The sequence below is a fragment of the Lissotriton helveticus genome, chromosome 8 (genome assembly GCF_964261635.1).
Source record: "Lissotriton helveticus chromosome 8, aLisHel1.1, whole genome shotgun sequence".
NCBI classification, from domain to species: Eukaryota; Metazoa; Chordata; class Amphibia; order Caudata; family Salamandridae; genus Lissotriton; species Lissotriton helveticus.
Window position 1 is genome coordinate 276,214,835 of NC_136069.1, and position 288,358 is coordinate 276,503,192.

Below are 288,358 nucleotides of genomic sequence, written 5' to 3' on the forward strand. Positions count from 1 at the left end.
GAAACAAGTTTAGAAGCTCGTTGTTTTCCACAGCTGTTCCCTACTGGAAAAGCTCGACGATATGATGAACGACTAGTTCAGATTCTAGGTTCAAACTACTGTACTTTACAACTGTACTCAGAAGAACCAAGATTTCCTCAGTACATTTCATAAATGTTTAATCTTTTGTTCCATACACCTACACTGTGGTCAGCAGAGCTCCCAATTTAAATTGAGGCATGATTTATTTATTACTGAGAGAATTGTACTCTATGTCCTCGAATTTTGTCAAGAGGAAGTGACTAAAAACATTCCTCAATGTCTGTGCTGACTACTGCCTTTGAGGTACACTACCGATAGCAAGGATCACAATTCACATCGAGTTGCGATTGCGGTAGCCAACAGGCATTGCTTCCAGTGTGGCTCATCTGCACCACGCATCATCGCTGGCTGCTCAGACACTAAATGCTTCTGATGCCTCTATCTCAGTGCAGCACAACTCATGGACCCTTTATGATACAATATTTTGTGTATAATTTCACATCTGGTGTCCTACCTCAGTGTACCACAAGTCATGAATCCTTTATGATAGAATCTTTTCTGTATTATTTCACATCTGGTGCCCGTGCCTTAGTGCAGCACAAATCATTGACCCTTTATGATTGAATCTCTGTGTCTGATCCAATGATTACTGTTGTACTTATTACCAGCACCAACCATTCCCGGAGGGTTGGCTTACAATCACCCCACACGCATGCACCACAGATGTCACTGGACATGTGATCCTCGTAATAACAAGGAGTCGAGCGCACGTGCCCATTATCTATCTGTGTCCATGTGTTCATTATGTATGTAACATGCTGCCCCTGGGACCTACCACATTACATAGTGCTCTGGACAGTGTATGTAACCATCTTAACTTTGACAGCGGGGGAAAACTTTAGTTATGTAATTTTGTCTCAGTCATTGTACAAGTACGTATGTAGAGACTGGATCAGTGGAGTACAGGAAGGACAGTGTATGGTGAATTTATAAATGCGTGGGGATTGACGGAGTGATTATATAAGTACATATGTTGGCGCAGCCTAACTCCGACAGCCAACTTCTCTCTATTTGGCTGCCCTCCATGTGCCAAAAACTGAAACTTCAACTTTCCATATCTGTGTGTTGCTACAGCTGCAACACTCCAATGAATGTACAATAAACATTCATATCCACACAGATGTGAATGGCATGAAGAGCGCGGGTGTTACGGGGTCTCCCCGATCTCCTCGAACCATCAGTGCAATGAGTTTGCTTGGTACTTTGTGAACAAAGTTGAGAAGATATACCTTGGTCTATCAGAGCGGTGGTGTAAAGGTGAGCTGTGATGATTTTGTACACAGTGTGGGCACTCAGTGTCTCTCCTCATCTCTTTCTTTCTCTCCCTCACACTTTCTCTCTCCCTCTTCCTCTTACACTGTTTGTCTCTTTCTCTCTCTCTTCCTCTCTCTCTCTTTCTCTCTCTCTCACTCGTCCTCTGTTTCTCTGTTCCTTTTTCTCACACTCTTTCCCTCTTTCCCTCTCTCTTCCTATCTCTCACTCAATCTCTCTCTCTTCCTCTCTCTCACTGTTTCTCTGTCTTCTGCTCACTTCCTTTCTTTTTCTCTCTCTCTTCCTCTCACTCTCACTGTTTCTCTTGTTCTGTCTGTCTTCTGCTCACTCTTTCTTCCTCTCTTTCTCTCTGTCTTCTGCTCACTCTTTCTTTCTCTCTCTCTCTCTTCCTCTCTCCTTTGATGGACGCATTACGCACAATATTATCTTGCTTTTTATCTAACAGGCTGTGATTCATGCATAGACGTTCCCCCACACCCCTGAACACCACCAGACCTGAACGCGCGTACAATCTACGATGATGCGTGGCCATCCTCAATGCCTGAGAAAGCTGCTTCGGCACATGGTGGACCCTCTTACAGACACGCCGGTGGCAGAAGGTGAGCAGAGAGACTTCTTTCCGCAGCAGTCGGCAGTCACCTCTGGGCGGTGGGAGTGGATAGTGTGCAGCTGCCTGAGCGCACAGACACCTCAGATCAGTGGGAGTGTGTAGTAATCTGGTCCACGCAGGTAGGTGTGGTTCAAGATGATTCATTTAGGTTAGTTACAGGATCAGTAATACAGCCGTATTCAGCCCCAACAGTAGCAGCCAGCAAGGTGCTCAGCCCTTCTCCAACTATGTGATTCATACACCAACATTCTAAGTAACATCATCTCAAGAGTGTTCCACTGGTGCAGCAGTGGAAGACATGTAAAACATAATAACCAAGATACTACATATCCTCTTTTCTTCCAAAGGGAAACAAAAGAGAGGAAAATATAATCAGATGTCGAAGCTAGTAGAAAGACATAGAGAGGAGAGTACTAGAGAGAAAAAAAGCAAAAGTAGAGACAAAGAAAGCAACCAAACATCTTAAAGAAACAGATAAACATAATCTGTTTCCCATCCTCCTTTATAATAAATGAGAGAAAGAAAGAAAGAGAAAAAAAACCATCAATGAGTACTCTCTATACACCAACTGGGCAGGTAAGTATGCGAGAGAGCAATCCACATCAGGAGAAAAGTAGGTGAAAGAGAAGAGAAATACAATATAAACCTCCTTCTTCTTCATACTGTTATAAATATTTGAGTTTTAAATAAAATAAAAAAATACTGGCCAACAGTGTAATGAAAGAAAAAGAAAACAGAATAGAGAAACGCCTAGTCTTAAATGAACCACTGCAGTATAGCTAAAAGGTAAAAACCCAAACTATACACCCAAGAGGGTAAACTGTGAATGTGCAGAGGTAATAACAAGAGAACATTAAACTGTTATGCACTATTGAAAAAAACCATACAACCCACAATAGACACCTTAAGTAAGGTAATAACGTGCGCTGTAGTGAAGGTATAAATATATAATGACATGTGTTATGTCATGTCCGTGTACGGACGCACCTCGACTGGAGGTACTACGTTATGCACGGGATGATGGGGAGACCCAACAAACATACCTCACGAAGAGGTCAAACACACCTCGCGGAGAGGTCAAGAGACAATGTGCATTGGAAATGCTGGACAAAAATCCTTACAACATGTGAGCCATGAGGTGAAAGTGTGCACTGTAGTTAAAGAAACATACCTTGAGGAGAGGTCAGTGTTGTGCACTAAAGTAGCGGGACTAAAACCCTTGCGAGGCACCTCGTGTTGAAACACAGACATTGTGCAACACACCCTGTGTAGGGAAACTAACAAGGGACGACAACCTTGTGTGAAGGTCTGATGACGTGCACTGTAGCAATGGGGAAGACCCCTGCTTTACACCTATTTGTAGGTAAAAACAATGTGCACCATAACAATGGGGTAAAACAACCCAAAGAATGCACCTCGAGTAGAGGTAATATTGTTGTGCACTGTGGCAATAGAACTATAACCTATGCAAAACACCTCATGTGAGGTAAAAGTAAACCTAGCGTAAAGAAATTTTGTGAACGCCACTGGACGTGCAATCTGTGACAGATCTAAACATGCACTATAACAATGGAGTACATTGTAAACTGTAATATATTAGACCTTCAAAATTTGGAATGCTTGCACTGTGGCAATAGGAATATAACCTATGCAAAACACCTCATGTGAGGCAAAAGTAAACCTAGCGTAAAGAAATGTTGTGAACTCCACTGGACATGAATATGTGACAGGACTAAACATGCACTATAACAATAGAGTACATTGCAAACTGTAATAAATTAGACCTTCAAAATGTGGCATGCTTGTACTGAATGATGAGACATTGACCAAACACCCAACCTTGTGTAAGGTCAACAATGTAGCATAGTCTCTGGTGTGCCTGTCACCGCAATAGTGAGTAACAAGCGTTCAAAGTTTGAAGAAAGGAAACAGCTCCAACAAACTTCCCACCTGAAAGAACTTTGCAGCTGCACAGCGGAGACCGGAAGACACCAGAGCTTGATGGAAAAAGAAAACTTGACAAGAGAAAAAGTACTTGGCAGTAAAACTCATCACAAGCAAAAGAGGCAAAGTCAGGTGTCCCAATGAAGAACTTACTGCCCAAACGATAGGGGTGAAAAGGCAGACACTAGAGAGGCAAAACGGCGAAATTCATGTGTAGTAAAGCGACAAGCAGAAAATGCTGGTTGGTTGGAGGCCTTCACATAGCGAGGTTGCTAGATTTTCAACTCGTGAACAACTTTATTTAGAAAAAAACGGTTGGCAACTTTACAGGCAGAAAGCGTGCACCACTGAAGATTAAAGCTGACCGGTAAGACTAGCTCCACCAATTCCAAGATGACGGCACGCTCAGGAGGCGTACGCCAAGAGGCTCATGGCACGCTCCTGCTGCACAGCGCCAGACTAGATGAAAGCTGGGAAGACGTCATGAAGGGTTCTCGAGCAGCTCCGCGCAACAAGGTAAGATGCGCAAGTCGCTTTTGAATTTTGAATATAACCGCAACTTTTGTCCTTTTGTCACTGTGAAGAAACAAAACAAAAAAAAGAACACTGCAAAAAACTCACCCTGATGGCATATCCCTTAACAGGCAGGCAGACAGATCGATATAGATGAAAGCCCCAGGCAATACTTTGAAAACACCAGCAGATGAATGTAAACTGGTACAAGCAAAGTCCAAGTAGCAATCACAACGGTGGTACACTTAAATGGAGACACAATAATCATAAAAACAAATGAAGAGCTCCACAGCATGAATCTTGGCAGTATGAGTCTTCCAGGTGACAGCAGATTACCAGTCAGTCTCTAACTACCTCTGTAGACACAGCAGGAGACTTGAGCATACTTGAGAGTAGCAGCGTGATGAAAGGCATGGTGTGCGCAGTGTACTGAGAGCACAGTAAAACTTGACAATGTGCAGGCGAAAGACATAAAGCAAGACAGTACCTTGCTTGTTGATAGGGGCAGCAGAAACTGACCTTTCGAGTGTTGAGAGGACACTGTTGCTGACTGCATACCCCCACTGCTAGCGTAGTCGGAAAATTGGAGTATGTCTTCTAGCCTCTGGTACTGTGAAAGGAGCATGGGCTCACCTGATGAGATGCTGTAGGAACAGCTGGCCGAGACTTGAGCTGTGTAGAGACTGTAACTGGCCCTTTTGCGTAGAGGGCGACCAATGTGAGGTCACTGGTGGGGCTGATGTGTGTCGGTAGTTGAGTAAATGCAGCTGTAGACAGAGGAGTTGCTTTAGCTTGTGAGTAGGTACTCCAGACTTGAAATTGAAGGTCTTGAAATGTAAACACGTGTGGTTCTATGAAGACCTCGTCGCCATAAAATTGTAGTAATCTGGTCCACGCAGGTAGGTGTGGTTCAAGATAATTTGTTCAGGTTAGTTACAGGATCAGTAATACAGCAGTATACAGCCCCACCAGGAGCAGCTAGCAAGGCGCTCAGCCCTTCTCCAACTGTGTGATTCATACACCAACATTCTAAGTGACATCATCTCAAGAGTGTTACACTGGTGCAGCAGTGGAAGACATGTAAAACTTAATAACCAAGATATTGCAGAGTGGATGGGGTGCAGCAGCCTGATTGCACATTGGCGAAACAGATAATTACGCGTGTGCTGTTGTATGTACTCTGCAATTAGTAATTCTATACTATCTTTCAGATCACTAAACTGAGGTTGCACTATGTCCCGGTATGTGGTTAGAGACACACCGTGGCAAAAAGGTGAGCTGCAAATATTTTCTCCAGCGTCAACACTCCCTCTCCATCTCTTCCTTTCTCTCTCTCACACTTTCTCTCTTCTCTGTCTCTTCCTCTCTCTCCCAATATTTCTTTCTCTCTTCCTCTCTCTCACTCTTTCTCTCTCTCTTCCTCTCTCTCACTTATCTGTCTCTCTTACTCTCTCACACTGTTTCTATCTTTCTCTCGTCCTTGTATCTTACTCTTTCTCTCTTTCTCCCTCACTCTTTCTCTTATTGTCTTCCTCTCTCTCTCACTCTTCCTCTCTCTTCCTCTCTCACTCTTTATCTCTTCCTCTCTCACTCTATCTCTCTCTCTCTTCTTCTCTCTCTCTCTTTCTCTCTTTCTTCTACTCTCCCACACTGTTTCTCTCTTCCTTGTATCTCACTCTTTCACTCTTTCTCTGTCTTCCTCTCTCTCTCTCACTCTTTCTTTCTTTTTCCTTCTCTCTCTCACTCTTTCTTTCTTTCTCGTTCTCCTTTGTTGGACGCATGAGGCACCATCTTATCTCTCGTTTTGTCTTGCAGGCTGTGATTCACAAATGGTTCATGGCTGTACATAGTTTTTTTTTTGTTGTTTTGCTTTAATAAAATGTTTTATATGTAAATCCATACATGACTAAGATTCTTATTTGTCCAACCTCACCAGCTTCTTCTTATTAACACCTTGGGTGCTATGGCTTTTCCCCTCCTGTGCTGATCAATATAAAAATCCATTGTTCATGACAAGGTCAGCTCGTCATAAGCACACAACCAGTGTACTGCATGACAAGCTGACCTTGTCATGAGTATGAAAGGGGTTAATGAGGAAACTTGCGGGCCCAAGAAGGTTGTTGGGGGTATGCTAGTGATCTGGGAAGAGGGTGCGTTACCTGCTAATATGGGGAGATGCAGAGTGCAAGGGGTATCTCTCACAGACAGAGCTCCGGTATGTTTTCAGAAATGCCTTGGACAGATGCCAGCTGACGGACTTAATCACAAAATGACTTTTCAATGCTCATATAGTGTGACTTATGAACAGTTCGCACCCAGGCTCGCAGAGGGACAACTGCGACCCGTGGGCTCGACTCACAGAGGCAGAACTAAGGGCAATTCGCTCCCAAAGGAACAGCAGCATAGTAGCTCTCAGACGTAGAGGCACAGCAGCGTACTATCTCACAAAGGTAGAGAGCTGCGTGCCGACGGACTTGCTTCTAAAGGCCTAGCTGCGAAGTGGTGATGTTGGGCAGAGGGAGCGTGAAAGGGTGATCTTCCTCTTGGTGTCCTGGAGTGGAAATCGTGCTGCCTGGGGCTCACCTGTTTCTCCTCTATTGTTAATACATCTTAAACCTTCACTGCGTCCATATCATCATTATACAGAGCTCTAGTATATTAAATTGCCCCCGGGACCTTTCTTTTATATTTTCACTCTATGCGAGGCACAGGATGGCTGCTAAGACTTCCTGGTTTGAGGTGTTAGCAGCCAATCAGAGGACACTTCTTGCTTTGAATTGTTAGCAGCCAATCAGAGGCAAGCTTGTGCTCGGGAGTTAGGCACCGACCAGATATATATATATTGTTTTCCTTTAATATCTCATAAACTACTGAACGGATTTACACTATTTCTACAAAAGTGCACTTTCTGGACCAAGACCTTTCTCCCTGCCAAATTTTGCGCAATTCCGTTCAGCAGTTTGATCTGTAGCCTTGTCTAAAGTTTCCTATGGAAAATGCAGTTAGAAAACACATTTTGGAACCCGCCTTTTTTCTCAGCCCCTCCCTTGACCAATCACCCCATAACTTTCAAGATAGGAGATGATCAAAAAAGATAAACTTTTTGGAAAATTTCGTAAACATTCATCAAACGACGCCAAAGTTATAAGCACATGGAGGGCTCCAGGAGACGGGCCGCACAGCACCCCTCCCAACATGAGTGAAGACCCGGTACTGCGGGGATCCCAGCGAGCCCCTGCTCTTTCTTTTTTAATTCCCCCAAGACCTAGCCCATCCCGGGGTCTCACTAAAATAAAACGCAGGAACCTGCGACCCCAGTATGAATTGCAACAATTTTCTTTCAATAAAAATGCTTTCTTTTGCCCTGGGGTCCTTCTGAGACCCCTAAGCATGCCTAGGGGGTCAGGGTGTTTCTACCCCACCCCCTTCTCTTGTTTCATACCTTTTTTTATCTGTTTTCTGGTGACTCGCTTCTACCGAGTCACAAGATGGCTGCCAATACTTCCTGGTTTTGGAGTGTTGGCAGTCAATCACAGTGAAGCTCGTGCACGGGACTTAGGCTCCACCAGATATCGAAACTTATATTTTTCTAATTTCTCAGCAACTACTGAAAGGATTTACACCATTTTCTTAAAAAAGGTCACTTTCTGAACCAAGCTCTACCTTTCTGCCAAATTTGGGGTAATTCCGTTCATCATTTTGGGTTGTAGCTCATCACAAAATTTCCAAAGGAAATTAACATGGAGAAAAAATGCGTTTTGGGACCCCCTTTTTTCTCATCCCCCTCTTGACGAATCACCCCCAAACTTTCAAGATAAGAGCTCACCTGGATAGACCTATTTTTTAGAGAATTTCACAAAGATTCGTCTAACGACGGCAAAGTTATTAGCAAATCAAAAAATTATTTTCCTATGGAAACTAGGTTGTAGCTAGAACTACCTACTGGCGACCGCCACTAGGACATATATATATCTGCTGGTGTTGGGCGCTGACGAAGGCACACGCCGAAATGCATTCGCCGCCATCAGAAATTTGACCGGGTGAATAAAGGCTTCCTTTCCTGTTCTCCTCTGGGCTTCCGCTTCTTCTTTCTTTGGTTGGAGCACTTCTGGACATATATATATATATATATATATATATATATATATATATATATATATATATACATATATATATATATATATATATGTATATATATATATATATATATATATATTTTTTTTTTCACTGAAAAAAACATAGGTTTCACACCAGTTATAGTTAGCTGGAAGTTTTACTCGCATAAAACCATTGAAATTCCCACGTTATAGTTAGTTGGACTCACTATAACTTGCGCGTGCAATGCACTGCTGATGACGTCACATATTACATCACTCATGACATGGTCAGTGACATCACTCATGACATCACTGATGACACCATCCTTGTGACAGAGTGACAGACCTCCTTTCACTGTAATGTAACCCTTGAAACACATATTGAGCCATTTACAATTCCCTGTTTTTTGTTTCTCCCCATAAAAAATGCAAAAAAAATATCAAACTGTTCAGAAAAGCCAAAAAAAGTAAAAAATGTTCAAAAAAACATAAAAAAAAAAATAAAACAACAAAAAGAATAAAAAAAACAGTTCTGTTTAGAACTACCTTTAATTTATAAAAATAAACCTATATTTTTAAAGAATATCTGTCAATCTTTTTTCCTTAGGGTACGCGCACCGGGGCGCGCACCTTAAAAAACTAAATAATAATAATGAAGGAGTTAGCATGAGGGAAGAACACAGAGAGAGTAATGTTAAGAGAAAGAGAGCTAGAGGGAGCAACACAGAGGAATTGTTTATTACATAGTAAAAAACAGAGAAGGTGTAATAGGGTGAAAGTGAGAAAAGTAAAATGAATAAGGGAGCAAAAGAAGGGAAGACAGAGGAAGAAGACTAAAGTAGAGGTAGTGGGAGAATGTGAGTGGGTGTTGAAAGAAAAAGAAAGGACAGTAAAAAATGGGGAATGAAGGGTAGTGACGGAACCAGGATAAATGAACAACGGTGAGGGAGGGTGAGAAAAGAGCAGTGAGTGTAAGTAAAGAGGGGTGAAAGAGGGTGAAAAAGTTGAATTAGGATAAGACATGGGGAGTGACAGAGAGAAAGGACAGAGAGACTAAAGGAAACAGTGCCTGAAAGGGTCTGAGTGAAACAGCAAAGAAAGGTAAGTAAGGCAGTGTGGGTGACTTATAGGGAGTCAGTGGGTGTAGGTGGGGGTGTAGGTGTGTAAGGTGTGTGTGTGGGTGTGTGGGGTGTTTCGGTGTGGGTGGAGGTGTGGGTATGTGAGATATGTGTGAGGGGGTGTGGGTGTGGGGGGTATGTGTATGGGATGTGTGTGTGTGTGTGGGATGTGTGTGTGTGTGTGTGTGAGGAGTGTGTGTGGGGGTGTGGGGGTGTGTGAGGTGTGTGTGTGGTGTGTGTGAGGTGTATGTCAGAGGTATGTGTATGTGTTGGGGGGATGAGGTGTGTGTGTAGGAGTAAAGTAAATAATTAAGAAAAAGAGAATGAGTGAGGGAGCAAAGGAAGGTAACAGAGGGTAAGTGAACTAAAGAATGGGGACTGAAAGAAGTTGAATGTGAGAGGGGAAATAGGGAAAGGGGAGTAAACATGGAGAATAAGAATAAGTGACAGAAGCAGAGTAAAGAAACAGGAGTGAAGTTGGTTGAGAAATTATTAGTGAGGTTAAAGCAAAGGGTGATGTCAAACTACATTTTTTTAGTCACACTTACCAAATAATAAATGTAACTTGTATTACATTTTTTACTACACTTTGTATCTGTGAAAGAGAGAAGAAAAAATATGTTATAATTAGTAAAATATCTATTTTAAAATAAAAGATACAAATGAAGAGGTTAAAAATCATAACAGTGTATTTAGAAATAAAGTAAGAGTGAAGGACACAGAAAGAGAAATAAAGTAAGGTAGAAGGACAAAAAGAGAGAAAAAGAAATAGAAGGAGAGCAAATTACTAAGAGTAAGGCATATAGATTCACTGACAGAGAGGAAGAGAAGAACAGAGAAATGAACTGAAGGTAAGAAAGATACTAAAAGAATGTGAGTTAGCAAAACTAAATCAGGAAACAGTAGTAAGTAAAAAGATAATGACTGAGACGGAAAAGAGTCTAATTAAGGATGCATTTAGAAGAATGAGGAATGGAAGATAACTGAGAGTAAGTGAAGAACAGTCATAGAGTGAAGGGATGAAGGGAGAGAGGATAATATAGAAGGATTGAGGGAAAAGGAGTGAGGAAGTTAGTAGACAGACAGACTAAGAGAAAAACTGAGTGAAGTGGAGTACAATGAGTGAGGAAAGGAAATGAGTAAGGGAGCAAAAAAAGGAAAGAGAGGAGAAGAGGACTAAAACAGTGGTACTGAGAGAAAATGATTCGGTGATGAAAGTAAAGAGAAGGACACTGAAAGATAGGAAATGAGGGATAGTAATGAAACCAGAGTAAAAGAAATGGGATGAAGAACGATGAGAGAGGAGCAGTGAAGTTGTTGTAAGAGAAATGATAGAAGGTAGATAAACACAAGTGAACATAACACAAGGAGAGTGAGGGAGGACATTGAGGTAGTGAACGGAAAATAGAGAGAAGAGGTCAAAAGAAAGGAGCAAACAAAGATAAGCGAGGGAGAGTGGGTGATTTATAGTGACAGAGTGCGACAATACTGCTGAGTGAGTAAAGAGGAATTACTAAAAGAGCAAAGGAGGAAAAGACGGAAAAGGGAAGTAAAGCAGAGAGACTGAAAGCTGAATAGTTATGCAAGGGAGAGAGGGGATGCAGACAGTTGAAAGGAGAATGAGGGGTTGTGAAAGAAGTGGAGTAAAGGAACGGGGTGAAAGAGAGTGAGAGAAAGACATTATAAGTGAGTAAAAAGAGCTGAAAGAGGGTGGAAAAAGGAAAGTGAGTGTGAGACAATGGGAATACAATTTAAATTACAGAATACAAACTATAGAATACCTTGTACAACATGTTACATAGTTTATTTTTGTTGTTCTCAGAATATATTGAATTTCACTTAAAACAGTGAGTTCAAACTACTCATCATATGACAGCGGTAAAAAATAAACACAATCTAAAAGATTGTGTTTTAAAAAAACCCTTAGAAACTTAAAATTCACAAATGTACACTAATCCTTCATTCACTTACTTTTCCTTTAGGCCAAATAGTATATCATGAAGGTCCTTTTCGTTGGAAAGTACTCTGCTGTTCATTAAAAAATCCATTTCATCGACTTTCTAGAAGAAAAGCTCCAAGAACATCTGAAATATTTTCATTATTTTCATATACTCCTTTTTTTCAGTCATGACTCTTAACTCATTCCTTTACTTTTCCTTAAGGCCAAATAGTGTCAGATGCATGAGTATATTTTCAAATTAATGAAAGGAAACTGTGAATTTACAGTTTTTCCGATGTTCTGAAAGAAAGGCTCATACAACATATTCACAATATTTAAATATTCGTAAAACCATCTCTGACTCACTCATGTTCATCATTTTGTATAATACTGATATCACTTACTATGAGATCCACTTACAGTACCTATATGACAAGTCAATTTTTTATATTATCTTGATCACTTTTACTCAGAATATAATTTTAAACAGCAAACTAACCTTTATTAACTGCTCCCGTCTTCATAGGCCAATTACCTTTACTTAAATTTTGGTTCTAAAAACACTAGGTATGAATTTTTTAAGTCAAAAGGCAAACGTTGTTTGAAAGTCAAATGAGTGTCATTACAGTGGGTCCAACCTTTACGACTTTTTAAATAGCATGTGTAATGCCCTGATGTTGTTGAACGACCGTCATGATAAATAATAGCTAGAGTTGCAAAGGTTCTTCCTGAAATTGATAACTGAGAAGCCACAACATTTTTAATAGAAGTTGACAATTTACTTCCATCAGGTCTACATCGTTGGAACATTAAAAACACATATTTACCATAAGTTTGTAAAAATAATGTGGACAGCATTGCAGACTTACATTGGGTACACACCATATTGTGATCAGCTGCTTTAACTAGATTATTAAAAGACACTGATTTGCAGTCTGGTAAAGTCAAATATATAAATCTTTCAGTGTCTATTGTAGTACTACTTGATAAACTACAGTTGTCGCAGTCATGCTGCCATTGATAAGAAAGGCTAAAAAGATTTTTTATATCTACACCTTCATCTTCCAAAACATCAAACATATACATTAAAAATTCCTGACAATCCTGCTGAATATTCTGTGAAAATTGATTTTGACCAGAACATATGTCTAGAAGATTTCGAATTTCTGAAACACTTTCTATTTTTGCTCTATCACTGCTACATTTCTCAAACACAGAATTCAATAAACAGCAGAATGTTTGATCCCGATTTTCAACAATCTGTTCTTGTAAATTTTGAAGAAAAAAAACAACATTAACCACTACATTAGCATAGCAGTTGACACCAGAACTGTTTTCAAACTCAAATCTAACAACATCTTCAACAGAACCTTTTTCTTTCTGCTTACAATTACAGTTTCATCTACTTTTTGTCTTTTTGCTACTACCTCACTGCAATTATTCTCATTTCTTCTTTTTCGGCTTACCACATGTTTTTCAAACAGAGGATATTGAGGCAAATGTGGAGCATACTCTCTTCTTAACCTATTGTATTCTTTAACACAATCTAGATCAGCACAAATCTTTGTTTCATCACACTCAATCAAGTACAATCCTGATAAAGTTCTGACTCGTGATAATGCCACATATGCCATACCCTCTTTAAACACAGAACTTCCAATGTTCACCAAAGCGCTATCTACACTTAAACCTTGAGATTTATGGATTGTCACCGCATATGCCAAACAAACAGGAAACTGCATATGCCAAACAAACAGGAAACTGTTTTTGGCGAATATATAAGTCTTTCACAAGCAAAAATCTAGCTGAACAACGACAAATTTGTTCTATTTCGTCAATGCCATCAAATTTAATTTTTAAAATTTCAATTCCATCTCTATTTTTGTAATTCACAAAACCAACAACATGACCCATTGCTCGATTTACCAGACCTCTTTCAACATTTAAATTCCTTCTCAAAATGATATGTCAATTTAAACACACAGTCAGAGTCTTTTCAAAACCAGCAGTTTTAGATATAGTCTTCTCTAATGAATCCAATTTTGATTTCAAATTTTCAGACAAAATAATTGTTGCTCCCATATGCTCTATTTTATCTATAGCTTCCAGTTTCACTATCTCTTCATTTTCTAACTTTAACATTTTGTTGTTGAACAAGGAACATTCTTTCAGAGTTGGCATCAAACATATCCCAGATTTCTTCTCGTTAATTTTCTTAAAAATATTTTCTGGAAGGATGTTTTCATTTGGGTACAAATTTGAAATTAATCGTCCTTGTAAAGCTTCTTTCCCATGTTGACTTACTTTTCCGATTCTTACATCTTGTAGAATATTTTTATAATCTTCATCCTTTGCCTGCCGCATATTTTGGAGTAGTTCTGCATATTTGAAATGTAACCATATATTAACGTTTCCAATGCTTCCTAGGCACTTCCTGGTATCTTCATGCGTGACCATTTTAAACACTGGTTGTCCTTTCACTGGAGTCAACTGTAGTAGATCTCCAAAAACAATAATGTGTTTCCCTCCAAATAACACATCATACTCTGTTCTAAGAATTTCTTGCATTCTCAAATGCACAAAAGCAAGCATTAGATTTGAGACCATGCTTACTTCATCAATGATAAGAAGTTTCATTTTCTTCAGGACTCTGGAAAATTCGGAACACGCATCTCCACAATAGCTTGTGGTATTACAATTTGTTATCATGCTTCACTGGCAGCATTAGTAAACGATGTAAAGTAATCCCTTTAATATTATGTGCTGCCAGCCCAGTTGGAGCGGTAACAACACAAGACAGCGGTGATTCAGTCCTTTTCTGCAGATAAGTTGCAATTGCTTTAATCAGAAAACTTTTTCCAGTTCCCGCTTCTCCACTCACGTACAGTTGAACAGGCTTAAATGATATACATGAGCACTCTTTTTTCTCATGACTGAATCCATGTTCAACCTGTTCTGAGACTTCGTCATATATCTGTTTCTGCTCACGGTTTAGTTGTTTCACCAAATCTTCTAAGTTAACTACATCATCTTGAGCTTGTTCCATAGCTCTTTCCACCTCATCCATGGCAGTGGCAGCTTCATTTTGGATAATTGGTCCTCCTAGTGGATCCTGACTCAATGAAGCGGAACCCTGACTGTCTTGAGAACTGTCTCTAGCAATCTCTACAGCAATTGTGGCTTCTTGCTCTATTTCTTCGTTCAACATTTGCAGATAATTTGGAAAAACAGGACATTCTATGGTATCCTTGGTTGCATTAAAAGAATCTTCGTAACAGAGAAAATCTCCAAGTAGTTCCTCTTCTGTACGCCATGGCTTAAAGAGTTACAAAAGAGCTAAATAGTCAAATTCCCTTTTCTCTGGATTTTCGCAACTCATTTTTCGATGATTAATCAAATGGCATTTTCTCTGCTTCACTAGACATCCTTCACACCCAATGATAGCATATATTCCATTGTTAATATCTTCTCTGATGGTCCTCTTATAAATATAGTTTTGCAGAACTTCATACAAACAACTGTTCTCAAGATGACTACTTCTATTTGGATAGTATGTATTCAACATGTTTGTCTTCAAAATATCTGTACTGTTTGGTTCTTTCTCCGCCAAATACTCAATTTCTTGTAAAGATTTCAAAACTCGGTTTCGTGTTGCAGCAAGACCTAGACTCACCCAAATAATTGTTCTAGACTTGGCGTAGAGACTTGCTGATGATAACCGATCAGAACATTCATATGCTCCAATTTCTCGATGCGACAACATCTTCAAACTGAAACTGTATAACTTCTTGCTTATACTCTTTTCATGTGAAATGTCCTCCCACATTTCCTTCAGTTCTGTCTTTTCTTTTTTTGTGATGTAAGACGTCACATATCGAGCCACAGCAATAGAGTTGTCAGCAACGAACTGAATATCCATGTTAGCATTCCACATGGACAAAATCACTGGGTTGTAGTCGTTGATGTACTTGGACTCTTCGTTTCTTTTTAAATTGTATGTATTTTTTGGTGATTTCCTCATCACAGTATGTCGCAGAGAAGACATCAAATTATTTACTCTTCCTTTAGAAATCACTGGTCGTGGAAACCCGAAACAACATTTTGTATAGAACTTGTCCTTGTTTCTGAATTTTCGACGACAGTACTTTCCACAACGATGGGATTGAAAGCGTAAAACTTGTTGCCTTAAACGGTTTTCTTCTGTAGTTTTCTGGACAGCACATGTTGAATACTCTTCAATGAACCTCATCACTGTCTCATCCGAATCTGTTCCAAATTTGGGTGCATCTTTAATCCACAACAACATATGTATGTGAGGAGCACCTCTCGCTTGATACTCCTTTCTCCAAAAGAAATCCAGAACCTCTCCAAGGGGAGGTTTTTTTTTGTTGGTAATAAAAGACATCATAACTTCAAATCTATGATTGAAATATCTGCAAACATTCACTGGATCCAAAGAACACAGTTCTCCAGCAGTTTTGAATTCTATATTTTGTATATTTGCATTTGCCTCTCGTAGAAATTGAAGTAAGTCGTCCCATGCATACTCGGCACAGCTAAGAGTGAGGAACCATGTAGGAGTTCCTAAGTTTCTTAGCATACATTTCAATTCCCCATGACGACGGTACCAATACTCATTTGTACAACGCTGACATGCCATGAGATTGATTAAATGAGATTCCAAAATATTATCTTGCAGATTCACTTTCTCCATAAAGTCCCTCGCCGAAACATTTTGCAGATGTGCTCCACTTTTCAGTATATGGTTTACTGCATAAGAAAGCCCAGACAAGTCACTTTCATACAGTAGATGAAACAAATAGGGAATGCATTGACGAAACCTTGGATCTTCAGCATATAATCTTGCAGTTCGATATTCAGATGCAGGAAATTGAAGTGGATGATCATCATATCGTCCACCTCGACCTGTTGGAAATAGCTGTGGAAAACAACGAGCTTCCAAACTTTCTTCCCATACACTAATGGGACTTCCTTTTGCTGCTTTCATTTGAAACAATTCAATTGCATTCCCCATTACTTCTTTGGAATGCAAAGGATGAACAGTATAATGTTCATATATTTCTTCACTTCTAGACACATCAACTTTTTCAATTTGGCCGCCTGAACAATCACTGTCTTCATCTGCAGCTGTTTCCTCTGCTGCAACACATACATCTTTGTAATACTCATTGTTTTTGACTAAATACAACGTTGCCTTTTTGACTTTCCTAACATCCACTAAATCTTGCCAGATTTTCCTACTCTTTGTCGGAACCCCATTAACTAGAATAACTAAAGGTTCCTCTGCTACTTTTTCTATACCAATTGTATCAATATGTTTTTTTTAAATCAAGAGGCAAATAAACAACTCTTCCCTTTAATCCTCTTTGCAAATCTGTAGGAGGCAATTTCCCTATCTTAGGCTCCATGCGAACAATTGCCTGAAAAGGGTGGACACATTGAATCAAAATAGACTCATATGTATTTAAATCCATCAATTCACGGGGAATGTCTACCAACTCCAGATTATTATGAACAGCTCTAGCAGGCATTCTGTTTTGATTTAATTTATCATAACAATATTTACAAATACGCTGATCAGAACTCAAATCAAAACAATTCTCCACCCACAAATAAGTTGCAAAATCCTTCCACTCATAATTATTCATCTTTTCACTTTTTACGTATAAATCAACTAATCTAGTTTGATGCTTATAATGACTTCGTCGACAACACACACAAGTAAAATTCGGCCTTTCACTTGATTTCACCTTAAACCTGGTAATTTCCTGCTCAAACATTTCTGTACTTGAAATCTGTACATTGTCTTCCACATTACCTTGAATTGCTGTGTCAATTTCTACACTATCCTCTTTTTCACCAAAATAACAAATCTCAATTTCTTCACAAATCTTCTTCACATCTAATTCAGTTCCATGCAAAAGAGCACTGTTTAATTGTTTAAGCTTAAGTGCTGGACTTTTTGCATAATACAACATTCTCACTAATTTCCTCATTTTGGTATGATGCACTGCTAACATCCTAAAATGATGAAAAACACTCTGACAGACTTTTCTAGAAAGACAAGCCAGTGAATGCCATTGTAAACCTGTGTTTTCTCTCACTCTGCAAGGATCTAAGTCTTGCAACAACTTCATTTTCTGCTTTAGACCTTTCTTACTATATGTACGTAAGAAATTACAAAACAAATCAATTGATTTCTGTCGCACACTACAAATACGACTACACTTCCAAGTGTACACTGGACCCTTAGTACGTCTCCCTAAAACTTCATCAGTTAACACCTCTTCTGGTTCTCTAGGCACAAGTTTCTCTTTTTCAATCGGACAACCGTCTTTCACTTCATACGCTCGACCACTGGTGTCAACTGCATGCACTAAATCATTCTCCTGGAAGTAACTCTCCTCATTAAAAAATGGCTCACAACTTGAACTGTGCATCCATTCTCCAGAAAAAACTTTACAAAAATTAGTCCAATTAATTACTCTTTTCCATCTACTGTTTGATTTGAAAACATCAATTGTCTTGTTAAGTGTCCTAATTCTATTGATTATTAAAATAAATAATTTTTTCTTAACTTCAAAAGCCTGATCAACAATCTTCTCTACACTTTTCTTTTTCTTATAAAAAGCAGCTCTCTGTTTACCTTTCCTAATGTTTTTTAACAAATTTAAAACCACCCTATTGCGAAACATTCGTTTACGAATGTCTCTAAACTGATTCCGCCTTCTATTCCTTTACATATTATTCTCACCTGCTCCAGTTGTAGGATTATTTGAGGTTCTCTCCTTCCTTTTCAAATTTACTCTCTCATTCTCTTTTTCTACATGCTGTCCAACAATATTTTTTGAAGTACATATGTTCCGTATGAAAGATTTAGTTCTCTTACCAGGAGCTTGGTTCCTGTTTTTTGAAGTATTTGTTGTGGAAGAGTGCTGTAATTCCGTTGCTGTTTTTGTTTTTTGGCGGTTATGTTGTTTTCTTATCCTTTCCCTTGTGGGCATGTTTGCTTACTCTTGAAATCTTGATTTCAATCTGTGTTAAAGAAAAAAATAGCACATTATAGACCGCTATTACCAAACAACAAAGCAATGACAAAAAGCAAACGATCTATTCAGGGTTACAGATCAGGTGAGGATTCTCCAGGGGTGCACAAAAGGTGAGGCCTGTATTGAACAGTATAGTGGAAGACAGCTCTGTCCACAGGTACAAAGAAGGTGAGGCCTGTGTCTAAGAGTCCAGTAGGGGATAGACTTCATGAAGTCTAGTCCACTGCACTCTTATACACAGGCTTCACCACCTATGCTTCCCAGGAAAGGCCTCTCTCCCACTACAGTCTTGATCATAAACCTCACCTCCTCTTTCCCTCTGGACATGTCTCACCTCATCTGCACAATCTACTTCCTAATCTCAGGTAACACAGGTGACATAATTGTGAAAAGGTCAAATTTTTTTATGTAATCATGCACACAATATTTATTCTTTATCAAAAATGTAGAATTCATTGATTAGTCCCAAAATCGATTTTTCAATAACATTTTAGAAACACAGTGCAGGTCCTACTATTTAAACTTTCTCAAAAATGTAAAACTCATTAATTTTCTGCAAAAACATTTTAGTAGTGTAATGAAAAGCTTATACATATGACCTTTTAATTGTTTTTCAAATGTTATTCTAGACAAAAATTATAAGGCCTGAGCAGGTTTTTAAGGAGCTTTCCCCGTGTGATAGGATTCTGACACCTAAGCAGGAGTGCAGATGTGATGAAGCCAGGGGAGCACAAAACGTGAGGCTTCTGTCCAAGAGTGCAGTGGACAGGACTAAACTGGAGTAGTGTGCAAGAAAAAGATGAGCCTCATTTATAAAGCCCTGCGTCAGTTTTGCGCTACTGATGCGTCACTTTTTCTGACGCATTGGCGGCATAAAACATGTGCCTTCTTGCGCCATATTTAAAAAGTGACTCATGTAGGTAGATGCGTCATTTTTTAAACCTCTGCGCCACATTATACCTCTGTCAACTGTAATGTACACAGAGGGGTCATTTCTCCGCAAAAAGCCTCGTAATAATGACGCAGTGAAATCTATGAGATTTCACTGCGTCACTTTTAGGACACTGTTACATCAAAATCTTGCACCTGCCTCACAGCAGGGATAAGACTGAGGCAAACACTTTCACATGGGGCTTTCCCCATGTGATAGGATTCTGACACCAAAGCAGGAGTGCAGATGGGATGAAGACTGTCCAGGGGAGCACAAAACGTGAGGCTTGTGTCCAAGAGTGCAGTGGACAGGACTAAACTGGAGTAGTGTGCAAGAAAAAGATGAGCCTCATTTATAAAGCCCTGCGTCAATTTTGCGTTACTGATGCGTCACTTTTTGTGACGCATTGGCGGCATAAAACATGTGCCTTGTTGCGCCATATTTAAAAAGTGACGCATGTAGGTAGATGCGTCATTTTTTAAACCTCTGCGCCACATTATACCTCTGTCAAGTGTAATGTACACAGAGGGGTTATTTCTCCGCAAAAAGCCTCATAATAATGACACAGTGAAATCTATGAGATTTCACTGCGTCACTTTTAGGACACTGTTACGTCAAAATCTTGCACCTGCCTCACAGCAGGGATAAGACTGAGGCAAACGCTTTCACATGGAGCTTTCCCCATGTGATAGGATTCTGACACCTAAACAGGAGTGCAGATGAGATGAAGACTGTCCAGGGAAGCACAAAAGGTGAGGCTTGTATCCAAAAGTGCAGTGGACAGGACTAAACTGGAGTAGTGTGCAAAAAAAAAGAACCTCATTTATGAGGCCCTGTGTCAGTTTTGCACTGCTGATGCGTCACTTTTTGTGACGCATCAGCGGCATAAAACATGTACCTTTTTGCGCCATATTTAAAAAGTGACGCATGTAGGTAGATGCGTCATTTTTTAAACCTCTGCGCCACATTATACGTCTGTCAGGTGTAATGTACACAGAGGGGGCATTCCCCCGCAAAAAGCCTCATAATAGTGACACAGTAAATCTATGAGATTTCACTGCATCACTTTTAGGACACTGTTACGTCAAAATCTTGCGCCTACCTTACAGCAAGCATAAGACTGAGGCAAACGCTTTCACATGCAACTTTCCCCATGTGAAAGGATGCATTGCTGGAGTACAAGCATTCCATTTCATTACTGAAAACTCACTATTTTACAAAATACATTTCCTCTCTCTTGCAAACAATGCTATCAAGCATTACCAAAAAAACACAGGTCCTATGTACAAGCATTCATTTTCACTACTGAAAGCCATTAATTTACCCTAAAATCGTTTTTTATTTAATATTTTATGAACAGAGCACAGATCCTATTTACAAGCATTCATTTTCACTACTAAAACCCATTGTTTTCCCCAAAATCGTTTTTCACATCACATTTAAGAAACACAGCACAGGTCCTATGTACAAGCATTCCATGTCACTACTGAAACTTCACAATTTTACAAAATACAATTCCTCTATGCAGTAAAAACTTTTTACCAAGCATTATCAAAAAGCATGACACAAAGCAACATTAAAAAACCACAATTTGCTTCCAAATCTTCTCCATAGAGTATGCAAGTCTCTATGTATATTAAATGAATCATAACTCACCTTTACAAATGCTTTAGGAGATTCAGAACAGTGTCAGATACACACACCAATATTTCTTTAGCAGAGCAAAAGGTATGTTCTCCAGGCACTGCAACCATTAATAGCACAGAAAACCTCTAATTCTACACACATATTGCTCATGGTAACCAATCAAAACTCTTCCCTCTGTATTTTGAAACCAACACCCTTCCCCCCTCAGCCCTTTCTACCTGTTACCATAGCAACTCCCTCCTCACTGAGCTCTCAGGTTTAAAACTTTATTCTACAATGTTGCAAATCACCTCAGCAAGGATGTTTGACCTGCGAATACACCAGCTTATCTGGTGCAATGTTTCTTTAAATGACTTTTTTTTAACCATTCAAATTACTTCTTACACAGAACACAACCATGCACCCTAACTTACAGTTTTCAACTATCTCAATCTACCAATCATTGCGTGTGATTCACGAGCACTGAAACTCCACAGGTTTTTTTTTGCAAACTCCTACTGTTCCAACTGCCATTTTATTCCTACACTTCATCTGACTGCACCAGAACCTCCTCTACCATGTATTCTGTCTGGATTATTGGACATAGCTATATCCACTGGGCTCAAAGGTATGCAGCTACCAGAAATTTTCACAACCTTGATTTACCAAATGTAAACATTAATGGATTGGCCAGAGAGGATTGAGATGTCACCAATTGATACCATTGGTGAAAACCTTTTTACATTTGCAACACCCTAACCTCATAATTCTGCACTGTGGTGGAAATGACTTAGGCACTTTGACTGGGGTAGGTCTGGAAATGCTTTTAAAGGACACCTTTGAACAATTGATGGCACTTTTTCCTCAAACTGCCTTGGTATTTTCCAATATATGCCAAAGACAGAAATGGAACTGGTCCAACCAATTTTGTCCACAATTTGAGAAAGCACGGAAACAGGTGAATAAATCTGTTTCTGCTTACATGAGAGACTATGGAATGTGTTCAATATACAACAACAACTTGCGTTACAACATGCAAGATATCTACAGAGGAGATGGTGTGCACTTCTCAGATGAGGGGAATAGAATATTCCTCCTGAATTTAAGACTGTGCATTGGTACCTCTAGAGGCGCCTGTCGCGAAGGGGGCACAGCTGACGATCGCGGTCGCGGCGAACTTGCTCTCGCCTCGCGACTCGTTGAATCGATCACAGTTCACCACCGGGGGGGCGGGGAGGCACACAAATCTGGCCACAGTCTTTGGGGGCAATGAGGTACTCGCTGGGCAGGCGCTGTAGGCGCTAGGTCACTTTTCACGCAGCTGACTGGAACGCCAGTCAGAACCAACGCCAGCAACCCTTTGCTGCTCTACTGCCTGCGCTACCAGCCACCTCAGGGGTCAACAGGGCAGGTGTCAATCTGGTGTGAAGTCTGGAATCTCTTCTCATCTAATCTCCTTAATCTACAACTCATCATCATCATCCATCATCTAAAATGGCCGCCAGGGACTGGGCCTTATATAGCCAGTGCCCTGGGGTACTGGCACGAGCCAGAAGGTTCTAGAACCTTCTCTGGCTGTGACAATGACATGGCACTCTTGAGGGGTATTTAGGACACTAACAGCCACCGTACCGGGGTTCTAGAGCAGCCATTTTGTGTACCTGAGGGAAATAAAGGAATTCCTGTCAGGAATGTGCGCCAAACAAAGGGCGCCAAAACCTCAAAAGGCCAGGGTTCATGAAGGCTCCAATGGGAGTCACTTCACATGAGGAAAAAGGGTGTCCACCATTTTAGGGCCATTTATACAGGTTGACAACCCCAGTTTGTAATGCCACAGGTTTGGCCAGGCGCCTTGTAAATAGGTGCCACAAACCTTGTGAGCAACTGGGCGTCAATGAACATCCAACCCCATGAAACAACACATAAAAAGTCCTGGTAGACAAAGAAAAGCGACAAATTTTGGGAGGTACAGGGGAACAAAAGAAATCATAGTGGTGAGGGGACTCTCAGAAGCAGACGGGTCTAACACGCGTCCCCCCCAGCTGAAAGTGGGGAGAGCTACCCAACCCCCTGGGAGTCCTCAACACTAAGGCGGAAATACCTGGAGAGACCGTCTGCATTGGCGTGGTCAACTCCGGGCCGGTGTTCCACCCGAAAGTCCATTCCCTGTAGGGAGATAGACCACCTCAACAGTTTGGGATTTTCCCCCTTCATTTGCATGAGCCAACGAAGGGGTCGGTGGTCTGTCTGAACAAGGAAGTGTGAACCAAACAAATATGGTTGCAGCTTCTTCAGTGCCCAGACCACCGCAAAGGCTTCCCGCTCGATGGTACTCCACCTCTGTTCCCGGGGAAGCAGTCTTCGTGACAGAAAGACCACGGGTTGATCCAGACCCTCTTCATTGAGTTGCGATAGCACCGCCCCAATGCCCATGTCGGATGCATCTGTCTGGACAATGAACTCTTTTGAAAAATCTGGAGCCTTCAGGACTGGAGCTTTACACAATGCTTGTTTCAGAGTGTCGAAGGTTCGCTGGCAAGCCTCCGTCCAAATGACTCTCCTGGGTTGCTTCTTGGCCGTGAGTTCTGTAAGGGGTGCCACGATAGTGCCATACCCCTTCACGAATCGTCTGTAGTAACCTGTGAGGCCCCGGAAGGCTCGGACCTCAGTCTAGGTCTTGGGGGGTTTTCAGGCCATGATTGCCTCAATCTTCGCCTGAAGGGGCTGCACCGTTCCCCGGCCCACCAAGTGTCCTAAGTACACTACTGACCCCTGTCCAATCTGACATTTGCTGGCCTTGATCGTCAAGCCAGCCCGTTCCAGGGCCTGGAGAACGGCTTGCAAGTGCTGCAAGTGATCCTCCCAACTGCTACTGAAGACAGCTATGTCATCCAAGTAAGCAGCAGAGAATGACTCCATCTCGGTGAGGATCGTGTTCACCAGCCGCTGAAAAGTGGCAGGAGCGTTCTTGAGCCCAAAGGGCATGACGCAAAACTGGTAGTGTCCATCAGGCGTGGAGAAGGCTGACCTTTCCTTGGCTCCATCAGACATGGGAATCTGCCAGTACCCTGCAGTGAGGTCAATGGCACTGAGATATTGGGCAGCTCCCAACCGGTCAATCAATTCATCCGCCCGAGGGATCGGATGAGCATCCGTTTTGGTTACCGAATTTAGTCCTCGGTAGTCCACACAGAATCACAATTCTGATGTGGAGCCAGGTGGGGCAGCTTTGGGAACCAAAACCACCGGGCTAGACCCAGGGCTACTTGAAGGTTCGATGACTCCTAGCTCCAGCATCTTAGCTACTTCGCTTTGGATACTGGCCTTCACCTTGTCAGACAGCCGGTAAGACGTTGACTTCACAGGTGGGCTGTCCCCTGTGTCCACGTCATGGGTACACAGGTGGGTCTTACCCGGGACAAGGGAGAACAGAGGTGCGAATGACCCCAAGACCTGGCGACATTCCTCCTGCTGCTCAGGAGTCAGGGTTGGCGAGAGTTTCACTCCCTCCACGGACCCATCCTTTTCTTGAGATGCAAAAATGTCGGGGAGAGGCTCCGTGTCCTCTTTCTCCGATCCGTCAGTCACCATAACCAACATGACTTTGGGCCTCTCGTAGTGGGGCTTGAGGCGATTGGCATGTAACACCCGATGCGGATGCCGAGGGGTCTTTACGTCCACCAGATAGGTAGACTTGCCCTTCTTCTACAATACCTCATAGGGGCCTGTCCAACGGTCCTGGAGGGCACTCAGCTCTCCAGGCTCCATCACCCACACCTTCTGGCCAGGCTCCAACTCCACTGGGTGAGCGTTGTGGTCATACCACGCTTTCATAACTGCCTGACTGGCTTCCAAGTTGTCAGAAGCTTGCTTCCACAACTTAGCCATTTGGCTTCGGAAGGCCAGCATGTAGCTCACCACATCCTGGGGAACTTTCCGGGGAGACTTTTCCCAGGAGTCCCTCACCAGGCTGAGAGGTCCACGTACAGGGTGCCCGTACAAAAGCTCGAAGGGGCTGAAGCCCACTCCCTTTTGCGGCACTTCCCTGTAGGAAAAGAGCAAACAGGGTAGGAGGACGTCCCATTTCCTCCGCAGGCTTTTGGGTAGACTTCTGATCATACCCTTCAAGGTTTGGTTGAACCTTTCCAGAAGACCATTGGTCTGTGGGTGATAAGGAGTGGTGAACCTGTAAGTCACTCCACACTCCTTCCATATTGCCCGCATATATGCTGACAGGAAGTTGGTCCCCCTGTCAGACACAACTTCCTTGTGGAATCCCACTCGGGTAAAGATCCCCATCAGGGCCTTTGCCACTACTGGTGCAGTAATGGTTCTCAGAGGAACTGCCTCTAGATACCTTGTGGTGTGATCCACCACGACCAGGATAAACCTGTGACCGGATGATGTAGGTGGATCTAGGGGCCCAGCAATGTCGATGCCCACCCTTTCAAAGGGGGTGCCAACGACGGGAAGTGGTTCCAGGGGATCCTTCAGCTTCGTCCCTGTTTTCCCACTGGCTTGGCATGGCACGCACGACCGACAGTATGTGTCGGACGCCACCTTCATTCGAGGCCAATAAAAGTGGGGGACAAGCCGGGCAAAGGTCTTGTCCTGACCCAAGTGTCCTGCCAAGGGACTCTCATGAGCCAACTCTAATAGGAAGGCTCGGTAACACTGTGGGACTACCAGGGCCCGTGACAATCCGTGCACTGGCGCCCTGGGCTCACTGTAGAGGAGACCATCCTCCCAGTAAACATGATAGTTCCCAGACTCGTTACCTGCTGCCTGGGCTTCAGCCTGTTGCCTCAGACCCTCGAGGGTGGGACATTCCCTTTGTCCCCTGCTCAGTTCCTCCCTGGATGGTCCTCCCTCCACTCGCCACTCAGCGGGGATAGGCAAGCCCTCCAGCGGAACCATGTCCTCCTCCGTGGACTCCGGGTCCACCTCCGCAGGTGGCCTATCCGTCTCACGGGGCACGGACATCGAGGCAGGCTCTTCCTGTCCTCGAGATGTTCCCTCATCAGCAGCTGGGTGGGCCATTGTTCCAGGCTCCAACCCACGCGACTTCTCCTCCCGAGCAGCCGCAGACCTGGTACTCACACAGGCCCAATCAGGTGTACCCAGCATCTCCGTATGAGTCCGGTATTCCACCTCCTTCCAAGCATTGTGCTCCATATCTTTGCCCAGCAGACAATCAACTGGCACGGCGGGGCTTACGGCAACTCGAAGTGAACCTGCAACCCCTCCCCACTCAAAGGGAACCTCGGCCACAGGATAGTGGCCCATTCTGCCGTCAGCCATCGCGGCTGGATGAAGTACGCCTGGAATCAACTGCTCTGAGGACACCAGATGACTCCTTACCATAGTCATATTGGCTCCTGTATCTCTCAGAGCTTCCCCTCTATGGCCATTGATGGTGACCCATTGCCCATACTTGGTAGTATTTGAGGGCACCTGGATCTTTGGAACCATCTCCCGATCACCCAGGGACACTAAGGTGACACCCGCCCACTCCCCCCCCTTAACTAAGGGCATCTCATCCCGAGCGCTACACTAGCGACTCCCGGGGCCTTTCCTCCAGTGGGAGGGGGTGGTCTCTTTGGGCATTTCACGTCTCCCTTATAATGTCCCATACCACCGCACTCAAAGCCATGGATAACCCTTGGCTGCTGACTCTGGCCAGGATTAGGGTTCTTCTGCGGGTTAGCCTTAGAAGTGGAGAAGAAACTTTTCCCCTTAAAGGTATTTTGGGGGCCTTTGGAGAACTCCTGTTTCTTGTTATCTCCCCCCTCTTTCTTCTGGGAAGCGCCCTGTCCGGACTTCTGAGAATCTCCTCCCGTCCCCTTCGTGGACACTCGGGTACTTGCCCAAATGTCCGCCTCCTCAGCAAGCTTACGGGGACAAGTAAGTTTGCTGTCTACCAGGTGTTGCCTCAGCTCGGGAAGACATTTCTCGAGTAGATGTTCCTTGAGTATTAGGTCGTACAACCCTCGATAGTCCTCCACCTCATTACCTGGTACCCACCCATCCAGGGCTTTCTTGGCAAAATCCAGGAAGTCAACCCAATTCTGTGAGCTCAGTTTTTTGGCTGCCCCTAAACCTTTGCCGGTATTTCTCGGGGGTCAACCCAAACTTCCTGATGAGCGCCACCTTCATGGCGGGGTAATTTACCTGTTCCTCCCGGTCTAGGGCCAATAGGGCATCCCTACCTGTCGGAGGCATGTACCGGTATAATCCACCACCCCAATGCTTCTCATGGATCCCATGGGCTCTTAAGGAGACCTCATAGGCTGCCAGCCACTTGGCTATGTCGTCTCCAGCGGTATAACTTGCGACTACGTCCTTGGGTAAATGGGGCCTGGGCTCCCTGGCAAATTCCTTTGACTCGACACCCTCCGGAGTGATGTTATGGGCCTGGAAGTCGAGTTCTCGTAGCTTGAACTTGTGTTCCATCCTTTTCCCATCCATCCCCAGCTTGGACTCATGTTCCAACCTCCTCCCCTCCCTCCTTTCTTCCAACTCCATTTTTGCTATTTCCCACCTTAACAGTCTTTCCTCTCTCCTGTCAGCTAACTCGGTCTCTGACAACCCTCTCGATGACACACTGCTGCCCTCCCGTGAGGTTACCTTAGGGCTGATTGACATCTCACCCACCCCCGGGAGACATTCCGCAGTCCTATCAATGACAGTACCTCTGTCCAATTCCTCCTCCTCCACCGTTCCCTCCTTGTGTGCTTCCACCCATGCTCGCAGACTAGTACGGAGCTCCTCTCTTTTGGCCCCTCGCCTGACGAACACTCCCCTCTCCTGACAGAAATCCTTGAGCTGTGCCACTGTATAGGTCTCCAGCTCTGACATTTCGAATTCCATCTTGTCAGTGAAAAGTGTGGACAACCACCCCGAAGTAGGTGACCAGGATAAGAACTTTGAGGGTCACTTCCACCCACCTCCAGGAAAGAATTTGGAAAAAGCAAAACGTTGAATTTGAGGGCCGCTAGGAGAAAACTCCGGGTATGTACCTGTGGTGCACACTGAATTATTATGGGGTACAAAACAAGCACGGCTCGCAATCCCACCCGCTGAGCACCAATTTTATGTTGGACCTGCGATGGGCAAGCTAGGCACAAAGGGGGTAGCTTGGCTCAAGTGACAAGGCAAGTGAAGGCTGTAGTGTTAAGCCGGCTCCGACCCATTAATAACTCCTTGCACATCCACACCAAAAAGAAGGACACCACACCACTGCTGTAGAAAAATACGATTCCTTTATATAAAAGTTCTTTGTTGTAAATAGGGTTGACTGGGAAAGCACATACACATTTCTTTTGGTCATACAGTTCTGGGTTTCAATTCGGTAATAAATAGTATTAATAAATAGAATAACTTCAGGAATGAATATCACAATAAATATCAGAATAAATACTGGTTCATTTAAATAAGCAACCACATGTTTCTTCTGGTATCGCTGCCACCAATTAAATACTTTAGGAACTTCACATTTGCAATACGTTTCAAATGGGAAAGATAACTCTTACAGTTTGTGTTGATTTCAATGACCATGTATACGGCTTCTCTGAGGACAAAATAAGGTTTGGGACTCTTTCATGATCCTTCAGGGCGTATGCGCGTATATCTAGAAGGCAAGGAAACACAGTGAATACATCATTTGCACTCGGCTGTCACCAGGATAGGATCTCTGCTTTTGCCGGTGAAGTCTATGCGCGCCTACGGGCTTTAGCACCACTAGAACACAGGCGGTTCAAACACCAGTTCAAAGTCTTTAGACTGACGAACAGGCTGCCGGAGAGGTCACACAACCTTCACGCACAGTCAAATGAATGCCGGTTCACAGTTCCTTCACAACGCTGCATTCACTATGAAGAAACGGGCCCACCTCACATCGGCTGCAATCGGAATACGATTCAGTCGGGCACAGCACTTCTCTCGTCAGCGACGGGGTTCTCAGGGGCTCCACGGACCTCCCTCCGACTTCCGCATACAGGGTGGTTCCCGCCCACAGCTACAGCTCCCGGGTCACTGGGGAGTGGCAGAGATGCTAGTCCCGCCCAACGAAGGCCGGCCTTTCCCCGCCCCGGCGCACCACCTCACCTTCAATATGTGCAGGAAGTGCTCGGTGGGGCTCGGAGGGGCTCGGAGACGTCCGAGCTCCCCTCTAGAGGCGCCTGTCACGAAGGGGGCACAGCTGACAATCGCGGTCGCGACGAACTTGCTCTCGCCTCGCGACTCGTTGAATCGATCACAGTTCACCACCGGGGGGGCGGGGAGGCACACGAATCTGGCCACAGTCTTTGGGGGCAATGAGGTACTCGCTGGGCAGGCGCTGTAGGCGCTAGGTCACTTCTCACGCAGCTGACTGGAACGCCAGTCAGAACCAACGCCAGCAACCCTTTGCTGCTCTACTGCCTGCGCTACCAGCCACCTCAGGGGTCAACAGGGCAGGTTTCAATCTGGTGTGAAGTCTGGAATCTCTTCTCATCTAATCTCCTTAATCTACAACTCATCATCATCATCCATCATCTAAAATGGCCACCAGGGACTGGGCCTTATATAGCCAGTGCCCTGGGGTACTGGCACGAGCCAGAAGGTTCTAGAACCTTCTCTGGCTGTGACAATGACATGGCACTCTAGAGGGGTATTTAGGACACTAACAGCCACCGTACTGGGGTTCTAGAGCAGCCATTTTGTGTACCTGAGGGAAATAAAGGAATTCCTGTCAGGAATGCGCGCCAAACAAAGGGCGCCAAAACCTCAAAAGGCCAGGGTTCATGAAGGCTCCAATGGGAGTCACTTCACATGAGGAAAAATGGTGTCCACCATTTTAGGGCCATTTATACAGGTTGACAACCCCAGTTTGTAATGCCACAGGTTTGGCCAGGCGCCTTGTAAATAGGTGCCACAAACCTTGTGAGCAACTGGGCGTCAATGAACATCCAACCCCATGAAACAACACATAAAAAATCCTGGTAGACAAAGAAAAGCGACAAATTTTGGGAGGTACAGGGGAACAAAAGAAATCATAGTGGTGAGGGGACTCTCAGAAGCAGACGGGTCTAACACAGTCTGATACCATACACTGCCCAAAGATAAATTCACTGTTAAAAAATCCAAACTACCTGTCTGAACTTAAACCCAACAGTGCCCTATCTCTACTCATATATTTATTTTTTATGCAAATTACAGCACGAAAATGGAAGGAGAGCAAAACATTTCCTTTGAAATTGTTCTGGAGAGCAACAATGAAGAAATTATTGTACCCAATGATAACTTGGAATTCATGGATGAATCACGGGACTATGAACTACTTCAATGTGTAGAATCAGTAGATTTGCTGATTCAAAATGAGGACATTTCTGACAGTCAAATATTACAAGTTCTATTAAATTTGGAAAAAGAATCAGAAAAATATATTTATATTTAATAATTCTAAAATTGTTTGAGACATTATTCATTTTTATATGTAATTCATAAACTAGTACCAAATTGATTGTAATGTAAATTCAGAGTTATAGTATACTGTGCAACTTTTTTATGTTACATAGTAATTTTGCTCATAGTTACTTCCTTTCTCCCACTATATTATCTCCAATGTGTATTTGACATCTATTTTTCATCTCCTGCCTCCATGTTCTTTCTGCTTTCCTGACAGACTATAGTATAGATTCCATATACCACAATAACTTCTGTAACAACATGACTCTGCATTGGTACCTACATGTTGGTACTTAAGTCACCCACACAACACAACAATTCTATTCAGAGCTACCCTACCTCTAAGCACTTTAAATTATCATTTTACTGTTTCATAGTTTTCCCCATGTGTGTGGGGGGGGGGGTGTGTGTGGAGGATGGTGGGGTGTGTCTGTGAGGTGTGTGTGTGTATGTGTCTGGGGGGTGAGGTGTATAGGTGTATGTAGGTGTATAGAGTATGTGGATGTGGGTGGGGGTGTGGGTGTGTAAGGTGTGTGTGCGGGTCTGGGTGTGTGGGGTGTTTGAGTGTAGGTGGAAATGTGGGTGTGTGAGGTGTGTGTGGGGTGTGTGTGGGTGTGGGGGGTATGTGTGTAAGATATGTGTGTATGTGTGGGATGTGTGGGTGTGTCTGTGAGGTGTGTGTGTATGTGTGGGGGGCGGAGGTGTGTCTGTGGGATGTGTGGGGTGTGTCTGTGAGGTATCTGCGTGTGTGTGTGTGTGTGTGTTGGGGGGGTGGTGAGGTGTGTGTATGAGTGTGGGTGTGTGGAATGTGTGGGTGTGGGTGTGGATGTGTAAGGTGTCGGTGTGGGGGCGTGGGGTGTTTAGGTGTGGGTGGAGGTGTGCGTGTGTGAGGTATGTGTGGGGAGTGTGTGGGTGTGGGGGTGTGGGGTTGTGTGCGTGTGGGTGTGTGTGGGACGTACTTGTAGGTACCTAAAACAGCCACAGAACCCAAAAGCTCTTTTGAACCCAAAAGCTCTTTTCAGAGCTACCCTACCTGTAATCACTCAAAATGATTATTTTACACTATTATTTTAACTATTTTTCACCAAAGTTCTCTCCCCGGTACGCTCCCCGGTGCGCGTACCGGGCGCTCCCCCCGCGAAAACCGAAAAAAAATTATTTTATGTTTTTTACCCGAGGAACCCTTTTATGGCCCCCACATCAAACCTAGGGGGTCAGGGGGGTCTACCCTGCCCCCTTTTGGTTATTTCCCCCTTTGTTTTTTGCCACCTCTTGTGCCTCGATCCTACCGAGACACAAGATGGCGGCCGCTGCGGACTGTTTCGAATGTTTACAGACACCCGAGAGCCAATCAGTTTTCCGTGCGCAAGTCGCGTGGCGCGCCCGGAGCGCTCCCCGGTGCGCGTACCGGGGCGCGGCCATAGATATATAATTTTTTTTGAACCTAAATTACTCAAAATCCTCTGGAGCACATATTTTGAGACATAGCAAAGGCACATCGGGCTACCAGTCCCTACAATTTTGCCAAGTTTGGTGAAAATCCATTCAGCCGTTCGAGCTAAAAGTGCGACAGACCGCCCTATGGAAATTAACATGGGGAAAACACGTTTTGGGACCCCTTTTATCTCGGCCCCCGCTTGACGAATCTCCCCCAAACTTTCAGGGAAGGAGCGGGGAGCCGCGAGGCAAAGTTGCTGAAAAATTCAGGCAGATTCCTCAACCGGCGCCAAAGTTATTCCCAATAGAATGTTGCGATTTCCCTATGGAAATCAATCCCAACTATAACTACCTACTGGCGACCGCCAGTAGGTAATATATATATATATATATATATATATATGCAATAGAGTTTGTTCTATATACACTATATACATATATACAAACTATTAATTTTAAACATTCCATCATTAATGTGTAAACTTTCACAGTTTGAACTCCCTGGTTAAATTGATCTACTTATGGGAAAATAAATGAAATCAGGTGCTCATAATCCTTGTGCAATAATGGCCACTCTACATAATTGAGCCCTGAATGGGCTACAGTAAACTCATTTTCTCGGGAGCAACTCATGTTACTTTACTATACAAATTCTTAATTTCTATTACTCTATATGAATCCAAAGCTCTTCATCATTATTCAAGATCCGCGGGACTTTGGTTTGCAACTCAACAATGTAATGAGATTCAAGTTTGCGTAGCGCTCTAACTCTATCTCCTCCCCTCTCATTTTTGGTGACCTGGTCAAGACAGAAAAACTTCAGTAGGTTGGCATTCGATTTGTGGTATTCCTCAAAATGCCTTGCCACGGGATATGCCGCATCATGATTTTTTATAGCGCGCATATGTTCCCAAATTCTTTTTTGGTGGGATTGATGGTACTCCCCACGTACTTTTTATTGCAGGGACATGTGAAACAGTACACTCTATGATCAGAATTACAATTCATGAGTTTGTTGATTTTATTCATTCTCTTCCTCCCTGGTACTGTGAATTCTTTTATTTTGGTGCTATTCCTGCATGCCTTACAGGCCATACAGGGATAGAAACCAGTGACCATGTCCCTTTTTCTTGCTGCTTTGGAAAAGTGGCTTCTTACCAGCTGATCTTTTAATGCTGGACCTCTCCTATAGGTGATCAATGGAGATTCGGGAATAAGGGGTCTTACAATATGGTCTGCCCTCAAAACTTTCCAGTTCCTTCGGAATATTTGAAACAACTCTGTAGACCCAGTTGAATATTGTGTGATCATCCTTATTTGGCCTGTGCCTTCTTTCCTTTCAGTAACATTTAATGTGGATATAAGATTTTCCCTCACTACCTGCTTCATTTTGTCACTGGCTTTTTGGAGGATTCCTTGTCTGTATCCTCTCTTTGTAAAGCGATCAAATGCCTTTACATTTTCATTTTCAAAGTCATCATCCAGTGAACAGTTCCGTCTTAATCTAATTAATACACCATAAGGGATTCCATTGATCACACTTTTGGGGTGGAAACTGTTCGCGTGGAGAACACTATTACCTGCAGTGGGCTTTCTATAGAGTGTTGTCTCTATTCTGTTGTTTTAATGAATACCATTAAATCTAAATATGGCACACTGGTTTTGCTAAGGCATTCGGTGAATTTTAGATTCACATCGTTGTTATTTAGATCATCTATGTATTGTTTTGCTTCCTCCATTGACCCTCTCCAAACTATGAAGAGGTCGTCAATGTATATTGACCACAGGATCACTTTGCTTAGCCAGACCTCATTGTCCCCCGCCCAGGCCACGTGCTTCTCCCACCAGCCAACTAATATATTCGCATAACTGGGGGCGAAGCACATGCCCATTGTGGTACCCTGGCGTTGTTGGTATAATTCGCAAGTGAACAGAAAAATGTTGTTTTCCAGGCAATAGGTGATCAGTTCAAGTAACATAACATTGTGTTCAGTGTATTTCGGTTCTATTTTGTTCAGAAAGAACTTCACCGTCTCTATCCCCTTGCTGTGTTCTATACTCGTATAGAGGCTTGTTATGTCCAGGGTCAATAGTAGCATATCTGGCTCCCATTCAATGTTGTTTATGATTCTTAGAAAATCTTTTGTGTCTTTAACATATGAACACAAATGAGTCACCAATGGCTTCAAAAAACAATCTATGTAAATAGACGTATTTTCTAGTAGGCTATTTTTCGATGAAACAATCGGCCTACCCGCGGATTTGTAACACTTCTATGGACTTTGGGGAGGTGATAAAAAGTAGAGAGTTCCAGGGACTCGCAATAAATGAATTTGAAGTCTTCCTCCCTTAATATTCCTTTATCTCTCCATTTCTTGGCCAGTGTGTAGAAATCTTGAATGCTTTTTTTATAGTTCATTCTCGTTGTTAGAGTATAGCACTGTGTATCAGAAAGTTGTCTTTGTGCTTTCTTTAAATAGTTGTATGGCATTACAACGCGGGCTTTTACCCCGCGTGCCATTACTACGCTGTTTTTACAACGCAAGTCATTACAACGACTTGCGCTGTAAGCACTGGATAGTGGAATAGTTTAATTTTCTATTCCAACTCCAGCCCACATTACAGTAGGGAAGGTATTGGAATAGAAAAATAAACTATTCCCTATCCAACAGTGCCCTCCAGCGCAAGTCGTTGTAACGACTTGCGTTGTAAAAGCAGCGTTGTAATAGCAGCGTGGGGTAATGCCCGCGTTGTTATGGCTGTTTACCCTTTAAATAGGTCAGTTTATCCAAATTGACAACGTTTCCTCCTTTGTCCAAGGCTTTTATTACTAAGTTGTCATCATCACCAAGTTCCTTCAAAATTTTCTTTTGTTGTCTAGTCAAATTTTCTTTCATTAAGTTTGGGCCCCTTGCTTGCAATTTCCTGAGTTCTTCTATCACCAGGTCTTGAAACATGTCAATGGCATCATGTGCTGTCTATGGTATGAAGCGAGGTCGCACCCTTTTGTGTAATCCCTATTTCTTCAGGTAGATCAATTGTTGCTGTTGGATCATTTTGACTGCTTCTCATTTCTAACTCTAGCTCTCTCATTGCTCTCAGGGCACTCAATTCTGTTCGAATGAGCGCTCCGCTATCTTGTATGGAAGTCATAATAGTCTCCTCTTGTGCTCTTTTGGATGCAACGTATGTAACTTTAATAATTTGAGCTTGCGTGTGAATCTGTACAAATCAATTCGTGCTTGCGTATAATGGAATTGCGTGGTGGGGCAAAAAGTGAGGCCTAATTCTAATACCTTTGTTTCTTCCACTGAAATCAGTCTGCTTGAGAGATTGATGACTGTTTTCTTTTTCTTATTGTCAATCTCTTCTTCTTGTCTTAATTCCGTTTTCCACCTCGTTTGCTCCTTGTCCGGCGTCCCACTGGTGAAAAATCTCCTCCCCTTCCTTCCCCGTCAGTTTTTCGTTTCTTCTTTCCAGTGGATGGGTTCTTGCAGATGGGCATTGTTTCGCCTCTCGTAGCAGTTGATATTCGTGAAAAAAGTAGTGTTGTTGTTCTTGCAGGCTGTACAGTTTTCTCCTTTCTTTTCCCCGTTTGTTCCCCTTCTGATACTTCTACCTCAGATTCAGAGGTCTCACGTGAAGATACATCAGTTGGTTTTTGGAGCATCAATTGTTTTCTTGGCATATCATATTTTTTTGCAAACGTCAAAATCTGGCCGGATTCGTAGTCCTCTTCATCACGTAAAAACTTTGTTTGTTTCCTATGCCTTATTACGCCCTCATAGTCTACCAGCCTTTTCTTCATGCGTTCCTGTAGCTCTTCTTTGAGTTTGCTATCTTTGTCCAAAGCAACAACAAAAAAAAAATATATATATATATATATTTATTTTTTTATTTTATTTTTTGCGACAAGAAGGCGCCGCACTCAAGAACTTGATTTTCTTTTTACAATTTATTCAACAGAGCCCGTTCTGCACACCGACGCGTTTCAGCCTTGCGGCCTTGGTCACGGTAAGTGGTAATACCTTCTGCAACTGTTTTTATACAACTTCCTGTTTGTCATGCCCATGAATTCTGGGACATGTAGTTTAAATTTTTACACAATTAAACCACAATGCAGACATTCTATATACATATAAACAATTGTTGGTGCATTTTTTACCCTTTTCCCAATATTTACAGAGGCAGATGTTACTTTTTGGTGTATTACCATAAGACAATCACTTTTAGGTCCTATTTCAAAACATTTCAAACTTGGTAGAGTTTTCACATTTGTTCTTAGAAAGCTGTACCTTCCCAAAAAAACGTAATTTGTTCATTATATTTTATATTGCCATTATTCCGACATTTAGTAGTTCTAACTTGTGAATTATTTCTACACAAAACTAATACCTTCCTTTAATTTTGGTTTTTGGTTAGGACTGATTGAGGGTATAGTACCCTGGTGTTATAAAATCGAATACCAAGTGTATTAAAACATATTCCAAAGGGACCAACAGAGATGTCAGAGATTATATAGATTTTGGCGATTATCAAAAAACACATCCAATAGCAATTGAATTGCAGTGTCACAGGATATCTATGGGACTGTATTAACACAGGTTCATATCTGTTCAAAATGTCTTTGGATTTAATTCATTCCAGATGGACATACATTTCCTCATCGAAATTCATTCCTCTTGGCTGTTTTGTTTTCATCCGAATTATATATTTCGACTCCAATTGTCGTAATTTCTTTTGGTCTCCCAGTCTCTCATGTGTTTCATTTGCATCTATAGCAAAAAAACATATATGTAGCCAATTCCCATTTTGACAATCCAAAAGGTGTTTTGCAGTGGCATATGTGAGATCCTGATTCTTGACAGCACGGATGTGCTCAAGTATTCAAGGATATATATATATATATACTATCAGCGGCAACTTGGGAGGAGTTAGCAGACATTCAGTTTGCTGGGTTAACGGACATTATGCCGTCCCATGCCCCATCCCCGAGACGTCGCCTGGCTGGCGAGGGGAGGTCCAGAGGATGCCCTTGATGCGCAGCACTAGAAAACGGGTAACGAAGCATAAGCGGTATTATTACAGCTGGACTACAAGCCCCATGAGGCAACAGGACATTCAGTTCCGCCCTATCTGAGGCGTGCCATATAAGTGGAGCTGCTTCCAGCCTACCTGTAATTCACTCGTCGTCCTCTGAGGAAGAGGGACTACACCCTCGAAACGCGTCAGGACTTTGACGAAACAGGACTCATCATTTCCCGTCTTTGTGCAGCTATCCAAGCTTTCTGCCCATTAAAGCTTCTCTGAATCATCCCCGCGAGTGTGCAGTGATCCTTTCACGTGAGCGACATGTTTTGAATGGTTCCATCACCATTCTATGCAGCACCCGCCGCAAGAGTGCACACAGCGCCCTGATGGAACTTTGAGCCTGGTAGTAAAACTGCATGCGCTGAGCACCGCCACGCGGCAACTTGGGAGGAGTTAGCAGACATTCAGTTTGCTGGGTTAACGGACATTATGCCGTCCCCTGCCCCATCCCCGAGACGTCGCCTGGCTGGCGAGGGGAGGTCCAGAGGATGCCCTTGATGCGCAGCACTAGAAAACGGGTAACGAAGCATAAGCGGTATTATTACAGCTGGACTACAAGCCCCATGAGGCAACAGGACATTCAGTTCCGCCCTATCTGAGGCGTGCCATATAAGTGGAGCTGCTTCCAGCCTACCTGCAATTCACTCGTCGTCCTCTGAGGAAGAGGGACTACACCCTCGAAACGCATCAGGACTTTGACGAAACAGGACTCATCATTTCCCGTCTTTGTGCAGCTATCCAAGCTTTCTGCCCATTAAAGCTTCTCTGAATCATCCCCGCGAGTGTGCAGTGATCCTTTCACGTGAGCGACATGTTTTGAATGGTTCCATCACCATTCTATGCAGCACCCGCCGCAAGAGTGCACACAGCGCCCTGATGGAACTTTGAGCCTGGTAGTAAAACTGCATGCGCTGAGCACCGCCACGCGGCAACTTGGGAGGAGTTAGCAGACATTCAGTTTGCTGGGTTAATGGACATTATGCCGTCCCCTGCCCCATCCCCGAGACGTCGCCTGGCTGGCGAGGGGAGGTCCAGAGGATGCCCTTGATGCGCAGCACTAGAAAACGGGTAACGAAGCATAAGCGGTATTATTACAGCTGGACTACAAGCCCCATGAGGCAACAGGACATTCAGTTCCGCCCTATCTGAGGCGTGCCATATAAGTGGAGCTGCTTCCAGCCTACCTGTAATTCACTCGTCGTCCTCTGAGGAAGAGGGACTACACCCTCGAAACGCGTCAGGACTTTGACGAAACAGGACTCATCATTTCCCGTCTTTGTGCAGCTATCCAAGCTTTCTGCCCATTAAAGCTTCTCTGAATCATCCCCGCGAGTGTGCAGTGATCCTTTCACGTGAGCGACATATATATATATATATATATATATATATTTGGCTTGGGAATAAAAATTCAGCACTTTAACATGGGTCCGTGTCCTGCTTGATGTTCGCAGCGCGTGAGTGACTACGCGGCGTTACTAAGAAGGACTTTTCATGATATATATATATATATATATATATATATCTTCACACGCCGGTTCCTGGTTTCCCAGCCCTGCGAGCGCTCAATGTGGGTGCGTTTCCCTACGGCGGAACCTCGCCGTTCAATATTTCTCACTCCTCCGAATTCACGAAAGTAATGGGCGCACACGCGCTGCCTTTCCACAATTAAATTTATTATTAAATTATTCCAGCATGGAAACAACCAAAACGATCAACGCGTTTCAGTGCTCCTGGCACCTTGCTCACGATCGATTGTTTCCATGCTGGAATAATTTAATAATAAATTTAATTGTGGAAAGGCAGCGCGTGTGCGCCCATTACTTTCGTGAATTCGGAGGAGTGAGAAATATATATATATATATCCACAACCAGCTCCAGCATGCACAATCACACAGCCAGATACCGACACTGCAGCTCCAGATTTCAGATACAGTTGTTGTAAGCCCACTGTGTCCAACCACAACCACTGGTGTATAACTGTTGGTCTGGATTCACACTTGCCCCTCCTGGTCAGCAATAAACTGTTGTCGTTTAGTGTTGATTTACACACTATTTGAAGGAACATTTTTAAACCCTTATCTCTACTTTTCCATATCTTATTTCAATGATCTTGGCGTCTTTTTGATCATTAACTAGTTCTCTATTTTCTTAAACTGATTTGTTGGGAATTTTATAGTGTTGTATTCTTTACTTTATAATTGTTGATACTACTTGAACTAATACGATCATCCCTGGGGATTTCATGCTTTTGGTGGTAAAACTATCAGCGTTTGACCAGAGGTTCTCTTAGAACTGTGCTTTGGCCTAACCAGGTTGTGTTTATTAAATCCAACTAATAACCCAATTTTTGACAATGATGGCTGCACGCAAAGCAAGGTAGCATTAAACAAAGACTATCTTTAGTTTCTTTTCCAGTCTGGCATTAGTGTACTATTGCTGCATATTTTATGACATTATACCCTAAACTGTTGGTTTTGCCAGGGCCTGCTTAGCATTGTCAAAGTGGGAGGCTGTCATTAATCCAGACCTATTGTTTGCAATAGAATTATATTGCCGTTTAAGGCATGTCACATTAAAATCCGGATTTCACACACCTTTTAAGTTGCCCCAAGAAGAAAAGATAAGCAACATTGATCAAATTTAAATTCACAAGCAATATTTAAAGTTAGTTCATCAGAAAAGGCCCAAGAACGCCACCTAGCACTTGTCAGAAACTATTACCAGTTTGCAGGAAAAAGGTCACCCAGGGCATAAATATAGGAAAAAATGAAACTCCGACAGCTACATCCAGGTAATTAATCAGGATTTGTACAGGGCGTTGCTCAAGTAATAGTTGTAGTCCAGATTTCTCCAACAGTACTTCGGGAGCTACTGGTAGCTTTTCATGTACCTATGAGTTACACCCCAATGCGCAGCCCAACCTACTAATTAGGCGTGTTTCTAGAATTCAAAAGGAAATATATAAAAGTAAAATGAGTATATTTTCAGAACGGATAAACTGATATTTGCAGAAAAATATAATTAAGGCTGACATTTAAATGTTAATGCATGCTGCGTTGAGTTTCATTCATACTAATATTCTTTCTTTGGTGCGGGGACATTGCGTATCTGAAATGCTGTGACAATTAAAGGCCTTTTAAAGTTACAGTTGACAATAGTGCTGGTGACTTTGCCTGATCTGCCAAGGTGGCCTGTGATGGTAATCCTGCAAGCAATGTCTGAGTGGTCACTATTGTAACACTAATAATTTTGTTGTAGTTTGGGATGATTTGTATTTTTCATAAGTAGCTCTTATTATAGAAAAGGTTGGAGACCGGTGCTGTAATCGTTATCCAGACAGGGTTGTGTCTCAGCATGATACAATGCCTGCCTCTGTGATTTTACTCTCTAGAAAAGTCCTCTCTTGGAAAGTGTCAACAGCACTCTGAAGTCCTGAACTACTTAGGTGTCAATCGGGGTGGGTATGCATTTGCAGCGATAACCAAAGAGAAAATAAAATCTGTAACTTGGCTACAGAAATAACTTGCATTTATACCATGCTTATCATCACATTGCATGTTTTAACGCCGTACAAAATGCTTTTGCTATCTCAAAATGGTTCTTGAGTGACAATTAGCAATGTTAAACCAGATTTGCTTTCTTACTGGTAACTAACAAAAGAAGTAAAATACAGGATCTAACCAGTAGCACCCAACTCACTGAGGTGTAACACTGCATACAATTCCCAACAATATTAGTAGACAAGTAACTTTAGAACACAATGCAGAATAAAACAATATACTAGGCCCGGGCGGAGGTTTTAATTCCGTCACTCTGCCAGCGGAATTAAAGTACCAAGTGTTTTTTAAAGTTTAGAAGTCACTGCAAATTTCCCTGCCTCCTTGAATACTTTGCAGTAATTAACTTTTAATTACTGCAGAGAATTGTAAGGGCGCCAAGGGATTTAGGCAGTAGGTTCTACATTTGAGAAAGCACCGCATATCACTTGACATCCTTGAATACTCTGCAGTAATTAACTCGTAATCACTGCAGAATATTGTAAGGGCACCCAGTGATATATGCAGTGATTTTTAAACTCTAGAACCACTGCATTTCCCATTCACCAGCACCCTTCATACTGTTTTTTTTAAGTTTAAGTTTATTTATCATGAACCAGTAGTATACAAAATATAAATAACATTTGCAATAGTACCTACATTAAAATAATAATATTATCAGGAAGCAATCTATGAGAAAATAGGGGAAGAAAAAGGGAAAAAAGGGGGGACGTAGGGAAAGGGAGAAAGGTGCTAAAAATTGTTAAAGTCCTATATTCTGGAAAGGAAAATAAAATAACACTTGGAATTAATTTCTGTAAGCATACAAGGCAATTTTGAGAAATAAGAAACAACTATTATGTTAAGAAATTAAGGAAATAACTTATTTGAACTAGGAAAGATAAGGCAACTAAGATATCAAGGAGGTTTCCGAACCTCATCTGAAACTTGGACTAATGGAGTACAATGTGAGGCAATATGGGTCAGGTACGAGGAGATAGGAAGCCATAAAAGGTTTCTTTTAATGGACAGTGAGAGAGGGCAAATATAACTTGTATCAAGTCTGTGATTGAAACATACGGCATTCCACCATGCTTTAAAAGTGACTTTGTCAGCCTGTTTCCAATTAGAGGTAATTAAGTGAAGAGCTATTGCCAATAATAAGTCCACTGTTTTGTAATTAGAGGGAGATTGGGGCCAGTTCGATGACAAAGATCCTAGAAAAATGTTAGAGGGAGAAAAGGGAATTTTTGTGTTAACAATTGTATTAATCTGAGTCCAAACCAATTGCCAGAAACGTTAAATAGAAGTACAATCAAATAACATGTGTTTGAGATCAGCATTGGTGCAAGGGCAGGACCAACAAGAAGGGGTAGAATTTGTAGAAAAGGAGGCTAATTTTGGGGGAGTAAATAAAACAAGTTGATAGACAAAATAAAGGGTTTGAGAAGTATTAGCAGCTCTAGAGGTTTTATGAATTTTAAGCCATATCTTATCCCAGACTGGAGTTGTCCAACATTCCGTAAGATCCTTTTCCCAAGCCAATTCAGCTTTTGTCTTGCTTCGATCAGAAGAACGAGATAGAGATTTGTAAAAAGATGAAGCTGAGGAAGAAGTAGAAAGTAAGGGAAATAACAAAGAGCAGCAGGAGGATGGAGAAGACAATTATGGTAATGAATGAAGGTACTGGGAAAGTTAGGGGAATAAAAGATCACATTGAGCTTTACAGGAAGATGGTAAAGCAAGTTATGCTTAAAGATACAGAAAAGGAATCGGAATATAATTACGTGGTAGTTGTGAAATTTAAAGTAATATCCTAGTCCTCCATGATTTCCGGTAAACGGTACGGTTCTAAATGCGTAGTAATCTATTGTGCCAAATGGGTTGTTGATCTAACGAAGAAAAAGCTGGATAAGTAGAGAGTAACAAGGGAGTAAGAATTTTACGAGTCCGAGAAATGATTGGAGTTTGAAAAGAAGAGAGATTGTTAGTAAAAGCAAGAGAATCTTGAAAATTGAAAGGTGATATAAAGCACTTCTCTATAGTCAACCAGATTGGCGGGTATATATACTGATCGAGAGAAAGCCAACGGGAAGATTGTTTTAAAGAGAAAGCATAGTGATATTTTTTAAAGTTTGGAAACTTAAGACCGCCTGAGGATTCTTCTGCTTTCAAAGTGGATAAAGCTATTCTGGGAGATTTATTTTTCCAAAGAAATGTTGTTAAAAGAGAATCAATTTTTTTTAAGTATAGTTGAGGAATATTTACAGGGATCATGGAAAGGACGTATAAGATTAAAGGAGAAAGCACCCTTTTGATAGAGTCTAGTCGACCCCACTAGGAGAGAAAAAGTGGGTGCCAGCAATTAATAGAGTCAGATAAAGTTTTGGTTATGTGTGTAAAATTGAGTTTTAGCGTTTCAGGAATATTAGAAGAGAACCATAGTCCAAGATATTTTATCTTAGAGGTGTTCCAAGAAAACCCTGTAGAAATGAAATCATGTTTGAGGCAAAGCACATCAAAAGGAAGAACTTCACACTTATCAGAATTGAGACGGTAACCGGATAGTTGGGAAAATATATCAACTTGTTTCATAAAAGCAGGAATGGATGTAGAAGGGTTAGAACAATATAAAAGAATATCATCTGCATAAACAGACATTTTAACATGGGAAGAATGCAGTTGAAAACCAGTAATTTGAGTATCTTGCCTAATTTTAGTTAAAAGGGGTTCCAATGCTATTATAAATAACAGAGGAGAAAGGGTAAGTAAGTAATATGTTTATTGTGCAGTTAATTAAAACCATTACAAAAAGATTGAATATCGTTTGTAAGCAATAAAACATCAATTTAAAATATGTTTATGACCACATTTAAAAAGCACACGTTGAGATCACGGAAAGGATCCACTCCCCCAACCCTGATAACCCGTAGTCTTGTTTCTTCGTTTTTATCATTTGAGGTTAGCAGCAGTTCATGAGACAGAATTGCCGTGCTAGTGAGAGTTTTGGCTACAAAATAAAAACATGCTAACAGATGCATATTTGTAGTGCGTAGTCCCGTCTCAACATTCATTAGTTTGTGCAAGGATAAATAAGCTATTGATCATTTCCTTTGAGGCTTACATGTGCAAAAACCGCTTAAAATTGTGTGCTTAAAAACACAGTTACAGATGTGAGCACAAAGGATTGAAAGGTTGTCGCCATCTGTATTCCAGTGCAGCTTCATCTATGATCCGTTGATGTCTGTTTTAATCGAAGGTCCGCTGCAGTTAAAATTTTTACCAGGTAGCAGCTTAATTTAATATCTTCGCCAGAGAAGCTTGCAAGCACTGCTTGTTGGCACGATCGTATTTGTTTTTTGTTAAAAATTGGTCTAACTAGTGACCGGCGTTCCCGCATCAGCTCAGGGCAGATGGTTATGATATGGACTATTTCCTCCTCTCCTTCCCCGTAGAGGCGGCACGTTGCTGGCTTTGGCGGGTGCAACCAAGGTGGCAGATGGTATGCTGTTGGCAATAAACCTAACCTGAATTTCAGAAACTTCTCTTTGGTGGTTTTAGAGTAGTTAGCGAGTAGGTAAGCTTGAGCAGACGCTTTACTATAAGATTGAATAGTGAGCCAGCCATGTGAACGCTCAGTCAAGGCCGCTTTGTCTTGTATAATGGACTCTTTTTTAACAATGTTGTTCACAATTTTTTTGAAGCTTGTCATAGTCCCCGACGTTGCCCAGAGTCGCCGTAAACCCAGCTGGTTCAGTGCAGTGTCCAAGAAGTGTCTGGCTGGGCAGGTTTCTATGGTTTCTACTTCTCTCCACAAGTAGAAGTTTAGTGTTTCTGGCTGCCCTTTTTTGATCTTGAACCAGGTTTTAACAAAAGCTCCTTTTCTGGCTAGCTCCTGTCTTTGTATCCCAAATTCAAGCCGCATTTGCACAGGAGATGTGTATCCAGGCAACCCATATATTATTCTCAGTGCCCTAGCAATGATGCCATTCAATGTTTCCGCGTCCCTCCCTCTCATGGCTTCACTTCCATATGTGATTGATGGAATAAGTTTGCCCTGTATCACCTTGATCAGAGGGAGAAAGCTTGGCCCAGCGGTTATATTTTTCAAGTTCCTTAGTGCAATCGCTGTTGTTAATCCCCTCTTTTTTATTGCCTCACATTGCGCTTTGTAGTTGCCTTTGCTATCAATCATGACTCCCAAGTATTTATATTCTTGTACGACTTCAAGCTTAACTTTTGCCAGGTGCCAGTTGTACTTTGTTTTTGTTTTCCGTTGATTTACACACATGACTTTTGTTTTATCTTGATTGATGCTTAGTCTATTGATGTCTGAGTATTGAAATGTAGTGTCCAGCAGGCGTTGTAGACCTATGGGTGTCCTGCTGATGAGTACTAAGTCGTCTGCATATACAATGTTGGATAGCTGACTACCTCCTAGCTTCGGGGCATGCGCATTAATTCAATTGAGTTGGACTAAAAGCTCTGCCATAAATAGATTAAAAAGTGTTGGGGCAAGTACGCACCCTTGTTTTAGACCTGAAGTTGTGTTGATCTTTTTTGATAAGTGGTCTCCTGCCCCCAACTTTATTTGTACCCAGGTGTTACTATGCAGAAGGATTAGTTGTCTCAGGAGTAATGGTGGGATAACTAACGTTTTTAATTTTTGCCTCTGAATATTTCTGTTTATATGATCAAATGCTGAACTGTAATCAATAAAGCAGATGTATAGAGGCTGTTTGATTACAAGTGCAGTGTCAATCATTAGTGAGAGGGTGCAGCTAGCCTGGGCGAATTTTGTCTCTGACTGGGCCCTCTTGATCAGGTTGTTAAGGTCTGCCAACTTGTCGTCTATGCCAGCGACAAAAATGGAGAGTGTGTTGAGGACTGACAGCTGGAGGCCCATCTTGTCTGAATGGTACTGCAGTGCGTTCACAGACATTTGCATTGTTCGCAATAAAGTGCACCAGACGTCGTCTTTGCTTTGTCTCTTAGCTTTTTCAATGTTGGATATTGGAGAACTGTTGTTTCTTATTTCTGACTCACCTCCAGAGGCAGTGGGGTAAGACGCGACCAATTCCTCTCATTCTTCAGGAGTAAGATATGATAACTCAGGTTCAGTTCCGTGAGACGTTACTGATCCTATTGGTGCCTGATTCGTGTTACAGACAGATTGAGCTGGTTGAGCTGCGACAGAGAGAGAGACTAGACCATGTTGAATATTAGATTTTTCCTGGCCATCATGTGTTGACGGTATTTCCCCAACGTTGGTATTTTTTTGTATATTGTAAGAGTCTTTACTATCTTCTTAGCTCATGTTAGCCGTTCTCATGTTTACTTTGCACGCCTCCTTGTACTTATGTGACGCCAGTGTCTCAGATGAGTCCAGCTCAAAGGTGCCAAGGGTGAGGCGGTTTTCATTACATTTACGGTCATCCCCCATGTTGGCCTTTAATAGCGTGTCCAGTCGCTGTGGGGAATCATGAGAAGCAATGCTGAGCCTCTGGTTTCCATAAGTTTCCACAACTCCTTCCTGTGCATGTGGGGACATTTTGTCTAGAGATCCGTCCTTGACGTGCTTGTCAGAGGTGCTGTTATAGTTATAGGGGATGCAGTTATTGATCATTGCCCCCATTTTTTCCTCCGGACCTTCTTCTCCGCCCTCTGTAGTTGATGCTGTGCTGCTAGCTGCCTGTCCGGGCGTGTTTTGCTTGCACTCATTGCGCTCATTGGCTATTGCAGTGGTTGTAGGGGAGGGTGTCTCCAGATGACTCAGGACATTGTGTCCCGAGTAATCGCTTTTCTCAGGTCCCTGAAGTTTTGCCTTCTTAGTTATAGCCCATGCAACTTCTCCCTCTTTAGAGTTCACATCTCCGCTACCGTAGCTTTTGCCGGAGACTGTAGATGGCCCCCGCTGCTGCCATTGCTGCTGCCATTGCTGTTGTTCTACCAACTGGAGTTCCCCTTGATGTGCATGTAGAGGTTGGAGTGACTCGGGGAGATTAGTTACTTTGCTGCTGTTTATACACAGTATCGGCCTGGTATCTTTTAGAAATGAAAACTTTGTGTACATTTTGGGTTGGTAACATGGCTTGGTCAGGATTGGGTCACTGCATGTACTGCTTACTATCCCGCTTGTCGAGGGTTCGGGATTGGAATTGGTAAGGAGCGGAGAAATTAAATTGAAGACTTTGCCTTTTATCCTTGCGTCTGCTCGGCACCACCTTTGTTTAGTAACTGTTTGAATGCTCTCTTCATCTTTTTGGTAGGGTTTACTTGTGCCGGCTGCCTTGTCTTTCCAGACCGCATTATTGCGTTCAAGATGCTATAAGCTCTTAGATTGAGGTAGCTGTCTTGACTGTCTGTTGACGGTCTGTTGACTGTTGACTGTCTATTATGGCCACAGTCTGCCTGGTGTCAAGTTTTTTTTCCAATACTGGTCTCAAGACTCCCGCTTGCTCCCGCTTGCTCTTATGCTCGTTCTTAAGCCTCTCTGGCCTCTCTGAGTGCTCTCTGGGTGCTCCTCGCTGCTAAGCCAAATGGGGGACGGTGGATAAGTGGACAGCTGAAGCGCAACTGGGGTGGCATCAAAACTCCTAACAGCTGACTTCAGGGGTATCTCCTGAGACTCCTGCTCCTGCCACTGCAGGTGTCTCGGTTGGCAGCTGCTGTATGAAAGCTGTAAGGAGGCTGTATGAAGGCTCAGGGCCCAAACATCCCCCACAGTCCTGCCCCTCAGCCTCAGCAAACTGACCGCGGGCCTGACCTCATGCCGCTGCTGCTGCTGACCCTGATCTTGCCCAGCCGGTTCCTCTCCTCTCCTCCTCGCCGTTCCTTACGGCTGGGCTAGGCTTAATTTCACTAGTGACCGCGCCCTGTAGCTCCACTGCCACAACCACCGCTACAATCACGGAGGCAGCGCCGGGACCATTCGTGTGTTCAGGCAGGCAAGCGGGCGGGCGGGCGAGCTGGCAGGCAAACCATCAAGTGCCGAGGCTGCAGAAGCCGCCGAGGCTACCGCTAACCTTTGATGCCCCCTTCCTCCGTGCAGTCCGTGCGCTCGCCTCTCACTCGCCTCTCTCTGCCGGTGCCGGCCGTTCCGCTGCTCCACTGCTCTGCTCTGCTCCGAACTCAGAGCTTCAGCGAGAACGAAATCCAGTACCGGAATGCTCCACAAGTGAAACCTGTCTTCGGTCAGGAAATGCTCAGAGGGGCTGGGCGGAGAAAGGGGGCATCCCTGACGCACTCCCCTTAAAAGCAGAAAGTAATCAGAAATCTTCCCATTAACAAAAATGGAAGCTTTAGGACCGGACTACAATAGTGAAATAAGAGAAATTAATTTAGGAGGAAACCCTATCCAATGTAGCGCCCGGAACATGAAATTCCAGCCAATTCTATCAAATGCCTTTTCAGCGTCCAGCGCTATAGCAGCAATAGGGAAATCAAGAGAGGAAGTTCTACTGAGAATATTAAAAAAGACTCTGTAATTATCGGATGCTAGACGACCTTTAACAAAACCTGATTGCTGGGGACCAATAAGATTAGGTAAAATAGGGTCAATTCGAAGGGCAAGGAGTTTTGAAAAAATCTTATAGTCAAGATTGACTAAGGAGATTGGACGATAATTTGTGCAGAGCGAAGGGTCCTTATTTTTTTTGGGTATTAAACAGATCATAGCTTCTTGAAAGGTACCAGAAGAGGTACCAGCTGTAATAAATGAGTTGAAAAGCAATAGAAGGTGTGGGAGAAGGAGATTGACAAAATGAGCATAAAATTCAACAGTAAACCCGTCAGGACCAGGAGCTTTCCCTCTCTTTAAAACAGAGACTGCTTGAGGGATTTCGGAAAGAGTGATATCCGTGTCTAAGGACATATTATCAGTATTATGAGATGGAGGTTGGTCAATTGATTGAAAGAAAGTAGAAAGGTCGGATAAAGATGGTATAGATTTGGGAGTGTATAAAGTTTTATAAAAGGAAACAAATTCGTTTAAAATATCATTATCTTTGATTAACACCTTGAATGCTAAGGCTTTTCCCGCTGGGTGCTGAAAGTCCAAATAGCCTATTGTTCATGACAAGGTCAGCTCGTCATAAGCACAGCTCCAGTAAACTGCATGACGAGCTGACCTTGTCATTAGCATGGAAGAGGTTAAAGAGATACCCGCAGAATTCTATTTTGACCTCCATAATAACATGCACTGCTCTTTAAAAGATATGAAGAGGCAGCTTCAGTAGAAGATTTATTACATTTGAATTTTGTGTCGATAAGATTTTTTAATGAAGATTCCGAGTTTGAGTGATAATAAGTGTATTCAAGTTGTTTGATTTCAGCAAGTAATTGGGAAGTTTGGACTTCAAAAGATTTCTTCTTTTGAGATACAAAATTCATAATAAAGCCCCTAGCAGCAGCTTTAAAGGAGTCCCAGATCATAACAGGAGTAGAATCTGGAGTAGAGTTGACGGAAAAGAATTCGGAAACAAAGGAGGAGAATTGGCTTGAGAATTTTGGATCAGCTAATAAGGAATTGTTGAAACGCCATCTTCTCGGATGTGAAATAAAGGGTACCAAATCAAAATCAACTGGAGCATGATCCGAAGTTAAAATGGATCCAAACTCAGAGTGGGAAGCCTGTTGAGACAAGGATTTTCTAAAAAAGAGGTAATCTATTCGAGATTGTGAGTGATGGGAAGTCTCCAAATATCAACTAGGGATTTACGGCTTATGGTAGAGGAAAATTGGGAATGCATCTTAGTTTTGGAAAATTTAACTGAAGAGCGTCTGTCCAGAATGTGGTCAAATATCTGGTTACAGTCGCCAACAAAAATAATATACTCATCTTCAAGCAAAAGGAGTTTCTCAGAAATATGAGTCTAAAAAACATTATCCACTGGAACTGGAGCATAAACATTAAAAAGGACTAAGCGTATTTGAGCCTAACTGTTAACCAACGACCCTCTGAATCACATTCCTGATGGGAGATTGACACCAGGTATTTTTTATGACATAGAAAACATTACCTATACAACACTGCTTCAATTTAGACGCTTCAACATCAGATAAGTGTGTTTTTTGAATTAGTGCTATGTCAGTCTACAATTTAGCTAAATGGGATAATACCCGTTGCCTTTTTACACGATTATTCAATCCTAATAACATTCCATTTAACTACTCTAAAAGTAACCAATCAAAATCCATTTGAACAATTAGTATGCAAACAATGAGTATACTAAAAACATTATTGAATAAGTGATACAAAGTGAAGTGAAGATATAACCAAATAACTGTAACATGAACTGTTGTTATGCAAGTAGTAAGAAAAGTAAGTTCATTACGTAAAGAGAGTTAAAGAGTAGGATGATAAAGAGAGAAATAGAGGAGAATCCAGATTGGTAAAAAGATAGAGAAAGAAGTGAAAAAACTATTACCAATTGTGAAGAGGAAAAGGGATAAAAGAAGAAGAGAGAAAAAGAAGGCAGAGAAAAGAAAAGAAAGGAAAGGAAAGAAGTATAGGGAGGAAGAAAACACAGAACAGGAATATAAAACAAGTCAAACAACATATGATGATGAAGAAAAATGTCAAAAAGACATACCACATGAAGGCAATGGAAATGGGGAAGGAGGAACCACATAGGGAAGGTAACACACCGGACGGAAGACTCCAAGAGGGCGCAGCAGAGGGAAAACCGTCTCAGGTCACTAAAAGGAAAAATTCATACAACAGAGGATCACAGTACTGCACCTGATAAAAGAAAGGGAAAAACATTAGGAGGAGTTCTTATATCGCAACCAAATACATCAGGAGAAGGAGGTAGATAAAAAACAATTAACAACACATAAGGGAGGAGCAAAGAGGCTAATTATAAATGGGGAATGTCCATGGAATCATTTCTGCAAGAGTTCAGGAAGTGTTGAAGAAGCGCAGGACCTTCATAGTTGGTTGCCTTGTTATTGTAGGTTACTTTGAAGAAACAAGGATGGAAAAGTCCGTAACGTGCATTCAGGGAACGGAGAGCAGGTCTCATGCCCAAAAACTGTTTCCGCGATCTGCAGTAGCTGTAGCATAATCTTACGCAAAAAAGAGATTTGAACCATTCCAGGTAAGTTTTCCCTTCTGTTTGGCTGCTTGAATAACTTTGAGCAAATCCGTGTATTCAAGGAAATAAAGGATAACACCTCTAGGCTTCGTTGAGGCTGAAGAAATGTTGAATAAGTGTGAGGGTGGGCCCAAACGATGAGCCTGTTAAATATTCAATGGAGGAGAACTGGGTAAACCAAGGAGAGTTGGCAGGAATGATTGAAAGAAAGATATAGGATCAGGAGTCTCGAGACCTTCCACCAGACCGTAAATTCATAGGTTGTTGCGTCTGTTGTGGTTCTCCAAATTTTCGACTTGTTGTTTAAGATTCTGTATTCCTCTATGAATGGCCGGAACCTGGTCCGAGATTACCTGCACTGAGGTTACCCTCCTCTCAAGATCTGCAACTTGTTGCTCAGTATGGGACCAATTATCTTCAAGACTTTGAAGGCATGCATTTGTTTCGGCCAAGTATGGTTTAAGCGAGCGAATCTCTTTGAGCAGAAGTTCCATAGATATGGAAGAGGAGGAGTTAGTGGGGGGAGAAGGATTCACCTTATTTCACTTTCCTGAAGTAGAAGGTATTTTAGAATTAGATTTGGAACCTGAACGCATGACGCTAAAAGAGGAGCCTTTTATCCCAGCTGAGTCGGTAGAAGTTTCATCCATGTTGTCCTGTAACACACTGAAGGGATTACTCACTTTCCTGAAGTAGAAGGTATTTTTAGAATTAGGTTTGGAACCTGAACGCATGAGGGTAGAAGAGGAGCCTTTTATCCCAGCTGAGTCGGTAGAAGTTTCATCCATGTTGTCCTGTAACACACTGAAGGGATTACTATCCTCAAGCGACATGCAGTTAGTGTTCATTTGTTCCGCATTACTGCGATTGGAGTGAGCCATTATATCAAAGAGTATGAGCAAAGGAAAAAAAACTGGAGCTTGTATGTCGGTCTGTGAACGGCAATCAAAAGAATGTAGAGTTATGTTGAGGAAATATAAATAGCCACCTGATATATGCCAAGGAAAAATTCAGTGGCTGAGAAGAAGAATAAATACTATTATGTAAATCCAGTGAACATGGTATAGGAGAATGACTTGGCTCTTAGCTCCATGGGGAAACTTAAAATGGCGTTAAATAGAATAATTGCACTATCTGACGGAATATGTTGCTGCAGTTCATAAGAGCTTAAAACATCAGTATCAGTCCATAAGTGTATATAAAAGATGAAAAAACGGGGTATTTACTGGCATTTAGAAGAATGACGCTTCAATGCAGAGTGTTAGACCTGGCATCATTGGCATGAGTCTCTCCTCCATTTTTTCTGTTTACAATGTTTTTGCTGGTATATTGCTTTGGGCACTGTGCCACTGCTGATCAGTGCCACAGTGCAAGTGCCCCCTATGTGAAATTGCTGTATTGATTGAATTCCATGTTTGGCTTATTTGGTTTATTGTCAGTCCCTAGTAGAGTGCACCAGGAGTGCCAGGGCTTGTAAATACAAATGCTGCTAGTGGGCTTGTAGCACGTGTTGTGCCCCCCACAGAAGCGGCCTAGTAAAAGTATGTCTACAGGTCTGCCATTGCTAGACCTACGTGCAGTCTGGTACTGTCACGCAGACTGCGCAAGTACACCTACTTGCCAGTCCCTAAACCTTCCTGTAACTTCATGTTAGTCACCCCTATGGTAGGCCCAAGGGCAGGGTGCATTGTAAGCATAAGGTAGGACAAGCCTGACAAGGTTGGCATGTCCTAATAGTGAATTACAGCCATATTTGTTTTCACTATTGTAAGGTTACCTGCTCTCCATCAGTTAGAATGGGCTGCCAGGAATATTAAGGCTATAATCCTAGCGGGCTCGGGGAGCATGGTGCAATGTCGAGTTTGGTATCCCTGAACTCAGGGTTTAATAACGCATCCGTTTGGGTGGATGGTTTTTGGACTCTGTGTTTGAAAATAGCACTTTTAGAAAGTTGCTATTTTCTTGTCTAACTGTCTACCGCTCTCTGCTGGTTCTGGTGTGTGTGTGACAGGAGCTGGGTGGCTCCAGAGGTCTGAATGAGTCAGTGTGGGGTGAGTGGGGCATTTGCATTGAGAGTAGGGGAAGAGTAGCTCCTGATAGCCTGCCCTGCCTGATACAATGCTGGCTCCACCCCCCTGCCAGGCGACTGATGACTCTGTGCCTGCCAGGGACTTTCCTGGCCCCACCTCCTACCGGGCGACTGATGGCCCTGCCCCTGCCAGTGACAATACTGGCTCCGCTCCTGCTGGGCAGCTGAAGACTCTGCCCTGCACAGTGAATAGGCCAGGTGCCTCGGCCTGGCAACACCCACAACAAACCCAAGATGGGGGGAAATTCCCCTGCATGGACAAAGGGGTCAAAGCCAAAAAGGGGTATAAGAGAAGGACCCCTGAACCAAGAATTTAGATCACTTCTGACAAGGAAACGTGAACCAAGGACAAGAAGCCTGCTGATCCAAGGACTTGCCTACCCCTTTTGCCAGTGTTTTGTTTATTGGGGGAATCCTGCGGTTGCTTCTTTATTTTTGCCAAGGAACCAGGAGAGAGGAACTGAGTGTGTACTCTCAAGCTTTGCCAAGGAAAATCTCCAAGGGCTGGAAGAGTGCCAGTCTCCTGTTGAAGTCACAGGGCCAAAGGACTTCATTTATTTGCTGAAAGTGCTTGTTGCTGGAACAGGAAAGTCCAGCACCTCTGAAGATTCCAGCAATCTCGATGCCGACGGACGCCGCCGAACCCAGCTCGGCATCGTGAGTGCAGCTCCCGTGTCAATCAATCAATGCATTTATATAGCGCACTACTCACCCAGAGGGTCTCAAGGCGCTCGGGGAGGGGGATCCGCTACTGCTCGAACAGCCAGGTCTTGAGTTGCTTCCTGAAGGCGAGGTGGTCCTGGGTCAGGCGGAGGTGTGTCGGGAGGGAGTTCCATGTCTTGGCTGCGAGGTAGGAGAAGGACCGTCCTCCTGTGGTGGCTCTTCGGATGCGGGGGACGGCGGCGAAGGCGTGGCCGGTCGATCGAAGCTGGCGTGTGGGGGCGTAGAAGTTGAGGCGGCTGTTGAGGTATTCTGGTCCTTGGTTATGTAGGGCTTTGTGAGCGTGGGTGAGGAGACGGAAGGTGATTCTCTTGTTGACCGGGAGCCAGTGCAGGTCTCTCAGGTGTTCGGAGATGTGGCTGCGGCGGGGGATGTCAAGGATGAGTCGTGCTGAGGCGTTCTGTATCGGCTGGAGTCTCTTCTGGAGTTTGGCGGTGGTTCCTCCGTAGAGGGAGTTGCCGTAGTCCAGACGGCTGGTGACGAGGGCCTGGGTGACCGTCTTCCTGGTCTCAGTGGGGATCCACCGGAAGATCTTACGTAGCATGCGCAGGATGTTGAAGCACGACGAGGAGACGGCGTTGACTTGTCTGGTCATGGAGAGGGAGGAGTCCAGGATGAAGCCTAGGTTGCGTGCGTGGTCAGTTGGTTTGGGTGCGCTGCCTAGGGCGGGGGGCCACCAGGAGTCGTCCCAGGCAGAGGGTGAGGATCCCAGGATGAGGACTTCCGTCTTGTCCGAGTTCAGTTTCAGGCGACTGTTCTTCATCCATTCGGCTACCTCTTTCATCCCTTCGTGAAGGTTGGCTCTGGCGGTGGCGGGGTCGTTGGTGAGGGAGAGGATCAGCTGGGTGTCGTCGGCGTAGGAGATGATGTTGAGGTTGTACTGGCGTGCGGTGTCTGCGAGGGGGCTCATGTAGACGTTGAAGAGGGTTGGACTGAGCGAGGAGCCCTGAGGAACGCCGCAGATGACTTCGGTATATTTACAACAAGGGGTGGTGATGGACAGAGTCTCTGAATTAAGCAGAGTACTCTCACCCAGTCAAGAGATCAGGGCTAGATCCAACACCGTTTTTTAGCTCATTGCACCATCCCAGTTTCAGAACCTGGCTGTATGCAAATTAGTCTGTCCCTGGCCCAGTGCATCATGGGAACAGGGCAGACCAGACTACAAAAGCCAATTCTTACACTGGGAAGGAAACAAGTTTCCGGGGACCGGTTTCTGGCATTACAGCCGTCTTCGGCCCGGCTTGCTTGAATCCTGATGGTGCAATGAGCAAGGGACTCACATCTGAGTATACCCTTCCACGCTTAGGGTGGACAAAAATATTTACAACAAGGGGTGGTGATGGACAGAGTCTCTGAATTAAGCAGAGTACTCTCACCCAGTCAAGAGATCAGGGCTAGATCCAACACCGTTTTTTAGCTCATTGCACCATCCCAGTTTCAGAACCTGGCTGTATGCAAATTAGTCTGTCCCTGGCCCAGTGCATCATGGGAACAGGGCAGACCAGACTACAAAAGCCAATTCTTACACTGGGAAGGAAACAAGTTTCCGGGGACCGGTTTCTGGCATTACAGCCGTCTTCGGCCCGGCTTGCTTGAATCCTGATGGTGCGATGAGCAAGGGACTCACATCTGAGTATACCCTTCCACGCTTAGGGTGGACAAAAATATTTACAACAAGGGGTGGTGATGGACAGAGTCTCTGAATTAAGCAGAGTACTCTCACCCAGTCAAGAGATCAGGGCTAGATCCAACACCGTTTTTTAGCTCATTGCACCATCCCAGTTTCAGAACCTGGCTGTATGCAAATTAGTCTGTCCCTGGCCCAGTGCATCATGGGAACAGGGCAGACCAGACTACAAAAGCCAATTCTTACACTGGGAAGGAAACAAGTTTCTGGGGACCGGTTTCTGGCATTACAGCCGTCTTCGGCCCGGCTTGCTTGAATCCTGATGGTGCAATGAGCAAGGGACTCACATCTGAGTATACCCTTCCACGCTTAGGGTGGACAAAAATATTTACAACAAGGGGTGGTGATGGACAGAGTCTCTGAATTAAGCAGAGTACTCTCACCCAGTCAAGAGATCAGGGCTAGATCCAACACCGTTTTTTAGCTCATTGCACCATCCCAGTTTCAGAACCTGGCTGTATGCAAATTAGTCTGTCCCTGGCCCAGTGCATCATGGGAACAGGGCAGACCAGACTACAAAAGCCAATTCTTACACTGGGAAGGAAACAAGTTTCCGGGGACCGGTTTCTGGCATTACAGCCGTCTTCGGCCCGGCTTGCTTGAATCCTGATGGTGCGATGAGCAAGGGACTCACATCTGAGTATACCCTTCCACGCTTAGGGTGGACAAAAATATTTACAACAAGGGGTGGTGATGGACAGAGTCTCTGAATTAAGCAGAGTACTCTCACCCAGTCAAGAGATCAGGGCTAGATCCAACACCGTTTTTTAGCTCATTGCACCATCCCAGTTTCAGAACCTGGCTGTATGCAAATTAGTCTGTCCCTGGCCCAGTGCATCATGGGAACAGGGCAGACCAGACTACAAAAGCCAATTCTTACACTGGGAAGGAAACAAGTTTCTGGGGACCGGTTTCTGGCATTACAGCCGTCTTCGGCCCGGCTTGCTTGAATCCTGATGGTGCAATGAGCAAGGGACTCACATCTGAGTATACCCTTCCACGCTTAGGGTGGACAAAAATATTTACAACAAGGGGTGGTGATGGACAGAGTCTCTGAATTAAGCAGAGTACTCTCACCCAGTCAAGAGATCAGGGCTAGATCCAACACCGTTTTTTAGCTCAATGCACCATCCCAGTTTCAGAACCTGGCTGTATGCACATTAGTCTGTCCCTGGCCCAGTGCATCATGGTAACAGGGCAGACCAGACTACAAAAGCCAATTCTTACACTGGGAAGGAAACAAGTTTCCGGGGACCGGTTTCTGGCATTACAGCCGTCTTCGGCCCGGCTTGCTTGAATCCTGATGGTGCAATGAGCAAGGGACTCACATCTGAGTATACCCTTCCACGCTTAGGGTGGACAAAAATATTTACAACAAGGGGTGGTGATGGACAGAGTCTCTGAATTAAGCAGAGTACTCTCACCCAGTCAAGAGATCAGGGCTAGATCCAACACCGTTTTTTAGCTCATTGCACCATCCCAGTTTCAGAACCTGGCTGTATGCAAATTAGTCTGTCCCTGGCCCAGTGCATCATGGGAACAGGGCAGACCAGACTACAAAAGCCAATTCTTACACTGGGAAGGAAACAAGTTTCCGGGGACCGGTTTCTGGCATTACAGCCGTCTTCGGCCCGGCTTGCTTGAATCCTGATGGTGCGATGAGCAAGTGACTCACATCTGAGTATACCCTTCCACGCTTAGGGTGGACAAAAATATTTACAACAAGGGGTGGTGATGGACAGAGTCTCTGAATTAAGCAGAGTACTCTCACCCAGTCAAGAGATCAGGGCTAGATCCAACACCGTTTTTTAGCTCATTGCACCATCCCAGTTTCAGAACCTGGCTGTATGCAAATTAGTCTGTCCCTGGCCCAGTGCATCATGGGAACAGGGCAGACCAGACTACAAAAGCCAATTCTTACACTGGGAAGGAAACAAGTTTCTGGGGACCGGTTTCTGGCATTACAGCCGTCTTCGGCCCGGCTTGCTTGAATCCTGATGGTGCAATGAGCAAGGGACTCACATCTGAGTATACCCTTCCACGCTTAGGGTGGACAAAAATATTTACAACAAGGGGTGGTGATGGACAGAGTCTCTGAATTAAGCAGAGTACTCTCACCCAGTCAAGAGATCAGGGCTAGATCCAACACCGTTTTTTAGCTCATTGCACCATCCCAGTTTCAGAACCTGGCTGTATGCAAATTAGTCTGTCCCTGGCCCAGTGCATCATGGGAACAGGGCAGACCAGACTACAAAAGCCAATTCTTACACTGGGGAGGAAACAAGTTTCCGGGGACCGGTTTCTGGCATTACAGCCGTCTTCGGCCCGGCTTGCTTGAATCCTGATGGTGCAATGAGCAAGGGACTCACATCTGAGTATACCCTTCCACGCTTAGGGTGGACAAAAATATTTACAACAAGGGGTGGTGATGGACAGAGTCTCTGAATTAAGCAGAGTACTCTCACCCAGTCAAGAGATCAGGGCTAGATCCAACACCGTTTTTTAGCTCATTGCACCATCCCAGTTTCAGAACCTGGCTGTATGCAAATTAGTCTGTCCCTGGCCCAGTGCATCATGGGAACAGGGCAGACCAGACTACAAAAGCCAATTCTTACACTGGGGAGGAAACAAGTTTCCGGGGACCGGTTTCTGGCATTACAGCCGTCTTCGGCCCGGCTTGCTTGAATCCTGATGGTGCAATGAGCAAGGGACTCACATCTGAGTATACCCTTCCACGCTTAGGGTGGACACAAATATTTACAACAAGGGGTGGTGATGGACAGAGTCTCTGAATTAAGCAGAGTACTCTCACCCAGTCAAGAGATCAGGGCTAGATCCAACACCGTTTTTTAGCTCATTGCACCATCCCAGTTTCAGAACCTGGCTGTATGCAAATTAGTCTGTCCCTGGCCCAGTGCATCATGGGAACAGGGCAGACCAGACTACAAAAGCCAATTCTTACACTGGGAAGGAAACAAGTTTCCGGGGACCGGTTTCTGGCATTACAGCCGTCTTCGGCCCGGCTTGCTTGAATCCTGATGGTGCAAAGAGCAAGGGACTCACATCTGAGTATACCCTTCCACGCTTAGGGTGGACAAAAATATTTACAACAAGGGGTGGTGATGGACAGAGTCTCTGAATTAAGCAGAGTACTCTCACCCAGTCAAGAGATCAGGGCTAGATCCAACACCGTTTTTTAGCTCATTGCACCATCCCAGTTTCAGAACCTGGCTGTATGCAAATTAGTCTATCCCTGGCCCAGTGCATCATGGGAACAGGGCAGACCAGACTACAAAAGCCAATTCATACACTGGGAAGGAAACAAGTTTCCGGGGACCGGGTTCTGGCATTACAGCCGTCTTCGGCCCGGCTTGCTTGAATCCTGATGGTGCAATGAGCAAGGGACTCACATCTGAGTATACCCTTCCACGCTTAGGGTGGACAAAAATATTTACAACAAGGGGTGGTGATGGACAGAGTCTCTGAATTAAGCAGAGTACTCTCACCCAGTCAAGAGATCAGGGCTAGATCCAACACCGTTTTTTAGCTCATTGCACCATCCCAGTTTCAGAACCTGGCTGTATGCAAATTAGTCTGTCCCTGGCCCAGTGCATCATGGGAACAGGGCAGACCAGACTACAAAAGCCAATTCTTACACTTCGGTGGCTTCAGATCTGAACGGGGGGAGGCGAACTCTCTGTGTCCTTCCGGCGAGGAAGGAGATGATCCACTCTAGTGCCTTCTCCTGGATTCCGACGTTGCTGAGTCGCTGCACTAGTGTACGGTGGCAGACAGTGTCGAAGGCTGCGGAGAGGTCTAGGAGGATGAGGGATGCTGTTTCACCGTTGTCAAGCAGTGCTCGGATGTCATCGGTGGCTGCGATCAGGGCGGTCTCAGTGCTGTGGTTGGCTCGGAAGCCAGACTGCGAGAGGTCGAGGGATCCGTTCGTCTCGAGGAAGGCGGCCAGCTGCTTGTTGACGGTCTTCTCGATGACTTTTGCAGGGAACGGGAGCAGCGAGATGGGGCGGTAGTTCTTGAGGTCCGTGGGGTCGGCTGATGGCTTCTTTAGTAGAGCGCTGAGTTCGACGTGCTTCCAGCTCTCCGGGAAGGTGGCGGTGTCGAAGGAGGTGTTGATGATGTCCCGCAGGTGGGGTGCGATGACAGCGTCGGCCTTGTTGAAGACGTGGTGAGGGCAGGGGTCGGTAGGAGATCCGGAGTGGATGGAGTTCATCGTGCGGATGGTGTCTTCGATGTTGGTCTGGGTCCAGGCGCGGAGGGTGGTGGTGGGGGGCGGTGGTTCGGTCGAGGCGAGCGTCGGTTGAGTGCTGAAGCTGTTGTGTATGTCCGCGATCTTGTTGTGGAAGTGGGAGGCGAGGGAGTTGCAGAGGTCTTGCGAAAGGGTGATGTCGTTGTTTCCGGCGTTGGGGTTGGAGAGCTCTTTAACGATGTTGAAGAGTTCTTTGCTGTTGTGTGCGTTGTTGTCCAGTCGTTCCTTGAATGCAGTTTTCTTGGTTGCGTGGATGAGTTGGTGGTGTTTTCGGGTGACGAGCTTGAGGGCAGTCATGTTGTCTGGTGTTGGGTTTCTGCGCCAGGTTCTCTCGAGGGCTCGGCAGTTCTTCTTGGAGCTCTTGAGTTGGTCGGTGAACCATGGGGCTTTCTTGCTGCCGGGTCTGCTAGGCGGGGTCCTCAGGGGGGCGAGGTTGTCTGCGCAGTTGCTGATCCACTTTGTGAGGTTGATGGCCGCTTGGCTGGGGTTAGTTGCGCTGGTGGGTGGGTTCTTGCTCAGGGAAGTCGCGAGCTGGTCGGCTGTGATCTTGTTCCAGCTTCTGCGTGCAACCTGTTGTTGGTGGTGGTGGATTGTGGTCCTTCTGAAGCTGAAGTGGACGCAGCTGTGGTCCGTCCAGTGGAGTCCGGTGGCGTGGCTGAAGGCGATGTCCTTGCTGGATGAGAAGACGGGGTCGAGTGTGTGTCCGGCGTAGTGGGTGGGGGTGTTCACCAGCTGCTTGAGTCCGAGGTTAGCGAGGTTGTCCAGCAGGGTGGTGGTGTTGCGGTCGTTGTTGTTCTCCAGGTGGAAGTTGAGGTCCCCGAGGAGGATGTAGTCAGCGGAGAGGAGGGCGTGCGGGCTGATGAAGTCGGCGATGTCTTCGCTGAATTGTGTGCGAGGTCCCGGGGGTCTGTAGATGAGGGTGCCTCTGAGGGTGGTCTTGGGGTTGATGTGGACCTGGAAGTGAAGGTGTTCGGCGGGTGTCGTTGGTGTTGGTCGTGATGCGGATGGTGTTCCTGTGGATGATGGCGATGCCTCCTCCGGTCTGGTTGATGGGGTCCCTTCGGATGATCTTGTAGCCGTCTGGGATGGCGATGGCGATGTCGGGCGCTGAAGAGGCGTTCATCCAGGTTTCCGTGAGGAAGGCGACATCTGGTGAAGTAGTGTCGAGCAGGTTCCAGAGCTCGACGGCGTGTCTGTGGACGGAGCGGGTGTTGAGCAGGATGCACTTCAGGTGGCTGCTGTTGTTGTTCGTCTTGGTCTTGGTGGGTGCGGGTGTAGTGCAGGTCCGGATGCAGGTGAACTCGCAGGAGTGGCAGCTGAAGGGCCCGTGGGTGCGTCTCGGTGTGGCTCGGTAGCATCCCGGGAATCGGCCGATGTTGAGTGCGTTGAGGGTGGCGGGGTCGTACGTCCGGCGGGTGGGCTGGGGTCTGCGAGGGCCAGGGGTCCTGGCACTGGGCGCAGTCCAGGCTCGGACGGGCGCAGACGGGCTTACCTTTGGCGCACCTTCGGCGCTCAGTCGGTGCGCCCGCTGCGCGCGTCCGCTGCGCGGTCGCTCTGGGGGCGTCATAAGTGAGGAGCCGGGAGGACGGGTCAGCTGGGTGGCGGGAGCGGGGCAGCCAATGGGCAGGAGGGGGCGGAGACGCCGGGGGGCAGTGGCGGGAAGGGCCGAGGCCGGCTCAGCGGCGGCTGGGTCGTCCGGCGGCTCGAGGGAGCGCACAGGTGGGGGAGGGCAGCAGAAGGGGTACAGAAGGCAAGAGGGGAGACACGTGAGAAAATACGAGGGGAGACAAGTATAAGAAACGGGGGGAAAACAGGTGCAAATACAAGTGGAGGCAAGTTTAACAAAACGGGGGGAGACAGGAGAATTCGAGGGGAGAAAGTGAACAGTACAATGCAGCAGGCGAACAAAAACAGAGGGGAAGTCAGGCACGTCGCAGCAGGCAATCCGCGGCAAAACGGAGGTGGTAGAAGGCAGGGCGCAGCACTCAGCAGGGCAGGGTCCTGGCCACAGCGGGCAGGAGCAGCGGAAGTGGGGCGACCTCGCCTGGTGCAGGCTCGAGCGGTCGCACCTTTGACGCCGGACGCCGGGCCCGATCGACGCCAGTAGCGACGCCAGTGAGTAGCGAGTTCGGCTCCAGCTCCAAGTGACCCTGTGTCGACGCCGCCGCTGATCGCATCGACACGAGCCCACTCGACGCCGTGAGCGCCGCTCACTCTTGCAACATCAACATCGACATCAACGACGACGCCGTATCCTGCTTCACCTCGTGAGCGCTGCTCCTGCCTGACATCTGTCGACGCCGCTGCAGATCGCCCCGACTCCGAGGCCCGATCGACGCCGAAGACGCGACGCCGGACATCTCGACGCCGCTGATCATCGAGTGCTTCACTTTTCCAAGGTACTGTGTTGTGGGGGTCTGTGCGACTCCGGGCTCGACGTAGCGCTCCTCGTGGTCGACGCCGAACCTTTGGATTAACTTTGCCTCGACGTCGTGTCACTCCCGTGTGGGTTACATTGTTGCCAAGAACTGTGTTTTAAAGAAGAAGAGTTGCTTTTGTTACTAAAGACTTTGTGCTAAGAAGAAACTACGCTTGAACTATTATTTTTCCTTCCAAGAATATTTATTAAGATTGTGGTATATTTTTGTCGTTATTTGGTCTTGTGCTAAGCCTTATATAAACATCCTTATTTTTATAATACTACTGTGTCGTGTCCATTTGTAGTGTATTCACTTTATTACTGTATGTGGTCATAAATGCTTAACGCACTGCCTCTGAGATAAGCCTGTCTGCTTTGCCAAGCTACCAAGGGGGTGAGCAGGGGTTATCAAAGTGTGCGATCCCCTTGCCCTGACTAGAAAAGGTGTGTCCCTATTTGTCAGAAGTGCATACCTCTGCCAAGTAGAGACAGCCGCTTCTAACATTGGTGGGTCAGCGGTGAGGATTTGAACTTTGCATTTATGACCCATGTGCAGTGATTAGTGTGCGCTACATAGTGAAAGCAGACCATAGCGCAGCCACAATCTGTTTTGGTTGGATATCCTATTTTTGTTCTCCGCTTTCCTGGAGCTTGATTTTTGAAACTGCCAGTTTTGACCATGAGTGATGCCGGAGTCACTACCCCTGTTGTTGTGGAGGAGTTTGATAGGAGTAAGATAAAGGATTACAAGTTACAGGATCTGAAATCCTTTTGCAAGCAATTTAAAGTTCCTACCACAGGCTCCAAAAACAAACCACAATATCTCAAAGCATTGGAGGCCTGGTTAGAGGCCAGAGATCCTTCTAATGTGGTGGTGGTACCGCTTGTGGAAGTGGAGGAGGAGGTGCCAGTGAATGGGCCCACATCCCCTCCCGGCAGCAGTGTTTCCTCCAAAGGTCTTTCTCCTGAAGAAAGAGAAGAAAGGGCGAAGGAGCGAGCATACAACATGGAAACGGCAAAACTTAAGATAGATGGGCAGTTGGAGATAGAGAATGCAAGAGGCAGGAGAGAAGCTGATATGGAGATCAAAAGGTTGGAATTTGAAAGAGAAAAGTTAGCTTTTGAGCGTGAGAAAATGGTAAGGGACATGGAGCTCAAAGCTAAGAATTTAGAATTGAATCCCTCTGGTGGCAGCATCCCATCTGTGCCTGCAGAAAGTAGGTTTTATTTTCTCAAAGATGTGATCAAAGATTTTCAGAAGCATGAGGATATTGGTCAATGGTTTAAAGCATATGAGTTAGCATTGTTGGCCCACCAGGTCCCTGAGAAGGATTGGGGAGCGGGGTTGTGGGGTCGCTTTGTGAATGAGGGAAGAGATACCCTGTTAGACATTCCTGTGGAGGATAGGATGTCTTATACTCATATGAAAGATGCTTTAATGTTTAGGTATCGCCTAACCCCAGAAAAGTACAGACAAACCTTTAGAGAATGTAAGAAGTTGCCTGGTACTACGTGGGTTGAATGTGTCATTTTTTGCAGAGCCATGGATGGTTGGGTAAAGGGCAGCAAAGTGGAAAGTTATGATGCTCTTTATGATTTGTTTGCTTGGGAGCACTTGTCTAATAACTGTTTTCCAGAGCTGCGCCAGCACCTTATGGATAGCAAGATATCTAACCCTAGAAAACTTGCTGAGGAGGCGGACCGCTGGGTCAGTACCAGGGTCCACAAGGGTCCAGTGGGAGACTCAGCCAAAGGTGGGCAGGGTCCCCAGCAGAAGACTGGGGGGACAAGGGTAATTAGAGGGAGTTCCAGAAAGGGCCCCAAAGTAATCCCCAAGGGAACCAAGGGAAGGGTTCCCAGCCTCCCCCAGTGAAGAAGTCAGAGGCCCCGACAGGTAAACCTGTTCATAGGGGCCCAATGACCTGCTACGCTTGTAAGCAGGTGGGACACCGTTTTTATGATCCCCAGTGTCCCTTGAAGAACTCTAATGCACCACCACGTGCACCCCCCCCCCCGTCAGTTGGCGAGTGTAGCCCTGGGAGGGGAGGAGATGGTTGCCCATAGTGGGGAGGGTCCCACAGAGATGTCCCTGGTCTCTTTAGGAGACATGGAAATGGTCCCTCCACCCCCTCTGCCTAGTAACACTAAGAAATATAGGCAGTGGGTGACCATTAATGGCCATAGAGTGGAAGCTCTCAGAGACACCGGAGCGAGTGTGACAGCTGTCAAGTGTTACTTGGTGTCCAGAGAGCAGGTGGTTCCCCACGCATTCTACCCTGTGATAGCTGCTGACAACTCCCAGAGAGAGTGTGAGGTTCAGGTTTCCTTTGAATGGGGGGGAGTTTCAGGTACTCTTCAAGTTGCTGTAAGGCCCGCCATGCCTGTTGATTGGCTCCTGGGCAATGATTTGGAAGACTCCCCTTGGGCTAAGGTGGAGAGGGAGACACATTTGAAAATGTTGGGTGTGCCAGAGTGGGTGTGTGCAACCACTCGATCGATGACAGCAAGTAAGGGTGTTGATGGGGTTCTGGAGCCTGAAAGTATGGCCCAGGACCCAGCTGTGAAGAGAAGGGGCAGGGGGCGCGGGAAACCATCCCCCGTAGTTCCCGTGGTCCAGGAGGAGTCAGACCTTGAGGGGGATGCCCTGGAACCCACAGGTGAACAAGTTGCTGAACTGGGAGACCGGCCCGAGCTGACCCACTGGCAGCAGGATGGTGGTCCCTCCAGGGAAGAATTTTGTGCAGAACAGAAAGTGTGCCCTTCTCTTGTGGGTATGAGGCAGCAGGCCTCAGCCAGACAACAGGTGATCAGACAGGGTCACACTTGGTCTACTGGGAGAACGATCTCCTGTATAGCGAGCCTAAGGCTGCTGAGCCTGGGTCAGCCCGTGTGCTGGTGGTGCCCCAGCGCTTCATAGCCTTCCTACTGGGTTTGGCTCATGACGTTCCGTTAGCTGGACATCTGGGGCAGGACAAGACCTATGACAGGCTTGTCACCCATTTTTATTGGCCTCAGATGAGAAGGGATACAGATATCCATTGCAAAACCTGTCAAACTTGCCAGGCAAGTGGGAAAAGCGGGCGGAAGCAGAAGGCTCCCCTCCAACCTTTTCCCGTGGTCAGTACCCCCTTTGACCGGGTGGGGATTGACATTGTTGGGCCCCTGGACCCCAAGACAGCCATGGGCAACAGGTTCATCCTGGTCTTGGTGGATCATGCCACACGGTACCCAGAAGCCATCCCTCTCAGAACAGTGACGGCCCCCGTGGTGGGACGGGCACTGATGGGTGTTTTCTCCCGAATGGGGTTCCCCAGAGAGGTGGTGTCAGACCGGGGCACCAACTTCACTTCCAACTATTTGAAGTCTCTGTGGAAGGAGTGTGGGGTAACCTACAAGTTCACCACTCCTTACCACCCTCAAGGTAATGGGTTGGTTGAGAGATTCAACCGTAGCCTTAAAGGCATGATTATGGGTCTTGAAGAACCAATGAGGCGTAAATGGGACGTCCTCTTGCCATGCCTGCTGTTTGCTTACCGTGAGGTGCCACAGAAGTCTCTAGGGTTCAGCCCCTTTGAGCTTTTGTATGGACACCCGGTAAGAGGACCTTTGAGTCTGGTCAAAGAAGGCTGGGAGCAATCTCCCAGGAAACCTACCCAGGATGTATACAGTTACATGCTGGCCTTTAGGAACCAGACTAGGCGCTTCAGAGATCTGCTCAGGCAAATCTGAAGACCAGCCAGGAAGAGATGAAGCGGTGGTACGACCGGAATGCCACTCTGGTGGAGCTTCAACCTGGTCAGAAAGTTTGGGTCATATCCCCTGTGGAACCTTGTGCGCTCAGGGACAGATGGACTGGACCATTTGAGGTTGTGGAGAAAAAGAGCGATGTCACCTACATGGTGGACTTGAAGTCTCCCAGGAACCCCTTGCGGGTCCTGCACGTCAACCGTTTAAAGCCCCACTTAGAAAGGTCCGAAGTGGGCATGCTCCTAGCTACAGATGCTGGAATGGAGGAGGAGAGTGAGCCTCTTCCTGACCTCCTGTATGCAAAAGAGCAAGATGGGTCAGTGGATGGTGTTGTCCTCTCTGACACACTGACCCCTGAGCAGCAGCACGATTGTCGCCAACTGTTGGGACAATTCCCTGATCTGTTCTCCTTGATGCCTGGTGTCACTCAGTGGACACCGGGGACAGCACTCCTGTGAAGCACAAGGCTTACAGAGTGACTGACAAGGTCAGAGCATACATCAAGGAAGAGGTCTCCAAAATGTTTGCCTTAGGGGTGGTTGAGGCCTCTAGCAGTCCTTGGGCCAGCCCAGTGGTCTTGGTCCCAAAGGCTGCAGCGCCTGGTGCTTCACCGGAACTTCGGTTCTGTGTGGATTACCGAGGACTCAATTCAGTCACCAAGACTGACGCGCACCCCATCCCCAGAGCTGATGAGCTCATAGATCGGTTGGGGGCTGCCCGGTACCTTAGTACGTTTTATCTAACGTCTGGGTACTGGCAGATCGCCTTGACTGATGGGGCAAAAGAGAGGTCAGCATTCTCCACACCAGATGGGCACTACCAGTTCCGGGTTATGCCCTTTGGGATGAAGAATGCCCCGGCCACCTTCCAGAGGTTGGTCAACCTGGTCTTGGCTGGACTGGAGGATTTCAGTGCCGCCTACCAGGACGACATCGCAGTGTTCAGCGCCAGCTGGGAGGAACACTTGCGCCACCTCCAGGAAGTGTTGTTGGCCCTGCGCAGAGCAGGCCTCACAATCAAAGCCAGTAAGTTCCAGATTGGGCAGGGTTCAGTGGTGTACTTGGGGCACCAAGTAGGGAGCGGCAAGGTGGCCCCCCTGCAACCCAAGATTGATACCATCCTGGCATGGGCACCGCCCAAAATCCAGACTCAGGTGAGAGCCTTCTTGGGTCTCACGGGTTACTACAGGAGGTTCGTCAAGGATTATGGTAACATTGTGCACCCCTTGACTTCGCTGACTTCCAGGAAGCAGCCACGACTTGCGATCTGGACTGACGCCTGTCAGACGGCCTTCGACACCCTTAAAACTGCAATGTGCACCGCACCCATACTCCAGGCACCCGACTTTTCTAAAGAATTTGTTGTCCAGCTAGACGCTTCAGAGCATGGCGTGGGGGCTGTTCTAGCTCAGGTGAATGAAGAGGGCCGAGACTTACCTGTAGCCTTCATCAGTAGGAGGTTACTTCCCAGGGAACAGAGGTGGAGTGCGATAGAAAGAGAAGCATTTGCTGTGGTCTGGGCACTGAAGAAGCTAAGACCCTACCTGTTTGGGACTCACTTCCGGGTTCAGACAGACCACAGGCCCCTCAGATGGTTGATGCAGATGAGGGGTGAGAATCCAAAGCTGTTGAGGTGGTCCATTTCCCTACAGGGGATGGACTTCACGGTGGAACACCGCCCTGGCACAGATCAGGCCAATGCTGATGGTCTGTCCAGATTTTTCCGCCTTACTGATGAGGACTCCCTAGGGTAAGGGTAGTTCTCCCCACATTTCAGCTGGAGGGGACACGTGTTAGACCTGGCATCATTGGCATGAGTCTCTCCTCCATTTTTTCTGTTTGCATCCTCTGTTTACGATGTTTTTGCTGGTATATTGCTCATTGCACCATCAGGATTCAAGCAAGCCGGGCCGAAGACGGCTGTAATGCCAGAAACTGGGATGGTGCAATGAGCTAAAAAACGGTGTTGGATCTAGCCCTGATCTCTTGACTGGGTGAGAGTACTCTGCTTAATTCAGAGACTCTGTCCATCACCACCCCTTGTTGTAAATAATTTTGTCCACCCTAAGCGTGGAAGGGTATACTCAGATGTGAGTCCCTTGCTCATTGCACCATCAGGATTCAAGCAAGCCGGGCCGAAGACGGCTGTAATGCCAGAAACCGGTCCCCGGAAGCTTGTTTCCTTCCCAGTGTAAGAATTGGCTTTTGTAGTCTGGTCTGCCCTGTTTCCATGATGCACTGGGCCAGGGACAGACTAATTTGCATACAGCCGGGTTCTGAAACTGGGATGGTGCAATGAGCTAAAAAACGGTGTTGGATCTAGCCCTGATCTCTTGACTGGGTGAGAGTACTCTGCTTAATTCAGAGACTCTGTCCATCACCACCCCTTGTTGTAAATAATTTTGTCCACCCTAAGCGTGGAAGGGTATACTCAGATGTGAGTCCCTTGCTCATTGCACCATCAGGATTCAAGCAAGCCGGGCCGAAGACGGCTGTAATGCCAGAAACCGGTCCCCGGAAGCTTGTTTCCTTCCCAGTGTAAGAATTGGCTTTTGTAGTCTGGCCTGCCCTGTTCCCATGATGCACTGGGCCATGGACAGACTAATTTGCATACAGCCGGGTTCTGAAACTGGGATGGTGCAATGAGCTAAAAAACGGTGTTGGATCTAGCCCTGATCTCTTGACTGGGTGAGAGTACTCTGCTTAATTCAGAGACTCTGTCCATCACCACCCCTTGTTGTAAATAATTGTGTCCACCCTAAGCGTGGAAGGGTATACTCAGATGTGCCCTTGCTTATTGCACCATCAGGATTCAAGCAAGCCGGGCCGAAGACGGCTGTAATGCCAGAAACCGGTCCCCGGAAGCTTGTTTCCTTCCCAGTGTAAGAATTGGCTTTTGTAGTCTGGTCTGCCCTGTTCCCATGATGCACTGGGCCAGGGACAGACTAATTTGCATACAGCCGGGTTCTGAAACTGGGATGGTGCAATGAGCTAAAAAACGGTGTTGGATCTAGCCCTGATCTCTTGACTGGGTGAGAGTACTCTGCTTAATTCAGAGACTCTGTCCATCACCACCCCTTGTTGTAAATAATTTTGTCCACCCTAAGCGTGGAAGGGTATACTCAGATGTGAGTCCCTTGCTCATTGCACCATCAGGATTCAAGCAAGCCGGGCCAAAGACGGCTGTAATGCCAGAAACCGGTCCCCGGAAGCTTGTTTCCTTCCCAGTGTAAGAATTGGCTTGTGTAGTCTGGTCTGCCCTGTTCCCATGATGCACTGGGCCAGGGACAGACTAATTTGCATACAGCCGGGTTCTGAAACTGGGATGGTGCAATGAGCTAAAAAACGGTGTTGGATCTAGCCCTGATCTCTTGACTGGGTGAGAGTACTCTGCTTAATTCAGAGACTCTGTCCATCACCACCCCTTGTTGTAAATAATTTTGTCCACCCTAAGCGTGGAAGGGTATACTCAGATGTGAGTCCCTTGCTCATTGCACCATCAGGATTCATGCAAGCCGGGCCGAAGACGGCTGTAATGCCAGAAACCGGTCCCCGGAAGCTTGTTTCCTTCCCAGTGTAAGAATTGGCTTTTGTAGTCTGGTCTGCCCTGTTCCCATGATGCACTGGGCCAGGGACAGACTAATTTGCATACAGCCGGGTTCTGAAACTGGGATGGTGCAATGAGCTAAAAAACGGTGTTGGATCTAGCCCTGATCTCTTGACTGGGTGAGAGTACTCTGCTTAATTCAGAGACTCTGTACATCACCACCCCTTGTTGTAAATAATGGTATATTGCTTTGGGCACTGTGCCACTGCTGATTAGTGCCACAGTGCAAGTGCTCCCTATGTGAAATTGCTGTATTGATTGAATTCCATGTTTGGCTTATTTGGTTTACTGTCAGTCCCTAGTAGAGTGCACCAGGAGTGCCAGGGCTTGTAAATACAAATGCTGCTAGTGGGCTTGCAGCACGTGTTGTGCCACCCACAGAAGCGGCCTAGTAAAAGTATGTCTACAGGTCTGCCATTGCTAGACCTACGTGCAGTCTGGTACTGTCACGCAGACTGCGCAAGTACACCTACTTGCCAGTCCCTAAACCTTCCCGTAACTTCATGTTAGTCACCCCTATGGTAGGCCCAAGGGCAGGGTGCATTGTAAGCATAAGGTAGGACAAGCCTGACAAGGTTGGCATGTCCTAATAGTGAATTACAGCCATATTCGTTTTCACTATTGTAAGGTTACCTGCTCTCCATCAGTTAGAATGGGCTGCCAGGATTATTAAGGCTATAGTCCTAGCGGGCTCGGGGAGCATGGTGCAATGTCGAGTTTGGTATCCCTGAACTCAGGGTTTAATAACGCATCCGTTTGGGTGGATGGTTTTTGGACTCTGTGTTTGAAAATAGCACTTTTAGAAAGTAGCTATTTTCTTGTCTAACTGTCTACCGGTCTCTGCTGGTTCTGGTGTGTGTGTGACAGGAGCTGGGTGGCTCCAGAGGTCTTAATGAGTCAGTGTGGGGTGAGTGGGGCATTTGCATTGAGAGTAGGGGAAGAGTAGCTCCTGATAGCCTGCCCTGCCTGATACAATGCTGGCTCCACCCCCCTGCCAGGCGACTGATGACTCTGTGCCTGCCAGGGACTTTCCTGGCCCCACCTCCTACCGGGCGACTGATGGCCCTGCCCCTGCCAGTGACAATGCTGGCTCCGCTCCTGCTGGGCGACTGAAGACTCTGCCCTGCACAGTGAATAGGCCAGGTGCCTCGGCCTGGCAACACTCACAACAAACCCAAGATGGGGGGAAATTACCCTGCATGGACAAAGGGATCAAAGCCAAAAAGGGGTATAAGAGAAGGACCCCTGAACCAAGAATTTAGATCACTTCTGACAAGGAAACCTGAACCAAGGACAAGAAGCCTGCTGATCCAAGGACTTGCCTACCCCTTCTGCCAGTGTGCTGTTTGTTGGGGGAATCCTGCGTTTGCTTCTTTATTTTTGCCAAGGAACCAGGAGAGAGGAACTGAGTGTGTACTCTCAAGCTTTGCCAAGGAAAATCTCCAAGGGCTGGAAGAGTGCCAGTCTCCTGTTGAAGTCGCAGGGCCAAAGGACTTCATTTATTTGCTGAAAGTGCTTGTTGCTGGAACCTGAAAGTCCAGCACCTCTTAAGAATCCAGCAATCTCGCCGCCGACGGACGCCGCCGAACCCAGCTCGACATCGTGAGTGCAGCTATGGTGTCCCGCACCTTCGCCGCCGGCCGCCGGGCCCGATCGACGCCAGTAGCGACGCCAGTGAGTAGCGAGTTCGGCTCCAGCTCCAAGTGACCCTTTGTCGACGCCGCCGCTGATCGCATCGACACCGAGCCCACTCAACGCCATGAGCGCTGCTCACTCTTGCAACATCAACATCGACATCGACGACGACGCCGTATCCTGCTTCACCTCGTGAGCGCTGCTCCTGCCTGACATCTGTCGACGCCGCTGCAGATCGCCCCGACTCCGAGGCCTGATCGACGCCGAAGACGCGACACCGGACATCTCGACGCCGCTGATCATCGAGTGCTTCACTTTTCCAAGGTACTGTGTTGTGGGGGTCTGTGCGACTCCGGGCTCGATGTAGCGCTCCTCGCGGTCGACGCCGAACCTTTGGATTAACTTTGCCTCGACGTCGTGTGACTCCCGTGTGGGTTACATTGTTGCCAAGAACTGTGTTTTAAAGAAGAAGAGTTGCTTTTGTTACTAAAGACTTTGTGCTAAGAAGAAACTACGCTTGAACTATTATTTTTCCTTCCAAGAATATTTATTAAGATTGTGGTATATTTTTGTCGTTATTTGGTCTTGTGCTAAGCCTTATATAAACATCCTTATTTTTATAATACTACTGTGTCCTGTCCATTTGTAGTGTATTCACTTTATTACTGTATGTGGTCATAAATGCTTAACGCACTGCCTCTGAGATAAGCCTGTCTGCTTTGCCAAGCTACCAAGGGGGTGAGCAAGGGTTATCAAAGTGTGTGATCCCCTTGCCCTGACTAGAAAAGGTGTGTCCCTATTTGTCAGAAGTGCATACCTCTGCCAACTAGAGACAGCCGCTTCTAACGCAGAGCCTCTGACAGAAATTTCTGCGAGAAGCGCAGAGAGCAGTAAATATTAAAAATGGCCACCGCGACTCGGGAGTGAGCCGCGGCCGATATCTATTGGTCAAAAAGCATCATAAATGCTCACCCCGCGCCTCGGCAAAGCTTCAGAACTGGGCAGTCGAGGTTCCGCTGCTGGGGGAAGCAGTCCTACGGTCCGCAGATCCATGCTGGGAGCCCGGAGGTGGCCCGTCGCTCTACACTCTCCCAGAGCTCCCCAGAGCGGCTGCCATTCCCTCAGGCTCCTAAGCCACCCCCCCACCCTAATACTCTGCAGTGATTAAACGTTTTAATTGCTGCAGAGTATGTAAGGGACAGGCTCTGAGTGATATGCAGTGGTTTCTAAAATTTAGAAACCACTGCATACCACTCGATATGTTTGGCTGAGCTATTTTCTTAGTGCAAAATGAATCCTTGCATCCATTTTTGGACACTTGTGGAAGCATTTAGAGCTATGAAAATAGCACCAAGAGCCCACTTCACCCTGCAACGGAATTCTGTTAAATCTTGTGGAATTTTAATGTAATTCCACGTGATTCCGCTGAGTAAAACTCTGCCAAATCTACCCACCCCTAGAAAATATCATGTTCTCGGGCACTTGCTGAGTGTATTTACATTGCTGCATGGATGGAAAACAGAAGCCTCATGGCGCCACTCTCCTACTGTTTGTCTGAACCCCAGAGATTCCGTTCAACACTTCCTGGGCAAGGTTTGCAGGTCGGGTTTGGGGTGGAAGTCAGGGTACACAGAACAAAAGGATTTATGTATTGGTTTTAGGCAGTGCTTAAGTAAAAAAAAATAAGTGCCAGTACCCAAGATATTGTTTAGGATATAACTATAGCTTGCACTGTCATAGAGTTCCTTCGAATTTGGGGACTGAGTCCACATATGCCATCAGAATATGTTGGCCTATTTCCTAGCTAGCTCACAGTGCGCATTGAACCCCTAACCTTACAGGGTATCAAATGGTATCTACAACCCCAGAACATGACCACTCTAATTCCCCAAGGAAGTCGTGGAAATAGATCTTACCCTTTCGTTGTTACTCAGGCATGCCCAAGGGAGACACAAAAATTATACAAATTGGCTTTTCAAACCCTTATTGAAACAATTGTATTCTTGTGTAAAAAGCATAAGCTGCAGTTATTAGCAGGATAAAACAAAGCATTGTTCCCATCATTACAAGAATGGCGAAAAAGATAAACTGTTCAACCATTATAACGTTACAGTATGACTATGATTATATTTATACTCCTAAATAATACTACCTACACTATTGAGAGCATAGTGGGAGTGCCTTCTGCCAGATCTCTTCTACAATCTAAGATGACCGCCAAGTAGGAGTTCTTCCCTGGAGCTCCTGGGTTGGGGATTACCAATTCGGTTGATATCCCCCTGTTAACCGTACCATCTGCCTCGCCATCCACCTCGCTTGAACCTACATCTTACATTAACTACACCCGACGATTCTTGACCATCTATCTATACGTGGCTCACCTGCAGGGGCGATCACCTGGGATTCGATGTGCCTCACCTCGGGTGCTTCGCCGCTAGCCACCAGGATCGATCTCTCCGGGATGCCCATGCAACACCCCCTCCGCTTCCTGGTGGATCTGTGCTGTCTACACCCTGGAGCACGCCGCTCTCCTGTGAAGCCGATCCCTGATGGGCGTGCAGCACCATCTCCGTTGCCGTCGGATCTGTGCTGTTTGTGCTCGGAGTCTAGCTGCTTTCCTGCCTTGAGTGGAGAGTGCACTGGTTTTGTCCGGTGGGGCTGCTGACCAGCGACCTGGATCCCGCTGCTCTCCTGCAGAACTGATCTCCCTTGGGACGGTTGTGCTCCGCCTCATCTCCTCTGATCACGGTTTAGCGGAGTGCACCTTTTAATTGCAAGTGCCCTGGATTTACAGTGAGGATATGGAGCAGCGGACTGTGCAGGCCTGATTGCCGGTGTATTTGTTTGGCATAGTTGTCGATCGAGGGATCGCGCGTGCCAACGCCGTAGGAGTTTCCGCTTCCACCTCGGCAGCCCCGGCCCCCACGGCCTCACAAGCCCGGATTACAGAGAGGCGAGGGAGATCTGCGAAAGAGGGTCTACGCCGCGCTGCCCTTCCGGGCTTGGTACCATACCTGGGTCCGGCTTCTTGATCTGCTCTGGGTTGCGGTGGCAGGCTTTGGGCCTCTCGCAGTGCAGACACTGCACCTGCAGCCCCTAACGCACTACTGCCTGAAGGCCTCTGCTGGTGCTGGCACGGCCCACAGGGTTCTTTGTAGCCCTACTTTCGGCCAGAGTGTCAGCCTGCCTTTGTGCATGAGGTGCTGCTCCGTGTTCATGTGTTTTTTTCCCTTGGTCTTCACTTCCTCCACCCAACCCTGGACCTTTCAAGCGGTAGCTCTTATTCTGTGCTTCCCCTTGAGAACGTTCATATTTTTGCACCCCTCTCGATGCGGCCGCCTAGTCGTTGTTGCTGCTCTCAGCCCTACTCCAGCTGATGGGAGCGTGTCTGCTCAATTGGGGCTGTCTCGAACCCCCGGTTTCCACTGCTGGGTTCTCTCTTTGCCCTTGGTTGGCCCTAACACCTTGTTGCTTTGTGCTTCTGGGTCCTCCCCCCTGCTGGGTAGCGCATGATCTCAGCATTGGACCCCTTACTTTTCCCCTGGTGTGGATGCGTTTACTCTTGGGCCTTTTGCCTCCCCTCCATTTTGTGTGCCTCACTCTCCACCTACCATCGAGTTCCCTCAAGATGGCGAATCGCATCCCTCACTGAAACCTCTTAGCTCTGGGTTTTTGCTGAAATCGAGTTAGGACTGCCTTGTGACTCTAGGAATAATAAAAAAACAAAAAACAGATCTGCTCTAATTAGCAGGGCCGGAATGGCTACCGGGTGTTATGGAATGCTGCAGAGCTGGGGGCTGATTTCGTTGATGGGGACCTGCGTGCACTGAACAAAATTTGTTTTGCTTTAATTATTTCGAAGTATACGCAGGTCTACATGAACTAAATCAGCCCCCACCGCAGTGCAAACAGCCCCCAGCTCGGCAGAATTCCAAAACTCCGGATAGTCAGTCCAGCCCTGCTAATTAGCCCTTTCTCTTCGCTCAACTCTGTCTAAGATGACCTCTGAGGGGTTTTCCCGATTTAATCCACTCCTCCTTTTTGTTCCCTATGGTAGTAGATATTTCCAATTTGCGGACATTTCATTTGCCGACATTACATGTTTCCTAGTATGCTGTGTGGACACTCTCCATTTCGAATTTTTGATGTTCTGGTTTATGATATTTGATGTTTTTGCTGTTGCCTACTAGTGTTTTGACATGTTCTTGTTTTTCCATTACTCTATGCAGATGCTCCCCATTTCATACATCTGATGTTTTTTGGTTTTTTTTAGATTCTATGGGCCAGATGTAGGTAGGGTTTTACCGGTCGGTAACGGCCGAATTCGGCCGTTACCGACCGGTAAAAGGATTTTGAGATGTAGGGGGCAAATCGGTAAATTTACCGTTCGGTAAATTTACCGATCGGTAATTTTACCGAATCTGTAAATATACCGGTCGGTAAATTTACCGACCGGTATTTTTACAGATTCGGTAAAATTGATATGTAGGTGGGACTCTTATGAGTCCCACAAGGCCTAAGAAATCGGTATTTTACCATCAAATTCAATTTGATGGTGAAATACCGATTCAGGTGTGCATGCACATGTGTGCATGCACACCTGTGCCATATGACAGGCAGACCTGCCCTTAGGGCAGGTATGCCTGCCATATGGCCCCCGACCCTTTTTTGGGGGTGCTAGAGGGTGTCAAAGTGACACCCCCTGCACCCTTGCCAAAAATCGGTATTTACCGATCGGTAAATACCGACCGGTAATGCCCCATTCATTCCTATGGGCTTCAAAGCCCATAGGAATGAATGGAGCATTAGCGGTCGGTATTTACCGAATCGGTAAATACCGACTTTTAAAGAATCGGTAAATCCACATCTGGATTTACCTACATCTCGGTACTTCATATTTACCGACTCTTAAATACCGAATCGGTAAAATTCGGTATTTAAGAGTCGGTAAATATGATTTACCTACATCTGGCCCTATGTTTTTTATATTGCTGTTTTTTAGTATTTTTTTCCTGACATTATCTGTTTTTTGCCATCATTCTGTGTGGTTGCCCTCCATCTCTAATCTTAGTTTGTTGACATTACCTGTTTCACATTGCTCTGTGTGGATCACCTCCATTTTGAATATTTGATGTTTTTGTCTTTTGATGTAGATGTTGTTGTCATTATTTTGGACATTACCTATTTCCAATTAGTCTATGTGGGCACTCTCCTTTCAAACTTTTTGTCTAACCTGAATTCTCCCTATACAGTGCTTTTCTAATCTTCCCTCCCTTTCCTTGGCGGCCTCCTTTCTTACCTTGTTCCTTTTCATGTCTTCTCCTAACCCTCCTCAAAATCCCCTGGATCCTGCTCTCGCTAGACATGGCCCTAACTCATGGAGCATCCTATATCTGTCTAACATTTCAAAGAACGCAAAGAAAAATTTCAAAGTAAATTACTTAAACTTCACCCAGAAACGTTAATCGCTGATACCTACCACAGCCTGTCCTGTCCTATGAAAACTGACTTTATTTTCCACACAAAACTCCCTACTAAATGGAAAACCACCTTCTTCTCCACCTACCTATCACTAAATCTACCAAAATACTGTATGGAATTAGATTGTTGGCCACTCCCTCCCTCTCTTTCAATGGGGAAATTGATATATCCATATTCAGATCTGATAACATTCTTATTCAAGCACCTGAACTTCACCTCAACACTTTCGACAGCCATTTCAGCGCCATGGCCTATCTTCTCTCTCAAATGAGTCAAAATCTCTCAGCTACCCAACTGCCTTGCCCCCTCGTGATTTCCCCCTCTCCCTCCGACCAGTCACACTTTCCCCTTCCTTCCCCTGCTCCCTCCTCATCCTCTGACTGGGCTACACTCCTCAGCGGAAGAACTCCCTCCCCCTCTCTCCTAAGTTTGTTTAACCTCTCTCCCACTCTTACTATGGATCACTCTCCTCATATCCCAGCAATCTTTCCAGGTTCTCCCCCAAACTCTCCTCCTACTCACTTTCCTCCCCTTGGGACCCCTACTACACTCTTCTCTATGGTGAATGACCCAAAGTCTAATGAAATCCCTTCCAAACGACACAAGGTGGTTCATTCCTGTAACTCTCTCTCTCACTCTCCTTCCTCATCCCCTGATCATTTGACAGACTCAAAGCACGTCCTGTAGCATCTATTTAACACTTGTCTGAACCTCATCAACCACCTGCCTTCTGTTTGGACACCCTCTCCCGTCTCTGTTCACCAGCCTCTCATTGAATTTCCCTCCCCAACCAATATCAGCCCCCCCCCTTCTTTCCCTGCCTCCTTCTCTGGGGTTCTACCCCCATCTTTATTGCTCAGACACTGAACAGCATAGTACACAAACTAAAATTTATGACCACGGAATTAATGAGGCTTAGAGGGGATCTTTCAATCCTTAACTCCCGGGCTCGCCCTCACTTCTCTGACACCTCACCCTCTAGTTCTCTCAACTTTCTCCCACATGCCAGATGGCCGACCATTCCCCTTTGCAAACGAGCTCACAGGCCTGACCGCGCTGCTCACTCCCTATCCACTGCTGAACTTATTGACAAGAGCAAATCCTTTTGCCCTAAGTCTCAGGTGACGGATTACCTCCCCTACTCCAACATCCCAGTAATACTGGGCGTTAACCGAGTCCCTTCTACCCCCATCTCGTCTAGACCTCCTGCACATCTCACCTCCATCCTCACCCACAATCCTGTCAAGGATAACCCTGTTTCCTCCCTATCCACTGCAGACCCTCTTGACCTGAGCAAACCCTATCACCCTAAGTCTCAGTTGATGAATCTCCTCCCCATCTCCAACATCCCAGTAATAGTGGGCGTTAACCAAGTCCTTTCTACTCTTATTTGACCTAGACCTCCAGCCTAACTCACCTCCATCCACACCCTCAAACCTATCAAGGATAATCCGAACTCTCTTTCATGCATGCTTGTTAATTGCAGATCCACAGCATTACATGCTACGGAAATCTCAAAAACCATCCTCAGTGAGGCTATTGACAGTGCCTTGCTCACAGAAACCTGGCTCAACAATCACTCAATGGCCATGCTCGACCTGCTCACCCGTTCCGGCTACTCCATCATTAGACAGGACAGACTGGACAAAATTGGGGTGGCCTAGCAATAATCCATAAATCGTATTTTTAACTTTCCCTTCTGAAGAACACTGATCACTTTACCTTTGAATACCTTGGCATTGAACTCACTGTCAAAGGCTCTCCTCTGATTAAATTGCATAACATCTACCATCCTCCAGGTGAGCTCCTCCCCTTTGCCGACGAATTATTTGAGCTTCTCACACACTCCTCCCTCTCTGCCTCAAAAAATCTGTTTCTAGGAGACTTTAACATCCACTGGAATAATGCTGCTGACCCCACTGTTAGGTGCCTCTTTAATCTCCTTGAGATGAATGACCTCAAGCAATTATGTAACAAACCAACACATATCAAAGGGGCCACATTTGACGCAATCATCTCTAGCACTGAACTGGTCTCCCTCCCCATCGACTGGTCAGCCCACCATCTCATTCTGTTCAACCTCTCAACCAGTGCATTACTTCTCCCAGCAGTTATTAACAAACCCAAGATGTTGACCAGAAATCTCAGACAAGTCCGCCTTTGTGAACTCGAGTCTAAGTTGCAAGCTCAACTTCAACTCCTCCCTCACTCCCAAAATGCTAACAAGCTCACTGAACATTTCATTAAGGCCATTTATGATGTCCTCAAAGAAGTCGCTCCGCTTAAACTAAAACAACAAAGAACAACCCAATCCAAATCTTGGTTAAATCCTAAACTCAATAATGAAAGAAGGCAATTTAGACTAGCAGAAAGAATTTGGAGACAACACTCCTCACCCTCTCATCTTACCCTCCTTAGATCTGTAAGATCAAGATATATAAAAAGCACATTGTCCATGAAAAAGATTTATTCTTCCATTGCCAACTTGATTGTGCCAAAAATCGTCCCAGAGAACTCTTTAACGTTGTTAGAAAACAAACATAATTGGCCCCTCCAGAACTGATGGCCTCAATCGAAAGATATGAGGAAATTGCCAACTTCTTCTCTGAAAAAATGTGCTAATATGGATCAATCCTTCCCTAAAGTTTTGACCCTGCCTGTTGACGTCCCTCCTTTTTCTACATCAGCCCTCCCTCCTAATCCTCTCACTCTCCTATCTACTCCATCTATTCCAGGAGACATCCTTTCCAACTTACAATTGAAAAATAACACCTCCTGGTCTAATTTCAATCCTATCACTGAGTTTGAAGTCTTTAATATTATCGCTAAATTAAAGCCTACCTCGCACACCGAAGACCGCCTCCCCTCTAAACTAGTTCATAACCTTTACCACATCATTGCCCCCTGTTGGACTAAAATCCTTAACACCTCTTTTGCCACTGGGTGCGTCCCCGTCTCCCTCCAACTTGGACAAATCACTCCCATTCATAAAAACTTTAACGCTGACCCTAACAATCCAAACAACCTTCGTCCCATCTCCAACCTCCCACTTCTAGCTAAATCCTTGGAGAAATGTGCTTTACTTCAACTCGACAACCACATAGGCGAATACAACCTACATGACTCCTTTCAATCTGATTTCAGGAAAGGCTGAAACCACAATGCTGACCATTGCTGATGACATTCATCTCTCTTTAGATAATGGTGAGGCTTGCCTTCTTATCCTCCTTGATCTCTCAGCAGAATTCGATACAGTCAATCACTCATCCTTACTGGAATCTTTCAAAGTCTGCGCTAGCCTTAATGGAACGGTCCTTAACTGGTTCACTTCCTACCTCCAGCACCAAACTCAACAAATAAAAATCAACTCCTGTCTCTTAAATCCCATCCCTGTTTCCCTGGGTGTCCCTCAGGGCTCAATTCTCTCCCTCTCTTTAACCTCTTTATGGAACCCCTTACTATCATTTTGAAACAAGCCGGGATCAACTACCACCTTTATGCGGGTGACACTCAACTCTACTGCGAAATCAAAGCTCATTCTGACGTACTTCATCTAAACAACACTCTGAGCAAGATTCAATCCTGGTTTATCTCCAACCATCTTAAACTGAACCCTAACAAAACAGAAATTATTCTTTTCTTCCCCAAAAGCAACTGTCTCCCCATCCAAGGCTGGATCTCTGACCTCAACGCCCTCAACTGTCCGTTCACCCTATCTAACTCGGCCAAATCCCTTGGTTTCATTCTTGATACAAATCTGGCACTGAAGGGCCATATAAATAACACCGCCAAAGGAGCATTATTCACTCTCAGACACCTCAAGAAAATCAAACCATTCATACCTCAAGACGACTTCAAATGGGAGATCCAATCGCTCGTCCTCTCCAAACTTGACTATGGAAACATTATTCCCACTGGAACCCCTAAGTCCACCTGGCCCCCCTTAGAGCAGTGCTCAACTTGAGTGCTAGGCTCATTACCGACTACAAACGTTATGACAACATCTCGCCTTCCCTCAAATCACTTAGTTGGCTCCCCATTGAAGGAAGATGCATTTATAAGACTGCCTGCATCACCCACAAAGCAGTTCACTCTCAATCTCCGATTATTTAATGAACAAACTCAAAAAAGCGGGCTGTTCCAGACTGATGACACGCTCCAAAGGCTTTTCTACTCGTTCCCCCGTTACTAAAAAATAAATCCACCCAGACCCGCTCCTTCTCAGGTAATGCTCCGAGCATATGGAATGCCTTCCCGAGGGACCTGCGCTGCAACCCCTCCTACCTTGGCTTTAAAAGAGACCTTAAATGTCACCTCCTCAGCAAATACTGGAGTCTTCAATCCTCTCTGATCCTGCATTCCTTTTATCTCCTGTATTGGTTAGCTCTCTGCTTACCTGTTTGTCCTATTGTTTCCCCCTTTAATGTCCTGGCCATCGCTCTCCCTGGTCTCTCTTGTTACCCTTTCCTCTCTAACTTCTGGGTTGGTTGCTGCTTGTTGACACTCTCCCCTGTGCTTTTCCCATTTGTTATGGAGCCCTCATCACCTACCCTCTGCCCACTACCACTACAATTTTTTTCTCCTGGATTGTATTTATTATGTGACCCGTATCGTTTACCTCCATCTTATCTTTGAAATGCATTAATCCTGTTAACTCTCACTTTTCAGCCTTCTTTATGGTGAGATTTGGCTTGCACCTTTAGTTATTTTTGTCCAGAACTGTTGTTAACTGTATATTCTGCCTGCTCCTGCTCCTGTAAAGCGATCTGATACCTCTGGGTCTAGCCAGCTCTATATAAAACATTACAAATAAATAAATAAATAAAATAAAAATCTCTTGGGAGAACCCAACCCCCCATACATGTGTATGATGTATCAGGAACCCCATCTGGTATCGAGCAGGCTACCATCCTTCACAGGAAAAAAAGGATAGCATCAGCAGAGCTACATCTTAGTCACAAAGATCCAGGATTATCCACAGAAGTGCTGTTCTGCTTACTTTGGCTTAGCTGTGGTTTATATAATAAAAGCATTGTTCCAATCGCACAGTGTCAGAGGTACAGCTTTGATGTGATTGTTTGCCTTATGACTCAGAGATTTCTCCTACCAGACAACCAAAGGCAAGGACAACACTTTCAGTGTTCTTTAGCCTTGGGCATGGTGTAGGAAATACATGATGAAATGCTTACTAAGAAATGTGCTGAAAGCAGAACAATTTCTAAGTATGTTATTGTGTAACTGCAAGGCATGTGAAAGTCACCATTTAGAAAAGATGTTAAGTGTAACTAAACATGTAACTAAAATGGAGACTAGCACCCGGACCCTGTTGAACCTAACAACAGCACCACTCACTGCCTCTGGGAATGCTACAAAATTCAGGATCTGGATGTGCAACTATTTTGTAAGTGCATATTGAACTTGTAAGAAAACCAACGTTTTTGCCCCGATCACCCTCATTTTGTGGCCTATTCTGGTTGTTACTATCTCTGAAAGTGCCCTGGCATCTCATAAATAGCCACAGGGCCAGTGCTCTGTAATCTAAAGGCATATGGTAATTGGTATATGTATAATTGGCCAAGACAAACTACCTTTAAATAAAACTATGCCCAAATTCAACTGTGGAATTAAAAGTACTTCCAAAGTCCTATGCTACTTTTTTTAATCACTTATAAGTCACCCCTAAGGTCTGCTCTAGGTGCCCCAAGGGTAGGCTGCATTATAGCAGGGACAATATAAAATATGTGTTATATGCTGTGGCAGGGAAAAACAGCCAAAGTTGTTTTTCCTATTTTTTGTAGTGCTGCTAGCCTCATGGATGAACATGTGAAGGTTTTATTATACTTAAGTCTATCTTTGCTTGGGAGCTAGCTAGCAATTTCATTCAAAGTATCCAAACTGGTTCCAATACATCCAACAACTTGCCAAGGTCAGATTTATTATAACTACTACAGGAAAGTAGTTTTAGAACATCCTATCCTGAGGTGACCTAAAGCAGACCTGTTGCAGCCTCTTCTGATTGGTCAGCCTGTGACAGCCTGAGTCAAGCTGCTGCCCGTGTAGGTTTGAAGAGGCCTGGGGATGAAACAATACAGCCATTTGGTGGGAGGAGGTTTACTTTCTGGAGAAGCTAAGGAGAGGAAGGGGAATTGGAAAATAAGCTGGACTTCAAAGGCAGAAGAACAGATGTCACAGGACACGGGCCAGCCCCCACTTCCTTGATGACCACCCAGATGGTAGCACCCCAATTAGATTAGGAGAGGGAATGGAAGGGGAGTGTAGTGAGTTGTTAGTGACACCTTTGGGTTGGGTTACACAGACACACACACCAAGGAGAGATTTTTCTCAATTTAGATTTTTGTAAAAACAGTGCATTCAGGGTCAGTAATATGCCACACCGCAGGAATCATAGAAGCAGGAGGTAACTTTACCCCTATTGGTCAGGGTGGCCCCATCTCTTGCCAGCCCAGAATGGAGGATACATTTTGGTCACCTTCAGGAACTCCTCAGGACAGAAGGCTTGCATTCAAAAGGACTACATGTGTGTTAAGTTCAGGTTTCAGAAATACTACAACTACTCTGGTGAGTTTCCAAGTAGTTTATTAGTATCACAACCAGTACTGGCAGCTTGGTCAACTGCCAATTTTAAAACCTCTGTCTGAAGTTGGTGTGCAGTGGTTTGTGCCGTCATCGTTGACCTAGGTACTGTTCTAGTCACTTAGGCAATCAGTAACCTGATACTCTTCTAACTACAGAATGATACATCAATCTGAATCACAACAATGTGCTGCACTCTTAAGGCTTCACAAAGAAAGGGATGTACCTGACTCAAAGGAAAAGGAGTTGGCTCCCTGATCAGCAACAGGTTCAACTGTGCTGGAATAGGTCACCTGCAAGCCCAAAGAGAGGATCACCCCAGCTGACCAGTTACAACTGGATGTTTCCTGGACTGTGCAGGAGCATTGTGGAAAATTGAGTCCTAGCCCCCAAATGCCAATTCAGTCTCTGAACCCTTGGACTGAGCCAGTGGGCACTTATTTCCCCAAAGGAACCAAGGAACTACAAGATCTGCAAAGAAAGATACTTTCTGCATTGTTTTAAAGAAAAGCTCCTGGAAGAGACCAGCTCGACATCGAGAGTCAAGCTGCCAATATCTACTCACAAATTGGTCTGAATGCACTGATTTGTCCCAGTGAAAGCTCCAGAATAAGACCCTGTGGTGATTCACATGTAAGTGCTCTTTATACCATATACCCATTGCTGGGACTTGCCACATATAGGTCGGACTCCCACAACGGGCAGGTGGCATTTTTCCATCAATGTTATGCCTATGTGTTCATTCAACACATATGTAGTTGAAATGTACACACAGGCATCGATATATGTGGAAAACCATTATCCACCTCGGCAGGACAATGGCAGCCACAAGGCAGGCCCCATGGTCAACTCGTTATATGACGGACGGTAGACCGCCAGTGCTGCAGTCTTGGAGTGGTGTCTGCAGTGGTCCTTTAGCGGTCGGACCCCCAAACCTGTAATAAGGCCTTTAGTCCGAAGGTAACCAGACCAGGACCGAGCACTCAGCCTATACGACCCGGGCTCCATCACGCTCTGCCTAAACCTTTGCCTTTGTCCCGGTCCAGACCGATAAGATAGCTGTGAGTGGCACTTGAGCTTTTTGGTGCTAGAATGCACAATATTTTATTTGATCTTTAGAAATTCATATCTCTGGTTCCCTATATCGGATGTTTTTTCATATTAGTGTCATTTTAAAGATAAAAATATTTTCTATTTTTATAAACTGGTGTTGGATTCTAAGTGGTGTTTCTTTTACTTATTCACTGTTTTATTGATATTGAATGCTTTACACATGTCTATCTCCTATGTTAAGACTGTCTGCTTATTTGCCCAGCTACCAAGTGTTGTGCGAGAATTAATGTATTGATACTTGACTGTACCTATTAATGATTGTAGTATCTATCATTAGTAGCTAAAGGTGAATACCTCCACCTACTTATATTCTACTTTCCTACAGAATTGCTAAACCGATGTTCTCTGCTGAATATAGGCCGACAGCATCATCATGTGGTGGACTGCTGTTAGAAATTGGGTTTCTGGTGGGCTCAGTATGCATCCTGTCCAAGCAGGAACCACAACCCTTGTGAGGGTATATGCAGTACACACTAAATGTTTAAGTGTGCTCTCCCTCTGGTAGCTTGGAATACAGCAGTCAGGTGTAACTAAAAAGGCACTGTGTAAAGTATTTGTGCACACACACACACACTTTAACACAATAAAAAACACAAAAAGTACTCCACATCAGTTTAGAAAAATAGCCAATATTTATCAGTGTAAAACAAGACCAAAACGATAACAATCCAACATACACAAGTCAAGATATGAATTTTGCAAGATGAAATCAAAATGCAGTTCTTAGAAGTCAATAGTTCTAACTGGGGATATCTGGTTACGCTTGACCCGGACAAATCCAAACATTCAGACCAACCGTGATGGAGCGTGGACAAAGACACAGGAGTGAAGCAGATCTGCTGACAGTGCCGTAGATGCGTTGAAAATTGAACATGATGCGTGGCACAGAGGAAGTGAGGCATCGGGATGCAGGTGTTACATCCGTTCCTGAAATCGGTGCAAGGTCGTTGAAGCTTTAACACCTGGGGATGATTCGGTGTGCAGACAAGGTGATGTGTCGTTTGCTGGTGCAAGGCCTCGGTTGCTGAAGGCAAAGCAGAGTCACTGATGCGTCGATGTCAAGAGCGCACTCCCTTGATTCTATGACATCATTGTCAAACTGCTGGGCTGAAGTCGCTGCGTCGGTATGAAGCCACGTAGGGACGGGACTACACCGGAGTCGGAACAGGGGGTCACAGACTTCAGTGAGGCTATGTTCTAAACTCCAGCAGTGGCGGTACTTTGGAGGTGCTGCATCAAAGTCGGGCACCGTTGTAAGTTGAGGTCAATACGTCACTCACTCGGCGAGTGGGGATTACGGCTTCGATGCAGGCAGCGACGATGCATCGATTCCGCAGGCATGTGATGGTTCCGAAATGACGCTTTGGAGATGATGTGTTGGTTTCTTGGCTGCAACACCAAAATTCACTTCCAAGGGCCCCGGGCTGGATTTGGCACCACTTGGCAGAGTAGGATTCACAGCAGAGGAGCCCAGTGCTGGTAGCAAGATGCAGGTGAAGTCTTTGTTGTCTATGAGACTTCAGCAATAGGAGGCAAGGCCAAACAAGTCCTTGGAGAACCTTTTGAAGCAGGATGTAGAGAGTAAAGTCCAGTCCTCTCTCTCCCAGGTGAAAAGCAGCAGGCCAACACAGTAAATCAAGCAGCAAAGTGGCGGTCCCTCCTGGCAGCACATCAGCTCTTCTTCCTGGCAGAATGTCCTCAGACCAGAAGTGTTCTGAGTAAACGATGACAGGGGTCCAGTACTTATACCCATTATGGCCTTTGAAGTAGGGTGACTTCAAATAAAGGTGTTTGTAGTACACACAACCCTGCTCTTCCTGGTCCTAGCTCCAGGCACACAACAAGGGGGTATGCAGCTATTTGTGTGAGAAGAAGACAAAGCCCTATTCAGGTGTGTCAGCTCCTCCCACCACTCTAGCTCAGGAACGCAAATTAGCCTGGTGATGGGCCATCAGGCTATGCAGGACACACCTCAGCTTTCTTTGCGTGTGACTGTCTAGAATGAATTCACACGGCCCAGCTGTCATCCAACCCAGATGTGCATTCTACGGACAGACAGAGGCACAAAATGGTTAAAGTAAGAAAATGCTACCTTTCTGAAAGTGGCATTTTCAGACCTGCAATTTAAAAAACAACTTCACTAAAAGATGTGTTTTTAAATTATGAGCCTAGAGACACCGAACTCCAATGTTCTATTTGCTCTCAATTGGAAGATACACTTGTAAAAATCTACAAGTCAGCTACAATGCTAACCTATGGGAGGCATAGGCCGTGCTGTAGTGAAAAGTTTTTCACTACGAGGACATGTAATTAAGTACACTGCGCCCTGCTCATGGGGCTACCTAGGGCCTCCCTTAGGGGTGACTTATATATAGTAAAAGGGAAGGTTTGGTCCTGGCAAGTAGGTAAACTTGCCAGGTCGAAATGGCAGTTTAAAGCTGCACCCACAGGCCCTGTAGTGGCAGGCCAGAGACAGGTTTGAAAGGCTAACATTGTGGGTGGAACAATCAGTGCTGCAGGCCCACTAGTAGCATTTCATTTACCAGCCCAGGGCACATGTAGTGCACTGTACTAGGGACTTATCAGTAAATCAAATATGCCAATCATGAAGAAACCAAACGCCATTACATTTGAGACACAGAGCACATGCAATTTAGCACTGATTAGCAATGGTAAAGTGCCCAGAGTCCTAAAACCAGCAAATACGGATTTGAGCCCACAGTCAAAAACAGGAGGTCAGAAGCAAAAACATAGGGGAAACCTTGCCAAAAGATGCCAGGTCTAACAACTGTCATGAGAAAAGTACTGGTGTTTAGAATAAAGTGCCTGTGCCAAGCCCTGGCAAACACTGTCACAAATTGAGCATTGCTTTTAGATTCTGATTATTAGTGCTCGCTGGGTCTGGTGACTTTGTGGACCAATGCGCTACTGTAGGGACCTGTGTAGGACCATCCTGCTCCGTGCAGTAACGGTCGCTCCCTTTCACCTCCCTCTCCTGGTGGTATAGTATATACTACTGCTAATCAACTTGCTGTACTGTTTATATCTGGCTTACATCTCATTTGAATAGCGTCGAGCAGCGCTCGTGACTTCTGCCTGTATTTCATTGTGATTAGCTTTGTGCTGCGCTCGTAACTCCTGCCTGTATTTCATTTTGATTAGCTTTGTGCAGCGCTCGTGACTCGTGTCTGCATTTCATTTTGATTAGCCTTGTGCTGCGCTCGTGACTTCTGCCTGTATTTCATTGTGATTAGCTTTGTGCAGCGCTCGTGACCTACGCGCCTTACAGAGAAATTAGACAGTTGTTTTTGGGCTTTCTGTGCAGCGCTCGTGTTATTGAACAACTGACATTAATAACAAATAGCTCTGTGTATAACGCTACTTACCTCACATAAACCTCTGCCTAGCGCTTTCATTGTGGTGCACCTCGAGGTGTGTAGCGCTTTGGATATTTTACTTCCGTGCATTTGTTTACCTTGCAGCCATTTTGTATTGACCCCTTGGCCCGTCCCAGACCCTCCCTGCATCTAGATCCCGCCTCCCAGCTGACCCTCCCACCCACAGAGGTAGAGCCTGCGCTTGCCCTCCTGTAGAGCTGTGACCATCCTGCTCCGCGCAGTAACGGTCGCTCCCTTTCACCTCCCTCTCCTGGTGGTATAGTATATACTACTGCTAATCAACTTGCTGTACTGTTTATATCTGGCTTACATCTCATTTGAATAGCGTCGAGCAGCGCTCGTGACTTCTGCCTGTATTTCATTGTGATTAGCTTTGTGCTGCGCTCGTAACTTCTGCCTGTATTTCATTTTGATTAGCTTTGTGCAGCGCTCGTGACTCGTGTCTGCATTTCATTTTGATTAGCCTTGTGCTGCGCTCGTGACTTCTGCCTGTATTTCATTGTGATTAGCTTTGTGCAGTGCTCGTGACCTACGCGCCTTACAGAGAAATTAGACAGTTGTTTTTGGGCTTTCTGTGCAGCGCTCGTGTTATTGAACAACTGACATTAATAACAAATAGCTCTGTGTATAACGCTACTTACCTCACATAAACCTCTGCCTAGCGCTTTCATTGTGGTGCACCTCGAGGTGTGTAGCGCTTTAGATATTTTACTTCCGTGCATTTGTTTACCTTGCAGCCATTTTGTATTGACCCCTTGGCCCGTCCCAGACCCTCCCTGCACCTAGATCCCACCTCCCAGCTGACCCTCCCAACCACAGAGGTAGAGCCTGCGCTTGCCCTCCTGTAGAGCTGTGACCATCCTGCTCCGCGCAGTAACGGTCGCTCCCTTTCACCTCCCTCTCCTGGTGGTATAGTATATACTACTGCTAATCAACTTGCTGTACTGTTTATATCTGGCTTACATCTCATTTGAATAGCGTCGAGCAGCGCTCGTGACTTCTGCCTGTATTTCATTGTGATTAGCTTTGTGCTGCGCTCGTAACTTCTGCCTGTATTTCATTTTGATTAGCTTTGTGCAGCGCTCGTGACTCGTGTCTGCATTTCATTTTGATTAGCCTTGTGCTGCGCTCGTGACTTCTGCCTGTATTTCATTGTGATTAGCTTTGTGCAGCGCTCGTGACCTACGCGCCTTACAGAGAAATTAGACAGTTGTTTTTGGGCTTTCTGTGCAGCGCTCGTGTTATTGAACAACTGACATTAATAACAAATAGCTCTGTGTATAACGCTACTTACCTCACATAAACCTCTGCCTAGCGCTTTCATTGTGGTGCACCTCGAGGTGTGTAGCGCTTTGGATATTTTACTTCCGTGCATTTGTTTACCTTGCAGCCATTTTGTATTGACCCCTTGGCCCGTCCCAGACCCTCCCTGCACCTAGATCCCGCCTCCCAGCTGACCCTCCCACGCTCCGCCCCCTCCTGTCTCCATTTATGACTGATGCCCCAACGCGCAGCGTCCATGCGCTACGGCCGCGCCGAAGGTGCGCCAAAGGTAAGCCCGTCTACGCCCGTCCACGCCTGGACCGCGCCCAGCGCCAGACCCCCTGGCCCTTGTACCAGTTACCCCACCCGCATTACATACGACGCCACCACCCTCTTAGCCCTAAACCCCGGCCGTCTCCCCAACTGCGTCCAAGCCGCTCCTGGACACACCCATGGACCCTTCTCTTGCAACTCCTGCAAGTTCGACGGCACCAAAACCAACTCCTCATCCACCAACACCAAACAGAGCTCCAACACTAACCACCTTAAATGCATCCTGCTCAACACCCGCTCGGTCCACAGACACGCCATCGACCTCTGGAATCTACTAGACACCATCTCACCGGACGTCGCCTTGCTAACAGAAACATGGATGAATGCCTCTTCAGCCCCAGACATCACCATTGCCATCCCGGAAGGATACAAGATCATCCGTAAGGACCGCATCAAGCAAACAGGAGGAGGCATCGCTATCGTCCATAAGAACTCCATCCGCATCTCAACCAGCTCAGACGTCAACCTTGCCAGCGCCGAACACCTCCACTTCCAGATCCACACCGACCCCAAGACCACACTCAGAGGCACCCTCCTCTACCGGCCCCCAGGACCCCGCGCTCAATTCAGTGACGACATCATTGACTTTATCACCCCACACGCCCTCCCCTCCGAGGACTACATTCTATTGGGAGACCTCAATTTTCACCTGGAAAAGAGCAATGACAGCAGCGCCACCACCCTTCTGGACAATCTCACCAACCTCGGACTCAAACAACTTGTCACTACCCCCACCCACATTGCAGGTCACACACTCGACCCTATCTTCACCTCCAGCAAACATGTCTCATTCAGTCAAACCACAGCTCTTCATTGGACGGACCACAGCTGCGTTCACTTTATCTACAATAAGACCACAATCCACAACCATCCTCAACCCACCCTGCGAAGAAATTGGAACAAAATCACCATCGACCAGATCTCCTCATCGCTTCTTCTAAACCCCCCCGCCCACTCCTCAAACCCCGACCAAGCAGCCATTAACCTCACCCAATGGCTATCCAACAGCGCCGACACCCTAGCACCGTTGAAAAAACGTCAAATAAAACTAGGCAGCAAAAACGCCCACTGGTTCAACGATGATCTTAAGAAATTGAAGAAACTCTGTCGCTCCCTCGAGAAGGCCTGGAAAAAAGACCCAAACACCAGCACCAGGGACGCCTTCAAAAACGCCACCCGCACACACCACCAACTAATCCGGTCTGCCAAGAAAGCCGCATTCAAAGACCGACTAGACAACAACGCCCACAACAGCAAGGAATTATTCAACATCGTCAAAGAATTCACCAACCCATCAGCCAACTCCAACGACATCACCCCTCCCAAGCCCTCTGCGACTCCCTAGCTTCCTTCTTCCACGACAAAATCGCAGACATCCACAACAGCTTCAACAACCGACCCGGAGACCAACCCACCCAACCTCCTGCAGGACCTTCACCCCCCTTGAACGTCCTTAACGACTGGAACCCAATCTCCACTGTGGACACCATCCGCCTGATGAACTCCATCCACTCAGGATCCCCAACTGACCCATGCCCTCACCACATCTTCAACAAAGCAGACTCCATCATAGCACCACACCTCCGAGATGTCATCAACTGCTCCCTCAACTCCGCCACCTTCCCGGAAAGCTGGAAACACGCAGAACTCAGCGCCCTTCTGAAAAAACCCACAGCTGACCCCACCGAACTCAAAAACTACCGCCCCATTTCGCTTCTTCCATTCCCAGCCAAAGTCATCGAGAAAGCTGTCAACAACCAGCTCGCCACCTTCCTCGAAACCAACAAATCCCTCGACTCCTCACAGTCCGGCTTCCGAGCCAAACACAGCACTGAGACCGCACTTATCGCAGCAACAGACGACATTCGAACTCTACTGGACAACGGAGACACAGTCGCCCTCATCCTCCTCGACCTCTCCGCCGCCTTCGACACAGTCTGTCATAGCACCCTTCTACAGCGCCTCAGTAACATCGGAATCCAAGGAAAAGCACTGGAATGGATCACCTCGTTCCTCACCGGAAGAACCCAGAGAGTCCGCCTCCCACCATTCAAGTCAGTGGCCTCTGAAGTCATCTGCGGCGTGCCACAAGGATCATCACTCAGCCCCACCCTCTTCAACGTATACATGAGCCCTCTCGCGGCCATCGCTCGCCAACACAATCTCAACATCATCTCCTACGCCGACGACACTCAACTGATCCTCTCACTCACCAAAGACCCTAACACCGCCAAAACCAACCTACATGAAGGAATGAAAGATGTAGCCGAGTGGATGAAGCACAGCCGTCTGAAACTGAACTCAGACAAAACAGAAGTCCTCATCTTAGGCACCTCCCCCTCCACCTGGGATGACTCTTGGTGGCGAGCTGCCCTAGGAAAAGCACCCACCCCAACTGACCACGCACGGAACCTGGGCGTCATCCTGGATTCCTCACTCTCGATGACCAGACAAGTCAACGCCGTTTCATCATCTTGCTTCAACATTCTTCGCATGCTCAAAAAAACATTTCGCTGGATCCCCACCGAAACTAGAAAAACGGTCACCCACGCACTGGTCACGAGCCGCCTAGACTACGGAAACACCCTATACGCCGGTACCACCGCAAAACTCCAGAAAAAACTCCAACGCATCCAGAACGCTTCAGCCAGGCTCATACTAGACATCCCGCGCAAAGAACACATCTCTGGTCACCTGAAAAACCTCCACTGGCTCCCCGTAAATAAGAGGATTACTTTCCGCCTCCTTACCCACGCACACAAAGCACTTTACGAACTTGGACCCGAATGCCTCAACACACGACTGTCCTTCTACACCCCCTCCCATCAGCTACGATCCTCCAACCAAGCCCTTGCCACTGTACCTCGCATCAACAAAACCACCATGGGAGGTAGATCCTTCTCCTACCTGGCAGCTAAAACTTGGAACTCTCTTCCCACTCACCTCCGCCTTACTCAGAACCACCTAGCATTCAGAAAGCAACTTAAAACTTGGATATTCGACAAGTAATTCCCCACCCTTCCTCAAGCGCCTTGAGACCCTATGGGTATGTAGCGCGCTATATAAATCTCTTGACTTGACTTGACTTGACTTGTTCAACCTCATGGTCACAGGTTCAAATTCTAGCAGGCACACTCGGCCTTTTATCCTTCTGAAGTCAATAAAATGAGTACTTATAGGTAGATGGTGGAGGTTTGTACCCCTAACTCCTGGAATGATTTTAGGAGGGTAAAATCCTTAGTCATAAAAAATCTTTATTATGTTATTTTTTTCTTGTGTTACACCTTGTAACCTTGTACAAAGCAACAGAAAGACATCCGACATGTGTTTTGCCCGGTGGCCAGTTGGCCGAGGGCTTTCTCAAGGCAAGAATCCAAAGAATTGTGCGGGCGCAATGCAATAACACTGTAAAAGACGCAATCAAATGGAGTGAATCTTATAACATAATAAAGAAACTTTATGAAAAAGGATTTTACCTTTCTCAAATCATTCCAGGATTTAGGGGTACAAACCTCCACCATCTACCTATAATTACCTCTTTCCAATGGCTTACGGGTGTAGCCGTTTGTGAGGCACGTACCAGCATTACATTAGGTCATTTCAAGGATAGCGTGCACCCCAGCGTTAACAACACCCTTCCTACAATAAAATGAGTACCACTGATTTGTGTAACAAGAAACATTTGTTATTCAGGACCAAGATATCCTTCTGAGTGAATGTGGGCTTTAAAAAATACACGTTATGTAAATTGTGGTCTATGCACAGGGATCACAATTATAAGTGGTGTGATATTTATCTCACCCACTAGTTATTGGGTGCAATTAAGTTTGTACCACTATTTAATTTCGGCAGGTCAAAAACATACTTTATGTCTGGTATCATGAAGCTGTGAGTGATAAGGAAGCATCTGAACACAGATCTGCTGACAGCAGTACCCGAATGGTCACTGTGTTCCATTCAATTTTCAGCTATGTGCTGTGCTAGAATGGAGGCGGAACCAGTCGGATCCCTATTCTGACAGCTACTATTCAGCTGGACCGGGGATCTGTCTGGCCCTAGTGAAATATGCTGAATTGATCCAGGTGTAAGTTGCCAACACTGGGACACAATTCAGCAGTGCCCGCATATATTGTCTGTTTTCTATTCACAGCAGCCACATGCAGGCGGCGAGGGGTCTTTTTTATTTTCTCTTCCAGCTTGGTCCCACAACGAAGGGCAAATTTAAAGGGTCATCAGCCTTCCTCGAGTATAATCCTATCTGGGAGCTACCCGCAGCATCATGCCTAGATGTCAATGCAATGAGGGAGCAAAGGCACACAGCTTGCTATCACTTTATAAGTACCTAGGAGAAACTATGATTTGGGGGCAGGTTTTTGACTCTGTGCAGCCCCTATTTGTAAGAGATATGGATGCACTGTAAGAATTTCAGATGTACGAGTATTTACATGAATAACAATTTAAAAAGCACTTGTCATTTTATTTATTTATTACATTTGTAGCGCTACAGTTATCCCACTGTAGGATGGCAGAGCACTTTACAGGCTGCTATGAGTTCAATTGTTATATGATAAAATTCATAGAGCTATATACATGCCCTTAGGGTATGTACGTGCACCACATGTGTATACATACATATTTCAGGGGTGCAACAGGGTGTCCTTTTGACACCCTGGTACCCTTGAAATTACATTCTCAATTTGCGATTCTCTAATTGCGAATCGCAAATTGAGAATGTCTTCCAATTCATTCCTATGGGCCTCCTAGCCCATAGGAATGAATGGGAAGGTATTCCTTAATTGTGAATCGCGATTTGCAATTCGCAATTAAGGAATATTGAGGACATAGCATTTTGTGATTCCTTAATAGCAATTCGCTAAAAATCGCTATTAAGGAATCACAAAAGGGCTTGTTCATACATATGCCCCTAAGTCTCCAGCAGTACCTGCTGGGTGGGAAGCAGAGGAAAACTTAAAAACCAGGAGATTATGAAAACAGAAATACTGCAGAGGAATTGAGGTTCACTAAGGAGAACAAATCAAATAGATTTTAGGAACAGCACTGCAGTTCTCCTGGTATTTGATTGTGGCACACAGGGACTGTGATGGGAAGAAAAAGGGATCCGTACAGAGTATAGAAACATGAAATTATTTCTGTTAGTGCATGATCTTTGATGAAATCCTCTGGGACTTGGAGCAGCAAACATCGACCATTTGTTTTCTATATGTACACAGGTGCAGTGAAGGCTTACATTTTCAGATGAGCACTCAAATCCCTTTATAGTTGCAGAAAGGAAAGGTGCTCCTGTGAATGCTGAGCGACTTTGATGCATTGGGTTCTTTGATGAGCTGCCCCTTAGCCTGCCAGTAAGAACACTTGTTTTTAGCCAATATATTTGAAAGGTTATGCTGCAAAATGCACCATGTGTCTCGATTTTTAACAAGGGTCTTTTGGAGGGTGCCCTTGTAATCTTCTTTGGAATTGGTTGCTTAGAGACTTGCAGCTCATATTTTTAGGCGAGGTGAAATGCCCCTGCGATTTAAACTGCCAACACAGCACTGCCCTAAAGAAGATCCATTTATTGTAGAATCCAAGCTCTGGTATTGCATATTTTGTTTTGTGGTGCTGACTTATGTGCTTTTTGTGGTTTAAAATGTTTCCTTTCAAATGTTTGCCATAGCATATAATTTTTAACTTAACTTCCAGCGCTACAACCTACATGCCCATAGTGCTTTCATGGTGGTGTGTTCCGTTCGTAGAGTTGATGCAGCAGCTTTTGTCAATTTTGCTTGCATGAGCTTAGCTGTCTTCTCTATCTTAATGTGAGAAATGTAATGTGTTAATTCTCGAAGAGCCATGTTTTAAGAAGTTTATGGAAGGATAGTTAATTTCCCACTTTGCAGAGGGTCTGGGAAAGAGAGTTACAGAGTTTGGCTACATTGAAACCAAAGGAACATCCTCCACTTCTTGACCTTTTGATGGAAGACATGTGAGCCCTATGTGCGTTAGAAGATCTGAGGGCTATATGAGGGGTATGGAGGGCAATGAGCTGCCCGTAGATTGGAGGGCCCTGGGTTCAGAGGGCTCTGATGTGTGATGCAAAGAGCTTTGAATTTGATCCTTTGTGTCATCGGGACTCAGTGGAGATTGACCATGGCTTGTCGGACTGAGTTGTATCTGGCGATGTTGAGCAGGATACGTGCTGCAGTGTTCTGCAAAACTTGCAGTTTGTTAGTCACTGTTTTGGGTGCACACAAGTAGGGGGAATTTCCATAGTCCTGGTGGAAGAGAATCAAGACCTGGACCACCAGCCTCATGGATAGCGGGGGGATTTTGCTTAACATTCTAAAGATTCTATAGCAGTTGGCTGAGAGTTTAGTTGTGTGGGTTTTCATGGTTAAAGAATTGTCCAGCCTTACCCCCAAACGTGTAATAACAGCTCTGCGGGCAGGGAGCGCGCCTAAGAGCTCAGGCTAGCCCAGGGAATGATAGGGGTTTGAGTTGTTCCCTAGGATCAGGAGTATAGTCTTTTTGCTGTTGAGCCTGAGGCATGAATTGTCCATCCAGGGTGGGGCTGCGGTATCCCGGTCTGGAGAAAGCGAGAAGTTCAGTTGGGTGTCATCCGCATAGGGTACAGTGGAAATCCTGAATGGTGTTGCATTGTCAGCGAGAGCCTGCATATAAAGTTAAAGAGCATGGGCTCAAAGAAGAGCCCTAGTGGACTCCACAGTTCAGGGGTAAAACATTTGACGAGCAGGACCTGTCAGACACCCGGAGGGACCTGCCCTTTAGGAAAGAGCTGAGCCAATCCAAGTCCTTTCCTGAAACGGCAGCCAAATGAATACCTTTCAACAGGATTTTGTGGCTAACGGTGTCGTAAGTCATGCTGAGGTCAAGTAGTATAATAGCAACTTTGCTTACTAAGTCCATTCCCTTTTTAGAATCATCCACTTATGCTAAAAGAGCTGTTTCTGTGCTATGTTTGGGCCAGAACCCAGTCTGAGTGAAGTGAAGGACTTTGTTGGTTTCTATGAATTCCAAAAGATGAAGGTTGACGTATTTTTCCAGCAATTTGCTTATACCCTGAATATGCTTTGACCTTTGTGTGCTTCCAGGCATGGGGGACAATTTCCTTTTCTAGTGACAGGTTGACAAATTTCTAGAAATGTGTTTGGCTGTAGGGGAAGAACCTAGGGGGAGCAGAGTGCAGTGGGGGCCAGATTTGACTTTGTTTAAGAGGACTGAGAAGATATCAGAGGATGAAGTGGGGAATTATGAGAGGCCTATGGGCTGGTTTACCTTACATTTGTTTTGGGATATGGGGTGTCCTACCGCCTCTTAAAAGGTGAGGTAAATGTCAGATTTTTGTTCATGGAAATTTTAAGCCAAATCATTGCACCTTGAGTTTGATGGCTCTCAGGGGGTCCATTTGGAGTGGCCCTAAAAGTGATTTAGTGATTTTAAACTTCTCTCGAGGGGAGTTGGCTGCCCCATTTATTCTGGTTTCGTAGTAGGTAGCCTTGGCAGTTTTAATTTCTAGGTGGTAACCCCTCACTATATTGCGGTATTTGGCTTTATTCAGTACACAGTAGTCCTTCCTCAGTCTATTTCTGCTTTTTTGCCCTTTTTCTTTAAGAGTCAAAAGTGGGGGGTGTTGCCAAGGGGCAGATTTGTTTATAGTTTTAGCGGTGGGGGTCTTTGTGGGAATGGCTAGATCTAAGGATCGGGTGATCCACTGCATCATCTTTGAGTTAGCTTAATTTGGGAAAAATCCCAATTCAGGGTTGGTCATACTAAGGGCAAGTGTCTATTCTTTACGGCTTAGCAGTGACCATCTGCGGTCTTTCCAAGTGAGTGGTTTGGAAGATGCGGGAGGTCATGGGTTAGGGAGGACCATCAGCATCAAGAAGTGATCGGATCAGATGATGGGTAGGAGGTCTAAGCCACGTAAAAGTGGATTATTAGTAAAGATGGGGTCGAGCAGGTGGCTCTTTTCATGCATGGGGCCCCTTACTTTTTGGGTAAATTGGATAGTGCTTAGGCCTTGTAGGATCCTAGAGGCTTGGGTATCTGCAGGCCCTCAAGGTGTAAGTTGAGATCTCCTATTACCATGAAGATGGGATCTTGACTACCAGGCTGTCAATGAACTGGCCAGGTGGGTGGTAAATGAGAACACCGGAGAAAGTGATACTTAGGGACCTGTTAATGGCAAAGGCTAAACCTTCGCAATCTAGGATCAGTAAGGATTCAACCAGGGAAGGTAGCGATTACTGTAAAATGATTGCAATCCCCCTCCCTTCCTGCCCTCTCTGTCTGTCCAGGAAATGTAGTAGTCAGGAAGTAGGGCCTGAATGATGTTCGGTCCTGATTCCTCATGGAGCCTTTTTTTATTTGTTTGGATGATTTGCAACCCTCATAAATCGGAATGTTCTTTTTTTCCAGTGTCCCAAATTGATCATATTTTAGTCTTTAAGGGTCAGATGTATCAAGCCTATTTGCATTCACAGATAGATCAAATCACTAAAATTGTCTGTTTGCAAATGCTAAATAGGCTCTTGTGATGTATGAAAAGCATTTGTGGTGTAATTTTAGGGATTTACAATATTTACAAATCTCTAAAATGGCGACTCCAAGAAGGGAATCACTAAACAAATGTATAAAACATTCGCGAATTGTGAATAGCTCCAAATCAACATTTGCACGTGCAATTTACCACCAACTCAAATTAGGTGAAACCTATATTAATAGCCCCAGAGTGCATCTGCATTTTCCGTAATGTCTGCTTTCTACGTCATGGCGAGGAGGATGAGGATACTGGCAGGTTTGCAGGCAAAGAGCAGGAGACAGGAGCCCATTTTTAGAAATCACATTACCATGTTTGATCAGACAGAGGGGCAAATCTTTGAGAAGCACAGATTAAATACTGCAATTGTTTTAGATTTAATTTCTGAACTACAGAGACACTCTCGCAGGACCAATTCAATTCCCACCCATGTGCAGGTGTTATGTTCCCTGCTCTCTGCATCTCTTAGCCTTAGGAAGCTACCAGGGTGTGATAGCTGCAGCATGAGTGGTTTCCCAAAGTGTGATTCCATGAAATTTCCAAACACAGCACAGGAATTGCAGCTTACCAAATTAAAGTTTTATTAGCTGGTACAATTCCCATATGTCATGGGCTGCATTGATGGGACAAATGTATCATTCTGTCCTCCATCAGGGAATGAATAAATCTTTAAATATAGTAAGAATACTCATTCTTTAAACATTCAAGTGGTAGGGAATGCCTCTTATATGATCACTTGATATAGCGGCTAGATTTCCCCAAAGTACACATGAATCTTTCATATTTCGCCATAGTGAAATTTGCACATGGCTCCTCGGTGGGGAACTCGGTGAAGGATATTTACTAGGTAAATATTCATAAATCTGTTTAGTATATGGTAGAGATGTAGATCTAAATTGTCACTGCATTATTTCTTAATTTGTCATTGTAGGAGACAGTACATATGCTTTGTGGTCGTTTATTTTAACACCCTATTTGAACCCTGCTTCTGCAAATGAACATCGATAAAATGTTGCACATAAAACAAGAAATGTGATAGAGAGGACTTTTGGGCTGCTGAAAAGTAACTTTAGATATCTTTACAAGAGCATTGGAGCACTACTATACAGACCATAAACCTGCTGAATTACAATGATTACATAAACAATTCGTTTTCAGGGTATCCCAACGAAACAGATGCCAGAAAAACAGCCTCGATAGTTCTTATCAGTAATGCACCTTAGATGAAGTGTCAGATAGTCCAGAAGGGAACCAATAATTCTCACCTGAGATGCCTGGGAATCGATCTACCAGGGAAGTATCCACTATGAGCTCATAAAGTAGCTCTAAATGGGAGCAATGATTTCCGGAGATCCGATTAGGATTCTCTGAACAGGAGCAAATTAATCTTCTCTCCTTCTGCGCTGGAGCAGTCAGAAGAAAGCCCTTTATGATCACATAGTGTATCACTACAGGCTGGAACAGCTAGCTTTTCTATTGAACTTATTTTGTCATTGTCTCCAGTTGTTGCTTCCAAATTATTAGAACTTTTTAATTCCTTCATTTCTGACACCAATGTTAGTGGCTCTTTTTTGGACTACAAGGGCTCTATTACGAGTCTGGCGGTCAACGGACCACCAGACACAGCAGTGGCGGTCTCCCGACTGCCCTATTACAATTAGGGCAGACCATCATTGCCTCGCTGCAGCCACCCAGGAACCACCCTTCACTGGCAGTTTTGTGGTGGTCAAGAGGCCCCAATATGCTTGCCATGACCACCACGCTCCCGCCAAGCATATTGGGAGTTTCCTCTCCGCCGGTGGTGTCATGAAGGTTGTACCTCCTCCGCATGGGGATGCATGCAGAGAGGCACAACATGTGCACCCTTGTGTGCATGCATCCCAGTTTCTGCACAGCATAGAGTTAACAGTCCATACCGTGCAGGAACTGTTTTGGTGTTCCCATTGCGGTGCCCATTTTCAGGGGACCGCCGTGGGAACGTCAAAAAGAAGTCCACCAGACAGGAGGAAACTCTAATCTGGCAGGCGGCCCAACCACAGCTTGGGCAGTGCGGCGGCGGGGCAGACCCGGCACCGCTGTGCCAAAGTCGTAATCAGGCCCCACGTGAGCATCTAATTGTGCTAGTGGGCCGTGAATGTTAAGATGGGCCTTGGACGTACTTGGGAACCCACATGGTCTAGTTTTCTCTGTATTTCATTTGTCTCGAATCCGAAACATGATCTTGTCTTTATTCATGTGTTCCTCAAGTGTAGAGCCTCTTTTGTGTTGCCTTGATAGGTTGAATTTATGAGTTATAGTTTTTATTGTGTGTCAAATACAATAAAATGACTTTCCTCCCCAAAAAATTGATTGCCTATGTAAATCACCTGGGTCTTAAAAACACACAACCACCCAAAAAATGCCTCAACACTATCGGATATGGACAATTTCAGCAAACCTGGTCAAACAAAGCAACAACCACAAAACAGCACCAATTTCACATAATTATCACCTGCAAAGCCAAGAGGTAGTCGCAACTAAAATCCCTCATAATGGTGGACTGCCCAGTGGTGGCGGTGCTTCCCTTAGGGTTCAGGGGCGTGGCACCAATCATATGTTTGCCCCCTGCCCTGGCCCACAACCAAATGTGAGCAAAACAAGTAAGCAACATCTTCAAGTGTTGCACTCAATCTGCGTGAGGCAATCAGCCCTCAGCTGGCCCCAAAGACTGTGGGGGTGGGCATGAGGGGGTGGTACTGAAGTTGCTTGCTTGACAGACACAGTGAGTGGCACACTGAAGTCACACATACACACTCGTATGTCTTAAGATCGCGTGTAGGGCTGGTCGGCTAACTTTGTCTGGCCAGCCTGACATGCACACTAGAGGTGCCTCTACCTACCCATTACTGAGCCAGGGGTGACTCAAAGCGGCATCCCCGATCTCAGAATGAGTGGTTGGGTCGCCTGCACGAGCCAATCCTGGTGCTGCCCTAACACGAAGAACAGCGCCAGGGTTGGCCAGTAGGGACCTGCGTGATGCAGCGCAGGGTCTCGGTCTCGGTGTCTCTCTCTCTCTCTCTCTCTCTCTGTCTCTCTCTTTCTCTCTCTCTCTCTCTCTCTCTCTCTCTCTCTCTCTCCCCCTCTCTCCCTCCCTCCCTCCCTCCCTCTCTCTCTCTCTCCCTCCTAGTGCAGCACTGCACGAGGAGAGAAGTTTCGGCAGGCTGCAGCAGCGCTTCTTGGCTGCTAATGATTCTTATAACACTATGGAGATTCATCTTCTCTGCTGTGTTGTCCACCCAGGGATAATTTTCCAACACAACAGTGTGCACCGGCTGCCACAATGAATGCATTTATTTCCATGTGGTCCACATTTGTTCCGTGGTGAATGAGTGCCCGGAGTATAGGATCTATCTTGGGAACAGGGTAAACATTAGGAACCCAGGGAAATCTCTGTGTTCACAGTTTTCACTTTATGACTTGCTTCTGACCCCTCATGAGCTGTCTGGGGTATAACAACACACTCAAATCAAATCAAATCAGGGACATTTGTATAGTGCACACATCACTCGGAAGTCTCATGGCGCTTGGAGAACAGGGGTACAGACATGCTCACAGGGTGCACAGGGGTCTCCAAGGATGCTGCCCAGTTGCTGTTAGGAACTTTGAAGGGCAGAGCAGGAGCTACCTGAGGCTTACGCTCCATGTGCCTCTTATGACGATCGGCCTTGCTCCCTACACTCACTCGCCATAGGGCACACATCCCAAACTTTTACACCTCACCTCTTTCAAATGTCACCAGCCACCACTGCCACCAGGTACTCACCGGCATGAAGAATGTTCCTAATGTTAAGCTGAGAAGAGGTTCTCAGTTAGGATCTTTGTAGTTAATTCCTCTCACATATAGTTTTTTACATCTCATCACACTGGACGTGCATAACCAAGAGTAGGTACTGCTGTCAACCGGCAGTGCACTATAACATGTTAGTCCAGCAAGACATCTAATAGGCGAGTAGCATGTTGTGGTGATTTAAGAGAAGTATGTATCAAATAACAAACAAAATGTGGTTGAGCTTAAATCTACATGTTTAACTTTCTGCTAAATGGAGAGAAATCGATCTGATCTGCGCATGAAGTGGGGTCTAGCCGATAAATGACAACATTCCCACCACAAAGACTACAGTGGGTTCAGTTAGTACAAGATATTAGTATTATTATTAAATTTGTAGGGTGCACAGCTACCCCCAAGGGGTCTCCAGGTGCCGAGCAGGTGGGGAGGGAGAAAGAAGTAAGTGATAAAACTAGAGTTAGAAGTTAGAACAGCCAGGTTTTTAAACCCTTGTGGAAGGCACTAAGGGCCATATGTATGAAGGTACCCATTTGCGAATCTCAAATAGCGATTTTTAAGAAATCGCTATTTGAGATTCGCAAATTGGTATGTATGTAGAAAATCGCAAATTCAAATTCCGTAATGGCGATTAGCAAATTGCGAATCGCAATTAAGGAATATTTTCCCATTCATTTCTATGGGCCAGGAGGCCCATAGGAATGAATGGGAAGTTATTCTCAATTTGCGATTCGCAATTTGAGAATCGCAAATTGAGAATAATTTCAAGGGTGCAGGGGTGTCCAAAGGACACCCTGTTGCACCCCTGAAATGTGAATGGGTGCACATGTGGTGCACATACATCCCCTAAGGGCATGTATGTGCTTCACAGTGCACTTTGAAAAATGCAAAAAAGTGCATTTTTCAAGGAATTCGCAAATTTCCACGAACTTGAAGTTGGTGGTAATTTGCAATTCCTTAAGGCCAGTTTGCATTTTATGCTTCTTACATTGCTTCCTTAAATGCAATCGCAAAATAAGGAATCGCAAATTTTGCGATTCCTTATTTTGCACGCAGATTTGCTTAATACATACCATTAGGCCAAATTGCATTCGCAAACCATGACATTGCGTTTGCGAATGCAATTTGGCTTGATACATATGGCCCTAAGAGAGGTTTCATCTTGCAAGTAGGCTGGTAAAGAATTCCATAAGGTCGGTCTTAAGTATCAGAAAGACCTGCCTCTCATACGAGTAAGTCTGATTTTTGGAACAACAAACTTGGTCTGTTGGGCGGAGTACAGGGGGCGGGAGGGGTGGTATCGCTGAACCAGATCCTGAAAATATTTCGGGCCACACCTGTTTTAATTTTAAACATATAGCACAGAGCTTTAAATTTCAACCGCTTTGCCACCGCCAGCCAGTGTAGACAGAAGAGAACTTGATGATAAAGAAGTCTTGCTGCTGCATTTTGCACCAGCTGAAGCCTCTGGTTCGTCGCTTTGTCGGTTCCCAGGTATAGAACATTACTGTGATCCAGTCTTGAAGTAATCAGGCCATGGATTACAGTTCTCTGTTTTGAGACAGGAGTCAGCCATAGAATCTTCTTTAGCCATTTCAAGACTGTAAAACAGGTGGACAACACCTTGGCTACAGAAATCAGTGTTTACGAACATTTTCTTAAGACAGGGAGGCAGAAAACATGCAAAGCAGACTCACAAAAGGCACAACACTAAATGGAAAGCATGCAATAAAATCCAAATATGTATGAAGGTACCCATTTGCGAATCTCAAATAGCGATTTTTAAGAAATCGCTATTTGAGATTCACAAATTGGTATGTATGTAGAAAATCGTATTTTTTTGCGATTTCTTAAAATTCCTTAATTGCGATTAGCAAATTTCGAATCGCAATTAAGGAATACTTTCCCATTCATTTCTATGGGCCAGGAGGCCCATAGGAATGAATGGGAAGTTATTCTCAATTTGCGATTCGCAATTTGAGAATTGCAAATTGAGAATAATTTCAAGGGTGCAGGTGCACCCCTGAAATTTGCATGGGTGCACATGTGGTGCGCATACATCCCCTAAGGGCATGTATGTGCTTCACAGTGCACTTTGAAAAATGCAAAAAAGTGCATTTTTCAAGGAATTCGCAAATTACCACCAACTTGAAGTTGGTGGTCATTTGCGATTCCTTAGAGCCAATTTGCATTTTTTTAATGCTTTTTACATTGCATTTAAGGAATCGCAAAATTTCGATTCCTTAAATGCAATCGCAAAATAAGGAATCGCAAATTTTGCCATTCCTTATTTTGCACGCAGATTTGCTTAATACATACCATTAGGCCAAATTGCATTCACCCCCCAGCTCCCCAGAGTTCTTTTGGAAGTGCCTGCTGCTGTTTTGGGCCTTCTGAGGAACTGCGTGTCGCAAGGAGCTGGAAGCGCGACTCAACAAGAAGAAGCGTGTCGCAAGGAGCTGTGCCTGCCGTCGCAACTCAGGAGAAAGGAGGGTGTCACCGCTGGAACTGTCGCACTGCACTCCATCAGAGAGAAACGTGCCTGCAACGAAGAGGAAGCATGTCGCCGTCGCTGCTGCTGCTGTCGCAACTCCGAAGAAGGAGGGTGTCGTTGCTGGAGCTGTCGCACTGCACTGCATCAGGAGAAGAATCTCGCAACAAGGTCGGAGCGTGTCGCCGTCGCTGTGCCTGCCGTCGCAACTCCGGAGAAGGAGGGTGTCACCGCTGGAACTGTCGCACTACACCGCATCGATCAAGAGCACCTCGCATCCCCGAGAAGCGCGCCGCCGTCAGAGCTGCCGCCGTCGCATCTTGGATGTCGCCGCTGTAGTTATCGCATAGAGCGGAAGCTTCACGCATCATGGAGAAGAGCGTCGCCGCTGGAGCTGTTGCCGTCGCATTGTAAGAGTGTCGCCGCTGCAGTCCACGCATCGAACCGAGAGCTTCTCGCATCCTCCAGAAGCGTGCCGCATCTGGAAGATCTTCACGTCTTTATTTCTTTGCACCTGACTTTGCCGCATTTCCCATCACTGCGACATTGCTTGTCGTGGAAGCGCAACAGAACTTAAGGTACATTGATGCAGAGTGTCGCATCTAAGAACTGAACTGAACTAAGCTTAATCTACCATCTTAAAGTAATCATAGTGTGTATTGTTGTCGTTTATGGTCTTGTGGTAACTCTATATAAAGTCTACTTATTTTTTATATAAAACGTGTGTAGTGTCCATTTGTACTGTGGTGTCCAGGGTTACTGTATGTGGTCACACCTGCTTAACTTACAACGCCTCTGAAATAAGCCTTGACTGCTCGCGCCACGCAACCTAGAGGGTGAACAGGGGTTATTTTAGGTGTGTAATCCCCTTTCCCTGACTAGAGGAGAGGGTCCCTATTGGTCACAAGTACCTACCTGTGCCAACTAGAGACCCCCAAATATAACAGTACCATCTGTTCTAGGGGCAGACAAAGCAAAGCTGAGAGGGCAGGAAGAGTATTGAGGCTCAGTTTTCATGGCAATATTGAGGTGTGACAGTACTAGTGAGTGGACAAGATTCACATTGTGCTAAAGGCTTATCGTTGGTGCGATTTTGCTAATCATAAAAGGGTGGAGGCATGTGCTCCTCATCACAGTATTCACTTGCGGGGTAAACCATACTAAAGGGTCAGCGATGACCCCAAAGTTTCTAACTTTAAGAGCAGGGGGCAGGTGGATCGGCCCACATAGATGAACCTACTGGAAAGGTAATTGCGTTGGATTTAGTATAGAACAGTAACATTTCCTTTTTTAAGGTGCCAACTCTCTAGGCTTGATATGGCATCTTGAATTGGTCACTAATATCATTAATACAGCCTACATATTAATTTAAGAGCCAATGTAATTGCTGTGTATGATCCTGAAGGAATTGCTTACTTCTTTCTGGGCATAGCCCCATTATAACCATGTCATCCCTGAGGCAACGGAGTAGAATGTTGAGGTCAACAATTTAATAAGCGACTCAGAGCTCTAATAGCGTGATGGCTGACGTTTAGTTACCATTATAGGGTCCCAATAGCTCTTCACATATGTCAATGAACCGATTGTGTGCCTTTAATTGGTTTAAAACAAATTTGTGTGTATCAAGCAGCAGCGGCCCATGCAGGTAAGAGCGGTGAGGCCGGGTTGGGGGGGGGATTCGACAGACGACCACGAGGGGAATTGAAATAAATAATTAACTTTCCCTCGTCGTTGTCTGTCGAAATACCACCCAACCCGGCCCCACAGTTCTTACCTGTATAGGCCGCTGTTGGTATCACGGATGGTTCTTCCCTGTCCTGTTGTCATGGATTGCAACCTAAATTTGTACTATCTTTGCCTCAATTTGTAAAAGTGAGTTGAGAGAATTGTTGGACAGATCATTTGTGTCCACATTGGACTTTTTTAGGAACAGGGTGATTCGAGCTTTTTTATCTGTTCATGAACACCACCATGACGAATTGAGGAATGAGCAATGTCTACTAGTACCAGAGCCACAGTGGTAATTTATAGTACAGTCCATACACTCACCGTCAGATGTATCAAGGTTTTGCATTTCCCTTGCGCCATGCAAGGGATTACAAGGCGATGCAAAACATAAGGGAGATTTATCAAGCCACGCCATGTCACCTGGCGTAGCCCTGCATGGCTTGATATATCTACAGCAATTCAAGGCAGTGCAAATGTAAATGTAAATGTAAATGTAGTATACTTGTAAAGCGCACAGCTGCCCCAGCAACGGGGCGTCCCGGCGCTGTATAACTCTGGGGAACCCGTCCTGGCTTTCCCTGTGGGATGGTCCCTTGCTGGGAATCCCCAAGGTGGAGCCAGGCATCCCCGGAATTGGTGGGGCCGTTGTGGAGATTAGGCAAGCTAATGCCCAGAGTTGCCGAGTGGAACCCCTGATTAGAGTAAGCACCGAAGCGAGAATTATCAAGTCCGCTGACCAAGGTCCACGACCCTGCCGCGTCGGGAATTGAACCCTGGTCCCGGGCTGACTTCTGCTCTCAGGCCTGCTGCCTCTAACCAGTGAGCCACACTACTCACTGCCTAGCATTTCTTTGCGGCAGGTAGGCGTTCCATAGGTGGAGCATGGTAGTTCCCACTTATTGCGAGATTTACCATTCATGGTAGACCAGGGAATGTGTTAAAATGCTACGCCTCTCCAGGTGAGGTGTAACAATGAGAAATATCTCTATTTCTCTTCATATTTTCCTCTTTCTTTGTGTGCTGCATCCTGGAACACACGTAGGAAAATGCCTCTCAGGATTGCACAAGAACAACCCTGCCCATAACACAGGCACCCTTGCACCACAACGCAAGGGTGCCTGCGTTGGCACTAGGCAGCCAAAAGTCCAGGGAAGGGACAGATATGCACGGTATCATGGTAAATACAGCGCATTGCTGCACTGTCATGCAGCGCGCAAAGTTGGCTTGTTGCATTTCGCTGCGTGAAAAAATTATAAATCTGGCCCTGAATATTTAATATGTCTTAATCTGCGGTCAGTGTGAAAGCCACTAATGGGCTGTGGATGCAATCACAAATCCACTAGCACTTAGAAACAGAATACCATAATCTACAAATCAATCCAGTTGTAGTGTTTCCTTAATAGATATTTTCTTGCTATAAAGCTTTTACTGGTCAAAGAAATTAAAATATGCTAAAAAAAAATGCAAACACAAATTCTGGGGAGATTCATAAGTAACCATTCACCATCTGTTCTAGTATAAATTGTGTGGGGAAGCTCATTTTGTGCATGCAAATATTTTTTTAAAACAGTCTGTGCATTTGAAAATTGTGGGTCCATGAGCAAAGTTTGTTTTCACAAGTCTCCCCAACACTAATTGTACACTACGTGTGGGGGTAGGGCTGCGGTAAAGAAGCTCTCTGTACACTACTGATTCACAACTGAAGGCTTCATATATGAAATGTGTTGCATCGCTGGTCGAAAACAGCGATGCAACACTTTTCATTGCTCCCTCCTTGCGACACCTTGGATGCGCTGTATTTACACTGCAGCGCTCCTTGTCTCAAGGATTGACCAGCCACGTCAGGAATAATGACGTATCTGGAGGCGCAGTAATGACGCATTGCTGGAGTGTGTCGCTAAACAGACACAACTCTAGCAATGTGTTATTACACATGGGCGAGTTCCATTTAAAAAGGCCTGCATCACCCCGTACATCTGCTGCAAGCAGGCATAAGGATTTGACGCAGTGAACTCGTAGAAGTGGCAAAGTGAAATCTCATAGATTTCACTGCAACACTTCTACAAGCCTTTTTTATGGGCGAAAGCCCACCCTGCATACATTATACCTGCATCAGTGCAGGGGTATACAAAGTGACACATCTGCCAAGGTGCATCACTTTTTAAATAGGGCGCAATGTGTTTATGCCGCTGCAGAGTCACTGAAAAGTGACGCTACGGCGGCGTGAGTGTCTCATAAATGAGGCCCTGAGTATGGCGCAATATGTGCCTAGTGCACATCTCCACCTATGGCAGCCATGTTTTGACACATGCATAATGCATCAAAGTGAACAGCCGTCCCATGCTAGACCCCTCAAACATCACGTGCTCCACTGGTCTTGTACATTATTGGCAGTGAACTATATAATTACTTCTACTCACAATTTTTTAGGATACAAATTACATTAACTGAACTGGTATGGTAAGATGAGTGAGAAACCCATCCACCCATGTGATCACCAATGGCAGCTATCTTGACCCAGGGTGGGGTGGTGGTGAAGGGCACAAAAGAAAGTAAAAATTAAAATTCACCTACCTTCGCAACACGACATCCTCCTCCCTTGGTTGTATTCCAGGAAGTTCCCGGTGCAGGAACCTGCACTACCCAATCATGACGCTGCTTTCACAGCATGAAAGCAGCACCAGTATTGAATACAGCAGGCTCTCCGAGCACTCCTAAAAGGACAGGAGGCCTGAGCTGTCTCTAACCTAGCGTAGAGAACTTTAAAATGCGCATGTCTGGATGGCCAGCCCAAGATGGCCGGCCAAAGAGACATGTGCATTTTAAAGCACACAGCTGTCCATTGCTGCCACTCAACAGCGATGTCCCCGTCCCGTCCTGGCACTTAGTTCAGGATGGGTTGCTGATAAAATAAAAAGGTAATAAATAAACGTGATTATCGTTTTCTTTTTCAGCTCTGGATCTTGTGGGGCGATGCTACGCTCCGCTCAGATGGAGGAGCCGTCCCTGGATCACGGGATCCAACGGATATTAGTGCAGTATGTGTGCAACTGCTGCTGTAGTATGGAAAGAGTGCATCGTGAGAAATCTTTTCACGCCTCCAAAAAAAATCAGATAGCTATTATCAAGAGGCATGTTGTCCCTCAGAAATTTTCCTGGGAAGAGGGAAGTCAGACCGCAGGGGCAGTATGGCACTCAGTAAATACCGGGTGCAATAAAAAAATGGAAAACTCTAAAACTGTATAAAAACACAAATAAGAAAAGATTCGGGGCCTCATTTATGAGGCTATGCGTCACTTTTACCCCGCTGGTGCATCACTTTTTGTGACGCACCAGTGGCGTAAAAAATGCACCTTGTTGCGCCATATTTACAAAGTGACGCATCTAGGTAGATGCGTCACTTTGTAAACCCCTGTGACACATTATACCTGCGCCGGGTATAATGTATGCAAGGGGGCATATTGACGCAAGAAAGGGTCGTAGAAGTGACGCAGTGAAATCTATGTGATTTCACTGCGCCGCTTCTAGGACACAAATGTGTCAATTTCTTACGCCTGCCTCACAGCAGGTGTAAGACTGAGGCAGGCCCTTTCACATGGGGCTTGCCCCTTGTGAAAGGATACATTGCTGGAGTTGCGTCACTTTTGTGACACACTCCAGCAATGCGCCACTTTTGCGCTATACATATACGTCAGAAAAACTGACGTATCTGTAACTCCTTGCGCAATGATGCGTCATACTGTAAATATGACGCATCATTGGTGGTGCAAGGAGGGCGCAGTGAAAAGTGACGCATCGCTGTTTTCACGAAGCGATGCGTCACTTTTCATAAATGGGGCCCCCAGTACGTAATAATATGTGGAAAGTAGGTAATAAGGGCCGACTACTAAATCAAATCTACCTCTGGAGCCGGATGGATTCTTCTATCGACACAGTGTCAGAAAGCACAGTAGAGATTGGCTCCTGAGGGAAAATCATCGCACAAGCTCTGCACTTAAAAACCAAAGCCACAACAACATCGTAGATGTGAGGGCATGTTTCCTCATGTGGCCCATTATGTGGTCCCTATGGCGCCAAAAAAAAACGCATGGAAAAAAGTCAAACGAAAGCCTGCTCAATAATTCCTATTCATCTCTCCCAGAAGCCCCAGAAACACACCTTATCAATAAATAGTACATACTGTATAGTGCATTAACAATTCATGTCATCTCTGAATAGTTACATCTCAGAGAGGACAGCTTTTCCCTTGATACACCTCCTGGCCTCCATAGATCTTCTGCTACAGGTAAGCTCAAGAGAAGCTGAGCACAGCACTGAAGTGCCCCGGACAAGCATAGGAACTGATGGTGCCTTCCACACAGAGGGGGTCAGTTCATTGCTGATGCTCAGTTCTAACGTTCCTTGGCTCTCGAAAAATCAATCCTACATATTTGATACAACACTGACATACCTCCTCGCCCCCAAAGCATTACATCTTAAAGTTTAGACATTTATTTATAGCGTTATAAAATGCACTAGACAGAAGGCATACCTTGATCTGACTCTACCACGGATGGAAGCAGAATCCATGCCAAGGGCCTTATCCTAACTCATCGCATAAACATGAGGAACAGAGGAAAGTAACTTTATAATGAGAGGGCAGAAGGTAGCAGAGTCAGTTTACCCTTGAGGACACAATTGTGTATTAAATAACAGCGACGGTGCCATGGGTAGGGTTGGAGGAGTGGGGGGTTTGCATACGCCCCCTCTGCAAATGTCTACAAAACAATGCCATATGCTTTGATATTATTATAACAAATTACTTCCCCACTTGAAATAGAATAGCGCAATTGCGGCCAAGAATAATTGACGTAATAACATATAGGTGTAACAAGAATGGCCTCTTGGTATCCCAGAGAAAAGCCAAAGCAAGTCAAATATCAGGGGTTGTGCCGGCAATCAGGTCGCAAGGTTAGATCAACTTATATTAGCATTAGTAGTCATAGGTTCGTTCACTCAGCCCAGTTTACCCATCTCCAGCACGTGTGCCCCTGCCCTGAAATTATAAGTGGCATAAATTGGTCCCCGTATTGTGCTTATGTTGGGATACACAGATTGTGCACTAGTTATAGCTGAAATCTGCATTTTGAAGTTGTCTACTCTGCAAAAAAAGAAGAAAACTATATTTGAAAAGATTAGTCATGTTGAGAAAAATAAAATTATTTGGCACCGCTTTAATAACTTATATCATTAAGATACATATCAATGTGTTGTTTTTCCTTTTCTTGCCTTGTCATATTGTTTTTCTTGCGGATATGATTAACATATGTGGTATTACCTTTTGTGAATTTCGTGCACAAATGTTTACTTTGTGATTTAACTGGCAGATATTAATGTAATCTAATTGTTACTCTCTCTGTTTTTGCTGCTAGTTGTTACTCTCATGATTATTTTATTGAGATGCAGTTATCATAAGCATATTAGGGGTCCGTTTTTAGCTAAAGTTGTACTTTTTTTTAGTGCATTGATAATACTCTATAAAATATATAACAACAACAGACCTAACAATGGAACCTTCTAAAGCGCAGCACCTAACAAGAATTAACCCTTATGTGATAGCTAGTATCCCTAGATTCCACTTGGGGGATAGTGTGCACACTGGACAGCACCCACTGTAACTGCGCTTGTTCCTTGCGTACCTAACTCAATTGTTTATAAAAGCAAAGGCGCACCACCACATTTAACATATGATTAAACAATTTCAAAAAGTCACAGAAAGCATTAAGTTCCTCAGATTGGTTTTCCTTTCTTTCAAAAATAGATGAGGCACCATACAGCCTGTATGTAGGCTGTATGGTGCCTCATCTATTTTTAAAATAAAGGAAAACCAATCTGAGGAACTTAATGCTTTCTGTGACTTTTTGAAATTGTTTAATCATATGTTAAATGTGGTGGTGCACCTTTGCTTTTATAATCAATACTCTATAAAATATTAAAGAATTATACAAAAATAACCTACGATTGCACGTTATTTTATATAAAGACAGACTTCTGGAAGAAACATTTTTTAAGACTGCTTTATTATGTAAACATCTAAAGTCAATACATTTAGTCACTGGATAAAACACATATCAGCTCCTATGATCAGTAATGTCAGTAACTATTTTAAACTCACGTTTTGGGCATGATTTTATATAAGGTCGAAAGGGCTTCTTCCTAGACACACCTGCATTTCTGACAGCTTTCTATGGCTGCACCATCAGAAAAGGGGAAATGCTGAGCATCGTCAGGGGCCCCACTGTCCATTAAGTACATCCAACAACCCCTCTTGTTCATTATTTTACAATTAAATGAGTACAAAATTAAAAAGGATAAAATACTGTTGATTAACGTATGTTTTACTTCCAAGGGTAGTTTTGAACTTGTGAAGACACACACTATAGACGTTTTGCAAAGGTATGGGAGGTTGCATAGATTTACTCGTGCTGCGGGCAATGTTTGTGGTAATATCAGAGAAATCAACTGTAAAAACCCACCACCAAGACCCTAAAACAGGCCCAAAAACAGGCAAATAAACAACCGACACACAGACCTGTCAGAGCAGCACTTTGGGTACTGCCAGATTGACCTATAGGCAAATTTGGCCCTGGTTCTGCGTTAAGTCCCCAGGTAATCCACCAGGGTGGGATATTCTATACAATTGAACGCATGTTCACCTCAAGGCTTGACGCAGGACATGAAGTAGGGCCCAGCAACGCCCCCTGGGGCTCGAATTTTGCCTCCATACAAAACCCCAATCCGAATCTGGGCACAAAGCCCAGATCATGAACAAACATGAGTTTGCACCAGAAACTGGATTACAACCCTAGTGCAGACTGTGCACCCCAATGATTTTACTCCTGTGATTTTATTAGGGAAAATCTGGCAAAAATCAAGCAGGAAAATAGGACTAACAAGCATTGAAAATGCAACAGGTCTCGCTTTGATTAAGTTAAAGCCATTTGCTTTGCTAATGGTATTGTATAGCAAAGCAAATGGCTTTAACTTAATGAAAGGCGAGACCTATTGCATTTGTAATGCTTGTTATTTTCTTTCTGGCCATCAGTGTCTTGGTACAGTAGTCAATACTTTTGCCATTTTCCTAGAGTATAATTGTACATTAAACAAAGAAAAAGAAACAAAATAATAAAGAATGGATTGTTTGGTCCCCTTTCCGCAGGGGTGCAGACAGGAAACAATGTACTTGGATACTGTGCACAGTAATTGTCAGTAGCTGAGATTAATTCAAGCATCCACCGCATCACTGTTTGTACTTTTTTCTCACATAATTTTTTGAGGGACATTTGTTCCTTCAAACCTATTGTATCAGGCAGGCAATGAATATTATTTGACACTAATACATGACGGCTTCTGCATGGATTGTTTTGTTTCGGGCACTGACAGACCTTGCATCATGTTAGTATGAAAGAGACTACAATGTTGAAATAGTTTCAATGTTCCCCTTCATAACTGGATGTAATATGCCCTGTGTGACTGCAACACGTCCATGACTGGTTTTGGTTCTACGCCCAGCGCTGCTGATCCAAAGAGGCCGCAGAGGAGCCTGCCAGCACCGCAACAGGTTAATTTCAGGCAACAGAGATCACTGTAGAGTGACATGAATAACGTGTGCTTTTAAAACAAACACGTGTGGTTACTTGCTCTCAGACTCTGGAAGTGGGCATGGCTTCCGAAGACGTTCGCACAGGAGGAGCTGAGCTCACGTCACGCAAATGTATTTTAGATTCGGTACAAAACTGTAACATATTTCAGTTCACTTATACCAATGCAAACAACAATAAGTAAATGTAAGCTACCCAAAGCTTACCGCCGTCCTAACAACGCGCTGATGAGAAACAGTATATTTCCAGCATATGACAGTGTTAAATCCCTTATGGCGTTTTGTTCTTCAGTAGAAAGTCAGCCAGACAATTATAAAACTAATTGTAATAAACTATCCAAAATAACTACCAATTACCAGCTCTCATCCTGGTGTATGGCGTTTTAGATTCCGAATGGATTTTCCAGATTCATGCCTTTATATAGGTACAATACACGTTGCCCTTATATATTCATAGAAATCAAGCCCTTATTTAGGCATAGCCCACACAACCCAAATACATGCATGGCTACTTCCATCCGTTCACCAAACGTCACAACGGTTTCTTGGAAAACCAGCTTAAGCCGTTAGGGACTTCCCCTTGCTTCAATATTGATTTCTCCAAGAACTCAGTTACTTTACAATGAACAACTATTCCCTAGGGGTTCATTCATGACGTTCATATGCCCGACTTTACGTCAAACATGGCATTCCTAAACACCTTTAAGGTATAAATATACCTTCACGTGCTATGGCAAAGCACGGTGGTTCGGAGCAGTTCGACAACCTACTTGCCCGACGCAGCTCGCTACAGCAAGTGCCGAAGGAAGCCGACTCTCCAGCAGACGCACTGATCAGGAAGCTGCACTGATCAGGAAGCTGCCCTCTGCTGCTGAGAAATCCAGCTCCAGGTTTTCTGACTCCCCTTGTGGGGTGTTGAGATATCGAGTCCTGAGACAGAGATACCAGACCTCCTTCATTCTGAGGTATGGATCTGATTAGAACCTAGAGAAACCTTTGGTAGATTCTTGGCAAAACTAAACCTATGCTAAAGACCATACTTACTTCTTCCCTCGTACTAGACTTAGGTTAGGTACATTGGGGTAGGCGTATTTTAGAAGCACCAGTTGAGTATTTTAGCCTATGTTATTTAAGTATGTATTTATATATGGCTTAGAAACCATACAATGCTCTTACAGTATTATTTCATATTACTGTTTACGCTGTACGCATTATACTTTGCATTCTGTCTATCGATTGTAGCAGTTCACCTCTCTTCCATGAGAAAGAAGACTGTTCAATAAATCCTTTTATTGAAAACACCAGTCTCTCTATTTTTCTGTAACTCTGTAGAAACGAAGCATGCACGATTGACTGAGTGAAATACCTATCTATTGTTTCCACGACTCTGAAGATAGTTATTCCAGTCCTAGGGAAACAAAGTTGTCATGTTTATGTGGTTGTCAGAAACTAATGCCTTGTTGTGAATTCGAGAAAGTTTCTAGTGACCTCTGAGCTAGCTGGCACTCACAATTAAGTTTAGTATATGCGATAGAAACCTACTGACCTAAGACCCACGTCATATCTATAGGATATATTATTCCAATGTGCAGAGCCTATTGGGAATATAGGACCTACACTACAATCCCTCCTAATGTGCTTTTATTGTCCTGCGCGTGGTGATCTGATACCTTGTGACACAACCATCTACGATAATATTGCACTTATGTTTAATTCATTTGCGTACACAGTCTACTTCCAGTTAATAAAGTCACATCCCCAAATACTAAACCTGTGTTGCACTTCTAGGAGCTAGATAGAGTTGTTTTTTCCGATGTGTGCAAATATGTGAAAACATATCACAAAAGTATCAGTCGGACAGATACTGGTGCATGAAAGGGAAAGGTCATACAGGGACACGCATACACCATGATGATTTATTTTGAGAGGCGAGAAGGGAGGTCTTGCAATGCTAAAACTGACTAGCTATATACCACGAGGACTTTGAAGGTACATGGGACCGACGCTATTATGTGTATTTCACAGTTAAACATCAATTCTTTTCACTGTATTTCACACTGAACTGTGATGTAAGGCAACACACAATAAATAATTTAAGAGAAGCCGAACCTGCATGCCCCTACCTTCCACATCCCCTCCTTGTGGTTAGGCACGCTCTGCACAGAGCAGGTCCCGCCTCGCCCTCAGCCTGTGGCCGCAAGTTCCCGGAGAGATGGCACTCCCAGGAATTTCACGCCTTTCCCTCCATGAGAGCACCAGTTCCAAGGAGGAGCACGGCTGCCCGAGACACGTGCCGCTCTTGGCTCCTGTCTGACTCAGAGGAAGTCAGATGGCGCTGCATAGCATACTTGGGAGGAGGAGGAGGAAGGGGTGGGTGGCGTGTGGGTGAAGGAGGAGGGCAGGGTGGGTGGTGCATGGGTGGGAGGAGAAGGAAAGGGGTGGGTGGTGTGTGTGGGTGGGGCACTCTGGAAGGAAGAGCATTAGTCAGTGCACCGTAGGAGAAAGGGCAGCATGCAGGCAAAACTGTACACGATCTGGGAGGTGCAACAAGCTGTCGCCAGTTTGAAAAATACAGTGCATCCGTCTCACGCTGTGAGAAAACCATCCAGTCCTCGCGTGCACATCTTCTGTCCGTCTGCATGCACATTTGGAATCCGTATTGATTCCAGATGGCTCTCGCATGGCGTGGGCAGCGCATGCGCGCTGCAAACACCAGGCGAGACCTAGAAAGGAGTATATGCACATCAGAACTGGGGCTAAACACATGCAATTTGCGTGTTATGCCCAGTTCCATTGACTGAAACTTAGAATCGAGAGCAAGTTATGCACACTGTAAATACCGAACTCCATACAATTGGAATTTACCAGGTGTATATTCTCCACGCAAACGATCCCCATAGTCATAGCTTTTGCTAGAAAAAGCTGTTCCAAGAAACTAGGAAAGCAGGAAGTGTTGGGAGGCAGTTCGCGATCGAGTACAGTTATTGTTTCAGTTTAAAAATACTATTATGTTTTCACTTTTTTATGTCTGGTGTTAGCAAAGAACTTTTGATTACAGTAAAATTATATATCTAATATACCTACTTTGGGGGGCTTTCAGACAGTCCTCTTTGTTCATTGGGGTTGTTGTGTCTTTCACAATTTAAATGAGCCCATTTCAGCATAAAACATGGAACAATGGGTCAACCCACATCCGTTGTTTGCTAACTTCACAGTGAGTGACCGTATTCTTCCGTTTTACAAAGTGCACATCTACAGACAAAGTTGTTCCCGTCAGTGCCAGAGACAACTATGGCAATATGTGCTTTTTAAGACAAAAAATAATAATAATTTCTTCCCAATTTTCTGCTATATTGTGAAGAGTGCCGACAGCTCCCACAAAATTATGTTACAAAAATCATAACAAAGAGGCAACAGCTGACAAAGTCAACACCAGACTGATTGGCTTTGCCAATGCTCGTTACATTTTCAATCAAATAAAAGATCTTAGCATTACATTATTAGTCTAGGGATGCATAAATATTTTCATAAATATTCTTTGCTAGTTGAAGAAAAGGAAAGAATTTTTTTTCAAACCTTTGCTACATGCTTATTCTACCTTCTGTGAATGAAAGCAACTTCAATCAATCAATCAATCATGCCATTTGTATAGCGCACTACTCACCCGGGAGGGTCTCAAGGCGCTTGGGGGGAGGGGTATGCTACTGCTCGAACAGCCAGGTCTTGAGTTGTTTCCTGAAGGCGAGATGGTCCAGGTTCAGCCGAAGGTGGATGGGGAGGGAGTTCCAAGTCTTGGCAGCCAGGTAAGAGAAGGATCTTCCTCCGGCGGTGGCTCTTCGGATGCGTGGTACGGCTGCTAGGGCGAGGCTGGTGGACCGTAGCTGGCGGGTGGGCGTGTAGAAGGTCAGGCAGTCGTTGAGGTACTTGGGGCCCAGGTCGTGGAGAGACTTGTGTGCGTGGGTGAGAAGCCGAAACGTGACCCTCTTGTCGACGGGGAGCCAGTGCAGGTTCCTCAGGTGGCTGGAGATGTGGCTGCGTCGGGGGACATCCAGGATGAGTCGGGCGGAAGCGTTCTGGATGCGCTGGAGTCTTTTCTGTAGCTTGGCTGTGGTTCCGGCATAGAGGGCATTTCTGTAGTCCAGTCGGCTGGTGACGAGTGCCTGGGTGACAGTCTTCCTGGTCTCGGTCGGGATCCAGCGGAAGATCTTGTTGAAGCACGATGAGGAGACGGCGTTGACTTGTCTGGTCATCGAGAGGGAGGGGTCCAGGATGAAGCCCAGGTTGCGTGCGTGGTCGGTTGGCTTGGGTGCGGTGCCTAGGGCTGGGGGCCACCAGGAGTCATCCCAGGCGGAGGGCGAAGATCCCAGGATGAGGACTTCCGTCTTGTCCGAGTTCAGTTTCAGGCGGCTGTCCTTCATCCACTCGGCGACGTCTTTCATCCCTTCGTGTAGGCAGGTTCTGGCGGTGTCGGGGTCTCTGGTGAGGGAGAGGATCAGCTGGGTGTCGTCGGCGTAAGAGATGATGTTGAGGTTGTGCTGGCGTGCGGTGGCTGCGAGAGGTTTCATGTAGATGTTGAAGAGGGTGGGGCTGAGTGAAGATCCTTGCGGGACGCCGCAGATGACTTCGGTGGCCTCGGAGCGAAACGGGGGGAGGCGGACTCTTTGTGTTCTTCCGGCGAGGAACGAGATGATCCACTCCAGTGCCTTCTCTTGGATACCGATGTTGCTGAGGCGCTGGACTAGGGTGCGGTGGCAGACCGTGTCGAACGCAGCGGAGAGGTCCAGGAGGATGAGGGCCACTGTTTCCCCCTTGTCGAGCAGGGTCCGGATGTCGTCGGTGGCTGCAATGAGGGCGGTCTCGGTGCTGTGGTTGGCTCTGAAGCCGGACTGCAAGGGGTCGAGGGATCCGTTCGTCTCGAGCAAGGCGGTCAGCTGTCTGTTGACGATCTTCTCGATGACTTTAGCAGGAAAAGGGAGGAGCGAGATGGGGCGGAAGTTTTTGAGATCGGTGGGGTCCGCTGTAGGTTTCTTCAGGAGGGCGCTGATCTCGGCGTGCTTCCAGCTCTCCGGGAAGGTGGCGGTGTTGAAGGAGGCGTTGATGATGTTCCGGAGTTGGGGTGCGATGGTGGAGTCGGCCTTGTTGAAAACGTGGTGTGGGCAGGGGTCGGTCGGTGATCCGGAGTGGATGGTGTTCATCGTGCGGGCTGTGTCTTCGGTGGTCACCGTGGTCCAGGTGCGAAGGGTGGCGGTGGGGGGCGTTGTTTCGACGGTTGGGTGCGTGGGTGGGGCGCCGAAGTTGTTGTGGATGTCGGCGATCTTGCGGTGGAAGAACGAGGCGAGGGAGTCGCATAGGTCTTGTGAGGGAGTGATGTCGTTGGTGCCGGTGCTGGGGTTGGAGAACTCCTTGACGATAGTGAAGAGCTCTTTGCTGTCGTGGGCGTTGTTGTCCAGTCGTTCCTTCAGGGATTTCTTCTTGGTGGTGCGGATGAGCTGGTGGTGCTTGCGGGTAGCGTGTTTGAGGGCGGTCATGTTGTCGGTGGTCCGGTCGAGGAGCCAGGCTTTCTCGAGGGTGCGGCAGGTCTTCTTGGAGTCCTTGAGGTCGTCGGTGAACCAGGATGCCTTCTTGCTTCTGGGTCTGCTGGGAGGGTTCTTTAGTGGCGCGAGGTCGTCGGCGCAGGCGGTCAGCCACTGTGTGAAGTTGCGGGCTGCTTTGTTGGGGTCCGTTGTGTTGGCGGGTGGGCTCTGGCTGAGGGAGGTGGTGAGCTGGTCTGCGGTGATCTTGCTCCAATTCCTGTGAGGTACCTGTTGCGGGTGGTGGTGGGTCGTGGATCTTTTGAAGCTGAAGTGGACGCAGCTCTGGTCGGTCCAGTGGAGTCCGGTGGCGTGGCTGAAGGTAATGTACTTGCTGGAAGAGAAGACGGGATCAAGCGTGTGGCCGGCGTAGTGGGTGGGGATGTTGACCAGTTGCTTGAGTCCGAGGTTGGCGAGGTTTTCCAGCAGGGCGGTGGTGTTGCGGTCCTTGTTGTTCTCCAGGTGGAAGTTGAGGTCCCCGAGGAGGATGTAGTCAGTGGAGGGGAGGGCGTGCGGGCTGATGAAGTCTGTGATGTCTTCGCTGAATTGTGTGCGTGGTCCCGGGGGTCTGTAGACGAGGGTGCCTCTGAGGGTCGTCTTAGGGTCGGTGTTAATCTGGAAGTGGAGATGTTCGGCTGCGGCGAAGGAGTCGTTGGCGTCGATCGTGATGCGGATGGTGTTCCTGTGGACGATGGCGATGCCACCTCCGGTCTGGTTGATGCGGTCCCTCCTGATGATCTTGTACCCGTCCGGGATGGCGATGGCGATGTCGGGTGCAGAGGAGGCGTTCATCCAGGTTTCCGTGAGGAAAGCGACGTCCGGTGATGTAGCGTTGAGGAGGTTCCAGAGTTCCACGGCGTGTCTGTGGACGGAGCGGGTGTTGATCAGGATGCACTTGAGGTGGTTGCTGCTGGTGTTTGTCTTGGCGGGTGCGGGGCAGGTTCGGAGGCAGGTGAACTTGCAGGTGCAGCAGGTGAAGGGTCCGTGGGTGCGTCTCGGGGTGGCTCGGCAGCAGGCGTGGGTCCGGCCGGCATTGAGTGCGTTGAGAGTGGCGGCGTCGTAGGTCAGTCAGGTTGTCTTGCCTCGGCGGGGAGGGCCAGGGGTCCTGGCGCTGGGCGCGGGCCAGGCGCGGACGGGCGCAGACGGGCTTACCTTTGGCGCACCTTCGGCGCTCAATCGGCGCTCCCGCTGCGCGCGTCCGCTGCGCGGTCGCTCTGGGGGCGTCATAAGTAAGGAGCCGGGAGGGAGGAGCAGCTGGGTGGCGGGAGCGGGGTGGCGAATGGAATCACAGGGGGGCGGGGCCGCAGGGAGGCAGCGGCGGGAAATTCCAAGAAGCAGCGGGAAGCAGGAAATTCCCAGGAGCAGCAGGAAATTCCCAGGAGAAGCGGGCAGCGAGCGAAGGAATCTGCAGGCAGGAGGCGGCAAAGGCAGGCAGGAGCGGCAGCAGTGAGTGGGGCGACCAAGCCCTGTGGGGGGGCTGAGCGGTCACCAACTTAGTTGGCGTTAGTCTTTTTCATTATGTACCTTTTTCTTTTCACCTTCTCTTATGATCAGCTTCAGCCACTTTTCCCTTTGCTTCTGATAATCTGCCCCCCCCCAAAAAAGATCCAGTAGAGGACTGTCACCTCAGGTTTCGACAGAGTTTAGTTGTACGAGGACCCAGTGCGGTTAAAGTAGTGGTAGGATAGAGAGAGAGTACATGCTTCTGCATGCCAACACTGCAAAGAACAGTCAGCAGAACAAAAACATTTATGGCAGTGTTATATTTTTTTGCCTGGCTAGAGTTTTTAAGTGAAAGCCAGGATTGTCTTTGCATTATATCCAATATCTAAAATACAATCATTTTATGAAGTTGCTTACATAAAACTGCTTCCAACATATTTTTCTAACAAATTATGAACTTTATATTGGTGTTCATACTGGTGTGTTTTTTTATTTCGCACTACAGATTTCATATTTATTCTGCGTATTATTAATCATAATATTTTTGGAAAAGGAGCAAGCAACTAATGATTTATTATTTTAGGAAGAAGGGTAAAGATGTGGCCATGTATTATGAGAAATAAACTACCCTCTGCCATAAGAATGCTGCAGATCACATCAGAGTTCTATGACTTCATAGCGCAATTCAGCTCTCAACCTTCTCCTTCTATATGTACTTGGGAACTCCTAGGTGACTTGCAGTTGCAGACATATGTATGTCAACTCCAAACCACTTTTTAAAACTGAAAGAGACAACTGATAGGCCTCACCAACCTGCCAAAGAGATTTGTGCGTAACCTGCAGGCTGCAGGACAGAATTCTAGGAAGAAGATGAAAACCCGAATGTTCAGGGTTGGACTTTCAGTAAGACAGCTCAGAGGGTTAATGCACCTTCAGCAGAGATCTCTTTGTCACCTACAAGTTAGAAATCTAGTAAGACAACGTTGTGAGTAATGCACCTGCCATAAAGATCTGAATGTAACCCGCAAGTGACAGCATCCAATCCAATAATACAAACATGGGCGCCATGCCTTTGGCCAAAGGGAGCACACATTGAGTGGCGAGAGATCATTTGCTTTGCGGCTTGCACAATTTCAGTGGCATCTCAGACATGATCTGCGCCATAATGACGCACTTCCCACTGGAGCGTCACTTTTTTCCCATTTAAATCGTGCAGCTTCAGTACAAATTACCTATTGAGCCAACATCCGCAATATACCAATATCACCAGCTCGTTAGACGTAGCAGCACAAGATCTCTTGCGCTCAGCATTTAATATAACCGGGCTGCCCTCCTAATTTCATCCATTTGCTGAGCATTCGTTTTCACAGGAGACCAGCAACAGGAACAGAGATGTATAATGCTGGGCATCGAAACTCGTAGTAATATAGAACGCCCGAGTTTGACAATTAAAGATCACTTCTTTAGAGGCGAGATGCACAAATTGATTTTCAAGCATGCTATCGCTGTGAGCAGATTATACAGTGACGGACTGGCTGCTCAGAAACAGCCGCCGCACATGTGCCCACCGTCCCCAAAATAGTGCCGCCTGGGGCGCCCCCCCCCCCACCCCACGACCCCACCCCTAGCTACGCCAGTGATCTGGACAAAGGAGCAGACATTGGTCAAGTTGCTTCTTAAATTTCATATTCCATCAAGTGGTCCAAAGATTAAATCCATCACCAAATAAAATGTGGCATCTCTCTCCTAAGGGGTGGCAATGACATCCATGCTGTTGAAAACTATGGAACACAAAAAGATGATGGACGAAATGTTGAACATTGTCAAAGATTCACCCCAGTCACGGATCTGGGTTTAATCCATCCTTATTTTGCTCACCACGCCACCCCAGTTCAGACATAGCCATATGCAAATCAGTCGTGACCCTGTGCCTCATGGGAACAGTCCAGACCGAACTGCCAGGCAATGTCTGCCCTGGACAGGAAACTAGCATCCTAGGACCGGTTTCGGGCTTCCAGCCCTCATCAGCCAGGATAGCTCGACTCCAGTGGCGTAGTGAGAACGGGACCCACGTCTGGGCATACCCTTCCCACTAAGGGTGAAAATGCAACAGAAAAAGATGATGAATGGAATGTTGAACATTGTCAATCATTCACCCCAGTCACAGATATGGGTTTAATCCATCGTTATTTTACTCACCACGCCACCCCAGTTCAGACATAGCCATATGCAAATCAGTCATTGAAAACTATGGGGCACATTTACAAGGAGTTAAGGCCATCATAACGTCTCTTTTTCCGATGTTCTGGTGACGTTAACGCACATGGCGGCGTTAAGCAATAATGTGGCTTAACGCTGCCTTGTAAATAATGCCCCTATCCACGCAGCACTTGGTGTGAAAGGGTCGTGCAATGGGTGTTGCAGTGGGCGTCCCACCGCAATACCCATTGCTTTTTGATTCTGCTCCATATTTACACAGTATAGGGCAGCACCAGAAATACCGCCAGGGAATGTCTGGTCTTAAGCAGGCAATACAAGGAGAAATTTTTTATTTCTCCTCGTATTTTGCTCTTTTCACGTGTGCTGCATTCTTCAGCACACATAGATAGAGCAAATCGCCTTTAAAGATTGTTTATGTGCAGAAAGGTATTCCTTCCTGCACATAATCAATTGCCCCTGCAGTGTAGGCACCCTAGCAAAATGGCGCTAGGGTGCCTGTGATAGCGCTAAGCATCTTTTTTTGCGCTAGGGGTAACGCAGGGGTGTGCCGCATTCTTTTGAATACGGCGCAATCCCTGTATTTTGAAACTTTCGGAGTGCAGAGTTACCAATTTTGGTGTAAGAAATGCCCTGCTGTCTTTAGAACAAATGGCAACACATCTCTCACTTAGCTCTAATTGCCTACTTTTTAAACAATTATGTTATTTAATTTTTGTGAGGTTACATTTCAGCTATCTTCCAATGGCTCTGCGTACACGTGGTTGAAATTAACCTGGAGCGATTAGCCTGGGTAGAATTCTGCCACCCACAATTCTAAGTGTCTCTGATCCTGGGGTTATTGGGTTTACTAAATATGAATCCATGGATTCTAGGCCCCTAAAGATCAGACCCTGTTGTATGCTGAAGGGGCACAGGCAAGATATGCCCTGATCTGTTGCCCCACTCCATCGGCCTTCTCGCTGACACTTCCCCCCTCCTCAAAGTAGAGGGGAAATTTCAGCAGTTTTCTTCCTAGAATCAGAGAAAAACATACAAAAAACAGGTATCTCTGGTCTGTGTGGTTGTTCACCATCCTGGAGAGAAAACTCATAATTGTTGGTTGTTGGTGCAGGAATATCATCGGGGAACAGAGATTCTGGTCCCCCAGTATCCTTGCACTAAAACCCACCACACTGGTATTCAGAGCCCGTCTATTCATGCACACCATTCTTTAGTAACATCAGTTTCATTCTCACCATAATTGTGCATATGCCTATTATTCCTTAAAATTAAATCTTACACAGCTGACTCATGCATGCTGCACAAAATTACGGAGTCATTCTCCCTGAGCACGTCTGTACAACTCAGCCTCGTCAGTCATCCTGTTATATATTTTTTTAGAAGGACAGAATCAGACTTGGATATGATAGGGCATGCATTGGGACTCTCCCCAAAAGCATCATTATTGATAAATACACCACAGACTTTTTAAAAGTATCTACAAAGAACACTGTTCACTCTATTCAAATGTTGTCCAAAAAGAGAATATTCACTTAAAATACCCAAGGTCTGAAGGTGCTAAATGGCATGCTACCTGCAGCCATCAAACTGTGGTGAAAACTTTACAGATAACCCATTTTCTGAAGCTAATCAAGCACATGCACATAGGTGAGTACCTGGTGTGGACAGTCTTCTATCTTATGTAGAAATTGTCATCTGAGACCCTTCAGTCAAAACACTCAAGGTTGCTTACAATACTTAGTATCTACTATGTGGAATCTATGCCTTGTTGGAAACTTTTTCTGCAGAACCAGAAAACTTGTGCTGAACATACTGGACACAAGTCGTCAACTGTCACCCTTTTATACCGCAATTTGCCCCCAGAGGATGTGGTCCCCCAGGGCTCACAATGGGTGCAGGAAGGATTTCTCCACTCACGTCCCTCCCGAAATATTTGTTCAGAAAATGGCAGGCCACCTTCTTTTATTTTTTTACGGGAGTCTCGCAGAATTGCAGCAAAAACATCTGAGCAAATTGGCCCATGGGAAAAAAGCTACCTGGATCAATCAGAAGACTCTAGTTTTGCCAGAGTCCCTTGAACCCAACCATCCAGATATACTAATATTTTTTACCTCACTTTTTAAAAACTTATTGAACAGATTTACACCAGCTCACAAAAAGCGCAGTCTATGGACCAAGATCTAGCTTCTTGCCAAATTTGGTGTAATTCTGTAGTTTTTTAGGTAATGCTTCTTAAAGAAGTCTAGGGAAAATGAATAGGGATTTTGCATTTTGGGACCCCATTATTTCTCAACCCCGCTTGACTGATCACCTCGAAACTTCCCATGCACAAATTAGATAAAAATGAGAAACGTTTTGTAAAGTTTCGTGGAGATTTGTCAAATGGTGCTAAGGTTATCAGCAGAACAAAATAGATATTTCCTATGGCTGACCTAACTATAACTACCCAGTGGCAACCGCCACTCTGTAGTTATAGTTAGGGATGACAGAGATAGGAATTCCTTGGATTTTTGATTGCTGATAACTTTGCCCCTGTTTGATGGCTCACCATTACACTTTGCAAACATTTTGCTTTTTCTACATTGGCAGACAATGCAAAGTTTTGTGGGGATTCGTGAAGGGGAAACAAAGAAAAAAGGGAGAGTCCCAAAACTTGTTTTTCTCGAATGCATTTTCAATAGACTTTCTTGGACTAGTTAGACAGGCGCAGTGCCAAACCAGCTGGACGGATTTTAATAAAAATTTGGCTGGAATTTAGATTACTGTGTGGAAAGGATTCCTTTTGTTATTTCAAGTGATTTGGTTTGTAGTTTTTCAATTATGAGGCACAAAAACCGATGCCTTGGTATGCCGCTGTATTAACGCAGTACTATTGTGATACATAGAGATGACAAAACACAATATGATTGGCTGATGAAAGCCTTTCCAAAATGAAAAGGCAGCCATCTTGATTAAAACACAGTTTTACTTTGTTCTGTGTTTGGAAATAAAACGTAAGTGATCACTTTTGATGCACATCACAGGAATAAAGTAGCCTCTGTAGAAAATTGTGTAGTGGAAGGGAAAGTCAGTTTTATACATTCACAGCTTTTTTTTAAAAAAATGAATGGAGTACAGCAGTAGCATGTATGAAGTACCACAGTATTTAAAAAGCTATTTTAATCTGTATACAACTTCACAACATGCTACTCCACTCTACTCCACCCCTCCCTACCCCTCTCCACACTATGCTATTCCACTGTAAGGCACTCACTGCATGCCACTCTAATCTACACCACTGCACTATATCCCACTACATTGTACCTCATCCACTGTATGCCAGTCCACTCTGCACCACTACACTGTACACTATTCCACTATATGCCAGTAAAATCTACCACACTCCACTCTATGCCACTGCACTGTACAGCACTTCACTGTACCCTATTCCACTGTCTGCCGCTCCATTGTCCGCCGCTCCAGTCTACACCACTCCACTATAAGCCACTAACTGTACCCCAATCCACTGTATGTATTCCACTGCACGCAACTCGACTGTACGCCACTCCACACCACTCCAGTGTATGGTATTTCACTGTACGCTACTCCACCGTACACCACTCCACGGCACGCTATTCCACTGTATGCCACTCAGTGTATCGCACTCCACTACATGCTGCTCTGATCTATGCAACTCCACCGTATGCTACTACAGTGTACCCCAGTCCACTGTAAACTATTCCACTGTATGCAACTCCACTGTCCGTCACTCCACTCAACCCCACTCCAGTGTATGCTATTCCACTGGCCACCACTCCACTCTACTTCACTCCACACTGTTCCACTTTATGCCACTCGCTGTACCTCACTCCACTCTACGCCAGTCCACTTTACCACACTCCAGTCTATGCCACTGCATTGTACACCACTTCACTGTGTGCTATTCTACTGTACACCACTCTACTGTAAGGCTACTGAATATCAATACACTGTATGCTATTCCACTGTATGCCACTCCACTCTATGCTACTTCTCTCTGCACCAAGCCACACCATTATATGCTATTCCACTGTACAACTCTCCATTCAATTGAGGAACAGGAATTCCTTTGGAAACTTCAATATTAAACGCCTTTTAAACTCAGTCACCCAACAAAATAGTATCACAACCAATCTTACTCAAGGGAGTCTTGCTATACACTCAACCAGTGTAACAGAAATACATCAATAGTAAAACATATACTTGATTTTTATTAAAAGGATTTTTTCTAAAAAAAGTTAAATACACATTAGGCAATTAAAAAACACGAGGTATTACATAAAATACATTACATATATAATATAACACCACAATGATAGCAGCAACCAGCAAAAGATTGTAATCTTTGCTACCATATACAAGACAATATGCAACACAAACGATGAGAGAAGAAAAAGACAGTACACTTTGTCATAAAGAACACATTCGTGTATAGCAGTATAAGCAATGGGACCCGATATATAGACGTTGAATATCTGTGGCTCCAGCCAGCCCCACAAATTATGTATCAAAGGCATCAAAGTGTTTCGATGGTGTTGTCCAAATTTATGCCATCTTTCTCAAGACACAAATAAAACTCCCAAAGCTTAAACAGGTAGTTGATACTATTTGTATTCCTCAAAAGTTCTTCCTAGTTGTTCACCACAGTTTGAGGCAGCTTGCTCACCAAAGTGCTTACCACTTCCAAGATTAGGAGAGCCTTCTCCTACATCGCAGACAAGACCTGGATCGAGCTCCCTGTGAATATAAGACACTCCCCAAACCTGCACACATTCAGGAAGGACCTCAAGACCTGGCTATTTGACTGATCTGGAGCTGCTCCTCCCTTGCCTTGAGATCCTCACGGATGAGTAGCGGGCTTTATAAACCCCCTGATTGATTGATTGATTGATTGAAGATTAAGGAACCAGTCTTGTTAGGATAAAATCTGTAGTCTGTTAATCTCAACTCTCCAAATTGCCTTAGTGATACTTGGCAAATGGAAATCCTTTATTCTCACTGGAGGGATCGGTTGAAAACTGAAGTTTCAAGTTAATTTGTTTCCCAAGGTATCATTGAATAGCGTTTAGGGTATTAAATCAGACCCCTTCATCAAATAGGCCTGCTGTTCGGGACTTCAACGTTCCTTGTTGCTCTCCGTGGCTTTTATCAAATCGCCCCTCCACTCAATACATCTTCACTCTACTCTACCCCACTTGACTTAATGCTACACCACTCCACTGCACGCTATTGCTCTCTACACTACTTCACTCCTCGCAAATCTACTGAATGCAACTACACTCTATGCCAATTCACTCTATGCTATTCCACTCTTTGCCAATCCCGTCTATGATATTCCAGTATACACCCACTTCACTGTTTGCCACTCCACTGTGTGCTAATCCACTCTACGCTAATCCACTTTATGCAACTCCACTCTATGCCTTCAAATATATGCTATTCCATTGTACCCCACTCCACTGTACAACACTCGCGCTAGCGCTGCGAGGCCTTCGGGTGGTTATGCGCTATACAAATGGAATTTTCAATTCAATTCAATTCAATTCAACACTCCAGTCTATGGCACTCCACTGAACACCACTACACTCGTCGCTACGCCACTTTATGCTATCCCACTCCCCTCTATTCCACCCCACTCTAGGATATTCCACTGAATACCACTCTACTCTACGCCACTCCACTCTCCACTATTCCACTGTATACTACTTTGCTCTACGTCATTCCACTGTACACCACTCCACACCACTATGCTATGCGCTATCCACTGTACACACCGCCAGATATGGTGGGAGATCGTTCTCCTATGTCGCTCCCTTCCACTGGACTAAACAATCTTTGCATATCCGATTATGGTCGGAATTCGGAAAGTTCAAAAATATAAAAACATGGCTATTCTAGTCAATTGGTCTAGCTCAGTTGTTGCTGCGTGTCTGTATTTAGCCTAGTGCCAAGATATTCCTACGGGAATGATTTGTTTGCCCTATGTCAAATGCAGCAAACATAACATAACAGTTCACTCTTCACCACTCCACTGTACACTACTCCACTCTATGCCAACCCAATCCATGCAGTTCTGCCATGCCTCACTCCAGTCTACACCACTCTACTGTATGCCACTCCACTCTACGCTATTTCACTCTACATCACTACAGTGTACGCCACTTCATTCAGTGCTGTTTCATTGTATCCCACTCTACTGTATGCCACTCCACTCTAGGCCAAGGGGAAACCAGCAAAAACCTACCTGCCAGACGCCGCAGCTCACCAGGCTCGCCAGGCACTTTCAATCCACGCCGCCACTGCCGAGAGTCACCTTCTTGCAGAGTGTACGCGCCGCCGCTCCGGGACCACGAATCCCGGCAGCCTACGCGGCGGCGCGCTTAGTGACACCGCGAGGGCACCAGGGAGGCGCACAAAAGCGCCACAGGACCGGCGGAGCGGGGGAAACCAGCAAAAACCTACCTGCCAGACCCCGCAGCTCACCAGGCTCGCCAGGCACTTTCAATCCACGCCGCCACCGCCGAGAGTCACCTTCTTGCAGAGTGTACGCGCCGCCGCTCCGGGACCACGAATCCCAGCAGCCTACGCGGCGGCGCGCTTAGTGACACCGCGAGGGCGCCAGGGAGGCGCACAAAAGCGCCACAGGACCGGCGGAGCGGGGGAAACCAGCAAAAACCTACCTGCCAGACGCCGCAGCTCACCAGGCTCGCCAGGCACTTTCAATCCACGCCGCCACCGCCGAGAGTCACCTTCTTGCAGAGTGTACGCGCCGCCGCTCCGGGACCACGAATCCCGGCAGCCTACGCGACGGCGCGCTTAGTGACACCGCGAGGGCGCCAGGGAGGCGCACAAAAGCGCCACAGGACCAGCTTCGCGGGACGCGAGCGGGACGCCCGGAGCTAAGCCCGGGCAAAGGGCGGGCCCTCTACGGCCCTCATTGGCACGAGGAGGCAGGGGCAGGGCTGGAAACGCTGCTGGACTTATCATTACAAGTAAGACTCTAAGTTATAAGAGCTACTGATTTGTTATAATTTTAATTTAACACATAAGGTTGTGAGTACATTGTAAATATGGCTACGAAATCAAAGGAAGTCCCACAAAACACCCGTGACAATTACCTTGTCCAGACTGTGAAAAAAATAAATACACAGAGGAGAAACTCTCTTGGGTTAAGTCAATCCCCAGACCTTCGTTGTTTATCCCCGACTGCATCCATCTTGATTGACGACACTATCTTGCAGGAAGTCAATCAGGACACCACAATTAGTGGCCCAATCTTTCAAGGATTAAACAGCGCATCGGGAAATGTAGCCCCGGTTTCTGAGGCTTCTAATATACAGGTCGAAAGTGATACTGATATTGACTCTGACCAGGAGAAACATGCACAGGCCACACCTGACGAGGAAACACCCAAAGGGCGTGCAACAAGGCCAAGACGTTTATGTACTAAAAATCAACCCAAGCAGGGTGGATTACGTCTAGGGACAAGAAGGAAGAAGGCTACCACCCCAAAGACAAAGCAAGCAAATATATCGGAGGATAAACAAAATCACATTTTTGAGGACACATGTTTTGAAAGGATTGCTGACTTGCTTGAGCTAAAAATTAACGCCATTGTAAAGCCTTTAATATCCAAAATTGATAAACTACAAGCGGAGATCAAAAGATTGGGTGGTCTCCACACTACGGTTGCAGGAGGGGTTGAAAACATTACAACGATAATTACAAACTTGAGCAACAATACAGGGGGAAATGTGGTTAAAGAGATTGTAAATGATGGTGTAGGGACTCTGCTGTCTGCTGAGAATTTACCGCCTGAACCTGTAACATCATCAACCTCCACTAACGAGGGCCCGCTTTTAGTTAACATCCCAACTGATAACAATTCCTCTGTCAGCCTACCCCCAGTAATAGCTCATCCCACGAACCCCCTTCAATTTTTAGTCGAGGCCACACCAGTGGTTCTTGTGCTAGCAAATGTCCCGCCTTTGGAAGGGGGAACAGTGGAAAGCCCTACCTCCCTTACAAGCAAGGCCTTGCACTGGCTAACCAGTAACATGCGGTTAGCTCCAGGGGGAAAACACCACTTGGCAAATGTAATCAAGTCAGCAACCAGGGTCCCCTGGCTGGGAACCCGACCGAAAAAGTTTAAAGGGGACTGCGTGGCAGTGAACCTCTCAAATCAGGATGTTCTCCCTAATATACTTGCTAACTTACTTCCCCCTCAACGGAGACAGGGCACTGTTGTTCCTCTAACTCTGAAGTTTTTTTATGGGGAGCAACAGAACGTCACTCACCCAAGGACTCCTGCGCCAGGGTGGGATAGATGTTGGGACTCTAATCCTAGATTGGGGCGAGATGTAAGACATAATGCAATGATTCATCATCCCCTTCTTCCACAGCAAAATTCTTTCGTAGAACCTCTTCAATTATTCAATCGCTATGCCCCATTATCCTTCATGGATCAAAACGATTGACTCTCTCTTAGTGAAGATCTAAATGATGAGGGTCCTTCGCATGTCCACGGACAATTAGATCCCAAATTTATAGGTTCTAGGGTCTGCAGAATCATGAGCTGGAATGTCGCTGGTATCAGATCTAAATTCAACGATAAGAACTGGTTGGAAATGGTCAGATCCAATGACATTCTTGCCTTCCAAGAGACTTGGGAAACGTCAGACAGACTTGTTCTAGACGGCTTTTCCCATTTCTTCGTTCCTGCAGTACCTAGTAATTCTGGAAGGGCAAAGGGGGGCTTGGCCATATATTTTTCCTTGGATATCCAAGGTATGCCAAGACAGATTAAAACCAACTCAACAAATATTTTAGCGGTTGAATTAACCATACAAAACGCACAGCCTATGTTATTTGTTAATTTTTATAATTCTCCTGCCAGTCAAATCTTGAACGAGCATTTGGTAACGCTAGAGGATTTCCTGTCCACCCACAGTGAGAACAATGTTCATGGCTTTGACGTGATTCTCATGGGAGACTATAATATTCTCCCATGCAACATGGATTGCCGCGTGGTATACGAGGATTTCTCCCCCTACCTCCCTACCCCGCATTTTGAACACTCATCACGTGGAGAGGCTCTGGAATTACTCTTAGCGACTTTTAATCTGTATGAATCTTATAGTAGCAACACATGTTTGAAGCTACCAACATATGTGGGTAACAACACTGGCACAATCGTGGATTATATTTTTTTATCGTCCGGCATTTTGTCTGAAGTGTATAATTACAAGGTAGAAACTTCAGCTTTTAGTGACCATAACCCAGTAATTTTAGAGATTGTATCCCAGGGAGTTTTGGAAAAAAGAAAAATTGAAGTCTTATGCGCGACCGACCTAGTGCTGGGAAGTCAAAATCGTAGACTGAAATGGGATCAAGTAACCCCAATTACCTTTATACAGGATTCCCTGGCCAAAGTTGAGGAGGAGGTTGCAATCTGCTTAAATAATAATTACTCTGCTACCACTTTGATAGAAGCCTTTAACGTTATTTGCCGACAGGTCAATTTAGACCTGACCGTAAAGAACAAGCCCCACGTAGATAGGGGCCCAAAATGGTTCGACTCAAATTGCTCCAAGGCTCACTCAATTCTCCTGAAGGCTCTAAAAAACAAACCAAGAGACAAAGAACAGATAGCATTATTGAGAAAAAATTATAATAATGCTACCAGGATGAGGAAATCTGAGATTAAAAACAAGGCCTGGAACGATCTTTTATCACCCGATATACAGAGGGATAGTTCTAGATTTTGGGCGATAATAAACCATCCTTTTTTTGTGGGTTTAGAGAAAAAGAGAGCAGACTGCACCATACCCGACGAACAGTGGGTCACACATTTCAATATTATCTACAGCTGCCCTGATAACATTCTAGGCTGTGAAATACAATCTACACAAGCAGTAGCTATTATTCCCCCATTTAGCATCGAGGAGGTAAAAAAAGCGATTAACGACACACACTCTAAAAAGGCTCCGGGCCCCGATGGGGTTCCCGCAGATTTCTTTAAGAGTGCTCCTGATTTAAGTACCAAAATTCTCACAAATATTTTTAACGCTACAAGAGATTTTATTTTTCCCACTAGTTGGTCTAAGTCGACCATAATACCGATTTTTAAAAAGGGACAAAGAACAGACCTGGCCTGTTATAGGCCAATCTCCCTCATTGACTCCAGTGTTAAAATCTTGGGAGAGTCCTTTTAGGTAGACTGACCCAGCTTGTGGAAGGGAAGGGTGCCCTATCAAATGCACAGTATGGTTTTAGAGCCAAAAGAGGAACCCTAGATCAGTGTTTAAATCTAGAACTGATCATAAATAAATACGTAGTTGCCAAGGGGGGTTCACTGTACATGGCCTTTATGGACCTCTCCTCAACTTTTGACCTGGTTAACAGGGCTAAGCTGTGGGGTTTTCTTTTGTCCATGGGCATTGATGCTCCCTTGATGAGGTACCTGGCGGAGCTACACAGAGACCTTAAAACCTCGGTCAGAGTGACCAGCGAAGGAAGATGTACTTGTCACTTTAAGTCAGAGAGGGGGGTTAGGCAAGGATGTATCCTTGCCCCCCTCCTCTTCACTCTCTACATAAATGACCTTGAGGCAGTCCTGGCCGTCTCCCATACAGACATCCCGCGTGCAGGTGAGATAAAGATACCTGTCCTCCTGTACGCGGATGATGCTGTCCTCTTAGCACGCTCTGGAGTGGCATTAAATAAACTCCTTTTATCCTTTGGGGATTTCATGACCTCTCTGGACATGAAAACTAACGTAGAAAAATCCCATGTAATGATAGCAGGAGTTGCAGGTAGGAAAAGAAAGTCTAAAACTTTTTTCTGTGCTGGGAAAGAGGTTAGGAGAGTCCCATCCTTTCCCTACCTAGGGGTGACCTTTGATGAAAAGGGCACGTGGGGCCCCCAGCTTCTGGCTAAAAGCAACGCTGTAGCTAGAGCGGCTGCCGGGTTGCTTGGTTTCGCTAGAAAACTTGGAGCCCGTCCCATGGAGAGCATTATAAAGGTCTACAAAGCTAAGTGCCTGTCGGTTGCTCAATACGGCTCTGTCGTTTGGGGGTACAAAAACCATGAACTCGATAAAATTCAGAAAGTTGAAAATACATTTTTGAGAACTTTGCTTTCTGTCCCCCAATCGACTTCTACATATATAGTACACACAGAGCTTGGACTGGGCTATATTACCGACATTTTAAAAACAGGCCCAGTTATTGGATGGTTGAAAGTTTGGCTAAACCAGGAGCTTACTTTAAATCATTATATCCTTAAAGATTGTATAGCCCTGGATAGAGCACACAATATCCCATGGTTAAAACACATTCAGACGCAGTTAACTTTAGTCGGCCGACCCGAACTTTTTTCTTCTCCTCACTTGATAAATCAGGAAGACACAAAAATAGTCAAAAATCTCCTGATAAATTATTATGTTTTGGAGAGGGAAGCCACAGAGTTAAATAAATCTACGGTTAGGAAACATTGTATGCTAACATCTGTACAAGGTATGGAACCATACCACCTTACCATCGTTTTCTCCTAACAAGATTTCGTCTGGATCTGATTCCCTTCATTCTGGGTAATTTTAAAAAGTGGAGTAGACCGGAAAATGCTGAACCATGTGACTGTGACTTTTTTTCCACCCAGGACACAATTCACTTTATTTTCTTCTGCAGCCATTATAAAGAGATCAGGAAAAAATATCTGTTGCCTATACTGTGCAATCTGGGTTTTACACAGGCAAAACCAGCTATGATGTACCTACAACTACTTCCGAATTTAAAAGTAGCATTTCATGTAGCTAGCTTTTTGGTTGCAGGTGTACGTATAAATAAGCATCGTTTTCAGAATTAGGCACCTAGTCCCAGATTAATGTTTACTTTTTATATATCATTGATTTTATTCCTTTTTAATAGTAATGTATAACTTATTTTGTATAATGAGATTTTAGGGGTTTTTTAACAAAGTTTTAACAAAAGTATTGATCTATTTTATAATGTGTCTTGATGAAATGTGTCTTGATGAAATGTTGTTATGTACCACTGCTCGTTCTTTTATGATTTTTAATAATCGAATAAAGATAATTGACTGACTGACTGACACTCTAGGCCACGCCAATGTATGCCACATTAATATACACTACTGCACTTCACGCTGCTACACTGTATGTCACTTCACTTTATGCCACTCCACTCTCAGCTGTTCCACTATGTGCCACTACACTCTATGCTAATTCATTCTAAGCAACTTCATTGTATGCTACTCCACTCTATGCCACTCCACTCTACGCTGTTTTAATGGTACGCCACTCCAGTCTTTGCTACTCCACTGTATGCCATTCCACTCTATGCCACTCCACCCTACACTACTTCACTCTACACAACAATACAATATCTCCACAACACTTTATGCTATGACACTCTGCGCCATTACACTCTACAATTTTACACTCAACTTACGGCCCTGCAGTCAATGCCACTCCAGTATATGGCACTCCAGTCTACTCTGCTCTACAACCTTCTACTCCCCTCTGTGGCCCTCCACTCTATCAAATTCTACTCCAGTGTACGCCACTTCAGTGTAGAACACTGTAATCTTCTCTATGCCAATCTATCATACTCTACTTTACTCTATGAGATAATACGCAACTTCCTCTACGCCACTCCACCACAATTTACTTCACTCCAATCTATAATATGCTACTCCACACTACTCCATTACTGCACTGTAAGCCACTCCACTCAACCAGACTGTATGCCACTTGAATCTACAATGCTTTATACCACTCCACTGTACCACACTGTATTCTACTTTACCTTACCCCCATTCTACAACACTGTACTCACTCTATGCCACTTCACTCCACAACAGTTTCCCACACAGTATGACACGGCATACCACTCCACTGTACGACATGTCACTCCATTCTATAACACTTTACCGTCATCTGTGCTACACCACTACAGTGTACTCCAGTCTATGGCACTTTACTGTACGACATGCTACTCCACTGTATGACACTTTACTCCACTCTTTGCTACGTCACTCAACTTGATTCATCTGTATGATACTTTACAGCACACTGCACCCCTTCAGTCTACCCCATAATACTGTAACACTCCACTGTACTCAACTCCACTGCACTCCATTCTACGGCACTCCACTTTATAACACTCTACTCTATTTTACTGTACAACACTCCACACAACAACACTCTACCCAACAACACTGGACTGTGAGATTTGAAACACATATTTTTTAAAAAGAAAATAAAAAAACCTTGAAATTCTATGACAAAAAACAAAGGTTAATGATAAGTCATAATCAGAGAATGTATTTATTCTTTTTTTATAAAAACCCAACTTAAACTACACAAACATTTGAAATTCAAAAGTTATAGTTATAACTTAAGTTTATAATTGACGCATCACCTTCAAATTACTATACCTTTATTTATTCTTTACATATAAACCAAACTTAAACTACACAAAGAATATAATTTGTAAAGTTGATAGCCACTACATTAACAATAACTAACCCCTTCTCCATGCACTGCTTATACTCTTTTATATCACTTTTACTATCTATAGCAATTATAATAAGACTTATGATATCTCAAATTACATAATTTGTGAGAATATAGTGCATGGTAGAGCGGTAAGGTTAAGTTAATGTAGTGTGGGGAAGCCCCCTTCCATGAGCCTCTTAAGGCCCTGACGACCTCATCCCCTGGGATCGGCTTACAGACTGTGTCCCCAGGAGCCCACAATAGTTTACCTGCCCGCAATAGTGTGGGCAGGTAAACCTTTGTTTGCTGCCCCCTGGCGGGAACATTTTGAAGTCCCTGCCTGCATAGACGTGGGCAGGGAAGGCATATCTGCTGTCATTCATCGGGAGCTTTAAAAATGCTCCCAACGGATGGGAGCAGGCTTCTGTTTCCCTGCCCATGCTCGTGTGGGCAGGGAAACACATATTACTCCTGCCATGAACAGCTGCTCCCGCTGGGGGGGACAAATGCCGGGTCCCACAACATGAGGGGAACTGGCTGGGGCTGTCAGGGAATCCCCCACAGCCCCCAACGTGTTGCTTGGTTTGTGCCCTGGTGGGCCCATGGCATCCACCCAGAACTTAAAGAAGCCCTGAAGGATGGGGTCCCTGGGGCTTATTAAGCCTAAGGGAGGGGTCTGCACCCCACCTCCCCTTATAAATTGGATTCAGCTCTAGGGGATGCGGTCCCCAGGGCCTATTAAGGGTTCCCCCACCCCTTTTTTCCATTTGGCTCTGGAAATGTGGTCCTAGGGGCCCATTTGGGCTCAGGGATGGAGAGCCACATGTCTCCTATAATTAAACTATGACCCTGGGTGATGGGTCCCCCGGGGCTCCTTTAGGCTTAGGGAGATGGGGCATATGTCCTTCTCCACTAATATTAATGTATTTGGCCCCAGAGAATGGGATATCCAGGCCTTCTTAAGAGTTGAGGAGGGGGCCTCGCATCCCTCTCCTCTATAATTGAAGTATGGCCCTGGGATTGGGTCCCCAGGGCACATGTGGGCTTGGGGTGGGAGGCCAAGTGCCCCTCTCCTCTAATAATATATTTTTAGCATCAGGATATGGGGTCCTTGGGGCCAATGATGGCTTGAGATTGGGAGCTGCATGCCCTCCTTCCATTTTCTTTAAAAAAAGGGAAGTCCTGGGGGATGGGGTCCCAGATGACAAAAGTAGCTAGAAGAGAGGGTGCATTGCACCCCCACCCCTTTATTAAAATAGAAGGCTCCCAGGGATGGGGTCCCTGGGGCCACTAGGGGCTTGGGGAAGGAGGGTTATGCACACCCCCATTCCATTTTTAAAAAGAAAAGGCTCCTAGGGATGGGGTCCCCAAGGCCAACAGTGGCTTGAGTTGGGAGGTCGCATCACCTCCCCTGCCCGGCTTGGGTTTAGTTGATGGGTTGGCGGCAGGGCCTGGAGTGCATGGCAGGCAGTTAGCTTTATGTATTGTAATAAAATGTTACTTTACGTAATAAAAAAAAATCCAGGATCTGTTGTTATACCCCATCAGAAAAGATATGGCCAATTCATTTTATCTTTGTCTTGTGGAATTCACACCTATCTGTATTTAATGACAAAACTGCTTAGGCAAGTAAACAACATACTTGTGTAAGAGCTTTATCGTGTTTTGTTTGTGTAGCTCCAAAAAACAATATGTTATCACTCTAATTTAACGCATTCATGACAGGCTGTATGATACATTGAAAGATGTCTTTAAACAATTCTGCAGCTGACGGCACACCAAAACCTAGGGCCAAATGCAAATCGTCCAAATTGCGAACTCAAAAAGGCTTTTTACATGTATCGAACCCTATTTTGCGATTCAGTAACCTGGTACCGATTCCAAAATGGGTTTAAAATTCTGTATTTGGAAGGGCCGTGTTTAGGGAGTCCCTTCCAAATAGCGAATCTCAGCTGTATGCATGAATTTTTGTGTCCATGAATGTGGTTGCAAAACATTCGCAATTTACCACCTACTTCAAGTAGGTGGTATAGGTGCTAACCCATTCACAAATTGGAAGGGGTCCCCATGGGACCCCTTCCCCTTTGTGAATGTATGAAAGAACTTTTTTTTAAGAGCAAGCAATGGTCCATTGAAGGTGGATATTTCCCTGCACTTACTGCTCTGTGTGCCTGACAGTGTGTCTCCAATACATGTCTGGGGTGGGTGACAGCTATATTATATGCATTCCATCTAGACAGCCACAACACAGGGAGGATGGGTGTGTCTGAGTATCCAGCTACATACATCTGCATTCTGCTGGCCTTGCATGGGCAGGATGGAAGGGAAGAGCTAACACTTCACTTGAATAGGCAGTATCCTGTCATCACACAAAGGACTGATTAACCCGCACAGATAGCCTGACAGACAGGACTGGGTTGAAAGGGATACGTGTGCATTTCAGAGAGCTGCTTTAAAGTCAACACCCAAATTAAAGGTACTTTTGGGTACAAGTTCTGGATCTCTAATCCCCAAAAATCAGACACTTCTGGATCTTGAACTGAACCTTCTGCAAAAGGACTGTTGTGCTGCTTAAAGGACTCATCTTTGGACTGCAGACTGGGAAGGCCAACTTTTCTCAGGTGCTGCCCTGCTGCCTGCTGCCTGCTGCCTGCTACTCTCTGACTCTGCTGGAGAGCTGGGTGCTACCTTCCCTCCAAGTGATCTCCAAGCGCTTGTTGTCTTCCCTCCTGTTGCTTGAAACTCAGGGAATTCAAAGTCTCTACCCCTGCACCAGTGCCTGGCTCACTAGAAGTGGCCCAGATACTTGCAACATGGATTTCATCGCATTTCCTGTCTGCATCTAGCAGAACTGGCCCAACAAATCCGTGACGGGAGTAAAATCGGAGCATCACATCGGAACCATCACTTTGCATCCAAATCGACGCATCGGACAGCGCATCGCTTCTGCTTGCAGCTTGGTGAGATCAACACATCACCTCGACTGTGTGGCAGAGCCCGGCGCATTGCTCGTCGCTTCCCGACTCCAGCATCTATCTTCGGAGCCGATGCATCGCCTTCACTGCGTGGAAAAGAGCAACTCATCTATTGCTACCAGTACCAGTAAAGGTACTTTCTTCACCGGGCCTGCGTAGGTCCTATAGCCTGCCTGCACTTCCATTAGGTCGGCCCGAACTTTGACTTTGCCCCAGTCCAGCGTGACCTAAAGTGGCATTTTGAGCGCTACTTGCTTCTAAGCACTTTATTGCATCTATTCCTTTAAAATTCTATATCTCAACTTCTGTACATTGAATTTTTGTTGTTTTGGTCTTGTTTGGTTTATAATATAATAATTTATTTGTATAAACCTGTGTGGAGTTTTTTTGTGGTGTATTCATTGTGTTACTGTGTGTGTGTTGTACAAATACCTTACACATTGCCTGGCAACCCTGACCCAAGCTACCAGGGGTGAGCACAGGTTATCTTTTAGTGTGTGTATAGCTTACCCTGACTAGAGTGGTGGTTCCTGCTTGGCCTGGGTGCATACCTCAGACAACCAGGATTCCTATTTCTAACATCATGTCAGCAATGTGTGGTCATAGATGTCGTTCTCGTTCAATTATCTTGTGAGCCTGCCACCTGTCAACGCATATGTGTACAGCTCCTTCACTGTCCTTTTTAGGCACTACGCCTCTGGGAGAAACTCACGGTGTTGGATCATAAGAATGCTCAACATTATTATGCTTCAGTAGCAAGTCAAGTTCATACTCAACAACTTTGTGCAAGTGAAAAGCGATTTGTCTATGTCTCTGAGCAACAGGATGGACGCCCTCATTAATATGCATCTTAACTTTCAAAGTATTTAGTTTCCCAAACCATGAAATAACAAAGGGAACTGACTAAATATTTTGTGGTGAGTATTCATGTTGTAATTCAAAGATATCAGTCCCATATCAGTGGTGGTGCTGAAACTGAATAGACAAGCACACGATGGATGCTTTGTCATGAAGCACATGGGCTTGGACCTTTGTTTTCTTATGTTTCATTATCGCTACAAATGAACCTTGACCTTTTTAAGGGTGTGGATGTAGCCCATATATACACATTGGTTTCTGATGGAGTAAGGTGTGGCAATGGAGATAATTCATTGCATTTCTCCTCAGGCATAATGTTTATCGATACACCACTGTCGATAATGAAAGGTATTGAACAAACATGTATTTTCAGTGTAATCTTGGACAATATTTAAATGGCTTTGGTGCTTTGACATGTCGATCATTCTTTGATCGACATTTTACATCACAAGCGTCTAAACCAGCATGCACACGCTTTTCAGAAATAAACATCGACATGGCACAATAATTTTCTACACTCTCACTTGATACTGATATAGAACTGTTTGCCGAAGATTTAGATGATCGACGTCGTTTAGTGTTGATCTGTCTAAACTGATGTCGCCGCTTGGCCTTGTGGGTGTGTGTTGACCGTTGCTTCTGGAACATTCTGTTGGCCATTGTGTGGGACTGGCTGACATTGAGGGTGGAACCCTTTCTGACAAAGTCAGCTTTCCACTAGGACCTGCTTCATGCATTCTATCTTTAAGGTGCCACGCAGTTCTGGCCTATGGGTCAATTTGGCCATTTGTTGGAACTGTGACCTCCCTCTTGGTCTGTATGAGAGTCCTTTACTTTTCTAGAGACCTTCTTAGTTGTTCCTAGCCACCACCCAGCAGCTTTGATAGCGTGTCACTTCAGATAGGAATACCTCCATAAGTTCAACCCCAGGCACTTCTTCTGGGGTGACTCGGCCCAACCCTGTGGTACTACTCTCCTTATTCAGTTCTGGTAAGCAGATGACCGTTTCTTATATTTGACTTGCTTTGTTTTTAGGCGTCTCTTTCTAATTCCTGACACCAGGGTGAACTCTGCCTCGCAGCACATCTGATAGTAGCGTTATCTTGCAATTTTCTGTCGCTACTTGCTGCTCTTTCAAAACCTTGCTGCATCTGCCTTTAGCGTTATCACTCTGTATTTAGTGTGACTATATATTGCACAGTAGCGCAGTACCTTTATATACAGTCTGACCTGCAGGTTCTTGGCCACCAATATATAGATTTCTTTGCAACACTTTTGTTGTTTTCAACTTCTCTATAGTAGCTGGAGCTGCGCTTTGACTCCACATGTGTTAAGTGTTGGTTCTGTACTTTGACTGTAATACATGTAGCATGCACAACCAATTTGCTTAGACCACTGGAAACTCTCTGAGAGAGCACTGTCGATATTCGGGTTACTTATCCCCTAACTTGTCGCCAGTTGTAGCATCCCCTCCAGCCTGGATACCCACCAATGACCATGACACACATGGAGCTTAGTATTTCACAGCTTTCTTCGGCTGCATGTAGCTGCAAACTCAATATGCTAAAACAGACATTATTGCATTCCGCACTAACACTTACGTTACATTTCTATGGAGTCTATCAGGAGCCAAAAGGGTTCCATAATTTCTAATGTGCAAGAAACGACAATAGTTACATTGTTCTTAATACTTATAGGATGTTTCATGAGAAAAATACACATACACCCTTTTGCAATGTGTCGGGACGTATTTTAAGTTCCCACTTATCTCTGTTGGAAGTTATTAAGGTGAGAATTTATAATACCTGCCTGTGTTCTTCCTGAGATAACAGGGATTAGAGGTTTTCCCCCTGGAATGTGGAACATGTAACCTCTGTAATACTGCATGTTTTCCTCCCTTTACAGGGGAAATAACAGGCCTGAATCCACAAATATTTACCACCTGCTTGGAGCACAGTTCTTTTTTGTTGTTCATCAGGGGGGAGTTTTTTCTTCCTCCTATGAGGAAGGATGAGGGCTGTTGGGGGCCCGGCACAACAGCAACCCACAGTCCCAGTAGCTCCTCAGAAGTCTCTGGATCAGCTGTCTCTGGGCCTGTAATTTTAGAGTCTGAAGTTTGAGGACCAGAAAATTCTGGGCCCAAAGACACCAAAAATTTGTAGTTACACAGAGGGATATCCCTACCCAAGGTACTGCTCCCGGCAACTCAGAATGAGGTCCATAGATAGTGATTGTTCTATTCCATATATGCATTGTCTGCTGGGCACTGGGTTCTGTTGTCACCTGTGACAATTGAGGCCTAAAGCCATCAGATGTGATACACAGCTGGATTATTAAATAAATCTGTTAAATGTATTAAATAAATCTGTTTGTCAAGATCTCACTGTTGGCAAACCCAACACACAGTAAAATGTAAAGGTATATATATATTTGGTGACACCTTGAATCTAAATATATTTTAACAGAAGATGCAAATATGAAGTTAATTCAGCCAGCTCAGTCCCCAACCCCTTGCCTGGGGATGACTTGTATAGAGGATATATGTTTTATTAGCAAACAGTCTTCCTAAGAAAAAATATACTGCACATATTTCATAATGACTTGCATCCTTTGCACTGGCAACTACTGATGATCAACCTTTCAACTGACCATTTACCAAAAGCATAGGTATCTACCCTAGGACGTTTGAGGGTCCCACAAACGAAGACCACAGCCAAGATACGCATTTGACAGAGTAGTCACAAAAAAGCAACGGACACGTTCCACGAACAGGCAGAACCAGTCCACTTTGACTGACCAATCTACCAAACACAGAGTGTGGCCACACGTGGATACAGTGCTCACTTGCTAGCCAAGCACACAGCAGGTGGGCCACAGTTGTCAGTGCCAACAATCTGCCTCTGCCAGATACACCCACAACTTAATGATGACTAAAGTCCACCAACCCACAACCTATTTACTAAACACAGAGTAAGCCTGCAATGTCTTGGTCCACATTTGCCAGCATTACCAAAACACAGACAGCATCTGCCATTAGACACAGTTTCTATTTGTCAGACCAGCCCGCTAAACATGAATTATTGCCAGAAACGTGTAAGCCTTAGCCCCCATTTGCTGCGGACACGTTAACATACAAATGTTGTTTTGCAGGATATACTAGTGGTATATTTTGTCAACTGCCCTAATAGGGTACAGATAAGAGTACTTGTGACCAGCAGGCATATGTACATTTATAATCTCACCCAGTGAGGTGCAACAGGGATCGTTCTGGTCCTGAGGAAGAAAGCCAAGGGGATGGCTTCTGAAACATGTCGACCTTGTAGAAAGTGACCCATCAAAGGACACCATCTACACCTCCCCATTTTTACCATTCTCAGCTAGGGAAGTCAATAAAGTATATTTTTTCCATTAGCCAGAGAATTTTTAAATCATCACACATATATTTTTCACGTTCCAACGCACTACACATATAATCAGTAAATTAAGTGCTCCTGCGTCTATGTAGGTAGTAGCACGCCCCATCCCGTAGAGGGGCGGGAAGACCCCAATGATGAAGCGTGACACTGAATCGGGTTTCAGTGTGTGAGGGGTATTTTACAATGTTTTTAATACTGCCCTTCCTGCAGGTAAGAGAAGATGTTCTGATTTTTCCAGACAGCATCATTTAAACACCTTAAATAAGATTAAGCACACACATATGCACATATATATATGTTCATGTAGATAATAGCAGAATCCCTTTGTTGAATTACACTACCGCATTTAACCATTCCAAACTGTCTGATGAATATGAAATGTGACTGGAAGCGACAAAAGTGTGACTAGTCCCATTACTGTACACCAAAATTCAGATCACACCCAGAAGCAGCCTCACCACACATTTGCCAGGCAAGTTTCCCAGACAACATTGGTTGAACAGGCCTGCAGTGGACATTTGCCACACTCTGCCTCCAACGAATAAATTGAACAAATTGTGCATTCACACTGTCTAACTTCATGAAACAGGTCATTCTTCAAAAATGAAATATTATTCTAGTAATGGGGGTGCAACGTTCTAAATCACAAACAAAGGTACTGCTTAGTAATTGAGAGTGCATGATATATCATAGTACCTCAAGGAAAATCCTGAGTTGACCAGTTCATTTAGAATACGACACTGTTAGCTTAAAAATCGCCTATATGTTCCTTGGGTGATTTATGACTTCCGGTTGGAAATCCAGAGCATGATGCATAAGGATGCTTGGCAGGGGTGCTTGTATCTCGAATGCGCTGTTTCCAGAATTAAGTAGTTGGATGAAAGATGCTCTCCAGTGAAAAGGAGACTCCCATCCTCTCTCAGTATAATCTCACTAATCAGCTCTCAGGAAGCTAAGCCTGCCACCTCTGCGCCCGGGATAATTACATTATGTGTAACAGGCTTTCACGCAGCAAATCCCAAAGACGCCGATTGACAAAAAGGCAGATTTAGAGAGGAAAACATTTCATCTTATTAAATCATAAAAAGGCGGGCTTGGAGTGGGAAACGTTTATCTTATTAAACTTCGATTGCCTGGTAAAAAAATTAATTTTAAAAAGCTCCATTGCATTTATGCACACATATTGCTGTCATCTTGAATTATAAAAAAATGCACATAATGGCGTATGTTTAATTTACAGTCGTGTGATTCGGTTTAAAACATGAATTTCATTTTGTCATGTGGGAATACCGGACCGTTCGCTGGAGTTGCAGTAAAAGGCAATATTGGCTGTGAGCATAATTGCACAGAATCCGGGAAGTCACAAGAAAAGGGAAAAAAAAGTGAGTACTGTCCCAGCAGAGTTTGGGACTGAAGGTACCCAAACAACATCTTGGTGCCTGAAGACGATTGTGCTGGTTGGCGGGGCCGAGGCGGTCCTGTGCTGCGCGTGCCACTGGCGCAGGGGTGGGACCTTTGGCAACTTCCGGCAGCTCAAGAGCATACATGGAACTGTGGGGGGGGCGCTTCGAGGTTGGCTCTCTTCAGAGTGGCGAAGCAGCTGGAGCAGCGTCTGCAGCTGGAGGAGTGACTGAACTGGGAGAGGAGCCCTCAGCCCTAGAGCAGAGGGCGCCCACCTCCTTCACGGTTGATGTGTGCGCAGTGTAATCCTGGCCACATGCTCTTTCCAAAGGCTTGGCTTGCAAGGGGCCCCCAATGCCAGGAAGAGCCCTGTGGCAAACTAAGTTTGAGTGCACCCCATTACGGAGCCCGAAGCACAGACTGATGCAGGCAGGCAGAGACGTTTTAAAGCATAGGCAAAGTGGGATCAGGCCCAGGGCCCCAACCTTTCAAGGGTCCCCCTGATAGAGCCAGCTCTATTCTGCAGAGTCTAGCCCTGATTACTGTAAATAATTCTTAAACGATAGTTTTAAATACCGTTTTCCTTTATTTTTAATGTGGGGCTGGAGTCTATTACAGACATTTTGCAGAGACATGTTGTGCTTGTGTTTCATGCAACAGCCTTAACAACGTTTCTTTTAGATCTAAACAGGTCCTCACATATGAGAAATGGGAGGGGGTCATAGATATTATTTGCATTAATATTAGTGAGCTACTGCTGTGTTAAAATGTTGAAAACACAAGACACTATCCTTGACTATTAGACGTAAACACATTTAGAATTTGGATGAGTGTGCCTGTGCACTGTCAGTGACCAGGCCAACTGGGCATGAACGAGCTGAAATTGTATCATAAATTCAAACCTTTCCTGAAGAGGGGCCTCCAAAATATGATTGGCCCAGGGCCCCCAAATCCTCAAGATGTCCCTGCAGGCAGGGTGCAAGGGCTGAGGCTTTCCCTCTACCTACTCTCCACACAGCAGGCACAGTCCATCCTTCTTACCCACTCTGTGCCCTGCTTCCACTCATTCTTTCCTCCTCTCCCCACAGCCTCTTTTCTCTGCCCGCTTCTCGTGCCCACGGACAGTAGAGTCTCCGGAGGCCAGCTTCTACCCCTGGCGCCTCTACGGCCTCACCACAGAGACTCATCACAAGTGCATTCTGGGACACACCCTGCTGCCACGCCCAGGGTCCAATACTTTTGGAACACAACTGTGATTGAATACAGTTTAGTTATTTCATTGTGAACTCAGACTACATAACAAATGCGTGTTCTCTTTAAAAGCATGACAGGCACCATTGTTGGTTCCACCTTGGCTGTGAATTGAGCACATTAAATCAGCTGTAAGACAGCTGCCAGACCTAAGACAAGGTCACTGGTCTAACATGGACGTCACCCTTTGCGCTTCTTCCATTCGCGTTCTGCCTCAGTGGTCCGTGTCTTGGCCCTTCAGAGCGAAGGCACACAATTATTTGGACTGAGGTTGGATGTTGCAGCTGTTTTGAGCACCACAATATGAAGATATATGGAGTTCGTACTTGGATTTTGAGAGGCTATGCATACCTAGGGTTTTTCTGATACATGGAACACTGAAAACGGGTGTTGCTGAACCCCGACCTGGCCATTGAGAAATGTGTCAGGTAGTAAAGAGTTGGAGGTGGTAAATAGAAGGCTAAATGCGCTGGAGGACCACAACTGACCTCTACCGACTGCAGCCAGGGCCTTGCTTTCCACTTCATGACTGCTAGCGCCCTTGACGGTCTCTCCTCACTGTGGGCAGTGCACCCCCTCACTGCAGCCAGTGCCCCGAAGCCACTCATGACACCGGCAGCTTCTCTCCCCACACTCCCTGACAGGGATACAGAGTGACCCATCTCATGTTCCTTGTTTCGCAGAAGCAAGTGCACCCCTTACACCACCGCAAGCCTCCCTCTTACCAAATTCCACTATTGACGCATTCATCACCCCTAAGCTCCATTTCTAGAACCAGTGACACCTTCCCCTCTATTTGTTATCTGATTCATGTTTTCTATTTGGTCAGCCGAGGTATGATAAACAAACGGTTTGAAGCTTTAGCAGTCCATGTATCACAACAGATTGAAAACATCGTGTTATTAATGTGTGTTCTGCAGAGTACTAGCCTCTCTGTCACTGATTACTACCCAAAATGCCAGCGCCCCTCCAGGAAGACAATTCTCAGGCGGGGGCACAGGTCCAGCATCAGAATATGCTTTGGTTGGGTGGACCCAGACTTCAAGGGAGGGCGGCTGCCCAAATCCAATTGGCTGTCTCTCAATTTCCCAGTAAGCACAGTTGCCAGAGCTTATAAACAGAGCCGCTGGAGTTATACAATTCCACATAATTATGGATGTGCTGCATTTGCCACATAATCCGTCATCTGCTGCACAATCTACAGATTTGTTTTAAAAAAATGTTTGTTTCTAGGTCAAACAGAGCACACGTTACTAAAGACGTGGTGACGTATTCCTGCACATTAGAAGGCACTTCTGAAAGGTTGATTAGCCAACTTTCAATTGATTATTTCTGTATTTGGCTGTTAAGCTAGTACAAATGAGGTGAAGTTTTTCCCCACACAATGCTACCATGTAAAAAAAAATACAAAATTATGAACTAACACGATCACAAAATGTGCTGCTATAAACCACATAATTTGCGTTTTCTTGCCACATAATTTAATCAACCATGCCACGTAATTTAGACCTCCCCTGCCATATAATTCCAGAGGCCCTGCTTAAAAGCAAACTAAATTGTCAGTGTTAAGTACTATATAGAAACTGGGCATTTTCATACGTTGAACAAGCAGAAAATGGCTTTCTTAGACCTCTTTTTAAAAAGTCCATATACATTGGTTATCTGGCAAGCTCTCACTGGACACATTCTGTCTCAGCACCTGGGGATGTATTTATCAGCGAATTGTGGCCCTATTCTGTCCCTGCATACGTGGGGCAGAAGTGCGATGTGATGTGGCCACATTGTGTTCCTGTATATGCGGGAACAGAGCGGTCTGGCCGCAATCTTTCTCACCATCCGCAGGGACAGTAGTGTGTTGTGGCCACAATCTGTTCCAGCATCTAAGAGACAGTAATGCTTTATAGCCAGAATGTGGCCCACCATCTACTGGACCAGTAGTCTCAGCCGAACTGAAATTCTTTTTGGTTGAGGATGTTGCTTGGAGTGCACCGAGAGATGCCTTTCTGTACTCCCTCCTTCCACTGAGCCTGGCTTCTGACACCCGTCATCCTACACCATCACAGAATACTTACTGATCTGCCCGTTCTTGCCTTTCCTCGCTGTTTTCATTATTTAAAACCAAAGGTTGCAAATAACAACTTCGAAAATCTCAAGGGCTAAAATAACATTTATTTCATAGACTTGTATTATTAATTTCATGGTGTGAAGTTTTTAAACCAACACCCATGCTATTCTGATAGGTTGAACACTCCACACAATTCCCACATTCCAGCAGCAGATAATGAAACACCGTGGTACAGCTACGAAGTAGGCAAAGTCATCCAAATTAATGGCTCTGACAAATATTAAACAGAAACCAGCATTAGAAAATAGCCTTTGCTTTACATTTCTTAAAATATAAGAATATACTACGCCCACTACCCATTTCACAAAAGATTACAAAGTGTAGCTACAGCCATACTAGCTGTTTGCTAAATGTGTTTAATAAATGGCAGATAATGTAATTCTAAAGTAAATACATCATGTTTTCAAGTATCAACCATTCAGGGATACAGTAAAGTAAATCATCCAATTCACGCCATGGCATAAAGAAAAGTATCCCACTTTTAATATGCATTGAAAGCACAAAATCAGGCCAGTATTAATAACATGATACATATAGAGAGGACACATTGAATTAATTTATGTGATGTTATGTTAAATAATCGAATAGAAGAACGCAACAGCTACCCAACAACAGGCCTCCCAATGCTGATAGACAGAGCCAGCCGTGACACAGAGCTAACTGAAGGGTATTACCCGAAAAGTATGTGAAGAGGTGAGTTTTAAGTTGCTTCCTAAAACTTAACAAATTGTTGTTTGACCTGAGTTGAGCAGGGAGAGTATTCCACAATTTTGGTGGTGAGGTAAGCAAATGAGTGTTAGACCTGGCACCATTGCCGTGGGTCTCCCTTCCTCTTTTTGACAGATCGCCTCCTCTGTTTTTTGATGTTTGCTAGTTTAGACGCTTTGGGCACTGTGCCACTGCCATCCAGTGCGCAGTGCAAGTGCTTCCTGAGTAAAGTAATGTTAATTCGTGATTGCATGATTGGTGTATTTGATTTACTGCAAAAACCACAGTTGATGGACAAGAAGGCAGAACAATGTCATACATTCACCCCAGTACAGAGATCTGGGCCTAAATCCATCGGGTTTTTTTGCACTCCACACCACCCCAGTTCAGACATGGCCATATGCAAATCAGCCTTGACCCTGTGCCTCATGGGAACACTCCAGCCCGAACTGCCAAGCCATGTCTTTCCTGGACTGGAATCAAGCATCCTAGGACCGGTTTAAGGCTATCAGCCGTCTTCAGCCAGGATAGCTTGACTCCAGTGGTGTGGAGAGCATGGGACTCACGTCTGAGCATACCCATTCCACTCGGGGTGACAAATGCAAAAACCACAGTTGATGGACAGAATGCAGAACAATGTCATACATTCACCCCAGTACAGAAATCTGGGCCTAAATACATCGTTTTTTTGCACTCCACACCAACCCAGTTCAGACATGGCCATATGCAAATCAGCCTTGACCCTGTGCCTCATGGGAACAGTCCAGCCCGAACTGCCAAGCCATGTCTTTCCTGGACCGGAATAAAGCATCCTAGGACCGGTTTCTGGCTATCAGCCGTCTTCAGCCAGGATAGCTTGACTCCAGTGGTGTGGAGAGCATGGGACTCACGTCTGAGCATACCCATCCCACTCGGGGTGACAAATGCAAAAACCAGTTGATGGACAGAATGCAGAACAATGTCATACATTCACCCCAGTACAGAGATCTGGGCCTAAATCCATCGTTTGTTTGCACTCCACACCACCCCAGTTCAGACATGGCCATATGCAAATCAGCCTTGACCCTGTGCCTCATGGGAACAGTCCAGCCCGAAACTGCCACGCCATGTCTTTCCTGGACTGGAATCAAGCATCCTAGGACCGGTTTCTGGCTATCAGCCGTCTTCAGCCAGGATAGCTTGACTCCAGTGGCGTGGAGAGCATGGGACTCACGTCTGAGCATACCCATCCCACTCGGGGTGACAAATGCAAAAACCACAGTTGATGGACAGATTGCAGAACAATGTCATACATTCACCCCAGTACAGAGATCTGGGCCTAAATCCATCGTTTTTTTGCACTCCACACCACTCCAGTTCTGACATGGCCATATGCAAATCAGCCTTGACCCTGTGAACATGGGAACAGTCCAGCCCGAACTGCCAAGCCATGTCTTTCCTGGACCGGAATCAAACATCCTAGGACCGGTTTCTGGCAATCAGCCGTCTTCAGCCAGGATAGCTTGACTCCAGTGGTGTGGAGAGCATGGGACTCACGTCTGAGCATACCCATCCCACTCGGGGTGACAAATGCAAAAACCACAGTTGATGGACAGAATGCAGAATAATGTCATACATTCACCCCAGTACAGAGATCTGGGCCTAAATCCATCGTTTTTTTGCACTCCACACCACCCCAGTTCAGACATGGCCATATGCAAATCAGCCTTGACCCTGTGCCTCATGGGAACAGTCCAGCCCGAAACTGCCAAGCCATGTCTTTCCTGGACTGGAATCAAGCATCCTAGGACCGGTTTCTGGCTATCAGCCGTCTTCAGCCAGGATAGCTTGACTCCAGTGGTGTGGAGAGCATGGGACTCACGTCTGAGCATACCCATCCCACTCGGGGTGACAAATGCAAAAACCACAGTTGATGGACAGATTGCAGAACAATGTCATACATTCACCCCAGTACAGAGATCTGGGCCTAAATCCATCGTTTTTTTGCACTCCACACCACTCCAGTTCAGACCTGGCCATATGCAAATCAGCCTTGACCCTGTGATCATGGGAACAGTCCAGCCCGAACTGCCAAGCCATGTCTTTCCTGGACCGGAATCAAACATCCTAGGACCGGTTTCTGGCTATCAGCCGTCTTCAGCCAGGATAGCTTGACTCCAGTGGTGTGGAGAGCATGGGACTCACGTCTGAGCATACCCATCCCACTCGGGGTGACAAATGCAAAAACCACAGTTGATGGACAGAATGCAGAACAATGTCATACATTCACCCCAGTACAGAGATCTGGACCTAAATCCATCGTTTTTTTGCACTCCACACCACTCCAGTTCAGACATGGCCATATGCAAATCAGCCTTGACCCTGTGCCTCATGGGAACAGTCCAGCCCGAACTGCCAAGCCATATCTTTCCTGGACCGGAATCAAGCATCCTAGGGCCGGTTTCTGGCTATCAGCCGTCTTCAGCCAGGATAGCTTGACTCCAGTGGTGTGGAGAGCATGGGACTCACGTCTGAGCATACCCATCCCACTCGGGGTGACAAATGCAAAAACCACAGTTGATGGACAGAATGCAGAATAATGTCATACATTCACCCCAGTACAGAGATCTGGGCCTAAATCCATCGTTTTTTTGCACTCCACACCACCCCAGTTCAGACATGGCCATATGCAAATCAGCCTTGACCCTGTGCCTCATGGGAACAGTCCAGCCCGAAACTGCCAAGCCATGTCTTTCCTGGACTGGAATCAAGCATCCTAGGACCGGTTTCTGGCTATCAGCCGTCTTCAGCCAGGATAGCTTGACTCCAGTGGTGTGGAGAGCATGGGACTCACGTCTGAGCATACCCATCCCACTCGGGGTGACAAATGCAAAAACCACAGTTGATGGACAGATTGCAGAACAATGTCATACATTCACCCCAGTACAGAGATCTGGGCCTAAATCCATCGTTTTTTTGCACTCCACACCACTCCAGTTCAGACATGGCCATATGCAAATCAGCCTTGACCCTGTGATCATGGGAACAGTCCAGCCCGAACTGCCAAGCCATGTCTTTCCTGGACCGGAATCAAACATCCTAGGACCGGTTTCTGGCTATCAGCCGTCTTCAGCCAGGATAGCTTGACTCCAGTGGTGTGGAGAGCATGGGACTCACGTCTGAGCATACCCATCCCACTCGGGGTGACAAATGCAAAAACCACAGTTGATGGACAGAATGCAGAACAATGTCATACATTCACCCCAGTACAGAGATCTGGACCTAAATCCATCGTTTTTTTGCACTCCACACCACTCCAGTTCAGACATGGCCATATGCAAATCAGCCTTGACCCTGTGCCTCATGGGAACAGTCCAGCCCGAACTGCCAAGCCATATCTTTCCTGGACCGGAATCAAGCATCCTAGGGCCGGTTTCTGGCTATCAGCCGTCTTCAGCCAGGATAGCTTGACTCCAGTGGTGTGGAGAGCATGGGACTCACGTCTGAGCATACCCATCCCACTCGGGGTGACAAATGCAAAAACCACAGTTGATGGACAGAATGCAGAATAATGTCATACATTCACCCCAGTACAGAGATATGGGCCTAAATCTATCAGCCATCTTCAGCAAGGATAGCTTGACTCCAGTGGTGTGGAGAGCATGGGACTCACGTTTGAGGATACCCATCCCACTCGGGGTGACAAATGCAAAAACCACAGTTGATGGACAGATTGCAGAACAATGTCATACATTCACCCAAGTACAGAGATCTGGGCCTAAATCCATCGTTTTTTTGCACTCCACACCACCCCAGTTCAGACATGGCCATATGCAAATCAGCCTTGACCCTGTGCCTCATGGGAACAGTCCAGCCCGAAACTGCCACGCCATGTCTTTCCTGGACTGGAATCAAGCATCCTAGGACCGGTTTCTGGCTATCAGCCGTCTTCAGCCAGGATAGCTTGACTCCAGTGGTGTGGAGAGCATGGGACTCACGTCTGAGCATACCCATCCCACTCGGGGTGACAAATGCAAAAACCACAGTTGATGGACAGATTGCAGAACAATGTCATACATTCACCCCAGTACAGAGATCTGGGCCTAAATCCATCGTTTTTTTGCACTCCACACCACTCCAGTTCAGACATGGCCATATGCAAATCAGCCTTGACCCTGTGATCATGGGAACAGTCCAGCCCGAACTGCCAAGCCATGTCTTTCCTGGACCGGAATCAAACATCCTAGGACCGGTTTCTGGCTATCAGCCGTCTTCAGCCAGGATAGCTTGACTCCAGTGGTGTGGAGAGCATGGGACTCACGTCTGAGCATACCCATCCCACTCGGGGTGACAAATGCAAAAACCACAGTTGATGGACAGAATGCAGAACAATGTCATACATTCACCCCAGTACAGAGATCTGGACCTAAATCCATCGTTTTTTTGCACTCCACACCACTCCAGTTCAGACATGGCCATATGCAAATCAGCCTTGACCCTGTGCCTCATGGGAACAGTCCAGCCCGAACTGCCAAGCCATATCTTTCCTGGACCGGAATCAAGCATCCTAGGGCCGGTTTCTGGCTATCAGCCGTCTTCAGCCAGGATAGCTTGACTCCAGTGGTGTGGAGAGCATGGGACTCACGTCTGAGCATACCCATCCCACTCGGGGTGACAAATGCAAAAACCACAGTTGATGGACAGAATGCAGAATAATGTCATACATTCACCCCAGTACAGAGATATGGGCCTCAATCCATCGTTGTTTTGCACTCCACACCACCCCAGTTCAGACATGGCCATATGCAAATCAGCCTTGACCCTGTGCCTCATGGGAACAGTCCAGCCCGAACTGCCAAGCCATATCTTTCCTGGACCGGAATCAAGCATCCTAGGGCCGGTTTCTGGCTATCAGCCGTCTTCAGCCAGGATAGCTTGACTCCAGTGGTGTGGAGAGCATGGGACTCACGTCTGAGCATACCTATCCCACTCGGGGTGACAAATGCAAAAACCACAGTTGATGGACAGAATGCAGAATAATGTCATACATTCACCCCAGTACAGAGATCTGGGCCTAAATCCATCGTTTTTTTGCACTCCACACCACCCCAGTTCAGACATGGCCATATGCAAATCAGCCTTGACCCTGTGCCTCATGGGAACAGTCCAGCCTGAACTGCCAAGCAATGTCTTTCCTGGACCGGAATCAAGCATCCTAGGACCGGTTTCTGGCTATCAGCCGTCTTCAGCCAGGATAGCTTGACTCCAGTGGTGTGGAGAGCATGGGACTCACGTCTGAGAAAACCCATCCCACTCGGGGTGACAAATGTAAAAACCACAGTTGATGGACAGATTGCAGAACAAAGTCATACATTCACCCCAGTACAGAGATCTGGGCCTAAATCCATCGTTTATTTGCACTCCACACCCCTCCAGTTCAGACATGGCCATATGCAAATCAGCCTTGACCCTGTGATCATGGGAACAGTCCAGCCCGAACTGCCAAGCCATCTCTTTCCTGGACCGGAATCAAGCATCCTAGGACCGGTTTCTGGCTATCAGCCATCTTCAGCAAGGATAGCTTGACTCCAGTGGTGTGGAGAGCATGGGACTCACGTTTGAGGATACCCATCCCACTCGGGGTGACAAATGCAAAAACCACAGTTGATGGACAGATTGCAGAACAATGTCATACATTCACCCAAGTACAGAGATCTGGGCCTAAATCCATCGTTTTTTTGCACTCCACACCACCCCAGTTCAGACATGGCCATATGCAAATCAGCCTTGACCCTGTGCCTCATGGGAACAGTCCAGCCCAAACTGCCAAGCCATGTCTTTCCTGGACCGGAATCAAGCATCCTAGGACCCGTTTCTGGCTATCAGCCGTCTTCAGCTAGGATAGCTTGACTCCAGTGGTGTGGAGAGCATGGGACTCACGTTTGAGGATACCCATCCCACTCGGGGTGACAAATGCAAAAACCACAGTTGATGGACAGAATGCAGAACAATGTCATACATTCACCCCAGTACAGAGATCTGGGCCTAAATCCATCGTTTTTTTGCACTCCACATAACCCCAGTTAAGACATGGCCATATGCAAATCAGCCTTGACCCTGTGCCTCATGGGAACAGTCCAGCCCGAACTACCAACCGGTCCTAGGATGCTTGATTCCGGTCCAGGAAAGACTGGGGTGAATGTATGACATTGTTCTGCATTCTGTCCATCAATTGTTGTTTTTGTATTTGATTTACTGTCAGACCCTCGTAGCTTGCACCCAGGGTGCCCGGGGTTTTTAATTCAAAAGCTACTGGTGGGCTTGCAGCACCGATCTATGAGCTGATGAGCTCGTAGATCGGCTAGGGGCTGCACAGTACCTTGCATGTTTGATCTAACATCTGGGTATTGGCAGATCGCCTTGACCAATGGGGCCAAAGATAAAGCAGCGTTCTCCACACCAGATGGACACTACCAGTTCCGGGTCAATCAATCAATCAATCAAGTCATTTATAGAGCGCACTACTCACCCGTAGGGTCTCAAGGCGCTAGGTGGGGGGGGTGCCGTTACTGCTCGAACAGCCAGGTCTTGAGCTTCTTCCTGAAGGAGAGGTGGTCCTGGGTCAGGCGCAGGTCGGTCGGGAGAGAGTTCCAGGTCTTGGCGGCCAGGTAGGAGAAGGACCTTCCTCCTGTTGTCGCTCTTCGGATGCGGGGGACGGCGGCGAGGGCGTGGCTGGTTGATCTGAGGTGGCGCTTGGGAGTGTAGAAGTTGATTCGGTTGTTGAGGTAGCTCGGGCCTTGGTCGTGTAGGGCTTTGTGCGCGTGGGTGAGGAGACGGAAGGTTATACCCTTTTGGATGAAGAACGCTCCTGCCACCTTTCAGAGGTTGGTCAAGCGGGTGTTGGCTGGACTGGAAGAGTTCAGTGCCGCCTACCTGGACGACATCTCAGTGTTCAGCGCTAGTTAGGAGGAACACTTGCGGCACCTCTGGGACGTGTTGATGACGCTGTGAAAGGCAGGCCTCACGATTAAGGCAAGCAAGTGCCGGATCGGGCAGGGTTCCGTGGTGTACTTGGGGCCCCAGGTGGGAAGCGGCCAGGTGGCGCCCCTGCAACCCAAGATCGAAACCATCCTGGCATGGGAACCCTCGAAGACTCAGACACAGGTGAGGGCCTTTTTAGGACTCACAGGGTACTACAGGAGGTTTGTCAAGGGATATGGCAACATCGTTGCACTTTGACGGAGCTGAACTCCCGGAAGCAGCTCAAGAGAGTGAATTGGACTGACACCCATCAGAAGGGTTTTGACGCCCTGAAGATTGCCATGTGCACAGTACTTCAGGCGGCCAACTTCTCGAAAGAATTTGTTGTCCAGATAGACGCTTCAGAGCATGGGGTGGGGGCTATCCTGTCACAAGTGAATGAGGAGGGCCGAGATCAATCCATAGCCTTCATCAGTCGGATGTTACTTCCACAGGAACAGAGGTGGAGTGCAATAGAGAGTGAGGCATTTGCTGTGGTCGGGGCACTGAAGAAGTTGAGACCATACGTGTTTGGGACTCACTGCCGGGTTCAGACAGACCACAGGCCCCTCAGATGGTTAATGGAGATGAGGGGTGAGAATCCATAGTTGTTGAGGTGGTCCATTTCCCTACAGGGGATGGACTTCACCGTGGAACATCACCCTGGTACAGAACACGCCAATGCTGATGGGCTGTCCAGATGTTTCAGCCTTAGTGAACAGAACTCCCAAGGGGGTGGGTAGTTCCACCAAATTTCAGCTGGAGGGGACACGTGTTAGACCTGGCACCATTGGCGTGGGTCTCCCTTCCTCTTTTTGATGGATTGCTTCCTCTGTTTTTTTATGTTTGCAGGTTTAGACGCTTTGGGCACTGCACCACTACCGTCCAGTGCACAGTGCAAGTGCTCCCTGAGTAAAGTAATGTTAATTTGTGATTCCATGATTGGTGTGTTTCATTTACTGTCAGACCCTCGTAGCGTGCACCCAGGGTGCCCGGGGCTTGTAATTCAAAAGCTACCGGTGGGCTTGCAGCACGGGCTGTGCCACCCACTGGAGTAGCTCGTAAAGTATGACTCGGGCCTGCCACCGCAAAGGGCCATACGCAGCCTGTCTGTGAACCATCCCTCTGCAACATGTTGGTCACCCCTACAGAAGGCCTACGGGCAGGGTGTGTTGTACATAAGAGGCAGGTAATGCCCTGAAGTGGGTGGCGTGATCTGGTAGTGAATTACACCCAAGCACGTTTTTCACTATTGCAAGGCTACCTGTTCCCCGTTGGCCAAACTGGGCAGTTTCGATTACAGCAACCTATAATCCTAACTGACCCAAGGGACCAGGTAGAGAGTCGAGTTTAGTATGCCTGAACTCAGAATGATAAGACGCATCTTTCAGGAAAGTTGATTTTAACATTCTGGGTTTGAAAATACCCCTTTTAGAAAGACGGTATTTTCTTGCCTGACCATCCAGTCTGCTTCTGCTAGCGTGTGTATTGTGGTTCTGGGTTTGCGAGTGACAGGTGCTGGGGGGACTCCAGGAGGTAGGGTGCGACGGCACCAGGCTGATCGTCCTGAGAGTGGTGGGGAGGAGTAGGTACCTGGGTCTGAATATAGCTGGGCCATCTACCACAACGTCGGCTCCACTCCCCGTGGTGAGTCTGAAGACCCTGGCCCGCCCCGACAAAGGAAAAGGCCACGCACTGGCAGAGTGCACCTGAAACTGGTTCTGACTAGGCAAAGGACCCTCTGCCGTAAGAGGACAAAGTATTTATGAATATAAATATTGGGGCCCGGACCCCAGATCTTTAGCATCGCTTTTGGAATGAACAAGACGACCCTCTGCCGAGGAAGAGCACCCGGAGACCGCAGAGTTCGACTGCCCCTCTACCAGAGCGCTGTAGTGGGTTGGCCTGTGGTGGTGTCTCTCATGCCAAGAAGAGGTAAAAAGAACCAAGGAAGAAACTTTCATCATCTAGCCAAGGCGAGCTAGCCTCCTGTTTGAAGACGCAGGGATACCAACGACTTCACCTCTTCTGTTTGAGCAAAGCGGGAACTGATGTTTCCGCCGCTACAGAGGAACTCTGCAACCGACTCCGAGATTGTCATCTGGACGGAGCCGTTCATCGACAAGAGTGACCAAGCACTCATTGACTGAAAGACATTAGCAACGACCTGTGGTGCCAGCACTGCTGGAAAGTCACCTCCTCTCTGGTAAGGACCAAAGCCGTCCCCTGTTTGAATCCACATTCCAGGACACGCCGCATCGCTTTCCCCTAAAGCAAGGAACCGACGCTACCCTGTGCCACACGACATCGCAGCTCACTGACGCTGGGAAGAGCCTTTGTTTGTTTTTCTAGAGGTACAATCTCGTGAGAGTCCAGGGATTACTCGGGGTCTGACGCTGTGCTCTTCGCAGGCGGCCTGTACCCTCAGAACTCTGTTGTGCATTGAAGCGATAACTCCCGTTGGGGGTTATCCATTGCCAGAATCACTTGAAGCTGAAGCCTATTTTTGAGTAACCGTGACGCCTATTCATTAAGTGGATTTTTGTCGTAAGATCTTCTGATAATTATATAAAGATTACTTATTTTTGATACAGCCCGGTGTGGTGTCCGTTTATAGTGGGTCATCTATATTACTGTATGTGTTCACAAATGCTTAACACACTCTCTCCGAGATGAGCCTGTCTGCTCGTGCCAAGCTACCAAGGGGGTAAACAGGGGTTATCTAAAGCGTGTAATTGCCTTGCCCTGATGTCGACAAAGGGTCCCTATTTGACAAAGGTGCATACCGTTGCCAACTAGAGACTCCGGGTTCTAACAATGGGCGACTGTCTCTTCCTGCACTCTTGATTTTGGGGACGTCAAGAAGGGCGAGGTCGTATGATCTCAGTGCTCTAGGGGCTGGATGTTGAGGATTAATATGCTGAAGAATATGTGTGCCAAAGGAGTATTTTAACCTATGGGCAATGCATAGGGATTTTAATTCAATTTTTTTTTTGAACAGCATCCAATGAAGTTCCACAAGCGCAGGAAGTGAAGAGTATCTTTTTGGCACGCTTTCGGAGGCTTGTGCCGCTGCATTATGAATAAACTGCATTTTATTTTAACATATGCTGGGCTACCCAAACAAAAGGCTTTGCCAAAGTCCAGGCGTGAGAGGATTAGGCCTTGGACAACTGCCCTCTGATACACGAAAGGAAGACATTTAAGTGTTTTCCAAATGGATCTTAGTAACCTGAAGCATGTGCCTAACACCTTCTTAGCCGGGGAAAACATGGTCAGATCCTTTTCCAACATGACACTAAGGGCCAGATGTAGGTAATCCCAGTTTACCGACCCTTAAATACCGAATCATACCGATTCGGTATTTCAGAATCGGAAAACGGGATGTAGCTAATAAATCGGTAAAAATTACCGATTCGGGAACATTCGGATTTCCCAATCTGTATTTTACGAATCGGTATTTCCCAAATCAGTAAATACCGATTCGGTAATTCCCATTCAACCCTATGGTCCTCCAGGCCCATAGGAATGAATGAGATTTACCGAATCGGTATTTATCAAATCGGTAAATACCGATTCGGAAAATACCAAATCGGTAAATACCAAATCGGAAAAACAAAAAGAACCCATGTGAGCCAGTCAACCAATCAGAACACCCACCACACCCCACAACAAAGCAACAGAGGAACTAAACAATCAGATTCAACTACCACTCCCCAGTACCTGGATGTGGCCACACCCATGCAGGTGTAGAGCAACTGAACTGTTTGGAGAGCTGGACGAAACACAGAGGAGCAGGCTGCCTTGAGCATAGCTGAGGTGCATAATGGAGTCCCAGGATGGCCAGAAGGATGGAGCTGAGCGTAAGAGGAAGATGAAATTCAGCCCAGCAGAACTACAGGTGCTGGTGGAGGAGGTGGTCAAACACCACACCCAGCTCTTTGGCAAGCAGTCTCTGCATGTTGCAGAGTCTGTACAATGGAACACCTGGCTGGAGATCCAGTCCAAGGTCAATGCCATTGGGGTCATACACAGGGACATAGATGACCTAAAAAAAAGGTGGTATGATCTGCGGATCATTACCCAAAAAAAATTTGCAACACAGAGGAAAGAAGCCGGAGCCACAGGTGGAGGGAGGAGCCGTGCACCAAGACTGACAGACCTGGAGCAGCTGGTGGAATCCACCCTGGAGCCAGACAGTATTCATGGGATTGGGGATGCTGACAGCTCAGCCAGAGCTGCAAGAAAACAAGGTAAGATGCATGGTCATGAATCCCCACCCTTTTCCCTGACCCCCTTCCCCGATGTGGGTGTCTGCATCACACTCCAGAACTGGTTTTAGTTTTTACCAGCAATGCATCATGGGAGACATAGTCATAGGAACATACATCAATGCAGTCAACATAGAAATCAGCATGGCATGCCACACACTGCATCCATAAGCTATTGAGGACTAGGCAATTGTGTGATAGGAATGTGATTTAATAATGTCACACAGGTGAACAACACCACTGACCCATTGTCCATATCTGTCCACAGGAGAGTCATCGCGTTGTACAGCGAAGGAAAGGGAGGAGAGGGCACCGACAACGGAGATGAGGGAGAAAGCACACGAAAGATCAGGTCCAAGCACTGTTCTGGAAAAAACACACCCAGCGCAGGCAGCCACTACACCGGAGTGACCAACCACACCACAGCCACTGTCACCTCTGCTGTTTGGGTCACAATATTTGGAACCACCAGCACTTTCCCCTACACCAACCTCAGAGTCATCTGTGCTGGGAAGGCCAAGGAGGCATGATGTGCCCCCTCTCAGGATCCTGGAGACGTCAGATGAGGAAGATGTGGAGGCTCTCACACCAACAGATCCACCGCTGGCTGACAAAGCTGGGCAGCAGACTTCATCTGGATCTGTGCGTGCCGGTGTCCGAGGCCGTAGGGTACGGGAGAGAGGTGAAGGCCAGGATGGAAAGGGGGTCTTCTGTGGTCTTGAGGCCACCATGGTGAAAGTGCAGCGTCTGCAGGCAAAGGGCATTTTAGCAGTGCATAGACAGGTGCGCATATTAAACAGCAGGATGTCCAACATTGACAGGGGGATTGGCTCCATGACAGAGAGCATGGACTCCATGGCAAAGGGCATTAGGGACATGACACAGTGAATGAGTGCCCTCTGTGAAAAACTTGAAAGTGACCACTCAGAGAGGAGCAGGATCGTCAGTGCATGCAGCAACAGACAAAAGCAATGAACCGGCTTGCCACAGCAACCTCCCTGCTATGCCGGCGCTCTGTCGCCATGCAGGATGACATTGTGCACTGCTGCACGGATTTGTCAAGGGGGATGGGGAGAGTCACCTCTGCCATGGAGGTTTGGCTCACACACCAGGCAGCCACTGTTGGAGACACAGGTGTTGGGGACACAGAAGACTCCACCAGCAGGAGTGGCTCTAGCACTCCTGTTCCTGACATTCGTAGGAGCAGCAGTTGCCAATCTGCTGACCGAGGCACCACTGCAACCGTTGACACCCAGCCTCATGCATCCCGCACTGTAGTGCATGGGTGCAAACATTGACGATGCCCTCAACCCACAGGACAGGTCACAGTGAGGTCAACTGTGGCCAGCCAGTGTGGAATACAGACATTGTAGTACCATGGTGTGGTATCAGTAAAGTGCCGTAGTGACTATAAAACTACGTACTTGAAACACTAAGCCTGCCTGTGTCTCCTTACTTACTTAGAAATAGCTGCGTGTGATCTCTGCCCGTCTCAGTCTCCCATCTGTTGCTGGCGCTGGTCCTGCTGCCTAGGGCTCTGCCTGTTCTGTTCCATCATCAATGTCCTCATGATGTGTGATCTCCACCTTTGTGCCTTCCTTGGTGGCAAGATTGTGCAGCATGGCACAGGTCGCTGTTATTTTGCAGCAGATGATTGGAGTGTACTGCCGTGCACCTCCACTCTTATGGAGGCAGCAAAACCTGCTTTTTAGAAGTCCAAAAGTGCGTTTTACAACGCTGCGTGTTGCTCTGTGTGCCACATTGTAACACCTCTCACTCCTGGTAGATGGATTCATGTAGGGGGTGAGAACAAAGGACCGCAAAGCATAAGCACTATCATCTAGGTGGAAAAGAGAATGCCATTAGTTACATACTCATGATTGATCCATCTGCATTGACTATCAGGGTGTGTCACAGTTATTTACCTAGCAGGTATTCATCCCCAAATCGCCAGCAACAAGGCGTGTGTATATCCCACTGTTCTGGATGATTTACGAGTCGTGGGTACTCCCTGGGAATTTCGCCACAATGTCTGTTATGATGTTGCCAGCATTGCATATCACCTGCACATTGATTGAGTGCATTGACTTCCGGTTCCTGTAAATGTGTTCTGTGGCTACAGGTGGGCAGAGTGGGATGTGGCTGCCATCTATACAGCCTATGACCGAGGGAAGTGTGCCAGTTCATAGTAATCTGTTTTGGTCTTCGCGAGTTCCGCAGGTGTGTCAGGGAACCTAATAAAATGATGCATTCTCTGCATCATGGCCTCAAGGAACTTCCTGAAGAAACGGGACAGGCAGCTCTGGGACACACACCTACTGCAGCAATCACACTCTGGTAACTCCCAGAGGTAAGCAGGTGTAGGCTACACAGCACCTGCACATGGGGTGGAATGGCGTACCCCCTTGGTGTTGAGTGATCCAGGAGTGGGCGGAGGTCTCTGATCAAGTCCAGGATGGTTTGGGGGTGTAGCCTGTACCTTTGCAGTATCTCTGGCTCAGTCAGTTGGAAGAGCGTTATCCTCTGCCTGTAGACTTGCTCCTCCCTTCTCCATACCCTCTCTCCTGCTGCCTGTAGCCGTAGCCGCCTTGCTGTGACGTAGAATGCCACCATTCTGGTTGCACTGTTGCATTTTGGGTCCTTATTTTATAGCCTGCCCCTGGTTACCACCTGCTTTCAATCCATGGTATTTACCGACTCTTAAATACAGAATTTCAAGAAATTCAATATTTTTTAGGTTTCCTACATCTCGAAAGTCATTTTTTACCATTTCTTAATTACTGCTTCGGCAATTAAGAAGTCGGTAAATAAGGATTTGGAATATTCCGAATCGGTAGAATACCGACTCGTATTTACCGATTCGGTAGTATTTTGACTCCTACATCTCATTTTACAAATACCGGTCGGTAACAGCAGAAATTACCGAATTTCGGCCGTTACCGACTGGTATTTGGCTACCTACATCTGGCCCTAAGGCTCTTAACTTCATATCTAGAAATGAGGGGCTTTCCCAAAAAGAGGGGCCAAATGAGTGAGGGTTTGGTGCCCACCACCTCTGTTTTGTCACCATTCAACTTTAAACGGTTTGCTGCCTCCAGCTAGCTGCCATGTAAGATTCTTAAAAGTGGAATTGGTATCAGGTGACAACGAGACAACAATCTGCCTGTCCTCTGCACAGGATACCATAGTGAAATTCGGAAAACATTGGCAATCAACTCCTTGGGGGTGTTTTCTGTTGACTAATGTCGGGCACTCATGCTTGTGAGGAGCCCTGAGGGCTGTGTGAGAAGTGAAAGTCATCGGATGAGAAGAGGCCAACAGTGGAGGAGTTGGAGGAAGCAAAGAAGGGGATTGCCACGGCAGGAGCATCAGACAGAGAAGATGAAAGTGGGGAGTTGTCACTGTCCATGACTTTCAGGCAGAGCGCCACCATGAGAGTAGAGTGGGCAGATGTGTAGAGAAACCCCCATGAGAGAGGAAAAAGAGAGAGAATTGGAAACTGCTGGCTGTGTTGGACTGTCAGGGGATTAAACGCAATCTGAGTGGGGGGCAGTTCTGGTGCAATGAACAGGGAAGAGGCTGAGGAAGTATCTATAGGCAAATAAAAAATGAGAGCACAGGCTTCAAAGAAAAATAATGTAATTGGGCAGGCATGACAGGACCCCATGGAAGTGTATAAGGTTAAGATTGTTCAGTATGGCAGTGTACGTCATTTGAAAATAATAAGAAGAAAGGGGCAGAACAGATTTGAAAAGAGTAGTTTGTCACAGCGACGACAAGCACTCTTCCAAAACAAGGCAGTGCGGAGGATGGAGAAGGTGTTACCATTGAGGAGCACAGCCATTAACTTGAGGAGGACAAGTGAAGAGATGAGATTGAGGGTGTTGAGGAAGAAGAGGTGAGGAGAGCTTCTAGGTAGGACAGAGCATTCAGCGGGGCTACAAGGATGAATGACACAATGGAGGGCAGTGCAGTTAGCAGAAACTGCGAGTAAGAAAAAAGGAGAAAAAGAGAGGACAAGACATGAGGCGATGAACTAATTGGGTAACAGATGGAAGCCCATCAAATGAGAAGAGAAACACTGATGGCTCCCTAGGAGTGTTTTTAGAGGTACAGCATGCTGTTGGAGACCAAGAGGCAAATGTGAGGAGAAACTGTTAGATGTTGGCAAGAGGGGAGAGAGGTCCAGAGCAGGTTCCTGCACTACAGAAAATGTGAGGTGTATGGAGGAGAGATGAGACAAATAGAAGACTGGGAGGCATTGAAGAGGTGGTGTACAAGGAACAAGAAGTGAACTATCAAGATCAGAGGTTAGAGACATTGTATTGGTGGAAGAGACCATGGCTCAAGGCTGCTAGGAATTTCAGAGGAATGAGAGTGGGGAGAGAGGTTATATTTATGAGAGTGAAGATGAAGTGTGTGGACAGGGAATAAGAGGAGAACAGATAAGAGAGCAGGGGGTGAGTGAGAATGTAGTGACAGAAGGGTGAGGAGAACAATGAGTGTAGGGGGTAGGTTGGTGGTGCATGGTCAAAATTGTTTGTGAATAATGAGGGAACAGAATAAAGGGCAAGCTGAAAGTTTGATCCAAGAAATGTAGAAAAAAGCCTGGAAGAAGTGTATGAGAAGAGGTAAGAGAAAAGGAGGTAAATAGCGGACAGTGAATACAGCAAACATAAGGTCACTGGAAGTACCCAATAATTCACCAATGAAAGTAGTAACAACAGAGAAGAAGAGAGAAATAATGGTCAGGTGACTGAGATACAGCTTGAGGAAGAAAGATTAGGAGGTGCTACAGTTAAAGGGGGCCTCTCTAAGAAAACAAGGATATTGACCTTGAACAAGGAGAAGGGGCACATGTGAGGGGGTAGTGCATCAGCTACATACATGGGTTTAACTAAACCACATTGGGGGCATCTTATGGCTACCACAAACCAAATAATATGGATAAAACCGTCTTTAAGCATTTTCAGATTTTTACACAGAAAGGTAGGGTCCGAGGAAGGTTCAAAAGAGGAGTAAATCAAGTTGAAAAAGAGGGCCAGAGTTCCAACTCCAGTTGAAAAACTGGACCAGGGAATTCACAGTATATACTAGGGCATTGTTAAAACTGGGATTTCTGGTTGGCTAAGGCTTGCCTCAAAGCCAGGCAGAAACCACCACTCTAGTCAGGGCAAGGGAGTTACACGCCAAAGATAACCCCTGCTCACCCCTTTGGTAGCTTGGCACGAGCAGACAGGCTTATCCCGGAGGCAATGTGTAAAGCATTTGCGCACACATCCACCAGCAACAACATCCCAGGCCCCCCAAAGAAGGAACTCCATAGAAGGTTATATCAAAAATAGCCTTTGTATTCTCAAAACACATCAGATAGTAATCACACCATATACATTGTGCCAACTGGCACGGGCAATATTTACAAGGGATTATGTACACAGGACAGGGCCACGTGGGCCACTGCCAGAATCAGCACTTAGTAGAAATTGGTACAAGTAACATAGATCATAAACCTACAACCAGTAACTACTGGTAATCACTGTACTCCACCTCAACCTGTAACATAAACTACATTATGCACAGTCACCTCAGGCGCGAATTACATTCTGCGCCAACCTCACCAGCATAAACACATTATGCCACCTCTCACTAGTCTAAACACATTAGACCCTACCTCCTGAGTATAGCTCACATTTAGGGGCGTAAAGCACAGAGTGAAGTACAATCTCACTAGCACAAACCTACATAGGTAAAACAACCTCATAATCATAACTCACAGTTTTAGAGGTATCAGATACAGGGTGCGCAAAACATACTATAAACAATACATTTCCTAGCACCACATTTAGAACACATCAATCACATTAGGGCCTTGCGCCCTATCCATATACCAGCCCCCCTGGCCAACTGGCCATCTCAAGAAGGGGGCCCAAATGCCCTGTGTCCAGAATGTCAGGGCGCGCTGCTACGGCAGCGCCAGTCAGGGGTGCGCCATCTGCGCAAGCCTAAACGTTGCAGCTGCCCACTACTTGCTGGGCCGCTGAGAACAAGAACAGGGCCTAAACGCTGCAGCTGGCCCTAAGTGCTGCGCAGCTGTCGAGGCCAAAGTAGGGGCGAAGGGAGTGCCACTCACTCCTAGGTTCACCAAGAACAGGTCCCCAGAAAGAAAAGCCTAAACAGTGCAGCTGCACACTTCTTGCTGGGCAGCTGTGAATGCAAAACTGCGGCATGGGCCCTCAAAGGCCCTTAGGAACAAACTTCGTCAAATGCTGGAAATAAATACTGCGCATTTTGGAGCCCTCTAGGCTCTGGAATAAACAAAGTGCCAAACGTTGGAGCCCTCTAGACTCTAAAATAGCTTAGGGGCATTGGAGCCATCTGGCTCTAGAAATAATCATACCCCCTAGGAGCACACTGGCTCCAAGTATGCACCAATTGTAGCCATGCATGGGCTCAGCAATCACTAATAAAACGTTGGGGCAACCCAGTGCCATCTAGGCCGCCCTAAATGCACCAACTATGCCCCCTAAAATGTGGACAGAACACAGGCCATACGGCCGAACAAGGACGGCAGCCCCCACCCCTTTCACTCACCGGGGCTCTCGCTGGGGGCTCCTCTTTGCTGCGCGGGTGGGGGACTCCGCCTGGGAAGCTCTTGATGCTCCAGTCGGGCTCCTCCCTACGCAGGGTTCCCTCCTCGCACTGGGAGCCCCTCAGGACAATGGCCGCAATTCCGCTTCCTGATCGCAGGGTTCTGTCCATCCCGAGAACCCTGTAGACTGGTCGCACCTATTTACCCGGGCTCCCTCCTGGGACCCGGGACTTACTATCGACAGGCGAGGAGGCGGGGTGGGCTCCCGTCCTCCTCGGGACGCAAGTCAGCTTCTCCTCTTGCCACGAAGTCACTTCCGCTTCCGTCTGGCGGCCCCGCCCACAACCAGGCGGGCCCCGGGCGGCAGCAGCAATCTGGGCACCAAAGGAGGGGTAGGCTCCCTCGGTAATAAAAATAAACAGCGGGGTGGGCTCCCGCTTTGGAGCACATCAAAACGGGGTGGGCACCCGTAATAATAAGACATAAGGGCACATCCATCACGCCGGGTGGGCACCCGGCATTGCGGCAAATTCAGAGGAATCCCTACACCGGGGATTCCCTCAGGGCAAAGGGCAGCTCAGCGCTGCCAGGCTATAATAAAGCACTCCCAGAGGCGCTGGGGGGACACCAAAAACCCTCAAAGGCCCCAGAAATGGCCCTTTAAGGCAAAAGGTCCCAGCAACAGGCAGGGAAACACAGGGAAAAGGGTTCCAGGGCAAGGAAGAAGTCTCCCAGCCATCCTCAGGTTAGGCAGAGTGGCCCCAGAAAGAAGTCCTCCAGCAATCCAGGGGCTGGGCAGGGCCCAGGGAGGCAAGCCTTCCCCATGGCCCCAGCAGCAGCACGCCCCTTGTAGATTCAAGTCAGGAAACAAGAACATTTTTCATGGGGTCACAACCCCTTTTTATACACAGGAATCCTTTGTCTACAAAGGTGCAGGCAAGGGGCGAACCAGATGCGACTGGTTCTGGAGTACTTTGTTTTGCTCAGCCCCTCTGCCTATTCACAGGATGGGTCAGGGACATCAGACACACCACAAGAGGTGGGGCCATGATTGTGGAGGGAAGGCCCAGCCCAATTCAGGTCCCAGGTGCACTCCTCCCTCTCTTCAACATGCAGATCTCTCCATTCACCACCGGGGCAGACCCATCCTGACTCCTGGAGCCAGGCACACCAGCCAGCTCCAGCCAATCACAAGCCAGACAGTCAATTCACATTTACTGCACAGACATGTCAACCTCTAGAAGTGGCACTTCCACACTAGACACGATAAATCAGCGCTCATTATCATGCAGCACTTAATCTCACGAGTTCGCACATACCAAACTCAACCCTGCACTCCCCACACATCAGGAACTACCATGGTGACACATATTCCCCATGCATTCCTATGGGGGGGGCAGGCCACTCTCACCACACAAACATAGAGAGCGCACGCACTTTACACTGGACCACAGGGAAAAGTGCGCAGGGGCCTAAAATCACCAACACCAGGTTACAGAAACAGGCTAGGCAAATGCAAAAAGTTTCAGGGTGAACCTGCCAAAAGGGCCAAGTTCAACACAACCCCCTACCAGCCAAAACGCAGGGTAGACCAATCACTCCCTTGATGGGCTTCCCTGCTTTGGGCAATAGAACAAGGATGCGGGTCCGCACGGCAGGGACACCCTCCGGTTCTATGCCACTCTGTACACACATGATTGCCTCTAACAAGAGCTCCCTGGCCCAACTAGGATACCCCACTGGTACTCTCTAGTTGTTCACGGCCAGGACCAGGCTCTAGGCCATCCAGATGTCACAGGTCCTGACCAATTCACAGAGTGGGGGGCAGTAACCCCTGGCACACAATAGCCATTCTCCACTCTCCCTCTCAGTGTAGCTACAACTACCACTGATCCTTCAGCCTAGGGTCTGCACCCTCAGGCTGACCAGAGGTCACGGGCAAGAATGCCCCTCCCTACCTCTACTTCTGGGGTTCCGCACCCTCCCAGGGAAGCACCCTCCAGACTGGTGAGACAGTTCCTCACTGCCCCTGACTCACAACCTGTACCCCTCTTACTGGCACCAAGCACCATACTCTGGGAATGGGACTTCATGCACTGGACACATTTTTGCTGCCACCACTGGATCCTACCATACTGGGGAATCCAGACACACACACTACACTCAGGCGATAACCACCCTCCTGAGCTAGCCATCTCTCCTCCACACCCCCTCTCTCCTATCTACCATCACCTCTGGGGACAGGAACAGGGATTGGGCACTGGACCCAGCAAGGGACTCCCTATCTACTGGCATCCCGCCCTGTGATTTTCTCTCTTCTACCACTAAACATCAAAGCGCAGGAACACCATTTGAAAATGACACTCTTGAGGAAAAACAAAATCAAAAACATGAATCCCCAACATGTGACTATCTAAAATGCAGAGTTTTGAAATGTAGCCAGTTGTCGCTGTGGTACTGCGCAAACACAAGTCCTAATCCTCACCGCTGGAAACCAAAGTTAGAACTGGGATTTCTGGTTGGTAAGCCTTGTGCCAAAGCCAAGCAGAAACCCCCACTCTAGTCAGGGCAAGGGAGTTACACGCCAGAGATAACCCATGCTAACCCTCTTGGTAGCTTGGCACAAGCAGACAGGCTTATCCCGGAGGCAATGTGTAAAGCATTTGCGCACGCACCCACGAGCAACAACATCCCAGGCCCCCACTAAAGGAACTCCACACAAGGTTATATCGAAACTAGCCTTTGTATTCTCAAAACACATAGATAGTAATCACACCATATACATTGTGCCAACTGGCACGGGCAATATTTACAAGGGATTATGTACACGTGGGCCCCTGTCAGAATCAGCACTTAGTAGAAATTGGTACAAGTAACATAGATCATAAACCTACAACCAGTAACTACTGGTAATCACTGTACTCCACCTCAACCTGTAACATAAACTACATTATGCACAGTCACTCAGGCGCGAAATACATTCTGCGCCAACCTCACCAGCATAAACACATTATGCCATCTCTCACTAGTCTAAACACATTAATCCCTACCTCCTAAGTATAACTCACATTTAGGGGCGTAAAGCACAGAGTGAAGTACAATCTCACTAACACAAACCTACAGCCTCATAATCATAACCCACAGTGTTAGAGGTATCAGATACAGGGTGCGCAAAACATACTATAAACAATACATTTCCCAGCACCACATTTAGAACACATCAATCACATTAGGGCCTTGCGCCCTATCCATATACCGGCCCCCCGGGCCAACTGGTCATCTCAAGAAGGGGGCCCAAATGCCCTGTGTCCAGAATGTCAGGGCGCGCTGCTACCGCAGCGCCAGTCAGGGGTGCGCCATCTGTGCAAGCCTAAACGTTGCAGCTGCCCACTACTTGCTGGGCAGCTGAGAACAAGAACAGGGCCTAAACGCTGCAGCTGGCACTAAGTGCTGCGCAGCTGTGGAGGCCAAAGTAGGGTCGAAGGGAGTGCGACTCACTCCTAGGTTCACCAAGAACAGGTCTTCTGAAAGAAAAGCCTAAACGGTGCAGCTGCCCACTACCTGCTGGGCAGCTGTGAATGCAAAACTGCGGCAGGGGCCCTCACTGGCCCTTAGAAACAAACTGCGCCAAATGCTGGAGCCCTCTGGCTCTGGAAATAAATACTGCGCATTTTGGAGCCCTCTAGGCTCTGGTATAAACAAAGTGCCAAGCGTTGGAGCCCTCTAGACTCTAAAATAGCTTAGGGGCATTGGAGCCATCTGGCTCTAGAAATAATCATACCCCCTAAGAGCACACTGGCTCCTGAAACAATTATGCACCAATTGTTGGAGCCACGCATGGGCTCAGCAAATCACTGATAAAACATTGGGGCGGCCCACTGCCATCCGGGGCCACTCTAAATGCACCAACTATGCCCCCTAAAATGTGGACAGAACACGGGCCATACGGCCGAACAAGGATGGCAGCCCCCACCCCTTTCACTCACCGGGGCTCTTGCTGGGGGCTCCTCTTTCCTTCGCGGGTGGGGGGCTCGGCCCGGGGAGCTCCTGATGCTCCGGTCAGGCCCTCCCTACCCGGGGCTCTCGTACAGAGGAACATATAGGCACGCGGGGCTCCATCCTCGCACTGGGAGCCCCTCAGGACAATGGCCGCACTTCCGCTTTCTGATCGCCGGGCTCTGTCTATCCCGAGAGCCCGGTAGACTGGCCGCACCTATTTACCCAGGCCCCCTCCTGGGTCCTGGGACTTATGGCCGCCAGGCGAGGAGGCGGGGTGGGCTCCCGTCCTCCTCGGGACGCAGGTCAGCTTCTCCTCTTGCCGCGACGTCACTTCCGCTTCCGTCCGGTGGCCCCGCCCACAACCAGGCAGGCCGCGGGCGGCAGCGGCAATCTGGGCACCAAAGGAGGGGTAGGCTCCCTCGGTTATAAAAATAAACAGGGGGTGGTCACCCGCTTTAGAGCACATCAAAACGGTGTGGGCACCCGTAATCATAAGACATAAGAGCACATCCATCACGCGGGGTGGGCACCCGCAATTGCGGCAAATTCGGAGGAATCCCTACACCGGGGATTACCTCAGGGTAAAGGGCAGCTCAGCACTGCCAGGCTAAAATAAAGCGCTCCCAGAGGCGCTGGGGGGCACCAAAAAACCCCAAAGGCCCCAGAAATGGCCACTTAAGGCAAAAGGTCCCAGCAACAGGCAGGGAAACACAGGAAAAGGGTTCCAGGGCAAGGAAGAAGTCCTATTAAGTGGACCATCCGACACACGACGACAGGGCGTCGTACTTAAACTGATTCCACACACCGCCAATTTAATCCAGCAGTGCGGTTGTATTAACCAAGAGATGTTTCATGTTTCATTGTGGGAGACGTCTCATTTGAACCTCCGCCCAAGGGCTTTCCCCTACACAGAGTTACACACACCGCGCTTAGACTGAAGCACAGGCATATGGAGCCTCCCCAATACGGCGCATCTCTAACATAGAGACACATACATCGCATTAATATCCAGCAATGCATTCTAAAATATTAACTTAAGTACATCTACACACGTGCACATGGGCTTATTCAATATGCACCAAGAGATAAATTAACTAGATTAATTAATTGAGCATGCGTTCCCCCGCAGTTCATACATCTAGTATGTAATAGTTCAATCATGCTCACTTAAATGTATGCCCCAAGCCGTAGGCCATCAAACAGCTTATGTATATCACTACATCTAACTCAATGTGGCACAGGCCTCAATAAGATCAGTCTCAAACTCGCACAAGACCTTATTTAAGACATCTTCATCCCAGGATGAGAAATTCTTCTATGAGAAACCATATGAGAATCTCATCCAATACCTTGTTACACAATACTACCATCTGTGCTCATCAGTAAAACTACTGTTTATTAACTCCCTTATGGTTTGCCACACATGTATGGTTTATAGATGGTGCTAGCCCCTTTTTAACCAATTAATTTATGTATAGTGTAAACTATAGATAACAGCTTCTACGTTCTACACTGTTTTACAAACCTTTTCCTCCCGAACCCAATCATCTTTGCACATACAGGAGCAGAGCCGTGTGACTGGCTCCACCGGGCACTGTTGAAGCCTGGGGACCACAAAGAGTGGGTGAGACCTCCCTGGAACTAACTGTTCCTACTGCTCTGTCTTTCCCACAGGGACTAGAATCACCATAGTTCACTGTGGAAGATCACCTTATTCTTATTTGCATTCTACCCGCCAGTGAGCGGCCACACCGAAATACAAGTAGCATGTTTTGGAGTCACCATATAACCTTGTTGGTATTGATGAACGATCTGTACTTATGAATCTTCTTTTTCCGTTAAATGCCTCTTTCTCCCCTATAGGTAGATCCAGGCAGGTCGAAGATGACTTAGGGTAAAATTGTTATCCCTGATGTACTTTACTTTTTTACCTTGTATTATTTCTTGTAGATAGCTCACTTTTCTAGGTCCTGAAGAATCGCAGTGTTAATATACCAACAGCGAAAAACATGTTGACCGACACACTCCGACAAGAGCACATAGACCCGCAGAGTGGTACATGATAGCGCCTTGTTACACTTCTTTTAATTAGGACAGGAGACCCCCAGAATAAAGTTTGTCCATTCCAGGTACCCCCAGCCCTATTTTAATTCACTACACAGCATCTACACTACTTGGCCCCACACCCGCACTCATCTTACGGCAGTTGGATAGAAGATCTCTGCCAAAGAGCCCCTTTTTAGGGAGCCCGTTGGGGATTGCACCGCCGCCCCAACGAGTAGCAGCCCAAATGATGAAGCATGACACCTGCAAGGGTGTGTGAGGGCATTATGATCCAACAAAAGGATCCCCACTACTACCCTTTGTAGGGAAGAGTGAGATCCTATCACTTGGCTTCTCCAAGCAGCTACTTTATTGGGAGAGGAACAACATAGAAATCTTTTGTTTATTGCAAGGAAGAAGTCTTCCAGCCATCCTCATGTCAGGCAGAAGGGCCCCAGAAATAAGTCCTCCAGCAATCCAGGGGCTGGGCAGGGCCCAGGGAGGCAAGCCTTTCCCTGGGCCCCAGCAGCAGCACGCCCCTGGTAGATTCAAGTCAGGAAACAAGAACATTTTTCATGGGGTCACAGCCCCTTTTTATACACAGGAATCCTTTGTCTACAAAGGTGCAGGCAAGGGGCGAACCAGATGCAACTGGTTCTGGAGCACTTTGTTTTGCTCAGCCCCTCTGCCTATTCATGGGGGTGGGGCCAGCATTGTGGAGGGAAGGCCCAGCCCTATTCAGGTCCCAGGTGCACTCCTCCCTCTCATCAACATGCAGATTTCTCCATTCACCACGGGGGCAGACCCATCCTGACTCCTGGAGCCAGGCACACCAGCCAGCTTCAGCCAATCACAAGCCAGACAGTCAATTCACATTTACTGCACAGACATGCCAACCTCTAGAAGTGGCACTTCCACACTAGACACAATAAATCCACGCACATCATCACGCAGCATTTATTCACACAAGTTCACACATACCAAACTCGACCCTGCACTTCCCACACATCAGGAACTACCATGGTCACACATATTCCCCATGCATTCCTGTCGGAGGGCAGGCCACTCTCACCACACATACACAGAGAGCGCACGCTCTTTACACTGGGCCACAGCGAAAAGTGCACAGAGGCCTAAAATCACCAACACCAGGTTACAGAAACAGGCTAGGCAAATGCAAAAAGCTTTGGCGTGAATCTGCCTAAAGGGCCAAGTCCAACATGCATTGTATGAAAATGACCCAGAACACAGTGTGTCAGAATACATGAATGTAATACGAAGGTAACTACACCGGTATTGGTGCCACTGTTTGGTTGAGATACAATGAAGAGTACAAAACAAGGAAACAAGGAATGGTGAGGATGGGAGCCTGGAATGGGTGATCGAGATAATGATTTATGGTTGCATCTGATGGTGCCAACTAAACTACTAGTAGCAAGGCAGATAGCAATTGGGCACCCGGTGTCAGCATACTAGGGGCCATGTTATGTATAAGGCGCACCTTCCCTGTTGGCGCTGCGATGCACCATTTAAAAGGTGCGCTAGCCGCAAACAAGGAAAGTGCACTTTATTAGGCACAATGCGCTGCCAGATGGCAGCTGCAAACATGCGCTGCCATGGGGGCAGCATATTCAAGTGAAATACAGAGCGGCTGTTTCTAAGTCGCTCCATGTTTCACTGTGCAGGCCAGAGGCGCAACTAGAACCAAATTTCGGGGGCTACTAAAAATTTCAGGGTGGAGCTAATTCTTCGGGCAATAGGCAAAATGGAGATGAAGGGGTCAAAAACCAACAAAGCCACGTTAACAGGTAAACAGTCTTTTAAAGACCTGTGAATTACTCAGGTGCGGCTGTGATAAGCTAAAAAACTGTCTCTGAGTGTGCCTGATAAGCTCTCTCAGCCCCGGCTGACACACACGACGGAGGAGGGCTGAAGCCCTGTGAGCCCTATGGGCATTGTGCGCTTGGTGCCAGCAGCATGCAGGGAGATGTCTGGGGGGTACCATCCCTCCCAGAGGACTGTTTTTAGGAGGCACACTGAAAGTGCGCCACATTATTGTGGCGCACTTTCAGTGCATCTCCTAAAAGCATGTTTGCCTCTGCACCTTTGTTAAGAATAAGGCATGGGCTCAGAGGCCGAAGTGATTCCCTCATTTGCATGGGGCTATGCCCCCATGCAAATGAGGGAATCCCGTTTATGATAGAAGTGGTGCCACATGTGCACCAGCGTTATCAGTATTACAGAAGGGGACACACAAGCATCTGCGGCCCCTTCTGTCATATCATTGTGCCCTGGGGGTGTAAAAAGCATGCGTACATGCCCGTTGCTGTCCCGGGCCACAATGTATAATACAGCCCCAGATGCTCTTTCCGAAGCAAACGACCCAGGGAGTGGTGGGTTGGTTTCGGAAAGCATGTGGCAGAGTGAGGGTATTGTAAATTGGTCATACAATAAAAGCATTTTGCGCAAGGCAATAGTGCAAATTTCGACATGAATGCTCAAAATGTGCATCAAAGCAGATAGGTTCACATACCCTATGTATCATGTAATGAGAGAAATATTACTCATCAAATTAAATAAAGAGGTGGAGGAAGGGAGATCAGGTGGCCCATTTAGTGATTTGCCAATTGGTAACTTGATATTATCACAACTGAGTGCCATATTGAAAAGGAAAAGGGAGAATACCTGATAATTCATAATCTATCATCACCAGAATGTGGAGTCATTAATTGCTTTATCAGGAGAGAAGAATGCATGGTTATTGAATTGGTGAAGAGCTGTGGCACAGGTATAGAGGTGGTCAAGTGTGAGGTTATGTCCACTTTCAGGCTGGTTCCTGTTTACCCTAGGAATGCAAGTGTATAGACGGGTCGCATTAAGTTTTTTAGGATGGTTTCTATTGTTGAGGAGTCCTCAGATGTATCTTTAATTGGGTATTCTGGTAGTGGGGGTTCCTATTGGAGCGTTTCAGCTTCCCTTTGCAGTCTTTATCCTTTCAATCTTTGAGTTTGGACATGTTGTGGTATTTAAGGGGGTTTGAGGATAGCCCGTGCAGGTGGACGAAGGACAGAGTGTTGAATGTGTAAGGCCCATAGCGCAGGTCACAGATGAGGATATGCAGGAAGAGGGGCAGAGGCTAAATGAACCACTTCAGAGACCAAAAATGAATGCCCTGTCTCTCTCTCTCTCTATTGAAAGGGCGAGCGACAACCTGTCGAGCACCCCAGAGGAACGACATGCCTAGAACACGTGAATAGGAGCAAATCTGCTCTGGATAAGATGGAAGAGAGCGGCAAGCGAAAAGAGAGTCTAGGAAGGGCCTTGTTTACATCGTCAGGTTGCTCTACCAGTAGATAACAAGCGCATGGGTAGAAGACACTAACATCTCATCAACCTGACAATCAAGAAGAAAGGGCTAATACTAGGGCTAGGACTAGTACTTTGCCATCAGTAGCTGGGGAAAAGGGGAGAACAGGATGGTGTGCATGCAGACAAAGAAAGATAGCTCCCAGTCCAGACTTTGAAGTAAAAAACAGTCACTATTGGCTGAGCAGACTAAAGCAAGCATTGTCTGTCCAATCCAGGTAAGCCTAGAAATCAGATAATTTGCATGAAAAAAGGCCAACGTACAGGGCCCCAATCCTTTCGCCCATTCAGAACTTCAGCAACTGGGCCGGGCCGTGGGTTGACTGAGGCTAATTATGGAGCAATTTGAAGCTCAACAGCAGTAGGCCGGGGAGAGAGACAGTGTTTCATTTAATCAGTGATAGAGGTTGGGAATATCTACCGGCACCCCTGACTCACTCAATCACAAATCCCGGGCTCACACAGACTCCCGTGTTCTCTGCTCACCCACCTGTTTCAGTGAAGGCAGGATCTCTCGGGTAGGGCTATCTTGGGAGCTACCCAGTGGCAGCTTCCCCGCTAAGGCAGAGGAGCATTGCCCCACTGTTCAAAAGGAAAAATAAAATGTTAATAACATATTGGTATTATCATTTTATTGCTCCTATTGCAGTCATTGGTGGGCGGGGCAGGGCTGGCTAGAGCAAGGGAGGTGTGGTTTGCACTCCCTAAGTTCTCATGACTGTTTGGCCGGCCCAACAGTCATGCACACTTTGCATGTTCCCCACCAGGCTGCATTATACAGTCTGGTGAGGAACATGCAGAGGCTCCCTGTTCCAGTCATAGCGCCGAACCACGGCTCTCAGACCAATCACAATGCTGTATTGCAGCCGGCCACGACTGGAGACAGGAAGAGGACTGTTAGAATTGGGGGTCTCTGGTTGGCGCAGGTAGGTACTTGCGACAAGCAGGGACCCTCTCCTCTAAGTCAGGGCAAAGGATTACTCTCAGGAAATAACCCCTGCTCACCCTCTAGGTAGTGTGGCACGAGCAGACAAGGCTAGACCCCAGAGTACATGTAGTTAAGCATTTGCAATATCCCCCACAATGATCATCAGCCCACCACACAATGACACAAGACTGTAGTTTTGTAAAAATATATGATTTCTTTATATAACTTTCAGGCAGGCTTCAACAATAAAGTCATCAGGCTTTAGGATGTGTTCCAGTAACGTTTCAAATATGCCACAGTTCTTTCTAAGCAAATTCAGTTCTTAAAATGCAAGGTTTTGCTTCTCTAGGCAGTTCACTGAGGTTGGTGCGCTTCGTGGCGCTCTCGTACGCTCCGTACGGGTTTTGGGAAAGAGCCCTACCAAATCTCACGCATCTCGTGTGAGACGCGTGCACCGTGGCTAATCCGGACCAGGGGTACGAGTCGTACTGCTGCCGTGCGACTCGTACACCGATTGTGAGACAGGCAGGAGAGTCTCACTGGTACAGGGCGTACCGCTTAGGGCTGTTGGTTAAAAGGTTAGCCTCCTCATAGCATACGGGTGAGCGGCGTTTCACTCAATCTGCCAGGTCCCGGGAAGCATCTCGCGGTACCAGGCATACGGGATGGCTGGCGTACACCAAGGCGTATGAGGCGAAGCACTCCTGTGCGGCTCGTACTCCGTTCCAAGACAAGTGATGATCACGAGGGGACGCGCCTCTCAGACTCTCCCGTCTGGGGCGCAGGTGACGCTACAGGTGATGGGGCAGATTGAGGCAAATAGGTGCTGCGAGTCGTGGGTTTGAGGTCAGACTCGCACAGCGCGCAGCTCGCACAATACCTCTTTCTTGATGGCGGGTTCGGTGCAGCTGATGCTAGGCTGACGTCCCACGTTGCGGTGCCTTCCAGAAGGGTGTCGCGGCGCGGAGACCACGGGACCACTTGTCTTGAGGTTGACGGTGCTCGGGGGACACAGGCTCATAAGCAGAGTCCGCGTCCTGAAGAGGGGGCAGTGGCTGGAGATAGTCCCAGCAGCGGTATGCTGCCATCAGGGCCTCTTCCTCAGAGGGGCGAGTACGGGTGCCACCAGTCTTTGCGGTGCGTTCGTGCAGTTTGGGGGCCACAGGTTCCCGGTGCTTGGACCCGGTGGGGGCACAGGCGCTCAGAGTGCGGGACGACTTCCCAGGTGCACTCAGGTCTCCAGGATCAGCGCTGATAGGGAGGATCACACCTGATGCAGCTTCCTTCTTTAGGGGGGTAGCGCCCACTGTTCCTGGGACGCAGTTCAGGGGGCAAGTTCACAAGCAAGCCCTTGGAGATCTTTTTTTAAGTAGAATGCACAAGTTGAAATAAAGTAAAGTCTCTTTCAGTCTTTGTCTTCTCTCCTTCTTGCAGCAAGGCACCCACCACAGGCCAGTCTCTCAGGGTCACAGACAGTAGTCCTCCATGCAGCTTTCCCAGGTCCTTCTCTTCAGGCAGAGTTTCTTCTTGGCGTCAACAGGATCTAATTGGTTAGGAGCAGGGCTCCTACTTTTATACCAAGTTTCTTTTGTTCTTTCAGGCCAGGGGGGCCTTTGCATAGTTCACTTCAGCTCTGAGCACTTTGTTTTGCCAAAACAGGTTTCTGCTTTCAGTGTGTGGGGCAGGGCAGCAGACGCTCCGCAGGAGGTGGAGCCAGCATTGTGAGGACAAGTACATTCAGGAGCACTTTGTTGACAGACTTCCCTCTTCCTGGTCCAGGTGTCAGGCAGAGTCATCAGTCGCTCCCCAGGGGGCGGAGCCAGCATTGTGGTGGCAGAGCACAGCCCTATTCAGAGTCAAGGGGCACCCCCACCACCTACTCTGGTATAATCCCCCTATTTACCACCTGTCATCCCCAGCCCTGTCACTCACACAACCCAGACAACAGATACACATCCTGGCAAAGGCGGGCTGAAATGGTTAGGCAACAAATGCTAACTTTCTAAAAGTAGCATTTGCAAACACAGGATGTTAAAATAAACTTTACTAAACAAAGTATTTTATTATTCTGAGTTCAGGCATACTATACTTGACTTTCTACCATGCTCTCTGAGTCTGTTGGGTTTATAGAGTGTAATAATTCCAGCAGCCCATTCTGGCCTATGGAGAGTAGGTAGCCTTACCATAGTGAAGAACGAAAATGGCTGGAATTCACTATTAGGACATGCCACACACATCCGGGCATGTCCTACCTTATGCTTGCAATGCACCCTGCCCTTGGGCCTACCATAGGGGTGACTAATATGAAGTTAAGGGAAGGGTTAGGGACTGGCAAGTGTGTGCACTTTGCCCAGCCAGCATGACAGCACCAGAATGCACGCAGGTTCTGCAGTGGCAGACCCTAGACACAGTTTAAAAGGCTGCTTCTGTGGGTGGCGCAACCAGCGCTGCAGGCCCACTAGCAGTATTGGTATTTACAAGCCCTAGCACTCCTGGTGCACTTTACTGGAGACTGACAGTAAATCCAATGAGCCAATCATGGAGATCAATTACAGGTACACTTTATATTGGGAGCACTTGCACTGCGGCACGGATTGGCCATGGCGCAGTGCCCTGAGCAGCTAACACCAGCAAAACATCTGAGGCACATCAGCAAAAAGTGGAAGGGAGACTCACGCCAAGGTGCCAGGTCTAACAAGGACGAGGACAGGGACAGAGGAGAGGCGGTGGCCGGCCGTACCAGGCAAGTGTTTTTCTTTTTTTTTTCATTTCATTCCCTTGGTGCCCCACTACCCCCGTCCGGTTACAGCCTCGACTGGAGCCACCCTTCCTCAGCGCAGAGTTCCGAAGGCTCGAAAGGTGATAATATCAGGCCGTCAGCCCACTGTAGATTGTCACTGTAAATCCCTCAGATCTGGGGCAGAGGCGACAGCATAGCGGCCCCAAGAGTGCCAGTGTGGTCGTTGCCTCACAGAGCTCACAAGAGAGCCGCCATCCAGCACTGCACTCAAACCATGCCTCTCTAATGCGTAGTCTTTGCTCTACAAGGTGAGCTTGCATTGCTGAGATTCAAAATTGTTACTAACAGGCTCCACATGGATTTCTATATAAGGTGCATTGATAAAATAAGTTAACTGCCCACGTAATCTGAAGACTGAGCCCCATGCAACGTGATCTAAAACTGTTTCTCAGAAGCTAATCAATTTTCATAAATAGCCACATTAATTCACTAAGGCCCAGATGTAGGTAAAATAGATTTACCGATTTTTAATTACCGAATCCTACCGATTCGGTAATTAAAAATCGGTAAATCTAAGGGGTGGATATGTAGGAACATCCAGATGTTCCTTTTACCGAATCGGTAAATATCTGTATTTACCGATTCGGTAAATACCGACCGGTAATGCCCCATTCATTCCTATGGGCTTTGAAGCCCATAGGAATGAATGGGGCATTACCGGTCGGTATTTACCGAATCGGTAAATACCGATCTTGACAAGGGTGCAGGGGGTGTCACTTTGACACCCTCTAGCACCCCCAAAAAAGATTCGGGGGCCATGTGGCAGGCATACCTGCCCTAAGGGCAGGTCTGCCTGTCATATGGCACAGGTGTGCATGCACACATGTGCATGCACACCGGAATCGGTTTTTTACCATGAAGTTGGATTTCATGGTAAAATACCGATTCTGTAAGGCTTGTGGGACTCAGAAGAGTCCCACCTACATATCAGAAATACCGAATAGGTATAAATACCGATTCGGTATTTTACAGATTCGGTAAATTTACCGATCGGTAAATTTACCGAATCTGTAAAATTCTGGGCCCTACATACCATTTACTAAATACCGGTCGGTAACGGCCGAAAATACCGATTTTCGGCCGTTACCGACCGACCTACATCGGGCCCTATGTTATTATACCACCGTGTTGAATTATGCTAAATTCGGTGTCAGGATTCAAACCTGCTCCTCACTGTCAAATAAGATGCTGTTGACTATTCAAACCAGCATACCAAAGGGATAGAAAGAAATACTGACCCTTGTGAAAAAGAGCCTCGAGAGTAACAGGAAGAAAAACAAATTGTGGTATTCCTCTTAACACATCATGGAAAAACGCATACACTTTTACCTTTCACATTTTGGAATACTCCAAGAAGAAGAATCCATAAGTGGGATGCTGTTTGCAATACTTCAATAACGTCACTGATATGCTAAGCCATATGGAAGGCAGCTTTCCAGGACAAGAATCGACAGTCAATAGTTCTCGCCTTTGGGACCTATTGGCTTTGCTAAAGCCTTCTGCAGCTGCTGCACTATAACATGGAAAAAGCTGCTTGCAATTGCATTATTCCCTGTCACGCTAATACATGTTGACAAATGCACATTCATGTGTCAGGCCATATGTGCACGCCAGAGGAATGGCACGAACACCATTTGCTTTCCTTTGCCATCTACAGACCCAACATGCGGAAGCTACTTGGATCATTATGATTTTTTACTGTGAAAGTACACATTTAAAAAAAAGGACAGTGGGGTCGGGGAAACAGAGGACTGGGTGGGGAATAGGACTGTAAAACGAACACACAAGAGAGAAAGAGTAACATGGATGGCAGTGGAAAAGGACAAAGAAAAGAACACGGAGCATGGAGGTGAGGGAGAGAAGCACACAATAGAGCAAGACGGGTGGGAGAGAAACAAGCGAAGGTGAGAGCAACACGGGGAGAAGCACATGAGGGAGAGAGCAACACAGAGGGCAGGGACAGAGGGAGAAGTAAACAAGAGAGAGCAAGAAGCACTCGTGTGAGAGAGCAAGCTAGAGTGCTGGGGTGGTCATTTTGGAAGGGAGCACACGAGGATGAGAGCTGAAAAACATATCCACTCGCATCTAGGGCTAAATGTAGGTAATTGACATTTACCGATTTAAAAATACCGAATTTTACCGATTCGGTATTTTCGTATCGGTAAATGCTATGTAGATAATTTTTCAGTAAAAAATACCGAATCGTTAAGATTCGGTATTAACCGAATCGGTAATTAACGATTCGGTATTTGCCATTCAGTCCTATGGGCCTGGAGGCCCATAGGAATGAATGTCAATTACCGAATCGGTAATTACCGAATCGGTAATTACCGATTCGATAAAATTGGGAAAAAGTCAAGGGTGGCAGGGTGTCACCTTGACACCCTGTTGCACCCCTGATTAGTGCTTGTGTGCACATGTGGCACATATACATGCCCTAAGGGCATGTATGTCTGCCACATGGCACAGGTGTAAATGCACAGATTTGTATTTACATAGGAATTCGTTATTTACCACCAACTAATAGTTGGTGGTAAATAACGAATCATTAAAGCCCAGAAGCACTCTTTGAAGTGCTTCCTACATTTCATTTACCGATTCGGTGAATACCGAATTGGTAAATGATGATTCGGTAAATACCGAATCGGTAAATGTGCCTCTTACATAGGAAAAGTCTATTACCGGTCGGTAACGGCTGATTTCGGACGTTACCGACCGGTAATAGCCTTCTTACATCTGGCCCTATGTGCCTCGATGTGGGATGCACACAGGAATCGAAGTAGCCAACAGAAGTGTGCAAAGGGAGGCAGTACATTATTTTGCGCGGAGCACAGTGATCTTACTGCATAGTTGGGCAGCTTTCCTGACTTTGCCTCCCTTGCATTTGAGGCACTGATCTTACCCAGCATTTAGACATCTCGACAGCCACAGGGATACTTTCATGTGGAGAGGAGGGTGAACGAGAGCAAACCCCCATCAAAACCTCTTCTGTGAGCTGTGTGCCCCTTTAGTAATGCGGTTCCTAGGTTAACTGAAGACCACAGTGCCCATCTCAGGGGCCAAAAGAATGGATCAGCCCTCAAATGGGTCAAGCAACAAATGATGAGGGTTTGCAGCTGCGTGTACTGAGCTGACTAGCTGAGTGTAGCAGTTTATATTTTTTGTATCTTTTTATTTTTTAAAGTCCCTTTTCACTCTTCTCATAAGAACGGGGTACACCTGTTATCATAAGTTTCTATTTCAGTCACATATGTCCGCCTTCGGCGCAATGCATGTAAAAAACTATGAATGTCTTACAAATTGGGGTGGGTGAGCATTAGATGCTCACTTCTTTTGGGATGGAATATGCTGTTACTTTGCATAGCAATTTTGCACTTTACTTATTTTCTAAATAAATATTTACAAACTTCGTGTAGGCATATGTGATTTTTGTGTTATCTCTCTGACAATCACTAATTCAGTCGAATATTTCCTATGCATTCTGGGACTTGTAGTCCAGAATTTCTAATGAAAGAAACAGGACTACAAATTCCCGAATACCCAAAAAAATCCTGGCTAGATGAGCTACTCACCTATGAACTGAGAGTTCACTCTGTGGGAAGTAGGTAAAATGTCACTCTACAGAGAGTAATAGGAGATTACTTTGCACCAGTTTGTAGGGCTTACCTACTAGACAGTAAAAGCTGTGTCATTGACAAAGACCTAATGTGCGATTGCCAAGAAGTTACAAGGTCCGACGGTCCCCATTGCTTTCAATTGGTTGACTTTATTGTCACTGTCATTTGCTGGCTTCTTATTTCATGGCTGACCTTGTCCTTTTTGTGTTTGTCCCGCCCCTGGAGCATAGCTTCTTTACCATCTCTTTGATTGGCTGACTTGTACCCCTCCACTTCTTACTTTTAGGGAACTTTTTTCTTTTTGATTAAACACTAGGGGCCCGATTCACAGAACTAACTTAAGACAAAATCCTAAACTTACTACCATTTTGGTATTCACAGAAGGCACCTACTCATTTCGGTATTCACAGAAGTTAGGAGTCCTAACTTTAGGACTCCTAACTTCTGTGAATACTGAAATGAGTAAGGGGGAGATGTATCAATATCCAGATTTGCGAATCTCAAATAGCGATTTTTTAGAAATCGCTATTTGAGATTTGCAAATTGGTATATATGTAGAAAATCACATTTTTTTGCGATTTCTTAAAATTCCTTAATTGCGATTCGCAAATTGCGAATCGCAATTAAGGAATAATTTCCCATTCATTTCTATGGGCCAGGAGGCCCATAGGAATGAATGTGAAGTTATTCTCAATTTGCGATTCGCAATTTGAGAATCACAAATTGAGAATAATTTCAAGGGTGCAAGGGTGTCATAAGGACACCCTGATGCACCCCTGAAATTCACATGTGTGCGCATATGGCGCACATACATGCCCTAAGTGCATGTATGTGCGCCACATGGCACCTTCACAAATGCAAAAAAGTGCTTTTGTGAAAGAAATCGCAAATTACCACCAACTTCAAGTTGGTGGTAATTTGCGATTTCTTAATGAGAAATCGCACAACTTGGGTGCTTCATACATTGCATTTAAGGAATCGCAAAATGTGCGATTCCTTAAATGCAATCGCAAAATAAGGAATCGCAAATTTGCGATTCCTTATTTTGCACTCAAATTTGCTACATATATACATTTAGCGAAAATGAGTTCGCAAACGCCGAAATTCTGCGAATTTCGGCATTTGCGAACCCATTTGAGCTTCATACATCTGCCCCTAAGTGCCTTCTGTGAATGCCAATATAAGTAAGTGCCTTCTGTGAATAACAAAATGGTAGTAAGTTTAGGATTTTGTCTTAAGTTAGTTCTGCTAACCGGGCCCTACATTTGCACAGACATACAGTTTTACTGATAAAACGATATAGCTCGCAAACAATAAGGTGTTGGAATCGAAATTTGATAAATATGTATCATTTGTGCATCATGAAGTAAAGTGTCTTAATTTGTTTTGCTGCACTTAAAAATCATTGTTTCCATCGTGCTTACTTCACAACTACAAAAAAGAGCTTCATTTTTGCTTTCTGGACTGGCCAGCGATGGAGTGAAGGATGAGGATGCCTTTCTGGTAATCAAACACAAGACCTTCCGTTCACAGCAGCAGAGTCTGCTGCTGATGTCATGAGACTGAAAGGACAGGAACAAGATGGGTTTCAAAGCATAATGGCAGATAGCAACAATATTCAAACTCAAGGCTCCTGATCCACTTAAGATTGATTTTCAGTGGCAGAAGATGTTTATAACACACAGTAGCAATAAAGATTCTGGGGCAGATTTACAAGCCCCTTGCAACATGTTTACGACACTGTTGCGTCACTTCTGTGAAGCAGCGGCGTTGTGAACAATGCACCACTATGCAACAGGTTTACAATGTGACGCATCTAGTGTGATGCGTCACGTTGTACAGCCCTGCGCTACATTATACCTGCATCAGGTATAATGTATGCATGGTGGGCGTTCAGTCGCAAGGAAGGCCCGTAAAAGTGACATAGGGAAATCTGCAAGATTTCACTGAGTCACTTTTACGTCCATGATGCGTCAAAACCTTACCCCTGCTTGAAGCAGGCGTAAGGAGTGACGCAACATGTTAGGCATAGGGCGCCCCTGAGCATTGCTGAGTTGCGTCGTGCGGGGCTGCAAATGATGGCAACAGTGAAAGGATACCAAAAAAATAATACAACCACTAAGAGACTGGTATGGTCCTGTGAGGAAAAACATGTGAACAGAGAGGAAAGCCATTGAATCAGGGGCAAGGTAGTGAGATGGGCAATAAAGCTATCCAGTCATGAGTAAGGTGCTGACCCAAAGTCAACTCTAGGTATATTGGACCTAAGAAGTGGATTTGCAGCTGATATGCTTTAATGACAAACCACACAATAGGTGATTGGAGAAACGCCTGAAATATATCTAACCACTGGCAATCGCAAGGGGGAGCATTCCAACCCATCGTTCTTTTGGCCACCATGCCACCTCAGATTAGAACCAGCCATATGCATATCAGTTTTGGTCCCACTTTGAAGGTAAAACCTTTGATCAGGACAAACCCGCTGGAGTATTTGATCTGCGCTCCATTGCGGTTGCCCTGAAATTGTATCTAAGTTCTGGTCTAGCACTTCTATAGATTATCATTGGCCCATCATTCTTCTTGGTGCTATTTTTGAATAAATATTGAAAAATTCTTATCTGTGGTTCCCTTTTGTGGATTTTTTTTATAATTTTAGTGTCTTTTTTATTATATATACTTTATTTGTCTGATTCCATTTTGGATTTTTTATTGTGTTGGCACTTCGTAAATACTTTACACATTGCCTTAAATTAAGCCCGTCTGCTATGTGCCATAGCTTTCAGGGGGTGAGCTATGGTTCATTTTAGTGAGTTTTGGGGATCTTCTTGACTAGTTAGTGGCCACTCTAAATAATAATCCACTATCTTACAATGCAAAACAATAATTACCAAGAAGTTCTATTCACGTCGGTCCACTAACAAGTTTGGCTACCTCCTTCTTTCCTCACGAGCCTGTCTCTCACAGTTCCATTTCCCATTTTCAGTCATAGTCCTGCCCAGTCTTTCCTTCCAATGCTCAGATTGCCACGAAATGCAGCCATTGGCCATTTTTTTATACTCCAGATAGAATTAAAGTGGTAAGCAAAAAAAGCAAAAACGAAAGTACATTTCATTCAAGTGGAGAAAACAGGCTTAACTATCACCCAACCCCATGATTTTGAACGAGAAGAAAACTGCATTTTAGTCTATTTTAAAATCAGGTTAAGGTTGAACCACTCCTCCATCATGTCACTAAAACTCAAGGTGTAGTCATGTAAAACTGGTACATTATTTATGGCTTTATATGTGGTGTGCTTGGCCCTCATTATGAGTGGGACAGAGTAGGCAAAGTACTCACTGCATCTGAATACCCTGGAGTGCAATATTTACTGAGTGAGCTAAATACCTCTGGCTCTGAGTACTCGTCATTGAAATTGGAAAATTATGTTCAGAGTTACGTCCTTCTACAACTAATCACAAATGTCTCAGTATTCACCGCGCATTTTTCCTCTGTAAATTTTGGCAGGCCGAGCCTGTCAAGTTACCTTGAAAAATTGTGGGAAGTGCACAGTTAGAAATGGGGTTTCTGGTTGTCTAGGGTGTACACCTAAGTCAAGCAGAACCCTCCACTCTTGTCAGGGCAAGGGAGTTACATGCTGAAGATAACCCCTGCTCACGCGCTTGGTAGCTTGGCAGAGCAGTCAGGCTTATCCCAGACGCAATGTGCAAAGCATTTCCGCAACACACACACACTAGTGACCCACTAGGTACACTACAAAAAGAGACTCTGCACAAGGTTATAGAAAAATAGACTTTGTATTATATATACATCAAAACACATTAGACCATAAATCAATGTATATCATGTAAAGCACATTAGACCACATAACATAAATCACTAGGCGCTGGTCATAAAGATACACTTATGCCACATAAGACCACAGTTACATTAATTACTATGCCACTAGGCACTGGTTATAAGAATGCATCTATCAAAAGCCATTATCAATGTAATAAGTCGGGTGTCATAATTGTACAATAAGGCGATGACCTAGATGTTGTACATGTCATAAAAACATTACAAACATACCACTTTACACCATCACTGTGTAGAATGTGTAGGGAAATAGAACAAATCCCCTGAAGCATCCATGGTTAGGTTACACATAACTCACCAGAAGCCACTATGAACCTACAGGGGGCAGCTTTCCCACCCTCCTACCATACTTCATAGGTTACTTCTACCCTACACCTACATCATCCCGGCTGGGCCTCCCATACCAGCTCTGGAGGTGTGGGGGAAGATATCTATTATCCCAAAAATGCAAAATGGTGCCCCCGCAAGTATGGGAAAGCACAAGGGAGGGATACTTGTAGACCATGCCCGCGGGGGAGACCTTGTTGAGTCTCTCGCATATAGTAGCTGGTTTCAGCCGCCTTCTGGCTCACAGGGCAGCTGCGGGAGCCAAGACTGCACCACACACCCATCCTTCCCGACTCACTCCATGTCAGCACCTGAAGGGGGAGTGCTCAGTGCGTTCAGGCGGGGCCCGGGGCCTGTATGCTGAGAGCAGACCTTGCAGGCCTCCAACCCGCCACACCACCTTGTTCGCTGTGCCTCAAATGCAGCTGCCCCCGACCAGGCAGTGCAGCTGCGGGAGCCCGTGAGACACACCACTGCCACAGGGGAGCTCCTCACCGGGCTTGGGCAGGAGACGCCCCTACTCTCCGTTTAGCTCCAGGCACTGCCTCGCACCGGGGATTCCTTTCGCCGTTGCAGGCCGACTGCTTTGCTGGTCGGGGTTAATGAAGCTGTGCCTACGTCGACTCTCCCTAAGGTTGCCTATGCCTGGCAACAGCCGGGTATCCAGGCAGCCACTTTGGCTTATTCCTGCACTGCAGCTTCTCCTCACGTTGCGGTTACACTCCTCTGCACCTGCCATATTTGGAAAGTGAGCCCAGGTCTTGGGCTCTGACAGCACAGCTCAAAACGTCCATCACATCTTTTGTACTTGAGAGGCACAGCGCCTTTCACTTACTGCAATGAATCCAGGGAGGGAGTCCCCTTCAGGCTACACGTGGCGCTCCACCGGCACTTGCCAAGAGTACACACTGGTAACCCACCATAAAAGCGATCCAAACCACGCTTGGCCTTAAACTGAAATGGGATGAAGAGCACAGCGCCCACCACATGCTGTTCTCAATCAGGCAGAGCAATGAAATTGAAGGTAAAGCGATGCACCTGTCCTCACCATGAAGAATGGAAATAGGGAAGCAGGCAGCAGGCCAGCACACAGGACCCTGGGTCAGGGATGCAGTTCCTTCAGCATATCAGCACCCCGGGCAAAGTCACAGTGGCGTTTCCCTACCAACACAGCACTCCTCTGGTCCCACGCTGTATCTTCTTTTTCAGTCCTGTTCCAGAGGTTCCACTCATATGGTTTCCCAGCCCCAATACTTATAGTGCATATGTCTTTGTTCTTCCCCCTGGTACAGGGCTCTGAGCCTAATCCAAACCAGTTCTGGGGGCACTTAAAAAAAAATAATTGCAGTGCACAACAACCTCTATTCAAAGTGTGAGCCGTGGCTCCAGACATACCACAAGTGGGCAGAGCCATCATTGTGAAAGGCAGGCACAGCCCTATTCAGGTGCAGGTGCTACTCGTCCCTCCACTCCAAATGCAGAACAGGCCTATTCAGGTGCCAGGGGAAAACCCTTATGCTACTCTAAATTCAGCCAAGGTCTAATCAGCCTAGCGCAGAGTCAACCAGGCAGGGCAGGACACACCTCAACCCCCCAGGGACTGGCTGGAGTGAATGCACCACCCCTCTCTCCTGCCAGTCAGACCCAGATGGTCAATACACATCAGGCAGGCAAAAAAGACACATAACACACAGAAATGCCCACTTCTAAAAGTGCCATATCCAAAATAGTAATTATAAATCCGCTTTCACCAATGAGCAGGATTTATCACTACTATTCCAAACATACCAAACTTGATCACATTATCCCTCTCAGATCAGGAATTACCACTGAAGCACATATCAGGGAATTCCCAATGCATTCCTATGAGAGAGCAGCCTCAGAGCAGTGAGAAACCAAATAAGCTGTTTGTCACTACCAGGACATGCCACACAGTTATGGCACATGTCCTACTTTTTACCTACACCGCACCCTGCCCATAGGGCTAGCTAGGGCCTACCTTAGGGGTGACTGATATGTAATAAAAGGGACAGGGATAGTGGTGACACAGACAGTCGCACATCAGAAGAACAAAGAAGTGTAAAGGTGGGCAGCGTGTTGGCAAATTCCAAGTATGAAAAAGACTTAGTTTAGGTGCCAATCAGGGTAACAGAAACACCCCACGACCTTGGGTGTTGATGCAAGGTGCTCCGAAAAGATTGCTGTGCTAAACTTTAGACATACAGATGTACCCAGGTACTCAACAATATTACTACAACATTGATTTTTTTTAATTGAAACACAAGATCTATGTATTATATTGATCGCTCAAATCACAGGATATGACAATATTTGTATTTGGATTCGGGTTCTCTCAAATGTAATAATCAGTGTGACATTTAGTCAATACATACTGTACATATATTCATACAAGAAAAAGATTTTTTCTAAAACACTTAATGTTTATACAGTTATTTGTTCAAGGTCCTGTTCTTGATGCTGGAAGAATAGAATAGCACTGTGAAATAGAGACATGACAGCGGACATGTGTTTCGTTACATTTGTAACTTTTTCAAGGCTGCAATATTAGTAATAACATTCATGAATAATTGATTTAAGGGACATTTAGTAAATACATATGAATCAACCCAGTACGGATTTATACAAAGAAAGTAAAGGTCAAGGCCCAAGTGAAGAAATTGTCAGTGATATGAGAGAGTACAAAAAAGCCATAGCTAGCTAGGGCCTACCTTAGGGGTGACTGATATGAAGTAAAAGGGGAGTCACAGACGTGGCAACAACTTTATGTGCCATGTCACAGTGGCAGTACACTGTGCTTACAGGCCCTGCAGTGGCAGAGGCCTGAGACAGGTTTGAAAGGCTACTTTGGTGGGTGGCGCAAGCAGCGCTGCAAGCCCACCGGTAGCATTTAAGTTACTTGCCCTGTGTATTTGGGATACTACTGTACAAGGGACTGATAGGTAAATGAAATGTGCCAAACAGGTGTAGACCAATCTTACCAACTTTACCATAGAAAGCACATGCACTTTAGCACTGATCAGCAGTGATAAAGTGCCCAGAGTCCAAAAACCATCAACAACAGGTAAGAAAAAATACAGGAGGAAGGCAAAACATTCTGGGATGACCCTGCAAAAAGGGCCAACTCCAACATGCACTGACTATTAAAGCACAACGTATAATTCCTATTCTTGTGCAAAGGGGTTTGCACAGTGATCTGAATTTTAGGGCGCTTTCATAATCGGGGCCTTTCCATGTACTAATGGCCTATGTGAGCTTTCAAGATCTCTGCTAGTACCCTAGTCCAGGAAGCCCTTTTAGTAATATACATTTTAGTCGTCAATCTCCATATTTCCCATAACTTTTATGACAAGTTTTGCAGGCACCATTTTGGCTAATTCACCAAATGGCGAAGACAGCGAAGATAGCAGAAGATCGAAAGATGATGCATCGCAAACACTTTACTACATTGACCAGAGTCCTTAGGGGCGACACCTTGAGCAGCGGGCTGACGAGCCTGGGATCCCGCACCTACGCGCCTGAGTGGTACTATACCTGGCAGATATTGGCAGCCATCGGCAACCCCAGTACACGGCCTATCCCTGCTGATGAGGGGTAATACCCCGAAACACGTGTCCAGGGATGGCGAAGACAGCGAAGATAGCAGAAGATCGAAAGATGATGCATCGCGAACACTTTACTACATTGACCAGAGTCCTTAGGGGCGACACCGCCGGTGTGTAGGTAGTGTGCGACCCCACCCCCATTTGTAACTTTAAAGCTCCCTTGAGCAGCGGGCTAACGAGCCTGGGATCCCGCACCTACGCGCCTGAGTGGTACTATACCTGGCAGATATTGGCAGCCATCGGCAACCCCAGTACACGGCCTATCCCTGCTGATGAGGGGTAATACCCCGAAACACGTGTCCAGGGATGGCGAAGACAGCGAAGATAGCAGAAGATCGAAAGATGATGCATCGCGAACACTTTACTACATTGACCAGAGTCCTTAGGGGCGACACCGCCGGTGTGTGAGTAGTGTGCAACCCCACCCCCATTTGTAACTTTAAAGCTCCCTTGAGCAGCGGGCTGACGAGCCTGGGATCCCGCACCTACGCGCCTGAGTGGTACTATACCTGGCAGATATTGGCAGCCATCGGCAACCCCAGTACACGGCCTATCCCTGCTGATGAGGGGTAATACCCCGAAACACGTGTCCAGGGATGGTGAAGACAGCGAAGATAGCAGAAGATCGAAAGATGATGCATCGCGAACAGTTTACTACATTGACCAGAGTTCTTAGGGGCGACACCGCCGGTGTGTGAGTAGTGGGCGACCCCACCCCCATTTGTAACCATTTTGGCTAATGTCTCCGTTCAAAATCCATACAGCTACAGCCCCTCTTCGGTCCTAATTATGAGGGGGCCAATAATGCTCCAAGTAAGTCTGTCCCTGGAGGTAACGGGGTGCGGACAGAGCCAATAGGGGATTACATAAGGGACCCTGACGGTCCCCTTACAAATGAAAAATTACCAGAGAATCGGTAAATCCGAGTGTGATTACCTGAGTACATTTTAATTTTGCCCTAAAGTTTCATCCGGAGATTTTAGCTGGAATTCTCCAGATGAAATCAAACAACTGTGCGGAGTTCCCACAAATCTCGTAAAAGTAACCTTGTGTAAAGGGCTTCAGTACCGCAACAGAATAGTGAAAACGCTATATATACAACGCAATCTGAAATCTACACGCACTAGTCTAAAAGTGCCTAATGGGGAAACTAAACTGAGGTCAAACAGGCCCTGGAAATATCGAAAACGCATTGTTGACGTTCTGTGACATTATTTTAGTTCGCTGCTGCATTTGGCCTAGATTTTTCCCGTGTTTTAGCTGCAAAGTGTTGATAGTGCTGCGTGAAGGTATAATGTCAGCGCCGACAGTGACACGCCGATACACCCTCTGACGGCCCTCGCCCTCCCCGGGAGATCTGCTGGCAGGCCCGTCTACACCACCTGTCAACAGGAAGATGTTACACTCCCATTAGCGCAAGATAAGATTTTTACAAACTTTCTGTAGCAGAATGTCATTTCCAACACAATGCGTTGTATAGTCTAAGCATGCCACAAAAGGTCATCAAGATGGAGACATTTATATATACTTACTTCAAGTCAGAGTTTGACGTCGTTCTTTTGACAGGTTTTTATAATAATATAGAGCGCTGACGCTGTCAGAAAGTAAAGATCTCACTCGGTGTACTAGTGTTTCAAACCTTTTCCCCCCACAGGGAAAAATATGTAGCTTAAAAACACCAAGTCAGCAAAATGCTGCTGCCTAATGTGAACAGCACCTTGCGGAAAATATAGGGGTATTGACAGCCAAATGCGCATCCCTCTGTAAACAGTGTCAGGAGGACAAAGTGAGACTCCCAGCTGCCAGTCTCGCCGGAGGAGCAATGACAAACTGATCACTGTTACTGGGTCTTTAAATGTCATCACTTCAATAACTGAGGTATAAAAAACAACGTTGATGTTCGAGTGGGGCTGCCATGTCCCAAGATGGATGCAGAATTCACAAAATGCAAGCTCTTGTGTTCGTCTGTGACCTTGACTCGCTAGGACCATGCTTAACACTAAGGCATTCTTTCTCAGGTGCTTGATAATTTCACCAATCAGGGGGCACAAATACGTTTTATGACCAAATCCTCCACACAAACTTTGCCCGATGAACCTGACAAAAATATGTTGAGAAAGCCTGCAACATTGGTAAGTTTTGCAGCTTGGGGAAACCATGAAGCAAACTGAAGTTATACATTATAAACTGTTATAATGTACCCCATTAGTTTTCTTACAATAGTGAAAAACTACTTTGAAGATTTTTCACTGTCAAGACATGTAAAACTTAAAGACACAAGTCCTAATTTTTAACTACCATGACCGTGCCTGATAGGAATGCAGGGACTACCTTAGCGGTGACGTACATGTATTAAAAAGGCACGCTTCAACTTTAATTTGCCGGGTCCAACTTGCAGTTTTAAAACTGCATACTTAGACTGCAAGGGCAGGCCTGAGCGCATACTATAAACTGTCACTTTAGTGGGGGCACAATGAGTGCTGCAACCCACTAGTGACATTTAGTTTACAGGCCCTGTGTACATGGGGTACCATATAATAAAGACGAATAGATAATTAATAGATATAAGAAAATCTTGATAATGGGAGATTTTAACCTGCACTGGGATAGCCCCCACAGGGACCTGGCTACACGCCAATTGGACATTACAATGTCCTCCCTGAGTTTTAGTCAACTCGTGGAAGTACCCACACACATCAAGGGTCATACTCTTGATTTAGTATGGACCACAGACCCAAATGTCATTCTTAGGGATGTGGTCCCTTGTGTATGGACTGACCATTATCTGGTGACCTGTGAGGTAAACATTAATGACCATTTAAAATACCTACCCCGGGGTATTAGAAGAACCCGTAAATGGGCTGAGGTTGACTTAAAAACCCTGACCTTGGTGTTCCCGAAAGTGGCCTGTCTGTTGAATACAGATAAAAGCCTGGACCTAGAATATGCGGATCTAACTAGGAGTCTGGGCGAAGCTATTGATCAGATAGCGCCGGAAAGAACTCAGCTAATAAAAGGACCTGGCAAAGAGGCCCCCTGGTTTACCCCACTACTAAGGGAACAAAAAAGAAAACTCAGAGCTCTGAAGAGATCCCGGAGGAAATCTAGGCAGGATACAGCGAGGAACCATTATAAAGGCTCTCTTCACCTGTATAAAAAACTCATTTCACAAGCTAAGGCGGAGTACTATGAGTCTCGCCTAAAGAAGGCCGGGAATACCCAGAAGGAGACCTTTAAAATCCTGTCGGAGCTGAGTAAAAAACAGGAGAACTTCGAGTCCCCCATAAATTGTAACACCTTCCAGGGGTAGTTTTTAGAAAAAGTAAAGACCATCATCCTGGAAATAAAGAGTAGTGTGGTGAATAGTGCTACTATACACTCTGATGACTGTAATCCTGTTCACTGCTCTATAGTACAGTTCCCTGAGCTGGACGAGTTGAGCCTAGAGCAGTTGATGGGTAAAATTAAATCCGGTTCCCCAGCGGACCCGTGTCCCCCGAGTGTTTTCCGTGTGGCACGTCCTCTACTGGAAGATCGGATTATCTCTCTCCTTAATATTTCTCTAGAAACAGGGTATCTACCGGACGAACTTAAGGAGGCTCGAGTTAGGCCCCTGTTAAAGAAACCAGGCGCAGACCCGGCTGTTCTGAAGAACTACAGACCGATTTCCCAGCTGCCTTTCCTCTCAAAGATCTTAGAACAGCATGTGCTGAAGTCTTTGTCCCTGTACCTGGAATCCCATGGTCTATTACATGAGCGGCAGGCAGGGTTCCGAGCGCATCACAGCACCGAGTTAGTGATGCTCTCGGTGCTGGATGAATTAAGAGGCATGGCTGACAGCAAGAAACCGAGCGCCCTGATTTTATTAGATCTGTCAGCGGCGTTCGATACTGTCAGCCATGACTTGCTCCTGGAAAGACTGGAGGCCTTTGGGATCAGAGGGCTAGCCTTTAAATGGCTGCAATCCTTCCTTTCGGGAAGGACACAGAGGGTACAACTGGGGGACTTGATTTCAGAGGTGGGGACCCTAGAGTGCGGGGTACCACAGGGCTCCGCACTGTCCCCACTTCTGTTCAATCTCTACCTACAACCTCTGATTGCATCCTTGGCCAATATGGGCTGCAGAGTCTTTAATTATGCTGACGACACTCAGCTTGTGCTGAGTGTCGATAATACAGGGGCAGCTCAAATTCAAGCCCAGAACATCTTGAGGTACACCGTAAGATGGATGACGGAAAACCTGTTAAAGATCAACCCGGATAAGACCGAGGTATTGGTAATTCCATCTACCACCTCACCCTGGAGCGATCTGTACTGGCCTTCAGAGTTAGGATTAGCCCCAAAGCCAAGTGCGAACGTAAAGAGCTTGGGGATTAAACTAGACTGTGATCTGTCAATGTGCAGCCAAATATCTTCCGTTGTGGGAAGCTGCACGAATATTATCAGGCAACTGAGAAAGTTAGCCCCCTTTCTCTCTCAATCTATGTTGCGCTCAATTGTAGCAGCGACCGTCATCTCAAGGATTGGCTATGGGAATGCCCTTTATCTTGGCCTCCCAAAAACGCTGACTAACAGAGTACAGGTCGTGATGAACGACGCCGCACGACTGATCTTTGGATTATCTAGAAGAACGAAGGCCTCCCCTCTACTACAGAATCTTCATTGGCTCCCTGTTAGAGAGAGGGGTGAATTTAAGAGCCTATGTATAGCCCATAAGGCGATCTACGGTCACGCTCCTGTCTACATTAAAGATCGCCTGGAGGTGTACAGTCCAAAGAGAACACTCAGATCATCGGATTCCCAGTTGCTGGTCTGCCCCCGTTACAAATTAGTAACCAAGGGAGGGAGAGCCTTCTCCGTACTGGCCCCTCAGCTATGGAACAAGCTGCCTGAGAGGCTACGCAGGGAAGTGAATCTTCTGCGGTTTAGAAACTGTTGAAAACACTACTGTTTGGTAAAGCTCTGAGCGTAATGTAAACTGGTAGCTGTGTCTCTCTGATGTGTTGAGCCAAGTTATTGTAATAACATCGATTTCCGAGCGCTTAGAGACCTGCAGGTGATTGGGCGCGTTATAAATCCAAATTAACAATAACAATAACAATAATTTTAATATGCCAATCAGTGATTAACCAATTGAACATGTACTTTAGGGGTCAAAGCACATACACTGAGCACTGGATGTCAGTGCCACAGTGTTTCAGAGTCAGTAGACTAAAGCTAAACCTAGCAAAAAGTATGGGTAAAAACTGGAAGTGCTTTCATTCACAGCGCCTATTGGTGTTGGGTGGTAATGTAAATGCTCCAATATCTTTAACAAATGTTAAACACAAAGTAGACTCCACCATCATAGCACATTGTACAAGAGAGTCTCACTTGGATTACGATTTCATCCAGAAAACAAGTATTTTCCTTCATTACACAACTCGAAATTAGGAACTATCTTGAAAATGCAATTTTATAAAAAATATTAAACATTCTCTGGGTTTTTCTTCATATGCTGAGAAATGTAGGTTTTTCGTGCAACTGCAGTCCCCGGACCATGTGTGGATTCCCCAAGTGTAGCCAGAAAAAGGGCACCATTACAAGTAGAACAAGCATTTGCAATGCAATAGGTCTCGCATTAGGAAAGTGTGAGCTATTGGTATTGTAAATGACAATTTACTTTAACATGTGTTGGCTTTGAAAATATATAAATTAATAGCATTGTTATTCACAAAGCCAATAGCTTACACGTTCCTAATGCGAACCCTATTGGCTATGGCAATGCTTTGTTGGTGATGTGGTGGTGCCCATGAGTGATGTGGTGGTGTTCCCGAGTGATGTGCTGGTGTCCCTGAGTGATGTGGTGGTGTCCCTGCGTGATGTGGTGGTGTCCCTGAGTGATGTGGTGGTGCCCCTGAGTGATGTGGTGGTGTTCCTGAGTGATGTGGTTGTGTCCCTGAGTGATGTGGTGGTTCCCCTGAGTGATGTGGTGGTGCCCCTGAGTGATGTGGTGGTGTCCCTGAGTGATGTGGTGGTGTCCCCGAGTGATGTGGTGGTGCCCCCGAGTGATGTGGTGGTGTCCCCGAGTGATGTGGTGGTGTCCCCGAGTGATGTGGTGGTGTCCCCGAGTGATGTGGTGGTGTTCCTGAGTGATGTGGTGTTGTCCCTGAGTGATGAGGTGGTGTTCCCGAGTGATGTGGTGGTGTTCCTGAGTGATGTGGTGGTGCCCCTGAGTGATGTGGTGGTGCCCCTGAGTGATGTGGTGGTGTCCCTGTGTGATGTGGTGGTGTCCCTGAGTGATGTGGTGGTGTTCCCGAGTGATGTGGTGGTGTCCCCGAGTGATGTGATGGTGTCCCTGAGTGATGTGGTGACCATAGAAAGAGCACCTCCCTCACCCCCGTTAAGCAAGAGAATAAACTCCAATCGTTCTCAATTTTATAAATGTAAGTAAGACGAGCAATGTGATATTTGTGGTGTTCCCAAATTTAATTTTATAAAGCATTGTACTGGCCTAAAAAAAAACTAAAAAAAAAAAACTAAACGCTGAACTGCGTTTTTTATGGGGGATGAAAAGTTAAGGCTTGGTCACCATGTGACTGCCCAATACTAGTTTCATCATTGGATGGAAGCTCTGAAAAAGGGGGACTAGGTGGTATAGGGTGCGATTTACAGTAATCATGGAAGACTCAGCAAATAATTTATACATTCTTTTCTATACGTCCTGCAAGAATGCATGTATAAAGGGTACACAGCGTAGAACTAACCTAAATGCCTCTAAACTCATAATGATCGGGCTATTTTACGAGCAACTGAGGATAATACAACAAGTAACATTGCACCCACAGCAAGCCAAAACTATTGGCTTTGTCAATGGTTGTTAGTTGCATAAGCAACTATGACTTCTCTGAATATAATATGACAATCCTTCAGTACGGAAATGGTGAGATCAAAATGACTCGTTAAAGTTCTTCACAAACTTACCCCAAAGGCAGCGAAGGGAGGTACTACAGCAGAGTTAAAAACAAGTTATTTAAATAAAACAGCAAGCAAGACAAACAAAACTTCGCCCAATTTCACTCACAAATCACTTTACCAAAAACAGATGCTTTGCCCCCTCGTTGGAAAGCCAGCTCTTCCAGTGGACGGACATGCTGCTCTAGCCGGGACACCCCGCCTCACCAGGGCACGGCCAGCACCAGAGGGTGCCCTTTTCATGGGAGCTCAAAGGTTTCCTTACAGGGAGGCTGGGGACGCCGCGCGGCCTCCGCGGACCCCTTTGATGGTCATGTTTGCATTTTGTCCGTAGTTTTGCAGCGTCCCCTTGAAGCCCGTGCATGCTGGTGTCCCGCGAGCTCCTTTGTTTAGGAGTGAAGTTGTCCCTGCAGGCAGCGCGAGGCACAGCTGAGTCACAGGAAACGCGGGCATCAAATTTCTCTCCCCCCAACCAAACGTGAGTGACAGCATCCAGAGTGGGCAAAACATGCACCTCATCAGCCCTTAAAGAATGCTAAACTAGTCCAAAAAGTCCCCGCCGGGCCGCCGCGCTGCCTGCGACGACCCGGAAGCGGTTGGGCAGCCAGCGAATCCCATCGCGGCCCCAACCGGAAGTCCCGCCCCATCGCGGAGAGAGCCACGAAGTCTCCGGATTCAGTCCCGGTCCCGAGATGGGGGACCGGGTGAAGAGCGGCCGGGAAGCGCTACCGCCGCCCGCCCGAGAGGCAGAACCGCCGCCGAGCACCGCCAGAACAGGTAAGTGTGTTGAGGGAGAGGAGGGGTGAGTGGGGGTGGGGTGTACGCGTGTGTGTCTGTTTGAGTGTGTCTGTGCGTGCGTGTGTCTGTCTGTGTGCGCGTGTGTTTGTTTAAGGGAGGGTGCGTGTGTGTATGCAGTGTGTGTATGTGCGCATGCGTGAGTGAGTGTTTGCGCAAGGGAATGAGGCAGGAGAGGGGCACGGCGCCGTGCGCGCTCACGAGGTCAAAACTGAGCAGCTCTGCGCTCGTGCACCCTCTCCTGTCCACATTCCCGAAAATGGGCGACATAAGGTCTTCGCTGCGCGAGACCTAAAAAATAATTTTGGGATGCAGGAGGGAACACTGCTGTATTCAAAGTTGCCTCCCCAGGGTGCCACGAGGAATAGAGAATTACTGCTGGCATCAGGATTACAGCAATCAGTTTCCCTGGTCACTGTCTATTTTTGATCTTGTGAAATGCCAGGGAGTAAAACAATGAACATGCTCTGGATTAAATAATGTAATAAATTAAATGGTACCAGACCCTAAGCGGGGACAAAAGAAGGCCTAATTGCTTCTCTATCTATAGATTGGACAGACAGCGCAAGAGAGGTGGCGGGATAGCAATCATTGCCCGCGACTTATACACGGTTAGAACCAATGCGGTACCGCTCCTCTCATGCGAAGCTCTTCAATTCTCAATCAAACTGACGCCCTCAGTTAATTTTAAAGGCATTCTCCTTTATCGACCACCAGGAAATAGGTCCAGCTTTATCTCCGACATTAGCTCTGTCTTGGAAGTTACAGCCCTGGATAGCTCCTTCACCATTCTAGGCGATTTTAATTTTCACTTCGACAAATCAGAAGACAGTGACACAGCCGCTTTTCTAGCGGATATGACAACTTATGGGCTCTCCTTGCGGGTTAAATCCCCTACTCATGAAGGGGGCCATATTCTTGATGGTATTTTTACCAACCTGGAGTACCTTCATGTAACCCATATCCTTCCCCTCATTTGGTCAGATCACCATGTCGTAGTGGCTTCACTGACCACCTATGATACTGAAGTCCCCTTGACAAGTGCTAATCCTCGCCAGTCGTATCTGGCCTGGAATGACATCGACGGTGCTAGTCTAGAATCACTTCTGACCACCTCTAATCCTTTCCTTTCACACGATCCAAACGTTGCCATTACCCAATATAATGAGTGGGTGGGTTCCGCGACCTCTGCACTGGTTCAGGTCAAACAATGCTCCCGCAACAGATCAGTCCCATCAGCCCCTTGGTACTCTGACGTCTTAAGGACGCAGAAACAACTGTGTAGGAAGAAAGAAAGGTACTGGCGTAGAGATTACTCTGAAGAAGCCAAAATCAAATACAAAGAAATGGTGGCTAAATATAAAACCATGATCACTGAGGCCAAGAATAAGTTTTACTGTGAGAGAATAGAACTATCTAAAAACTCCAACAAGGCCTTGTATGAAACCACCAAACAGCTAGCAGGCTACTCGCCCAATTTACATCCTCCCCCCTCCCAGTCGCTTTGTGATGCACTGGCTAATTTCTTTTTTAGCAAAGTCAATGACATCTATGCAGCCTTTGCCAATGGTGTTAAAATCACCCCTAAAACCACCTCTGATTCGGCTTGTATCATTAGAACTACCCCCTCACTCCTTCAGTTTGCAGAGGTCTCTACAGCCCAGATTAGGGACATTATGTCTTCCATTAAGACGGGCTCTGCTCTTGACCCATGTCCCCTTAAAGTACTAACTCCGGTGATCGAAGTGGTACTTCCTGTCATCACACCATTTGTAATACCATGATCACTTCAGGTATCTACCCACTTACGCTAAAAAAAACCCTAATAAGACCATTGCTCAAAAAAACGAATCTTGACATGGACGAACTTAAGAGCTACCGGCCCATTGCCAGCCTCCCAGCCGTGGCCAAGATCGCCGAAAAGGCTCTGAATCTCCAACTTTCAGCCTTTATAGAGGAACACCACTTGCTGGACGACTCCCAGTTTGGCTTTCGTCAATATCACAGGACGGAGACGGCACTGATCAAGGCCACGGAGGACATTAGAACTATTCGGGATGCCGGGGGAACAGCGGTTCTCATATTGCTGGACCTGTCGGCGGCCTTCGACACGGTCGATCACACCATCTTGATCGACCGTGTCGAAAGCATGGGTGTTCAGCAAAGGGCTAAGACTCTTCTGGCCTCCTTCCTGGCACAAAGGACCCAGGTAGTCACCATAGGATCCTTTCAGTCTTCCACCTTATCGTTGCCATGTGGAGTACCCCAAGGCTCATCCCTGAGTCCGACACTTTTCAATATATATGTGTCGGACCTGGCCAATGTCATCTGAGCCCATGGGATGAGCCTTACATCCTACGCTGATGACACCCAGCTGGTCCTTGCCATTAGGAATAATGGCCAAAAAATATCAGACGAATTCAATCTGGGCATGGAAGCAATAGGGAATTGGATGGCTTCCAATTGCCTGAAATTGAATTCTGACAAGTCCGAAGTTGTTATTTTCGGAAATCTGACGCCGGAATGGTCTTCCCGCTGGTGGCCATTGTCATTGGGTCCCCCTCCCACTCCTGTGAGCAGGGTGAGGAATCTGGGAGTTATGTTCGATGACCATCTTACTTTTCTCCCCCATGCAAATCAGATCACCTCCTCCGCTTTCCATAAGTTACGACTTATAAAAAAAATTCTCCCTTTCCTCCCGGCCACAGCGGGCAAAACCTTGATAACATCCTTGGTATTGTCCACTCTGGATTATTGCAATGCACTATTTCTGAACACTCAAGAAAGAGTTCTCAATAAAATACAAGCCATCCAAAAGGCGGCTGCCAGGCTTTTGGGAGGTGTCCCCAAATTCCACTCAGTGTCAGGAACCATCAGAGAACTCCACTGGCTTTCCATCAGAAACAGAATTAAATTTAAGTCCCTCTGCATTGTTTATAAGGCCTTGCACAACCAAGGACCAGCCTTTCTGATCCAAAATCTCACTCCTCATCGTCCCCTCAGACCCCTTCGATCTTCCAACCTACACGAGTTAGTGGTACCTCGTACCAAACTGGTGTCCTGGGGTGACAGAAGATTCCTCGTGTCAGCACCTAGACTCTGGAATACACTGCCACATGCCATTAAAACCAGCCCGTCTCTTTGGTCTTTCCGAAAACAACTCAAGACTTGGCTCTTTAATCAGTGATTCCCACTTTCCCTCCTTGGCTGAATATGGCAGATATCTTAGCGCCGAGATGCCCATGGGCTTTCGCTCGCGCTCTATAAATACTATAAATACATAAATAAATAAGGTGTACCTTTCAATCACTACAACAACAATCATATTCTATGTAAAAAAAAGTGTACATTGCTCCAGTCACATTAACACATCACCATCATATTAGTGACAGACATCAACAACCAACCACTCCTGTAGAATACACCACACTCCTCCACCCATTTCGCTGAGTATGGATCTCAAGATAGTAACTCCATTTATTATCACTCACAAAGCACAAAATATTTCTACACAACCTCATTAACATTATACAATAGAAAATGGATACAAAAGTCCAAAGTGAATAGCAAGCCCATGGAGGGGCTACGGTCCCACCAAGAGAAGTTGAGTGGGACATGGAATGAATATGGGGGACAAGGGCGATTAGAGGCTGAGGGAGGAACTTCGGGATGGGAGGAGCTGTGGTGGTGGTATGTGTATGCTGTAATTGACTTGGCCGTAAAAGCGCCACTCTTGCAAGATTGGGAAATACAGACCAGTCCTATGATATATCATGGCTAATAGTGTATGTAATAACTAGTTAACCCTCTTTTCATCATATGATGTACAAATCCTATTTTTTTAAGTAAAATGAATCTTTAAAAAAAAAAATCCAAAGTGAATGGAGTGATATAGCATTCCAAGCCATGAGTTGTTGTCACCTCCACACTTATGTTTATAACTAACCGTGCAGGGAAGGTCTGGAATAGACAACACAAAATGATCTGTAGGGGGGCGTGGCTAAACCGCGCATGGAGTGAGACGTGTTTACCTGGGTCTCTGCTCCATGGCGCTTGACTAAAGCCACCTACATCAGTTGCCGGGGCTCCCGCCTGGTGTCTTGGGCCCCATCCTGCAGCTAGAAGATTGGGGCTGCTCCCGTTTGCTGGTGGGGGCTTTTGCCAGGCCGGGGAATTCGGCTTTCTACCTATGATCAATGGCCGCCATCTCCTGGGAGCCTCCACACAGTACAGATCCTGCTGGCAGCCCCTCCCGATCCAGTGCCCGCAGTGGCTGAAGCAACGGCAGGGGAGACCCCATTCTAGGAGTCCTGGTTGCAAGAGAAATCCAGTGGAGCGGGGTGACCAGTCGAGCTCTGTGGACTGGCGGGCTTTCGCGGAGGTAGCGCCTTGCATTGCAAATCTTCCGCGGACTGGATCCAACGCCGTGAGAGAGGTGTGCTGGGGTGGTGTGGTGAGTAAAAGAATGATCGATTTAACCCAGATTCTTGTGACAGAGGGTGAATGTTTGCATTGTCCAGCATTTTTTCCATCAATTGTTTCTTTTGCATATGTCACCCTAAGTGGGAAGGGTATGCCCAGATGTGGGTCCCGTGCTCACTCGACCACTGGATTCAAGCTAGCCTGGCTGAGGAAGGGTTATGCCCTGAAACCGGTCCCAGGATGCTTGTTTCTGGTCCAGGGAAGACCTGGCTTGGCACTTCGGGCTGGATTGTTCTTACAAGGAACAGGGTCAAGACTGATTTGCATATGGCTGGGTCCAAACTGGGGTGGTGTGGTGGGCAAAAGAATGTTGGATTTAACCCATATCCTTGTGACTGGGGGTGAAGGTTTGCAGTGTCCAGCATTCCGCCCATCAATTGTCTCTTTTGCGAGAGTAAGAACTGCAGCTTTCTTCCATCCACACTCACTCCTTAGCCTTGGATAGACAACACAAAATGATCTGTTGGGGGGCGTGGCTAAATCGCGCATGGAGTGAGACGTGTTTACCTGGTCTCCACTCCATGGCGCAGGACTCTAGTCGCCTATATCGGTCGACGGGGCTCCTGCCTGTGATAATCAGAGGACAATTTTAGTATGTTTTGCCAACAACTAAAGCTCCCTGTTATGACTAGAGCCTCAAGGGCGTAATTGGAGGATTGATGGACTTTTGGAGTCAACGCAGTCTCGAGCCTTATGGATACTGCTGACTCTCCCGTAAAATGAGTACTTATCCCTCTAGACATCTTGGTTCAGGAATTTTGCTGGGGGGGCGGAGGGGGTTTGCTGGTGCCCCTCTGGAGTCCTACTTTTGTCTTTTGCACCCAGCGCCAGTTCATTGCGCCTGAGACCCTCACGGCTGAGTAGCGCGCTTACAATTCTGTGATTGATTGATTGCGGACACATGGGCAGTGTGGAAAGCCTTCCACTATAGCTGCGCTTTGTGGACACGTCCCTACTTTACCCAGCGACTCCACCACAATTTTGTCTGTTGGTACTGAGTAAAGGGGGCTCTCCCTTGGAAGGAGCTTGAGTGAGAGAGGCCGGTTTTGAAGCCCCCCTGTATTCCCACTGCTGACTCTTCATCCCTGGTGGGGGCCGATCTGTCGTGTTTGCCTCGTCCTCTGTGGCGAGTCACTGTTCACGCAATTGCTACATTTTTACCCCCATATCTCAGCCCCCCAAGGCCAAAGCCAATAAGGACTCTGATTCGGCCTTTTCCAGAGATAATCCGGTTACCTCTCTATGGTCTAAAACTATCACGCATTCGCCAGACGCCCCGCACCTTCGGCGGCTGCTCCAGACCAAACCGGGCTGGAAGTACCAATTACACAGGCCTTCATGGCATCCTTCCCTCAGGAGATCAAGGACGAAATTGGCTCCCTCAGACAGGATTTCAAAGCGGGTCTTCAAGACATCTGGAGGGAGGTCATGGAGTTAGTCGGAAGGGTAGACGACCTCGATGGATGCTAGATCCGAGGACCACGAGAGATTGTGGTAAAGAATGGAGGAACTCGAGGACCAAAACATTAGCCTGCAGTTGAAGCAAGAGGACTTGGAAAATCACAGTAGGCAAAATAACCTACGTATTAGAAAAGTCCCGTTGGGGACGGAGGGGAAAGACATCATGGTGCATATGGTTGACCTCCTACATGCAATCCGGGAGGGAGAAGAGGCATCGCTCCCTATGCTGGACAGAGCCCATCGGGTCCAGGGCCCCCACAACAGACCTAATTTCATCCCGACATCCTCACAAGAGCACACTTCTTTGCGGACAAAGAGACCATTCTGAGAAAGACTTAGGGGGCTAAAGACATTTCTTACAACGGTCGGTCGATCCAGATCTTTCAGGACTAAGCTCCACCTACTCTGAAAAGATGCAAGGAATTTAAAGTAGTCACAGACAAGGTCCGAGATCTTAATATCAAGTATCAATGGGGCCATCCCTTTGCTCTATTGATCACCTGGGAAGGGAAGCGGCGAGCCCTCCAATCGCTGACGGAAGCAAAGAAGCTCTTACACATTCCGATCGAACTAGAGGATACAGACCTCCCAACTCCCCGAGAACATCCTGGGGGGCCCTTACGTTCAGACTGGTCCACGGTTGGACCACTTAAACACAGAAGATGCCTACAGGAGCGAGACTCTTCTCAGGCTAAACAGGAAATTATTAGTCACATCAAGGCCTTAAACGACTCCTCATCGCCACCTCGCTCACCAGCCCATACGGAATAAAGTGACCACATCTCGCTTCTTCTTTCGATGTCTCACTGCCGCCTGTGGTATCAAGACTTTGGCCATTCCGATTGGATTTTACCCCCTGACTAACTCTGTACAGCTGATGTCTGGTCGAAGGTCATCATACGAGGGTGATACCGATCGGTCACCAGGAATGCACTCGTTACTGGCAGCCCCCCTGGGCTATGCCACTTCTTGAGCCGTCACTGGCGGCATTGGGGGCAACCCGGCAATGGGAAGGTTTTAAAGCTGATTTTTCACGACTACAGGCAATTGGTTGCGGAGACCCACGAGAGATCCCGCGCTGGCCACCACCCCCCCCTTCTCTTACAGGGTTCTCTTGGAAAGTGACATTTCCCGAATGGTCTGTCCTTTGGACTTTGGGCTATTCCTCAGGGACTCTGAAAATGTTTGGCTCAGTTGGCCATGTAATTTGGTGTTCTTTGCTTTCTATTCTATCTCTCTTATTTCCCTGAAGTGGTGCTACTGGAGGGAGGGGAACAGGCTTATGGCACTCTTAATTCTTTAGGAAATCCTGAGAGATACCTGGCAAATAGTGATGTGTTGGAGCGGGTCTGAACTATATGGCTGTGCCACGGAATACATATGGGGAGGCTGCCGAATCTGTCATGTGGGCTTAGACGTTGCTTGAATAGACCGTTTAGAATGGACCTTACTGATTCTGTGAAGTTTCTTTCCTTGAATGTAAAGGGGCTCAATTTTCCCAATAATTGGCGCCAAGTTTGGCAGTATCTACTTCAGCAGGACCCCAACATCATATTTCTCCAGGAGACCTACTTCCTCTGCCACTCGTCTCATGACTCACCCCAAGTATCCCCGACAATTCTGTGCTTGTACCTCTACTAAAACAGGTGGATAGCTATTCTCCTTAAAGCTGGATGGGGTGTCCAATGTGCTGGGGCCAGAAAAGACTAGAGCGGGAGGTTTTTAAAGATACAAATACCCTGGTGTAGGGAATCCCTGACCCTTGTGAACATTTATGCCCCCCATCAGCACCAGGACACATACTTACGCACCTGCTTACATGACCTCCTCCACTCAGTCACTACGCTGATTATTCTTGTGGTGATTTCAATTTGGTCTGGAACCCGGAATGGGACCGTACGGTGCCTGGCCAGTACTGGAGCAATGTCGGCAGTTTAAAAAAAATGCTATTACACACCTGAGACTAATACACCCATGGAGACCCATACATCCAGACTCTAAAGACTACTCCTTTTACTCCCATGTAAATTGTTCATACTCTTGCCGCTGCTGAGATCACTAATATCTCACTGTCAGATGTTGCGCATTTATTGATATCTCTACAATCCCCTAGACCCCATGCGGAGACCATTCCTAGGTGGATACTCCCGCCACATGTTCTACGAGACCCTGTTGACATAGCTGACATTTGTAAGGAGATAGAGCCCTTTTTTAGGGTAAATGTCCTCACAGACACTTCCAAAGCCATTAGGTGGGATGCTTTTAAAGCTAACATTGGGGGGGTTAGCTCTACGAACTCTATTGTGAGAACCCGCGAATCCCGTCTGGTAGAGCAGGCACTCGCCGCAGACATTACAACAATAGAACAATGGGATCACCTCCAACCATCCCTTCGCAATAAATGTTTACTTGCTGAGTCACGGGGTCAACTACATTTACACCACGCTAATAAGGCGAGAGACTGTTTCTTGCACTTAACCAGAAATTTAAATGTGGGTGGAGACAAGGTGAGGACATGTCTTGCTCAGCGTCTCCTGGCTCGGAACACAAAGGCGCACATAGTCAAACTCAAGTGCCTGGATGGTACATGGGCCATCACAGAATCCGATAAGTCCACGGTTCTCTCAGAGTTTTATGAGGGAATATACGTAGACATTTCTGGCCTTCAGGAGGGAGTTGGAAAATTCTTAGACTCATGCCCTTGGGACACTATTCGTGCCCATCATAGGGGTCTGATGGAGGAGCTCATTTCACAGGAGGAAATGGCAAAAGCTTTGAAACAGTTACCAGTGAGGAAAACTCCGGGACCTGATGGCTTAGTGGTAGCTTTTTATCGAATCTTCTACCCGCAACTGCAAGGACATGACCATGGCTGGAGCTGAGATCGTTCTTGTGCCAAAACCTGGAAAGGATCACTCTTTCCCTCACTCGTACCGCCCTATTGCCTTCTTAAGCACAGACGCTAAGAGCTACACTAAGATCCTGGCGAACCGGCTGGAACTCCATTTTCCAGGACTGATTGACCCTGATCAGGTAGGGTTTATTCAGCAGAGGTAGGGAGTGGACAACATTCGCCTAATCGCCCATATATTGGAAAAGACGCACATCAGGGATATACCGGCTTGCCTGGTGTCCCTCGATGCAGGGAAGACCTTTAATCGGGTAGACTGGCGCTTTCTTCGAGAAGTCCTGCCGAGGGTGGGTCTGGGCCCGATAATTATCTCTAGATTGATGGCCTCCTACACGCATCCTACCACCCGCATCCGGTTTAATAGACGCCTCACTGTTTCCATCTCGATACGTCGCTGTACCAGGCAGGTATATCCTTTGTCCCCTCTGTTAGTTGCCCTTGTGGTGGAACGCCTTGCTATTGCCATTAGACGCAACCCTAAAATCCGGGGTATACCTTTTGGGGGATATGATCACAAGGTTTCCCTCTTCGCAGGCGACCTTCTGCTTCTCTTTCCTCCTCGTTCTCCTCTCTTCCAGCATTAGCTACACTTTTACGATCTTTCGAGATAGCGGCAGGATTCCGAATTAACCTTGCTAAATCTCACACACTCAACCTCACTCTGTTGGGCTGAGAAGTTCGGGACCTAGAAGGTCTACTCCCTCTCCAGTGGACAGACAAGTTGATCAGATACTTAGGATTAAATTTGACTCCCTCGCTTTCCTCTTGAACATCGGCTAATTGGCATAGATTTAGGAGTCGGTACGGGAGGAATTAGGTAGATGGAACGGTCTCCCTCGGGCATGTCTGTGGCGTATTAACGCTATAAAAATGTTTCTTCTTCCAACGATTTGGTATTTATTTCAACCCCTACCCACCCGATCCCTTAGGCTGACATTCTCTTGCTTCAGCGCAACTTCACCTCGTTCATATGGGGGCGGTCGAGCCCACGTTTATCTAACAAGATCCTGATGTTGCCCGGGACTGAGGGGGACTTGCGTGTCCTAATCTTTTGGAATACTATTGGGCCTGTCACCTTTGGTATATTTCAGAGTGGGTGGTCTGTGAGAGTAAAAAACATTGGTTTCATATGGATCAGGCGGTTTCCTGTAGGCCCTTGTGGGACATGGCTTGGCTTTCTCGTGGAGCTCGACCCGGAGTGCCAACATTGCGACCAAAACTAAAACTGTTCTGGAGATTTGGGGTCTGACTACTTTCCCTTCCCCTAACACCCTGATTATGAGCAATCCCATGTTCCCTCCCGCATTACAACCCCAGGCGTTTGATATGTGGTCTGATGGTGAATTTCTCCCTTTTGATCAATGCAAACGATCCTTCCACCTTACGGAGGGTGCTCGGATGCAATACTATCAGTTACAGCACTGGCTGTTCGCCCAGGCCATACCCAAGGAGCCACTAGAAAACTCACTGACTTTGAAACTCTAGTGCGTCAGTTCACTGGGTTAAGGGGATTGATCTCTCGCACTTACAATGTCTTGCAACACTCACATCAGCCCCTTCCCCCCACTTACCAAAAGCAATGGAACACTTATTTAGGGGAAGACATAGATCCAGAATATTGGTCCCGGTTGTGGCAGAATGTCCCGAAAATATATCATAGCATACCCCAGCGCGAATAAGCGTTCAAGCTTATGTCGCGTTGGTACCATACTCCGGTTCGACTTCACCAGATGGTACAAAATTTCCCCCCGACATGCTGGAGATGCCAGGCTGACAGAGGGGACATTCTGCATATTTGGTGGTCCTGCTCGAAACTTGAAATGTTCTGGAAAGAGATCCTCAGTCATATAAAGGATGTGGTGGGTTTCCCTATTGCCTCCTCCTCGATGGTCACCATACTAGGCCTTGGACCTCAACAATGACGGTCATGAAATATGCAGACTGGCAATTGATTCTACAGATGCTGTATGCTGACAGGGAATCCATAGCTTTATGTTGGAAGAAACCCCACCCTCCCCCAATGGCCACTTGGTTCCTCCGCTTGTGGCACGTTCTAGCCCTTGAAATTCTCACTGCACGTATCAACAATGCGGATGCCAAATTGACCCGGGTTTGTCAGCCCCTAATACGTCATCTCTCTAGTATGGAAAATTCCCGATTGGTTCCCCCTAGGCTAAGAGTCCTGCAGTTGTTTGAGGACTCCCTCGAACCTTATGAGAGGGGCCGTAGGAAAGACTCCCCTGAACAGATTCCTTCGTCGAAGAGGCCTCATCTCTCCCTCCAAGCCAGGACCTCTGCCCCCTCCAACCACAGGTTATACTTAATGCAGCTTCCCTAGTTCCCTCGCTTAGTCGAGCGGATTGAGTCCTTCTCCTCTGTTTTCCTTTTCCTCTTCTTTCTTCTTTCCTATTGTTTAATGTGAGCTACGTGCCCCTGGTGTCGCTCAATTTTATATATTGGGTTGTCTAGTGCACGAGGCAGGGGAGGAGACTATTCCACAAGTTGCTTTATATAAATCACCTGATGTCGATGACTGGGACAACCTCCATAAGACCCACGCGATGTCTAATTCCTCCCCTGTGCATTTCTCGAACTGTGAGAGAAGCCATGTAATCGTAACAGGAACAGTAGCATATTGTTTTGCTTCCCCATTTACTTCCTTCCTTTCTTTGTGAATGTGGGCTAGGATGTGAAGATACTGACTCTTTTATTTCTGTGTTCTTTGAAATGCTTTGACATCCTATTTGAGTGACGATGTTTTGTTCTTATGTCCTTTTGGTGGGGCAACATAGGCTTCACTTTTGTGTTATGTTTTCAATAAACAGAGTTGAAACAAAAATAATGATCTGTAGTTCCTGCATCTGACACTCACTGGATGTGTCGGGAAACTTTTTGGCATGCCCTAAATAATGTATGCATCCTTCTTCAGGGTAAATCCATTTGGCATTTCGTTTATTGAAGTCATTATTGAAGCTTTGCATCACACAGCAATATGCACGGCTGCACATTCAATCTTGGTTGGCAAAAGCAACCCGCTTTTAGTTTGTCAGCCACACCACAATGCCCTGGAGGCTGCAGCCCTGCAGTTTGTCAATGAACAGTGCTAAATAACATGCACGAACAACTAGCTACCAGAAAAAAAACATTAACCGCAAAAGGAATTTTTCATTTTAAACGATGATTAGCCTGGTTAAATCACGGGAGTCCACATGGACTGCAAGCAGAAGCACAGAGGTAGGGGGTCACATCTTCCAGGCATCCCAAAATAGAACATGTTTTTCTGTTATTTTCTATATCTGAGAAGAATGGGCCTGACATACCAAAATATTTTGCTGGCACAATGAATAACTTGAAAATAATTTACACTCTGCATTATTACCGGTTCACTCTTACATCCACCAACCTGATCATGCAAATTCTAACAGGCAAATGTATGTCACTCTGGGTGGAGATGGTTATGAATGAAGGGTATGGACTTAGTGAGTGCTCTTTTGAGGCCTCCACGTTGTCACCTACAATGCAGTGAACTGGACAAAAAGCACAAGTTTAATGTTAAGGTACGGTAGCCACATGGGAGAAAATGGCGTAGAGCCTTTTAAACTAAGGCCTAGATTTACAAAGGTGTCACACAACTAAGTGCAGCAGCAAAGTTGCTGTGCTGTGTTGCGTGAGAGGAAGACAGCAGGAAGCGTCATAACTACTAAGCCATGCACACACATTAGTGCAATAGTACAAATACTATGCTTATACTAACTTTAAAACTTTTCCCACTTCAGGTGTGTGCTTTACAGTGTAGCACACATGCAAAGTGGGTAAAGTTATGAGAATTAAAAGCATTTCTCCTTTTTACCACTGCTTGAAAGGGGCATTAAACTCTGTCAACTATTGTTGATCGATAGGGTTTTGCGTCACAAACGAAGGGTAGATGCATGGGAACACCCATGTACCACCTATGGAACGCCCCCTTGGCGCAGAATAATGCAAAGAAGCTTTGCATTGTTTTGCTGTACTTTGAGGCAAATTCCCAGTGCAAAATAAGTTTTGCGCTAGAAAGTAAAGACAAATAAAACATTTTGCACAGGTTTGCATCACTTAAGTGAATACATTGAATATTCACACATTTATCTAACCCTTGTGCTCCCTCTCCCCCATCACAAAAACTAACAGAAATAAATCAGATTAATGGATGCATTCCTGTATCCTTTGGATTAAGAAAGTCCTTTATGGAGTTATCAAACTTCATTACTATTTAACGAATATTCATTACTTATACTGCATGGATTATTCTTGAACGGGTTACTATGGCTTGAAATTGACAGCATTGGATCGGGGTCACTATGTGCCCTTTCCTTCCATACTTCACTGTACTCATTTCGTTGAATGTCGGATTTTATCTCAGTTCAGCAAACTATTCTGAACAGGTAATGTAGCCTGTTATTTTTGTTAGTTTCCCCAGTTTACACAAACACCAGTTAAAGTCAATAATAGTGACAGGTGAGTAGATATCTTTGGGAAAGGATAGGTCACAAGTTTGGTCCTGACGAATGCCACAACCTTAAGTCGCAAATGATCTACGGCAGACACATTTTGGCCTTGTGACTTAGATATACAGGCTCCTAGCCTACTTCTTTCTTGTAATTTTGTACTTGGGAGACATTAATAAGAATTCAGTTTGACCCAATGTACAACTTAAAATTAACTTTTCAGATATCTTACCACAGCCATCACTCACACAGATAAAATTGAAAAAACAACACTTGTTGCGAGCCCACTAGCAACATTAGGCCTCATTACGAGCTCCGCCTGACACCCTAGCGCTCTGGAACTGCCCGACCATAGGCCTTTGGTTCCAGCCGCACAATTAGGATGGGACCGCCCATAGGACTGTCGGAAACATCCATTCTACATGGATGGTCGTGAGGCGGGCGAAAAAAGGCCAGCAGTACAAGTTTCAATTGCAAAATGGATTTTTGGAAACTTCCCTGAACTGTGTGTCAGGCACCTCATGGTGCCTGCACACAGTGCAGGGATGTTTCCCATAGCAGAGGGCCAAGGGGGAAAGAGACCTGCCAGGCTCCGGCAAATACACTTTCTGCCAGCCTTTCCATGTCGGAAAGGCCAACATGAAAAGGCCTTTGGAATGTGCCATCAAAATCCCTAAGGCAGAGCTGAGACTGGCTCTGCCTAGGGTGACCAACTGGCATTGGTGCAAATTCAGGACGGTGAGTGTAAAAATTCAGGACAAAGGGTCAAAATTCAGGACACAAATTCAGGACAGGAGGTCAAAATTCAGGACAAAACATCAGGACAATTGGATAAGTTTTATAGACACATCAGAGGTCGCGCAATTGTATATAAGTAAGCCCAGCCATATCTAGACATATTCAGCCATTTGCAAACCTATCCATCATGTATCCTTCCATCTCCTTCATCCATCCTTTCACTCATCCATCCATTATCCATCCGCCCTTTCACCCTATCCATGTGTACACTCATCCATCCACTCTTCTAACCATCCATCCATTCACTCATCCATCCAGCCATTTACCCTTTCACCCATCCAGCCATCCTTTCACTTACTCATCCATCCACCCAGGCACTCATCCTTCCGCCCATCCACCCTTTCAGTCATCCATCATCCTCCCTTTCTCTCTCCATCGACTCTTTCACTTTGCAATCCTTCCTTCCATCCACCCATCCATCCATCTACTCATCCGCTCATGAATCCATCCATTGACCCTATCACTCATCCATCCGTTCTCTCATCCATTTATCCTTTCACTCCTTCACTCATCTATTCATCATTTTGTCCATCTACCTTCCCTTACACTCACTCATCCATCCTTACATCCACCCTTTCACTCATCCGTCCATCCATTCGCCTTTGCACTTATCAATTCGTCAATCCATCCAACCACTCACTCATCATCCACCTATTCACTCATCCATCCTTTCACTCATCCATCCACCCTTTTACCCATCCAGCTACCCTTCTACCCATACATCCAGCTATTTCCCTTTCTCTCTTCCATCCTTTCACTCACTCATCAAGCCATCCATCATCTCCCATTATCCATCTATTCAATCTTTCATTCATCCATTCACCCTTTCACTAATTCATCCAGCCATCCCTTCACTTACTCACTCGCACACCTTTTCATATTAATTTTGAGCTGAGCCTTTTTGAGAAGAGGCCCATCAAGAACTTCACCCTCGCTGCAGGAGCCATTCCAGGACTGAGACCGGAGCCACCCGGGGCAGAGACAGGATCCAACACAGGGGGGGGGGGGGGGAGAGCCATCACAGGCCGGGGGTGGGTGGGGTGGACAGGAGCCATCACTGGGGGGGGGGGGTGCGCAGGAGCCATCACAGGAGGGGGAACAGGATCCACTAGGGTGGGCACAGGGGTGGGTATGCAGTATTCTAGTATCATCTTGGTCTCTTCCAGTGTGGGGTAGGGCTCCCCACCCCCTCCTGGACAAGACAACGAGAAGACAGGCTCTGTTTCCAAAATGTTAGTTTTGTCCCCCTCCCCCCACACTGATGTACAGTACTGAAAGGAGACACGCCAAGAGAAATGATTTAACTGATTGTCCTCCATACTTTGTTAATCAGTGTGGGTGCGATTGTGCCATTTCTTTATTTTATTACAATATAGACTGCATGTTTGAAGAATCGAGGTTTGTTTATAATTTAGTGACAGTAATTGAGCTCTGTGAAAAGAACCACGTGATGCCTCGGTGTAATCAGCGCCGGTTCTAGGTTGTTTGGGGCCCTGGGCAGAAAGGGAATGCCTCACACCAATTGCAGATACAAGACGCATTCAGGGCTGTTTGCATCTGAATGGATGCCCCTGCTCCCTGAAGCTGCAGCCCCTCCCTCTGTCACCTTGAAGCACCTCTTAACAGCTCATCAAGGGCTGAAGGTGCGAGGGTTGCTGCCATCACGCTGTGCCTCTCCAATGCTGCTGATCGGAGTCTGTTACTCCCGACCTCAACAGCATTAGAGTCAAGAAAAGGGAGGTGGGGGCCAGCTGTGCGACCAGTTAAAATTACGGACAAAAGGCGTCCGTTAAAGAATCCTTCACGGACAACGGACAGACGGCCGTAATTACGGACTGTCCGTGAAATTTACGGACGGTTGGTCACCCTAGCTCTGCCCTCCTTAGGGCATTATGTTTTTTTCCGACAGGCTCCTTGAAGCCGTCGGAAGCACCGCAGACGGTCCCTCCACCCAATGCCTCTGCCTGTCGCATCGTAATGCAGCGGGCAGACTGCGGACATTGATGCCAGTGGGACCGACGGAACATCCTTGTCAGTCCCACCGACATCGTAATGAGGACTATTGTTTGGAGGTAAAAGAGAGTCCATATGATGACGCATGCCAACCAGTGTATGGGAGGGGCCTATGCTCCATTTTCAACAAACTGAGCACAAGTCTATTGAAAACAATGTTTAAGACTCTGGGTTTACCTAGGGCCTCATTATCTGTAACATTTGTTCAAGCTGGCAAAAAAAGTATCCACTTCTCCTCTAACATGATACTGGCACTATAGGTCTGGTTGGAACTTGACTTTATCTCCATCCATCTACAAAAAGAAAAAGTTACTTACCTTTCGTAGCAATCTTTCGGTGGATACACTATCTCTCTATAGATTCCTCAAGTTTTGAAAATCCTCAGGCACCAGACTGACTTGGGATTTTTTTTACCGCTCTCCTGCACCGGTAGGTGCCGTCACCTCCCTTTTGTCCTCGAATGCAGCATATATGTGACTTCACTGGGAGCATATAGTGCCACCCCAACAATTTTTTCTGAGCCATTCAAGGCAGGGACTGGGTCAGTTTAAATCGACGGGTAATATGTGTGCTTAATTTGAACCTTATTATTAATCAGGTGGTTGTATGATAGAATAATGGGGGAAAAGAACATTGGCATAAACAATATCGCGGACAAAACTATCGACTTTATATATCTTGCATATAAAGTCAAAAATAACAACAACAAAAATATAGAAGACCAAAAAATATTTGTCAGAAAATAGGTAAGTATATTGAATTGTAACTATTGTAGACTATTTTCACTTTAAAATATATGTAACTTTTAAAATATTAAATTTTGTTATAAAATATACATATATCATTAAAATATTTGAAAAATGTATAACTTACAAACATAGAATAAAAGTGAATAATTTTAGTTCAATTACAAACCCTAGATAGTAAAATATAAAAAATATATAAAATAACATTAAACTAAAAATAAATTATAAAAAAAGATATAAGTAAACAGTTAAAAAATCTGATAAAAAAGAAATATTCAGATTCACTGCTCCCACTTAAATCTGGCCAACAGCAGGGTAAGTATTGGACTTTAGAGGGCTCAAATGTGCTATTCCCACTCCAACAAAATCTGTGGAAGTGTTAGACACTGGTGGGGTCTGATTTGCTATTCCTACTTCAATCTAAGCAACAGTATAAAACATGATGGATTTTGGAAGGGTCAGATTTACTATTCTCATTTCGACTGAAGCACAACAAGTTGTGAAAGTGTTAGACATTCAAGGGGTCAGATTTACTATTTCCACTCCAATATAAGTAACAGTATGGAGAGTGCTAATCTTTGTAAGGATCAGATTTACTATTCCCACTCCAGCATAAGCAAAAGTAGGCAAAGTAATGGACTTTGGAAAAGTCAAATTTACTATTCCCACTCAAACGAAAGCAAAAGTAGGGAAAGTATTAGACTTTAGAGGGGTCTGATTTACCATTTCCACTTGGCTTTTAGAAACAGAGCGTACAATGGCCATGATTGATTGTATTTAGGGGAAAGTTACCATAGACTGTCTGCACATAGGTTTCTGATTGATGGATACACTAGACGGACAAGAGAGGGCAGTCCTGATGTTAGTTTTTGATGGTTCAGGCATGTTTTAAGCCTCTAGGACGATATAGAGGAGCTACAAGATGACTGTATGAGTTACATTATGTTCCTCATACAGGGTTACACTCATTATTACATCTACGGGGGGCTAGAGAGACATTTGATAGATCATATGAACGAACCAGAAGGGAAACACAAGTAACTTCACTACAGACCATGTGAAAGAACAGTGAATGGCTGTTCAGGCCGATTCTGAATATTCCTAGTTGCCATTGCAGATTTTGTTATCCATGAGGTCCAGGGACTATTGGCTCTGTGAGCAATAACATCCTGGGGTTACGTTTAAAACTAAGAGCCTTGTATGGATTTACTTGTAGGAGTATTTCTCACAGTATTGGGTGCTGTGACATGGGCGAGGAAGGTGAGTACGGCGCAGGGATTTTTGACCCTTGATGATTGATGCTGAGGAAGTGCAACATGATATACATTTGGATACTGGCATTAATAATAATTGATGATTGATTGAGGTAAAACTAGGGCATTGCACTTGTATAATGTGTGGAAAGATAGTTTGCTCGTTATATACAAACAGAAGTGGGAAATGTATTTCATGAGTGAGTTGTTTTTTCCAATTACAAGGCGCCCATGATCAAACCCACTCTTCCCGTTGGATAGGAATATCAACATGTGAATGAATGATTGAGTGTTTTTCTTTGCTCCTACGTGTGGGACTGCGAGCTGCTGCACTCTTCCCTTTACCTCTCGCGGAACCCGCTGCGCGGGTCCCGCTTCATATGGGGCTCCTGTCACTCCGCTGTTAGCGACGTCTGGCCGAGGAAGCATTCTTGTGTGCCTGCATTGACTTCTTGGGGTGTTTGCTGGAGCAGGGCTGCGAGCGAGGGTGGGCGCAGGACTACAAGTCCCAGGAGCGCCCGCCCGCCTCCATTGACACCACCTGGGACGCTCTCCCTGCAGGCTCCTCCCCTCTCACCCTGATTGCACAAATACAACAGCCTGGTCCCGCTGCGCGGGAGCGCGCGGGAGAAGCCCGGGACAAGGGCGGGACCGTCTGTGGCCGTCCGGGGCCGAAGGAGGCCGGGCTGGGCCTCCCCCCCTGACATTTGGACATCGGGACAGTGGTATTGTTCCTTGACATTGTATATAGCCCTTAACTTTCTTATACTAACGTAAGGTATGCGATATATGACCTACATCGTATAGCTGGGTTTATTGTTCAATCGTTAATTTATACGCACTAAGGGCCATTTTAAAAACTTTGGTGTATATATTTCCTTGTACCTAAGATGTCTTCATCAGATTTGAACTCTTTACCGAGCACTGTAGGGGTATCTATTCTTAGCCCATTGGATAAATATTTTGCTAGAGTTAAAAGTGAGGTTGATAGAGATTACGCTGGCAGAGAAGCGGGCTGAGCGTCGTTTCTCAATTGAACTCCTTAAAAAACAACCACTCCCTGCTCTACAGAAGGTTGACACACGTACCCTATCAGACTTAGTTATACACAAAGAAACTGATGCTGATCTATTCAGCACAGAAAATATACCCCTAATATTTCAAGATACCCAATCAGTTTCTGATGATATTATAGCTCTTTCTGATCCCAATACTATTGAGACAACTCTAATATCCAATTCTCTAATTGACCTAAGTATACCTCTACCTAGCGATGTGGTACCCCTCCATAATGTAAATGTACCACCTCCCGTGTTTACACCCTTAGCAGTAGACTTACAACTGATTGTTGTATCTGATAAAAAGTCCCAAAAATGTTTTACTAAGGGGACTAATAGCGTTTCTCGCTCTCCACCAAGAAAGAGGAGAAGAAAGGGAGGGGTTAGAAAGGGGGACAGATTCCTCCCCATGGCTACTAGTAACATGTACTCTCCACATAAGATAATTAAAGATGCAGGGAAGGTAGATTCTACAGGGCACCCTATAGTTAACTCGAAACTTGCCCCTAATTATAAAGGGCTCCTAAAGGATATTGAAAGCCTCTTAAAAGCACTAATACTTCCTCTTACTGAAAGAGTAAAAAGGCTGGGGGAGAAAATTGATCAGATTCTGCCAGAGAATAGTCTGATAGATCATCAGTTATCTAAAAACCAAAGTAAAACACATTCTGCAGCCAAACAGTATTCCAATAACTTATCTAGGCAACAACCTGATACAACCACAATTAACAACATGCCAGTCGCTACAAAAACAAACGAACTAGTGGGCACTAATATCGCCACAGCCACCGAAAAAATAAATCATGAAAAAGCTCGTATAGGTGTATTAAAAAGAGGCCAAAACATAAAGGATCCCCCTAGTAAGGCTAACAATACAATTAGAACTAAATCTAGCAATATAGCAGACTTACCCCCCGAATCATCGAATTATGTTATTATTCTTACAGGTGTCCCGGCCATGCCAGTTGGAAATATAGAACATAAATCTAGTCTTAAAAACAAAGTCATCCACTGGCTGAGTAAGAATAGACCACTCCCTCCGCATCTAAATGGGGACATAGTCTCAGTGAGACGCTGCTACTGGGTGGGTTTACGACCCAAGGACATTGAAGGGGACGTGATAATAGTTAATTTCAAAGATCATAGACTGGTCACATATATCAGTGACTGGTTTCCTGGGAGATGTGAGGGAGGCATATCAACGCGGAATCTGAGCTACTTCTACCCAGAAGCTCTGATGACGCCCTTAAATAATCCATCAATGCTGTCCATGAACTACCCCCCAATGATGTGTAGATCTGCTGTACCATATAGATCAAATACAACCCGGAACCAGGCTGTCCATAGTTGTTACAGCGAAAATGATACCCCTTTCTACCAACCTATGTCCACAAATTACCCTCCATTGATGCGTAGACCTGATCCAACATGTAGACGAAATTTCATCCCGAATCCGGCTGCCCATAGATATCATTGCAAGAACGATAACTCTTTCCACCAACCTATGTACCCAAATCTACAACAACCTTCGGTTGATAACAATCATTTTTACATCAATAATCCCAGGGAATACTGGGACATACCGTTAACCAATTTATTTCATCCCCTGTCTGGTCTGGATGAAAATGAATGACTCATTGCACCACGTCGGGTGGAGAAATCTCCTTGTGTGTATAGGCCTAATAGTCAAATTATAGCAGAGGCAAGTAATCCTGACCTAGGGAAGGTAATTACGGCTAACAGGAGTACTAAAATGATAAGGGAAATTACCCCAAAAGAGTTTTGTGATGGTAAGAGGGTTGACCCTGGTCAAGCAGAACCTGTCAGTACACTGGAGGAGCTCAGTGGGACTGATAAGCCCAATGAAACCCCTATAGGCAAGGAAATCTTGGGGGGGGGGGTCTCATGGAAACTATTCTAGACAGCGGGCAATGTATCAGCCGTGGATTAACTGAAAGCTCCCGGAAACTATGGTCTATTACATTTTGGAATATAGCCGGCCTGCGGGCAAAAAAAGAGAACCCAGATTGGAAGCTCTTCACCGAAAACTGCGATGTAATTTGTCTTCAAGAAACATGGACAAAGAGTGAATATCATTTGAGTGGTTTTAAAACTGTCACGATTCCCGCTGTAGATTCTGTACATGGACGAGCGAAAGGGGGTTTATGATAGTATATCTCAAATCGTCTAATCTTCAAAAAACTTCATCTATATTTTCATACCTGCTTTTTTCATATTGTTGGGGTCCATTTTAGTAGCTCTGTCTCTATATTATTTAATTTTTATAATAACATTCCTCTTGTAGATATAGTGACGGTACTTAAAACCCTGAACAATAAGTTAGATGGTATTATCAATGGTTCTAACAGATTGTTTACGGTAATATGGGGTGGGGATTTTAATTGTTCTCTTTGTGGAAGATCTGGAACAGGAAATTGCGGCTTAACCATTGATAGGGATATTAACACATCTCATTTTGAACACTCAATGTTGGAGAATGCATTAAATGAGATCCTGTTTACTTATGATCTAGGGTTCGCAAATGAATTATGCTATAACAAGACTGTATTCACCCCAACCTTTAATGGCAGAGGATCGATGTCAATTATTGACTTTATCCTTATCTCATCTTGTTATAGGGATCGTATTGTCAATTATAATGTCCTAGATACTCCCCTTAGCGATCATTTCCCGATAAGGATAGAACTATTGGACGTAGATCTAACTGTGCACAATAGAGCAGAGGCTTTTTCTGTCGATGTAGACATATACAGGCAAAATGGATACGCCCTTAAATGGACTAGGGTGGTCCCTGAGGTCTTCCACAGTAAACTTGTCAATGACTGTAGTACAAATTTTGACGTCTGCCTTGACCCGGAATCTGAGGACTCAGAAATTATAACTAATTTTAAAGAGATAATTGCTAGTATAAGAAATGGGCTATGGGTCAATGTCAAGGCTAACAAGAACCTAATGAAAACTAGAGGCTGGTTTACACCAGCCTGTAGCAAGGCTCATAAAAAACTTAAACTGGCCCTGCAACACCGAGTGAGAAATCAACCCCTTATAAGGATCCTCCGTAAAGAGTATAAGACTGCACTTAAAACTCAAAAACAGCTGTTAAAAAATAAAGCATGGACAGCCATTATGGAGGCCTCAGAATTAAAGGACATGACTGCTTTCTGGAAAGCTGTCAATGCTCCTTTCTTTAAAGATAGTTCAAAGGCCCGCATGGAGATAGCTGTAAATGAAGGAGATTGGGTAAAGCATTTTGAAACTCTTTATAATTCAGCAGCAGCAACCACTGACTTAATAAGAGCGCCCATGGTTAAGAAAAAGTATGTAGAAGGGCAGCAACTTAATTTCCTTCTGGAAGAGGTAATCAAGGGTATCAAGTCCAGTCTCGGGGGTAAGGCACCAGGTCCTGATGGTGTTCCAGTAGATATTTTTAAGAAGAACATCTGTCTTTGGGCCCCGCTACTTACTAGAACCTTTAATGCTGCTAGTTCTGAGGGCTTATTTGACACGTGGTACAAATCAATTATAATTCCAATTTTTAAAAAAGGAGATAGATCTAGCTGTGCTTGTTATCGGCCCATATCTTTGCTTGACTCCACCATCAAAATTATTGGGAGAGTCATCTTAGATAGACTCCAGAAATGGGCAGAGGAACACCATATTATAAGTGATCTCCAATATAGGTTCCGAGAAGGAGTTGGCACTACTGAGCAAGTACTTAATCTATCAATTTTGATAGAGAAATATACTATGGCTAAGGGAGGTAGACTTTTTCTAACCTTTCTAGATCTTACCTCGGCATTTGATTTTGTAAACCATGGTAAATTATGGACTATTCTAACCAGTTTGGGAGTAGAAGCAAATATTATTAGCTTTATAAGAGAACTATATAATGGGGCTAGTGCAATGGTCAGATTTGGCCTAAAGGGTGAATGCACAAGGGAATTTAGAGTTGGTAGGGGCGTGAGGCAGGGGTGTGTCCTTGCTCCATTTTTATTTTCTATTTATATCAATAATTTAGAGGACACACTTCTACAGGAATGTATTGACATGCCAAACGCCTCAGCCCGTCGGTTACCTGCACTTATTTATGCAGATGATACCGTATTTGTATTTGTATTTGTGGTGGTATTTATAGAGCGCGACGGTCGCTCCGGAAGGAGCATCTTGGCGCTGACAAAATCCCTGTGGTGGATCAAATCCAGTATTTAAGGGGAAGAAGAGGTTATATGGCGGCTTTGACGTAATCATCCTTGAGGCTGAAGATCCAGGTTTTGAGCAATTTTCTAAAAGGTTTTTCGTGGGTTATGAATCTCAGGTTTTTGGGCAAGAGGTTCCAGGCCTTTGAGGCCAAGTGGTGTAAGGTTTTGCCACCTTTTGTTTTCAGATTGAATTTGGCAGGGAGGATGAGGTTGTCGTGGGAGGAGCGGAGAGATCTAGACGGGTTATAGTGGGGGAAGCGTTTGGTGAGGTATCGTGGCCCGGAGCTATTGAAAGCCCGGAAGGCCACCAACAGCATCTTAAAGAATATTCTTTTAGGAAGGGGAAGCCAATGCAGAGATTTTAGAGCAGCGGAGATGGATGATTTTCTGGGCAGCTTTAGGACGAGTCGTGCTGCAGTATGAAGGGAAACTCTGGAGCTTGTTAAGTGTGGACTTTTTGGCTCCAGCCAGAAGACCATTGCAGTAATCCAAGCGTGAGACAATTAGGGCTACTGTCACCGTTTTTCTGGAGTCAAGAGGTAGAAAGTCGAAGAATTTTTTCAAGGACTTGATGATACCAAAACAACGGCCCGCTACGGTCATGGCGTGGTGATCAAAGGAAAGATCACTGTCAAATAGGATGCCAAGGTTTTTAGCAGTGGTTACGGTCTTGGGAGGGGCAGTGGAGTTATCTGGCCACCAGAGGGCTGGGCAGAAGGTGGTATTTTTTCCCATGGGAAGGATCTCCGTTTTGCTGGAGTTGCATTTGAGGAGATTTAGGTCCATCCAGTGGAAGATAGCTGTTAGGAAGTTTTTGAGGTTGAGTTCTGCAACCGTGGAGCTTTTCTCCAAGGGTACAATAAGTTGGGTGTCATCGGCCTACGATGTTACAGGTATGCCGAAGGACTCGATGAGGGATATGAGGGGAATGAGGTAAATGTTGAAGAGGAGGGGGCTTAAGATGGAGCCCTGGGGGACCCCTGAGGAGACTCTCTTCTCGTTGGAGTGGAAAGGACCGAGAGCGATGGTTTGGGATCTGTCTGTTAAAAAGGATTTTATCCAGGCCAGAGCCACATCAGAAATACCAATGTCTCCCAGTCTGTTGAGCAGAATGGTATGAGAGATGGTGTCGAATGCCGCAGTAAGGTCTAAAAGGATGAGGACCACGTTCTTTTTCTGGTCTTGGAGCATTTTAATCGAGTCAGTAAGCTCGATCAAAGCCGTTTCGGTGGAGTGATTGGGGCGAAAACCAGATTGTTGCGGGTGAAGTATGTTGTGAGTTTCAAGATATAGTTTAAGTTCCCTGTAAACTATATGCTCAGTAATTTTACCTAAGGCCGGAAGAAGTGAGATTGGCCGAAGGTTGGATAGATCTGTTGGAAGTTTGTTAGCTTTTTTCGTCAGGGGCTTAACTATCGCCTGTTTCCACAGGCGAGGAACACAGCCCGTACTTAGGGAGGAATTGACTATTTGATTGATTATAGGGTTTACTACATCAATGAGTTGGTGCATAATTTTAGGGGGACAGGGGTCAGAGGGCGACCCGGATTTGCAGGCCAAGATGACTTCTCTGGTTAGGTCTAGGGTGACCGGCGAGAATTTATTTAGAGTGAACTCAGGGGGTGTAATCGGGGGGTGAGCCCGTGAGAGTTGGCCCGCTTCGGTGGATGGAAAATCCTTTTGAATAGATGCAATTCTTTCCTCAAAGTAGTCAGCTATTTTGTTGCATAGCTCTTGAGATGGGGGTATTTCAATTTGTAGAGATTTGGGCTGTGTGAACGATTTCACTATGGAAAAAAGAGTTTTTTGTTTTTGGTTGGAGTCATTAATAGCTTTAATGTAGAAGGATTTTTTAGCTGATTTAATGACGGAGTGGTAGTCTTTCCTTAGAAGGATGTATGATAAGCGGTCAGTAGTATCATACGTTCTGCGCCACTTGCGTTCGGCCTTTCTACAGGAGAGACGCGCAGTGGCTACATTGGAAGTAAACCAGGGGGCGTTAGATTTGAATTTTTTGTCTGGTTTACGGAAGCGGTTGGAGGCGGTCCGTGCACAGATTTCTTGAGTGATCCATCCATGAAAGAGGTTAGCGTCGGATTCGATGTCACCGGTGGGGATGGGGACATGGGAGTGGGGGATAGGGTCGAGTTCGAGAGCTTCTTGTATTTTTTTCCAGTTTACAAAGTTGTCAGGGAGCGAGTTGGATTTGCTGGACGAAAGTGGGCGGGAAGTTTTAATGTGGAAAGGGATCAAGCAGTGGTCCGTCCAAATTTGAGGGACGGGGGAAGGGTGGTGAGGGAGGGAAGATTGGAGCACACACCGTCGAGTGTGTGTCCAAGGGCGTGCGTGGGCAAAGACACGTTCTGCTGAAGTTTAAAAATGTCTAGAGTCTGTAGGAAGTTTACGGCCTGTTGATCAGAATTGGATTCCAGGTGAAGGTTAAAATCACCGAGCAGTGTGAAGTGGGGGTATCTAAGCAGAAGGAGACCCAAAGTATCAGTAAGTGAATCTAAAAAATTGGATGGGTTACCGGGTGGGCGGTAGATAAGCTTATCGCGAGAACCCCTTTAGCCATGCAGACCATGATTTCGTCTTTCACTGCCTTTATGGATAAACTGGAATTACAAATAAATTGCACTAAGACCTTTGTAATGAATTGTGGTGGCAATGTCCGCCAAAAGAAAAAAACCATGTTCATTAGAACAACCCCGTTACAGCACCCTCCAACTTTCCCATATTTGGGTATTCTCTTTGAACATACTGGAAATTGGAATAGTGCAATACAGGCTAGGAATTTACTATTCTCCAAAGCCATCATGGCCCTTAAATCCTTTAGTAAAAAGATGGGCAAAAAGCCAGTCAAAGAGCTTGTATATATATATAAGACTAGCTGTGTTTCAGTGGCATTATATGGGGCAGGTATATGGGGAAACTTAAACGTTAGTAGATTACAAGTAACTGAAAATGTTTTTTTACGATATTTATTGGCACTCCCAACGAGCATGTCCAACTATAATTGCCATACAGAATTGGGAATCCCCTTCTTGGAAGACCTAATTAGAATTCAACCGATCCTTTTATGGCACCGGGTATGGACCAATGAGAGATGTCATCTTAATAGTTTCATATTGGGAGATGCGTTAAAGTTGGACGGGGCTAAAAGGATAAAGTGGTTCTGTTATATCAAAACTGTTTGCAACAATATCAAACACCCTGAGTACTTTGATGAGCCGGAAACCATGTTTAATATTACCAGGAAGACTTTGAAATCTTTGTGCCTAAACTTTCTTGTGAACCAAAGACAATCAGGTGAAATGTTAAAAAAGACTGTGTTTTCTCATCAAACGGTCATTAAAGGAAGGACCATCCAGCCCTATTTAAATCTAAACATGAAAGAGCACGAAAGGTTCCTACTGACCAGATTCAGATTTGGAATTTTGTTCAGATTACTGAGTTTCCCAGCCACTAATGACTGGGCAAAGGTTCTGTCTAAATGCCCTTGCGACAATGTCTCTGACCAATCGGACATACACATCCTATTCTTCTGCAGATTTTATCTGATATCTAGGAAGAGATGGATTGTGCCGATTTTAAAATATATGAATCTAAGACACTGTCGCCCCGCATTCCTGGCTATACAGACCTTGGAGGATATTTTCTCTGTCTCCTCCGTTGTGGCATTTCTTAAAAGTGTATTTTATTTGCGCAAGACAATGATAATATGACTTTGGCCTGTGTATATATATGCTGTGCAGATTGTTCTCCTTTTCTTTTTTTTTCTATCAATGTTTTATGCTTGTAAATTTTATTGTGATTTTATGTACTTTTCTGGTTATGAAATATAGCCGAATAAAGTATTTTGAATTGAATTGAGTGTTGATCCTGTTAAGTCAGGATATTGCACATGCGCAGGCATGATAGTGTGGTGTGCTTGCTATGTTTTAAGAGAAGTGGGGCCTGCACTAGATAAATCGTGGAAATATAAAGTTTCCCTGAACCAAAACCATTCTTTCTGATTTTTAGATGAAATAGGGGGCATTCTACCACCCGGCATTAATGCTTTTTGTGTATGAAAACATTTGATATGGAAGAACATCTTGTACAGCTTTTGGACTTTTTAATCATGGACTGTCCAAGTGAGCAAAATCTATATAACAATTACTTAGATATTTACTTCTGTAATGAGCACAGTATAGCAGGAGGCTTGGCCCTAAGCACTGTGTAGGATAGGCCTAAATCTTAACATAGATGTTCCATTGGCTTTTAGCTACAAGGCATTAAAATTGGACTTGAATGTATAGGCACTAAACCTTGTCAATTGATGGCTCTTTTATGTGTGCTGTGTTTTTCAAGGGTGTTTATAGGCAGGGAGTCTTGTAGTGTTTATTTTACATTATGAATCATGTAAATAATTGTGTGTATATTGGTATTTTTGTATTGATGACAATATTTTTCACACATATATTGCATACTGTTGATATATGTTTTTAATTTACAGCCCTGATGAAGTCCTAAGGGACAAAACTCATTGGCTAAGCTGATTGGAATTTGTCTGATATAAAGATTCAGTAAAGTTGGATTTGAAATCATATACAAGACTCCCGACAATTTGAATACCATTGAACTGTCTTAATCGGATATTCATGAACATTGTAATACATGGAGCTTTTCTAATGCTTAGAATAGAGTGATATTCTTAATATACTGTAAGCTCTTTTTCGGTTGTTGTGTTTGTTGTTGTCGGATAAAGCGTGGCTTCTAAGCATTGGGAAACACAACAAAATGATGAACGGAGGGCTTATACTTATCAAACACTCACCCCCTGTCAAGAGATCTGGGTTAATCCTTTGTTGTTTTGCTCACTATGCCACACCAGTTTGGACCCAGCCATATGCAAATCCGTCTTGACCCTGCTCCTCATGGGAATAGTCCAATCCGAACTGCGAAGCCAGGTCTTCCCGGGACAGGAAACAAGCATCATAGTAAAGGTTTCAGGGTATCATCTCAAATCAGCCATGCTAGCTTGAATCCAGTGGCACGGCAAGCAAGGGACCCATGTCTTGGCATACTCTTGGCCACTTAGGGGGAACATAGCAAACGCAACAAAATGATGGACAGAGTGCTGAAACTTTTCAACCACTCACCCCCAGTCAAGATATATCGGTTTAATCCATTGTTCTTTTGCTCATTATATCACAACAGTTTGGACCCAGCCATATGCAAATCAGTTCTGCCCCTGCTCCTCATGGGAACAGTCCAGCCTGAACTGCCAAGCCAGGTCCTCCCTCGACCGGATACAAGCATCCTAGGACTGCCTTCAGGGTTTCACCCCTCATCAGCCACACTAGCTTGAATCCAGTGGCTCACATCTGGGTATACCCTTGGACACTTAGGGTGAACATAGCAAACACAAGATGATGGGCGGAGTGCTGAAACGTTTCAACCACTTACCCCCAGTCAAGAGATATGGGTTTAATCCATTGTTCTTTTGCTCACTATACTATCTCAGTTTGGATCCAGCCATATGCAAATCAGTCATCTAAGCATTGGGGCCACAAAAAGTTGAGCGTAGTAGGTTGTATATCAGAGGGAACAATACGCTAGTGCGTCACCAAACGTCCAACACTGCTGAAGTCAAGTTTTCTCAAGAATTGGACTTTATAGGGGTCAAATGTATAATTCCCACTCCAACCTAAGCAAAAGTTGTGGAAGTGTTGGACTTCGGAGGGGTCTGATTTACTATTCCTACTTCAATCTACGCAACAGTAGAAAACGTAATGGTTTTTGGAAGAGTCATATTGATTATTCCCACTTCGACCTGAGCAAAGTTGCAAAAGTGTTGGACATTGGAGGGGGCTGATTTACTATTCCTACTTCAATCTACGCAACAGTAGAAAATGTGATGGATTTTGGAATGGTCAGATTTATTATTCCCACTTCAACCTAAGCAAAAGTTGTGAAGCTGATGGGCATTGGAGGGACAAATTTATGATTCCCACTCCAATCTAAGTAACAGTATGGAACTTTCTAAACCTTGTAGGAGGCAGATTTACTATTTCCACTCCAGCATAAGCAAAATTAGGGAAAGATTTGCACTTTTGATGGGTCAAATTTACTATTCCCACTACAACAAAAGAAAAAGTAGGGAAAGTGTTAGACTTTAGAGGGGTCTGATTTACAATTTCCACTCCACTCTTAGCAACAGTTTGTAACATGGTGGTCTTTGGAGGGGTTAGATTTACTAATCCCATTCCTATTTTTTATTTCTAAAGGCATTTAACTATACACAAAACATTTAGTTTTTAAAATATCTTTAAATCTTAAAGATATTTTTTAAATATAAAATAAATAAAAATTTAATTTATTAAATACTTCATGTCTATTACAAATGGAATAAGAAATATTTAAAAAACACTTTAAATTAAAACACTTTCCACTCTACTATCCTAAAAACACTGACAAACAATTATTTTACTAGTTTACTTTATTGTATATGGTTTAAAGAGTCTCATAAAATTAAAACAATACAGTAATAACAAATAGATAATTGACAATATGCAGTATTTCATGTCTCCATCTACATGTTGGCTAAATAAATTCCTATTGCCGCAGCAGACATTTAGTGAAAAAATAGCAAAAAAGTGCAACAGTGCAGAACTACGAATACCTCATTGAGCATTCCATCATTTATAGTGGCTAAAAACATTAAGACAAATCATTTAGAGAAATTAATGATTCATACATCCAAACAACAAATAATTAAAATAGTTACTAATACAAAACATGATAAACTTGTAATATTAAATTAAAAGTTAAATGAAAAAATGTAAATTAATAACGTACATAAACAATAATGAACTCAATTAGAAAAATTAAGACATAGCTAAAATATATTGAGCAAGCAAGTAATTAATTAAAATTCAACAACTTGAAATAATAATCAATGAACTAGATCATTTAAATTATCAAATAAATAAATTAAATTAAAAAAGGAATTATAAAATAAAAGTAATATTTACATATTAAAGACACTTCCCACCCTACTCCTTTAGAAACCTAACAACTCACAAATAAATGAACAAGTTCTAACTAATTACCTTTCATATTAAAATGTACACACATACAAAAATAATTTAAACACAATTATTATTAAAATAGTACTAGCGTATCATACTAAAATACCTACAATTTATTGAGCTAATTAAAAAACAATATTACATACAACTTAATTAAAAAAACTGAAGAAATAAAAACCTTCTAAGGGGTTCACTGATACACCTGGTCCTTTAAACCAACAAAGAAGAAATTGGCACGGAAGCAGCAATATAAAAACAATGCATTTATTATCCTCATATGAGGGAGACTGGGTCATACAGTACCCTCATGCCACTGTAGGAGACAGTCTGAGGAGTACAGAGAACAGGGGCCTTATATATGCATTTATTACATAGTCAGCATAAAACCAAGGGGAGGTCCTGGCACATACAAGCATGCTTATTGACTAATATGGGCATACAAAATTTGCTTGCTCAACAAAGTGGGAGGGAAGACTAAACTGAACACATCAGTAAGAAAGCCTGACAGTTCTATACTAGGAGCAGTGCATTCTATCAGCTAGGCCTTTCTGAACATGTGCAAGGCTCTGGAAGAGGGAGAAAGAACATGGCGAGCACATGGCTAACTAAAATGGCTGCCAAGAATAAACTGGCTTCCAGCTCATGCTAACAGCGATTCCTGCAAACTTTAACAGATAGTCCTTTTAGCATAAGCTAAAGACATTCCTATGATCTAGAAGGAACATAGAAAATATTTTGCACATTTATTCTCATAAATCATCAATATCCTAATCCATTCCTAGGTGAGCATTTTTCATTCTAAATATGTCATTAAGCGGGTATATATAAGGTATAAGCAGGAGTACAAAGGGAACAGAGCATTGGGTCATAATTAACAAATTAGCAGGAGAGAGTAATGACTATTATTACAAACAGAACTATCAATATTTTTCAACCCTAAGCAGAAAGTAAATCCTAGAACCATCTATTCCAATTCTATGTAAAAAACATTTTCAATAGACTTTTTCCAGTGTTCCTTTTATGAGGGCTAGAGTATCAATTAATATAGTCAAGGAAAGGGCAAAGTAACATTTGTCAACTGCTCAGATGAACTTTTCTCTTGCAGAATAAATATTATTCCTAATGCAAATAATAAAGCAGTCAAACATATTATTATATAAACAATCCTGGCTCGAGGGGACCAGAAGAACCACACAGGGCCATAGGAATTAGGACAAGGGGATGTATGAAGTTACAACGCATACTTTTACAACGCCTACCATTACAACGAAACTTTTACAACGCAAAAACTTTTACAACGCATACGTTTACAACGCAAGATTTTACAACGCATATACCTTTACAACGCATACCATTACAACGTAAGTATTGGTAAGTATATAATAAATTTTTTTATTTAAATTAATTAAAAATATTGTAATATAATTTAATTTTATTTAATTTTATTTAATTAATTTAATTTAAATGTAATTTTATTTTATTTATAAAAAATACCCCTGTACCCAAAAAACCCAAAACTGACCCTGAACCCTAAAAATACCCCTTTACCCAAAAAATGAAAACTGACCCTGAACCCTAAAAATACCCCATTACCCCAAAAACCCAAAACTGACCCTGAACCCTAAAAATACCCCTTTACCCAAAAACTGAAAACTGACCCTGAACCCTAAAAATACCCCTTTACCCAAAAACTGAAAACTGACCCTGAACCATAAAAATACCCCTTTACCCAAAAACTGAAAACTGACCCTGAACCCTAAAAATACCCCTTTACCCAAAAACTAAAAACTGACCCTGAACCCTAAAAATACCCCTTTACCCAAAAACTGAAAACTGACCCTGAACCCTAAAAATACCCCTTTACCCAAAAACTGAAAACTGACCCTGAACCCTAAAAATACCCCTTTACCCAAAAACTAAAAACTGACCCTGAACCCTAAAAATACCCCTTTACCCAAAAACTGAAAACTGACCCTGAACCCTAAAAATACCCCTTTACCCAAAAACTGAAAACTGACCCTGAACCCTAAAAATACCCCCTTACCCAAAAACCCAAACATATAACATTTTAAAAATAATTATATACTTACCAATACTTACGTTGTAATGGTATGCGTTGTAAAGGTATCTGCGTTGTAAAAACATGCGTTGTAAAGGTATGCGTTGTAAAAGTTTTTGCGTTGTAAAAGTTTTGTTGTAATGGTAGTGCGTTGTAAAAATTGCGTGGTAAACGTTGCATACCAGGACGAGGAGCCGCAAAGGGCTGCTCCTCCTCAAAAATGGGCCGACCGAAAGGGTACATTACTAACAAAAAGAAATCCTTGGTAAATTGAAGCCGCTGTACAACCAGCCAGAGGGAGTCTTCTCCCTGTGTCCATTTGAGCCTCACAGGCAGGTTCTTGTTGTTCCCACGATGGAGCTGCACAACTCGCAACTCAAGAAAAACACTCAAGGCCCAGTTTGAGAAGAAAAAGTCTTTCAACGATCCTGTCCAGTCTCTCAGGCAGTGTACCAGTTTTCTTCACTTTAATCTAACAGGCACCAGAGACACAGCACCTGTACCCTATACTCAAGCCCTTCCCTAACTCCTGTATTGCTCCGCTGGCGCACTGCTCTTCTGTTGGGGCCAAACATTATATCCAGTTTGCCCAGGCACTCTTGATCAACAAACAAAGGTGCAGGCTTGCATTCACTTTGGGACCAGGACTCAAAGGCTTAATGCTGGGATCTCTGAAGCAACCGTTGTTTCAAAAGGGAGTCACCTCAAGCAAAAGCCTCCTTGCCATCCTTGTCGGTCTGTAACTCTCTCAGCTGTGCATCCACAACTTCTCCTTTCTGATGTGTGACACTGTCTTTCGCCCAAGACAGTGGCAGGGGTACACACTTCACATCCCAGTGCTTCCGCCTTCACTGAGGTCCTAGTTGCCAGCAATGCCTGTGCTGGTTACCTTCATATTGGCTTCAAGCTGGACTGGTGCTGACTCCCCAGGCTGGATCTGACGTCCGGGCCCCTCTGGCAATGATTGTAGGGCAGCAAAAATCTATTGGTGGACAGAGCAACAGGTCTTTAGACAAGGCATACAAGTAATCTATCAACAGAGAGGATAGTCTCAGAATACTTCCTAGTCTTGGGATGCCCCATACATTAGCAAAGCACCCAAGAACCACTTTCATCTATCTGAGAGTAAAATAACCCTGGACCTATTGCACTATTAGAAGCAGCTAAGGAAGTCTGTGTTCATTTACTAAATTCTGAGGAAAAGAGGAAAACAACACAGACATACTCTAAATCCTTACATTTGTGTATTCCTATATTAGACATCTGAAGAACCTCAAGAAAAAAAGGAAATGTACTACACTTTTACTCATAGACTTTACATTACTTTATTTTTTTATTTTTTTATTGAAGTTCTTGTATCATAATTTCAATATAAAAATAGCGTACATTGGCAACCACAAAGTAAATATACAAAAGAAAGAAACATGATTTACGGAATACATCAGTCCAATATTACTCAAAATACAATCTCCAAATTTTATCAAAGTTCCTCGTCCCACCAATTCGCTGTGCATATCGCAATTCACTCTTTCTAACATTTCTCATTTTTTGAAGCCAGGTATTAAACGAAGGAGCTTGTATTAACTTCCAATTCTGAAGCACCAGAGACCTTGCCACTGCCATTGCAATAAATAATAGTTTAACCATCTGTTCTAACAAAACAAAATCAGAATCATATCCATACAGTATTAATTTAACGTTATAAGTAATCTGGATCCCACAATACTTTTGCAAATATTCGAAAATCTCATTCCGAAAAGGCACAATTTTAAAACAGTGAGCTATAATGTGAGACCAGTTAGCAGGAGTATATTGCTGACATCTAAAACAGATGGCACTGGTATTAGCATACATTTTAGCAATGGCAGCAGGAGTACGATACAGGAGCCATTTACTGAAAAATAACATTCTTCTCCAATTAGATCCTCGAAGAACACTAAAATTCAGTTTATTTATGCTTTTCCAGGTATTAATAGTAAGAACATGATTCTCCTGTTCTTGCCATTTTTTGATGGCTTTTGTACTTAGATCTACCTCAATATGTTGAGCTAGACAACGTTTCCATGCCCCTGGCTTCCTCAACTGAGGAATCAAAAACAAATCGTCCCATAACTGACTAAAGGAACCAATAATTCTTGGCTCCACTTGTTCCAGCATTTTAAAGATTGAAACATAGGAACCTAATAACATAAAATTCCCTGAAATTAATAGCTGCATCTCTCCTGGTAACAACCAAACCCCCTCCCTTAAAAAATCTGATAGGGTATAAAACCCAGCACGTTCCCATTGCAAAATAGTATCCGCTCCAATTTTCATTCCCATAAAAATGAGAGCATTCCTTAAGGGAGTTCTAGAATTAAACTGCGGGAGAGAATACCTTTTAGGAAAAACGTCACGACGTTTAAAAAACCAGTACATCATCTTATATCGACTAAGTTTCGGTGATTTAGGGATCTGCAATGGAAATGGCGTCTGAGCCTCTTGACAAATTTGGTCAAAAAATAAATAATAAATACATTTGGACTCTGCATTCCAGATTTAAATCGCTCTAAATATTGAGCAAAATATGCGCTATAATAATCTCTGAGATTAGGTACGGATAAGCCTCCCAATTCGGTTTCCACATAAAGTGTCCTCATTGCTATCCTGGGGCTTTTTTTTGCCCATATAAACCCTGAGAATAAAGATTCCACTTTTGAAAAAAAGCCGCTAGACAAAAAGCACAGAATAGCAGAAAATAAAAAATTGAATAGTGGGAGAATAGACATTTTTATAAGTGCCACCTGCCCCAAAATAGTAAATGGCAACGAATCCCATCTAGTAAACAAGGATTGTACCTTCTGTAGAAGAGGAGCCAAGTCGTCGGGAATGCTGGGACTTGTAGTCTTACCCACACAGCGGTTTCAACCCTAAACTGTAAGGCAGAAGCGGCGGGGCAGGACAGTTCCAATCACCGGCAGGACTGGACCCCCAGTCACATGAAGTCCCTTCAGCTGCACCCAAATGCCAAACGATACACTTTCACAGAGACAGCGGCAATACTCCACAACCAGGTCCACAATCAGGTCAGCCGTCAATTCACCACAGCCTCGGCTAAATGGCATCTAAGCTCCGCAGCTCGTCTCTCGTGTCTCACATGTTTCTCCATATCTCTTGACCAGTGCAAACCACAAAGCCATACTACCCCCCACCCCCCAGAAGGGAGCTAAAGTGGATAAATTTCATTCTAGGAGCACGTCAGCAGACCTCGTTACACCACGAACGCCAAAAATGCCAGAAACGCCGAGAACGCCACCAGCGCCATCACCCTCATGGAGAAGAGTGAGGGGGAGGAGCAGGGGAACAGGAAGCCTAGGTGCTACGTGGAGGCTTGGAACTCCACCGTAGCCGTAGGTCCAGACTTTACATTACTTGTACAGGACTGCAGACACTTCTAAAATGATTTCTCTTTCATAAAGACACCCACATTGTACGCTTAGGGTCATGCTCTCATGTTATAGGCGCAGCAGGAAAATCTAAAACTGCTAATTTAACAGGGATTCTTATTACATAAAGAACTTTAAAAAATCTTCAACATAGTGGGTACATACATTTCTCCAGCAAAACAAAACAAACTACTATAAAACAATATTTTCTTTTCAAAAATGTTTGCTGAGGATCACATGGGCATCTTTCCTGACAATATAAACCTTGTGCATTCAATTTTCACGATCCAGACTATGCAATATCAGCTCTCCTATGGTCTGTCAGCTTATTTACACAGACTAGCTGATAAAAGACTAGCGATGCCCTTGCAAAACTGTATGTAGCATGAGAATAACATATAGTTCCCCTTAAAGGTCAAATAAGGGAACAGAATCTAGACTACTCATCCTTTCACAATTTCATTAGACAGGATGGACAGTAACATAGCATATTTATTTATTCATTTTATTAATGCTAACCATTTTTAAAACAGTATTACTGAATAGCCAATTAAATGTCTCATGGCTATTTCCTAGACAATTTAGAAAGGCTCAAAAGAGAGTGAGAAAAAGAGAGAGAAAACATAAATTTGCCTACCCTTAATTTGCAGAGGAGCTAACCTCCTTCCCTCATTTTGACAGCAGGAAAACCTGAAACAGGTTTACCTTCTGTCGACACTATCTGCCCCTATTTGTGGCAACTTGGCACAAACAAACTTGTAGGAGGTAAATACGACATTGAGCTAGCTAGAAAACATTAATAAGCAACTACAAATTCCTTTAGCAACTGTACTAGTGTAACATGAAGGCGAATGAATGCAAACTGAATTCCATTGCCTCCTTATTGTAGCCCTTGCACAGTAATCTTTAAGCTAAAACCATTATTTTTATATACATGGCAGAGCTATGCTCTAATCAGGGCCCACATATCCCACTATCTTTCCTTCTGTTCATATGCCTGCACAAAAACTTGCTTTTGCCAAAAATAGTAAGCAAAGCTTCTCTTTCTCTCCCTGCTCTGTCATCTCGTCTTTCAGAATTTTTCAGAGGCCGAAGTGTCAAAGCAAACCGTGCCTGTAGCCCTGCTAGGCTGCTAAATGTAGATCTCGACCTCTAACCCTTACCAGTTGTCCTATTTTGTGCAAGGCTTTTCCATGTTGCTTTTCCAATTCAAAGCAACGTATGGAGACTCACAGCTGAAAAGCAGTCCTGTTCAATTCCTGTTTTCCAGTAATTTAGAGGTAGGATAATAACTTCTGCTGGTTTTCGAATACTTATTTTTATTTCACTGTATTGTGTGTTGTGCTTTTCTAGCAGTATAGAGGTCAGCTGTTTGTTCTATACTTACATACGTGCATTGCTGAAGCCTAAGATCAGTTTGAAAACTTGCCCTGAGTGGCAAAACTGCTTGCAAAAAGTACATTTTGCCCAAATTCGACTTTACACAATGTTTTTGCATATTAGGGACCCCCAGGGTCTCCCCGAGATATCCCAGGAATGGGGAATCAGAAATGTATAAGGTATACCATTATATAAAAGAGTTTTGTATGCCTAGGTAAAGTGATATTTTTACATTTTAGTCCCCCCCATTGCGGTAAAACGCTGCTTAAATTAAAATTTAATGCTAGGAGTTCACAGTATGATTATTAGGCATTTTATAGCTCAAAAAACTATTTTAGTGCACTTATTTTTAATTAACATTTTTCCCATACTGTCAACATTTTTTTTTAAATAATGATCATCAACCCTTTTAATGGTTCTACGTATGAAAAGCAAGCCTCATTCTTTTACTATCACCTTTAAATGCATTCATTTATAACACTAAGCACAAAAACCTTACTGAAACATAAAAAGGACAGTTATTATTTAACATCAAAACCACGGATGTGCTTATCAAAAAGGCAACAAGAAAGAAAATCCCTTCCTTTAATCTTTTACCTGTTATCCAAAATAATGAAACTGTCTTTTGTAACATTTAAAATCAGCAGTCTTTAATGCAAGCCTTTATAGCGTGTTTGCACTTAACTTAAGATTTAGTTGACCCAGCAGTTTCTTTGTGGCTTGGGACCAAGAATAGCCATGTATTATTGACTCAGCTGTGCTCTTGACCAGCAGGCGTCAATTTCCACGCCTATCTCAGGAGAAAAAAAACCCTTTTTTCTGTATTGTAATTTCCTGAAAGAGTGTAATCCCCGTTTGTTGTGTCAGACAGCTTCTTCTCAGTGAGTCAGCTTAAACACAGCTGTTTGAAAGCGTTTTTTCTAGTGTTGAAAGTAAGCACGGTCACAATCTATTTAGAAGTAGGGCATTTCAAGCCCATCAAAATCTATCGTTTGATAATGTTGTGTTTATTTCAACAACAACCAATTCACCTAGATGATGTGAAAGCCTTTTTAACATTAATATATAAGGATAAATGCTGTAACATTTTGTATTTTAGTCCTAGTTATTGTGAAGCACAAACTTTCTTTTGGTCTTCTTTTCTATGAGGCCTATTTTATTCCTATTGCATTGTGGCAATTTGCACATATCTACAGTTTCTTACTTTGTCAATTTTAATGGTAGCTTGTAGCTATTTAGCATAGGTTACATAATTCCTTTTTGGATGTTTTTTATATGTAATTCATTCAATGACATTTTGCATAACAGAATGATGACAAAAAACACATTGAGCTCATTCCAGACATTTTTAGAAGGAGGTCATACACTCAGAACACACAATACAGCACGCTTAAGGCTAGCCATTCTTACACAAAGAGCACAATCACTGCTTACTCACACAAGTATCACCGGTGTCAAACCACATAGACCTTCAAACACACAATTAACTCACAAATCAATACTTAGGACAGAAACAAAAGACAGCCCACAGACTGTACTTAAACCAAACCTTGTAAATATTAGTTGTAAGTCGTATTTACAAGAAAAGCTCTAAAAAGTATTCCAAAAGACTGCACAAAAACAACCCAAAGACTGTTCCATGTTCAAGAAGCCAAAATACACCAAATTCGCCAGGTTTGCCCTCTGCATATCACCACTTATGAATATTACTAAGTGCGCAGATCAGGATCCTTTTATATGTACATATTTAGTTCCATGGGGTACATAGTCACCAAGGAAGAAATACCTTTTTATACCTAAACCTGCTTAGGTATGCCCTCTAGGGGACCCGGCTGAGTTCATTCAAGATTCAAATTGGTACCTCCAAGAAAGCAGCACATTCTTCGATGTGCGCTCAAAACAGGCATGCCAAGAATATTGCAGCATATACAATATTATTCGCCAAGTGGCACTGAACTTAATGTGTGCCGTTCAAGTTTTTACAATTTAGAGAAAAATCTCCTCATTACCTGCCTACATAAATTGCAATTTACATATAATCACACAAATCACGATAATCACATTATTGGCCAATACAAGTCAAGCACATGTCGACGACCTTACCAAGCACAAATCTCCAGTCTACCACTGCCAAGTTCTGAATGACCTAACAGTCATTTTAGAACAAACACTTGGAGGATCAGATCGGGGAGACCAGAAATATAATGTGCTGGAAAGACAAACAATCTCCGTGGGCTGGGTACCTCCTCAGTAGATTCCTGTACTGTCCCCCTCAGTACATTCCTGTCTCCTGTCAAGACCACTCCCTTGGATAGCCGCTTCCCTGATGAAGTCCACCTTTGGGCGCCATTTGAAGAAATTAAAACCTTCTAAGGGGTTCACTGATACACCTGGTCCTTTAAACCAACAAAGAAGAAATTGGCACGGAAGCTGTAATATAAAAACAATGCATTTATTAAGACTGCGTCATACAGTACCCTCAGGCCACTGTAGGAGATAGTCTGAGGAGTACTGAGCATGTGCAAGGATCTGGAAGAGGAAGAAAGCACATGGCGAGCACATTACTAACTAAAATGGCTGCAAAGAGCAAAATGGATTTCAGCTCATGCTAACAGCAATTCCTGCAATCTTTAACAAAACAATACCAATACATAAAAACATAATGTACTTGTCTTTTATAATCTATCCCACGATATTCTTGACACCACAATATTTGTGCCCCAGATTATTTTTTACTCAATCTTTTGCCGTAATACCCATCAGATGACTATGACCGTCCTTCAGAATGGAGGGTGGGTCAGTGGGATCTGTGAGGAATCTGCAGGTAGATGGAGTATCCACTAGAACGATCATCCCAAAGGTAAGTATGTTTTTCTTCTGATGGGCACTTCTACCTGCATACATTTGAATAGATACCCCAACAGAACTTCCTCCTGGGTGGTGAGTCTGAAGGAGTTCTCATACCACAATGTTGTGCAGTATGTAACAGGTGAAATGTTCATCCATTTTTCACCCCTGAATCCAAGTAATAATGATTTGAAAATGTGTGAAGGGAAGCCCATGTTGCCATGCAACTGATCTCTGCTATGGACATTCCCCTGGCCAGCACTGAGGTAGATGCCTTTGTTCTTGTGGAACAAGCCTGGTTTCCTTCTGGTGATTCCTTGTAAGAAAGGTCATAACATATCCTAATGCAGAAGACGATCTACCATGACAGAGTCTTCTTTTAAACTGACTTGTCCTTTTTGTTACTGACATATCCAGCAATGACCTGAACTCCATGGTCCTATTGAAAACTGACAGCCCTACAAGGGTACAGCAGATGTAACCTCTCCTTCACCTTAGGAGGGGTATAAAATGTGGGAGGTATAACAGACTGCCTCATATAAAACAGGGTAACCACCTTTGGTAGGAAAGTCGCTTTGGTCCTGAGAACCAGTTTGTCTCAGTGAAACAGATAAAGGGTAAACGGATACGCATCGCTTGGAGCTCACTAATGTGCCAAGCAGAAGTGATGGCAACCAAAACAAAGTTCCAAGATATGGGGGGAAATTAGGAGTGAATCAAAAAACCAAAATCAATGCCCCAAGGCTCTCTGCAATGGAAACTGGAGTGTAATGTGCATTTTTATGAGTGGTGAAAGTTCCGCCTGGGAAGTGCCCTACAGGGAAAGAGGGTGAAGATATCCCGAACCACCTCCGGATAGAGAAGCCACTTGTGATTGGTGAGAAGACGCTGACTCAGGCTGTTGGCCGGCACTCCTGTTAAGAGAGCCTTGTCAATGATTTCATACACTTGCCCTGAGGCCCACAGTCTCAGAGCTTCCCAGGCAGAGAAGGTGGGACCCCAACCACCCTTCTTTTCCACTTAATACATCGCCGTCATGTTGCCTATCATGACCTGAACCTATTGGCTGCACGGGGGGGCAGGAAAGCCTGAAAGGCCAAGCCAACTGCCCTCAGCTCAAGCAAATTGATGTTTAATTTTTACTTGACTGTTAGAAATCGAAGTCTCTAGTTGGCAAGGGTTTGCACCTTTGTCCAAGTAAGGACCTTCTTCCTAGTAGTAAGGGGTATGCAATTCTAAAATAACCCCTGTTCACCCTCTTGGTAGCTTGCCATGAGCTGACAGGCTTATCTTAGAGGCAGTGTGTAAAGCATTTGTAAACACATACCGTAATACAGTGAAAACACTACAAATAGACACTACACCAGTTTAGAAAAATAAGTCATCTTTATATAAACCAAAACTACAAAAATCTACAATACAGTACTGAAAATATAATTCCCAAAAGATAGAAACAGTTCTGTTCCAAAAAAAAGGTTGGATGCAACACTTTGACACCAAGTACCTTGGATGCATCGAAAAATCCAAGCAAAAAGGGTCGCAGGGAAGGTGATGCGTCGGTTCCTTACACTCAAGGAAGGTGATGCATAACCTCTTTGCTCCGGGGGAGGTGATGCGTCGGTTGCTTCCTGCTACACAGGGGAGGTGATTTTTATTTACTTTATTTTACAGAGTTTTATATAGCGCGAGCTTGACCCGGTGTCGGGTATCAGAGTGCTTTACATGGCAGCAGTTGCGTTAGATGAAGACACAAGGTACATGAGGACAAGGTGATGCGTCGTTCCTTACCGGAGAGGAGGGGATGACTTGGTTTCTTACTGCATGGGGAGGTGATGCTTTGGTTTTTTACTGCATCCCCCAAAGATGCGACAGGCTTGACGCTTCGATTTGTGACGATCCGGTACGATGCCTGAAGACCAGGGATCCACTGCGATGATTTCAGGCGCGTCCCCTCAATGCGTTGGTTGTTCTCCAACTGGGCCTGCATCAGAATCGGTGAGGAGATCTCGGACGTCGGAGATGGGTGCACAGGATTTGTCACACGGCAGACACTTCAAACGTGAGCAGGCGCTGCGTCGATTCTTCGGTGGCGGCGATGCGTTGGAAAGTTCTTCTCACACCGCTGCGATGCATCAGAAATTAAGCGATGCATCGATTTTCACAGTTCTCACAGTTTCCAGTCCTAAAACAATCTTCAGATGTCCAGGACACTGACAGGCACCTCTCAGCAGGTCAGAACTCCCAGCAAAGGAGTTCAGGGGGAATGGGGCGGAAGTCTTTGTGTCCCGGGGACTTCAGAACAGGAGGCAAGCTCTATTTCCACAAGCATGGGACACAGTACACTGCAAAGTCCTTCTCCTTTCCTTTGCAGAAAGTAGCCACTGCAGGCCAACCCCAGAGAGCAAACAGCAATGGGGCAGTGTTCCTCCTCAGTTTCTGCAGTTTTCTCCTTGGCAAAGGTTCCTCTTGATTCCTCTTGATTCCCAGAAGTGATCTAAACATCTGGGGTCTGGGCCCCTCTTTTTATAATACAAAATCCTTTGTTCTCTGTGGCAAAGAAGGTCTTTGCCCAGCCAAAACCAGCACCTAGTACTCCAAAGCCAGACAGTCAATACACAGCCTAGCAGAGGCACAATTGATGGTTGTGCAAGAAAATACCTACTTTCTAATAGTGGTATTTTCAGACCCAGAATGTAAAAATCACCCTCACTAAAAGATGTATCTTAAGATTCTGAGTGTCAAACTTTTTTTTCCTATCTTGTTTCTATGCGCAGTAATACTCATAAGATGTTATGAGCAAACTCTCCATTCTATCATTTTAGACAAATAGCCTCACAATAGTGAAAAACTAAATTGGCAGTATTTCACTATCAGGGCATGCCACACACATCAGGGCATGTCCTACCTTTTACATACACTGCACCCTGCCCACAGGGGTACCTTGGGCCTACCTTAGGGGTGACTCACATGTAGGAAAAGGGAAAGTTAGGGCATGGCAAGTGGGTGCACTTGCCAGGTCAACATGGCAGTACTAGACTGCACACAGCCACCGCAATGTCAGGCCTGAGACCTTATTTCAAGGCTGCTTGTGTAGGTGGCACAGTCAGTGCTGCAAGCGTTCTAGCACCGTACTAAGGACTTAACAGTAAACCAAATAAACCAATAATTGAAAGACCAATCAATAACAACAATTGACAAAGGGAGCACTTGCACTTTGGAACTGAACTGCAGTGGCAAAGTGCCCAAAGCATGTAGACCAGCAAAATGAAATCCATCGCACGGTAAAAATACCGGAGGCAAAAGCAAAAAATGCAGGGGAAACCCACACCAAGACTGCCAGGTCTAACATTGACCATATACCAGAGGCCGCTGATCTTAAGTTTCTCCAGATGCACCCCAACCTAAGGTGAAGGCATCCATTGCTAGTGTGGCCACTGTTAGGGGTGGGCGAAGTGACTTGTGCCATGTTTTCCCATACTGACCACCAGAACCACCAGAACAGACCCAACACGGTGTCCGGGGAAATCATTATCAGATAGCCCTCATGCTGGAAACACTGCTGACAGACACACCACTGAAGAGCCCTTGCATGCTAGCTTGCATTAGTGACCAGGAAGACGTCAGCAAACCTAGCAGGCATAGAACTATCAAGACTGGAACTCAAGCTCCCTCTTGAAACATTGCAATCATATCCTGAATGCCCAGTACCATCTCGAGAGGAGAGAAAGCCCGCAATGCCAGTACTGCCCATTTGAACAGGAGACATTGATATAGCTCCAGGTACAACTTGGGCAGATTGATGTAAAAGCCCACGTCGACCTGCAGTTGTGCCCCCCCTTCGGGATTGCATTAAAATGGCCTATATCCCTTGAGGAGAGACCAGATTAGGTAAAGATGCCAGTATTAGCACTGATGAAAGGTCCTGGGCATCGGTGCAGCACCAGCTGGCACCAATGGTGAACCCTGTGGTGGGATACTGGGGTCAACAAGCATGGACCACCAGCAGTATCCCAATTGGAGGCCCAAATGGAGCTATGGGACCTGCAGAGGTACCAGAAGAAATTGCTGAATTCCTACACAGTGCTATCATGAACTGCAGAAACTGCACAGGATCGGCACCAGAAATGTAAGGTATCTCGCAGGGGGTGCTGTCATTCAGACGGGGACTGGTGCCAGTGCCTGTACCAGGTATGGTGCTGGGCATGGTGTCGAGCATGGGGCTAGAGACTGAAGTGTTGTCCATCAGCCGCGGCTCGAAGGGGACTCTATTCGTAGTGGAAAGCGTCGGGGAGACCTACTTCTTGAGAGAGAATGATATCTGGATGAGGAGAGACCAGAGTAGGTAAAGATGCCAGTATTAGCACTGATGAAAGGTCCTGGGCATCAGTGCAGCACCAGCAGGCCCCAATGGTGAACCCAGTGGTGGGATTCTGGGGTCAACAAGCATGGACCACCAGCAGTATCCCAATCGGAGGCCCAAATGGAGCTATGGGTCCTGCAGAGGTACCAGAAGGAATTGCTGAATTCATACACAGTGCTATCATGAACTACAGAAACTGCACAGGATCGGCACCAGAAATGTAAGGTATCTCGCAGGGGGTGCTGTCATTCAGACGGGGACTGATGTCAGTGTCTGTACCAGGAATGGTGCTGGGCATGGTGCTAGAGACTGGAGTGTTGTCCATCAGCCGCGGCTCGAAGGAGGACTCCACTCGTAGTAGAAAGCGTCGGGGAGACCTACTTCTTGAGAGAGAATGATATCTGAATGAGGAGTTATCCGATCGCACCTCTTCAAACGCTTCCTGTTTTTTCTCCTTGGATAACTTTGAGGATGGGGAAATGTGTGACTTCGGTCTAGGTGCTAAACAAGATCATTATCAAACCCTGTGGTCATCATGTGTGCACCAATGAACAGTTTAGCCTTCCGCTCCTTTATCAATCGATCAATCATTCAGAGCATTTGTAAAGCATACTACTCACCTGCGAGGGTCTCAAGGTGCTGGGGGGGAGGGGTGCTGCTACTGCTCGAATAGCCAGGTCTTGAGTAGCCTCCTGAAGGTTAGTAGGTCCTGGGTCTGCCGAAGGAGGATGGGGAGGGTGTTTCAGATCTTGTCGAAGAGGTGGGAGAACGAACTGCCGCCGGTGGTCGCTCTTTGGATGCAGGGGATGGTGGCGAGGGCGAGGTTGGTGCAGCAGAGCTGGCGGTTCAGGGTGTAGAAGGTGAGTCGTCTGTTGAGGTATGCCGGTCCGGTGTTGTGGAGAGCCTTGTGCGCGTGGGTGAGGAGCTTAAAGGTGATCCTCTTGTTGACGGGAAGCCATTGCAGGACTCTCAGGTGGGGTGTGATGTGGCTGTGGTGAGGGATGTCGAGGATCAGGTGTGCAGAGGCGCTCTGTATGCGTTGTAGTCATTTCAGAGGTTTGGCCGAGGCTCCTGCGTAGAGGGCGTTTCTGTAGTCTAGCCTGCTGCTGACGAGGGCCTGCACACTCGTCAGCAGCAGGCTTGACTTAGTGTGCATGAGGCCACACTTGTCACACATCGTGGAGTCATGCTTATGCCCCAGGCAGCAAAAGAAACCTTGTATATGTCAAAAATAGAAATCTGTCCATACAGGACAGGCAGAGTGGAACAATCATAAAAAAACTGAACAAAAGAATTTCTTCGAAAAAATATTTCACGGAGAGCAACCCTGGATCCGCGTTGAAGGATATGGAAACAAAAGAACTGATGTAGAGGTGCTAGGGTGACTCTATATAGCTCCAGTGATGTTGCATCTGTGCTACATCTGATGTTGAGAGGCAGCTACCAACATCTACCTGGGCAGGAAAGCTATGGCAACATTTCTGCGTCCAGTCTGGCACCGGGGCACATTCAAAAACAAGTATATAGGCCAATCGGAACATAATGCATCAGCATATTTCTTGTGGCAGGAGAGATCCACAACCTATTTCGACTGATACCTGCAAGAGAGCAGTCACATTAAACCCTCTGAATGTTGCAAATTTGCTTGAAAGCATTTAGTAGATTATATAACCTTTACTGATATTTTGTTCCCATCAGAGCAAGCAGTCTAAATATTAGCATGAGATCCACACAAAATACTACAAAGGGGAGTCGATTGAACCAAAACATACCATTCTCTTCCTGGAACGTGAACAATGTATGTTGACGACAAGATCTGCTGCAGGAAACAAGGCTACAACTACAGCGTCAAGAGAGACAAAAAAAGCCTACCTTGTGAAATGCAACAGCAATTCCCTCAATTCAACAAGGGAGCTCTTCACCATATAGCAGAAACTATCTAACACAAACTCCATAAAGCACATCTTCTGTGCATGACAATAATACTGCAGAGACCTACTTGAGTTCTTGGAGTAAAAAATAACAAATCTGTGACGCTCTCTCCCACAACTCAGAAGCCTTACTATAAACCAACCACTCCACCCACTCCAATCTGCCTTTATAACATTCAAGCTCTTAATTAAAGAGGGGGTGAGGAGACTGGCCCTCAAAATAAAACTGCCTATCTTCCCTGTAGATCCTTTTACAGCCTCCCATATGACACAATTACTTAACTTGGTGAACATCACTACAACAATACATTTCTACCTTTTTAGAGGAGTCATCATTGGCTCCCTTAAAATTGCTATCATTGCTCCCATCAGACACTATGATTCAGGAGAACTAACGCACAATCTCCAATTCACCCTACCCCAGTAGTATCATGGAAAGGTGTCTAGTAAGTCAAGTTTGAGTAAAAGTGGAACTGAAGAAACTAGAGTTTGGGTCTGTGAGCTGCGGTAGATGTGCTCTTTCAAATAGAAGAGTTCCTCCTCTCCCTAGGCAAACATAAAAAATATCAGTAATTCTCATCGAACTTTCAGCCACATATAATAAATGTTACCACCCCTGATATAATGCGGCGGTGTGTGCAAACTCATCCTATAGTAATTACAAACTTTTTTTTCTACCTGTAGCCAGGAAATTTGTATTAGGTGAACAGAGTTCTCATCTAGGACAGTTTAATGCAGAGCGCCATCAATCTCATCCATCCCGGCCACAAGTGGTCTTAGTACGAGAGCCCTGGGGAAACATCCTTTACAACTAAACTTTTACAACGCAGTGCTTTTACAACGCAGGTTTTATAACGAAAACCATTACAACGCATTGCACTGGGGGGCACTCTAGGATAGGGAATAGTTTTAATTTACTATCCAACACCTTCCCTACTATCCACGGGGACTGGAGTTGGAATAGTAAATTAAACTATTCACTATCCAGCACCCCAAAGCGCTATGCGTTGTAACAGCATGCGTTGTAAAAACTGCGGTGTAACAGCATGCGTGATAAAAGCATGCGTTGTTATGTCATACATCCGAGCCCTGTAGTAATTCCCATGCAAATTCTCACCTCTGAGTTATTGATGGTGGGGCATGAGCTGCAGGCGTGTTTGAGTTACTGGGGATTATGAGGTGAACCCTGAGGGCCCCCTTGAAAATGAGCAATCTCTAGGGAACTGGGCATTCTGGTCTCTATCCCTCTGATACTTTCTCATTTTCCCCAGTGTTTCACCAAGAGACTCCCACTGCTTTTAACTAAAAGCATTTGGAGTTTCTGCATGAAAGATACAAGATCTACGAAGTTCATGATTCCAATGGGGCCAGTGATTCTCCCATGGTAAGGAGGCCCTAAGAGGTAGATGTAGATGTCTACATTTATGCTGATTATACCCATATCTACTATTGAGTGGTAGACAGACTAAAGGGCTAACACAACATCATCTAATGAATTGACCATGTGTCACGGGATGAAAGGGAGCTCAAATGCACGAACAGAGGAAAGGATGAGATTTTTAGGAGAAACCTGCCTAAAATATTGCCCATCCATTGGTCTCAAAACCTAAGAATGTTGCCATCCATCCTGCCAAAAGTAAGAGACCTCCTTGCATTCTGTGCTGCAACTTCATCACAGTGGGCAAGAAGCCTTTCAGTGCACCTCCTAAAGGCAGACCTGTGGAGGAGAGAAAAGGGATCCCCACAGATATCCTCCTGCAGGCGGGTAAAATCACTCACTGCACCTTCCTGTAAGGGTATCTCTCCCCCCTCTTATAACAAGGAGGAATTTTAAACAGGTGCTCAGTATTTTACTTGAAGGCGCTGCCCTGGGGGGCAGTGGGAGTTTGCGGCTGCCCTGGGGGCAGCGCATTCTTTGTAATATAGCACAGTATCCCTGTTTGCACCCGGCGCACCTAAAGTAAAGTGCTCCATATTCATAATACGGCCGCTTAACAATTAAGAAATCATTTGCTTACAAAGAATAGTTGACATGGTGTGCCAAAACTAGTCTAACAAAATGAGTCTAAACCTTTGAAAATGCTACCACATAAAATCAATTCTAAAAACATTCCTCTGGCTTTGGGTGGGTAAATGGATCAAAACTGAAGGATGCTTTTGTCTGTTACAAAGTTTTCATGTCTATAATTGCTTCCACTTTTTAAACATGTCACTTTTAATTTACATCTGCATCCTAACGATCATTCTTTATAACAAAGCTGGCAGTCTCTGCTTTGCTGTTTTCTTTTTAATCTGTGCTTGAAAGTGCGGAAGAGACAATCTAACCTTTCAGCTCATCTTCATATGCAGCATTGTTTATATTTTGTTAAATATTTATGAACCAAATATTCTTTACATTTCAGCTCATCAACTTATGAATGCATGACCCTTTATTCCACATCTTCTCTAATACGTCTGTGATTAAGATGCATTTACTTCATGTGTCTAGGTGGGTAACACTATGGCCCACATTTTCTAACACTGCGCAGGGTTGGCATCACGAAAAGTTAAACAATTTGGCACAAGGTATAGAACTGGGATTTAATTTTCAGTGCAAAACTTGTTTTGCGCTGGAAAGTAACCCTAAAGAAATGTAGAGTAGTGCTCTTCTTTACTTTGCGCTAATTTTTATCAAGGGAGCATACGATGGGTGTCCCAATGTACCACCCATGAGTTTTGGTGCAAATTCCTATTTACTAATTTTGGTGAGCAGGGATTTACGTAAAATAATTGCAGCGCCTAGAGGCAGGCTCAACGTTAGAGAAAAGTTTTCTTTCTCCAAACTTGTGTATCTTTGCCTGTGTCCTGTATTGTACAGTACACATATAAATTTGGAAAGCAATTAAACTATGTCTAAGAAAAGTATCTTCTACTAGAATGGTTCCCTTCCAATACAAAACCTATGCTAGACATCACACATTCATCCTTGCACTAGAGTGCAAGAATGTGTGTGCATGGCACCAGCCAGCCAAAGTGTGCCAGCACAGTAGATATACCACTGCTCTGCTCTCTCTCTTTCTCCAACACAGCGCAGAAAATGTGGTTGCTGTACTGCATTGCTTCACTTCTTTGCAAATTTGCCCTAAAGTGCAGTCCACTGAGATACAATGTCGATATGTTGTTAGATTTAAGATTTCTTTTCATAACTCAATATAAGAATGCATTCTCAGTCTTGTTCATATTTTTTTTGCAATGTTTTTCCCTTTTTCCTTCGACTGGCCTCAAGATTATTATTTTTTTTGCAGCTGACCAAGTCCCAGGATGTAGTTATCCATTGGAGTGGCTACATGCTGGGAACTTTTCAGAGTCGACATCTCCCCTATAAAGTACTATCACAGCTGCATGTTCTTCCAGGTGCCTTAAGGCAATTTGTGCTCCATTTACGTCTAGAGATTCTATCTGTGTGGGTGTTTTATCACTGTACATAACTCATGAAAGGTATCACGTTCTCAAAGCAAGTCTTTTTATTACTACTCCTGGAACTGAGGGACGTTGAAGCTGAGGCAGTCTAAATTATGTGACTGGGTCCATGCCACATATTCACCTATTGCTTACTCCCTTTTCCCACGGATGTGCACAAAACACCTTGTACTTGGAGTCTCCTTGTCCTTTCTCCTCAGGGAAGGTGTGTGTCAGACCCCACAGAGGTATGCACATGCATCAAGCGCTGAGAGAACCTGGTCATGGTTATCTCAGGCTTAACTATTCATCCTCACAATTCCCTAACGAGGACTACAGCAAATCAAAATGAGGAATGTCTTGAATTTTGCAGATGCTGGGCCAATGCACAATGGTTTACCTCAATATTGATCATTGCACCATTTACACAGAGTGATTTACTGCCATAATTCTTCACATACCCCACAATAGCTTATCTGTGTCCTAAAGCCTTTAGCGGGGGTACTAATGGCCTGCTATTTGATGACAAGCCCTTTAAAAGTATGATTCAACCTTTATCATGATCAACAAGGCACAGTCCTCAATGAAGCATGTGCCCTAATCAAGGACTATAAACAAAAAAATGTAATAACTTATCTAAAGAACAAAGACAAGCCCTCACAAACTTACAAAGATGTGATGAGTTAACTATCAAGCCAGCAGACAAAGGGCGAGGTGTAGTTGTCTTTGATACCCCTGTATATGAGAATAAAATTCGAGACCTCTTAAATGTAAAAGAACACTATGAGAGATCTAGATTCATGGAACTTAACAGACTCAAAATAGAGGTCGCTGACCTCCTAAATAGGGGAAGAGAGGAAGGTTACATTAATGAAAATGAATATAAATTTCTTCTTAACACACACCCAGTCATTCCCGCCATTTATGGGCTGCCTAAAATACACAAAAACATAATAGATCCACCTATGAGGCCCATTATTAGTGGCATTGGCTCTATTCTAGAGCCCCTTAGCCGCTATGTGGATTTTTTCCTACAGCCGATAGTTAAGAAACAGAGATCCTACTTGAAAGACACATCGCATGCAATCACTACGTTTGAGGGTAGAGGGTTCAACAGGGCGACCCAATTTTCGGTCGCCCTAGATATTGAAGCCCTCTATACCAACATTCCACAAAATGACACCATTGCAGTTATCACATCAATTCTGGACGACGAAGACTTGAGTGGAGGAAATAGTTGCTTTATCATGTCCTGTATTCATTTGATACTTAAGAAAAAATTCTTCCTGTTCAAAGACGATCTATACCTCCAAGTTAAGGGGGCTAGCATGGGGGCCACATGTGCCCCCAGTCTGGCCTGCTTGTATGTCAGCAACTTCGAAGAGAAACATATTTTTAATGAGGCCGCTCCTTTTTTTGAGAATATCTCCTGCTGGCACCTCTACATAGATGATATCATCTTTATCTGGAGCGGTGCCAGCGAGGAATTAGAGACTTTTCTAGAGTGGCTCAATCTTGGTGATCCCAATTTAAAATTTACGGGACACCATAGTAATCAAAAAGTGGAATTTCTTGACATCATAGTCAAGGACGACGATGGCACCCTGAAAGTTGAATTATTTACAAAACCGACAGACAAGAATTCATTACTTCTATATTCCAGTAACCACCCTAAAGCCCAAAAAGACAATGTGCCATTCGGTGAATTTTTCAGATTGAGAAGGAATTGCGCGAATTTGGAAGACTTTTATAGACATGCGGAGAACAACAAAATCAAATTGAAGAATAGGGGTTATCCAAACAAACTGATTAAACATGCACTCAAACGTGCACGTTTCTACGATAGAGATAGTTTACTTGACCAAAATAGGAGTTCCAATAAAAAGAATATGCCCCTAGATAGAATCGTGTTTGTTACACAGTACTCACATTTGAGTAACCAAATAAAAAATATTGTCAATAGACATTGGAAAATCCTGAATTACAACAGTGAAACCCAATTGAACAGACCACTGTTCTCCATCCGTAGAAACAAAACGATCAGAAACAGCTTGGTCCATACCTACAAGCCCTCGACCGAAAGCCAACGGACCCTGACGGGAAGTCTGGCTGTAGGGAACTACAAGTGTGGAACGTTCTCAGTATGTCCCCATTGTATAGTGAGTAAAAGTATTGAATACAATGTTAAAAACTTACCCCCTCAACCCTCAACAATTGCCGTAGCCAAAATGTTGTTTATTTACTCTTGTGCCCTTGTAATTTAGGCTACGTGGGAGAAACCAGTAGAGAGCTAAGAATTCGGGTACTTGAACACAAATCGGCTATCCGCACCAATAAGTGCAAGGAGCCTCTGACAGAACATTTTAGCTCTTTGAACCACTCCTGTGAAGACATCTGATGGTTTATACTAGAAAAAGTCAGGACAAATAGAAGAGGTGGTGATACGGACCAAATGAGAAAAGTGAGGGAACAATGGTACTTTTGCCACCTCAACACTATACTGAAAGGCATAAACACCAGGGAAGATTGGGCTAGATGCCTGTAAATAACATCAGTTGCTTTTCTTCCTTAAGTACCACGTTCCGAGGATCAGCTAGATGGATCTCGCTGCAATATCGGGTATGGTTGACGTTAAAATCAGGTCCTGGTAGTTTTAGTAATATATCATCAAGCCGATTTTACTCCACTTACAAGTACAGTATCTGAGAGTTCAGAATTTTGACTTATTTTAATCAAGTCCCTTGGTTAAGTTAGATAAGGTAAAAGCATAATTATCGTTCCAAGCGATCTATCTAACCGGTGGATTAAGAGGCAGCAGCCCACTTTTCTCGAATTTGTAACTTACGTATACATAGTTAGTTACACACAGACAGGCTACCATTCCCGTTTTTGGCTTTCGTAATAAACACTCCGGGATGTTTTTCCGGTTACAAACGTATTTTCCAATGGGGAGTCTTCCCGTATCGGAAAAACTATAGAAAACCGGACATACTAGAGAATAGCGTAGTGGACCAGAGAGGGAACCACACTAAGTAGTACGAGTCTAATATATGTCCCTGTTAACCAATAGCGTGCACCCTTCAACAAGAGTTTTATGCTAACCGTTTAGCATTGTCCCTTTACCACGCGATTGGCTGGTAGTATTCTTTCCTCTATCCAATCACGTGTGGAAGTGGGATACTTATAACACGGCATGAAAAGGAGAGCCGTATATTCGCAATAGAACCCCAGCAGAGGCGAGACGGAACTTAATCGTAAGGTAAGAAAGAGATAGGACTAGACTCACTAGAAGTAGGTCGATCCCTCGTCTTACCACAATAATAATGTGCCATGTTACTTTATCTCTTTTCCATCAGGTCCTTCGACCTGGAAGTGATAACGGCACTTTAGCTGCATCTTGACAGCGAAATTTGGGAGTACATATTTTAGCTTCCCGCACTTCAGGTACGCATACGGCAAACCACACAGGTACCCCTATATTACACTAATCGTAAAACCGCATTAGAGCTCTAGTAAGATTAACACTATGTGTACTTACTTTTTACCATTAGGTCTCAGAGTCCCTAAATAGGACCATTTTACTTCGGCCCAGGAACAGTACAGTTTGGAAAAATTACTTCAAACCTCCTGTTATTGCAGGTATGCTGGTTAGATAGACAAACAGAAAGTCTTAAACTTTTCAGAAATATTACCCAATTACAATGTGTGCATTTTTTCTTAATTAGGGTAGAAAATTCCTTTTTGTCATAACCTGTGGAAAAAATAAAAACCAAGATTTGACGTGTATCATTGCACTGCATCCTCTGTTGCTCTATCAAGTATCAACAGGTAATAGCACATTCCTCTGGCATTCTCTTCTTTTTAAAAAACATTAGGAAAGCAGGCCTCTTTTTGTGATGGTACAGCAATAAGCCGATTCCACACATATATATCCTTTCTTACAGCACCAGGATTACTTAACGAATATACATATTAGGCATTTGGGACCTATACAGAACAGGACTAAGGAACACAGTGATTCCCCTATCTTCAAAACAAACTCAGGGTAAGACACTAAATGTAGGCCGAAATAGTACTGTAGAAAACAGCCAAAAAACTATCACGACATGCTCGTAGATCAGATGATGCCTACTTAAAACAATTTCATAAACATTCGAGTGTCTCCTATATAAGACAGTGAAGGCTATCTCAATATCTCTCTAGCCAAGATGTTGTTCAATAACGATCAACATATGTATGTTTGATATCCCAATGTGTAAATCTTGCTTGCTTAATGCCTAGTACCTTTATCATTCAGAGATAGGACATAGGCTTAGGGACAACACATGTAAGAGAATGATGCTTTGTCAAATTGTAACTCATATATATGTTTATTGTAGGGTAATCTATCAGAACCCCTGTTACGACAGACGAAAAAAGCAAAGTCTTGAAAAAGGTGGAATTAATCTGTTCTTACCACCGAAACGCGTCGACGCCCACCCTGCAGTACAATTTATGTCTCCATCACCAATGTTTATATACAAAAATGTGTAATGATAAAACATAGGTGTTAGTAATTGTAAGCTACGAATGTACAAACTGTATTTTACAATTCTCTATGTTTTACAATTGATGTCTGTCTTTTCAATTGTGCAGGCCATAATTGATTGTTAATTTGTTTTGCTTCTTTTTAACCATTCATCTAGGAATCTATACATGTTTAGTAATGTAACCAATTGTTTTTAACTTTTTATGTATAATAAATGTACTCTATATTTGTGGTTGTAATATAATTGATTGTATTGTGATGACTTAGGCTATGTTTTAGCTACACTTTATTAGATGTTCAAGGGAATCTCTTCTGTTTAACTGGTTAGATAACCTCATTTCCCTTCAGTTCCTTATTCGCCACCTTCTCTCCACTGTCGTGTGGCAGAAGTCTGGACGAGTAAAAAATGTTATGCCTTTATATGAACGTTTAGTCGTAGGTTTTATTTTTTTGATTATTTCCTCTCTTAGTAAGAAATTCCCAATATATACTAGGATAGCCCTTGCTTTCGGGTTTGTAGTTTTCTTCTGCATTAAGGGAAACCTATGCGCGCGCTGCACCTCTTTGTCCCAATCCCAATTATCGAGCTCTGGTAGCGCCCCCTTCAACAGTTCAATAACAAAAGCACGTATGTCCGTCCCTTCCTTCTCTTCTTCAACGCCCAAAATTCTTATGTTATTTCGTCTCTGTCTATTCTCGAAATCTTCGAGTTTCCACAAGACGTCAGATGATGTTTTTTCCTGTTCTTCCCTGTACTCCTGCAGCTTTACCATTTCATCCTCGACTTTACCAGTCCTCTCCTCCACTTCTGCGAGCCGATCAGCCATTTCTGTGTACAATTCATCAACCTTGCGGAGTGACCCTTGTATTTTTTTATTCGCCTGTTTAGCTCTTTGACTCTCTTGGCGGGCCTCTCCCTGAATTTGTTTTAAGGTTGAGAACAGAAGTTCAAAATTTGCTGCGTTGCTATCTTCCTGTGTTCGTGAACCTACTCGTGTCGGATTTTGCGATTTACTTGGCTGGTCAGAGCCTCCAATTGCACCATCTTGATGAATCTGAGGAGCAGCTACCTGGTCCCAGTTCAATTTTTTTAGCACCGCAGATTGATTTACGCTCCCTCTTTTCTTTGATCTTCTAGAGGACCTCTTAGCTCCCTTTGCTCCCATCTTTCTACTTATCTTAGATGCCAGGTTTCGTTTAAGTACCGTATTATATTCTGGGATCGACTCAGTCTCTGATTCTGAAGTACCTATTTGTGAAGTCTCTGTGTCACTTCCTGTTGTTGTAGGTTTATCTTCCATATCGGTAGATAAATTGTAATTGGAACCCGTCTCCTCCGGTCCCTCAGAATCAATTTCTTCTTTGTCATCTTCTTTGTCATCGTCATTGCCAGTGAAAAAACAGTCATCGCTTGGCGAACCAGTAGGCACAAGGAAGGAATCTGCTGGGAGATGTCTAGTACATGTGAAGAGGGAATCTACGGTTTTAACAGCGCTTTCATCCACACCGTTATCTATCCCCACATTTTGACTTTGGGGGCCATTTAGTGTATCCCCTGTAGTGACATTTAGACTTTGGGGGCCATTTAGTGTATCCCCTGACATTGCAGTGACATTGCAGCCTCCATCATTTTCCTGCGCTATTATGTCTGATAGGTTTCCTCTTGCTAAGTCTGAGCAGGTCTTTAGTGCAACACCATCGTTACCTTGTAACACAACTCCTGGAGGTTCAACAGCTCTCCCAGAAAAGCAGTGACCCCCCTCTTGCTCCTTACCCAATTCAGCCAATGGAGGAAATTCAGGATCTTCCACCTCTCCAGTATTTATTTCATCTTTTCCGTCTTTCCCATTTTTTCCGTCTTTTTTATCCCCTCCTAGCCGGTCGGCCCTAATTTGGTGCTCCGTAGCGCCTTGTACAGTCTCATCCCCCAAGCCGGAATAAGCACAATCTTTCCCCGCATGCCCCTCCACAGTCCCGCTCTCCTCAAGACTTTCCCTTGTGCAACTTGCACTACTCTCATTTACAGCTTGTTGCTGCTCAGGGTGCTCACTCCCCGGCACTTCATCCCGCTCCTGCTCCCGCTCTTCCGCCTGACTCCGGGCAGCTCCTTCAGAGCCCTCCATTCTCACCAGCAGCCTCATCCTGTCTTCCGATTGGTCTGTTGCTCCTATAGACCTTCCAACGGGGAGCCGTTCTGTAACCCCATTCAAATCGTCACAGGCGCTCGCACTGGTGACACCAGCCGCATCCCGCCCGCCCTCGGCTCTTATCCCCGGTATCAGCTGAAGCAGTGTCTGCTGTCGGAGAGAGGCTTCCCTTGGCATCCCGGGGTCTGCGTTAGTACACCTGATTGAGCCCTTTTTCGCCGTTTCTTTCTTTTTCTTTTTTTCCGTTTCTCTCTCCTGTTTTCTCCTCTCTGCAGCCGATGCTTTCATCTCCTCGCGCACTTTGGCAGCCTCCCTTCTCAGCTGGGCGCGGTGTCTTGTCTTCGCCCTCAGTGTTGCAGACGTGTTTTCCATATCGCTAGTCAGCAGGTCCTCTTCCTCCGACCTGCCCACGTCCATATCCTTGGTCGTTCTCGTGGTCTTAGAAGCCATGCATCGCCTCCTTACATGCAGCACACTCTGGGCTCGTTGGAACGCCTCTTCAATCGATGCCCCCAACAACAGCCAGAAAGCCCGGGGTTCCTTCTCCAAATCTGCGAATACATGTAGTGCTGTCCACTTTGCAGAATTAGCCCAGCTCAAAAGGGTCGTGATCATACTGGTAAGATACCTTACTATGCTGCAACGTTAGATCCCAGTTCCCTTTTTTTTTTTTTTTTTTTTTTTAATCCTTGGGCTCAGTCCTTTCTTCCGCTGGTTTTCCTGGGTACTGTAACTATTCAGATTTATTCACAGTTCACCCCACAAGCTTATTCCATCTCTTCCTCCTCCTCACAAAATTTTCTGAATTCACTCGGGAGAGTGGTCAGGGAGCTGCTGCCTCCTACGGTCCGTCGGCGGCCATCTTGCCGGAAACAGAGGCGCTTCTGACATAGAATAATCTCCCTGACATAGAATAATCTCCCTAACATAGAATAATCTCCCTGACATAGAATAATCTCCCCTTTTCAGAATATGGGGTGCGAAGTATATTTAATGTTTCCTTGCCGCCTTAAAGTTGGCCATAATGGCCAATTCAGCGTTTTCTTTTCAGAAATAGTAGCACAGGAGTATCTGAATCACTTAAAAGAAATGAAAGCACAGAGAGATGGAAAGACACAAAATGAGAGAGCATTAGCTATAAGACAAACAGAATATGTTACCCAAAAAAAGAAACAATGAAATGTTAGAAGAAGAAAATGAAACAATAAGGGTGGAGCAGTATGATAAATATCATTAATGACACAGATTGTATAAAATGATATTTCGGGAGGATGGGAGCGGAGAGGTCCTCTGGGGAGAATCGGCTGTCAGACAGAGGTCACTATTGACCTCTTTGCCAGTAGGGAGGGAGGGGGGAGGGGCTCAGTCTGGGGGAGGGGGAGGGCGGGGACGGACAGGGCACGACAAGGCAAAAAAGGCAGAAAAGGCAGAAAAAGACGGAATTGTTAATGAAAGTAAAGATAGGAGCGAGAGGAAAAGGAGATGAAAAAAGATATAAGATGAGAGTCAGTAGCTTACAAAGAAGGAGAAGCATAAGTGGAAAGATAAAAAGACATAGACCGATGAAGTTTGAGTATGATTATGAGTATAGCTGGGTGCATACTAGATACATAAAGAATTATTTATTGAACGAAATACGTAACTTGGAACGTATGTGGGCTAAATGAGGCCCAAAAAAGACTTAAGGTGTTAGTGTTATTGAGACAAATAAACGTAGATTTTATTTTTATTCAGGAAACACATGTTATGAGTTCGCAAGAATTTTTTTTGAAGCAATTGGGTTTTCAAGTCTTGGTAGCCTCACAGCAAAATGTTAAAAAAAGGGGAGTTGCTATATTATCAAGAGATAAAAATGTTTGTGTGAGAAAAAAGGCATATGACCAATGGGGAAGATGGGCAATGGTGGAATGTAGGATTGATGGGGACTGGACAACATTAATAAGTGTATATGGATCAACTGAGGATGACCCAGAGATCTTTCAGTATTTAGATGTGGAATTGGCTACTTGGGCACCGAGAATTATAATGGCAGGGGATCTGAATATTAATGGCGCTGATGGTTTGGGTTTAGACTCATTCGGTAATTATTGTGGCAGAAAAAAACGAGTGTGTCGTGCCTTACAAGAATTAACGATAAATAATGGTTTATATGATGTATGGGGGAAAAAAATGCCAGGGAATAAGGGTTATACATATTACTCTGCACCACATAAAATATGTGTGAGATTGGATTATTTTTTTGTCTCAAATGAAATTCTAATAGAATCTAGGATAGATAGGCTACCGCGAATTATAAGCGATCATAACCCGCTAACTCTTACGGTGAAAAAGTTAAGAACTACTAAACAGATAAGGCAATGGACCTTTGAAAGAGCATTGTTATCGGAAGAAAAATACGTTGAGCATATGAAGTTATGGATTAAAGAATTCTTTGAGAACAATAGAGATAGTACTTCTGTGGGGATAGTATGGGATGCTTTTAAGGCGGGGGTACGGGGAGAGACTCTAAGTTTTAGTTTGTATAGGAGAAAGCAGGAACAAATGAAAAATGTGGAAATAACTGAGGCAGTACTAAAGGCTGAGGAGGGTTTAGAAGAATGTATTTTGAGTGGAACCCCCGTAGAAAATGCATATTTGAAATTGTTAAAAGCGAAAGGTGATGCTGAAGGTGATATCGCTAGAAAAGCTGCAAAACTTTACACTAGTAAAAGAGAAAGATGTCACGAGTTTAGTGAAACAGTAGGAAGAACCCTGGCAGCTCGTACAAGACAGCAAGAGGCACTAGGCACTGTAAGGGAGATTAAGGATCCCTCTGGCACAATACATACAGAGACCGAGAAAATTAGGGAAGTTTTTAGATCTTTTTATGAAGAGCTATACGAGGAGCCGATAAGGACTGATCTCGGGAAGATCAGGGACTATGTACAAGATATTCCACTGGTTAGATTTTCGGATGAGGAAGCAGATGGGCTAGAGGAGATGTTTGTGGAGGAAGAAATAAAAAATGCTATATTGAACCTCCCATCTGGAAAAGCAGCTGGCCCGGACACGATCCCAATAGAGTTCTATAAGATATTCTGGGAGGATTTAAAAATAGATATGCTTAGGACATTGCTAAAGGCACAAAATGGGGACTCAATTCCGAAGACTTGGGGAGGTGCCGAGATAGTTATAATTTTAAAAAAAGGGAAACCACCAGAAGAGCCTGGCTCATACAGGCCTATCACGTTAATGAATACGGATACAAAAATCTTTTCCAAAGCATTGGCGACAAGATACGCCAGGATAATAGATAGGGTGGTGAGCCAAAACCAACATTGCTTTATTCCAGGGAGGGGTACCACCCATCACACGCGCAAAGTGATCACATTGCTTGATGCAGCAGCAGTCTCAGGGGATCCGATAGCAATTATGTTATTAGATGCAGAAAAAGCATTTGATCGGGTCTTCTGGGGCTATCTGTGGTTTACACTGGAAAGGGCAGGAGTTAAAAAGGGCTTTATTAAGGCAGTGCAAGCACTATACGTAAATCCCATGGCTTTGGTTAGGGTGAATGCGGGGGTTACTACTCAATTTGCAATAATGAGAGGTACAAGGCAGGGCTGTCCCTGTTCCCCATTGTTATTCGCAATGTATATGGACCCATTAATTCGAAGAATAGAAGCGAGCCCTCTAATAAAATCATTACCTACCCGGATGGGCTATTGTAAGATATTGGCATATGCCGATGATGTTGCAGTAATCACACCAGACCCAACGGAGGCTATTCCCCAAATCGAAGCTGAAGCCCTGAAGTTTGGAATAATCTCGGGTTATAAACTCAACACTGCTAAAACGCAGATTATTAAGAACTGTCACACCCCTTGTACAGACGGCCGAGTAATTAAATCTGGAATATATTTAGGGGTGAGCATATCGGCTGAGTTAGATAAGTTAGTGGAAACAAATGTAATTCCTCTAATAAATAAAGTACGAAAGGACTTAGATAGAATAGATAATTTGCATTTAACAATTTTGGGGCGTGCTAATGTGATAAAAATGCTGGTGTTGCCAAAGTTTCTATATTTTTTCAGAGCAATCCCTCTATTATTTGAGAATAATTTATTTAAGAGGATAGAAAATATGATTAATAGGTTTATATGGGCAAAGGGGAAAACCAGGAGAGCACTGAGGTTCATGGTGCTACCGAGGGAAAGGGGTGGGTGGGCACTGCCAGATATAAGGTTTTATTATTGGGCAGCAGTTCTACAGAATATGGTGGGTCTAGTGGGTGGGGGAGAAGATGAAGGAGGGAATGAGTTTGGTTCATTGGCAATATATGGTTTGTTATTAGGGCGAGAAGCAGAAAACGTTTTTCTGAAGTATACTGAACCCAGTTACTACAAAAGGACACGGTTTAAGACACTCATTGCTGCATATACTGTATGGAAAGCTTTTATAAAAAAATTTGGGTTAGGGCGATATAATGTATATACAAGATTGAAAGGAAATCCGAATCTATCTGAGGAAATCACTTCAGGGACTATCTTGGGAGAATGGGAAAGAAAAGGGCTCAGAAAGGTTGGAGACATCTTGGGCCAGCAGGGAGTCTACCAGTTCTCTGAATTACAAACTAAATTTGCATTAGATAAAAGACAATTCTTTAAGTATCTACAAATTAGGAGTTTTCTATATAATAAGAAGGGTGGCCCGTTGGGGTTTAACAAGAATGCAATCATGGAAGTGATACAGACAGGGGAAGATTGCACCATTAAGAGATTCTATGCAGAACTGTTGGCCTCAAAGGAGGATGATATAGAGAAATGGGCAAGTAAGTGGAAACATAGCCTCAACATTAGTGAGGACATTTTCGATATCTCTTTAGAAATGGGATATACATTGTTATGTTCGGCGCCTCTGCAGGCACAACATTATAAAACACTATTTCACTTATACCATACGCCTGCTAAAATAGCTCAATGGGGTGGCATAACTGGAACTAATTGCTTCAGATGTGGGGACTCTGAAGCAGATTTAGTACATATTTTTGCAACATGCCCTCACTTGCAGCCAACGATAAAAAATATTGAGGGTTTTCTTCAAGGCTTAGCAATAGATGTGACTCTTACAGAGCCAGTTATTCTCTTGGGGGTAAAAGAAGAAGGAAATGAACAGCAACAGAATAACCTCAGGGTAGGTGGGAGGTGGGAATATTTTTTGTTCATGGCTATGGCAGTATTGAGACTCATTATTGCATCGGCATGGTTGGACCCTAAAGCACCATCATATCATCAGTGGCTGGCTAAATTACTCTCAATTTATAATCTGGAAATAGAGATTTATGCAAGAAAGGGGAAAAAGGGTAGGAAAACTGGTAGGCAAATCTGGGGACCTATAACTAGATGGAAGGAAGAGAGTCTGGATTGAAACTTATAGTGTAAGTATTTATTGGTTTAGGAGGACTCGGATAGAGAATGTTGAGAATGTTAATATTGTTTGACATGTACCGAGATTACAAAATATTGTATTTCTTCTTGTTTCTTCTTTTTCTTTTCTGCCATCATGCTTAGATACCCTTAAGGTAAATGCTACTGTTGTGCCCTGTGTGTATGTAAAAATATGGGAAAAACTGTCAATAAAATTTTTTTTTTAAAAAAGAGTTCCTTAAGGGGTACCTCTCATTCTTCTATCTCCCTAATCAAGGATTACAAACCTACTCGTCCAGCCTTTGGGGCGGTCAGTTTATTAGCTATTGTTACCTCGGTACGGGGTCTTCTCCTTTGATGCCCGTTCAATGCAATCCTTGTTTTCGCATTTTATGTTTCCCACCTCCTGCTCAATGTAAGCCCACCCAGCTCCATTCCAAATCCTGCCCCTCAAGTCAAAGGATAAATTGCCCTTTCCCTTCTCCTGTGTCAACCCATCTCTTTACTAGGATTCTCCGAACAGTTTCTAAGCACCATGCAGACCTCTTAGCTCCTCCCTGTCAAATAAAAAAATACCACTGCATCATTTCCCTAGAAGAGAGTGCTGTTATAGCCTGTCTTGTCAAAAATGGCGAGGAAGGACAACAGCTTCCTACAATAGAGGTTTTTGTAAGATCCAGTTATTTGGTAAGAAAAAAAGAAAAGAGTCACTGTGGTTTCTATCATCCCTTCAAGATGAATGGCATACATGTATTAAGGGGCATTCTTTTCCTAAGCAACAGGATTGTTAAGTTGAACATGAAGGCCATGTAGTTTTCCATTCTTGTTTTCAGAGACCTTGAAATCTTTCTAAAGTTTCAGTGGCTTGTGCTTTGCCCCTTGGTGCTTCGCTAAACTTTTATGACTGATGTTGGTTCACCAGCTGTCTGTTGGTATATGTCTAACCATTATCTGGATGACGTTCTTCTGCGCTTTCCTTGACACACTAATGGGACTTCATAATTTCTCTTCTTCACCACTTAGACTTTCTCATAATTTATGGGATATCCTTTTGTACACCCTCTCAAGCGATACATTATGTGGGGATCATGGTGGAAACCTGTTCTTGAATCCTGAAACTTACCTAGAAGAAGATCTCTCTGATCAAGAAGGAGCTCAAGCCGACCCTCAGCCTGCTCTTTTCCCCTGAAAAGCCTGAAATTGGCCCATTAATGGCCCCTACCAATGCTATCTTCTCAGCTCAGCTTCACTGCGGGGGGGCTCCAATTCTGGAATTCTCGCCACCTCTACCGGGGTCTCTCCTAATAAAACCCATCTCCTTGGGCAGGACACTCATTCTGAAATTCATTGACTGACATTTATTTCTTGCCATTTCCCTTGACTTGTGCAGATTCTTATTTTGCCCCATTTTCTGAAGGCCAGAACTTCGTACACCTTGTTTCCTGGACTTTATTGCTAATTTAATTGATTATCTTGTCAGCTGTAACATTAGTTCTTTTCTTCATTGTGAAAAACAGAAAGATTACTTGGTTTAGTCTTGGTGTATGTGATTTGTCCATTTCAGAGGAGCCTTTGACCTGAAGTTGCTTGGCTTTATCTTGTACTTCAGAAATACCAATTTCAGGTGGGCAGCATACATCATTTCTTGTAATTCAAGAATTTGAATGCTGTTCCTTCTCTGTCACAATTCAGGGTCACCCAGGATGCCTGGCCTGGCTTCTATTTGCTTCACCAGTTTCGGTTATATGTTTCCTGTGTGTTGACTCTATCACTCTTGCTATTTTGTCAATGTTGCTATTGAGTATGTCTTTGTTAGAAAGCGGGTTGTTAATTTGGGATGAGGGCACCCTTACTAACTTAATAAACAGACCTTGGTTTAGACTCAAACAGGCCTTAGTGAAACTCTACTTAATGCCTGGGTGCCGTGGCTCACACAATTTCCCAGAGCAATACATTTTAAGTTCAAGCAATATGAAGGCTTTTACAGTACAGATAATAACACAAACATATCTCCAAAACTAGAAAAATATTGAAAAATTATGATTTTTTAACGTTTTAATACAAAAAAGTGCCTAGAAAAGTGAAGCACCGCTGTCAATTTTCCAGTTGGAACGTAGAAGTCATTTCTGACTCTACCAGTCAAATAGGCAAATTTACTTAGAAGTCACAAAGGGAACACCTATGTAGCACCCATGGGAAGGGCCATTTGAGAAAAGTGCTACTTTGTGTTAATTTAGGGCTACTTTCTAGCACAAAAAAGTTTGCACTGGAAAGTCAGTCTCAAATCAGCACTTTTTTGACACTGCACTGGTCCAAAAGATGGGGTAATTCTGGGTCTATTTTGTGGAAGCTTAAAGTCTTCCAGCAGGGTAAGGTCTAAAGCTTAAGCTGGCAAGGGTTTCTCAAATTAGATACTTTGTCATTGAGCTGCTTCTAAAACCATTGCCTTTGGTGCCAAATGCATAGAACAGTAGATTTCATAGATGACAAGGTTCCACAAGTGTGAGACAAATTTGCCACCTCCATGCAGTCTGGTTTTACCTTTGAAGTTAGTCTGTGTTTTGGTTCTCATAATTCACTAGTTGGAATGGCTGGAATATCTAGATGTGCATGGCTCCACAAGGCTGGATACATTTACTACGGGTCCCACTAAACCAGTTTCCATTGCAGCAAAAAGCTCAGAGCGGGACAAACCTGGTTTTCATGCCTGTTGAAGGTAAACCCTCCCTAGGGAAGTCTCTTGAGATGGTGGCGGTGAGGTAACAGTCTTATCCTGTGAACTAGCCAGTGCTCGAAAAATTCTTTCCATCTATTGTTGACTATTGTCTCACACATTTCCCACCTCCCTTTGCCTTATTTAAATAAGATGTTGTCGCCTCTGTCAAAGTCAGGAAAGGCACTGCCCCCTACTGCGTTTGCAGCTAGAAAATATGAAGTGCACCTGAAATGAATACCAGCAGTTTCAACCAAATACATTGTCTAAAAGTACTAATTAGAGAAGATGTGGCCTAACGGCTAAAGGTTGCCTCGAAACTGGGGAACCGGGTTCGAGTCTCTACAGGGACACTCACCATCCTGTGATTCTGGGCAGTTAACTTAATCTCCCTGTGCCTAACAAACAAATGAATGAAATGTTCGTCTGTAACACAACTGGTGCTCATGTAAAGCACTCTGATAGGTGGCTGGTGCTCAGGGGCGAGATGGGCATCGCCCTGCCACCCTGGGGGATTAAAAAAATTCAAGATGGAACACTGATCAGCTAACAATATATTGTGCTAGCTGCTCGGTGAATAAATATGTGTAAATCTGGGTATTTTCTTTGAGGGGTGGGGGAGGATGGACCTTGTCTCTGCTGCGCATGCTTTTCTGGCTGGGCGAAGATTTCTTCGACCTTCAGCCAGAAAGCAAGGCAGTGACGACACACAGGTGGGCGCTGTCTATTTTTCACTGCCAGAATAGGGCTTGATTTTGGGCCTTATTCACACGGCCCAGGGAGGAGTCAGAAGCCCCCCATTTATTTCAATGGCCGGGTGCAGGGCAGTCTGGGGAGTGTCAGTCACTTCTGTCTCTTCCTTCCAGTTGCTTATTTTTTATTTGATTGGTGGGCTGGGGTCTGGGGGAGGGGTCCAAATCCAGCATTTTCCAGTTCCGGCTTCCAATCTGGCCCCCAGGGGAAGTAAAGGTCGGAGACCAGTCTTCCCCTGGGGAATTCACGCATAGACCGGAAGGACAAGGTGTGGGGTGGGATTATAGGGGCAAGGGGAAGGGGCGGGATCTGGGAGAGCTTAAAAGGTGTTAGGAGAGGAGAAACAGCCTCTTCTGAACACCAAAGCACCACCGGGGGACAAGAGAAAACTTTGTCCACCCACCCACCCAACAGGTCTTAAGCGATGGGCTTGGGGTGGTTTTCGGGTCTGGGCATGGCAGTTTAGGGCAGGTTGCAGGGCAGAGGCTTTGCGGTACTTTGGAGGGGTGGTGAGTCACATACGGGCAATCCACCCCTCGAGGGGGAGAACGGTACATGGGTGACTGATAGCGGGGCGCGGGAGGCAATGAAGGAAATTCAACAGAGGATGCTCGGAGGACAAGTGAAGGTGAGAATGTGGATAGGAAGGAGGTCACCGAGTGAATGGGGAAGAGTCAAACAGGTGAGATGGTTTTGAGAAGGAGGAATGGACAATGAGTCGGTATGTGGTGGGGAAAGTATATTTATTGCATTTATGTTCTATGTAATAAAGTCTAAAGGAGTACAACCTTGTCCTAATAAAATTGCCTTTTACGCTTCAAGTAACAGCGTGGAGTGTAGTTCTTGCGCGACATTGCCTCACTGTTTCCAGACACGTGAGAATGATCCATTGGTGAGATAGTTATAATACGATATAACAATTTTGAATAAAAGCCTTCGAGAGTAATGACGGAGGTGAAGGTAATTTCGAGTTAGTTAAGAGGAGTGTGTGTGTGTGTGTGTATGTATATTGTATGCGCGGCCTTTCGTTTCTACCATGTGACCTTTGGCTAACTGCTCACCCTCAAATGTCGGAACAAGTCGCTCCAACGTTTGAGGGTGAGCACAGGCTCATTGTAGCGTGATCTCTCTCACTGCTGCTCATCCATCAACCAAACTGGTATCTTTTGGGGGCCTGATTCAATCTCGGGACTCTGTAGCAGTTCTGTCACCACACGAGGCACAGTGAGGGTCCGGGACCTATGCAGCCTTTTGAGATAGACCGGGCTGCGCTTGTCAGTGCCGACCAGACTGTCACACTGCTAACTACTTTTAAATCCGCAGTACTCATTGCATCGACCTCGGCAGGAGGAAAGGCGGATTGGTCCTTCCTGTCAGTGTTTGAACCTGTGACCACAAGCTGCTCATATTTCAGCAGTAAGAGCTGCCTTCTCAGCTTGAATACAGCATTAAGTATCGAGGGAGGTAGAGAATGTTGTCATTTTGAAAAAATCTGCTACAAAGGGTGACTGGTTGATTGACTGTTGAAGGTGTTTTATTAGGTTTATTTATTTCTTGCTGCATTGCAGCCGAGCTCACATTTTAAGTATGCTTGTAGTATGGAGTGAGGAAGAAAACAAGTAGTGACAAGTATTCCGATTGTCAGAAGATCCTCCTATGCAGAATTGTGTGGGCTACATGCAGCTATTCATGTCACTTTGAGAGCAGCTGATGGCCCGACACTGCAATGATTTCCATGCAGGGTGAAGTATAGAAAGTAGAGGTGGTTGTACAGCTGAGCTGAGCAGATTGTGAAAAGGGGTGTCAGTGGGATAGAATAAGACAAAAGAGAGGGGAGCTGAAAGGCAAAAGAGACAGTGGATGTGTGTGGGAGCTCGGAGGTAGGAGGTGGAATAAACGAAGAGAATCGGGGGATATGGGGAGGTGCCGAGACTGAGAGTAAGAGTAGCAGGGGATGTGGTTTAGTGACTCTGTGGCAGACTCTGAATTTAGGAGACCTCGGCTATAATGCTGATTTTCTCTTTTAACTTCACCCTTTCTTCTTACCTTCCACCCCTCCAACGTTCCCCCAGACTAGGCTGCCGGTGTTTCTAAAACTGCCAGCCGTTACAGAGATGAGGGTTGGTTCGAAGGAGGAACCGAGAAAGGGTGAAAAATGGAGAAAGGAGAGGAGATGTGGCGTGGTGGCTCAGTTGCAGACTATGGAATCACCAGGTATAAAAGACCCCGCATTTCACTCTTAACCAGATTGTATAATACTAGATCTTTGGGGTGGTACCACCAACCCGCGTCTCACTCATTGATACCATGATAAAACCCACAGTTTAAAGGCTGCTTTCACTTAGTTTCACAAGATCTGACTTGGGCTCTCCATTCAGAGTGATAGCTTTATATCTTCTCCACTGGTGAACATTCACTGCCAAAGACTTTCGTTTGTACCAGGTGACCAGAGTATCCACCAGTACATCCAGTCAGGCATACCGGGCAGCCATGCAGCTGAGTTTGTACCTCACTCATGCACAATCCAGTAATCTCAGCACAGCCAAGCGCCATTCACTTTCATTCAATTTGGCATCCTGGAGGTCTGCCCACTTCTGTTACCTATGCCTTATCCACCTGTCTGCCAGCTGCACTGAATGAGCCTGACCAAATACTCCTGCGAGAGATGACATAGGCAGTGGTCCTGCCTGGCCTGTAAGCTAGCATGCTGGAGCTGATAATAGCGGTACCGGTAATGCTGCTGAGAGAGATAACCACTGGGGAGTTACTGGCAGTGACAGTGTTGGCAGCGACAGTAGTAGAAGGGAAGCAGGCAGTGGTACTTCTGAGAGAGAGCATAAGGGCAGTGGTAAAGGCACTGATGTTTTTCGAAGCGATAGTCATAGCACGGATATGTGCATGTAGGTGCTAGTAGAAGTCTCACTGCTGAGAGAGATGTCAATCGCAGCGGTACTGCCAGTGAGGCTTGCATGCTGGAGGCAGTAGCAGTGGTACTGATAATACTTCTGTGAGAGTTTGTACAGATAGCAGTAGCAGCGATGCTTGCATGCTGGCTGCAGTACTGCTAACAGAGATCGTAAGGGCAGTGGTACTGGCAGTGACGCTGTTGGCAGCGATAATAGTAGTAGCGATGCTTGCATGCTGGTTGCAGTAGCACTGCTGAGACAGATTGTAAGGGCAATGGTATTGCTAGTGACGCTTTTGACAGCAAGAGAAGTGACAGCGTTTCTGCTGGCAATGATGGGGATGACTCCGGTCCCAGTAATGACACTGACATCCATTCCAATATTGAAAACACATGTCATCACTATCCATGAATATTACAGATGTAAACACATTTAGAATTTTGGAGGAATGGCTGTGCACTGTCAGTGACCTGGTCAAAGAGGGGATGAAACAGCTGAAACTGGACCATGTATTTAAAGCTGTTCCTAACAGGGGCCCCCTAAATATGTTTGGCCCAGGGCCCCTAAAACCCTTAAGATGTCCCAGTTTGCCCACTCTTTGTAAAAATACATTCTCGGGGGAGAAACCCCCGGAATCCCTCTTAGGTCATTCAGGCTCGCTCACTTCGCCCGCCCCGGAGCACTCCCACACAAATTTTATGCCCTACCACTTTCAAATGTCACCAGCCGCCACTGCTGTGTAGTTCGGGCTATATAGAACTCAACAACAAAAAAACTGTACTCCTAATTAGGCCTGGTCAAAGCACTACGCTATGCTCGCGTAGTTTGAGAAGTTTGCGCAACTTCGTACTACGCGAGCTGCACGTAGCACAGTGGGAACACGCGTAGCGTAGCGTAGTGCAGCGGTAATTTTTTGCTTGCACGCGGTCCTCAACAACAAGTTGGCGACCGCTAGCAATCTAAATGACATCTTGGCAAGACTTTTTCCTCGTTCGCGATCAGCAACATCAAGTTGCCGATCGCGAGCCTGGAAAATAAACCTCCCTGCGAGATTCTCAATGCGGGGAGGTCTGTTTTCTCATTGCGAGTGGTCGCGTATGCTCGTGACCGCTCGCGATGAGAAACTACCAGTCCGCGTTGAGAAAGCTGCCGCTCGAGGAAAAATCTCCTCGAGCGACAGAAAACTACAGCTCGCACAGTGCAAGATGTGGTTTTCAATGATTGCACAGTGCCGGATGCTTGTCCGCACTGTGCAATCATTGAAAACAGCTTCTTGCACAGTGCGAACATGCTACTATGCAGTTTGCGTAGTGCTACGCGTATCTCGCGTAGTGCGAAGAGCACTTCGCGTAGCTTCGCGAAGCTCTACTTCGCAAACTACGCCCAGCCCTACTCCTAATCCATCAGGAGCAATGCACTTTTCCAACCTCTCACTGCAACCACTACTGACTACACACAGAATGAGTTGTGAGACAAACAGTAGAAGCAGGAAAGGGAATGGGGTAAGAGAGATAACAGAGAGACCGGATCATCACTTCCCTGCATCATTACTCTGCTGGGCACTAATGTCAGCAGGTGGAAATCTATTTCTAAAAGTAATTATGAGATCCATTGTATTCTGTCATGTATGTTTAGCATTTAACTCTCGCAATGGTATTCCTTGAAGTACTCTCTGTGGACTTTATATGAAGCTGCGTCTTCTAAAACTAAAGTGTTATACAACACAAGTAATCACTTGGGCATATATTAACTTTCCTCCCTATCAGTAGGATAGCTACATTCAATTTCATATATGTTTGCTTCCTGATATGAGTGTACCTTAAATTCTGATTTGTCTGCAACACAAATAAAAGATAATTTACATTTATTATTTCACTGCAATTCCTAATCTCAAAACAAGTATGTCACTTTCTTAATACCACTTACATCATCAATATGCATCACAATCACATATCATCATCATAGATGGTTGGTGATAGACTTCTTCTGTCACTTTACAAAAGGATTAAAATGTAAAATAAAATACACAATATTCCAAGATCTATGACCACTAAATGTAAGTTCAAATAACTGTTCAAATGTAATTTTCCATTTGGTTCAATAGCCAGGCTACTATTCTGAACATCCAAGTGTGTGCCAGCGATTTCTGAAGTGGAAAATACCTCATCCAAATGCTTGAATCCCAATCCATGAAGCATGGGTCCTGTCTGCAGGAGCATCAACATTTGATTGCTTAGCAAGGATTCTGTTTAACAATAAGGAAATTATAGTCAATTATACAAGATGACTGTAACTATTTCTAACCCTCGGAAGAGTTTGGGGGCTCGGCCCCTGTACTCGGTTTTTGGGCAGCATCGAGTGGAGGATGGAGGCTTTTTTTAGGCTGTGTATATATTCGCTGCATACCGCCAGTTACTCCACCAGCGATAAGCCACACGATCAACATCCTGTGATTCTAGGAAAATCACTCAATGCCTAACAAAAATGAATGTGTCTGTCTGTGACGCAACTGGTACTCACGTAAAGCACTCTGATACCCTCGGGTTGAGTTTGCGCTATAATAAACTCCCCTCTCCTAAAAAAACACTTAGCATAGCAGTCTAAAGTATGTCGGACCTCATGCTCATCTCACGTTTATCAGTGAGCCCCTGCCTCCTGACACCCATTTCTAAGTGAATGGAAGAACCGTTAACCCGTTTACCGCGGCGCAAAATCTGCCGCGGTGCGGACGTTCCATTAGGTGGGCGGGGCTGCGTCGGCCAACAGTTGTGCACAGCACCAGGGAGGTTGTGCTCGCGTCGGGAGTTGCCCGATGCGAGCACGGAAAGGGTTTGTTCTGTCAACTGCTCTTTCTAACTGAAATCTTGTTGACAGTACCCCTGCCTTCTGAGACCAAAGCCAAGACAATGCCCTGGGGATGGAGAATTATTAACAACCATCCAAGTATGTACATCGGGCCTCTGAATTAGGGCTGAACGGCAAACCAATTCTAAACTGGCTTACTCTCAGACAGCAAAATGCACACTTTCACCATTGAATTAGGTTTTTGAAGCTAAGTGAAAAGTATCTTTAGGCATTATTTTACTATTTCCCAGGTGGGGATGTAAAATAAAGATTTTACTTTAAGCGAGTCCTGTTTATGGAAAATGCAACTGTGCCTACACAGTGAAAACGCAAAAGACATACAATTGATGGGCGGAATGCAGACAAATCAAAACATTCAACCCCAGTCAAAAGATCTGGGTTAAATCCACCATTCTTTTGCTCACCATGCCACCCCAGTTTAGAACTGGCCATGTGCCATCTTGACCCTGTGCCTCATGGGAACAGACACGCCCAAACTGCAAAGCCAGGTCTTTCCTGGACCGGAAACAAGCAACCTAGGACCGGTTTCGGGGTTTCACCTCTCTTCAGCTAGGGTAGCTTGATTCCAGTGGCACAGTGAGCCCGAGACCCACGTCTGGGCATACCGGCGCACTAAGGGCAAGAAAGCAAAAGACATACAATTGATGGGCGGAATGCAGAACAAATCAAAACATTCACCCCCAGTCAAAAGATCTGGGTTAAATCCACAATTTTTTTGCTCGCCATCCCACCCTAGTTTAGACCTGGCCATCAGTCTTGACACTGTGCCTCATGGGAATGGGGTGTGGGACGGGTACGCTCAGACGTGTGCTCTCCATGCCACTGGAATCAAGCTATCCTGGCTGACGATTGCTGAAAGCCCGAAACCAGTCCTAGGATGCTTGTTTCCAGTCCAGGGAGAACCTGGCTTGGCAGTTCGGGATAGACTGTTCCCATGGGGCACAGGGTCAGGACTGATTTGCATATGGCTGAGTTCAAACTGGAATGGCATGGTGAGCAAAAAAACGATGAATTTAGGCCCAGATCTCTGTACTGGGGTGAATGTATGACATTGTTCTGCATTCTGCCCATCTGCTGTTGTTTTTGTATTTTACACAGTGAAAACAGCTTTTGGATAAATGTTCACTGTAAGGGCATTTTTATTCCTAATATGTAGTATGGCACTGTTGGAAAACGAGGCAGCATCTGTGAGGCCTGCACAAATAATATGACTACACTTGTCCTTCACTGGGAACCAAACACCCAATTGTAGCGACTGACTCTCAGAGGGTAGCTTTGCAGAGCAGTCTAAGGCTTACTCAAGCAGGTGGTGTGGGCTAGTAATCGCCATTTGCAGGTGTTCAGAAATAACACTCAATAATTGATTTTCCAGTCTGTACTTTACTTTATAAAAGTAAGAGTACATTTATTAAACACACACACTACTCAATACTATGCACCAATTTACAAATATACATAAGCTGTTGGAATTACTTTGTGACATTGCATAACATCTCCACCCCTCCCGCAGGGGGGTGGGGTCTAGTACCACCACTCACTTGTATGCACATCATCTTGCCCCCAATGCAGTTAGTTAAACATCACCCTGCGCACTGGCACCAGCACAGTGGTGACTCACCCCATTATCTCAACAAGCATTTAAAATAGGTAACCCTGCCTTGGTGACACATACCCTGACTGAGCATTTCCTACTGACCATGAAGTATTCACCTCTATATCTTAAGGGCTGGCTGTCTGGGTTCTTCACCTAAGCGCAGCAGCAAGAATAAAGGCTAAAGCATCACTTTAGAATGATAGTACTCATCATATTTGTGAATCATTAGAATTCATTGCAATTACATCCCCTAAAGGCATCACAGATGAAATCACAGGATTGCGCATATACAGCCAGACACCCTAGCAGGAACGTCTTGCAACATAACGGCACTTTGCGTATGACATCACTTTTTACAGGTACTTCACATTACACCTGTGACCTTCAGTCAATAACATTAGTAAATGCACTAATGGTGCAATTACACTTCTTCACCTCCAGGGAATGCCCTTCTCCAGACATCCCCAACTCAGCCCTTCACTCCTTGAGGCAATCTCTGAGGCACACACAGCTGTAGAACAAAAGTTCCAGCCATGGGAATGCTGATATAGCCTGGATGAGCCCTTGAGGGGTTATTCTTTTCAGTCCCCCAGAGACTGAGTGTAGGACTTTTCATCTTAGTGCTGGGGGAGACTGCGTTGCTCCTGCAGCTCCCCCACCACCTCTGCACTCACGGGGTGGTGACCCTGTTCTCCTAGGGCCACCACAAACCGAGAAAAAGGCTGATTTCCCCTGCAGGCCGGTCCGGGCCTGCAGAGCATTATGGAGCGCTTCTCCGTTTTCATTAATTTTGTAGCAGCGGCTCCCCCACTGTGTCGGGACAGCCGCGATCACACTGCCGTGGCTTCGCTACCTCCTCAGCCTTCGTTGGGGGGCTTGGTCCCACCTGGACCCCCAGGGGAGTCCTGCAGCTCGGGGAGCCCACCCCTGGCTGCTCTTGTCTGTGCTCGGGGCCTGGTCCCACCCGGGACCCTGGCGCCTCCTCTTCAGTTCTCGGGGTCCCAGCCCCACCCAGGATGCCCACATGCCTCCACGTTTGAGGGCAGCCTGGGGAGCCCACCCCCGACTGCCCCCGCCGGCTCCCTGCCCGGCCAGCACCCTGGCTTGCTGCTGCGGGAGCCGGCACTTCTCGTCTGGTCTGCCTGCTCCAGAGGGTGGACACGGAGACTGCTGCCGGCCTCGCTTGAGGCTGCGGGGAGTGCGACGGCACACGCCCCTCCTCCGTCCTGCACTCGGGCCCGGATTTGGGGTCCCGGGCCCCCTCCCTCTCTTCACAGGGAGCGCAACTGCACTCCCCGGCTTCGATGGGGCCTTGAGTTGGGATCCCGGGCCGCAGCGTCTTCTTCGCAGGGGGCAGTGCAATGGCACGCCCCCCCTCCTTGGACTGCACACGGGGCCCGGAGTTGGGATCCCGTACCCCTGCATCCCAGGGGGATGCAACGGCGTTCCCCTGCCCTTTTCTTCTCGGGCCAGGGTGGGCTCCTGGCACCCAACTTTACCAGCTTCACAGGGAGCGCGATGGTGCTCCCCGGCTTTGGTTCTTTGTGGGGGCAGCCCCCAGGACCTGACCCACCCCGGGGGCCCATTCAAGACTGGCAGATGAGCCCCACGTGCTTCGTCGTCGGTCTTCTTGGAGGTCAAAGGTTGCCTACCTTCTAGGGAGCATATCTCGGCCACCAGGCTGCCGATTTATGCCATTTTTGCCTCCTCTTGCTCCTGGTGGCGCTCCTCAGCTACTGGGAGCACTCTCCTTCTCCCTCCTGGTCACACGGCGGGGGGATTCATTAGGGAGCTGTCTTAACTGGCTCCCTGCTCCAGCCTTTCGCCTGGCTCTCCTCCTGGGCCTCTCTTCTTCCTGCGCAGAGGCCCCTGCTTCTGCGCACTGGTCTTGGACTCTTCTCCTGGCGCTGTTCAGGATTCTGGGGGCAGTCAGGGGGTTTCTCCTTCCAACTGCCCATTGCGCCAGGCTCCAGCACCTTCTTCCTCAGCAGATCACACCCCAGAGAGAGCTTCTCTTAATGTGCAAGCACTTTTTAAAAGTTGAGTAGGGGGCTGGCAGGAAGTCTCTGTCCTATCGAACAGCGACACATCATTTCACTGCCCCTGCTCCCTCCTTCCTGCCCAGCCTCTGGGTTTGTTCAAAATGGCGTCATCCAGGGTCTCTTGCCACATGGTCTCTGAAAAAGTCCCTTTCCCCCTCTTTGCCTTCCTTCCTTGGTGCAGCCTGGTGCCTGGCACCCATTGATAGCTGCTGATGGATGAGCCTGTGGCCCCACCCATCTTCTCTTCGTGGAGAGGAGGCCTTAGCTTGTGGAAGAAAGGTTATCAAGCCATCCTGCTGAGGTCAGCCCTCAGCCAGGCCCTGGTTATAACTGACTCAGAGAAATGTGACATTTCTGGATGACCCGAAAGAAGTACAAATATGCCTTTGGACTCTGCAGAATACTCCTTCTCACAACCGTTACAGTGGACTGGAATCTGTAGGCCTTATGAAAGTTACTCTAGCCCATGGGATCCACACACCCATAGGGAAATAATGAAGTGAAAAACAGTAAAACACACTGAATTTCCCTGGCATGTTCCTTCCCAGGGTATAAAGCCTATTCCATGTCACCACCCAATTCTGCATAAGTCCTGCCACACCATTCACTTAGTAGCTGTTCCAGGACTCCGCGCGCTAGGAATCTCCCCAGCGCAGCCCTTACACGGGTGCACACGCATGTACACATGTGTCTGCATGTAACTAGCCCGGTTTTCCTTGCTCCAGCTAATGCGCAGTGGCCTGGTCAAGCCAGGGGACACCTGTAAAATCCCCCTGCAGTCTCTTTCATTATGAGTTCACTGCGGGTGAGTCCCAATTTATGAGGCTCCCCCACAGTAAAAGCCCAACAATTAGGTGTTCAAAATGCGAAAAATCTGGGCGGCCCATAGTGTCAGAACCACCTTCTAACAGGCACATTTTTATATGGCATACTACTTATTATTACTATCTCTCAGCGCCAAGAGATCCTCCCATTTGAGTTGTTTACTATACAAATACAAATAACATAACGTATGCATTAACCATGCAGCCCTGCTTACAGGGCCCAAAAGAGTTATTTATATGGTACATAAAAAGTTTTTTCTACATGGGAAAGGCACTTTTCCTTGCCATGTGTCACTGTAGTGCTTTTAAACTGCAGCACAGTCTGAGAACAATGGTTCTTCCTGATACAACATCTTTTTTGACGTGTTAGTACTGTAAATAGACCTAGCAGCCAAAATATGACATTTAACTTTCACACCTTTGGTGCAATCCTTGAAGCATTTACAAGGGCCTTTCAGGAAGGCTCAATAGGCCAATTAGGAGAAGCCACTGCTCAGTATGTCAGTACGTTTTAAGAGAACAACACGTGATTCACCACTGTTTAGCAGTAGCATAGAATACAGATTCCTAAATTATCAAAAATGAGACATGGAACTATGATGTCCTTTCTTATAATGTTCTATTGTCTCTTTTTCTTTCTTGATTTCATTTCATGCCCCAGAAAGTCATTTTTTATGGCAAAGGGTTCTTTCCTTTCTCATCTGACTCAACCAAATTGTCACGAAGCCATTTTCAGCAATCTATTTGCCTCCATGCCCAGCAATCAAATTTCATTTCACTTGTTTTTTGCATTATAGTGTCAGAAATAATATACTTACCCAAACAAATATGATTTTTACAAATGCAATCCTATCCTATCCACAGCGCGCACATTTTGCTGCCCTGGTGGGATATATCCTTTTCGGCTGAAAAGGTGAAACATACGTGCGATGCAGATAGTTGAGATGTTACAGGAGACCGCCCGCACCAGCTCACCGGCGTGGTCCCAAACCACATCTGTGAGGAGCCTCCCCAATTCCGTCTCCCATGCTAGACTCGCTTTAAATGGCTGTTTTGTCATGTCCTCTTTAAGTATATGTTTGAATAAGCTTGCAGACTTTGTCTATGCTGTACTGTCTACCTTCTATTGTCCCTTTTTTTTTAACGAACTTTATTCGTGAATGTACAATCATTACACTTGGATATAAAATTTGCGGTAAATACACAGTACAACACGTTTTTCATTTTCTTCCCCAACCTCTTGTGCATAGCATATCATCTTCGTCAAGTGCATAACTTCCCCTTTGGATGTTCAGTAGGAAGTCTCTGTATGCTGCAGGGTCCGTGTATGCCCACCCACGCGCTCCCCAACAATCCCTCCCCCACCCTACCAACTGTGGTGCTCCATTACTCCTAACAGGTCTAACTTTTGCTCCCCTGCGGTATCTATTCTCTTCCAGGATTATTGTGTCGGAGATCGTCCATCCCCCCTGGTGTTATCTCTGGGCCCTTGCAATCCGCCTTCATCTCTAGGGCCACAGTGCATTCAGGTGTCCTGGGACTGTAGCTGGTCTGTGCCCTCCAGACCCAATAGCATGACCTTCCAGTCCAACGCCAACGGGGCCTTCCTCCTACCACCCTCTTCCTCCTTCCTGAGGGCTGCCCCCTCTATTCTGCCCCACTTCACAACATCCGCTCGCTAGCCTCTCTCGGGGACTTCCACTGCATTGTGATTTTCCTGATTGCTAAAAGGAGGCCCAAGTCCACGAATCTCAGTTTTGGTTTCAAAGGCTTAGGGTGAGGCCGGGCGCCTGCAGGCAATACAGCGCGTCTACCCTCACTTGTACCTGGGTCACCTCTTGCAGCGTCTGGCACACCTCATTCCAGTACCCAGTCAGCCGCGGGCACGACCAAAGCATGTGGAGGAAATCTGCCTCGTCCGCTCTACATCGTGGGCACTGGTGGGAGGCGGTGGGGAACATCCTGTGGAGTCTGACCGGGGTTAGGTAAGCCCTGTGGAGAATCATGGCCTGTATGTATTTAAATCTCGCATTCCGAGAAACTCGCTTAGGGTGTTCCAGGGCCACCCGCCAGGTTGCGTCCGTAAGCTCTTCTCCCGTGTCCCGTGCCCAGGCCTCCCTCAGTGCATCGAGGGGGAGTGCAGCGTGAGTTCTAATCCCAGTGTACAGCCATCTGACCAAGTGACCACCGGCCCCCATGCAGTGTACCAGGTGAACCAGTTCGTGTTGCTGTGGGTGGGTGCGCTGTGGTGTCCAAGTCGTCCTGATGTAGTGAGAGACAGTGGCATGGAGCATGTAATGCCTGTCCGAGGACCCTGTCACGTGTACGAAGGTGGGGTAATCTAACATTAGGTCGTCCCTGAAAAAACTACCCACGTTGTCAATCCCGCTCGCCGTCCAGTCTCTAAGTGCCCGTTCGGTGAGCCGTCCCTGTGGTGTTGGTATGCCTAGCAGGGGGATGTTATCTGCGTAAGGCTTAGTCATGGACGTATAGGCCAGAGCCTTCCTCCAGCATAAGAGAGCAGTACGGAGCAGTGGGTGACACTCCTGTGGGATTTTGCTTCTGGGCAGCAACAGGGCATGCAGGTCGCCCTGCGCAATTCGGCCTGCCGTCCATCCAATTTCTTGGAGATTCCTCCCGGCCAGCCAATAAGACAGCCATTGGAGTTGGCTGGCGTAGTAGTAGCTCTGGAAGTCTGGGGCTCCCAGTCCTCCCTTGGAGATGCTGAGTTGTAGTTTCCGTAAACTGATCCGCCGTCTGCCCGTCCCCCAGATAAGGGTGATCAACAGGGAGTTAAGGGATTCAAAGGTGCGTCGTGGGATGCATATGGGCAGATATACTAAGTAGTATAGCAGGCGTGGTAGCATCACCATCTTTGCTATCGCGATGCGTCCCATAACAGTCAATGGGAGCGAGGTCCAAAAGCCAACGCTACCGCGGAGGCCGGCAATAGCCCTAGATACATTCCCGTCCAGTTGATCCTCTGGTCTCCGGTATATGCGGATTCCCAGATATTTAAAACTCGTTTGGGCAACCGGGATCGTGTAAGTGCCGAATTGCAGAGAGGGCGGACCGGGCCTCTCGTGGAAATAAAATCCAACCGACTTGTCCTGGTTAATGGCCAGGCCAGATGCCGCCTCAAATCAGCGAAATGTGTCGCTTATTCGTGTGTGGTCGGCTTCTAAGTCTCGGAGATATAGCAGCATGTCATCTGCGTACACAGACAGTATATGGGACGTCCCTGCTACTGGCACTCCGAAGGCCCCGGCGTGTTGGCGAAGTGCTATGGCTAGTGGTTCCAACGCCAGGACGAATAGCAACGGGGACAAGGGGCATCCCTGTCTGGTGCCCCGGTGGACCGGGTACTCCGCCGACACATAACGTCCAGTTCTAGCCCTGGCCGTAGGAGCAGTGTATAGCAGCCTAATCCACCGTATGAGCGGGGCTGGAAACCCGAATCGGGTCAGGGCCTCGAACATGAATGGCCAGGAAAGCGAGTCAAACGCCTGTCTACGGTCTAATGCGAAGCAACCCGCCCGCGTAATCTCGACTGGTGACGCCGTCATGATAGCGTGTAGGCGCCTCGTATTAAGGGAGGTGCTGCGCCCCGGAAGGAAGCCGCACTGGTCGCAGTGGATAAGTGCAGACAGGTGAGGCTGAATACGTAGGGCAATGGCCTTACTTAGGATTTTATATTCCATAGCCAGCATAGATAGGGGTCTATAATTCGCGATCTCTAAGTTGTCCCTGTCTGGCTTGGGGATAGAGATGACTATGGCTTGCATCGTCGTGTGCGGCAGATGACCCTTTTCGAAGGCCTCCCTGTAAATCTGTTCCAGTACTGGTACTAATATGTCGGCATAAGTGGAGTAGAACTCCACCGGGAGTCCGTCCAAACCTGGAGTCTTGTTTTTGTTTAAGTGTGCGATCGCGGCGCGTATCTCATGTTGGGTGATGGGGCCCTCTATTGAGTCCTGTACCGTCGTGGTCAGTTGGGGGAAATGGAGGTCCCTCATGAAGTCGGTTATATGTGTAGGGTTGTCTGTTCGTTTTGGGCATACAGAGCCTGTAAATGGTCGCGGAATGCCAGGTTGATGTCAGACTGGGTGTGCACTAGTTCCACTCTGTGGTCCCGAATTTGTGTAATGACTGGGGTGTCCGGCCTGTCTCGGATTATTTGGGCCAGCAGCGCACCGGAGCGGTCCGCCTCCGTGTGCTGTCTTTGTAAATAGGCTTTGTAATTAATGTTGCGTAGTGTTTCTAGCGTCTCGGCGTGTGTGATATTCTGTTCCTGCAGAGCCTGTTGTCTCCCTGGGTCTACCACCACCTCGCGCTCAAGCTCTGCTAGCTGGTTCTCCACCTCACACAGTTTCCGGTGAATCTCCTGTCTAGCGCCCACCAGTTTCCCAATCGCCACTCCCCGCACCACTACTTTCATCGCGTCCCAAACCATCAAATTGGAAGAGGCAGTGTCCCAGTTTTCTTCCCAGTAGCGTGACAGGGTCTCTGAGATAATCGCCTTGAAGGCGCCGTCCTCTAAGTGTTGGGGGTCTAACCGCCATGTAGGGACAGGGGTCGGGACTTTACCCCAAGTAATCGTACATCTGAGGGGCCTGTGGTCCGAGAAGGTCTTTGCCAGATATTCCGGGGCGCACATCAGTGGGGCCAGCGAGCGGGTGCATAGGAATTGGTCTATTCGTGTGTGTAAACCGTGTACTGGTGAGTAGAAGGAGTACTCTTTGTGTGTGGGGTGTACCTCCCGCCATATGTCACTAAGTCTCCAGCCTTCCACCCATGCCCCAAATGTTTCAGTGAGCTTGGCAACGCCGGCCGCCTGTAGGGGCGGGTGCGATCTGTCCAGGGTCAGGTCTAATACCGTGTTCCAGTCCCCTCCGAGCACCCAGGGTATGTCCGCCCACGGGGATAGGGGTCTGCCCACCGCTCGCAGGAAGGATTCTTGATCATAATTCGGGGCGTAGATACAGCCCAGAATAATCAATCTGCCGTCTAGGGTCCCCTTGACCAGGACATACCTACCCTGCTCATCTATTTTCTGCTCTATTGCAGTAAACGGTGTCCCGTGTCGCACCCATATAGTGGCTCCCCTGGAGAATGCTGAGTATGACGTGGAATATATAGTCCCTCTCCATTTCTTCCGCAGCTTGTGCGCTTCAGAGGCTATGAGGTGCGTTTCCTGTAAAAAGGCGATTTGTGTCTGCTGTCTAAGGAGATAGGAGTGGACCCTATGTCGTTTCTGTATTGCCCCTAGCCCTCGTACATTCCAGGTAATAGCTCTGTACATTCCTGTCTGTTCAGCCATGGTCAGCGGGCGATAGAGCCGTTCCCGGGGATGGTTGCGTGTCTAGAACGCCGGGGAGCTGAACCAAGGAGAGTGCACCTGGAAAGACCTTTAACTTTTTCAAAACAAACCCGGCGCAGCCATACAACATAGCCGAGCCCAACATTAACATCATGGACATAAAAAACCAAACATTGGTGCCTTCGCCATGGGGGGGTAGACCAGCACACTTGGAGTCATTGTGTTACCAGTCCCGGTCTCCAACGGCTCAACGGTAGCCCGGCCGGGCACTTACTACTGAAGGGAAGAGCAGTGTAATACCATACAGAACCAAAATATTCAGCAGTAGGCAGCCATCCTTTGTACCCCGTGGCATCCGGTACAACATCGTTTCCAAGGCAGATGGGGTGTACCGGGGGGGGGGGGGTTGGGCAAGTAACCGTTCATCGTTCCTCTCCCCACTCTCACCCTCCCGGGTCCCAATAGATACCATTGCCCAGGGCCCTCAAAACATTATATCAAAAGGATACCATATGTGAGCTGTTACAAAGAAGTCGGTGCAGGGTATCTCACCTTTGACTAGCTGTCTATGAGATCGTCCGCAGCTCTAGGGGTGATCGTTGGAAAGAGCAGCACGCTGTTGTCGGAGTCCGAGTTAACAGTGTTGTCCTCAGAGTCAGTGTTTATTTTCGCCGGATCCTCTCTGAAGGAGCCTACTAAGGAGATGGCCTCCCGCCGTTCGTCCTGCTGGTGTGTCCGCGACGGTCCGCGTTCCATGCGTCACTTTCCGGTCCCAGACGAGGAGTGGTGGCCTCCTCCCGGAGTTCTGTCCAGTGCCTTCGCTAACTCTTCCTGGGACGCCTCCTGACTGCCGTCTAGCCCCGTCACCTCCAGCCATTCTGCTGCGTCTGCTGGACTCTCAAAGAAGTGCAATTTCTTCCCCTGGATGACTTTCAGACGGGCGGGGAAGAGCAAGGCATATTTCAGGTGCGCGCTTCTCAGTTTCTTCTTCACCTCCATGTAGGAGGCTCTCTGCTTCTGCACCATGTTCGTGTAGTCCGGGTAGAGTGATACCCTCTGGTTCTCAAACTGGATGATGGATCTCTCTCGGGCTTTCCTCAGTAGTGTGTCCCTATCTCGGTAGTTGAGGATACGGACTATGAGAGGGCGAGGGGGGGCGCCCCGGCCGAGGCTGCCCTGTCGGGATTCTATGCGCCCTTTCCACACAGAAGTATGGGGAGAGTCCGTCCGTTGCCACATGGTCCCTGAACCATTGCTCCATGTATTCCTCAGCCCGTGGTTCCTCGCATTTTTCCGGCAGACCGATGACCCGTATATTATTCCTCCGATTACGGCCTTCCGTGTCTTCAACCCGCTCCATCAAAGTGGTCAACTGGCCCTGGATGTCCCGGATAAACGTGTCGTGGTCAGCTACCTAGGGCGTGAGGTCCGCAATTGCAAGGCCGTGGTCCTTGACCTTGTCCGCCAGCTTACCGCGGTCCGCCTTCATGAGGGAGAGGTTATTAGTGAGGGTCCCCAGCTGTTGTTCCAGCGCTTGTCGGGAGTCCCGGATCTCCTGGAGGATTAGGTCCAGCTTATCAGGTTGTTGGGCCCCAGACCCCATCCGGTCGCCCAGGTCAGGATCGCTACCACTCGCTCCCGCACCGGGCCGTGGGCCAGTCCCTGTCGTCTCACCTGGGCCGTCCACGTTTCTCATGCCCTTCCGGACCATAGTGCGCTTGATTTTTAGGACCGCGGCCCCTCTTCCGGAGCTATAGTGGCCCTCAGGCTCCGCACTTTAGACAATGCGCTGTCGGTCCTCCGCGTGTCAGCCACCGGAATGTCCCCTTGGTTCTCAGTGTGTAGGACGTCCCAGCTCACCACCAGAGTTTCAGCCAGGGGGACCGTCCTCTCGCCGGGCCAGTGCAGGCCAACAGTGCCACAGCCCAACTGCAGTACAAGGGGCAGCTCCTCGCCCCAACCACCACCCCATGCGCGGGCTCGTGGACGCCAGGCCACGTTCACCCGTCCGTTGGTCCACGTGTTGCAGGGCCCTCAGTGGGGCTGGGCCGCCAGAAACAGTAGGTCCGGGAGGGGGTCAGAGCTGTAGGGGATCTCCAGAGGTCCTCTCCCCCCAAGATGGCGACACCTCCCAGTGCAGGCCGCTGTTATGGCCTCATGTCCCAGCGTGGTGCCTCTCACCCCCTGGCACCTGTACCTCCACAGCGTCGTTGCCGGCCAGCGGCAGTCTCAGGGTCTTCGACCACCCTTTCCCGGCGCCCGCCTCCGGGCAGGACGCGGGAGCGGGCGGCCGCCGCCGGTTACGTTGTCGGCGTGAGACCCTGCCGCTGCCTCGAGACCCTCGCTTCTCCGGATTCCGCCTCCAGGCCACCTCCCTCAGCCGTCCGGCAGGACTCGCTTGCCTGTAGTGCCCCGGACCTGACCCACCCCGGGGGCCCATTCAAGACTGGCAGATGAGCCCCACGTGCTTCGTCGTCGGTCTTCTTGGAGGTCAAAGGTTGCCTACCTTCTAGGGAGCATATCTCGGCCACCAGGCTGCCGATTTATGCCATTTTTGCCTCCTCTTGCTCCTGGTGGCGCTCCTCAGCTACTGGGAGCACTCTCCTTCTCCCTCCTGGTCACACGGCGGGGGGATTCATTAGGGAGCTGTCTTAACTGGCTCCCTGCTCCAGCCTTTCGCCTGGCTCTCCTCCTGGGCCTCTCCTCTTCCTGCGCAGAGGCCCCTGCTTCTGCGCACTGGTCTTGGACTCTTCTCCTGGCGCTGTTCAGGATTCTGGGGGCAGTCAGGGGGTTTCTCCTTCCAACTGCCCATTGCGCCAGGCTCCAGCACCTTCTTCCTCAGCAGATCACACCCCAGAGAGAGCTTCTCTTAATGTGCAAGCACTTTTTAAAAGTTGAGTAGGGGGCTGGCAGGAAGTCTCTGTCCTATCGAACAGCGACACATCATTTCACTGCCCCTGCTCCCTCCTTCCTGCCCAGCCTCTGGGTTTGTTCAAAATGGCGTCATCCAGGGTCTCTTGCCACATGGTCTCTGAAAAAGTCCCTTTCCCCCTCTTTGCCTTCCTTCCTTGGTGCAGCCTGGTGCCTGGCACCCATTGATAGCTGCTGATGGATGAGCCTGTGGCCCCACCCATCTTCTCTTCGTGGAGAGGAGGCCTTAGCTTGTGGAAGAAAGGTTATCAAGCCATCCTGCTGAGGTCAGCCCTCAGCCAGGCCCTGGTTATAACTGACTCAGAGAAATGTGACATTTCTGGATGACCCGAAAGAAGTACAAATATGCCTTTGGACTCTGCAGAATACTCCTTCTCACAACCGTTACAGTGGACTGGAATCTGTAGGCCTTATGAAAGTTACTCTAGCCCATGGGATCCACACACCCATAGGGAAATAATGAAGTGAAAAACAGTAAAACACACTGAATTTCCCTGGCATGTTCCTTCCCAGGGTATAAAGCCTATTCCATGTCACCACCCAATTCTGCATAAGTCCTGCCACACCATTCACTTAGTAGCTGTTCCAGGACTCCGCGCGCTAGGAATCTCCCCAGCGCAGCCCTTACACGGGTGCACACGCATGTACACATGTGTCTGCATGTAACTAGCCCGGTTTTCCTTGCTCCAGCTAATGCGCAGTGGCCTGGTCAAGCCAGGGGACACCTGTAAAATCCCCCTGCAGTCTCTTTCATTATGAGTTCACTGCGGGTGAGTCCCAATTTATGAGGCTCCCCCACAGTAAAAGCCCAACAATTAGGTGTTCAAAATGCGAAAAATCTGGGCGGCCCATAGTGTCAGAACCACCTTCTAACAGGCACATTTTTATATGGCATACTACTTATTATTACTATCTCTCAGCGCCAAGAGATCCTCCCATTTGAGTTGTTTACTATACAAATACAAATAACATAACGTATGCATTAACCATGCAGCCCTGCTTACAGGGCCCAAAAGAGTTATTTATATGGTACATAAAAAGTTTTTTCTACATGGGAAAGGCACTTTTCCTTGCCATGTGTCACTGTAGTGCTTTTAAACTGCAGCACAGTCTGAGAACAATGGTTCTTCCTGATACAACATCTGTTTTTTGACGTGTTAGTACTGTAAATAGACCTAGCAGCCAAAATATGACATTTAACTTTCACACCTTTGGTGCAATCCTTGAAGCATTTACAAGGGCCTTTCAGGAAGGCTCAATAGGCCAATTAGGAGAAGCCACTGCTCAGTATGTCAGTACGTTTTAAGAGAACAACACGTGATTCACCACTGTTTAGCAGTAGCATAGAATACAGATTCCTAAATTATCAAAAATGAGACATGGAACTATGATGTCCTTTCTTATAATGTTCTATTGTCTCTTTTTCTTTCTTGATTTCATTTCATGCCCCAGAAAGTCATTTTTTATGGCAAAGGGTTCTTTCCTTTCTCATCTGACTCAACCAAATTGTCACGAAGCCATTTTCAGCAATCTATTTGCCTCCATGCCCAGCAATCAAATTTCATTTCACTTGTTTTTTGCATTATAGTGTCAGAAATAATATACTTACCCAAACAAATATGATTTTTACAAATGCAATCCTATCCTATCCACAGCGCGCACATTTTGCTGCCCTGGTGGGATATATCCTTTTCGGCTGAAAAGGTGAAACATACGTGCGATGCAGATAGTTGAGATGTTACAGGAGACCGCCCGCACCAGCTCACCGGCGTGGTCCCAAACCACATCTGTGAGGAGCCTCCCCAATTCCGTCTCCCATGCTAGACTCGCTTTAAATGGCTGTTTTGTCATGTCCTCTTTAAGTATATGTTTGAATAAGCTTGCAGACTTTGTCTATGCTGTACTGTCTACCTTCTATTGTCCCTTTTTTTTTTAACGAACTTTATTCGTGAATGTACAATCATTACACTTGGATATAAAATTTGTGGTAAATACACAGTACAACACGTTTTTCATTTTCTTCCCCAACCTCTTGTGCATAGCATATCATCTTCGTCAAGTGCATAACTTCCCCTTTGGATGTTCAGTAGGAAGTCTCTGTATGCTGCAGGGTCCGTGTATGCCCACCCACGCGCTCCCCAACAATCCCTCTCCCACCCTACCAACTGTGGTGCTCCATTACTCCTAACAGGTCTAACTTTTGCTCCCCTGCGGTATCTATTCTCTTCCAGGATTATTGTGTCGGAGATCGTCCATCCCCCCTGGTGTTATCTCTGGGCCCTTGCAATCCGCCTTCATCTCTAGGGCCACAGTGCATTCAGGTGTCCTGGGACTGTAGCTGGTCTGTGCCCTCCAGACCCAATAGCATGACCTTCCAGTCCAACGCCAACGGGGCCTTCCTCCTACCACCCTCTTCCTCCTTCCTGAGGGCTGCCCCCTCTATTCTGCCCCACTTCACAACATCCGCTCGCTAGCCTCTCTCGGGGACTTCCACTGCATTGTGATTTTCCTGATTGCTAAAAGGAGGCCCAAGTCCACGAATCTCAGTTTTGGTTTCAAAGGCTTAGGGTGAGGCCGGGCGCCTGCCAGGCAATACAGCGCGTCTACCCTCACTTGTACCTGGGTCACCTCTTGCAGCGTCTGGCACACCTCATTCCAGTACCCAGTCAGCCGCGGGCACGACCAAAGCATGTGGAGGAAATCTGCCTCGTCCGCTCTACATCGTGGGCACTGGTGGGAGGCGGTGGGGAACATCCTGTGGAGTCTGACCGGGGTTAGGTAAGCCCTGTGGAGAATCATGGCCTGTATGTATTTAAATCTCGCATTCCGAGAAACTCGCTTAGGGTGTTCCAGGGCCACCCGCCAGGTTGCGTCCGTAAGCTCTTCTCCCGTGTCCCGTGCCCAGGCCTCCCTCAGTGCATCGAGGGGGAGTGCAGCGTGAGTTCTAATCCCAGTGTACAGCCATCTGACCAAGTGACCACCGGCCCCCATGCAGTGTACCAGGTGAACCAGTTCGTGTTGCTGTGGGTGGGTGCGCTGTGGTGTCCAAGTCGTCCTGATGTAGTGAGAGACAGTGGCATGGAGCATGTAATGCCTGTCCGAGGACCCTGTCACGTGTACGAAGGTGGGGTAATCTAACATTAGGTCGTCCCTGAAAAAACTACCCACGTTGTCAATACCCGCTCGCCGTCCAGTCTCTAAGTGCCCGTTCGGTGAGCCGTCCCTGTGGTGTTGGTATGCCTAGCAGGGGGATGTTATCTGCGTAAGACTTAGTCATGGACGTATAGGCCAGAGCCTTCCTCCAGCATAAGAGAGCAGTACGGAGCAGTGGGTGACACTCCTGTGGGATTTTACTTCTGGGCAGCAACAGGGCATGCAGGTCGCCCTGCGCAATTCGGCCTGCCGTCCATCCAATTTCTTGGAGATTCCTCCCGGCCAGCCAATAAGACAGCCATTGGAGTTGGCTGGCGTAGTAGTAGCTCTGGAAGTCTGGGGCTCCCAGTCCTCCCTTGGAGATGCTGAGTTGTAGTTTCCGTAAACTGATCCGCCGTCTGCCCGTCCCCCAGATAAGGGTGATCAACAGGGAGTTAAGGGATTCAAAGGTGCGTCGTGGGATGCATATGGGCAGATATACTAAGTAGTATAGCAGGCGTGGTAGCATCACCATCTTTGCTATCGCGATGCGTCCCATAACAGTCAATGGGAGCGAGGTCCAAAAGCCAACGCTACCGCGGAGGCCGGCAATAGCCCTAGATACATTCCCGTCCAGTTGATCCTCTGGTCTCCGGTATATGCGGATTCCCAGATATTTAAAACTCGTTTGGGCAACCGGGATCGTGTAAGTGCCGAATTGCAGAGAGGGCGGACCGGGCCTCTCGTGGAAATAAAATCCAACCGACTTGTCCTGGTTAATGGCCAGGCCAGATGCCGCCTCAAATCAGCGAAATGTGTCGCTTATTCGTGTGTGGTCGGCTTCTAAGTCTCGGAGATATAGCAGCATGTCATCTGCGTACACAGACAGTATATGGGATGTCCCTGCTACTGGCACTCCCAAGGCCCCGGCGTGTTGGCGAAGTGCTATGGCTAGTGGTTCCAACGCCAGGACGAATAGCAACGGGGACAAGGGGCATCCCTGTCTGGTGCCCCGGTGGACCGGGTACTCCGCCGACACATAACGTCCAGTTCTAGCCCTGGCCGTAGGAGCAGTGTATAGCAGCCTAATCCACCGTATGAGCGGGGCTGGAAACCCGAATCGGGTCAGGGCCTCGAACATGAATGGCCAGGAAAGCGAGTCAAACGCCTGTCTACGGTCTAATGCGAAGCAACCCGCCCGCGTAATCTCGACTGGTGACGCCGTCATGATAGCGTGTAGGCGCCTCGTATTAAGGGAGGTGCTGCGCCCCGGAAGGAAGCCGCACTGGTCGCAGTGGATAAGTGCAGACAGGTGAGGCTGAATACGTAGGGCAATGGCCTTACTTAGGATTTTATATTCCATAGCCAGCATAGATAGGGGTCTATAATTCGCGATCTCTAAGTTGTCCCTGTCTGGCTTGGGGATAGAGATGACTATGGCTTGCATCGTCGTGTGCGGCAGATGACCCTTTTCGAAGGCCTCCCTGTAAATCTGTTCCAGTACTGGTACTAATATGTCGGCATAAGTGGAGTAGAACTCCACCGGGAGTCCGTCCAAACCTGGAGTCTTGTTTTTGTTTAAGTGTGCGATCGCGGCGCGTATCTCATGTTGGGTGATGGGGCCCTCTATTGAGTCCTGTACCGTCGTGGTCAGTTGGGGGAAATGGAGGTCCCTCATGAAGTCGGTTATATGTGTAGGGTTGTCTGTTCGTTTTGGGCATACAGAGCCTGTAAATGGTCGCGGAATGCCAGGTTGATGTCAGACTGGGTGTGCACTAGTTCCACTCTGTGGTCCCGAATTTGTGTAATGACTGGGGTGTCCGGCCTGTCTCGGATTATTTGGGCCAGCAGCGCACCGGAGCGGTCCGCCTCCGTGTGCTGTCTTTGTAAATAGGCTTTGTAATTAATGTTGCGTAGTGTTTCTAGCGTCTCGGCGTGTGTGATATTCTGTTCCTGCAGAGCCTGTTGTCTCCCTGGGTCTACCACCACCTCGCGCTCAAGCTCTGCTAGCTGGTTCTCCACCTCACACAGTTTCCGGTGAATCTCCTGTCTAGCGCCCACCAGTTTCCCAATCGCCACTCCCCGCACCACTACTTTCATCGCGTCCCAAACCATCAAATTGGAAGAGGCAGTGTCCCAGTTTTCTTCCCAGTAGCGTGACAGGGTCTCTGAGATAATCGC